Here is a 280,370-nt window from a genome sequence, read left to right as displayed (position 1 = left end):
CTAAAGGGAGGCCGTTGTGATAGAGTACATACTGCCTGAATAACTTACTGAAGTTATTGCAATAAAAAGTTGTAACCGTCAGACAAAGATGGACTCTAATGGTTCGTTCATACTGTTTTGGCAGCGAATCCCTTTTTGTTTAATACTTGGAAGGTTTAATCTCCTAGCGAGATATCCAGCTTCCCTGTGGGAAAAAGCTTGGGTTGTGTAGAGTTCTTACCCGCTAAAACCCCTACGGTGGCCACTGTCGGCACGCATTGGGAAGCTATTCCTAAGAATACATCGGTGATTTCTTTGTGAAACGCCTAAAAGGTTAATTCACACTCACAGTCCCACAACCTTGTGTGCCTTGCTGGCAGGCACGGCAACATGTGCCACAACAAATTGACATCGTCCCAGGAACAAGTTGGCGTCGTCCCCGGGGTCGTTGGAGGAAATAGAGGGTGAGCGGTCAGTTGGTTACGGACCCCTAATTACCAAAAACACGTTCAAGATTTGTATTGTATTTCATAATTTAAGTATTGTATCGATTCTTACCTTCCGTGAAACTAAGCAAAAAATGTTGTGCGCAATACTAGGTAAGTATCCAATTCGTTCTCAATGCCAATTACCAGAGTGTCAAATGTCTTGTCCAGTGTGGATTTAATTACTATCTAAGTAACACTGCATTCATGCAATGCAGTGCATTGTGGCGCAAATAATGTAGGCAATAATAATATGTCGATTGTCGGTGATTTCGTACGTATAAAATTTCTGTTATATGTTAATTCCTCTATTCCCATTCCCTTTTATTTATCTTCTTCTTTAGGTGCCTCTCCAACTAGTGAAGGTTGGCCGTCAGTTTTTGATAATTCTCATTTTCTCTCGCGAGGCTCAACCGCTGGGCGGCACTTGCGGCTCTTTTATTTATAGATACTCTTTATTTGTTATCTCCAGATATACGAGAAAAAAGAGCTATATAAACGAAGATAATTACTTCGAAAGGCGACCTTATTGCTTTATGCCATGCTAGGCCTTTAAATAAGGGAAATATGAGGTTATTTGAAGTAGTTTATAATTATAATTATAACACACTTTTGTAGAAAATCCACGATTTCGTCCACGAAAAACTTGTGATAAGTTAAATTTCCCTATATAAACTTTCCATTTTCTCTTTATTTGTTGATGAACCACAGCAAGATAAGGAAAAAGAGACAAAAAATATGTAGATAGCAAAAAGTGGCCTTATCGCTTAAAGGCGAGGTTTTATACGGGATTCTGTGAAAAAATTGTTTCCTGTAATTTAATTTCTGGAGATGGGCAATGGTGCCTTATCCTATTTATCGCACGGGAATCTAGCAATTCTATGCTGTGGAAGTCGTGGGAATCCTCTAGTAGGTACTGAATAGTAATTTTATTGGATAGAAGCAGGCATTACTTTGCGGAAATCCATGATATACTTATTATGCAAATTAAGCTTAATTTGCTATACTCCGCGAAAAGCAGAATCTTTAAGCAATTTATAATTTCTTCAATGCTTATACTCCACACCAAACAGATCTTCAACAATGTACCCTCTCGCACGTTTCGCTCTGAAACCGGAGCATCCTCAGGAAATGTTGACTTTACAATGAATAATTGTTAAGAATAAATTTAATTGTAACCACAGAATTTTAGCAAAGTTCAGCAAGAAATTACGAACTAAACCGAGCAACAACGTAAAATAATAAAAAAGAATAGGTACAAATGGCTAACTAAAACGCTTCCTCAATCTCGCCGCTAGTGCCCTGCACCCGTGTCTGGGAACAGGGTCTGACCCGCGACCCGCGAGGACAAATTGTAGGTGTCATTATGCCTGTTAAAGTCCCGCCGCGATTGACGGGGGCCGCGTACCACGCGTCCTTGTCCTAACACTGAAGAAAAAAATATATAAAATTAATACCATAACTATATACTTGTCTGTGGTTATAATTAGCGCGAAATAAAAATTATTCCATATTTAAAATTGTGATGTTTAAATTTTAATGAATCGAATTTATTATGAGTGAGGTGCTGTACTATAAATTGAAACGGTGATTTTTATTGTGATCTTTTGTTGATTTTATTCTTTTGATATTTTATTAAGATGTAAGTATTAGATCTCATCATACATTTTGTATTATGTAAATCTCTAATCACATCTAAGAATTTGATTTCCGAACAGAGACGGTACTATCTATGCTTTTCCGGTAGGCGATTGTGTGTGTGTGTAATTTATATGCATGCGTGTGTTCACAATTTTGAAGTAGGTAAGTAGACTAGATTTTAGTGCAAGCTAACATTATAAAGGTGTAAAATAGAACAAAAGCGCCTGGTTCTTATATATTATAAAACACCAGAGGCGTTTATAATATTTTTTTTATATTAAATTTGGCTTTACCCAGCGGCTACTACTTTATAAACTGTAGGTGTTATTTCATAACTTTCCCATCAAAAGCGCCTGTCTAACTTTTCTAAAATTGTACTATTTTCCGCCATCAGGGCTTTTAAACTTACCTACATATAAAGTATGCCGTATTGTTAATTATATGCTAGTATATTTATTTGGAAGAATTTGTTTTTCGTCAGCATACATATAAATAAAATATCTACCATTACATTCTACTTACAACCAAAACTTGCTTTCCTTCTACTTTGATTAAAAGATGGGTTTATAACCTGTCTACTTACTCAAGATATTGCATGTAGGTTTTAGTTAGATTATTTTATAAAAAAAAACAAAACTAAATTGATTTAAATTCTCTTCAAATTGCCGTGTCATACCAAAACTATCTAGAGACGTTGCTTATAGCACTTGAATCAATTTAACTGCACGCACCGACCAAGTTCCGCGGACCTCTCCGGTTTATGTAAAATCCTTTACAGTTACTCCCGTTAATTAGAAACGGCGAGATCAAGACGGGTCAAGTTAATCTGGTCGCATTCAAACCGCGATGTAGTGTGTGTGCACTCTGATTCCATATTTCCGCTCGAAACCCTATACGAATGTCGTGTATACTAATTTGAGTCCTATATCAAAATAAAAAGGGTTTGAATTACATTAACACTTAACGTATAACGTAAGCGATGTTAGTAGCGAATATTTTTAAAGGTTTGATGAAGAGGAATATCTATTTGATACACATGAAGTACGGTCCATAATCGACTCGTCATTTTAGTTGTTAAGTTGTTTAGTTGTTGTTTAGTTGTTTTATAGTCGCCTAGTGGGTAAGACTCCAGTCTCCTTCGATCCCCGGCACGTACCTCGTAACTTTTGGAGTTATGCACGCTCTATGCAGTTAAATATCACTTGCTTTGGTGAACGGAAACATCGCGAGGAAAAATTAAAAACTCATTGTCAAAAGTAAATGTTTAGCTGATAATATATGTCCTTGTATAGTCACAGTTATGATAATCGAAAAAATTATATTATTAGTTTTTAGATCTCTTATATGTGAACAGTATATTCTTATGAGAAAAAAAAGTCTTTAAACCTAAACCTAAAGGTGAGCGAAATATTAGAAGTAGGCCATCGGGCTTTGACCAGCGTATCGGACTAGAGTTTAGGCCCTTATAAATTTGGGAGGAGACTGGTGCCCGTTAGTGGGTCGGTGTTGGGTTTATAATGAAGGATGTCATTTTGGGTAAAAACTGGGTCTTGACAGGGAGTTGATCCCTGTCAATATAGACAGTCATTACTTACATATTGTGTTTAGTGTTTACTGAGTAATATCACAGAGTTCAGGAATAGAGCTCTAAACAATGGCGTGCATACAGGGTACGCACTAAGCGGGCAGTTTATATAAAATTAAAAAAAACTTCAGTACGAGTTATAAAAACACATAAAAATAGGCATTTTAAGAGTCAAAAAAGCGTACCCTTAAGTTTATATAACTCGTACTGGAGATTTTCTTCATTTTATATCATCTGCATACCCTGTGCATACCCTGTATGCACGGCACTGGCTCTAAATATCTATCTCTCTCTTATTGCGAAATCTGTGCTCAGTAGTTGGACATAAATAAGCTAGAGGTGTAGCGTGGACCATGATGATTACGTTAATCTTATAGTAATATATAAAGCTGAAGCTATTTGTTTACCTACCGACAATGACGTGCGAGTTAGCGCTCCGATATGATGCCGCATAGAAACCGATTGGGATGCCATATCCCAAACACGTAAGCCCACTACCATCTTGGACTTCATCATCACTTACCACCGGGCGAGAATGCAGTCAAGGGCTAACTATTAAAATAAAAACCTTTCAAATGTCAATGAACAATGATTCAGTGTTCTTGGGAAAACACTGCTTAACTATTTTGACCTCAGGCCACTTTTATTTGAGAGGAGTTAAACTATGTCCGATTTATTTTTAAAGAAAAAGTCACAATTCCCACGTTCATACTATCGCACTCTCATTACGAAATGCGTATAAATTAACCGCACTTAAGACTGGTTATTTAACTATTGCGTTTAAATTAACAAAACTTGTAGCGCGGCTTTCACTGCAACATTGTGCAGTTTAAAAAAACATATCAGAGAATAATCACGAGTGAAATTCATTTTTCCTTTTTCTATTCATCGAACGTAGTTTTACTACCTTTTTATTTTACATACATATATAATCACTGTTTTATCTTTATATATATATTTCTTGTGTGCATGTGTATGTCGCTGAACTCCTCCTAAACGGCTGGACGGATTTGAATGAATTTTTTGGTATGCGTTTGTGTGGCACCCTGGATCGTTTAGATTCACAAATCAGCCAGACAGATGGAGCTGGGGTCTGCTAGTATCTATGTAAAATCAAAAGGTTAGGTCAACAGTTTTTAACAGTTATTTTGTATCCTGAAGACGGACAAAGTATACTTTTTATCCAGGAAAAGCACGTCGGATCCGTAGGTATATAAAATACGGCGGCATAAAACCTGCAGTGAATTTGACAAAACTTTGCATAGAGATAGCTTGCATCCTGGAGACCAGGGGTAATTATTAATGTGGGAAATAAATAATTTCCGCGGGATTTCTCAAAACCGGAACAATCGCGGACTAGAAAGTTACATAATATCTTTATTTGATGGTCGACCTGCGTAGTGGGAAGCGACCCTGCTTTTTGAGTCCAAGGCTTATGGGTTCCGTTCTACCACAGAACAGCGAGACGCCGTGAGCGGTTGCATTTTTATGTGGTTGATATTCCATTAACACGCACGAAATGTTTTTTATCCACGATACGTACCGCTAGGATGTGGAATGCCCTCCCGGCAACTGTGTTCCCAGCCTCGTATAACTTGAGTACCTTCAAGGCAAGAGTGAATAGGCTATTTCTGGGCAAGCGTGCTCCAACCTAGACCTCATCATTGCTTTCTACCAGACATGATTGTCGTCAAGCCCTGCGCTACCGTTAATAAAAAAATAAACTGGAAAATGTTTGTGTGATGAACATGAATGAATTTCAGTGTCTAAGTGTTATCTGTATATTATAAGTATTAATGTATATCATTCATAAACATATTCATCAGTCATCTCGGTACTCATAACACAAGCTACGCATACTTTGGGGCTAGATGGCGGTGTGTGTATTGTCGCAGTATATTTATTCAAAATTCAAAATTCATTTATTTCAAGTAGTGACTCTACCACCAGTTCGGAAGAAGCCGGCAAGAAACTCAGCAGTTGCTCTTTTCCAACATCAACAATTTACATTTTAACATTCATTTTTCTATCTTGTCAGAGATGAAAGCAAAGCCGGATGCTTCCAAGCAACCTTGTCATTAAGAATTTCAGTAACCTCGCTGTAATAAATATGTTTTAACATATTCTTTAATTTTTATTATTATTTATTATCTTTTCAGATAAATGACCTTAATCGAGCGAGATGGGTGTGCGGGAAAGACGAAGCATACTTATAACTGTTTTATTGATTTCATATGGAATAGCTGATATTAAAACCAGCTTACCGGTAGATCTAGCTGCTGAAGAAAAGGGTAAGAAAATACGTTTCCTTCAAATTGTACTAACCGAAAATAGCATTTTTATTGAATAAGCTTGCCCCGTAGGTCTAGTGGTTTGCATGTTCAAGTATGGATAACGAAGCTCTGGGTTCGAAACCCGCCTCAGCCAATGAGATATTTATTTATTTATTAGCTTTTCAAGGGAAACAAACAGTATAATTATACATAAAAGTCATGCCGTATTTTTTTATCACATAGACCAATGAAGTTTCCACTACTTGGTTATACATATAACACGATAACATTAACCACAATTGCTTAGGAGTAAAAAAGCAATTATTATACAAAAAAAGAAAAAATAATAATAATGTAAGTAAAACAAAAATGAAAAACAAAAACTTTAAAGCTATAGTACTTATTTTGTCAAAATAAATTTTCTAAACGACTTCCAATTTTAACATGAAAAATGTCCGTCTCACAATATTCGTTGTTAAAAGCATTGCGCGCACGAGATAAAAAGTTATTTTCCGAATACCCTATATTGGAGGGTTAAGTTTATTTTTTATATCACTTCAAGTTGAAATCTCACCTGGTTCTGAGTGATGAGTTCGCTTACTAGTTGGGCAGTATTAAACCTACACCCCTATTCGGTTTCTATACGGAGTCGTACCGGAACGCTAAATTGCTTGGATGCACATGTTTGTAAAAAAAATATAAATGTTAAAAGTGCTCCGCCAGGTATCGATCCCGGGACCTATCGGGAATTTCACCACTATGTCAGCCAGGTCGTCAAAGAGTAAAGTAAGAGAAACAAGAGTATAAATAAAACTATTTCTCTAGAGTTAGCATATTTACGTGCCGTGCAGAGGCACAAAGATTGTAGATTAGGACTGTGGCCGGATGTAGCATGATCTGACAAACCGTGAGTGACAAACGTATTTTGATTCTCTTTGCGCCACGCCGCGGACACGTGACAATAGTGAACTAACATAAGTTGGCACGCACTTCATACAAACACAAAACCACTACCTATTCCTAAATTTTTTATATTATATCTCGTATAGGAAAAGGTTTTTCTCATTTTATGGCATTTTGTTGGCTACCCTGTTCAAAGACTCCGTGCACAGATCAGAGTTTGAACCCTTTCAGGCACCTCTAAATTTTGGATGTTTTACGTTAAGTTAAGGAAAACATCGCGCGGGAACCTGCATGCCTAAGAATTCTCCATAATGTTCTCAAAGGCATGTGAACATTGTGAGGAAACCTGCATGCCTGAGAACTCTTCACAATGTTCTGAAAGGCATGTTAAGTCTAACAATCCGCACATGGTCCACCACAGCGTCAAATCTTTACATTGATGGCCAATGTTTGTGTGATGAGCATTAATGATTTTCAGTGTCTGGGTTTTCTGGGTCATTGGCTGAGCTGGGTTGTTTATATGTATATTGCTATTTATTTATGTATATTATTCATAAAAATATTCATCAGTCATCTTTCTACCCATATCACAAGCTACGCTTACTTTGGGGCTAGATAGCGATGTGTGTATTGTCGTAGTATATTTATTTATTTATTTATTCTCAGAGGGTACCCATTTCATGCCCTTTGCATGTATAGAGAGATTTTGGCTGGTAGAGATTGCTTTTAAGCGATATGGCCGCCTATTGTACCTTCACTCAATTGGTTTGTACATGGTGTACAATAAACTGTATTAGATTTAATTTGACCTTCAGAGGTCCGGTAATGGGTGATAATGATGAATCGAAAACTGCAATCAAACCTGGTTGTAAATATACTGTCATACCTGCTAGGGGTTCTAACTTACCCACATCACACTGGACTACTAATTTTTTTGCAACACGTCTTCTTGGACTGGACAAGGACAAGGCTTCCAGACTAGGACAGAGAATTTAGAAGAAAGATTTTATTATTTCCCAAATTTTCCCATAAAAGTACTACCCCGGGAACTCCCACTCATAAAACCACAGTTCTCACCACTACCAGTGAGGTCGTCGAAGTTAGTAATTTGTAAAAATGAACCGTCCCATAATTTCAAGCGATATTAGAAGAGTTATAGGTTCCGAAGCATGACAAGATGGATCAATTTTTACAAATCCCAGGGATCACTAAGGAAACCCTTATTAAATAATTCATCATCATCATCATCATCACATAGGCCTCTATCAAGCAGCGCCAAGTTTAAATAATCAAATCTACCATTTTCTCATCCCATTTCTATGGAGATAAGGCAAAAAAATGGGTGGACATATTTATTTCGTTGCGCATGTAAGCCCTTAAGTCAACGCAAACATTTTTTAAAATAATGACTAAAAACTTCCATAATTTTAAATTATTTATCACTTTTCTTATTTCAGCTCCACAAGTAACAACTATAATACCTACAGTATCTACTTCCCCTAATCCTACGACAGTTAACATTTCTACCTCTACCTACGCGACGGCTATACCCCCAATACCTCCCAGCGACCGGGACAGATTCCTCACGTTCGCAGAATCTGGCCATCACCAGACATTCATGTTCGCCAAAGACAATACGTTCATACAACTAGATGGCGATATTATCCAGCGATTTCAATTAAGGTCAGTTGATGCAAATGTATGAAAATGTTGGCCGAAGTTGTCTGCATTTTAAACAGTTTTAGACTGGTCAAAGTTGTTCTGAATCTACGTTTCATGCAAATTTTTGGATGAAAATGCAACCGCCGCTGTTTTTAGAACTTACTTAGATATTCAGCTTTATAATGTAGACAACTTTTGTTTTAAAATAGCCCATTCGATAAAATAGAGTTTTTTCTTTTTCATTTTAAACTATGTGAAGTCGTTAAACAAACCTTGAAATTTCAGTAGTTCCAGAGATGTTTTACCGATTTACGTTATTCTTATTTCGTTAGCTGTTAGATCGAATCTTCAATAGTATAAATATTTTGACTTCCTAAAACATATTCTTACAATATTCCGTAATTGCCGACTCCCACAGTCGCATAAGAGCGCAAAGATGTGAATTTGAGGTAAAAAACTATTTATTATCAAATAACTTATTTTAAGTGCTATCGTTTGTTTCTAATACCCGAAGAAGTGCGAGATTTTTAATTTTTAAAGATTTTTTTTCAATGTTTTTATTAATTTCCTCGATAGTATACAAATTATTTATTCATCTAATCATACTAACAAAAATAGACAATAGGTTAAATACTAATGAATTTTATGCTCATTTTAATTTTAGATTGTGCAGAGAAATATCGTTTAAGTTTCGAACAAGACTTCCTCACGGTCTTCTAGTATATCATAATGTTAAGAATCCAGTTTTTAAAATGCAGCCTTATGCTTTGTACGTCATCGTGGAGAAGGGCGAACTAAAAGGTAAAAGAAATAACAAGACTAATAAAATAACACAGCTGTTAGTTATAATTTTGAATATATTTAGTATGTTGGAGATGGGATTTCATATATGACCTAGGTCTTGATTCTTTATGACATAGACATCATACAAAAACAATAATAAATGCCATAAATAAACTTTGAAAGTAAAAGTTTACTTATGAGATTGAAATCATAACTAATGTATATGAGTCACTAATAGTACATTTATACTACTTACTGTTAATTTTGCTAGTTAATGAAAAAATACAATAACTTTCAGAATTAGCCACACCAATTGCATTAAAGAGTTTGTTCCGATGTGAAAGTCGAAGACAAATCACAGAGCCCTGAATAAATTGCAGTTGTCCAAGTATTAAGAAAACCTGTAACTTTTAGACCGTCTGTTAGAATTTTGAACACAGGCCCGAGGCTCAGTGTAGAAAATTGAACATCTATTCATAAAAAAGCTGCCAAATTGGGTTCACAAAAATGCAGGTTAAAGTTGTTCAGATGGAATGGTCATGGATAATCAAGTTTCCCGAATAATTACATCGAATTGTAGCATTGAAGTTCGAGTCTTATTACATGAGTCATAAAGTGGTATTAAAGAATGTGACGCGAGGGTACCACATGTTTCACTTGTGGTATATCACTGGCACGCAAAAAATGAAAAGTGTGCTTTATATCACATAACTCAAAACTCACATTTGAACGGTATCATTTCAGACAAATCGTTGTTAAGTCGATATGGTATGTGCAGGTCACTAATTTGCAAATTTTGCAGTTGTCCACGTATTCGGAAAACACCTGACTTCTGTAACGGTTGGTAGAGCTTTGAACAGGGACCAGTGGCACAGTGTGGTTGTAACTATTGACGTCCACGGCGCCAGGCTAATAGCTAAAGTAGATCAATTGAAAGAAGAAGTTTACTTAAAGGTAAGATAAATGTCTAATTTCAATGTAATCTAGATTTGGATTGAAGCATGCATTTCGAGGATACTCTAAATCCATGATTAGAAAACATAGCTCGAAGAACCGATGGACGTTGAGGTTCTAAGGTGCTGGAATGGCGACTCCGCACAGGGAAACGCTGCGTTGGTCGGCCCCTAACGAGGTGGACAGACGACATCAAACGACTCTCTGGGAGCCGCTGTAAACCAGCTGCCTTGGATCGTGGATTTTGAAACTCCCTAAATAAGATGTATGACTTCAATCGGTTGATGATTAGAAATTAATCAATTTAGTATAGTCCACGATAACTGGACAAATCTTCGCAGTGTAATTTATATAGCTCGCAATTTTTCTTTAAGTTTAACTAAACATTTTTGACGGGAATTCGAGGTTTTTTAAGTAGCGAGTATTGAGAGTGATATTTCAAGGTCACGTTTAGATCTATTTCTTAAAATCAGATAGAAACAAGATCTATAGTAACTGAGAAACAAAACCATATATTCCAAATATAACAAAATCACGCATGCCATCTTACTGCACTTATTGGTTAAGATACCAATGAAATAAAAGCTAATATAGGCTATAAAGGAATTAATATTATGATAAAAACTAACTAAGAACGCTGCTAGGAATAAATGGTAATGTGAATTATGAAGAGTTATAATACTTCCAACAATATTTACATTTCACAGGGCTTGAGTTTCGACACTAATTACGGTATCACGGATAATTTAACATCCGTCATTCTTATTGGAGGTAAGTTAAGTCAATCAATATTCCTAAAATACTCAACAACTTCTCAATGTTCATATCATGTAAAACTAAAAACATAGGACAATATAAGACACATGGATGTATGCAAAGTACTACAAATTGTCTAGATCTTTTTAATCTAACACTTTTGTTTTTTTTTTCTTTAATGGATCGTTATTACAGAAGATTAATTTTTAAATTAATTAATTTTCTAATTATTGTTTAAATGATATTTACCATTTATTTTGTTATTGATTATCCAAATTCTTCATCATCATCAAAGGTCTCAGTTCGGAAGAAAAGCTGCACGGTGTCAAATACATTATAGAATCATTTGTTGGTTGCATCAGCGATATGGTACTAAGTTCAGGCAAAGCAGCATCAGACCTCTTACCAATCGTTCCTCTTATTGCGACTAAACATGAAAATGTTAAAGAAGGTTGCATCGACAAGTGCAGAACAATGGAAAACCTTTGTTTTGAAGGCTCTAGGTGTATTAATGAGTATAATGGATACAGATGCGATTGTTTTGGGACTTTGTATGAAGAACAGCTTTGTGATGTGTTTAGTAAGTGTGCTGTTTTTTACTTTCATAACTCACGTTTCCTCTACTTTTAGTTGAATAGCTTTCAAATTTACTTACTATCATTTCGCTTGGTAAAGAAAATGGTTTCTGTGCTACAATTCCTTTGATCAAATTAAAATCTTAATGGTTCACCAAATTATTATGGATGTTTATTAAACTTTAGTTTCTTATGTGCATTTTTAATGTATTCAATTAAATATCACTTGCTTGAATGGTGAAGTAATCTATGACAAGGGAAACTGCACGCCTAAGAGTCTTACATAACGTTCAAATCAAAAGCGTGTGATATCTCCACACATCTAGGACTACACTGTGGGAGACAGGACTAACAATTCTAAAATGATTATTAAAATCAATATTTAAAATATTGATTTTAATAATCATTTTATTTTGTATTGTAAAATACTACCCTAAAATTTTCTAAGTTATTTGTATTTTAAGCAATTAAATTTAATTGGCTTTAACGTTGTAGTAAAACTTGGTGAGAAAACCTGCATGCCTCCATGATGTTCACAAAGGGGTTTGAAGTCCACCACGCTAGCCAAGTTTGGACTGCAGATGGCAGGTTAAGGGTTGTTTGATGATTTTTTTTGTCTTATGATGATGTTTTTTTTTTAATTGCCAGCTGCTACAATATTAACTCTACGAGGATCTAGTTACGTATCTTACCGCGTATACGATTGGAAGGATCGCGTTCACTCCACTAACACTCGAGTGAGCTTACATTTTAAGGTAATTTTGTTGTTTTATCCAAGACTAACAATATTTTAAAGCATAGAACTTGTGTTTAAAAATGTATAAAACAGATCAGACTTAATGCTACAATCTTCCGCAGTTCCTTCAAATTTTAAATTAAAAATAAAGAGAAAAAAGTCTCTATTTTCAAATATGTTTTTTTTAATTTACAAAATTACAATTCTTTTTCTTAATAAAAAAAATGTAATAGTAAATACATAGAAATAATAGTAATGAAAGAAACGAACAAAACAACTCAGTACAAAAGTACCAACTACTATAATAATTAGAGAAAAACCAGAATTAAGTAAAACTTTAACATTTCCTGTTTATTTGGTATTTTTTTGTGTGTGTGTGTTATATAAGTAAACAAAATAAACTGTTTTCACAATTAATTATGTTTCCACAATTTAAGAACCAGATTAACATACCCTTTAAAAAAAAATCATAATTTTATGCATTTATAAGTAACAGTCAAAAATGTAGTGGTTATTTTGTTTTGAGTAGTTTATAATAGTGCCAAAAAAATACATTTAAAAAGGCATATAAAATATCGACCAAAAATCTCAAGGTCAGGCACTAAGAGGTTTTAACAATAAGCAATAAATTACTTTCAGACCCGTTTCGACGATTCCGCGCTATTTTATGCGAGCGGCCAGATAGATGACAAACATCATTATATAGCTCTTTCGATACACCTAGAAAAAATCGCCATACAAATCGACTTAGGCGATGGACCCGTTGAAGATTATTTAGGGGATAAAGTTAACAATAATCGATGGCACAACCTTACTGTAATTTTACAAGAAAAAACAGTTTTTGTTTACCTAGACGATATAAGAGCAACTTACGAAGTGCCTGGAGATGCTAAATATGTTTGCATTGACCCTGAAATTTACATATGCGGTGGACCAGATCTGCACAAAATGAAAGGTCTCAAATCGTTTAATAACTTCGCGGGGAATCTCAAGTATGTTTACTACAACGATGTGTCAATACTTTACGAGTTGAAGCAAAATAACCCTAAAGTCCACTACATAGGTGTATTGGATCCTGAATTCGAGGAGATCGATATAGAAGTGATACCTATAACTTATCCTTTCGCCACGTCTCATATATGGTGGCCTTTGAATCAGACCAATAGTATCAATTTGATTTTCGACTTTAAGACTAGTAAGAATATGGCAGTTTTGGCTTACAGTCAAATCACATCGGGACAAGGCTACTGGGAGGTAAGACTACCTGTCTTAAAATAGATATTGTTTTAGCGATAACATAATTTGCTGTTTAAGGAATTATTATTTTATCGACGCAGGAATTAAATTAAATGCATAGCCATTCTGGTACGATGTTTTCTATTCATAAGTTCTTATCTATATCAAGGCAATAGGTATCTAGATGGAAACCGGACTTATAATTTATTTATCTATTTGTATTGCTTGTTAAATTTTAACCATGTAAGTTAATTGGCCTAAACACCAAACTATAAAAGCAGAGCTGTATCTCAATTGCAACTAAATATAGCTAATTAATGTGAAAATTTGTCATCAAATTGCCCAAACTATTATTAAACATTACGTAATTAAAGTGTTTTTTTCCAAAATGTGCTTATTTCATCAGTTCGTTAGTGAGCGTCACAAAATAACTAATTAAGATTAAAAATTAAATATTATTTTTTACCTATCATATATTATAATTTTCTTATAAAACTAATATTTGAAATATTATATATTAATTTTAAAATGTATTTCAACAATATTTGACGGCCGAGTGGCGTAGTGGGCAGCGACCCTGCTTTCTGAGTCCAAGGCCGTGGGTTCGATTCCCACAACTGGAAAATGTTGGTGTGATGAACATGAATGTTTTTCAGTGTCTGGGTGTTTATCTGTATATTATAAGTATTTATGTGTATTATATTCATAAAAAAATATTCATCAGCTATCTCAGTACCCATAACACAAGCTACGCTTACTTTGGGGCTAGATGGCGATGTGTGTGCATTGTCGTAGTATATTTATTATTTATTATTATTATTATTATCTGCGTAGTCTATAAACAACCACACTCAGGAATAAAAACTGAAAACAAAATACATAAACGAAATGATAGGTGCTTTTTTTTTAATTCATTCAAGTAAACAAGATAGATGAACCGCTTTATGCCATAGACGAGCAATCAACCAAAAAATATTAAAATGTAAAAAAACAGTACATTGTGGAATTGAACGCTTCAGTTATATTTTCCAACCGAGTTGAAAAACTCAGTTGAAAACTTAGGTTTCAGAATGTAAAATATGGATTTAACATATTATTTGGTGACTTTCCACAGTGGCTAGCTAAATTTGCTGTCTCTGTCCGTTAAGACTTGAAGTGTTCTTAACAATTATTCATTGTAAAGTCAACATCTCCTGAGGATGCTCGAGTTTCGGAGCGAAACGTGCGTAGAGGATACATTGCCGAAGATCTGTTTGGGGTGGAGTAAATGACACCATACAGATTCTCCTGCTATTCGCGGAGTATAGCAAATTAATCCTTATTTTCATTTTATAAGATTTTTATTTATTTATAGCCTTTTCAACAATCTTATCTCAATGAGTATTGATTGTCTTGCTTTTTAGCATAGGCCTCACCCAGGGAGAGAAAAGATTAACTATATAAGGTTAATAGAAATGATAATATTTTAGGTAAGAATGGTGAAAGAAGAAATAAGATTTGAACTAGTGCCGGATGTTGGCAAAAACGTAACTGTACTGAAATCTGTTAAGTTCAACGTGAGCAGTGACTGGCATAACGTGGAGCTAGATTTTAGGAAAGGTCGGATCAAATTGACTGTGGACTATCATAATAAACATGCGCAGATGTTTGGTAAGTGGGACAGTTACTTCTAAATTGTAGTATTTTTTTTTTTGTGATATTTCAAGGACTAAGCAGATGGCCTACCTGATGGTATGTGGAAAACCGTCACACAGAGCAATCATCGCTCATCTTTTCGTCTCACTAAAAATGTGTCGAAATCGGTTCACTTTTCTAAAAACTACTTTTTACTTTCTTGGTAAAAATTTTGCCAAATTGCTTCTCCAGTTAAAGTGCCACCAAAACGAATTAGCCAGGATAAGCAAACAGACGGACGGACAGACGCAAAATGCAAAAAAGTTGATATGCTATCGTTCAAACAAAACGTATAGACGAAATAAGAAGCAAATTCATATCAATATTATTTTTATTAAAATTCAGTATTCCAATACATCGGACTGGTAAAGAAAAGTGATACCGACAAATTTCATTTAAATTATTACTACATATCTATTGCTCAATAAGAATCCAATAAAGCTCTTTAATTAAGATACAATATAAATGATATGAAATTGATTTAAAATACAATAAGCATCGATACATAACCTTGAATGATACCAGCGACATTCTAAGCAATCAATAGAAATAATTTGTTTCTTGTTACAGGGCTAGACTTTCAGCTGCAGGACAAGATTGTTATTGGAAGTGGATTGAAGTCCGCTAACTTGGGTCTGATTGGTTGCATGAGGAATATAAAAATCAATGGTCTTCTGATTGAACCGAGGTAAATTTCTTCATATCTGGAATGAAAAAAAAACTACTAGTTTTACTCCTTTCGCAATTTTGTGAAATCTAGTGGTTTTGTTTTACATTCATACACACACACACACACACACACACACACACATTCGCACACGCACATACACGCGCACACACACACACACACGTGCACACACACACAGGTATATTACTCACTGAAATGTATTATTGTCATTTTCATACAAATCTCATAACCCTAACAGCTAATCTGTTACCGCTACCACCATGTGAGATTGCAGTCACAGCTAACTTGTAGTGGAATAAAGAAAAAGATACGATGACAATATTTTATTTTTTAATTCAATATAATGTTTTAAGGTTCGTAATAAACACAGAACGAGTAGTGGGAGAAGTAGCAATAGATGACTGTAGATACGTAGACCCTTGTACGAGACCCAATACTTGTGAGCACGGAGGAATTTGCTCTATTAGAGAGGACAGAGTTATATGCAACTGTGAGCATACAGGTAAAATAAATATAATTAATGGCCGTTGTTACTGAACCTAGAAATCGCCTTGGATAGGTAAAGTCTTTATTGAACAAACTAAAAGAGAAAACTAGAAATAACAAAAACAAAAGAAAAAAAGCGCAAATGTACCTCGCTGCGGTCTTTTCGAAGACGTTTAGATTAGATTTAATTTAGTTTTACATAGTTTATTTTAGGTTATATTTATAAAACAAAATGTGAAAGTGATATTATCTTATATCTTTAAATTGGCAATTCTTGTATATATATAATTGGAATCTCGGAATCGGCTACAACGATTTTCATGAAATTTAGTATACAGGGGGTTTCGGGGGCGATAAATCGATCTAGCTAAGATTCATTGTTATTTGGTGCAACGATGTTGTACGGGTCAGCTAGTTATGTTAATACCAGGAATTAAAAAAAAAATCATACTATGTTAAAACATAAATAAGTTGGTAATTAGTAACGTAAAATATAAAAATTAAATATTGGCAACACTGTCAAAGGGGCGGTCATTTTGTGCAATAAAATGTGCAAACGTGTACAGCGGGTGATGTAGAGAACTATGCTAGGAGTATCTCTACGTGATCAAATCAGAAATGAGGAGATCTGTCTAAGATGATATGAACTAGATGATCTGATAAGAACTAGAGTTACCGACATAGCTCAGCGAGTCGCGAAGCTGAAGTGGCAATGGGCAGGGCACATAGCTCGGAGAACCGATGGACGTTGGGGTCTTAAGGTGCTGGAATGGCGACCCCGTACCGGTAAACGCAGCGTAGGTCGGCCCCCAACGAGGTGGACAGATGACTTCAGGCGAGTCGCTGGGAGCCGCTGGAGGCAAGCGGCCCGGGACCGTGTATTGTGGAACTCCCTACAAAAGACCTCTGTCCAGTAGTGGACGTCGATTGGTTGACATGATGATGATAATGATGACTCACGCGTTTCATTTCGAACAATACCAAGCCTACGCGTCTCCGTTTGCTCCATTCGATACATACAGATTTAAAAAAACTATCCGCGTTCCAGGTTACATCGGCGAGAATTGTCATTTCGCCACCTTCAGGAAAACTTGTGAAGAGTTAGCTCTCCTGGGATATACAAGGAACGATGTTTACCTTATAGACATCGATGGTAACGGCAAGTTCCCGCCAGCTCATGTCAAATGTGAATTTCAAATAGAAGCGGATTCCTCTACGACTGTGGTTGAGCACAACTTGCCTAGCCAAGTGGTAATGATTTTACTTTTATTTATTATTAGCGTACCCAGCCCGCTTTGCTGGGCTAGATTTTGCTTTATTTTATTTAAACAATAAATTTACATCATTAAATTTTTAATTTAAGTCTCATAATATATTAAATCATTTATTTCTCTCCGTATTCATTCTCTTCTATTCTCTTCTCGAGCGGTTGAAGATCATTATCTACACCCATTTACACCCAACAATAGAATATCATCATAGTAAATAAAACCTGTATTTGACAGTTTGACAGTTCAAAAATAGGAGTGCTCCGATCGTCACCAAACTTTACAGGCTTACTCGCCAGTTCAATCCAAGTGATGAGCATAAATGTTTTTCAGTGTCTGGGTATTTTATATGTATATTATAAGTATTTATGTATTTTATTCATAAAAAATTCATCAGTCATCTCAGTACCCATAACACAAGCTACGCTTACTTTGGGGCTAGATGGCGATGTGTGCATTGTCTTAGTATATATACATAAAAACAATGCAGCTTAGCGGCAGAAATAAGCTTGGCGATAGTAACCCGGAAATCTCTACTACTACTGTAGTTGAGTAGTGTGAGCGCAGAAGATGGTAGTAGAAGCACCAAACACCGTTACCATCTTAGACTGCATTATCACTTACCATGATGAAATGAAATGAAATTTTATTCGCTGAATATGAGCTTACATAGGGTCTTGTTATAATATAACATTCCTCCATATTCTACTATTAAGCATGCGAAATGTAAAGTGCACAACAAGAACAATCATTACACATGTCTGCATAATCTTGTTGAGCAAGCATTGAAAAGTTATTTATTAAATTATACAGGTAATATCAATATTATCATAATAATATCAAAATAATATAATTTTTAATTCGAAGTCTCTCGGATATTGTATAGAAACATTTTGTACACAGCCAATGCGCCAGATTTTTCTTAAAAACACGCGTAGGTAGATTTTTTAGACCTGCATCTAATTTATTGTATATTTTAACGCACTTAGCAAAGGGGGATTTTGCGGTTTGTTTTAATTTATGAGATTGAAGTCAAGGGCTAAATTGTACTGTAATAAAAATAAATTGTACTTCTCGCTCCGGATGTTATCATTGCGTAACATACCTTTAATTATAATCAAAAATAATATATTTACAAGTCATGGTACAAGCTGTGGCAATGACAATAGACACTAAGAGCACAGTTATAAATCTGTGATAATACATAATACGAGGTGATACACAATACTAATAGGTGGGAAACGTGGCAGTTATCTTCGGATTGTGTTCTATTGTTACAATATTTTTGTTGCCTTAGCCTTCAATACTGAAAAATGATGGAGTGGAGTGATAGCTCCATAAAACAAGTATTAAATAGCCTTGGAGATAAGACATCGTAGATACCACACAGACAAACCGATTTAAATATTCTGCTCATTAAAAAAGCGTGATACTTTTTTATGAAAACTCCGGAAAACTGAATTCATACAAATTTTTAAATCTGTCGTACATGATGGTTCACAGATTTTGAAAGACCATAAATAAGCTTTTGAGCATGATAAACCAACTTGTAATCGGATAGAAGCAGGCGGAAATCCATGATATATTATGAAAATTAAGCTTAATTTGCAATTGTCCGCGAAAAGCAGGAGAATTTGTATGGTGTAATTCATAATTTCTTCAATCCTTATATACTTTCAAACAGATCTTCGGCAATGTACCCTCTGCGATGCGTTTCGCTCGTTCGAGCGGAACGTAGCGTAGATGAAATTATAAATAACAGCATACAGATCCTCCTGCTCTTTGCGGACTATAGCAAATTAAGCTTAATTTTCATAATATAACTTGTAATCGGTCCATCCGTTAAGAAGTTACAAGAAAATTAGTGCGTCTCAGAGTAACTTTGTTGATGTTTTTTATTTTCATTTCATAACTTCAAAGGACGTCAGGTCTGCACTCCAAGGTCAAGACTTTAGCTTCAAAATCAAGTACCGTGAATTTACAGCAGAAATGCTCCAAGAACTTATATCTCATTCGTTGTTCTGCCGTCAATACATGAAGTATGACTGCAATATGGCGCCTTTAGAGTTACACAGTGCTACGTGGTTTATATCTTCTTCGAACAACACTGTGGATTATATTGGGAATGTAAAAAGGTAAGTACTTAGTTGGTTAGTTTTATATTTACCAATCTATTATTTTCAAGATTTAGTTATATGTTAATTGTAAACAAAAGAAGAAAAACCAATTCTTCGCTGTGTAATATATGGTTGTTGTTGCACTAGGAGACGTGCATGACATCACTAACTTCCACCACGTATCCAAACCAAAAGTAGTGAAATTATTACGTGCAGTAACGAAAATTAAATTATTTTTTTAATCAAAAACATTTTGTTTGTGTGTATGGGAGTGTGTGTTTACCAGAGAGTTATTGTAAAAATTGTAATTATTGAAGTTTGGCAGTAATTATTATCTCCTTTCCTATTATTATAGTTAATGTAGAATAAAAGAAGGTCAACTGAAATCAGTTGATAATTTCCTATTCAGCCAGTCAAAAAAATATTCTTCATAAAAAAAAAAAGTTTTTGCTGTTTGGAAATCAGCGGAAACAAATAAAATTATTCAATCCGTAAAACAAAAAAGTTATTAAAACTAATACATATAATCACAAAATGAAACAAATGTTTTACTACAAACACCTAATAATGATAATGTTCTCAATGTAGATTCGAAAGCGAATTTGCACCTTGGCCATAATAATTAAACCTTTATTAATGGAATCTACTGGCACCCCAAAAGGTCGCTATTTAACAGATTTCTCTCGGACCTGAAACCGCAATACATTACGATCCTTGCTCCCTCGATTGTTCCTTTCTGCACATTCATTCTGACCTTGACCGACCGTTTTAGTAAAGGTAAAATGACTTTCGAATTTAAACGGACCTTTATTGAAATTTATTGCGCACAATAAATTAAGACTTTAAATTATTAACGAAATTGCATTATTAACGTTATGACAACTTTTGTTGTTTTAGTTCTTATAATCTTAAGTAATCACTTGAGTAACCCTTGTCATATTAAGGGCTGATTTTTAATCGCCAAAAAATCACGATTTTATAGTTGTTGCATAATATGAAGTCATAATTAATTCATTCCTCAGACAGATTGGAATGAAATTATAAAATAAATTATAAATGAATTATCATGCACACATTGTAGAAGTGTAAAACATGTTACCTATATTATGTTTAGGATTAGTTTTCAACTATCGGCACTGCCTAAAACATAAAAGTCTTGCTAAGTTGCTATAACCAATTGACTCAAATCTTTATTATGGCCAGCATCAAGCAATATAGTTTAATTTTCCTCATCTATATGAAATCACCTAACGAAACACAGATAATATTTAAACGCGTCAATGAGGTACCAACATGAGTTGAAATAAACTAAATAAGTTACAAAGGAGGACTTTACAACGGAAAAGAATAGAATAGAAGAATTTATTGCAACACAACACATATAGGAAAAACACAAGGAAAACAGTAAAAGTTCTTAGTACTAGGGTGCATAGGCGGCCTTATCACCAAAAGTGATGTTTTAAAGGCAACCTGATCGTACGAATCCGATAAAAAGGTGGAACATGGATGGTGCATAAAGTATGTAACAAATAATAAAATAAAATAAACTTACACGCACATACATATTATATTTACAAAGTACGGGTATAGATGTATAATACTAGAATAGATAATTATGATATATATTTATGCTAATAATTTTGACAATGGCAATTTGAAGTCCTTATTCATATCCATTAACTAAAAGTGTATTTAAAAGAAATTTGTAAACATATAAACATTCGTCTTGCCAGAGGCTACTGTCCATGTGGAGTCAATACTACTTGCGTGAATCCAACACAATCATGCAACTGTGATGCAAACGAAAACAAATGGCTCTCTGATGAAGGAACATTGACTGATCCGAGAAGTTTAGGTATCACTGAGATGTTCTTCCTACAACAGAAAGATTTAACTGAAGAAGCTCAGGGGCGTATTACGCTAGGACCATTAGAATGTGTTGAAACTAGTGAGTAATTATGTTTTACTTTTAATATTTCATATAATATTCCAATTACAAGGTTGGTACGGTAATGGCTGAATACGCAAACAGCACAAGTGTTTATCTTTCAATCGAGCTTAACGTGTAAAATCTGAAACCAAAAAAAACATGGAAGTCTAGCTCATTTTTCAAAAGAACTACTGATATCTTCAAAAAGTAAATATAGCCAAAAATCATGGCACTATTTCACGTGAGCACGATGAGAAAATGAACACACTTTCAATAAAATCTATCTTGGACACACAAATAATTTGTATCCAGCGAACAAAAAGTCTTTTTTTAAGTTTGCATGTTTGTAATCTATTTTTTTTTATTAAATCTCCATGTTTATCGACTTCAATTATTATATTAATATTATTTAGCCTTAAAATATCATCATCATCACATCAACCGATAGACGTCCACTGCTGGACATAGGTCTTTTGTAGGGAGTTTCAAGTTCCACGATTCTGAGCCGCTTGGATCCAACGGCTACCTGCGACGCGCTTAATGTCGTCTGTCCACCTCGTTGGGGGTCGACCAACGCTGCGCTTACCAGTACGGGGCTGCCATTCCAGCACCTTGGGACCCCAAGATATAATTTATACTATCTAGATCAATATGAAATATATGTTCGCCTTTAGATACCCAACGCTACGTTGTAACATTCACAACATCGCAATCATACATCGAAGTACCAGGTTGGCGAAAAGGAGATATTGCTTTTAGCTTTCGGACAACAGGAACCAGTGCAATATTGCTGTTCCAACCTCCCATAAGACCAAACTATCCATCTTTTATGGTCGCTTTGACGAGTGGTAAGTACTCTTGAAATCTTTATTGTTTGCCAAAGTTATAATAATGTAATGTGACAGAGCTCGTGAGAGGTAGTACTATCGCCATGATTATTTCTGCCGCTAAACAGCATTGTTGCAATGCTGTTTCCGATCTGAAGGTTGTGATTCAGGCGCACGAGGCTTGGCACCTGTTCCTGAAATTAATGGACACAAGGCAACATGTTGCAAAACGTGCATACCCTGTGAAGTGTTGCTCTGTTTATATTCGACGGTTTTCCACTTAGCATCAGGTGGGCCATTTGTTTGGTTCGTCTACTATTACTATAAAAAAATATCAAGGTTCAAGGACACCTACTTATGCTTTCAAGTATTTTTTCTTACCGTAAATAGTTAGTTGGCAGTAATTATTTTAACGAAGACTATATAATAAATTTTAAATATCACTTTATCTTTATTCATCTTTACGAACAATTTGAAATATCGGTAATCGTGATCGGTTTATTATTTTTGATGATCACAATGACATGAACTTGAGAGAGGCCTGTCATTGAACAATCACGATTATCGATCGACGATGATGTACCAGTCATAAAGTCGATCAGTGAAAGTTCGTTAGACATCTTAAACTGCTATTTAAAATCGTAAATTGAGTAATGTTATTTATTCGAAATACTATTTATTTTAAAAAAGATATATGGCTTGCTTTAACGGTAAAGAAAAACATAGCGAGGAAACCTGCATGGGTGAGAGTTCGTTATAATGTTCTCAAGGGCGTAGGAAGACTACCAATCCGCTCTTGGACAGCGTGGTATTCTAGGGCCTAAACCCTTCTCACTCTGAGACGAAACCCGTGCCCTGTAATGGGTTGAAATGATGAATTGTAATCAAGCTCATATTTTACATGAAACTTAAATAAATCTTGGTGACTCTTGCAGAACATGAACTCACATTCAATTTCACACTTAACACTGGCACTACAAGAAAACTAGTAATAAATTCTAAAAGGAAACTCAACGGTGGTGAATGGCACAAAATTTGGATTGACTACAACTTCTACCACGTACGGTTCATGTTGAACACCGAGTATCAGATGCTAAATCTCTTGCAAGAAGAAGAGTTCGGTCCATTTGAAGGGTCTATGTTTATTGGAGGTGCTACTGCGTGAGTATACAATGCAAAAGTTGTATGTTTAATAGTTTTTAAATTACTGAAACTTATTTAAGCTCAAAAAGTAGCAGGGTTTCTAGCATGTCTGACTACGGATCATAAAAGTCTGGGCTTGTTTCCTAGGTCGTCTCCAAAGATTTTATTGGGGTATTGGTAATGGGGTTTTCTGCCGATCAATTCTCAGGTGTTTGTGTAATTAAAACATAATAGAACCTTTTAAACTCTCCAACTTGCATTAAACCAGCGTGCACTCAATACTGTAAATACCTCTTCTATGAAAGTAAAAAATATGGCCAAAATGCAACACAAGATTATCATGAAAAAATGTATTATGAGATTTATTTTTTTCTTTCATACTATTTATTTGACCAAAGTGTATTAAGCAAAGATCAATATAATTTTCTACAGATTCTGCTTAAGATTCATTCAGATAATTAAGAATTTAAAAATTCAAAAGTAATAACTAAGTGTTATTACTATTGTAATTCCCAATATCTCGAAATCTACACTCATAATAAAACTGTAACTAGGGGGTTGCTTTATAATCGATACTGAGTCCAAAACAGATTTTTATTTAATTATTGTCTGTCTGTGAAAACCACTAAACGGATTTATATAAAATTTGGTATAGTGGTAGCTGATATTCCAGATCAACATATAAGATACTTTTAATCCCGATAAACTATGAGTTTCCTACGGGAAATGGGATGAAAATTTTTATCAATTTTACTTTATTTCATTTATTAATTTGATTCGGTACAGACGAAGTTACGCGAGTCAGCTAGTATGTTTATTTATTTTATTTATTTAACTCTTTATTTGTACACCACAATGAAGTTAGGAAAATAAAAAAAAACAAAAGAAATACAAAGACAGAAGTAGAATACAAAAGGCGGCCTTATCGCTAAGTAGCGATCTCTGCCAGGCAACCTTTGGATTAGGACAAGATGAGAGAGAGCGGACAGGTGGTGTAAAATTATTATAAACGTACATTCAAATAGCTAAATACAAATACATAAACAAAATTGCACAAATAAGAAAAATACAATAAATAAATATAAAATAATAAACTAATATATACTCAATCATACACATATATGAACATATAGATAATAAAAATAAACATAATCAAGGTATAATAAATGTCGTCATTATAGTGCAAGATAATATGCTTTCACCGCGTTTTTAAATGTTTCAAGCGATTTTGCCTCACGTATATTTAGTGGGAGCGCATTCCACAACTCAATAGCTTGCACTGTAAACGAGAGTTTATAGAACTTCGTCTTGTGAAAAGGCATGTGAAGTGTCAGCATACGACATGATCTTAAATCAGCAGGCAATCCTACAAAATCAAATTTTTCCTTCAAGTACGAAGGTGTTTTAGGATTAAATAACACACAGTACAGAAGTGAAAGGACATGCATATCTCGGCGACGGCGAATAGGGAGCCACTTGAGCTTTTGTCGAAATTCAGATACGTGGTCATACTTGCGTAGGCCAAATATGAACCGAATAGCAAGATTTTGGAGACGCTCAAGTTTGTTAAGCTGGTCCTCAGTCAAATTAAGATAGCTTGCGTCCGCATAGTCAAGAATAGATAGAAGGAGGGAATGTGCCAACATAACTTTAGTCGGGATTGGGAGAATAGATCTTAGGCGTCGCAGCGAGCCCATGGTGGCAAACATACGTATGTTGTTAGATTTCCAGCGAAGCGAATACCTTAAACAGTTGCTTATTGCTTTCCTATTGGAAACCTAGCAGATTATAAAAGCATTTCTCAAAATTTCAGAGAACATTTAAAAAAATCCGCAGTCCATCAAGGTTTGATAGGCTGTTTCCGTGGTTTAGTAGTGAATGGTGAAATCCTCGATATATACAGCTACATGTCCGTCCATTTATCTGAAATCATAAAGGACTGCAAGCCATCGTGTGTGCCAAACCCTTGTCAGAATAAAGCCACTTGTAAGGAATTATGGTCAACGTACGAGTGCATCTGCAAGAACCCTTGGGCACATTTGGGACTGCATTGTGAAGAAAGTAAGTTACGAAATTTAATTTACTAACTAAATTATCTAATGTTGTCTTTTGCTGAGGTATCGCACGGACTAACGGGTGGCATTTTAACCTAAAAGCTTTCAGATTTATTATATGTTTTATTATATTTAATTATATGTTTAATGTTAGAATTTATACCATGTATCTAGTTTAGTTTGCAATATTTTTATGTAGGTAGAAATTTTTATTGCCGCACCAACCCGTTCCTTACAAAAACTACTATCGCCAAAGGTTGTCTGGGAGAGATCGCCTTAGCGATAAGACCGCCTTTGCACACCTAAACTAGTTTTTTTATTTTTTTTTTATTTTTGTAAATGTGTTTCTTTGTATTTTGTTTTTGTGTGTGCAATAAAGAATTTATTATTATGATTATTATTTAATTAATTCCAGCTTTGAATTAATTAAAATTAATTAATTAAATTCAGTATTCTCCAGTAAATATGGAGAATACTGAATCTTTTTTATTTATTTTTACACTTTATTTGTACACCACAAAAAGAAAAAAATCACAACAAGGGGAAACTTAATAATAAGGATACAAAAGGCGGCCTTATCGCTTAGTAGCGGTATTTCCAGGCAACCTTAGGATTAGGAAAACAAAGAGAGACCGATTGACGGAGTGTATTATTTTTACATACATACTTTCGAATAATTACACACACAATATCTAATAAATATAAAAAATAATAAACTAATATCTTAATATATATAAATCTCCTGTCACGATGTTTGTCCGCGATGGACTCCTAAACTACTGAACCGATTTTAAATTAAATTGGCACACCGTGAGCAGTCTGGTCCAACTTAAGAGATAGGATAGCTTAGATCTTTAAGTAAAGTCACAATTTTATTTTATTGCAAATTATTTGTCTATAATTAATTGACAGTCACATGTTATATGTATATACAACTATACTCATTTAAGGCTTAGCGATACTGAATACTTTAAAAACAAAATCAAACGCAGACGAAGTCAACAGCTAGTATTCTATAAAATACGATACATACTTGAATAAGTAAGAAAAATATCACCTAATGTCGTCTTTATTGCTTAAGATAATGGGCTTTAACAGCATATTAATATGTGTTTTATGTGTCAAACTCTAATTAATATCCGAAGATATTCCACAAATATATAAAAAAATAGTTAAATAATTATTTTAGAAGCATCATCATCTATAATTTATTTGCCAAAACTAACCAAGACTGAAGACGCTTAGTTTATGGCTTATCAATCTAAATTAATATAGCCAGCAAATATATTATTCGTTGTAATACGTGCTTTACTTCCTGTTTTTTAACGAACACTTTCGTGGTGAGTTTTAAAAATGAATTCATTAAAGTGCTAAAGTTGGTAATAGGTACCTAAATCTGCAAACATTGCAATGTTTATAACATTTAAAATTGCCTAACAAATATCCTATTGCAAAAAAAGGTAATTTGCCGTTACACAAGAAAAGACAATGCTAATAAGATTGTCACGATTTATCGCGTTGGTTACCTAATCTTGAATACAGAAAGGTTTTATCAAACTCTGATATCTCACATTTTAATTTTATTATCGTTATAATATCTTTTATCAAGCTTGTATCCTATTATAAGTGGTGCAAATTATTCTTCAAATGTCACGTAATAAATCTGTATGGTAAAATTATTTTAATTTTCGTATAAATCCATGTTGTGATACCTTTTGACAGAACCAAAAAAAATCCAAAATTTGCATTTTATTTATGTTACCGAAAATATACTTATATCTCACATTTTTATTACTACTACTACTTAAGTAAATATCAAAAATCATTCCAGCTTGTATTCTCTTCTAAGACGTGCAAAATATACTGCAAATGCCACGTACTGTAAGGTAGAATTATTGATAAAAAATAAAATATCCATTTCATTTATGATACCGAAAATATACTTCTATTCTAGTAGGTAGTGGTAGGAAATAAAAATATTCGCGAACAAAACATAACAAGTTAGTAATAATTTAACAATAATAGAACTAACTAAAGATCGTTAGTCTCACTACAATAACTTGCATAATTGATATAAACCGGACGATCGTAAAATGTGCTATAGAAATCGCTGACCAGAGATTTTACCAATTATTTCCTGCACTTACACCAGTTCATCACATCATCATCACCTCAACCAATTGACGTCCACTGCTGGACATAGGTCTTTTGTAGGGAGTTCCACAATACACGGACCTGGGCCGCTTGCCTCCGGCTTAGGACCGTGTTAAGGAGGTTACATCAGTTAAGGAGTGTTAAGTAATTAAGTGTGTTAATTAAGTGTTAGGTTAAGTAAAGAAAATGTTTGTTTAGTGACCAGAGATTCTACCAATTATTTCCTGCACTTACACCAGTTAAGGAGTGTTTTTTATCGAAAATGTTTATTTTAGGTACAATTTACTTATTTACTTTTTGGTACTAATTACTACTCGCATGATAAGGCCTCGTTTTTACTGAAACTCAAAATAAGCAAATTTATAATTGAAACTTAACTAATTAGCATTAGCCATGTTAGCCATTGTCTATCTCACTTTAAGTGAATGGGCAGGCAAAAGGAAGGGTTATCTTCTGCTTATTTTCTCCCACAGTTTTATCCACTCTCCGAGCTGGGGCGGACGGGTGGACTAAAATACGTGTACTAATATTTAACTTCTCCTCTTGGGACAAGAAAAGGGTATGCCTTGTTATTGGATATAAACGGGACATAACATTTTTGTCACCTGTCTTTAGTAGTCGTGCTATAGAGCTGACATTTTCCGTCTTCTATCACGAAAAGGACGAGAAAATGGAAGACATAAATAACTTGGGGCGCAGTGTCAATTGAGACCAAATCAATGGTTGAGACGATTGTGCAAAATTGATATCAATGCCATTAATTGCACTTCGTTATCATCAATCCATTACCGGGCCGATATAGGGTACGGGTCTCCCCCACAATGAGAAGGGAACCAGGGAACTCATTATGGAGGAGACCACACACCACGCTGGCCCAGTGCGCCTTTGAGAACATTATAGAACTCTCAGGCATGCAGGTTTCCTCACGATGCCTTTATCGTCGAAGCAGAGATATTTGAGTAATTAAAACATATTGACGGCCGACTGGCGCAGTGGGCAGCGACCCTGCTTTCTGAGTCCAAGGCCGTGGGTTCGATTCCCACAACTGGAAAATGATTGTGTTATGAGCATAAGTGTTTTTCAGTGTCTGGGTGTTTATATGTACTTTCTAAGTATTTATTTATATATAATTCCTAAAAATATTCATCAGTCATCTTAGTACCCATAACACAAGCTACGCTTACTTTGGGGCTAGGTGGCGATGTGTGTATTGTCGTAGTATATTTATTTATTTATTTATTTATATATATGTAGTTAAAAAGTTATAGGTACTTGCTGAGACTCGTTTAAATTATATACGTATTTGTATCTTTACATTTTGGTATTTATGTATATCTATCAACACTCTTGGCACTATCCCGTTCTCTTGATGTAATATCTACTATCTACAATGGTTGCCTGTAAGAGATTGCTTGCAGTAATAAGGCCGCCTTTGCATGTCTACATTGTGTACTGTATACTCCTTACTGTTTCTTTTCCTGTATGTTATACGTGCAATAAAGTGTTTCTTCTTCTTCTTCTTGTTCTCGAACTCGGTACCCCGAAAGTGTAGACAAAGTGTTACCTACTGGGCTATCACCTATAAGTGTTAGCCCCACTACGCCGTTTCGTTGACTTCACGTCATATCTTAGCATCTGCTGACATCGTCAAGGTCAAGACAACCTGTCACCAAAAATAGAAAAGGTTGTGGGTAGGTACCTAAAGAAGGCCAAGCACTTTATTCTTTTCATCTGTCGTCTACTAAAAATGAATTTAAAAAAGCATCGAAGATTTTTTGTCTTTCGGAATTAATTCATTTGGAATTAATGAATGCAAAATCTTAAGTGTTTTATTGTGAGTTGAAAACGTCCCTGACATTTGGCTGGTGGCCGATGGATATCTGTAGCAAACAAACGAAACAAGAAAAATTATAAAGATATTTGCATCTGTTTTATTATTGAATATTAACTTCGCGAGACCCAGATGTTCTTAAGATTAATCAAACTGAGGCTCAGAACTAAGGTTCAGATTTCACATTAGAAAGGTGTTATCAGTTGAAGTGTTGTTTTGCTATTCCGACTTTATGCCACGTTTATTAATAAACCCTATAGAGTCCTGATTCTTTCTGATCGACATTCTAACCGTAGTACGGATAAACAATAAATATAATTTGTGGTGTATACAATTTCTAGTCGGTGTTTAAATTATTATCAAAGTATTTTGGCGCAGTTAAATACCATACAACATTAGGGCCAATCCCATGAGTAACCGCCACCTATTATTGACGGCCGATTAGCGCAGTGGGCAGCGACCCTGCTTTCCGAGCCCAAGGCTGTGGGTTCATTCCCACAACTTGAAAATGTTTGTGTGCTAAAAATGAATGTTTTTTTTTCAGTTTCTGGGTGTTTATCTGTACTCTGTATAATAAAGTACTTATGTAAATTATTCATAAAAATATTCATAAGCCATCTTAGTACCCATAACACAAGCTACGCTTTCTTTGGCGCTACATAGCGATGTGTGTATGGTCGTAGTTTATTTATTTATTTACCTATGTCACGATGTTTGGATACTGTAAATAAGGATACGTTGATCTTTCGAGTTTTCGATATTGTTTAGAAGAGGATATATTTTAAACCGAATAAACAACCTCAGCGTCGTGAGAGTCTTCTCCGTTTTGGCTTATAAGATTAATCGAGGGAGCGATCCTTAATTTTATTTTAAATAAATAAATAAAATATATACTACGACAATACACACTCTCGCCATCTAGCCCCAAAGTAAGCGTATGTTAGTAGCTTGTGTTATGGGTACTAAGATGACTGATGCATTTTTTATGATTAGTCATATATAAATACTTATAATATACAAATTATATAAATACTTGTAATATACAAATTAACACCCAGACACTGAAAAACATTTATGTTCATCACACAAACATTTTCCAGTTGTGGGAATCAAACCCACGGCCTTGGACTTAGAAAGCAGGGTCGCTGCCCACTGCGCCAGTCTGCCGTCAAAAAAATACCGGAAGCATGGCTTATTTCCCCAGTACTGTTCTTTATTCATGGTCACTAGGATACAGACCCCTTTCTAGTAACGTTATAAAGCGGTTGCATCACCAACTATGTATAAAAGTAAGGTCCTTAGTAATCTGTTGGAATAAGTATCGAATGAACGGTCGTCTTTTGCAATGACCGGACTACATCGTTCGGATAATAATATGGCAGATTTCACTGCTTGGACTAATTTTTACGGAACCGGGGCCTCGTCTGCCCGGGGGTGAATTTATTATCAATCTAATCCAACAATTTCAAGTGTACAACTAAATTTAGTTATGCTATCCTTTTCCAACTCTTCTCCGTAGTAAGAGATAACACAACTTAATCTCATCCAGTTGGGTCATAACCGGTTTGAAGGGTGACATTTTATATGCGGCGTCCTCTTTGTCGCCACTTATACCTGCATTGAGAGCAACTAACAAACGAGGTATTTTTTGTTTGTTCAGATCGGCACTAGATGTCACTGCATGAACTTTTATTCGTTGTACGGAATTATTTAATACAATATAACACGTTATAGTTTCAAGGTAAAGTTATCAAAATATCTCTGGCTACTGAATATTCAAATAACGTTGATAATTTATTTTAAATTATAAATTATCAAAAATTAACCTGCAGTTTAGTGTTTTCTAAGACACCCGATAGATGACACTGTACTGATAAAAGTACAAGGTATCGTTGTGTTCATACAAAATTACATAAGCCGTCCATACCGAAGTTTTGTTAACTCTGGTTTCCCTTCAAAACGTATAAATCTTTCGCCTTTTACTAAAGATTTCCGTGGAGGGGAACACTCAAATGAGTCTTTAAAATTTTTTCAAGCTTCGCACCTTGTGAAGCTTTATTATTCTACATCAATTACAATAAGTATATAGTATTAATTATTAAATTATGAACATATTGTAGAAGAATCAGATAACAAATTATTAAATTCGTTGACTAAAATTATCTTTTGTTACAGATATTTTGATAAATTAACTAAGTATACACGAAACTTGTAAATAATTACTAGCCCACAACCTTATTCCGTACGTTAAGGATATTGAAACGAAATCCCATAAAAATAAGAGATTTGATCTCTTATTATGTACCTATCACATAACTTACTAGAAGTCCTCTATTGAAAAATTCTCTTAACTGTCTTGCAGTTTGACTGGATACCAATTTTGGAAGTGACTAGTTTAAGTCATAATCAGTAGCTATACAAATACTTAGTATAAATATTTACGAAATTAGGTTGCCTCTTATTAAGCTTATTTGATTTTGTGAACAATTGCATAATCAGAAAACATTTTTTTTAAATGTCTGTCCATCTGTGTGTCTGTTTGTCATATGAACACAAATAACTTAAGTTTCATATGTGAGCATTTCATGAAACATTCAATCAGTTGAAACTTGAATATTGTCATCATAAAATCCACCCAGCCTGCAACTGAGTGTTTTCTGAGGTGTCCGATAGATGTCACTGTACTGATAAAAGTACAAGGTATCGTTGTGTTCATACAAAATTACATAAGCCGTCCATACCGAAGTTTTGTTAACTCTGGTTTCCCTTCAAAACGTATAAATCTTTCGCCTTTTACTAAAGATTTCCGTGGAGGGGAACACTCAAATGAGTCTTTTAAATTTTTTCAAGCTTCGCAACTTGTGGAGCTTTATAATTATTATAATATTTTAGTTTATTATGTAATAAAAGTAATTTTGAAAATATTCAATTCATAAACAAACAATAAAATAATAAAAATATTTGAATAGCTTGTTAAAAATAAACAATAAATCTATTGATAAAATCCGTCCAAAATTTGTACGAGGTCCGCGGTACTTACCGCATTTACCAAATTTCGTTATTTATAGTATATTTTATTATTTACTAAGTCGTATATTTTCATTAAAGTTCGGATAATTTAAAACGTTAAATAAAAATAAGTAAGAATTATGTTTAAGGAAACATACTAGAAATTAGCAGACTAATTTGAAAAAGACTTGTTGAACTTTGAACGTAGTTATTTAACTTAACACTACTTAGTACACTAAGAACAGCAGGAGTACAAAAGGTAAATTTGTACAATTAAAATATGCAAATGATTGAATTCAATACTTCTATTAGAGTTATAAATATTTATTTGGTGTCAAAAATATTGAAATTATCTTTAATTATATATTAACAACAATTTATATTTAGTTGATGTAGTTTATGTTATGACATATTTTTGATATATTGCACTATACCGTTTCCATAATCATTTGCTTCTTTCATTATGCGTCCAGACGGACGAGATCGCTTAAAACGATAAGACCACCTTTGCGCATTTTCAATTTTGTTCTTTTAGTTTTGTTTATTATTGCGTGCAATAAATAATTTATCGATATAAAAAATTAAACAACTGAAATTGAACTAACCTGAACAATTAGGTTCTAAAAATGCAGTCATTCATAATATAGTGGATAGATTTTATGCTATTTATGTGTAAAATATAATTTTTATTAATACATCACTATAACCTAAAATAAACTATTTAAAAACTAAATAAAATCTAAAACGTCCTCGAAACCACCGCAGCGAGGCACAGTTCCTAAGATGCTGGCAGTATTGCCCCTCTGGATGGCCAAACTAATTCGTTGGCCAAGGTAACTGCCCGCTCTAGGATCACCGGTAGACTCGATAACCCTTTTCGATAAGATATATATATATATATATATATTTATGTGTAAGATGTATTGTAATAGATACATTAAAGTGGGTATATTCACTGTAAGTTTGTCTGGAAAGTCGGTTACAGTTAATGTACAAAACTGTTCTTCGTTACAAAACTATTTCATTTCCTCGCAAAAAAGTGAAAATCAGAATGAATAGTTTAGTCATGAAATGGCTGATTTTATGCACTTCTGGAAGATCTCCTATGAACTTCTTTTGTGAATTTTTAGACATAAATGAGAAGGCATTAACATTCCAAACCAAAGAGGCGTATCTAAAGAAGAACTATCTAGTAGACAACGCGACAGAAGCGGAGAAGATGCGACTAAAAAAAATGATGACAGAAAACGTCCTAATGAACCTAAGAACTTACGACGACAACGCGTTAGTTCTATACGCGAACGACAATCTCAATAACTTCATTCATCTATTCATTCACAATGGAACGGAAATCATATATCTGTTCAACAACGAAGATGAAATCGTACAAATGAATGTGACTCACGAGAAAATCAACAAAGGGGAAAGTGTACAGATCGCTATCATAAGGACGGAGAATACGACCACTCTGCATGTTAATGATAAGAACACAACGATTAATAAAGTCGCTAAGCTCCTGTCTAACTACACTAATAAGCCTTGGAAGAATGCCGATTTGGGTAAGTAGACAATGCTTTAAATTTTTACTACTCTGGTCTTATTTTTTTTGTATCTGAATAATTTCAAACTATTCATTTAATTGATAAAGTTTTCGATATTTGAATAGCATACTTTTGTGACATAACTCGTCCGGGCCGGGAGTTTCGTCCGCTAAGCAGCATAGCAGTGTTCTAATCTGAACGGTATGGTTGCTGGTGCAATTACAGCCGGCACATGATACATAAAACCTCAGGTTTGTGGACACAGGGCGGCTCTTTGTAGGGCCTTTTCCTTTCATGCCCTGGCCAGTGTTTCTTTGTTTTTTGACTAGCAGGGCTAGCATGCACGCCTCGACATAATTAATTACCGCTACACGTTACTCGTATTATTTGCATAGAGATAGACCGTAGACAAGATAAAGGGTAGACATAACTGACAAGTAGCTTGCATGCTAGCTTGGAACCCTCGAAGGTTTAGTTTAAAGTTTACGCACGTAGTTATTGCCATCAACATTTTTTATATAATGTAATGTATAAAAATTGCGTATTTGAAGAAAGACTTTGACATAACGTTTTTTAATTTGTTAAATTGCATTAGGGGCTGCGTTCATAACACTCTGTTTATACATTTTAGAGGTGATCCGTCCACAAAGACCTCCAGCCCCTCCAACAGACTACTTCCAAATGAACCTCGGCGGTTACGACCCATATTCCCTACATCTAGCACCCAGAGCAATTCTTCTACCGCAAGGCGGATATGTGGGTTGTGTGAGAGGATTCAAGATAGCTGATCACGTTGTTGATCTATCGAAAAAAGCTCAGCAGAATATTGAACAAGGTAAAGAACATATATTCCTCTGGATTTTTTATAATATCCGCATCTATTGTCTATATTTTTATGAAGTTATCGGATATTCAGTTGATTGAATTTATACAAAAAATAATTAAAGAGCTCCGTCAAGTATTACTTCGTCCACGTTTTTTTCGGTTTTTAAAAGTCTCGGCGGTGCCTTTTTTGGCAAAATTTTTAAATTTCATGATAGATAAATAGTTTCACATCACATATGACGAAGATTTTATCACCCAGGAACTTGTTAAGTTTGACGTTTTAATGCCGCCAGTAGTTTGGTTCAAATAAATCTCTTAATCAAACTAATTGACACGTCTCAAATAATCATTTCTACGGAAAGCTTTGTAAAAAGGACTACATTATTAATTTTAGATCCGTCAATTCAGTTCAGATATTTGCGTACAAACGAATTAAAACCAACACCAGACTTTCTATTATTTAGTTTGTACCTTTTTATAAAGTACTATGAATATTCATAATCCAATCCAAAACCATCAACCAGATCTAACAGGCGTCCTACCAGAATGCAACATGAAATGTGATTCGGAGCCTTGTAAAAATGGCGGCATCTGTACCGAGGACTTTACAAACCAGGAGAGCAGCTGCGATTGCGAACTAACAAGTTATTTCGGTGAATATTGCATGGAAGAAAAAGGCGCTGATTTTAATGGGGAAAGCATTTTACAGAGGAAATTCGTTTTGGCTGGACCCGTGTTAAAAGTAAGCTTCAAACACGTGTTTTAGTTAGTTACGAAGTAACAAAATTTTCAGGATTGCCCAAAATTTACTAGGTTTGGGCACGCATCTAGGACCCATTCCTGTTATTTAAATTTTAAACCAGGACACCTCTGTCTAGTGATTGTTACGCTTTTACTTTTTAGGATTTTTGATCCTATCACACATTACAAATAACAGAATTTCATATTTTTTTGATATAACTCTTCAACATCATCATTGTTTCAACTGATGAATGTCTACTACTTGATTTAGGTATTTTCAGTTTTATTAATTGTACTTGCTTTAAAAGCTCTGCAATCAAGTCGATTATTATTCGTACTGAATATTTTATTGCAGGTAAAAATTAATTTAGCATTCTCCAGCAACGACCTTCGGCAAAAGAATACAGTTCTTTTACTAGTTCAAACGGAAAACAAGTGAGTTTCTTATCTATCTATCTAATATTTCTTAAGTTGAAACGCAAAATAACTGAAATTATAATATTAATTATTGTCATTTCTTATTATAGGCGTAGTTATTATTTACTAGTAGCAATAACACAAGATGGCTACTTAAAATTCGAGGAAGATAGAGAAGAGTCTGCTTACGGTGCTGAAGTCAAGAACCGAAATTTTCTTAATGGTTAGTTAGCTAGTTTTTAATCAGATATTAACAACAACTCTTACATTTAGTATTAGACAAAACCTAGTGAATAAATATTAAATAAGAGTCCAAAGTCTATAAAAATAGAAAACTCATTGAGGAATATATTATTTAATTTTCGGAAGCAACGGAGTCTTATTATGTTTGTGAAACCTAAACTATGAATAAAAACGCAAAGTTTGAATTAAAATAATAATAACAAATTATAAATGCTTCATAAAAACTGAAAAAATACTGCAAAACACTTTCTTGCAGGAGCACGTCACACAGTATATTATACTAGAATAGGACAAGATGCAATGTTACTAATAGACAGAATAGAAATTCCCTTAGAAAAATTACCTCCAGAAGGTCTATGGGAAGTATATGATGTAGGTTCTAATGAAGTGCAGATTGGAGGTCTCAATACTACAGATCCAAGACTCAAAATATACAAGGGATATAATGGATGTCTTTCCAGTGAGTAGTGTTCATTTTAATTTATTTGATTTGAAGTTTCAATACGAGAGAAAAGAAATATTGAATTATTTATCATTCAATATCAACTTCCATGATTCCAGATATCTTCGTAGAAATAAATGATTATGAGATGAAACCACTAGAAGAATACATGCTCTTTACAAGATCAGACACAGAAAAAGTAAATGCTGTTAACGCGCAAGGAGTTCGAAGTGCACAATGTTCATCCGATTTTGATGAAGCTTGGCCTGAGCATGATCAACTAGGAGCTACACATAACGGCAGTTTTCTTATTGTAATTATTTTTAATGTTTTTCTTGTAATTTATAGAACTTGTTCGTGATATAGATACTGCATAAAAATCCTTTGAAAATAACACTAATGACTCTTAAAATCTACTGTAACTTTCGAAATCAAGATACTCGAAATAAATGACACTTTCCAAACTTACTTAGATCTCTCGTAAGTTTCATAGCTACACTCAAATTGCATTAATTAGTTTGTTTTAAAAACAGATGAGAAAAATAGTCTTTATATTTGAAACCCCATTCACCGTGTTTGTTTACTTCATTTCTACCTTTGTTGTCATTTTAAGATGTTTATAACCAATGTTTGATTTCAATAATAGATTTAAATATTGTTCTGTAGAGTGTTGACAAAACTTGGGTAGAAGATCCACCTTCACGCGTTCCATACGACTCCCTGAACTTACAACCCGACACTGAAGAGGAAAATACAGATAAGTTTTTCATAGCCCTCACGGTTATATTTCTACTTGGTCTCTGCTACACTGGATCTCACGTGAGTCTTCTTTATTGTAATGTCTCTACTTGTCTACTGCTAATATGATAAATGCGAAACTGGGATTGTTTGTTTGTCCAACAACAAAATACGTTAATATAACCATTAAACTATTGAATTATTTTCATAGTTGAGATACTGTATAAAAATTTTGTGAAAGATTATCAGCTCAAACATTTTTATTTTCGGAACATCTTCATTTACTTCATTTTTAATTTTGTTATAGATGTGGCGAACACACAAAGCCTACAAATTAAGACTGGAGAAAGAAACGGATGAGAATATCATGAGAAATAAAGAAAAAGCTACCAAATTGCAAGAACCATCCGTATCTTTAGTACAGGTAAAGATGAAATGTTCTCTCATCTTATTTGATAAAGTTTAACCTTTAGCTTTATCATGATACAAGTAAAAAAATATGTATATGCGATAAAATAATATTACATCAAATAGTAAATAATTAAGCCCAATGTTATGAAGTATACTGTTAACAGAAAATAAATTTCTAAAACATAAAATTATAAGGTATTTAAGCAATTATATATTTTTCAAAGCTTACTAAAGATGAGGAAACCAAAGATGGAGAAAGGAAACCCAATGGGGTGGTCATAGATATCATCCCTGCCATTATAATAGAAGCAAGCGAGGACAAACCACCCAGTAGACGTGGATCCCTAAGATTTAGAGGTATGGTATGGTTATGGTAAATTTAATGATAGCATCAAAGCACCATCAATCAACCAAACTAAATTTTTTTTTCTTATAAGGCCAATAAACTACATATAAAATTATGTTTAAAAATAAAGAATTTGAATGCTTTATTTTGAACGTCAAAGTTAATAAAGTCTGAATTTGGTTTTTCCTTTTCCTTGTGAGAAACACTTGATAATAACTGTTACCTTCAATCATGAGTGAGATTTGGTGGTAGTTCTAAGCTCTAAACCCTTCTCTCCTATGTGAGGGGAAGTCTGTGTTATTCTGAGGGCAAGACATGAATAGGTTGATGATGATATTAAAAAATATATATTCGAAACATTTTATGATTTCATTGAATTGCAGCAAAGTGTTTTGCCAACAGATATGGTGGATAAAGACATAGCCTGGGAGCCGTTAGAAGAGAAGGATGAAATACTAGAGAACGAAGAAGAGGACGACGAAGAAGTAGACGAGGTAGTAGAAGATGAAGAAGAAGATAAAGAAAGTGCCTCAGACGAAGCAAGTGATGATGAAAACGACACGGATAAAGAAGATAAAAGTGTTTGTATTTTCGACTATGCTCTAATTGTTCGATAAATTTTTTTGCAATTAAATACTACCGATTAAGTCAAGTTAAAGACTTAATCATAGCTGTGCTACCATTACAGTTTTTTTTTCAGAATACTCCTCCGATTGAAACTTCAGGTGAAATAGACCATGCGATAGAACCAAGTCCTCGAAAATTATCAACACAGCTGGCGTATAAAGTTGAAGAAGAGAATACTATAGAATTGACGTCAAGTGCATGATAGAATAAAAGTTTAACAAATTTTAGATACCGTTTTTAATTCATAACCTCTGTTTTCCTTCACCGTTGAAGCAAGTTATATTTTAATTCCTTAAAATGCACATTACTCAGAAAAGTTAGAGGTGCGTGGTGAGATTCGAACTCGTCCCTCGGAAAGTGGAGTTGAAGACATAACCACTGGGCTAATCACCACTTCCAATTCAGTTTATTGTCTCATACCTAGTTTATTCTGATGAGTTACTATTCTTAAGAGACACAAATCTAGACTTGCAAGAAAATTTAGAGCTGTTTGTGACAGAGCTCCTGGTCGGTACCACTGCCGCCATGCTTATTTCTGCTGCCAAGCAGCATTGCTGTGTTGTGCCGATCTGAAGGGCGTGGATGCTGTTGTAATTGCAAGCATATGAGGCTCAAGATCAACCCTTTAGGTGAATGCGTTTCTTGCGTGCCCTGCGAAGTGTTGCTCTATTTATAGGGGATGGTTTCCACTTACCATCAGGTGGCCCAGCTGCTTGATCCTACAATTGTTACAATAAAAAATGAGAGTTTATTTTCCAATCAAAGAACATTTTCACTTAGCAAACGGAAAAAACTCAGGCAAACTGTTTCCACTTCCGTTTTTAAAATTATTGGGGCCGTTGCCCGTGTAGTTTAAACTTTATTTATTCTCATCCGATTGTTTGTCTGTGTTTATCACAACTCTCTTGTTTATGGTCATTTCACTTTTGTCAATATTTGATTTCCGAAAAAAATAGGTTGTCGTGTTTGTCAAATTACAATAATATGGACGAAATTGAAAAGGAAAAAATAGCGGCTCTGCCTTCTCAAATGCTGATTACGACAATATGTCATCCTATGGAGTATGCGAAGGTTCTCATCCAACTCGGATACGAGCCTTTACCGCCGCGGCGTTCTACAACCCTGTTCGGGCGCCCTGCGATGATATTACCTAACGTCTTTCAGTACATAAAGTTTATCAAGAAGTCAGACGGTTTCTTCGGATGTTACACGGGACTGTCAGCGAGAGTCCTCGGTTTGGTCGCCTCTAGTCAGCTAACCTCGAAGGTAATTCACGCCTGTGGTATTGATTTACCCGAGATCAATGATCCTCCTAACATTGTAACTGACGATGAACCTAAACTTGAGGATTACTACAAGCTCGGACGTCGGGACATAATCATGCACACCGCGTCCGTCATAGTGTCATATCCTTTCCATGTAGTGTCAGTAAGGATGATGGCTGCGTTTATTGGCAAAGAGGAAGAGTACAGTTCACTTTTGGGCGCAATCGTATCAATTTACAGAGACGATGGTATCCTCGGGTTCTTCCATGGAATGGTGCCGAAACTTCTTGCAGATTTGACATGTGTAGCAGTCACAGGCATTTTGGCTTACTATGTAAACAAATATCTGGTGAAAACAAAGGACCTAAGATACTATACTTTACCATTACTCACTTTTGTGACAAGCACAATAACCTATCCGCTAGTGGTTGTGTCGACTTGCATGGCTGTTGCCGGAAGCAGTCTTAAGGCAGGTAGCCCACCATTAATGCCTGTCTACCCTTCATGGCAAGCTTGCTGGCGAGACCTTCTAAAGAACAAGCAACACAAAAGAGGATCATCCCTTATCTTTAGGTACTACATCGCTCCAATTGCAGCTATGCAGTAATTTTGTCAGTTGAAATATACAATTGCATTTATTATCTTGTATTTATTGTGTTTATTCGCTAAGTGTTATTCCACAATCACCAAAGTAGAGATTTTGACCTCTTGTAGAGATGTATGTGTAAAATGATTACTGTAAATAATTTAGTATAAATGTTTCATGTGAATTCATTTTGCTAGATTGTTGAAGTACAGGTGGGGTTATATTTAAATAAATATATTTTGTTTTGAATGTAGTATTATTTGTTTTTAATAAAACACAAGATTATTTGATTAGTTATTTTAATTTTGACAACATTTGGGCTTTAATGAAATCATCTACAAATTTTTTCTCTAACACTCCTATAGCTCTCCTATGAACTGCTGGCACATTTGCAGCACTACCATTGGTCTGTTCAAAGTCCATATAGTCCATCCATACTTTGATATTATTAGTCCCATGATGCTGTACGAATGCTTCATAACACTTCCTAACATTTTTCAGAGTAGGCTTATCTTGTGACATTTCAATTTCAATCATAACTTTATGTAATTCCACCTGTGTTGGCGGAGTTCTAATGAACTCCTCATAAATTTGTCTTGTAGCTTTAAGACCATGGTGTTCATACATTTTTCGCAAAAGCTTGGGCTTCAATGACAATAATATTGCATTATCGCATGTCCTGAATTTTTCAAAACACGCCTTGAACTGAAAAAGTAATGTTTAATTAATACATTTGGATAAATCTAGCTTTCAAGCAGTGTCCAAAATTACTATACGTATACGGTTAGCATGAAACAATTTGCAAGAAAACATAATATAGGGTAATATTGTTGCCTAACCCATATTGGTACAATTCAAAAGGGCCATTGTAGGGGCTATAAAAGACTTATGGTTTATGGAACAATTAATTATCAACATTGTGACTTAAAAAAATTTGAACCTCAAAAGTTGTCTCTTCCATTTACTCTCTCCTTCAATTAAATTCTTAACTAGATTTATACTATAAATGTATAACATTATTACTTACAACAACATTTGAATCAATGATATCGAACATGAAATTCCATAGGGCAAGACTATCTTCAGAATTCAAACTTTTGCCTGCCTCTTGGAGTAAAGACAACATTTTCTTTTCATCTGACTTATTGAGCAAAATTTTTTCCTCCCACAGCTGTCTATATTGGGGATTTTTAGTTATTGCTTGATCAAGGATCTGAAAAATAAAAAAGATTGTAAATAATATAGGGATGGTTTTTGAGGGTTGAACCCTTCTTTACCTCTCTTCCCCTTCTTGAACTACTCATTTGATGTGGATTTTTATTATAAGATTCTAAATCAAATAAAAAATTTCGAAAGACAATTTGAAGAATTCTATTCACATTTTGCATTAACCAGATTAGCAAAAAATTTAATTAACTTTACTCTCGAAAACTTTATCGATAACCATTAAATAAAAAGTAACATTTTGTAGGTACCTCTGTAAGTTCATCTTTCGCTATTTCGTCTTCCAACTTCAACATACTAATACCAAAAGCATACATTTCACTAGTAAGCAGCCCATTTTCATGACCGTAATTCCAAGCATGTTTAACAGTGCTAATTTTCTGTAACTCTGAACACAAACTGTCTTTTATGCCGAGTAGGCCATGAATGTATTTGGTGCACAGTGTTTCGTCTGGAAACTGAATTTTAAACAAGTTAAAATTATACAATTGTATTTAGTCTTTGTTGTTGTGTGTGTTGAGTGTCATCATGATCATCATCATTAGTCTATTAATGTCCCACTAATATAAATGTGCCTCTCACCTTGTGGGAGAGATTTAGGGAGAGTTTAAACCCTCTTCACTGGTCTTTCAATGTGAAGTGGCGGATTATGGCGGTATTAATTGTAGTTACAATAACAAAATTGGCTTATTAAGCAATATTGTAATGGGATCCAAAAAACTCAGAGTCTGAGGCATGTGATGCTCATGCAGTACAAAAGATTCAGATATGTTGAAGTGTCTGTGCAGATAATATACTGATAGTAGTTAAAACAGTCTTACCAGTTTTAAAGCTTTCTCATACACCGCAATATAGTTATTTACTTCTTGAGGATAGTTGAACTGTTCAGTAGCAAATTCTTCAATTTCTGCCCAATGGAAACCCTAAAAATCAAAGTCAAAAGTTATAGATGGCTCAGATTGAGCGACAAACTGAGCGCAAATTCTGCAGTTGCAGCAAATAAAGGTCAAATTTAAGGAAAGTCCAAAACTATAGAATAATTAAGTTACTAATGTTAATGCTAGGTACATAATAATTATTATACATGTTAATAACAACCAAAAAGGTCTAGTTTATAGTCTAGACTGATGATTCCTTTAATTTAACTCCAAACGTCAACAGCAACCAAAAGCAGCGTATGCCAGCAAAAATATATTCTTGGTGCCTCATAGATATAAATGGGAGTGAACGACGGTAATCACATTTAAGCAGCTTGAAATGTTTAGAACTTTAAATCATTCAAATAAGCTGTCAATTCTCATTTGAAATTTGAAGTAGATTAATTTGCAAATCATGCAGGGGTTTCTTTTTCATTCCATTATCTTAACAGATGGTAAGTCTGTGACAAGATACCTGGTCTGGTCAAGCTGCAAACAATTTAGCAGAAAATTTATTATACCTCTAATTCCTTATTTGCAATGTAAGCCCAAACATTTTTCTCCGTCCTTTTGTTCCAAATCTCTTCTTTAATAGAATTAGTAGTTGCATCATCAATTCCATATTTCATTGACAAATCACATAATTTAAACAAGTAATTCACATCTGGTATATTCTTCATACCACTTCTCCACACCACCTCAGCCCTTTTTAGGTATTTTTCCTACAATATGAACCGCAATTAAATTTAAATTAAGATTTTGTAATGTTTACTGTGTAGTAAAGGTTCTCAATATGATGGGCCCATCATGGTAAATGCATTTTTTTTAATCAAAAAGTGATTCATAGAGCTTAAAGTTTCAATGGCAAATTAAAAAAAAATAATGTTATTCAGGTATAAGTTAGTGTCTATAATTTAAGGCTAAACAGTTTGACGGGTTTTAATCAATGAAGTCAGTCTTTAAAGAAGAAGATGGAAGTGAGTTACAGACATAAAATTAAGGTAGGAAATGTGAGTAAAAAAGAAATTATACTTTTTCTTCTTCATTTTCAGCTTTGAATGCAATCATGAGCTCAATCTCAAATAGATCCCAATAGAGTATTTCGGAATCTGGATGCCTGTGAATGCCCTTTAGAAGGAAATTCCTAGCATTTTCCAAATTATTTTGTTCTTTGCTTTCCCACTTGCTAGCCATTTGCCACATCTTTGGCTTGTCTCCATGAATCTACAAAAGAATGCCATTATCAATTACAATATTATATATAGCTGCTTCCCCAAAAATGCCAAAATTGCAACTTAAATTAATTTATGATAACTGCCCCCTCACTACCATTACTAAATGTAGTTTTATTTCATTATTCTTGACAATTTGTTTCTGGAATTATAGTCTATATGTTTTAGGATTTCAAGGTATGTCAAAGAATATAGTTTCTTATACATTTTAAAATAATAACATTGTGATAGTGAGCCCCCATGGCCTTCCATTTCCATTCTGTCCATTTTATTATTAGTGCATTAAAGGGGTTCAGCAGATTAATTTTTTTTTCTTATTCTTAATATTGTTATTCTCACATTCTTGCATTCATACTTGCTACTTACCTATTTTTACTTCAAAGTCTTAAAAATTATATTAAAACATGCATATTACCTGCAACATTTGGCCTAATATAGCAGAGACAGCAAAATCAAAACCAACGCTTTGGCAGAACTTTATGTATTCAAAATATATTGCTACGTCATTCTGATATCTATACACAAATTGTTTAAATACTTTATTAAGTCTCTTAGCTATAGAATACTCAATATCTTTTCTCTTTTCTGTAAGTTTGGCCTGTCTTCTCCTAAGTGAAATATCTTCGAGTAAAGTCAATTCAAAGGCTATGTATTGGACAAAATCATCTTTCTCTTTTAATCTGCGCTGTATTCTATATTCAAATTCCTTTCTTTTACGTGATATTTCTCTAAAAACACAATGTTATTAATGAGAAAGTAATGAGTGCAAAGAGCAATGTAGCAGCAAAACACGATGATGATGATGATTGTTTCTAGAATGCTCATGAAACATCTTTTTTAGAATTATGAATAAAGAAAGGATAGCGTTTATTATCATAATAAATATGGTATTTACTTGATTTCAACGTCGTCATACAGATTAGTACGTTTCATCTGTTCTAACTCATTTATCATACCCTCAATACGCTGATTAACTTGTTCCGCCATTTGTACGTGATGTTATATTAGCTATTGTTAATTAAAATGCAATCTTTTTGAAATTTATAAAATTAAAATCAAAAGTCAAAACATACACGCGTAAACATACATGTAAAGATTGAGGTTATGTTTTGATTTTTCTTTTTTTTATTCTTTCCCATAGGGAAAAGGCATAGGTATATCACCGTACAGCCACAAGCTATGTTTTGATTTTGTTTTCCACTGGAGAAGAATGTCCAGTGGAAAACAAAATCATAACTGAAATCATAAATATTTGAAAATCCCCGTGGGGAAAGGCAAAGGTATATCTCCGTACAGTCATGTCTACAGTGTTTAATATCTTAAGTGCCTAGCTTCTTCATCTGCTAATTCATATGTGATCTGAGTTTGCTTTATGGGTTAATGTCAATGGTCACAAGTTTTAATGTTATGGTCACAAAGAAACGTAATGTTTGTATTATCTTTGCTTCAATCTAAGCAAGCCTATTTTCCTTCGAAATGCTGCATGGCTGCACTCTAGTTAGGTACTTAATTTCTCATTTAATAATAACCAAAATCTAAAAAATGTATATAAGCGTAAGCGTGTGTCAAGCGTACTAGTTCTAACGATGATAAACTTCTCTTCTATCCCTTGTACTGAATGTAATCGGGGGATATAATTTTTGCCTGCCGTGCTGAATAGGGATAGACTATTGGTTGCTAAGCAACGGTTTGTTGGAAACGTTGGTAAAGATTCCATAAGTGGAAAATAATTTAGTTACTAATGAATCATCTTTATTCAAATAACAATATCAATTTTTCGAAATATTAATTAGTTACATTATTTATTTACAGAAATTATTAATATTAATGCATACATAAAAAATATCTTAGATTACTTAACTTAGTCAAAAATCATAGTCAAATATCATAAAAAAGGGTGGGCACACTTCTTCGGATATCCAAGATTTACTTGTACAAGTTTTGAGGTATTCTGTTTTACTAAACAAATCATTACAATTAAGTCATCGATCTGTTTACAAGCTGATAACATTTATTTTACCAGTTTTTTTACTACAAATTTTCCAATTTATTACTTGTTTGGAATCAACTTCTTCCGTTTAATTTTTTTGTTTATTGATATCCAGATTTTTTGATACACCGCATTTTTTTAAACGACTAAACGCAAATCCTTAGCATAAATGGAAATCTTCAGGGGTTTAAGAAACTTAGCTTAGTGGAACTCCTCTTTTAAGAGCTAAACTTAGCTAAGCCTTGGAAATTAAGCAATATTATTGGTCGGTTTCAAAACTTTCTCAAACCTCACATAGCTCTTTTGTACAGTTTTGTTTTAATTGAAGCGAAGGCTGTTGTTTGGGCTTAGTCCTTCAGCTATCGCGAAACGTGGGCATCATGTGCCTCGAGGATTTTATATTGATCTCGCGGGTTAAACGGCTTTTTAACAACAAATATATACATACCTACAACCTCTATTTTATATATCTTGTGTATTTCTTGTTTCTGAAAAAAGTTAAGCTTCATCATGAAAATGAAGCGTTGTCTTGTTTGTTCAAAAACATGATCCTCTATTCAAATCACGTGCCTTGACAAGCGCCTGGTTTGCCTTAATTAGTTCAGACCTTAACACAAAGGTTGTGTTAAGGTCCTAAACGTAAGACCTAAACCAGTAAGTCTTAAAATCTACCTACTCTTATATTACAGCAATTTATTTAGCAAATCCATTTACAATAGTTAGTTCAACTTTGCGTATATTAAAAACTCTATCGAAACGCAAATTTGAACTAGAAGCCAATGTACTGTCCACATCGAATAACACCCGACCAGTGGCATGCACTTCATACATGTACAAAATCTCTACCTACCCTTAAATTTTTTATATAACTCATAAACACGAAGGATTTTTCTATTTATGGTTTCTTCCTTCTTTATGCATACCCTGGTCAAAAACCCTATGCAAGCCACTGCATCCGATACGATACGGTCTGCTATTGAAACAGTAGTCAGTCTACATCAAAAGTACTAATAAAATCGTTTATTATTCAAAAAATAAATTCAAAATTCAAGCAGGATAGGATTATAATCACTTTTGAAACGACAAGTCAGTCTATTTGTAGTAACAAGGAAGGCAGATTTCACCGAGAGGAGCCGGCAAGAAACTCGGCAGACTGCTCTTTTTCAACATAATTTTACAGTTTACAATCTTTAACATTTTCTATCTTGTGAGACATGAGAGCGAAGCCTGCTTCAAAGCATTAATCCCACAAATGACTTCTGCACCTTTCGCAAACGATGTGCAGATGTCACTAAGTTATGTCCATTTCGAGTAAGGTTTTTCAAGGTTTTTGTTTGTATTATTAAAATATGATGCGCAACAAATACCTAGTTAAAGCAGTTTGTATGCAGCATGTTTTCCATCAACAGTGCACACTTTCTTCTTAAATAATTCAGAAAAACTTACGGCAACCGAGCGAATGACAGCAACGTTAGGCTAGCGCAAACATTTTTTATGGATTGCCAAATTGTTTAATGTTAATAAACGGTTTTTAACTATTTTTTTCATGAACACTTTAGATATTTTCGTTGACCACTAACATACAATTGAAATAGCAGACTTGTGGTCTTAAGCATAACATTGTGCAATTGATTTAGTACTATTGATTTTGCACACAGTTCTCTCTAGATGAATTTTGAAATCTCGTTATAAGCATACGTAGCTCTTAGTGTGAAACTATTACGTCAAACCGGCTTAAGCGTTAATCATTCATTTTTTAGTGTAAATAGACGATTAACGAATCGCTGCAATCACACTAATTGTTAACTCAGAAGTGGGATCACTATTCTATTCTCACGATACTATCTTGCGGTAAACTTGGTGACGCCACCTTCACAATGTTCGATCATGCCTCTGCCCTTGAAGCAACTTAACCAAGTTTTTGAAAATAACTTGAAACTCTCCCTTTCTTCGTCCGTTTTTGAGAGTGGGGTGACATTTATTTCTGGAATACACCTTCCAAAGTCTATAGCTGGGAGCCACACTTGGAAATCGGAGTCTGGGGAGTATTTGAATATATCCTGGCACCCCTCGAGGTTTATTTGCGGTACTGGCGGTTGCCGTTGCAGCAACTTCTTCAGTGTGATGAACGTTAGGTTGTTTTCTTTCAATGTTATTGATTGCAAATGCTTGGCCCGGCCGAGACACCTAAAAATATATAAATTGTGAGCAAACTTAAATATTTATTTCCTTTTGATGTATAGAGGAAGTTTTTTGTGTGAACATAATTTCAAAAGACCACTGAACTGAATGAGGGATAGAATGAGTGAGTGAAAGAAATAATGCGAAGCAAACAATTAAAAAAAATTAGATTATCTTAATTCCGTATTCGGTATCAAGTATCGCTTTATTTATGCTTATGTCCCGCTTGAGAACGTGTTTCTAACTCGATTTCGGTTAATCATTACGATTTTAGCACTAATCATAGAAACGTAGAAACGCTTGTTACGTAGACATATTCTCGGGATAGACACAGTTTGCCTGCTAACCAAGAAGCGGCCGTATTGCATCATGTTAAAGTTAACTCGGCGCAGCGAATTCCAGAGGCTAGCTTAGGATAGTGATGCGATAACTTTTTTACCACGCTTCCTATGGGAGTTAATTGTAAGACCTAGGCTAGGGTGCTCGTGCCACAAATAGGCCGAGCATAGTTAATAATAAGTTTTAATATTATAATAATCAATAATGTAATTCTTAGACTAATAAATTTATATAAGTCTTAACATCTTTTTATTCTGCACCCTGCTGCGACCTAGTAAATAAACACAAAGAAAAAGATAAAACATAAATTCGAATAGAATGTACTAACCTAAATATTCTCATAAACTGTCCATCCACCAATTTACAATTGGACAAACCGAATCTTCGCAATTTTAAATCTTTAGCCTTGTCCATAAAGCCCGCTACACACGCAACGACGTTTCCTTCCACACCAACATTATCTATTTCCAAATCAGTTAACACATTGGGATTTAAAGCCACCATCAATGATCCAACTGCTGACTGTTTAATTGTATTATTACTCATATCTATCGTCTCTAATGTATCAAAATTCAACTTCATATTCTCATCAGGTGCTTTTTCTGTTATTTTACAATTATTAAGCTTTAGTACTTTAAGTTTTAGGTATTGTGTCAGTTTTGCTATTGCTTTAAAACCATCGTCAGCAATAGGATTGTCACTTAGATCGATATCTTCTAATGATTGACATACTGGTCTTGTAGATTTCTCGAAAGCGTTAAGTAATATTTTAACTCCTTCTCCGGTTATATTATTCTTACTTAGATCCAATAATGTTAAATGTTTCATTGTACATATGCTTTCTGTTAAGTATTTCATTGCGTCGTCACTTATATTGTTGTTGGGCAACATTAGTGCGGTTATGTGCGATTGGTGCGTTAGTGCGCGGAATAGCGGACGGATCTGTAGTGCGGTTAGTGTTTCTGAGCCTAGTGCTAGTCTTCTTGTAGTGTGACTCCTGCCCACAGCCTGTTGGATTTCCTCTGATGGAGCTAGGGAGAAAATTTAAGAGATTTTAAACTTCATGTATCAATGTTTGGAAGTAAAGTTTTTCACGGTGGTACACGTATAGGTATATGATGTGTATCTTGTTCTCTAATAAAGCAAGAAATAATAAAAAATATTTTTTTCCTTTTTTGTACACAAAGAAGGCTCCGAAAGAACTGGACCGACATAGGCTAAATTTTAATTTCAAAAAAATTGGAGATCCTTAAAAGAATTACAATAATTTCATCCAAAATAATAAAAGCTGGTTAAAGGGTTAGAGAATAACATATACATAAAAATTTCCGGTATTTATTAAATACGATACTTGAATTTAAAAATCAAACGTATCATTGCCAAACTATAGTTCCAGAAACTCAATCTGTACTTCGGATTTTGAATATTCTTTAATTTTTCACCTCGTCAGCTTTTAATAGTATTATATTATAAAAGATCTATTTAACTGTATTTTTAAATAAAAGTATCATAATATTATATGATATCTATTTAATAGTATTTATTATGATAAAAAAAATATTTAATTAAATTTAAACAGAAACTCACAAATTTCTAAAGCATCACAACATTCCAGATATCTCTCTTCAGCGGGCGAAGCTTTAAATGTCGTTATACAGGTTTGTAGTTCAGGAGAAGATAGAACTAGACTGAGCGGATCGTCCTCCGACAATATTGCGCCGTCTGACGTCATGAGGCTGAATACTGGACGCACGCCCGTTAATCTGGAAATTATTTTGTGGAATTAAAATAAAAAAACAAGCACTTACGTAACATTTTTAGCAAAAGCAGAGATGCTTAAATAAGACCCTTATTTTAGTGTATCTGCTTTTGCTAAAATGTATATATATATATATATATATAAGGTAAATTTTACTCTGACGTTCCTAAGTTTCAATACTCGAAACCTATCGACGCTTGCATTACTGGATTCTTATTTATAATATAATATAATGTAATATAATAGAATTTTATTTAAAAAATTTAAAGTAAAAACATTATTACGACCACTTACTTGTAATATCTCGACTTGACTTCTTCGACTAGCCAACTGATTGTCAATTTATTTATGATGTCCAACTTTAGCGATATTAACAACATTTTGTCTTCTATCTTTACCTTAACCGCGGCAGGAGGCAATATTTGCGTTTGCATCGCCCTCCCATTTCTAGATTGGACAATGTTTATAGGTTGTATTAAATTCATTGGTTGCACAATATTCGGATTAACATTTTGCATTATATTAAAACCATCATTGGTGTTTGCATATCCAAAGTTCTCGCCGGAAGAATTCCTTGCAAACGTCTTTGTAGGCCTTCTGCTCGGTTCTCTAACTTCACTATCACTGCCGCTATTACTAGATTGGTCAAATTCAGATTTACGTCTGTGAAAACCAGCTTTTAATAACGTGCTTTGCCTTTTCCATCGCCTCTTCATATTATCTCTTGTGTCAATCATTCTAGAACTATTCAATTCCCTATTTGTATTCCTTAATGAATCTGACGCTTTTTGTGGACAAATATTTTCGTTTATCCGAAAATTATCTGAATCTGAACTATTTTCGCTCATATCAATTACTTCATTGAAACTTGATTTCTTTTTTGAATTTCCATTATTGTCGGTCAATGGGCTTATTTTATTTAAGTTCTCTATGCTGTCTTTCAAACTATCAATGGATGTTTTCTTCGCAACTACAGTTAACGGATCACTCAGTTTGCGCTTTTTTGCTTTATTCATAATACCCATATCATCGTCTAACCAATCATCATCAACTTCTTCTGGGGCTAATAATGCTGGTTTAGATTTAGATTTCTTAACATCCCCTTCGGGTATCTCAGTGTTGCGATTTCTTATAGCAGAAATGGCATTTCTATACTCGTTGACTCCTGATATTTTATCTTTATTCTTTTTCGTAGTTATATCACCATCGGAGGAATTTGAATCATCAGATGGAAAAGCAGTTTGATCTCTTACATTTTGTGAAGCATTTATTTCGTCATCGCTATCATCGTCAATAATATTACGTCTTTTGAATGCGGGTGAATACAATTCTTTGATGCTGGTATTCATTTTCGAGGTACTGGGAGGTGTTCTATCTCTTATACTTTGTTTTACGGGAGTTTTAGATTTTGATCGATTTAAAATAGCCTCTATAGGATTGGTTTTGTCGATTAGATTGTTTATTTTATTGGATATGTTTTTGTACAGAATCTCTTCATCTCTAGTGAGTATAGTACCCGTTCGCCATTTTTGTAGTACTTGTAAGGGTGTTTCACCGAAGTCAGTTTTTAAAGAGGGCAAGGCACCCCTTTCTAGCAATAACCGTACTACTTCTAAGTGACCGTTGCTAGCTGCATCATACAGAGGTGTTATACCTGTGTATAATAGAAATACCTGGGTTCAGTTGAGGAAATCGCAGATGGACAAGAAAATTAATGTTGTATTTTTTGTGTAATTCCACTACAAGTTAGCCCTAAACTGCAACCTTACCTGGTGGTAAATGATGATGCAGTCTAAGATGGTAGCGGGCTAACCTGTTAGGGAGTATAATAATCATCCCCATAATCGGTTTCCACCCAACATCGCACCGGAACACTACATCGCTTAGCGGCACATCTTTGTCGGACCAGACCAGAGAGATTTATCCAGATTCAGAGGTTTTTTTTTAAATGCAAACAAAATTGGCCACTCTTTAATTCATGATTACTGCCGCCTGTGTATCCACCTGAGTAGCGACCAATATGCAACTGACTTTAACAATACAAAATAAACGAAACAGAGCAACGAGTTGGCGTCTTCTTCTTTTTTCGGGGCCCGTCTCCGTACTTGGTTAGCCTGAACCATCCGTTGTATGTGTCAAAGCTGAGCAAACAAACTGAGCTTCTGTGTCAATACACCTGAGACGTAGGTAACTTAAGACACAAATGCCTGTAACCACGCCCGTCAGACCGGAATGCTGTGTTCCGGTGAGATTGGTGATTGTTTCGAGATGCACGATTGCTGGGATGAAATTTGTATCTACGGCTTTAAGTACAATAAAAGATAGCACAATTTTATAAAGTTGATAAAAAGCTCTAGAGAGCTAATATGCCCTCCTGATACCTATAATCTGAGTACCTTCAAATCAAGAGTGAATAGGCATCTTCTAGGCAAGCGCGCTTCATCTTAGGCTGCATCATCATTTACCATCAGGTGTGATTGCAGTCAAGCACTTGTCTATATACTTAAAAAAAAAAAATATATCTTAACTTCAAGACAAAATGCACTTACCATCACAATTGACACCGCCTCTATCGTTTATATTAGCTCCATTATCAATCAACATGTTAACAACCTCAACATGTCCGTGTATACAGGCTTCGTGTAGGGGTAACCATCCGGCGTTGTCTCTAATATTAACTGGATGTCCTTTAGCTATGAGACGTTCTACCAGCAGTTTATTGCCCGATATACATGCCTGTAAAGTGAAGGTTCAAAACTTCATTATCTATCTATATATATAAAAGAGAAAGTGTGCGGGTATGTTCCGTATAGGCTGCGAAACGGCTAGACCAATTTCAACTTTCAGAGAATCTCTGGATTGACCTGGCGAGTAATCCTGTAAAGTTTAGTGACGATCAGAGCACTCCTATTTTTGAACTGTCAAACTATCAAATACAGCTTTTATTTACTATGATGATATTCTATTGTTAGGTGTGTCGAGAAGAGAATAGAAGAGAATGAATACAGAGAGAAATAAATGATTTAATATATTATAAGACTTAATTTAAAAATTTAATGATGTTTATTAATAATAAGTTTATTGTTTAAATAAAATAAAGCAAAATCTAGCCCGGCGAAGAGGGCTGGGTACGCTAGTATCAAATAAATTAAAAGAGGAACCACTCATTTTAGAATTTTCTGAATTAAACTATGTTTAACCAAACATTGGTAGATTTAATTTCGGATCCTTTACGAATGCTTCTAATGAAATAATATTGATATTTAAAAATATTATATCAATTGATATTTTCTAAATGTTGATGTGTTTCAACATTTAGAAAATATCAATTGCCCAGCATTTTCCTAAATTTAAGACAATATATAAGCCCTTAGGCAAATAAAGAGAGGGGTTTATTTTTAATTTAATTACGCTGCTTATCTACGAAAGGTACAGAAATCATTTGTGGGATTGACTATTTTCGGTTTCATTATTTTCATTCATAATTAATTCATAATTTCATCATATTCATTTTTACAAATCCTGTGAAACCCACTTGTTTTCCTGGGATATAAAGTAGCCTATTTTACTCTCCGCCCTTTCAACTAACTCTATGCCAAAAAGAAAAGATTGGTAAGTATGGGCGTGAAGGAAGACAAACAAACAAACACTTTCGCATGTATAATATTAGTAAGAATTCCTAAGACGTTGGACCAATACATATGTTTAACGTCCTAGTTATTTCAAAATATACATACAACATGGAGCTGAGTTTCTCCCTTCATGTTTTTCTTGATTGCGAACCCTTTACCCCGTCTCCTTGTTTCTCTCTTAGCATCACTCACATCTTCTTCATTTGTATCAGAAAGATCTAGAAGAAATATTTTAAAGATTAAATACTTAAAACTCACTCATACAGATAAACTTTTATAACTTAACTATTTATAATCTCTGGCTAAATATAATTTATTAATTGAGTTGTTATTATTTATTTATAAATGTTTGGTTTTATTTCAGGAAAATGCAAAAGAAAAAGTTTTTCAGTATCCCTTTAGCTTCAATAGTTTCTGAAACAGTCGCAAATAAATGAATCACAATATACCCACAGACTGACCTGTTAAATCATCGAGGCATATGTCATCGCCAATATGCGTTGTATCTTCATCCCCTCCTCCAGCGGAACTTTGGTCATCTTCCGAATGTTCTAGATTATCCACATCGTCATATCCGAGCGCCCTTAGTTCTAATTTTGTTTCCTCCATCTTATCCATCTCACAGTAGTCCTCTTGGTATTTTAAAAGATTTTTTAATATTCTTACTTCATATTTCTTCTTGTTCCAATCTCTTGCCTAGAATATACGTGATTAGCTTTAATCATATTTTTTATTCTTAATGAAGTCTTTAATGTTGTTGACTAAGCTTTATACTTATTCGATCAATATTTTAAAAAGTTTAACTTTAAATTGGAATAGTAAATTGACGAAAATTGATAATACTATATCTCAAATAAAACTGGATCTAAAGGACTACCGTATAAAAAAATGTTAAAATTTAATTCAGTGATGTAATTTAAATGCTTGAAAGTTTATCGTCATAATCAATTATTATTAGTGATCTGCTGCAATAAATAAATACACTACGACAATACACACATCTCTATCTAGCTCCAAAGTAAGCGTAGCTTGTGTTATGGGTGCTAAGATAGCTGATGAATATTTTTATAAATATAATACACATAAATACGTATAATATACAGATAAACACCCTATTCACTTACTGCATTCCTAGCATCCAGACAGGCCTTTTCAATCTGCTCATAAGGCTTCTTTGCAAGGAATGACACTTCTGCAATATTGTACAGGGTTGTATAAGCTTCTTTGGGAACATCCTTTATGAGTTCATACTCTTTGTAGTAAAATCGTAACGCCTCGTAGTAACAGCCCATGTCTTTGTATGTTTGATATAAACTGTGAAAAAATATATGAAAATTAAGTATTCTGTATACTTATAATAATTTTAATCATCAAATTTACTATTGCTGTAAAGCAAAACTACAGTTGTTATGAGTGTTTGATTGATATATATATATATATATAATTAATTGCCCATAACAGGTCACTCCTGGAATAAAGGCCTCTCCCAATCGTTGGGTTTACCTATAATCACCAGGCTTGGTGATCGAAGTATGTGGTAGAGGTAGCACTATGGATGCTGCTGCCCGTTTTCCGTTATATTCTTTTAGTCGCCTCGTACAAAAACCGCGGGAAGAGGATGGATTTAATTATAATACCTACATATAATTATTAATACATGTATTCTCGAAGCAGCGATAAACATACCTCACATAAATAGGAATCAAGGTCTTTCCACAGTCCCCAGCCAAATCAGCGTGATCCAACATCTTGAGATAATATTCCACTGCACTATCGTAGTTACGCAAATGACAAGCCCCATCTCCTAATTTCTCATACAGCTTTTTGAATGTAACATGGTCTGATGGATCCATTGATATGAGGAGGTCTTCAGTGTAGCACATTGCTGCAACTGTAGGAAATGTCAAACAGTTACTTGAAAATACATAACCACTTGATTCGATAGAACATAAAGCATTGTAGTATTATAGATTGATATCAAATAGCTGACTTAGAATTAGATCTAACCAAAATGATTCAATGTCCTCTAAAAAAGATACAGTTTACACAAATGTGAATGAAATTATGAAAATTTTTTAACTTGTGTCAAATGATTCACCAAAACAGTGATCAAGTAGAGATAGGTGTTCATACTTTAACCCCCCTTTCTGTGGAACCACCTTCAATCTTCGATACACAACTCTATCTTAAGCTATTAAATAAATCTTTTTGTTAAATCTTAAAGTAAGACATTACTTTAAGATTTAACAAAAAGATTATGAGAAACAAATCCACATTTGGCCAGCGTGCAGTCTAAATCTTAATAATTATGAAAGCAAATTTGTGCTTTTGAATGCTGTAAATCAATTAATAAACAATAATTTTTAAGAAGCCCTAGTGGAAAAAAGTCAGTCAGTCTGCATTGTTGCTCTTCTGCAAAAAACAAGGTCCATTTTCCAATTTAAAAGCTGTAAGTACATAAACAACTGCTAAGCAACTTACCAACTTTAAGATTTGATTCAATGTTTTCCCTCTCTTCCTCATCGGGTGTTTTAAGTTTCCATGCCTTCAATAGAACCTGTTTAGCACTCTGATAATCTGACATCTTACATAATATATCTGCCTTTGCTGATAATGTTTCACATGTTTTTAATACCTGAAGTATTAGAAAACATAGATTAAGAGCAGATAAACAAATTGGTTCAGTTTGATTTTGATTATTAGTTTTCACTATGGCACTTACCTTATCTTCAAGTCTGCTAGCAACTTCCAAAGCTTTGTTCAAACAGCTCAGTGCTTTGGCAAAGTCTTTCTTTTTATTATTATGCAGTAAAGCCTCAGTTGTATAACAGTTATGTAGGATCTGATATAAATCCTGGCTATTACATATTGAGATGGCTTTGTGTATACAGTCTATAGCTTTTTCTAGATGACCTAAGTGCTCCTGTACTACGCCAATGTTAAGCAGAAGTCGGGCTCGCATATCCATCAGTTCAGTTTTTGTTACTTTGCCATTTAATCTGAAATGTTGATTTATTTATTGTATTCCATGTTACATATTGTAATAAGTAAGGAATAAAGCTCATTCTGAGCACAATATTGACTAGCATTAGATAGATAATCCTGTTTTATAATAAAAGTAGAACTTACTTCTCACAAAGGACCAGGCTCTTCATGAAAGCTTTCTCAGCAGCAGTGAGTGATTGTTTTGATTCTGTATCATCTGTAGAACTTTGACCTTGCAATAAATAAATTCTTCCTAATGTTGCCATTGCCCGCTGCTCCTCAACTAAATTGTTAAGTTCTTTTGCAACAGCTGTGAGCAAATGTAAATAAAAAAAAAACAATATTACTTTATTCAATTTCATGTCCACTTTGTAAGCATCTTCAATGGATGTAACTAAATATTTATAACTAAGATTTTCCTGCTTAATCAACATATCTTAAAAATAGTTTAACATGTTCATATTGAAATAATATTATGGTATTTATCAATATTTAGGGACTGTCAGCCCCATTGTGACCACAATCTATGCAACTGGGTCAAAATATACACAAATCCCATAACATTATTGTAGTATGTACCCATTGAACTATTTAAATTTTTTAAGAAATGTTTAATGCATTGATCAAGGTACCCAATTTTCTTTACAAAAGTTAAAAGTAATAAATAAGAAAATAAAAAGATTTTACTATATTTAAACAAACGCAGACATGATATGATCTTTAGGTGCCTACAAATGCAAGGCCAAGCTCATTTGACTGGCATCTGTTTATTAAACAAGGGATTTTTAGACTCCGCTATTAATTAACATAAAGCTATCAGGACTGAAGCAAATCACCTGTGAAGTTATTAAGTGTTCAAACAACATCAGCCACTAGCCTGAGCACGTCCACCACCTGCTCTGTTTGAGTAAGGCTTTAGATTTGCATAAGTATAACAGAATGAGCAGCTGTATCATATATAAATGTTACTCACACAAATGCCGCTCTTCATACTTTAGAGCCTTGTCAAACTCCGCCATCAGCATATACATTTCACCTATCATTCTGTTACAAGTCCCCCATTCCATACGTAGACCGAGTTCCTTACAAATTGATGCTTCATTTTTGTACTCGTCCAATGCATCGCTATACCTAGTCTGTTTGTAGTAAAACGTCGCTAAATCATTGCAAGCCTCTGCAAAGGCACGCCTGTTGCTTCCGTTTAGTGTCTTCTTCTTTTTACGAATTAATTCTGAAATTGTATTCAATTTAAGTAATTCGAAAGGTAAACTTTTTCACAGTGTTAAGTTCAGGCATGCAAAATATAAATAATTTTTTATTACTTTCTTCTTCCATGACTCAAATTAATACACTTATATCATTTCGAATATTAGTCTCGCTATTATTAAAATATAATTATTGGAAACAAAATAGTTTTTTAGAAAATTAAAGATTGTTTTCTTTCACAAAATAGCGCTTCTTTTGACAATTATTCACAGTTTGAGTCTTGACACAATTGACTTTGACGTTTTGCACATTTGTTAGTATTGACAGCTGTTGAAAATAAGGTTGTTTGTTTTATCGAATATAGTGCCGAACGCTATTTAATTTTTTTTTCATTGAAACGCTATTTTAGTTTTATAGAAAAATAAAAATTGGTCGCTATCAATCTTCCATAAATCTACCCTGATCGATAGTGATAGATACTGAAGAATAGATTCATATCATATATTATATTATAAGTGGCTGAGATTTTCAAATTTATTTATAATGTTTAATTTATTTATAAAATAACTAAAATGTTTGATACAAAATTGTTAATTTTCTGACATTCCATAAAATTAATGTCTGCAGAATTGGGAAGTGGCAACACATTCAGCATCAGCGAAAAAAAAAAAGTTTAGTTCGTTTAGCTGCTTATTGGATTGCAATACTGTTGAGATTTTACGCGATTTATTTGGCTTAATTACAACATTAATATTATAAATTATAAATGAAAGTTATATCAAAATAAACAATTTGCAAGTCTATGTGCTAGTGATTTAAATAAGAAGTAGATTCAAGTGAGGATCACCCGCTGCGAACAGTAATTCACCGGTGGCAGTAAGTTTGTTTATATTGATGTTTTTTAAACATAAAAAAAAGTTTGCAAATAATTTTAAAATTAGAATGCCTGTGCTTTTTTTTCGTTGGGTGCAAATCTAGGTATTGTGTATTTAAATTTAGGATTAATTATTATTAAAATATCTTGGAAAGACGGGTTTTATCTCTGTGAACGTTAATTTTAAACACATCTAAATTCGCGTGTGCCGTTAATTTTGATTTTTTTACTGTTCCAAGTAATTATTTACTTACCCACTTAAAAGTTTAAATATACATATAGAGTGACCATTCAGCCAGACAGACAAAAGAACAAGGCAAATCTATGTCCTAATTAACGAATCTATTTCATAAATCTCAGGTGAAAATTATCTGGAAAAGGTACATACGTGAACTGTAGAATATTGGAAGCAAATGTAACATTAGATAATATGGTATGGGACCACAAGTACCTAGGATACCTCTACCTAGGTAATTATAAGCATTATTTATTAAATTATTTTATATTTTTTTAAATAACCTTTAGTCTTGCTTAGTAAAATATCATGTTTGGTATCCATCCTGTACTGAGTGACCGTAACTGGTTGTTACCAAAGAAGATAACAACTATCCTGAAGTGGCTATAAGACTAAAAAGAAGATCATATATTACTATATATACTATAACTTAAGCATCAGCAGTATGAGAACCATATAGCTTAATGGTAAAGAGCTCAGGCAGCATTTGCCAGAGTCAATTGCAGGTTCAAATTGGGTCAGTTTTGAAATTTTTGTACGCATTTTAGAAATTTATCCGTAAACTCACTAAAAGAGGTTCAATTAACTACTGATTCAATTTTTTTTTGGAACAAATGGAAGGGTGTGGTAATTATGGCTGAAAAAAATGGCTGTGACCTGGTCAGAATTCATTTAAATTTGACAATTGAATTATTGAAATGATGATGACTATGAAGTTTCCCAGTTAATTTAAAACACCACCAGTCAAAAATAAGTATAAAGTTTCACCATCTCAGATACACTTTGAAACTATAAATTCACAGCATTGAGTGCAAGGACAACTTGCTTATTTTAATGGCTATGTTTTTATTTAAAAAATATCACAATATTGGTATGTCATATAGAAAAATTAATGATGGTTAAGAAAGCAATGGTAGCCTATAATTGTTATGACTTTGGGGTCACTTCCAGAGAGAGAGATTGAATTTGAAGCCAGGCAGCCAGGTGCATTTTAAGCAATGAAATATCACTTGATTTAACAGTGAAGAAACCATTCTATGGAAACCTTCATGCCTGAGAACACTCCATACTTTTCTCAAAGTCAACCAGTCCACACATGATCAACCCTTTTAATTCCAGGGAAAACTTTTGCGCTGTTGTAGCCGGTGCATGGTAATGGGTTTAGCACTAACATTAGCTAAAGCTATTTATATTAATACTATGGACCCAGTGCACTGTTATTTGGTTGGTTATCCAGCTCAGAATTTTTTTTGCATCATCTATGAGTAGTGTCTCATTCGGATTTTCTCTTGGTCTTCTCTCTATGTTTATTTTGCCATGTTAACCACACATGGTTCAGGACCAAGGACACCCTATCCTAATCCCTTGCGATTTAGCTTGCCAGCAAGCACAACAGTACAATGTTTCTATCATCTAAAGCCTATAACAGTCCACTGTTGGACTAAAAGCCTCTCCCAAGGGGAGGGTTTGCCAATAGTCACCATGGTGGGCAAACGGGTTGTTGATCGTAGACGCTGCTTCTATAAAATATATTCCCTTAGTCAGTAAAACATAAGCGGGAAGAGAAGGGGTGGTGCCAACTATATTCTTATCTTCCGTCACCACACGGCAGGTTCCTACAATATGACCTGGGATCGTGTTTGCGCACAAAAATTTGCCTTCTGATAACAAAAAAAAAATATGGCAATTGTGTGCTGTTTAAATATGCCGTAAAATTTATTTGACAGACTCCTGCACTGCCTTGTATCATCACAGCAAAAGATACACACAGACCAGTCCATTTTTATCCTGTCTACCTTAGAGACCCCAAGGTAATAGAATATATTCTATCACTTCCATGCGTGCTGCATTTAATTAATTTTATTTACTGTAACATTTTACAATCGAAACTTGTATTACGAAAATTAAGCTTTACTTGCTATACTACGCGAAAAGATATCTAAATATATAATAATATATCATGGAATTCCGCAAAGTAACTCCTGCTTCTATCCAATAATCGAAACTTACTTCCTGTTGCAATAGTACACAAACTCACAAGCTCGTCTATAGACCCCCCCCCCCCCCTATATTACGCCATAGGACATAGGTCGATGACATATATAGCTGTTGTGTCCCGGCATCTTCAACATTCCCATGCTGGCAAGAAGCGACGTCTCGGCGCCTTACAAGGGCGCCAGTTGCGACCTCCCTATTTAGCGCCGCAGTCCGGAATCACGATGATATGAATTCGTTATCAACCATTCAAAAATTCGACATTCCAAGTAATGATCGTGATATAATTCTTAATGAGGCATTTTTTTAAATATCATATTATTATCTGCTTAATGAAATTGGCATGTTCAACAACTGATAGCTAGGTCTTGGGTCGCGTCAAGAATTGATAGGTAAATAATTAATTTATAATAATAATAAAATTCCTTTTTTACACCAAATAATAAAATATAACAAAACTTATGAACTCGTATATGGCGTAAGGGCGGCCTTATCTCTTCCAGGCATCCACTGAAGGTAGGGATAACAAAGCTGAACTGGTGGTTGGTGCACAAATAAAAAAAAGAAAGAATTTAAACCGATTTATTAATTTTGAAACGTACAAAAAAATTACATACACTTTAATTTATACCCTAAATACATACAATATTTAAAAAATAAATATTGAGACTATATTAAATTGGTTATAATAAACATAAGTTACACATATATATTAATAAATATATATCAGATAACGCGACGTTTAAATATTTCAATATTTGGATTGCCGAATATCCCGAGGTAGGCCATTCCAGAGATTCACAGCTGTAACCGTGAAAGGCTCACCCAGTGAGTTTTTTTTTTAATTATTTATAGACAATCATGCCCGTTAGAAAGCAATGATGAGGTCTAGGTTGGAGCACGCTTGCCTAGAAAAAGCCTATTCACTCTAGCCTTGAAGGTACTCAAATTATACGTGGCAGGAAACACAGTTGCCGGGAGGGCGTTCCACATCTTAGCGGCACGTATCAGAAACGTGGATAAAAAACGTTTCGTGCGTGTTGATGGAATATCAACCACATAAGGATGCCACCGCTCACGGTGTCTCGCTGTTCTGTGGTAGAACGGGGAAGGAGGAACAAGATTGTAAAGTTCCTGAGCACACTCACCGAAGTATATCCGGTAAAAAACCGGCCACATTGCGTCGGTGCTTGGTATTGGTAGTTTCGACTGTGTTAACGAATTGTCGCCTATAATTCTCCTGGCGCGACGATCCACCGAATCTTAAGCTTCAAGCTGGTACTTGGCAGAGCCACCCCACAGGTGACTACAGTAGGTACTCCATGCTTGTTCGCACTTGAGCCTGGTAGAGTGCGAGGCGTTGACCTGGCGTGAAGTACCGCCTAACTTTATTAAGGATACCAAGTTTTTAGCAGCCACTTTGGCTTTAGATTCTATGCACTTGTCAAAATTGAGATTGGATGAGATGTTGACACAAGAGCTCAATATGGTCGCCAATTGGAACGGATACACCCGGAAAGTAGGAGCCAAGGTGAAAGGGCTCTTTTTTGCGGAAAATAAACACGCCTGCGTCTTGGCAGCGTAGAACTTGACGAAATTGGCGTCACCCAAATCAGACACCTCTTTTAGAGTCAAGTTAATACGCTCCACCAAGGACTCTCTTTGCTCAAGGATATCATTAGCACTGGCCCTAGGGCTGGACAAGTACCTCTCCGTAACGGTGCTGTCATCAGCGTACCCAAAAAGATTAGGATTCAAAAGATCGTTGATGTGCAGCAGAAAGAGAGTAGCGGAGAGGACAGATCCCTTAGGAACACCGGCATTGACATCCATGAGTGGCCATCAAAACCACTCGAGTGCGAGTAAACGGCATGCATGGTGAGTTTGTTGTTGTTTACTTTTGCCCAGAGTTCGCAAAGTGTATGTGTCCGCTCTCGTACCTTAAAGAGCACGTTAAGCCATTGGTACCGGTTGTCACTAACATGTTAAATGCCCAGCATTAGAGCAGAGACATTTGGTCTATGCTCTAAAACGTTTCTCTTATAAAAGAGAAAACCTACTCGCAGCAGTAGGACGTTAATAGGCTAATGTTGATATTTACACAATAACATAAAGTTATTGCAAAATGAGAATCTTTTAACGTATTAGATATCCGAAAGTGTAATAAAATAGCATTAAAGGAAAACAAGCATCGTGAGTAAATCTATCGATATTCTATAATTAGGTTTTCGCCTAGATAACGTCGTAAAAAAGTATTAAAAAATCCTATGTGTTGTCTTATTATCATTTACGGTATTTACCTTCATCTGTGATAAATTACCTAATTTCATTTTACAAAATTTCGGAACCGACAGTATTAAATATTGAATTTATAAAATTGATAATTCCTCCAAATGTAGGTTTAAAAACATTATTAAAAATTATAAAATTACCTAATTTGTTTTCATTTTATCATTCATAGACGTTATAAGATATTGAGTTTAAGTATATCAATTTGTGAGATTGACATCTATTAGGAGAATTAAACAGTAGCAGCGCTAGAAAGATTGCCATCAGATGGTAGTGATAAGCACTGGAATACTGATAGGGAATAAAAATAAAAACTTTAGCGCTTCACCGCGACTTCGGCCGCGATTAACTGATAATAAACAATTTTTTTCTTGTTTGCTCGATTCATTAAATTAGGCTTATTTTAAATAGCCTATAGCCTTCCTTGAAGATTAGGCTATCAAATGCAAAAAAGATTTTTCAAATGCGACTAGAATAATAGAGTTCCATAGATTAGCGCTTTCCGATCGCTTTTTACCGATGGTTATCTGTCAAAAATGTAGAATAGCTATGTGTGCCTTTAAAATAAGATAAATAATCTAGTTTTTCAATCTATCAGTATCATTAAATAGCCTACAACAGTCCACTGCTGGGCTAAAGGGAGGGGTTTGCCCATGTTCACTGCGCTGGGCAGACGGGTTGGTGATCGCTAGACGATAGACAGTGACAGTAGTAGCACAGAAAACGGAGCTGCTGCCAGTTTTTAGTCGTCTCGTACGACACCCGCGGAAAGAGGAGGGAGGGGTCCGTAAAATTGGTTTTTACGGATTTCCTAAAGGTCAACGTAATTAAACTTACAACAGGTATTAAAGAATATATTGAAGATATAACATTGCATTTAGATCTGCAAAAGTTTAGTTTAGAGATTTGTGTACAATAGAATTGGCACCATTGATTATGAGTAATCTATTTTGGAACACGCTAATCAGTAAGAGGATGTAAGTTCTTATCTGAACAGCGACGAACTTCCTCTGCACAAATTTTGTGTCCCATCAGTGCTGTTAGAGCGATGTTTTCCTTATTCAAAATCAACTCGCTATAGTCATAGCTAGTTGATATTCTATAGTTGACTATAACTATAGACTATCAACTAGCTATGATATAGTTATAGTGATAGTTATAGTCTTGGGTTTCTGTTGGTCAGAAAGATCAGAATACAGTTTTCACCATCCTTCTTCTTTCTGCGACTGTTTGACGAGACTACTAAGGAAACATAACAGAGAATGGGCAGACAACACTAACCCGTCTGCCTACCGTGGTTATTATAGACAAACCTTCTCGTTGGGAGAGGTCTTTAGTGTAGCAATAGACTGTTATAGGTTCTTGATGTTCTTAACGATGATGATTATTTTTATATAACAAGTTCATGAAAATTCGCTCTCAACGTGCTAGCTGGTCTCCTGTTGTTTAACTATCCACTGTCCATGATAATCTGCACGACGAGACTTGAGAGCACAACGTACATTGTATGGTAATACAAAGGTAGGTACAGTAAAAACCAACATGCAAAAAAGATTTTTCAAATGCGACTAGAATAGTAGAGTTCCATAGAATATAGGTATGTTCCATAACATGGTTTCCACTATAAAACTGTAAATATCTAAATAATGCTGCTATTGTTACGGAATTCAATGAACGTGTCTTGTATGATTTATTCGTATAAAATGCAGAAATATTTCCCACTGCACCGAATGCAGGAATAGAAAATCACTTTTCCTATAAATATATATCCTGGAATCGGAAACCGGCGCTCCAAGCCAACTTCACCTGTGATATCGTCGAGGAATCCGTTCATGAAATAAACGCGAAAATGGCCGACGAACCGGCAAAAGTGGGGCAAGAAAGCATATCCCTCGAACATTTTTATTTACACATTTCAGAGCAATGTTAAATTTATGCTGCTAACAACACGCTCCGATAAGTAGGTCATTATTCTACTAGTAGAAGGCACTCAGTAGCGTGAACTCTATGGTTAAGTATACATTTATAATAAAAAAGCGGATCTTAACTATCTACTTGCTAGATAAACTAGTGATATATGCATACCATCTTCGCAAAGACTGTACTGTTCGAAAATGATATGCCTTTTAGGGGGTGGAGTATACTGAGGAACCTATTTATTTCTTGGGGATAAAAAGAGTAGCTGGGAGGATAAATACCTTTGACTATTCAAATGGATGGTGGTCAATTTTCCAATGAACCGACCTCCTCTTTGTAACTTTTTTCACACAGTAGCGTACTTTGCGTTTTATTAACGATAAAAATAAAACTAGACTGGGTACTAATTCTTAACAATACCAAAAAAAAAAAAAACATTATAAGTCATAGGTATAATTCTGTTCTACTGCCGCTAACGCAACGCACTCGAAAGACCTTAGTTTATTAAATGAATAGGATTAAATGTAGTTGTGTCCTTTATATTATTATTAGATAGATTTTTCAATAAATTTATTTATTTATTTAGTACCAAAACAAAATAGGAATACTTATAAAAAAAACAGGGGGTTAAAAAAAGGCAATTTACTTACCTCTAAAGCGATTTGTTCCAGAAGCCCCCGAATGTTGTCACATTATAATTGAACTAAGAGAATGCTGAGTTGATAGATCACCAAAAATATTATAATTGGATAGTAGGTATACTGGTTTATTTAAAAGATCTACAGTAAGTATAGTATTTACTGATTTATTTAAATAATAAACCATGGGTACTAAGATAACCACTTTTATTTCCTCATTGTAAACATCTGCCATTTAATGTGATAAATAAATACGCATAGTTTGGAAACATATTATTCAAATTACTAAGAGCATAGTAAAATACAAATTACTTCAAATGTTTAATAACTTTCTGATCGATTAAGCTACCTAATCTTCTTTAGGATTAACCGGCTTTGGTAGGATTAGGTAAATGTAAGTACTTCTAAATCGAATTGTTTGCTTGTAAATTTTTATCAATTACACGTTTATCTATATTGTCTATCAGCATCATAAAATGCATCATATCTTTAAAATATTAACAGCGTACCCATAAAGTGATCGATAATGTATGAATTATGATGTAACAAATCAACTACTGGATGTATTCCTTTGTTATCAAAATGACATCAGTGTATTAGTTTTTTGATTTGTGGTAGGCTTCTGACTACCGACAAGACGTGCCGCTAAGTTATTAAGCGTTCCGGTACGATGCTGCGTAAAAATTTAGTAGGGGTATGGGTTTAGTATAACTGCCATACACCTAACAGGCTACCTTCGACAAGCTACATGCATCTATATGCGCAAAAGCTCTTCGTACCCAAAAAAATCGTATAATTCCTATACGACGAGGAATTTCAATTTTACTTTACTTTCGCGAGCCACTGTCTGCGACCATGATGGTGACCTAGACTTCATCATCTTATACCAACAATAAAACAAAAGTACTGAAATACACACGTAGGTGAAACCTAAGATGTGTATCCTGTACGCTTAGTATAAGAATTCATGCAAGTAATCGTGAGTCGATTCCGAGTATCGAGATACTGTAAAGTCAAAGCAAAATTTGCCATACAGTACTACATTTAGAGTTCCTAATTCTGTAATTCTGCTTTATATTATGTCAAGAGCGCTTGTTTTAGAAGTGAGGCCGAATTAGAGCTTTAATTCGAGAAATATAACCTCCAAATTACTTTAAGGGTGCTCCCTCACCGGGAGCATTCGCGTGTTATGTAACGTTACAGATTTGAGCATTACATCAGTGAAGGAGGAGAACCGAGCATTACAATGCGCACCTTGTAATGATACAAAACGGGCATACATCAGTGAAGGCGGAGAACCGAGCATTACAATGCGCACCTTGTATTGATACAATGTGTAATATCTTGATACAACTTGTAACATCAATGCGCTTCACAGCTTCAGCGGGCGGGCGGGGGGCTTCACTGCCCCTAGCCCCCCGCCCGCCCGCTCAGTAGCCTACGTGACAGTGAAGTGAACGCACGTTGTCATAAAGTGTTTCTGACGCTTCGGAGATTTTTTTGGCGTCACGGACAGTTGTAAATTTAAGTAATGGCTTGGGACAAAGAGAAGACTCTATTATTCATAGAAAAATATAGGGAAATCAGGGAATTATGGGACCCTAAGCATCCTCAACACTTTAATAAAATAATAAAACAAGACGGTTGGGTGAAATTATCGGATCAATTTGGAATAACCGTAGAAGAATGTCAAAAGAAAATCACAAGCCTGTTAGCATCTCTTAGAAGAGAAAAGAGCAAAATGAAAAAAAGTGCTTCAGGAACCGGAAAAGGTGGGTAACATATTTTATTTATGTACCTACATCTACTTTAGTCATGACAATAACTGTGACAAGCAAGGGGTGAGTGTGAGTGGCGGAGAGGTCACATTCCACACGACTCGTGTGTACCTAGGGCATGTTTTGTTTGTTGATGATACCTTCACTATAGGCCATTTGTTTAGAAAAAATGTAAACTTGATTAGAAATGATCTTGATCAATGTTGATTACACTTCAAAACTGGGCATCCGCATACCTAAACAAGTGGACTATAGGTGCCTTCACCATTTATTTATTTATTTATTTATTTATTAATTTATTCAATTCAGTACATATTACATAATCTATATTTCAGGTGCAGAAGAAGTATATACTAGTACCTGGTTCGCATATGCAGCTTTATCATTTATACTGGACAGATATGAACCACGGAAGACAACAGATTCAGTTAGTATATTATGTATATTACATTTAATATCTGTTTACACAGGTTTTAAATATTTTTTAACCTATCAAGGCTAAATAAAGCAGGACATTAATAAACATTAAGCATATTCGTTTTGCCATGGTACTGCTCCTTCTTGCGAACAATAATTACTAATTTCTTCACGTATCTCTTGAGGAACTATTTGTGCTGCTTCTTGTTGTTCATCCAAATCCATTAAACCAGCATTTTCTTCGGTATCAGCCCTCCAAGATCCTGGTGTGATTACTCCTAAATTGTCCCTGTCAAAAGATCCCGGAGGTGTGTACAAATCCCTACTTCGCCGATTTCTTCGTAAGAAGTTATGTAGGTGTGCTATGGCATTAACTACTAAAGTAGCATTTTCTGGTTGCAATAACATGGGTTTCCGCAACACTCGGAAAACTGCTGACATAATGCCAAACACATTTTCGACTACTCTCCGTGCTCTACAAAGTCTGTAATTATAAATTCTCTCCTTTGTTCCTTTACGATGATGTCCTGAATACACTTTCATTATATTTTCTGATAATGCGAAAGCTTCATCCCCAATAAAATAATAAGGAATTTCTTTGTTCCGCATCGGCAATGCTCTTGGCTGTGGTAGATTCAAAGATTTATTCTGCATTTTAGTATACAAATTACAATTATTAAATACTCCTCCATCAGAGATTCTCCCTTGACAGCCACAGTTTATATATATTATATTGTAATTTGAATCCACAGCCGCAAATAGAACTATACTAAAAAAACCTTTAAAATTATAGTAATCGCTTCCACTTCTGTATGGGGCTTGCAGGACTACATGTTTGCCATCTATAGCGCCGACACAATGAGGGAAATTCCACTGGTTATTGAAGTTTTCAGCCAAATTTAGCCAACCATCTGGTATGCTAGGTAACTGAAAAAAAAAACCTTGTTTTAGATTCCTTGTGAACCTGGGACACAAGACTTGCAGGAGACTCGCAACAAGCCACCTGAAAATCCTGATGCACCACAACGGAAAAAAGCGAAGGTGGATGGAAGTGATGAAATAATGCACTCGACTTTCCAAATTTTGCAAGACTTTACTTCTGCTAAATCGGATGAATGCACTACTTTTGGGAAATTTATTACTGAAAAACTCAAGACGTACTCTCAAAATACTAGGGCCTGTGTACAGCACCACATTTCCAATATCTTGTTTAGTGCCGATCGCGGTGAATATGAGTACATGTACCAGCAACATGGATATTGGACTCCTGATTCTCAACTTTCGCGTAATGAATCAAACCATGCTGGACCATCAGGCCTCCAAAGTACACCCTCACCAGCAGCAGTTCCATCCACTGCAGACGCCCAACTTTCTTCGCCTGAAGCCAGTATTAATAGCCAAGAAAGTGAGGGGTTTATGCGTGAATTTGGAGATCTGATTGATTAATAAACTAGATTAATAAACTCACCAGTATATTTTCTTTTAAACATCCAATTATAGCTTCACTCACTTCTTTGATAATACAACTTATAATCTGATTGGACATTCTAAAAGTAACCTGCAAGCTTGAATAAGAATCACCAGATGCGTAAAATCGTAACGTAACAGCTAATCTTTCTTGCACTGTTATTGCTTGTCTATAATTAGTATCTTCTTTTTTAACATATGGTCCAATGAGATTTATTAAGTGTTCAAAATCCGAAGAAGAGATTCTTAAAAACATTTTAAGTTTACTTATGGGTCGGTTGATTCTTTCTAAAATATCCAAACCGCCTGTATTTTGCCGGTTTTGATATAATTCATGACACCAATATCGTTTCTTCTGTGTTTTTTTTTTACGTAAATAACAATGTCGAATTAATATTGCCGCACTCAGCACAACGACCGCTTCGTCTGACATCTTGCTATGAAATGCTGAAAATGCTCAAAGTCGAATCAATATTACATTACACGCAAATACTCGTCAGTCAGGGAGGTAGAATTGTAATGTAATGCTCAAAGACGAATCTATAATGTTACAGTACACGTGAATGCTCCCGGTGAGGGAGCGTCAGGGAGGTAGAATTGTAATGTAATGCTCAAAGACGAATCTATAATGTTACAGTACACGTGAATGCTCCCGGTGAGGGAGCACCCTAACGTAACAGAGTATCGATAGTCGAAACCAATCTTCGATTAGGAGCTTACAAATCTTACACTAAAGGTAAAGACGAGTCCTTTGACTAGCTGAGGGATATTAATAGGCATTGAGTAGTCTTGATTACAATTTACAATATAATCTGATGGAAATCAGTAAGTAACATATTGAATCAATGGAAATTGATTCCTTGACATGGTTAAAGCAATTGGACGGGATTAAAAAGTAAGAGCATCTTCAACCATTACCAATATCAAGGTAATTGCCCAAAAATCTATTGTGCAAATTTGTATTTTGCCTTATCCTAACAAACCTTACAAAACCTTTGGTGTTAAGCATGTGTTAAAAATTTAAAAAAATATTGATGTATAAATAAAATATATCTTTTTGCCTAAATGTTTGTTCTTATTTAATTGGACACTTGTTTTATTTCTAACTTTAAAACAATAGTTACAAGTGATTTACTTTAAAGTCAGTGTACTTACACAAAGATATTCATAAAATAAAAATAATATAACACCTATATAAACTACTAGACAGGTCAATACTATTTTTATATTGATCCCTATCCTTACATTTCATATACATAGCATGGGTTGGACAAAGAGTAATTAATTAGTCCGAATTTTTGTGAGTCCGCCATGTTGGATATAGAATGATGTCACTTAGCTACCATGCATAGTTATACAAACTAAATGTGTGAGAAAATTTTCAACTCAATTGTTTACGTGTACCTAAAAATCTGTATGAAGTAACATCAATGAAGTATCATCATCATCATCCTCAACCTATTCTGATGACGGCCGACTGGCGCAGTGGGCAGCGACCCTGCTTTCTGAGTCCAAGGCCGTGGGTTCGATTCCCACAACTGGAAAATGTTTGTGTGATGAGCATTAAGTGTTTTTCAGTGTCTGGGTGTTTATATGTATTTTCTATGTATTTATGTATATATAATTCATAAAAATATCAGTCATCTTAGTACCCATAACACAAGTTACGCTTACTTTGGGGCTAGGTGGCGATGCGTGTATTGTCGTAGTATATTTATTTATTCTAATGTTCCGCAACTAACCTCTCATCAAAGTTCACTATCACACGTTGGTGATCATACTTGGACCAAAGCGACAGGAAGCAGTAGTGAACTTCTAATCTAGAATATCCTCTATTTTGGCTAGTTAAGTGGGTGCATCACTAACTTTTTTAAGGTATGTTTTTTTGGAGTAATAATTGACCAAGCAGATGGCCCATCTGAAAAACCATCGACTGTAAACAGAGCAACGTACTGCATTCTATCCTCCAAGCTGAGGTGTAGGTGTTTAGCCTCATGTGCCTGTTATCACAACGGCAACCGCACCCTTCAAACCGGAACACAACCTAGTACTACCTTCGACGAGTCTGTCAAAAAACCTCTAATACTACTACTAAAAAGCTCTACTACCACAATGTGCGTTAATGTCACTTACTTTAACGGTGAAGGGAAGTCTCGTGAGGAACCTGAATGCCCGCGAATTCTCCATTATGTTCTCGAAGGTGTGGGAACTCTACCAATCCGTACTTGGCCAGCGTGGTGCTGGAAGGAGACCCGTGCCATGTAATGGGTCGGTGATAGATTGATATTGATGAACGTACGCAGATAAACCATAAGATTTAGATAAAGAAACTATGAAAATGTATAGCTACAGAGTACATGAACTGTAGGTAAATAATCCTTTTCATTCTGGGAGGAGACCTGTGTACTGTAGTGGGTCGGAAATGGGTTGATGATGAAGAGGAAACAAACATCAAGCGTTCGTTGTTTTACTTTCAGCAAGAGATCTCAAAACATTGGATGGTGAAAGCCATTGATTCACGCATCGGTCTTCTACAACGATGCGTTTCTTGGAACAGCACGCATTCGGTTACACCGAGAGGTGTCCAAACATACCACGATTACGGTTCTAATTAAAGCTGAATGATTCAGCGTTGCCTGATGTTAATTTGATTAAAATTCGCGTTAGGCGCATCTAACAGTTTGCTTTGTGGACGCTGCGCGTCGCCTCTAAATTCGTTATTAGGTACTCTAACCGACTGAAATTAGTAGGTATAAAATTATGCACGTTTTTTTCTCATGCATAATCTATGTGTATCGCAAAAAATTGATAAACGCACGGCAAATCTGCTTCATTCTCGGTATATTTAAGGAAAATGATTTGACATTTATTGCGGCGCTAGCTGGAGTTATCGCTGAATGCACCTGATTTACTAAAGGTTTCCGGTTTTGGTATCCTTTCCGTCATTATTTATCGATAGAGTCTCTCATGAAAGGCCTTGAAACCTACATAGGTATTTTATTGACACAATGTTCAAGGAAGCCTTATTTTTCACTTAAACAGAAGTGTCAAATATTGTATCTTTTTCGTTTAATAAACTTGATACATCATTCTTTTGTTTTACAAGAAATCGCAACTTAAAATTATTAGTAGAACCTAAATTTAACACACGTCTCTCAAATAAACTGTAATAAAAAAAAAAAAATCAAAATCAAACGCGGACGAACTGTCGGGCAACGGTTAGTGTATTATACGAGTATATTCACACATACATTTTAAGAAATTAAAATACCACTTGAAAAACACTGTTGAAGGTGAAGCAAAACTTCGGGAGGAATCCTGCTTGCCTGAGAGTTCTCCATAATGTGCTCGAAGGAGCGTGGAGTTCACCAATCTGCAATGGGCCAGCGTGTGGGACCACGGCTTAAACCCTCCTCATTGTGGGAGGAGACCCGTGCCCTGTTGGGGCCCGGTAGTGGGTTGACATGATGATGATAATATATATTCAAAAACACTACACAGTCTTCTGAATAGTAATGTCTGCCTGTTTGTTGTGACTTCCATTTGGTTCGGAATGCAGCTTCTACGTAGAAGATGACAGAAAATCAGCAGTTGCTCTTTTTAGTACTAACTAGCTACAATATAAGATGAAAGTTCTCTTTAATTTAGCCAATAACAATTGCGAATCGCCTATAATAGACCGTCGAATCTCCATTCCCCCATTCACATAGTAACAGACTAAAAGCTCCAAAAATACCATAATAGAGCAACGGCCGAGATACTGAATGGTTTTATTATAGACCTCATCTATCATGCAGTTAGTGAGGCCCAATAGCAAGCTGAGGCCGTAAACGAAAATCGTTACCGGTTTAAAAGCGGAACAGCAGAATCGGGACGGAAGTAAGCCACGTCAAATGTTATTTAAAGACTTATTGCTATGCTGAAATAAGTTAAATGTTTAAATATGAGAATTGGCTGCACCATTTTTACTTTGTCGAAAAATCCAAATTATGTTTTGGTATGGTGAGAGGGTCTTTTAAGCCCGTGGCTAGTTACCACCCTACTAAGCGTTCCGGTACGATTTACGAAACCAATTAGGGCCAAGACTTATAACTGTCATACCCCAAAAACGTTAGCCCGCTACTATCTTAGACTGCATCATCTCTTACCATAAGTTGAGATTACAGTCAAGGGCTAACTTGTAGTGGAATAAAATAAAAATACCAACAACAATGAAGACGTGTTTTTCGAACAAAAATAATATAGGTACATACTTACCGCAACTAAAAACTTACCTAAATATACCGACTTACATGCGATTGTTTTATTAATACTATCTTTTATCGATTAGCGACAGCAAAATCGAGAAAAAGTCAAAATGCCGGTCGCTTGTGCTACTTATACCACACGCGTTTGTACTTTTAAAATTGCACGATATATCAAGAAGTTTTGTAAACTGTTTAAACTGTTTGTACGAAACGTAATTTTTGTTTTTATTGAGTGGGTAGGCGTCAAAAAGTGCACATGCTTTTTTTTGTCGTTCCAATTAAACTACTTAATATGTCTACTTACAATAAAAGTGTGGTTTCACTCAAACAATATCAGTTTTAGTATTAATGCAGTAATAAATCTACTTTGCACATATACTCGTATATATATATATATATATATATATATATGTGTGCAAAGTAATACAGCTAGTACATAAACCTCCGTTCACTCAACATATTAACACATTTACAATGGTATTCATAATGTCCAAGATTGAAGATATTCTGGAACTACATCGCAGCATATCTTTTTATTTAAACAAGCGCATGGAGGATTCATGGAGAAGAGCATCTGAGGTTGGTGAACCTAGCATAGAGAAACTAGCAAATGACTACCAAGTATTCAGATCCTCAGTCTGGAGCATTCTTGAGCTTTGAAAGTCCCTCACACTCAACTTGGATATTCAGATTGATGATGTTGAAAACCACTACGCGGAAAACGCGTTTTTGTTTGCTGGCATTGTAGAGTCCGACAGTGAAAATCTTCTGCCTGCTATTCTAGAAGCTGTCCAGGTTACCATGCTTCTTCGTGACATACTGCCTTCGGCTTTTCAGTATTGCCACCACTTAGGTGCCAAAATATATATATCGTAATCCATACTAATATTATAAATGCAAATGTGTGTTTGTTTGTTAACTGTTTGTTGTTGTTAAAGCAACTTAAATGAAAGCTTTTGAAAATAGAATGCTGACCAGGGATAATGAGCATTTTCATGTGTGGTCATAGACTATCAATTATGTATGAGGTAGGAACGAGTCCTAAGCTCAGGCAGTAAACGAAAATCGTTACCGATAACAAAATGGGACAGAATCCTTTTCTGGATATAAAACAATTTTCCAGCTTTATTAAAAAATGCATGTTATGTTATTAAAACTGTACGAATTTATAATGGGATTTGGAAAAATAATAAAACCGAATTTTATTTGTTCCGCACTAGTACTGGTTAGAAGTAAAAATACCTACCTACAGTTTACTTTTTTTCGTCATTCCCGAACTTCGTCTTCGTATATTATAATAATAAAATCATTAATTTACAAACTATATACCTATCAAAAGAATTGAACGGTCAGTAAGTAAATAAACTCCGGTAACATGAATCTCTTCAAATCTGCAATGGGAAGCATTTTCAGAACGCATTGCATAACTATGCATTTTTCTGCTTGCATACTCTTTCTACTTGAACAAGTCTCTATCAAAGAAATTTCAGTAAGCGATACATAAAACATTCCGAATGCCAAAGATAAATTGAATTTTTAATTGAAAAGTCTTTACGAAAAATCGTTTAGTGAAAAAATACTTTAATATAGTTTATTTATCTTTTTGTGACAACACTCCTAAAAATAAATAAATAAATAAACTTTGTCTAAGTCTGTATCAACCAAAAAATGGAATAGTTTTTAGTTTTATCACACATCTACATGGTGCGTCAATTATTACTACTATATAAGAACCCTATAATAACGGAAAAAAAATTACCTAGACTGTGCCAAACCAACCGGCCAAGGAGACAGTTCCATCCTTTATCTATATAAAATATGACTCACATAATTAATTAAATAAATAAATATACTACGATAATACACACCGCCATCTAGTCCCAAAGTAAGCGTAGCTTGTGTTATGGGTGCTATGATGACTAATGAATATTTTTTTAGGAACTATATACATAAATACTGATAAAATACATATAAACACCCAGACACTGAAAAACATTCCTGCTCATCACACAAACATTTTCCAATTGTGGGAATCGAACCCACGGCCTTTGACTCAGGCTGCCCACTGCGCCAGTCAGCCGTCAATTATTATGGTAACGTTCTTCAAACTCAGATAACAACGAAGCTGTAGAGAAGGTCGACCCACGCACAGTGCGTAGGCGGTACATGTAAGCAGTAGGTTACTATAGACACGACAGGCTTCCTTTCCTCTTATCTACCAGGACATATGTTTTCCATAATCATGGCTTATTGTATGATTTCACTTTTAGCCTCAGATCTTTAGCCGAGGCTTTAACTGCATCGATATCTTTGCCTTTGTCAAGTCGAGGCTAATTGTGAACGCTTTGAAAATTGGTCTTGCGAGAAAAGTTTAATTTTTTAAGTAATATAATAGAATTATTTTATTTCAGGTGTTCATTTATCGTGTATAGTCGTTCGTTGCGATAATTAACTACGTTGATATGATGGTGATGATGAATGTGGGAATAATGAGGTAGAGTAAGGCACAAAGTCCAATAGGTATCGACAAAATTACTTATCAAAAGAAATATTTCCTTCTGAAGCTTTTCTGGATTTTATAGAGGCTATTTAGGTACGCAACGATCATCATCACCATCATTTCCACCAACCCATTACTGGCCCGCTACAGGGCAAGGTTCTCCTCTCACAATGAAAACGGTATAGGCCGTAATCCACCACGCTGGCTCAGTGCTGATAAATGGATTAATTGGTGAAATCTAACGAAAATATTAAATAGTAGTTATACTAAACTAAACTGATAGTTAAGTCTAAAAATAGTGCTGTCCTATTCCAGGGGGAAAAACCCAGGAACGTGCATTTTGGAACTCCGTATAAAAGCTTTAGCGAAAAAACAAATAATAATTTACCATTTAAATACCAAAAGGAAATTAACAGAAAGATAAGTGAAGAACTAGATCAGTTCTATGACCAGCCTGCGTCTTTATTATTTATTCCAGTTTTTCGGCAGTATTTTTCCCAAAAAGAAATAGAGGCTTAACTCGTTCAAAAACTAGTGAAACCAGAAACTTGTTATTTATGCCTGTGAATATTGCAGGCGTAAAGTGGGGCGCACTTGAAGTTTTGACGTCATTCTACATTTGAGAGCCTTTTAAAATCAGTGAATTCGAAAGGGTTGCTCGTGAATTTCAATTTTCATGTGTCTTTGAATTCGTTTTTGAGGGTTCGTAGAGTTAGACAAGTGGCTCTAATGGCCTACTCTCGGTTTTACTGCATTCTGGATGTTACTACTTCATACTTTTTGACCTAAAAATTATGTTTCCGTGGTACTACAATCATTGAAGTCTTACATTACTTAGTATGAAAAAAAATATTAAATTTGCGAATTCTGTATACGATTCTGGTAAGTCAAGCAGGTAATTATGTGTTCTATGGAGACTTTAAAATTAGTAAAAATCAATTTTACTTTGAAGTTAAATAATACACAAAGTAAAAGATTCTAACCCCCTTACTAAGTTGTTTCTAAGTTCGACTGTTTATTTTTAAATGTAAATTCTACTATCGGTCTATATATCCTTCACTCCATTTATCTGTCTCTTATTTTTATCTATGTTCATCGATACGTAAATTGATAACCGACTTCCCCCTCTCAAAGTGTTACCAAGTAAGGATCTGATGAGGCTATCCTCTCTAAAACGAGCGAACCTTATTGGACAAAATCTCGGGAACCAGTGATTAGAATTGTAAAATACAGGCCCAATACTTTGGAAATTGTCTTCAAGATATAGAGAAAAGCATATGATTATTATATTATATTGATGGATAAAATTACACCATGATGTACCTAATAAAACCAGAATGTTAAATTTTGATACCGCCAATACAGTGAGGTTCTGGGCTCCGCATTAACATACAGATGAGAGATGAAAATGCATTTTCATTTTCATTAATTCTATGCAAATTCCAATTAGTCCGAACCATTTAGTAAATGTGACACCGTGTTGAATACGTATAGCGGACTGATTTGCTCATTTGCGAATAGCCTTAGACAGATTCTTAAATGTATGTTTTAAAGTAAGAAAAATTATAATTAAATATCAAAATTTAAAACATACCAAAAAATAATCACAATAATTAAAAAATAAAATGATAGTTTACTGACATGAGTATATGCTCTTCAATTATTTAATGTTAAAGTCTAAAATACAACTAGGAATTTCCTTTTATTAATTTAGTTTAGAGATCGCAACTGTAAAGATTCGCCTTGTGCCATAAAGGTAAAGTACCTAAGGTACTAATAAAAATAAATGTGTCAATAATCGGTAGGTAATCTAAAAATTCCCTTCACGTTCTGGGTCAATAAGTTCACAGCTTCAGTATCCACTTGAGATATTAACCCAGTTTTTACTTTTGTGTTGCCAGTTGCCACATTTTTTTCAATAGCCAGGTTATTTAGGTATTTCTATACTAGCAACCCGCCTTGGCTGCTCAAGGAAGTTTTTTTTTCAGAATCGCATGTTAAGTTTCCTCACTTTTATAGCTTCTTCTGATGTACACCATACTGCATGCACATACACAGACATATACATTAGCGTTCTCAAGAGCTAAAGACACTAGGTTAAATAAATACTTAAAAATAAATAAATCTACTACGACAATACACACATCGCCACCTAGCCCCAAAGTAAGCGTTATGGCTACTAAGATGGACTCACGAATATTTTTATGAATAATACATAAAAATCACTAAGTGATCGATGACATAAATATTTATAATATACAGATAAACACCCAGACACTGAACACTTCTCGTGTCCATCCCACTCACATTTTCAAGCTGTGCGAATCGAAACCACCACACATCATCGGTCGGTTGGATAAGAACTTTTTTACTATGCTGTCGTCAAAAAGTTATATTTTATGTTGTTTCTTAAATTTTGTTTTTATTAATAAAAGATTCATAACATAAGTGGAGGGACGTAATTATGTAAAAATTTTATCGGTAAAATGTGTAACAAACATTTTTTATAGCAGAAATGGATTTTTTGTTCAAAATAAAAGCCTTTTTAGCTCCGCATTATCTTGAATGACCCGAAATGAAATGTCAGATACAAACAAATGGCGTTTCTTTCCAGGAGCGCTTTCTTCTCTATAGATATATTTGAGAGTATATACCTAAGCCTTTTTTACTCGTTAGATACCTATGAGTTGTGAGTGATTAATGATGGATATGATGATGAAGGTCTCTCGTGCTCTAAAGAGGGGGGAATAATTCCCAGCACGGCTTGCATGGGCAGGACAATTATATCCCCCAGGAAAGGATAAAAAATAATCTTCTCCCACAGCTTTATCAAATCTCAGAGCACTGGCGCACAAGTCGAAATAATATCCAAATAATATACGTGTAATAATAATATGATTTTATCTCCTGCCCATGCTAGCCCTGCAGATGTAATGTAATGTAATGAATGCTGTCAAAAGCACAGGGAATAAACAAAGCCTAGCTTCGACCTGGTGCCTCCCTAGCGCAACGGTGAGCGTTGTGAATTTAAGTTGTAGATCTCCGGTTTGATTGCCGGCAGGGGTAATTTTGGAATTTATAATTTCTGAATCTACTCCGGTCTGGTCTAGTGGAGGTTTTGGCCGTGGTTAGTCACCTCACTATCGAAAAAGACGTGCCGCTAAGCGAGTTGGCGATTTGGGTTGTATGACTATCATACTCCCTAACAGGTTACCGCGCTACAATCTTAGGCTACATAATCACTTACCACCTGGTGAGATTGAAGTCAAGGACTAACATGTGGTGGAAGAAAATAAATCCGGGAATCGAACCCATTACCCCGTGATCTGCAGGGTAACATGCTAACACCAACGAGTAGTATAATTTCGTCGTAAGACTTATGTCTTACGACGAAACTAATCATTGTATTGTTTCAAATCGACACGTAAATTAGGTACCTATATTCCGAATACAAATTATTGTAAAATTCTAAACACAGGCATAACAATTTATAATTCGAACAAACACAAAATATAATTCGAAGAAACGCAAAACACAAAATTTATATTTCGAATACTTTTCAAATTAAATTTTTTAAATAACATTAAAAAGTGAAGGACGGGTTTGATTCAATCAAGTTTGACCTAATTTAAAATAAAAACGATTTTTACCCGTAAATAATGAAAGTTTTATTTACCAGGTACTTAAATTTAAATGGAACGTCGGATGGAGCGGAGATAGCGAATTTTCCATGAATGACGTTCCCAATCGATTTGTTGGTCCAAAAACCTTTCCCGTGAATTTCGTGAAAATAGTAACAAGCTCCACAAATTGGAGCAAAGTTCTAGCGGGGGGTGAGTAAACCGCTCCGCAATTAAGGAGTCAAAAGTTCCTGATCCTAAAATTACCTTTAACTATAACCTTATTCCTATAATTTCTTTGTCTTTATGATTTCTTATTTATTTGAATCCCAATGAATAATATAAATAGCGTTTCTTAGTTACCAAGAGAGAGCTTTCGTTGTGTCAAACATACGTGATTTATGACCGACTTACAATAAATGAGGAGGTTCTCAATTCGGTTGTATTTTTTTATTATTTTTTCTATTTTAGGTTTGTTAGATCAGAACTCTGTCATTTTTTGGGAACATTTGTGTCATTTAAAAAAATTTTTTGGTTTGAGTCTATATATTTTCCATGTTGTCCCATTTTCATCAGGTCAAGATCTGTTGAAGGGATCCTGGAGAAATTGAGGGAACTTTTCAAATATTACAGCGACACCTAAGCGATATGGGGATTTTTTCAAGTAACTTGAGCATTTGCTATCGAAAAACACCATTTGGTCAAGTAACACTGATTATGAAGACCACGCACCACGGATGGCTACCGGAATTACACAATAATAAGTATTACACTAGTTGCGTTTCGATTATTTAATATATTAGATGTGATTGCGAACCTACCCACTAAAACGCGAAAGAATCGGCTTGGTTCTACAACTAAAAACCAAGAAATAAATAGTTTCTACAAAGTTTTTAGGTCGGTGCCAAGTAAAATGTAGAAGTAAATGGTGTAAAAATGGCGAATGAAAGTTTGTATGGGAAAGTTATCAGAAAAAACGAAGGAAGTTTATTATAAGTGCATTAACGAAAAAAAATGCGTTGAATAAGCAGATTTTCGGATTCAATACATGATTTTTCTGTTAATGGTCGACACGGTACTTCCTAAGATGCTTAAATGTACGCGTTAACATAATCAAACTTCTGAGGAAATGTGCAATTAAATGTCACATTTACTGAGGGTCGTTCTTTAAACTAACTAACTAGGCCTGTTTGACGTGGTCAACTATGCTAAACGCAAAAAAAGCAACATTAAAACACCCAGAGAAAACAGTAGTGTAGCGTTAATGAGGCTGCTAGTTTCTAAGATTGTCTTTGTTTCGACAAACTAAGTTGCTCGTGTCTGTAGTGTCACAGTCTAGACAGCTGTTTGTTGTTATGCACAGGCATTTTTATATCTAGTATTTACCTGTGCCTGTGTAAATAACCAGAGGCTAGAGTTGTAATGTGTAATCTTGCATTTGTTGTTATTATGCGTTGTCTTTTGGTTTTGTTTTGTGTGTATTAGTACGGTGTATAATCATCTCCGGATAGAGATAAAATAGATGACGAATAGATGAAAGAGAGTTGAATAGTGCGTAGTTACAATTTTCACATTTTGAATTAATTGGAAGGTTGAAGATTACTTACAAGATAACATTGGCTACAGATAAGGAATAACATTCTAGATAAAATTAAACGTGTATTAAAAACTTAAAAATATATTTCTGCTCCTTCGATTTGCGTATTGGGTTCGGCAAATTACGATTGAATATATATATATATATAATATATATATATATATATATATATTCAATCGTAATTTATATATATATATATATAATATATATATATATATATATATATTCAATCGTAATTTATATATATATATATATACATATATATATATTAAAAATAAATAAATAAATATTCTATGATAATACAAACATCGTCATCCAGTCCCAAAGTAAGCGTAGCTTGTGATTTGGGTGCAATTATGACTGAAGAATATAATGAATAATATACAGAAATACTTATAATATACAGATAAACACCCAACACTGAAAAACATTCATGTTCATCACACAAGCATTTTCCAGTTGTGGGAATCGAACAAACGCCTACGCATCTATATGTTATAGATGCGTTGGTGTATAGAATGTTGAACGAACTCTACCTGATAGAACGGTCATAACAGTTTGTCATAACTATATATTTTATAAGAAAGCAACTAAAAGTTACCTAAAAGAACGGAGAGTAACATAGGCTACTTTCGGTCCTAGAAATACATGAAATTCTCAAGGGTGTTTTAACAGGAACATTCGTATTTTTACACTAAATATCGTCGTTCCTTCACATGCGAGTGCAATTAGTTTTCATACGATTCCTTCAAATATTGCATTTGCTCGTATTGTTTTCTTAGTTAAATTAAATTTGAATCAAAATAAGTAATATTAATATTATTAATAAGTAGTACCGGCTAATGCTAGGCAGAGTTAAATAAGCTACGATGGCCATAGAAGACCTATATATTATAGTATCTGATACGATGGAGCTATACCGGAGGCGTTTCTCACTGGGTCAAGATTCTCGTAGACTCATTCTTTCAACCACTTGAGCTACGTTTAGTTCGTTCGCTGCAAAAGTTAGCGCGCTTAGAATGTCAATCCGTCATGGGCTTTGACTACTTCAAAGATTCGGCACCGACTATGCAGTGTACACCCTCAGTGTAAGTTGGTGCGTCGAAAATTTGAGGATTAAGATGACAAAAACTTAGTATTTTAATTTTCTGTAGTTCCATTATAGATATTCCAAAGTACTATTCGAGTGGACAAACTGTGCATAAAACATACGTACCTTCTATTAAAAAATTAGGGTTCAGTATCCAAACGAAGCTTCTCTTATTACATTTTTAAGAATACCTGTTACTGTAACTTTTATATTGAGGTTTACCTAAAATTAAAGTTAATTGGGGCGTGGTGAGTAAGGCTTATCAAATTTAATAATAACTTAACGAAACAACTATTATATAACGTATCCTATATCCTCTCGATTTGTGTGCGAGTCTCGCACTTAGCCAGTTATTAAGACCAATGAAGACATAATAAAAACTCGAGAAACTAAATGACGTACGAACATACAGAATGAAGGTAATAATCCGTAATAAATTCTTCCGGAGTACGTAATTAACCCCTTTTTTTGCAATACACTTAATAACTGGCGTAACAGAGATTGTCATTTTATTAAAGACAATGGCCGGAAAATTACAATGCAACAAAGAGCATATATACGTCCAAAAGCGGTATGATTTACAAATTACAAGGTATTTGAGAAACAACGTTTGCGCGGACAGAATTCCCAGACGCACAGACGTATATTCGTAATAGACAATAGATCATCTGACATCCGCTGAGGGACGTTGGCTGGTTTAATAACTAGCTATGGAGATTCAGTCCTCAGTAGTTGAGAAAAGACGTCTACCAATTTCGAGCAAGTATTTTATAGTTTATTTACTCAATTCGTCTCGAGGACGTTTCATAATCACGAAGGAGTCACGGATTTTTTTGCAATTTTCCATGTATGAATGTATGTTAAAATAAGTAGACAAAAATAATGTAAAAACTATAAAACTATAGTTTTCACATTAATATGTCTGAGTTTCACACGTGTTTTACTGAATTGAGAATGGTGAATAATGACAAATAGCCGACGTTGACCTTGCCATCTCATGTCGCCATTATGGAATCGCAGGTACCCAATTTAATTTAACCTGCAATTGGGCAATTATTCTCTAATCTCGCTATTGTGTCACAACAGCAGATTCAAAAATCTAAAAACTGTACATATATAGTCTTATTGGTGTATTTATTTCATTCATAAGCTAAAATCTGCAGTTCAATTTAGAAATACCAGACTTGGTTCTTGTTGGTTCCTCCTGTTGCCAAAATTGATAAAAGTTCGGAACTATACCGATTAGCTTTTGTCCTTTGCTCTTGTGACAGTACAGTATAGTACTGAATTTAAATTTTTTGTTTATTTTGTATTGAATCCAAAATCCTCATTGATTTAAAAAGTTTTTTAGTTTCCGAGATATTTCAAGATGTTCCTTTCATTAGCTTTGGTTTCATCGTCAACATCACAAAATATATTAACAAAGGGCACCAAAAAACATTGCAAAATTTTTGCAATTTTAAACCTGATCACTGAAGTTTTTTATCTTATTATTCTTTTAATTCATTTATGTGCCAGGATATTTTGTACATTTGTAGATACATTCTTCTTTTTTTTGTAGCATCTTATTGGGGATTTCTCTAAAGTTCGTCTTTCTTGTTACTTAAAATATCTAAAATTAGAACGTGCGTACAACATTTTGATGTCACTTTAAATTAAATAATTAGAATTATCTATTTAATTGCATCGAAATGTATGGATTAATATTTCGCAGCGATTTTAATTTTAGCAGTATGGCTATGTAGGGTTACAACTGTGAGTAGTTAGCCTATGGTTAATTTTGTTCATACTGGACCGTTGCGTTCGCCCGTTCATCGTATTGATTTTTGTTATTTGCATCCCGTCTGCTCTCCTGTATATCTGCAGCTATTGTTGGGGTGTCCAATTATGTGCTTTCTTTTTTAGCCATTATTGCACTTTCGGGCAATATTGCACCGACAAACTAAAAGCATGTCCGTTTTAAAAACCTTTTAGAACTCCTTTTGTAAACGTTCTCCGCGTTAAACGTCCAACAAGGAGATACTTTAAATATTCATATTTCGTCCACGTGTATTTTTTACTTGACTACGTTGAAGAAACTACTCGAGTGATTTATTTAATTAACAATTTTTTCGTCTTTATTAATTAAGTATCTTAGACTCAAGTTTCGCGGCTAGTGTAACATGGCGTCAACAACATAACATGTCAAAATGTCTTATTTAGTCGATGCTAATAATTCATTCTGATGTTATAAGTCTGCAAAAGTGTGCCTGTTTGTTTATTATTTCTTTTGGATCAATCACTTGATAAAATTCGGCGCATAATATAAATATAGTTTGCATCCTAGAGATGGGCATAGGATATCCGGATAAGAATAGCCTTTGTCACGCGTGCGCGGATTCACAGCTAAAACGATCTTGGTGAAATTTCGCATTTTGATAGCATGCTGCATGCTTCTAGGGAAACAAGAATTCAGGCATGCCTGAATTCTTGTTTCCCTAGAAAACTTCCGAAACTGAAACAAATGCGGACAAGGCCGTCAGTAATATTTAATATTGTTTAATTCAAGTCGGAAAATTGAAAATCCTAAAATAATCCAAAACGCCCATATACGTGGCATGTTCTGGTTGTTCAATGGTCATACCATTCTCTCTGGTGGAGTTCGTTCTACATTCTCAGGACTTCACTGACAGGTTCAATATATGCTCGCTCATACAAAGAAACCATGCTGTTCTATACTAAACACTCCATACTACTAAATTTATTTATTTATTTATTATTTATTAACTATAAAATGCTTTGTAAAGCTGGCCTTACCTTTAGGCTGCACGTTGTGCCAATCTATCCAGCTATTCTTATTAAAGCTTGCCAGATAGTTCACTAGATGCGTTTAAATGTTAGTGCATTTTCATACGCTGTCAATCCAACAGATTGGCACTAACTTACATAGTTACTAGTTTCATCATAATTAGCCCACAACAATCCACTGCCAGACTAAAAGACTTCTTCCAACGGGAGTCTTTGCCCGTAATCACCACGTAAGACAGAGGGTTGGTGATCGCACTTGATAGTAGAAGCGACACAGAGAACACTGGTACCCGTTATATTCCCGTAGTCACCTCGTACACTCCCGCGGGAAGTCGAGGGTTGGTGACAATAATTGTGTTCTGCCGTCAGCACATGGCCATAGTTCATAGTCAGACTAAAGGTAAATACGGGAGACATTTTATGGGTACTGCGATACTCGTGTCCTAGTCGTGATTCTGTTACGTGTCGTGTGCTAATATTTAGCCTTAGAAGATAAAAAATATGTTCATATCATCTCCCCGTCCCTTGTAGAGCTTTTTCTGACATAACACGTCTTAGGAAATATTGCTATACTTATTTCTACCGCCAAGCAGCATCACTATGTTTCGGTCTAAAGGACTTGGTTGCTGGTTTAATGACAGTCACATGAGGCTTAGCACATACATCTCAGGTTGATCTTCACAGGGCGGTACTCTGTAGAGCGTTTTCCTTGCATGCCCTGCGAAGTGTGTTACTCTAATGATAGGTACATGATGTTTTGCCATTTAACATCAGGTGGTCCATCTGCTTGGTCGGTCATGCAAAAACTACAGAAATCTATAGATAAACTGATCCTAAAAGTAAAATAATGTACTCTGGGTTAAAATGGAGGCGCTATTTCGAAACCTACCTGACATACCTCCCAGTTCTGGAAATAGTCTCACGTGTACCAGTATTTAGGTCGCGTCCGTTCCATTTATAATTATCTTTGCTGATGGGACGTTTATCACCCATAACTCTGTATGCATGGGTGTGCCGTATGCCGGTATTGAAATTTGTTATTTATAGCTGTAATAATTGTGAAGGATCATAGCATAACAACTCCAGTGGTCAGTCGTTGGGCGTCATTTACCAATTTTAGTACACGATCTTTTAATTATCATCTCGTAATAAATCTTTATTTAGATCATTGTATGACTACAACATATTCTTCTTATTTATGCCTTAATCACACATTATGTGGGGTCGGTCGTCTTCAAACTTCCAAACTTGTTGCTTTGGTCATAGAATTATTATTCTGACCGACCACCCGTCTGTTGTCAACACTCCATAGGTATATTAAGTCAGTGTATATAAAAACACGAACTCATAGAGTAGATATTATATGTAATCCAAAATATAGTCCAGTATACAAGAGATACTCAAACACTAATTTAAACTCGAATTTTTAACCGAATATAGTACCAGAGATCTAGATGTTCTAATTTGGTACACTTATTTTTATTTGAGCCATTTCAATTTGTATAGTTTACGAGATATGTTTGTAACGCTTTAAAATTTATAGTTGTATAACTTCTCGCTCTTATTTTAAAATCTCTTCAAGTAATTTATCTATAATCTGTTTTAAGCTCAGTAATTAATTCTGGGATAGATTAAGTGACACAGCGTTTTCATTAAGTAGTAGACCTATCATAGCGGCGTAAATCTTGTGAAGCTGATCTTAATTCCTAAATGGTTATTTTTCGCTATACCTCTTCAGTCGAAAGTATATTTAAAATAGGCATTATCGCGTAAAACTTCTTTTGAAAACCTTAAGTTGACAATCTGGTCGCTGAAAACTGACAAAACAGATACCCCTTAGGTTTAAAAGCCACCAAATATTCTATTGTTTTACAAAGAAGCACAAACATTTCGCTTAGTTGAGGGCGAAGGATGAAAAGACCCTAGTGGTCATTTTCCTATCTTTAGGGAAGTTTAAGACTGATAATTCTAATGTAAAATAATTAATAAATGAAGGAAAAGTCTTGAGTGTCTATTATTTATAGTAGTGCAATTGTTATAGTCATTAGAGTAATAGTTTATGTTTGTGATAACATGGCAAACTCTAGGTAGGTATTAAACTTTTTATTATGGTTTTGAATCTTTGACACAAGAAACAACTAACAGAAGAATCTCTACGGCCAAAATAAAAATTATTATTTTTGTAACGTCCATAATAGTGTATGAATAACAATACAACATACTTGTATCTGCACTCACAGAGAATTTATCAATTAAATCACAACAACTTAGTCTATATTTTAATTATAGAATTGATTTTAGCTTTCTTTATAATTTAAAAAATGTCAAGTCTAAGAAGCAAAAAAAATCTGGAAGGGATTTTAGTAACTAACTAACTAATAGCTTAGCAATTCTTTGACCTTATCAACTCCTGTCCTGAGTAAATTGAGTAATTACCGACTATGATTACCTGGCAGTTTGCGGGACGGGGAGATATTGATCATGCTGTAATTAATTTTCATGTTGTTGATGTTTGGACGTTGCACTGACTGTCTTGAATGTCGACAGCGTAATAATTTTATACTTATCAAGCAAACCTCGATCGTGTACCAGCCATTTGCAGGACTCATCTGTGCCGGATCGGATGAGAGTCTACTTCGCGCTCTCTGCTCCTTTACACCCTTGCAGAAGGAAATCACCATTTCCACTCACTCAATCTATCCTTTTGCATTTTAATATTAGTAGGAATCCTCCTCCTTAGCCCTTCAATCTTGACAGAGTCAAGTGGTTGTCGGCAATGCATTTTCTCTGGCTACTGGCGATGCGCCTCCATTTCATTTCAGCGTTTCAGGAACATTGGGCTATGGAGGTTTGTGTTGCAGATTTAAACGCGTGGGTGATCGACCGCGTTACTGTTTGCCTCCCTCTGTATGGACTGCGAGTAGTTACATTGAGTGTTCTTTTTTGAACAATGTGTCCGAAGAATAAGAGGATTTGTATCTGCACAGTCGACGAATATGTCTTAGTATTGCTATAAAAGAAATAAAAAAACACAGATATTCGTTTATGTAAAAATAAAATGAGTGAGTATATCTAAAAGCACATTAAATTATCAATGAAACAGAAAGGACCAGTTAGGTAACATTTAGCCACAAAAAGCTGCCTTTTATAATATTGAGGTAAATATCAATATTTTTATACAATATTATGTGTATATATAGGGCTAGCTAGGGCCATATTTCTTACTTGAGAGTACTCTCTTACTCGTTGGTAACGACGTAGGTGTTAAGCGAAGTGTATTAATTAATTACCGCCTAAGATTAGCCGGTAATTTTATGGCGGGAAATATGGATCATGCTATTAAAAGTCATTAACCGCTCACCTAGGTAATCATAATCCTTAATGATTCTTATAGCATAATAAAGTATGCACCTACAGATATCAGTATGAATTATACAAACTATGTCCAATGGTTTAGCGACCCAAAATGTATCTCGACCGAAGAATTATATAAGAGTGTTTTTTTTTTTTGTATTTGGGACGAACAAAAGAACAACGTCCTACTTAAGTCTTAAGATATCCTCAAAAGACGAAATGAAGAATTTTGTATTCTCTCCAAGCTAACAATTTGAATGAACAATGTTACTTAAAAATAATCCTGAACCTGAACAGCATGTTGCGGCATGTAGCAAAGCTAAACTTGTTTAGTATAATGTAACTAGCATATAACTTCATAACTCTCTGTAAACTTTCTCTTTTTCTTTATTTAATATAGAAAACGGTTTATGATCAAGATATCAGAAACAAAATGCAAAAAATATATTGAATGACTAAAGAAACAAATTAATTCAGAACAGCCAAATCTTCTGTCTTTTACTTAAAATTAAAGAAGTATTATCGCATTGTTTCTGTCGTAAATAATATGGTCTGAATGGAAATGATGTAATTCATTCTTTAACAACAACCATGTTCGGTCGCGATTCCTAAAGGTTTAGTTTAATTAAGACTATTTATAAACTCTTACCTACATTATTTAGGTTTCGTGTACGTATTACAAATTATGGTCTATTTTATTGTTACACAGATTCACCCCTACCCAATCTAGTAGGTTGAGCTTATGGATCCTTAATCTTATTATGATTAACTGTTCAAAATAATACTGGTCTGATAATTTATAATTAAATAAACATTGTGAGGAAATCACCAAATAAATTCTGGGATATTTGTAGATCAATAAACTCCTTTTCAATCACGCAAAAACTGAAATACACAGTTAAGTAACACACACTGATAAAATACGAGTATAAATGCCAGGTTACAACCAAACTTTTGTAAAATAGGGCAGATACCAAGTCATAAACCAAAGCTAAAGCACGTGTTAGTTCCCTGTTAATTACCAAAGGCCTTGATAACTTTCGAATTCTAGTCATCTTATCTTATCTTGATTCCAGTCCGCTTGGTAAGCAACTGTTCGGAATGGAATACCAATAAGCTAAAGGGCAGATTTTAACGTTAAGTTAATGCCTAAGAAACTTGGTAAATCTTGTAACATACTTTTGATGAAAGACGCAGCACCAGTTTCACGTTAAAATAATTGTTCGAGCTTTTGGAATACCGACCCTAGTGTGATGGACTTCGCCCAATGTTCGTAGGAGATATGCTACTGTTCCTATGCATTTACATGTTTGTGCACATTGGCCCAAAGTATACTTCGATTCGATTTAGGTTGGTGGTTGGTAGTGGTTTAGGGATTTTTCGATAGAATGTTTCATTGGCATTTTTCATCTTCTAGTGACTCGTTATGACAATCTTTAAGTGAAAATTTCTTTAGGTGTGTTGAGCGGTTCTTGAGAAAAAAGTCACCTCATCATGTATTCTGTTTACATAATCTATGATCATAAAAACTTCGTTATAAAAAAAATCGAAAATAATAATCTAATAGCTCAATGATCCAATTTACAAGTTACTTAGTATTAACTACCATCGGCGGTCCCCAAAGACGCCTCCTCTTTTTTTTATCGTTAATTCGTTCACAACCAGCCAACAAATGTTATCGAAACCTTTTCCATAGTGCTCATTGGATTGGCGAGTAAGCACCGATCATTTGCCATGAAAATTTCATTCTACACCAAATTCTGTCATTTGATACCTACGCAAACTTATATATCAGTTTCATAATTTGTACGCCCTTTGAAATTTTCAAGAAGCCAAGTTACTTAATTTGGAAACACATGTAACGAGACCTTATAATATTTGTACTTAAGAACTTTAGAAAGCATATGGTGAATGTAATGGCTACCGTCAGTTGCAATATGCCGTTATATGAATGGTGTCCACATCTGCTGGTATTAGCTACAGAACTCAACCCTGCATATTTGTCGTGGGGCTGTCCTTATTGGGCACGTGCTGTTTTTATATCGTTCTTAAGGTTAATGCCCGGTATTTATATGCGAACTTTCTTAATCCTTGTACACTTTTATTGCTATTGTAACTTTGTATCTCAAAAAATAGTTAACAATTATATAGTTTTATCTTAAATTTGTCTACGCTCTGTCTTATTAACTCAAACGAACTTAGTACGAAGCATTACTCTACTAATTCATCTCAAATTTCACCACAAAGTAGGCATATAATCTATCTCGTAATATCCCAGCTTTTGAAGTGACCTATTTCCACAGTAACTTTTATAAGTTGGGCTCCGTCCTACATTTTAACAGCTCTCGTTGCTGTATTACTTTAATTGTAACTATTAACTTAGTTTTACTTGATTATGCATTTAAAATGTTCTCTTCTAGTGTATCCACACTTCTATTTCTATACGTCTGCTATATTTTAATAGTGTATGATGTTTATATCAAATATTAGTTCGATGTAGTGATAACAATACGATTGGGTACTAGCGTGGTCTTCTACTCAGACTTGTAGGGCTAATGCGTGCCACATAATAATTATATATACCTATTTTCTCATCTTATCCGATAGAAATAGGACGAAAACGTTAACGATTCAATAGTATCCGTAAAATACTCTTATTTGATCGATAAAATAACGAAAAAGGGCACGAATGTTAATTGTGCCAATAAATAATGCTCCCAAATGTTTAAGCTCGGATACTATACTTTACGTGAGGTGTAGAGTGCTAAACAGCACTGCTGCCACACGAACTGATTGGCAATAAATCTTTAACGTTTGCTTACCGAGCTCGTCTCAAAATACGACAAACAAACTCAGATGGTGCAGATCGGCACGTTTGTGGTGCTAGGGCGGGGCCCTTGTGTATTTTTATTGCCACACTTTGTCACAGCATGGGACGTTTTACTTTCTCCGCCATTATGTGCCATTTGTTTCTTGTGTAATTTCTTCGACCGTTTTTCTAATACACCGGACATGTTTACTGGTCTATGACCGCTAACCTAAATGGTAACTAACATATTTGCTTCAGCGAATTCATATATTTTAATTCTAGTATTGTTGTATCTAATGCAACAGGACTATGTAGTAAGAGTCTTTAAAAGAGGTTTACTTTGTTGTTCTTTAAGTAATTGGTTACTGATTGGTAAACTTTTTTTAGGTTATAAAAGTGCCAGTTGGCTATTCTTTATAGTTAATTGAAACAGGTGTATTTAAAAAAGATTTATAATTAACAGAAACATCTGATCAGCTTATCTATAAAGTAATAGAACAGAATCACATAAAATCGAACGCTGTTTTTAGATTACATTATCCACCATGTACCCATTCTTTAAGGGAGCACTATGCAGAGAAGCACATAATTTGTATTGACTTTGCCCTGTAACTTTTGTTACCTTGGTAGCAAGACTTCTCTAAAGAATCGAAGAACGAAAAGAACGAGTGTTCCACGCTTTTTTGATACATTTTTTTTGGGATAGTGTTAAATAAAACGACATACTTTATTATCTACTCGGAACTGAAAATAACAATAGTGTCCATGTGTGTTGGTTGGTAAAGCGTTTTGTAAAATAAAAGTAAACGTATTTCTCGGATCTATGCTTTGGGGACGGGTAAGCGACTAACTTGTGTTATTTATTACTCTTTCTATTCCATTCCATCTGCATCAGTTGCTTTAACTAATGTCTTAATGGCCGTGAGTCAGTCTGTGGATGATATATCTCCTATTCATTTTTTTAATTATTTTTTAAGGTTGAGTCAATTCTCATTTTCATTCAATATTTTTGACTTACTGTATTTTATACTTATTTTGTATAGGTGAAATAAATATTCTTCAGTGTATTAATAATAAGGTGTCGTTTAATATATGGCTACTCGGGTAAATTTACATTTCTTCCGAAAATCGTTTTCCGCGAGATTTTCCGATTTTAGATTCTGATATGTAATTTTTTCAATCCGCCTTTAATATTTATCCATGTGTTTATCATCATGAGCCTATTAATGTTATACAGCTAGGAACGGGCTTCGACAGTCTACATATAGGAGAGAGGGATTTAAAGATTAAACCCAAAAAGCTTCAATTAGGGATTTCATTGCTATAATTATATTCTTCTAGTAATTATAATATTAATTTTATCATTACACATGGACTGCGAATTCATTTGCCAGCTGAGTGGATACTTTGATTTTGCGATCCTGTTTGTGAATCACCAGCAGTGCGTTCAACGAGACGAAATATTCGCGTTTGATATCGGATACATCATTTATATAATTTGCGATTTCTATGAATTAACATGAACATGCGAAAAACGAGAAAAACGTTAAAGACCTCGTTTACACACGAAAATGTTTATGGATTAATACAAGCATTTTTAACAAAGCATTAAAGAATTAACTGATAAATATGGAGTCATCATCTAAAATTATAAAAACGTTTCCAGCAAGGACATTATTTAAACATTAATGTATTAAAATACAGATTCTTACAACCAAGTTTATTAAAATTGGGCCAATATTTTCATTTTTAACCCATCATTCTTTCTGCCGCTTTTTAACTATCTGACATAGCTCAGCTATTCGAATGAGGACCATATGCTACTTAATTACGTAAGGCGTAACATAATAGTCTCTTTTTGTTTTTGTTTACTTTGGCACGAGTCACGAACGGACAGAAAAAGAGATCAACTTTTCAACATTCATCAAGGAACTTACGTATTTTGTTTCCCGTTGCTTATTACAAGCTTGAGTTCATCGATACGCCTTACAGACTTTCTGTTAGATTAACTTACGTATGCATAAAAGGTATATGGTATCTACCCATATCTCATAAATTTTTCATGAGTTAGGTTTATGTTACTCAGAGATAAATTTTACATTCGAACGCCTATCTTCAATATTTTCATTAATATTTATTCAGCTTTCTGAAAATAATCTTAGACCGACTTCACTTTTGACTGCATATTTACTGTTAGCTATTTATTAGTTATTCTAGACCTTATTTCTTTGTATTAGACCATAGATAAACTCCATATTCAGAGTGGCAGAAGGTTCTAAGTAGTATAACCGCTTGTCTTTTATTTTTGATAACTACTCATTCTAATTTCTTCACCGGATTTGATGTCATCAACTTTGTAAACATTCGTAATCATATCACCGCGATACAAAGCTGGTTCGTCGCCTCCAAGCGAGTGCCCGACGCGCTCGCCCCCTTCCTACTCCCCTCCGTCGCCAACTGCCCCCGACTGATGCAGTCTCAATTCTCACGCCAGAGCGGCCGTACGTCGCTTCTATCTATTTAAAGCTTCTCGTGATCGAGCTTTGTATATCGTATTTATTATGAAGTGTTATCAGTTTTCTCTATAAGTTAATTAACTACAAATGCGATTAATTCAGTGTCAGTGATTATAGTGTATGTACATTTTGCTGTGTAATTCTTAGTTAAACCGCTAACGGTTAAAGTTGTGTCAGTATCGTCTATTTTAACTAAGTTCGTGATTGTGTTTATGTCAATGGACGGGATGTCTCAAAGAGTTTAGTTTCTCGCAACGTAAACAGGTATTTATTTCATTGCATGGAACAACTGCTTCATAATAATTTTAACTCATGACTCTTTAAATGACAATAGGCCATTGTTATGAAATTTTAACATTCGTTCTCTTCTTTCATATTTGTAATATATGTGCACTTAGCTATGTATGAAGTGGTAATTAAGCGCAATTAAAACAATTGTATCAAGCATTAATTAACCTTTATTTACGTCTACAAATTTACTGCCATCTGCGATGACATAAATATTTAATTATCCCACGATGTTTTGAACGGAGGGTGGAACATGGTATGGTGTGGGGAAACGAGATAGCCATATTCCAATACAGGGGTTGCCAGTGCTTTACAGCACTCGAGCACAATAGAAGGATTTCCAGGAGAATGTACTCAGACAGGCATTTAGTAGATTCTTGAAATCCTTATCGAACCTTAAGTTACGTTCGTCATACAGGAAAGTGACGTGACGATGGGTTCCTACCTGCATGCAAAGCGTTCATTTTTGCTTTAGTTAATGATTTAAGTTTGCGAACATAAATTCCTTTGTCATTTCCAAATACAAAATTCACTTATTATTATACTTCATACAAAGGTTTGTATATTTGTATTCTTTCTAGAGTATCTTCTGGCTTAAAGTTATGGAATCTATATGATGCAAGGTTTATCATGACTGTACATGTTTGTACTCGTACGTTTCGAGGACTGTTATCTTGGGGACCTAAACAAACAATTTCAAAAAATCGTAACCAGATTGTAAAATTTTAGACTGCAATTTACAGTTTCGATTTATTTGTAAGCATTCATTACAGATAAAAATATGAGTACACGATATGAATGCTCTCTTTATTCGCAAAGTTAGAAAGTTAATAAATCAAGAACACAACGTAACTATTTTCGCAAATACTTTCTCGTTACACTATAATTATAAACCATCTTTTATTAAGTTTTTTAACTAAAATAACCTAAGCTGTTCCGTTTAGTAGGTAAGTAGGTATAATTCATTAAGATTTAACTTCAGCGAGATTCTCTTTGTTATAAATGTGAAAGTGTTTTTGTTTATTGGTTTGTCCTTCTTCACGCAGTAACAACAAATTAATTATAATTTGTATGAGCCTTTGAGGGGTCATAAAGCCTACTTCAACTCTTAATTTAGGTATTGTTCAGTGTGTAGTTACAATTTTTATAGGTTTTACTAACCGCATCAAGTAGGTAAATTATTTTAACTACGTACCTACCTAGGTAGAATGCATGTTATTTAATCATCTAAGTTGGTTTAATATGGTTAAGTTTTTTTACTTAGAGTAAATATAAAACATATACCTAGGTATATAGCTAAATTGGAACGGCAGAATTTAAAACGGTATCTCTCCGCTAAAGTTCTTAGGATGCGATTGCCGGAGAGATGCGAATTCAAATCCAGCTGGTTCCAGAATTTTTTAATATAGGTATTATAAGTTCTTATATTTAACATCTAATACGACCTAATTTTTGCGATTTCACATATCAAGCGTGGATTCTTTATCTTCAAACAATGTAAGTAGATTATTATCAATATTAATGACGCTAACAAAGATCTAACACAAATTATCTTGTCGATTATGCGGTAAGTAATCTATAAAATCTAAAGCTATAATTCTTTACAAACGTTTAGCATCAAAAATAGGCTGTTGAAGATGTATGTGTACGATTGTCCTAAAAATACGATCAATAAATTATTTGAAAAAATGAACAACGTAAAGGACTTTAATATTGTTTTTTATTTTTCTCTCCACTGCAAGTTAGCCCTTGACTGCAATCTCCTCTGGCAGTACGTGAGTGTTGATGCAGTCTAAAATGTTAGCTGGCTAAACTATAAGGGAGAATGGCAGCCATACCTCTAATCGGTTTCTACGCGTAATCGCACCGGAACACTAAATCCACTAGCGGCACTTTTTCGGTAGGGTGGTAACTAGCCACGGCCAAAGCCTCCCACCAGACCAGACCAGAGAAAATTCGGAAATTATAAATTCCCAAATTACCCCTGCTTGGAATCGAATCTGGGACCTCCTACTTAAATTCAAAGCGCTCACCGTTGCGCCAGGGAGGTCGTGGTATGGTGACGTTTATCTTACAGGATTTTATATTTCTGAAACAAAAACAGTCATATTCATAGAAACTAACCAAAATCTAAATAGATCCATATCTATAGGAACGTCAAGGTCTGTCACATATTACTATCATTTAACAATAATAAGTATACTTATGTAGCATGACAGTAAGAATACCAACAAGCTTAGTTATATAGTAATCCTAAATTAGGTTTTTATAGTTCTCATTCTACTCTACCAAAAGCAAACCACTCCCAACGTTATTATTAATAAATGAATAAACGTAGCGTAAAGTCTGAATAGGTATTAAGGGTTTTTAAAATTTCAACTGACAGCGCCTTTCATATGTCAGAACGTGACAAAACACTATTCCAAAATTGTTACACGTTTATCAAATAAAAGGTTTAGGAAGGTCTCCACTTTATCAAAGTATACTTGTAGAACATCGCCAAAGTTAGCGACACATTTTAAAATTGTTGCTAAATTTAATAACTCATGATAATTAAAACCGTTCTCGTCTGCAATTCAGCTTGCATAAGATAAGAGGCTCGAGTCAAATTATTTTAATTACACAGCTTCATAGCTATTTCGCAGTTCCATACAAAGTAAAAAGCTATAATTGGCTAAATGTGTGCCACCAATATAATTACTTATTTTTTAAATAATTAGGTACCTACCTAGTCTGCTACCTTATTATTAAAATCTTTTATAATATCACTTGTTTGTCAGGTTTTTTTTTAAATTTAAAAATGGAGGCAAAACTGTTAGCGTCACCGACGCGATATGCTGATGTGTTTACCGTGTTCCGTGGCCGTGACGCGCAGAGACCTGTGTATAGGGTTTGATACACTGATGCTGGCACTCTTGAGGACTATCTATTTTTCTACAAATCTTGTAAGTTACACCTGTTTCCGTTACGGGAATTGCCTGAAACATATGTATGAACTTTATTTAAACAAATCTTGTAACACCAGTTTCCGTTAATTGACTGTAACTTAGCTCACGTGTATGGCTTCTGAAATGATCTGTGCTGTTTTGACCTGTTATATTCAAAGTGTTGCCAATAGCCAATATTCTCATAATATTCTAACTAGGTATGCTATGTGGTATATATACGACAGCAGGACAGTGGAAACACTGTCGTGCTGTGGCTTTTAAAAATTTGAATGGAGATGACATTTTTCTACCGGTTAGCATAGGTTAGAAAAGATACATAACCTCGGTATATAATAGAGCGTTTGTTAATACAATCGTTTGTTAAATGGCCATTTCTATGTAGTGGATCATTAGGGGTCATTAGCTAAATGGTCTGACTAGAGGCCCAGAGCGCCTACTTTTAGTCTTCTTCCAAATAAGTTGTGCACTCTTAAAAAAAATTGTATGTAGATGACAGCTCGCCCCGGTAAGCAAGTTAAATAAAAGATACGTAACTTCGGTATATAATAAAGCGGTTGATAATAGAGCCTATAATTTGCCTTTTCTAGGTTGTGGATCATTAGGAGTCATTGGCTAAATGGTCTGATTAGAGGCCCATGAAATATCACTATCATCTGATTTTCAAAACGCGGTATAATTTACAATAAAAAAAAAGTCTAATTTCTAAATTAAATTATTATTGAGCTCATTACGACCAAAAATGTCTAAATTAGTTAATTCCAAAGTTACATAAAAGTTATAAACTTTTTCATCACAATCGTTCTAAGATGAATGTATTAACCAGAAGCTTTGTTTTCATTGTTTGGTTTTAGAATCAACTGAACAACAAAGCCACTTTCTATTGATAGTGACCAAATGTGTTTGTCAACTACGCACAAGCATTAATTTGCTTTATTGATGTGAGAGAGATCACTTATAGCCAATGTATAGGACACTGACCCACTGTGGCTCTTCCGATTTACGGTCAATATTAACATTACTGTTTATATATAGATTTAACATCGAGCTTTACCTACTTATATATATAAAACGATGTAACGTATTTAATTTTATGAATGCCTTTCATTGCTAACCTTTTTAAAGGTATTTTAAGTTGTGCTAACACAATGATTGGAACGCATTAACACGTATAATCTGCAATGAGACTCAAATAGGATCTAATCACAGTTCATACTCTAAATATAAAAAGGAATTGCATGCGGTTAGATGTAAGAGCACTTCTCTAAAACCGTGCCAATAATCGAAACACTGCAAAATCGTGTTGTTAAGCAATTTCATAAATGCTTCGCTTCTTTTATGTAACCTTTTACAGTTTTATCTTTAGGACGTGACTATTTCAGATTATGTTATGCCTTAATATCTATACTTATAATAAATCTGTAACTGGAAGATTATTGTAGATTAAATATATTTTGAAAATTTTGACCGGGGTATGCTTTATAATCGATACTGAGTCCATAACAGATTTTTATTTAATTTTTGTCTGTCTGTCTGTCTGTCTGGGCATCACGTGAAAACTACTGAACGGATTTAAATAAAATTTGGTTTAGTTGTAGCTGATATTCCGGGTCAACATATAGGATACTTTTTATCCCGATAAACAATAAGTTTCCTCCGGGAAATGGGATGAAAATTTTTATCGATTTTACTTCATACCATTGTTAAATTAAAATCGTTTTTAATAATTTTTTTTTTTAAAAGAGTATACTATTAAGCATGTATAGTCTAATTTTAATAAAGATCCCATAAATATTGACGGAGATAAAGGAAATAACTCTTCACAGATAAGGGCACGTTGCAAGGCATGTGAGACGGCGATCGAATGCATGCGTACCATCCTGGAATAGCTCATAGCCTTTTTTTTTTCTCGAAAAAGCAAACAGCTCCTACAGGATAGCATCGTAATTTTTTCCGCATTTGTCTTTCAAAATCTACGTAACGGAGTTTTAGATTGACACGTTTTTTTAGATAGGCATAGTTGAAATATAATCAAGCTTCTGAGTTTGTTTGGTTGAACGCGCTAATCTCAGAAAATGCTATTTCGTTTTTTTTTTGGATTGTTAGTATCAATTAAGGCTATATAACATCACGCTACGACCAATGGCTACCATCATTAATGAGAAATGTTACAATAACAGCAAAAAGTATTCTTTTAAGAGATTCCGATGCGTGCGATGCGTGAACGGTAAACGTTACGCCAAACGACGGAAATATGTAGTAAGTATATCGGAATTGTTTCTTTAAAGTTCTCTAAAACAGTCCTCGACGACATACGAATACTTTTTGAAGTTGACTCTTTCGCGGACGAAGTCGCGCGTATCCGCTAGTTATACTTAACATTCCATATTTTACCTCTTGTTGTCTTTACAATATAATGTGTATAACTTATTTTCTATTTTGGCATTAGAATTTTTGTGGTAACGCTCGGCTGGGAAGTAATTCCAACATACTCATTCCTACCGCCAAGCTGCAGGGCTGTGTTCCGGTCTGAAGGGCGTGGTAGCCGATGTAATTATAGGCCCATGAGGCTCAACACCTGCGCTTCATGCAGATAGTTAGACGTAAGGCTGCACTTTGTGGAACGTGTTTTAAAGATAGCTGATATCCTGGGGACGGAAATATTACGCGGGGAAATTTTATTCGGGGAAAACAAATTCGCGCAGACGCAAGCTAATTTTTGTAACAAAATTTTTGAAATCCATTAATCAATTATTAAGGCAATCTGCCTTCCGTACCGACGGTGGAGTACAGACATAATTGACGTTTCAAAAGTGCTTATATTAGGCTTACTTGGAATTAGAAGAATTTTGAATTTGAATCGATGTGAAGTTATGCTTTTTCAAATTTAAGATGATAATTTTTTTTTATTTTTTTTATTATATTATTTTTAAACTAGATTATTTTGTTATTTAAAAGTAACAGTTAATTTAAAAATAATTGCGTATTAAAGTAAAAATTATTTTAATACAGTTAGATAATTGTGTTACGGCGATGTTCGATTTATTTTATTTCAATACCCATTTTCGATAGTTGTCGTTGTTTCGTTATGATTCTTCATCTTCTTTTGGCGCGTTAGGGAAAAATGATGAGAGTACAATTTTACGATGCGCGCGCACACCGTCACAAAAAAACCGACACCATGAAGTTAGCCATAGTCAACATTTTAGTTTTTCTAAAAAAGGTTTGACAGTTGACTTATAAAATTTTAGAAAAGATTATTATCTTGTTACGCCAAAGGAGTATAACTTTTAACGCGTGTACATTAGGATTTAGGTGTGCCAAATCAGCACGTTGTATTTCGCCAATATCACTTAGGTATACTTGGAAGATCCACAAAGGAGATTGTCAAAAAATACACATGATATAAATATAGCACTATACTTTTTATAAATCTTAGCATTCCAAAATAAGGCGTTCGTCTAAATGGAGGAATGAAGTCTGGCCTATATTTATTTATTTTTGGATTGTGTGAACCCTAATGATTTTAAGCGGGCTTGTTGGCGTGCCTTGGAATGGGGCTCTGCTAGGAATGGTTTGAACCCTAGGGCTCGAAGAAGCGTCTGCCTGAAGGCGCCTCATGTGAGACCGAACCTCTGCTCAGGCGACAATTGTAGTGAAAGGTTTTCTGGTCTTTGATTAGTGTTTTCCGTTACGCTTAGCATGCTTTAAGTTGGCCGTACCCACCCATCAATGAAGTACGATATTATTATCTATATTTTTTGAAGCGCCTGCTAAAATTATCATCCTAAATTAGACAAGGATTTTTTTTCTTTTTTTTTGCATTACAAACTTTATGAATTATCTATATATATATATTCTCGAAATAGTGGTCAAATTGAATTGTTACTGTAGGCAAGGAGGTACCAAATACCTAAAGTTATGCTTATTTCATTAATAATTAATATAATATGTTTGATGTCTGTCATAATCGATAAATCATAAAGTTTGGCAGTGTGTGTACATTGATATCAAGACTCGGAGTGAGCTCATCAATTAATGTATATCTTAGAATACTGTTTGCATTAGTATTATGTTCAGACAATTTAATTACGCTCAATTTTGTTTACTTGTCTTATTGTTTTTAACTACTGGCTGTTGTCCGCATTCTTCGACCGCGTTTCTTTTTATAAATCCCCTGGTAACCGTTTGTTCTCCTGAGATAAAACTAGCCTTTATTACTCTACGTCATGTCAAATAACTCCTGTGAAAATCAAGTTGATTGCTTGCTTAAGGCGTTAAGGAGGGACGACGAAGCAAACCAACAATTTCGCATTTATAATATTAGTATGGCTATAACAATATTTTATATGTTCTCATCATATCAACCCATTACCGGCTTAAACTACTGTAGTCCACCACGCTGGCCCAGTGCGGATTGGTGGACTCCACATACCTTTGAGAACATTATGGAGAACTCTCAGGCGTGCAGGCCACCTCACGAAGTTTTAATTCTCCTCTGAAGCATGATATTTGAATTGCTTGAAACGCACATACCTTAGAAAAGTCAAAAGGTGCGTGTTGGGATTCGAACTGTGGCCCTCGAAAGTTGAACTCACTGGGCTATCACCGCTTCACTCGTTGGTATACTGGTTAGCATATTCATTGTTCAAGTACCGATCACGATTCTAGGGTTAAATTTTCGGGTCAGTTCAGAATTTGAAGGTAAAAATATATATAGACAGAAGCTCGTAGTGAGAAATTGGCAATGTCCTCGTCCGTGCCTCAGAGAGAATATTAAGCCCAACACACTACATCGAAGCAGCGTTGTGGGTGTATGCTCTAAAACCCTTTCTGCTATGAAAGAGAAGGCCTGTGCCTGGATTCATAGGATATAAATATCTGCACAAAATGGGTTTTAATAGTTCTCTAATGTCGAATATTTGTCAATTCCGTTCATCTTTAATTCATAAACATACAGAGTCTTGAACCTAATAGGCATTTCTAATTAAGACAGAGATATGAGCATCAAACAAACGGATCAAAGGCCGCTGACCTTTCTGCAGGTCTGTCATTGAATCGTCATTAATATTTATAGGCTGCCTTCTATCTAGCGTCCGGGGAAACAAACCTGGGCTGTGTGCATCCATAGCGGCTTTCTTTCCACCCATAACAGAACGTGATAATTAAAACTTGTTACCTTTTTTATGCTCCCACTTTTCTTCACTAAACAAGGCTTTTACTTTGTATGTATTTGTTTTAGCAGTAACATCCAGCTCCATATTTTAAAGATTCAAAAGTAAATGTTCGAAATACATGAAAATGCCGATATTTGTGCCAGGTTGGTTACAGGTCTAAAAGTAAGGCTAACCTTTTCGTAGGGAGTATCCCAAGTCGATAGGGTAAACTTAATTACAGACTACAAGTTAATTTAGACCTGGTAATTCACAAAACATAGATAGATCGAAAGATAAAGTCTTTATTGCACAAATTAAAAGAGAAAACAAGAAATAACAAAAATATAAAATTTGCTAAGGCAAAAGATGTGGCCCGTTTAGCATTTTTGAATTTTATCTGGTCTTGTCTGGTGGAAGGCTTCGGCTGTGGCTAGATACGACCCTACCGAGAAAGACGTGGCACTAAGTGATTCAGCGTTCCGGTACGAGGTCGCGTAAAAATCGATTTTTTTTATTTTTTATTTTATTGGTCAACTTAAGAGTAAAACAATTAACGACAACTAGGTCATTAACCTCATCTCAAAGCACACAGAGGTTATGTGACAAGGTATTAGGGGTTTATTAGGGGTGTAGGTTTAATATAACTTCCATATCCCTAACATGTTGCCCGTTACAATCTTAGACTGCATCTTCACTTACTAGCAGGTGAGATTGCAGTCAAGAGCTAACTTGTACTAGGTAGTGGAATAAAAAAAGCAAATAATATCATGTACTAATAATATATTTAAAAAGCTGTACAGTGTTTATTTGCAAATATTACGATATAAACATATCATGCCCCACTGCGTCCTACGATAAACATTTAAAATGAACGTCCAATATATAAATATACTCGTAAACATCAGGTTCAAAAATAAATATTAAAGAATTAATTAGTGAAGTAAATGATTAGTTGATCACAGCTAATAACAAGCTCACGTGTGGTGTGATTAATAAGTGTAATGTATGAAGACACCAGCATCGTATCGCTGTCACCGTATCCTGCCCGTAGTGCATCAATTTTGTATGGAAATAAATGGAGATGTTCCACGCAACTGCAGACTTAGACGACATTCCGCCGCGACAGTTTCAATCCAGTTTTCTATTAGATACTTTTAAATCTCGGATAAGATTGCTTTTACTTAATTTTTTTCCTCTGCCACATTTTATTATTAAAATTTACTGTTAATCTCTGTGATATTTTACCGTTCGCTGCCCTTTACTGTCAGAATTCGGAAGCCGTGATAGTGCATTGGGTAGGAGCTCAACTTCATTTTCGGGGGGCCGAGTTCGAATCCCAGCACGCACATCTAACTTTTCCAAGTTGTTTGCGTTTTCAGTAATTATAAGATCACTTGCTTCAACGGTGAAGGAAAACATCGCTAGGTAACCTGCATGCCTGAGAGTTCTCCATAATGTTCTTAAGGGCGATGAAGTCCACCAATCCGCACTGGGACAGCGTGGTGGACTACGGCTTTAACCCTACTCGTCGTGGAAGAAGAGTAGTTGGTCGGTAATGTATCATCATCATCTACATATCAATATAGCGATTTGGATTTTATCATATACACTATAGTTATATATATTATTAAAATTTACATAACATGCTGCATTGTCGTATTAGGATAACTTTTTCCTGTAATGACAAAAATGTAAGATGGGAATAAATAAATATATGTTCTTCTTACGACCATTTTCTTTCTGCTATTTTTTGCTGGTTCTAATTTATTAGTATTTAACGTTTTCAGTAGGCATTAGTTCATAAGATAATGACAAGATTACTTTTAAATCTTGGATAAGATTGAATTTTCAATTTTTTTCCTCTGTAATATTTTATTATTAAAATGTGCGATTGCTCTCTGCGATATTTTACTGCTTGCCGCTCTTTACTGTCACAACTCCGGACTTCTCTTATTTTTGTGCTACTTTGTTGCTTTGGTGATCAGTTAATATGATAATTACATACAAGATTGAAAGCAGGCGCTCCGCTTTCATCTTTCACAAGTCAGAATAATGATTGTTAAATTATAAAATGTCGATGTCGGAAAAAAGCAACTGCTGATCAAACCAGTCTCTTCTCAAAAGAATTTGGCTTCAGAACCGACGAGGTGGTAGAGTTAACACAAACAGACTACAATTGCTTACAGTGATTAAGCAGTTACAGCTTTTAACATATTTAATTATTAATAGTCTTTTTTTTTTTCTTCTTTATTAATTAAGTTCTTTCTTTCACTAACTTAATGCACCTTAACTTATTGCATTTTATATTCTTTTAAAAACTCTTTGGACTTTAAAACATCCCATTCAAACAATTTATCTATCTTTATAAGCCCATAATTCACCAAATTTGTGTTAGAATTTAATTCACGTTTCAACTCATGTTCGTCACTTCACTTTTAAAGTACAAACGTCTTATCTATAGCTCTGTTTTCTCTTTAGTTCGGTGACATTCCAAATACTCGTTATCCACTGAAATCAAGACTGGTATTGTCAGACGGACGTGGGATGTCAATGGCTGTTGCAAAACGTTCCACGTACCATGCTGACCCGCGAACGTTGTTGGCATAAGTAATCATGACACTAATATATCCGATGCAAATCATATCCTCAAGGCCTGTTACATCTTCATTAAAATAACGTTCTTTAATATATAAAACCAGAAATATATTTCCTTATTTATTTCTATCAGTCGATGCTTATTATTTAAATGTTTAAATTTCAAAGCTCTATTTGCAAATAATACATATTAATTTAGTAATAAAATTTCAGTAGGTATTCCTAACACATTAAGGATAATATAGTAATAATTTGACAAACGTTACTGAAAATATTTAATTTACATTATTAATTAAATTAAAATTCCTAAAATGCATTCAAATCTATTGTAGTATCATGCATTACCTTTGAAATTACCAAGAAAAATAACAAAAAGACGTCCTTACAATTTTCGCCTAAGTTACCTAACAATTATGTTATGGGAACAAGTTTTCCATTATTAATTAGCTTGGATGATTAAAATGTTGTTATCGTTTACATCGATATCTATGTGTCCCAGTTTAAATTCCTCGGCCAGTAACTAAACAAATGTTCTATTTCAAATAACAAGATAAATATTATATTTTTTTTTCTATTAAATATTTGTTATCGGAGTGTGTCTTTCTTTATAATTGTACCATCCACTTATCTCGCGATTATTTCGGTTTTGTAAAAGTACTGCGGTAACTATTTCTTATCCGGGATAAAAAGTATTCTAGAAGGGCTAGCATTCACGCCACGATATAGTTTTGTGTGCACATTATCGCTTCTATATCTATAGAAAAAATACGAGAAACCTGTAGAGATTATTATCTCGTCCATTAGTTTAAATAAGATTCAACTGATTAGTCTATGAGTTGAAGGGTTAACCAAGATCATATATCAAAGACCTTCCTAACTAAATTAATAAACTTCTTTTACGCTATGTCAAGCAAGATGCAAGCTAAGTCTAGTCTAGTTCTAGATGCAAGAACAGTTTACCTTAAAGATGTGTGTACGGAAAAAATGCATATTTTAAATTCCGTGATATATGCTTTTCCGTTTAAAGTGTACAGTTCAACTCCAGGGTGCAAGCTGTTCTTAGTTTCATCAAGGTCACCGCAGTAGATGAGCCGACCATAAGTTACAATTATTAGTATGGTAGGTAGTAGGTAGTAGTTATTAGTATGGTTAAGCTACTCGTATGTATGAGATGACAAGCTTTCATTGTGCTGACATTTGTAATTTGATAAAATCCGAATCTACGCGTCGCGCACTAAGTAATGAATTTGAATAAGTCGACCTAAAATCGCTTGTCAAAGAGTTGAGCCAAGGCTAGGATTATTGATGTGCTGTCAATTGATTTGCTCACATCATTAACTATATGCTATGTGTGTATGTAATGGTAAATATAGGTTGCCTTCTGAGTTGGCATTGAGCACAATGGCTTTTCAAAACTTTGGCTTCTATGTCAATGAATTTACTGAACACTTTAATTTTTTTTTTTGAGAAATATATCAGCAGATGAGGTAGGGTTTACTTAAGCAGTGTGAATGGAAGTTATGTTACTGATTAGCTTTCCGATAATTTTATCGAAAGATATCCTGAAGCACAAAAAAGGTAACATTGAGGAATGATGGCTTATCAGAAAATACGAAGACGATATAAGTGCATATAAGTTTTGTCCCTCTATAATCCAAGATTCAGAGTGAAAGTGCCCCGCAACAGCAAACGTAAAAACATGAAAGAGATGATATTAAAAGAATCAGATATAGCTGCATCCACATAATTAAGAACATACACAATCCTCATTCAGACATTATTGCATGCAGTGCATTGTGTCCAAAAACAGAGAAGACGCCCGAGAACATCTATCTTCACTCCCGCGGATTGTTGCTAAATTACAAACTTTTCTTATTTTCCTCATTTTATGGTAAACGCTTACGACATAAGAGGTAAAATAATTACTGTCTACTGCCAAATTAATGAAGTGACTAACTAAAACAAGATTACCGTTGATCAGCCGAATTCTGCATTAATCTGAGAAAGACCTGTCCCAAGTAACGGCGCTTACCTTTTAACGCATTTATTACAGTCATTTTGCAAAAAGGGTAAATAATTAAGCTTAATTGTTGTGAAAAAGTCTTTTATTCAATTGATTAGCATTCTCACGGATGTGCTAATAATTCTTATTAATTATTGAATATTTTCAAGAAATAATTAAAATTATAATTGATGCACAGCCAATGATCATGAGATTGTGTGTCAGTACATTTTCGATAAACCACTTAATAGTAATGAGACCAGGCAAAGATTTTTGGTGTTTTAGTCGTAGTCATTATAACAAAGCAGTATTGACAGTGAAAATCCGTGCGTCAATTGCCTAATTATTCTAAACGCGTGTCGAGAACAGAAACAGTTGTTAGTTTGCGAAAGTCCATGATAAACAAAGTTGTGCTTTGTGAGGTCAACATTATTTGAGGATGCTACGGTATCGGGGCAAAAAATAAGTAAATACCGTATTTTCTATTATGTGTGTGATATAGGAAATAAAGAATTAGAAAATAAAATGTTAAAGCGTAAATATTTGTCTGGTTAGGAACTAAAGTCTAAAGTTTTTTTTGTAACTTAAATTAAATATCACCTGATTTAGCTGTGAAAGAAAACATCGTTTTGAAACCTGCATGCTTGAAAATTCTACATAATATAAATGAATAAATAGTCTAGCAATCCGCACTTGGCCAATGTGGTAGACAGTGTACGGTCAAACCCTTCTCGTCCTTATAGGACACCTGCAGTTCGCCGGAAGATCATTGCTAAAAGTATTTGTTGTCTTGGGCTTACTTACGTAATCTTTGTTGTCATTCCATATTAAGATGTGTATAAAACAACATCATTCAAACTGCAAATGTATACAGAACGGAAGTTTCGCTTCCTACTGATGGCGCACGAAGACGGGAGATTAAAGTCATTATAAAACTAATCGTTATGACTTCAGTTACGGCAAACAATTACTTGATAATGATTTTGCAACTTAATGTCTAGTCATTGAAGTCTTCGTAGTAAACACTGTCGAGTTATTTGTAATTAATGTTTACGAAATTTACCTGACTCCTGAAAACAAGAATTATGTAGAATGATGTAGAATTTAGATTATAACATTTTATTAATATAAAGCGTTTATGAAAAAAAAAAATTAACAGTGATCGGTTTTCTGCCTTTAAATAGTTATATATAACTAGCTCATTAAAAAAACATCCATATCGAAGCTGCAGCCTTAGTAAGTACAAGATTTATTCGCTCTTAATCAAGTTGTTTCCGCGTATCATCAAAGTAAAATGGACCTAAAAGCGTTCTATCAAAAGCCGGTAGAATTGTAGTCGAATTTTAGCTTAAATGTTGTGCAAATAAGATCCATTGTTCAAGGTTTCCTGGGAAAAGGCTCCTCTATTGCGAGCGAATCTTGTACTAAGAGTTATGTTTTCTAGATTTAGAAACTCTAGATTCACTTTCATCAATTTGACTCCACCATAATATTTTTAAATTTCTTCTTTATTATTTACGCTTATATTTATTCAAGTACGTTTTGTTTAAACATGATAATGCCATATTAATTTTATGATTTGGAAGTGCATTGTAATGTTATCGATCAATTGTGTACTACACATTGATGTATGTATAAGATTAAATTATGCACCGAGATAACATCGATTTCGCGTGGATTATTAGAGTCAAAAAATTTTATTATTACAGACAAAACTTATTACCAAGTATCTTACTGGCTTCTTCGAGTACCTACCTATATTTTTTGGTTATTTTCAATTGGTAATTTCCTTGTTATATTATCTTCATCATAAAAACATTACCGGCCCACTGCAGATCACGATACAGAAGACTTGCTTCAACAGTGATGAAAAACATCATGAGGAAACCTGCATGCCTGAGAGTTCTCCATAAAGTTCTCAAAGGTATGTGAAGTCCACCGTTCCTCACTGGTTCCAGCGTGGTGGACTACTACCTCCCCTTCTCATTGTGGAAGGACACAAGTGGGCCGGTAATATGTTGATGATGACAACAGACCACGGGTCTTTACCACACCACAGTGACTTAGTGCGGATTGGCGGACTTCACGGCCTTTAAAAACTTTATTGAGAACGCAATAGGCATGCAATTTAGAGACAAAGTTCGATGCAAGCAACTCTAACTTTGCGGAGTTATGTGCGTTTTTTAATTTCATTAATTTTATGTCGCTTGCTATAACAGTGAGGGAAAACGTTGTGAGGTTAGCTCCTTTAAAGACGTTTAAATTCAATAAATACGGGTGGTCTTGGAAAAACTGTTTATTCTAAGTGACGTGGTAAATACGTAGTTATGCATTTCGGAGCGTTAATAAAACTCTGCATATATGAAGTTAATTTAAAACACGTCCTTAACAAGTATTGAAATAAAATAACCTTGGTGGTATACAGGTGATTAACCTATAGCGTGGCTGCGTAGTATATTGTATTCCAACAAAGTTTTCCGATATAATCAAAATAGCCGTTATAAGATTTAGTAAAGGTTAAGGTTAGTTTTTAGATAAGGCTCAGAAAAAAGCTGTTTATTCGCCAAAGGCGTAACAAAAAACGTTGCTAAGCGTGAACAATAATGGGCTTGTCCATTTCTCCATAAAATGTTTGAAGGGGCCATTGGCATCGTGCGTCACCCTGGGCATCGATGTGTGTCAAGCGACTCCAATAACTTCTTTCCATTTAGCGGTCCGTGATATGGCATTTGCATATTAAACTAATAATTACACTAAAAATAGACGAAGTTGTTGATTCCTTATAAGATGTTTTATTAGCGATCATTTCTCAAGTTTGGATATCTTACGGATTAATTAGTAACGCCAATACCGTGTAGGTAAAATAAAAAATTGGATTCAATTATTTTTAATGGATTTAAAAAAAAAAAGGTGGTTTTGAATACGATGTGTATTTTGTATTTTTTACGTTAGTTAAATTTTGTCGATGTTCATCACAACTTCTTTTTGATGGTCACATAAAATTTAAATACTTTGATAAAGATAGTTTAGTGGATAAGAATCCCACATAACCCAAGCTTAACACTTTAGAGCTTTAGGTATCTCCATCACCAGGAGATTCCCCCCCAACTTTAAAAAAGGTAGTATTTTCAACATTACTCGATTTACTTTGTATATTAAACCTAGAGCAAGGGTTAGCTATACAGATTTTAAATATCGAATAGAATAGACTCGAGCAAACAGAAATCTATAAAATAAGTAAAGGATGTAGGTAGTATATTCACATCTTACCCGTAACTTGTTTCATAGTTTAACATTGTAATTATAGTTGATTTAGCGTCATAACCACCTTAGAACGATGGGTATCTTCAGCATATTTCCCCCAACTGTAGAAAAAGTATAATAATAATAGTTTTTATTTGCTTACAAGTACAATGTATTAAAACATTAGGTACTCGAATTGCTTATTATTTACCTATACAGAATAGAGATTTTTAAATATCAAGGCAAGCGAACGAATTTAAACTTTTATATAAAAACAATAAAGGATGTAGAAGGTATATTCACATCTTACCCGTAAGTTGTTATATAGTTTAACATTGTAATTATAGTTGAGTAAGCGTTAACTGTGTAGTGATTGAACGCGAAGGGCGCATACAATTAAGTTCAATTAACGCTCCAGACAAACCCATCAGCTGGTCCAGTCTATCATCGCTTGGTAATAAAATACGGGACCGTAGATACGGGACCACTAGTGGCCTTAGTAACGATTTTCTCGCTGGCAATCGAGAACGTTTTCGTGTATGGAAATACTTGAACATCGAACTAAAATAAATCTTATTTTCATTGTATTAAAGCTCAAATTAGCCTACAAATCTTTAGTTCCGGATTTTGATGGAACGTTGGTAAAAGAAAAATCAGAGGTACAGGATTTTCGACTCTAAACAGAGTAACATAATACTCTAAAGAGCGAGCAAATCTTAAAGGCTACTAATATAGTCTAGTGTTGCCCAAATGCAAGAACAAGACGAGACTTAGCCAGTCTTGGTCTTGGTCTTGCGCCAATACACCTGGTCTTGGTCTTGGTCTTGGTCTTGCGCTCCCAGTCTTGGTCTTGGTCTTGGTCTTGCAGCAAGAGTCTTGCAAGTCTTGCAATTACCTATTAGTCTATTACTATTTATTAAAGTTTACTTTAAATCTTAGAAAAACGTATTAGAATTGGAACATTGTGAGCTTGAATTAACATAGCCATAGTAAAGATCAAGCAGATTAATAAATAACTGAAGATTTGATAAGAAATTCGAAAAATCAACTGACCTATATGTCGTTTTCCATGGAAGTAACTGTTTCTTAATAAACATTTATGATTTATAAGCTTACATTTGCTAAAACATGTAAAAAAACAAATTAATTACAATAACTTGACTGTATTTTAAAGAACAATACTTATCTGTCTAGAAAGAGATTGAACCCTCAACTTATAAGAAATTTAATAAAAGAGTTTTACGATTTATCATTTATTTGAATAAAAAATAAAATACAACACAAATCAACAGCTTTATCATTAGGTTATGATACTTTATATCAATTCTTTTGACCAAGAATTAATACAAAGTAACCATCTGGCTGACTCATCACTTAACCTATTTCTATGTTTTCTAATTACTAATGATGCTTTAGAAAATAACCTCTCAGCAGGTACTGAAGTTGCAGGTATTGAGAGAAAATCACGGGCCATTTTCGATAAAATCGGATACTCTGTCTCATGCGTCCTCCACCAATCTAAAATCACCAATCTGAAACTTATTTATTCTTTGGAACACCTGTAGGTACTCTTAAAATTCGAAATTATTTTGCATGAATAGTGTCAAATGTTATGATTTCGGCGCGGCGGCAACGATTGTTTTAGATTTCAAAAGAAGCCGCCGGCGCGTGTATCATAACCATGTACTTCCGAAAAGCGGCAAATTTCTTTGAGAAGTAAGTACAAAACCTTTGATGCCGCATTATCAAAGTGCCGATGGTTAAAACATAACTATGCATGCACTCAGTTTGATTTTAATAGATATTTTTTTATTCGCTATGTTTATGGTATTAGTCGTAATGCGCATAGGTCCAGTTTTTCATATTCTTTGATATAGTTTTTTGCGTCTCATAGAATTCCTAAGCGTACCTACCTACCTATACACCGAACTGTTACACCTAACTACTCCGTGAAATAGCGCTAAGTCCTAGCTGCAAGACGCAAGAGTCTTGCAGGCTATGTCTTGTTCTTGCTCAAGTCTTGCACGGTCAGTCTTGGTCTTGGTCTTGCTAAAAATACGCGGTCTTGTTCTTGGTCTTGGTCTTGCAAAAACGCAAGAACAAGACCAAGACTGCAAGACCAAGACTGAATTTGGGCAACACTAATATAGTCGCTAATGAGGGATAGAATTGCCATATATTCGGCTAATGAATTTCCCATTAAAAACGTGCTGTGGACATTTTAACTTCTAATCGTGGGTGCTCTATAACTTCAAAGGCAGTTCCTAAAATTAACTATATTTCCCAGTGCTGCTAATTACAAAAGATTAATTGAAGCCACATTTAAATAACTTTAATATTAATAGAGAGACTGGTCATGGAATCGTAATTTTAGAAAGCTTTTTAATTTCTATTTGAGACTTAGGTTTTTTATACTTTGCATTTTTCTTTTTTTTTTTTTTTTGAAAGTGTGTAAATCTTAATCTTATTCCGAAACTTGAGAACTTGTTTTTATCTCGATCTCGGTTTATTGATACGGGACTTAATGCAGTTTTTTTTAATTAATTTAATTCGTTGGTAGGCTCGGGGTTAACACTGAAGCTTCCCTTTGTGCGAAACCGTATCTTTTCATAGTTATGTGTTTTCAATTTAAGCAATAAAAATTATGTATATCACTTGCTTTAACGGTGAAGGAAACCTGCATGCCTGTAAGTTCTGTATAATGTTCTTAAAAGGCGTGTTAAAAGACTACTAACTCTTAACAATTATTCATTGTAAAGTCAACATCTCCTGAGGATGCTCCGGTTTCGGAGCGAAACGTGCGTAGAGGGTATATTGCCGAAGATCTGTTTGGTGTGGAGTATAAGGATTGAATAAATTATAAATTACACCACGTAGATTCTCCTGCATTTCGCGGAGTATAGCAAATTAAGCTTAATTTTGATAAGACTACTAACTCGCTAGGTGCCGCGTAGTGGTCTGCGGCCTAACCCCTTCTAATCATCATCAAATTAATATTTAACTATATAAATTAAAAACGCACAACTCTATAAAATTAGAGGTGCATGCTGGAGATCGAACTCGGTCTCCCCGAAAGGGAAACCGAAGAGCTAACCTTTGGGCTACCGCCGCTTCTATACAAAGTGTAACGGAATTACGAAACACAGTTGAAGGGTGCATAAGTATGAAAACCCTATTGAAGATAAAATACCGACACGGGCATTGTACCTACGGTACGCGACGCGTACCTTATAAAGTGGCAGGAGTCACTTGATTTTACTTTTGCATGTGATGTTAGGACTCTTATCTGATTTCTTTCAGTAAAAACTATGGCAATGGTTTACTCAAAAACTATCAGCGTTTCGATTCCACAGATAAGTTGGTACCATACTACCCTCATATTTATGTATACTTTTAACGGATAGCTGCATGTGAATTCTTTATTTTTGCATGTTTAATTAAGTCTTTTTTTTTTGTGTAGCACACTCTGACTTGCAATCTCAGCAAACCTTATAATGTAATAGCTTAAGTTTTCATGTAAGTGAATACTGTTCTTATGAAAACAATAAATTTCTTAAACCGCAAGTTTCAGAGACAGTAAATAATGTACCTCTAAAGTATCTCAAGTATTATTTCAGTTTTTATTTAAAAGTTTCATAGATATAAATAATAGTATTCAGTACTAAACAGAAAAAAAATTACCGAAATTAAATTAAGTAAAAATCCTTGTTATTCCACTCCTTTTGTATTCGCATTTCGCTGCTAGCAGGACAATCTCAAACCACAAAAAATTATGTCCCGACCTGGTTTACTTAGCGGAGGCGCACTTTAATAAAGGCCATTGTATATCACGGGACCATACTTTTGTTCTTATTATGCAGATGATGTAGCTTAAACAGCTGCAGCCAATTAACCGTCTCTTTAAAACTTTTTTGACAATTATTTTGGTATTATGTTTACGAAATGTGATGTGTTATTTGTATAACAGCCTCCTTGGTCTGGTGAATTATACAACGTGTAACGGAATTACGAAATACTGTTGAAGCGTGAATAAGTGTATTTTATAAGAAATTACCCTGTAATAATACTAAATCAAAAGAAGCATATTTATTTTTCGATACAAACTAATTCAATACATTCTTAATGTTTACTTATGACAACCCTATTGAAGCTAAAACAATGACACGTGCTTAGAACCTACGCTACCCGACGCGTACCTAATAAAGTGTCAAGAGTCACTAGATTTTACTTTAGCATATGATTTTAGGGCTGAATCTTTTAGTAAAAACTATCCCACCAAAAACATTCTGTAAAAAACTAGCCAGGTCTCGAAAGAGCTGCTTGTTTATCTCCAGTTTATAACCAGGTACTCTATGACATAGCACCAATCTGTCGCAAGAACCGATGTCGATGACCATACCCATTGTCAGTGGAACATTGCCAACATGAAAACGTTGATCCAATATATACTAAAAAATAAAAATAAAAAAACTGTCTATGAAATTTTTACGCTCTCTACATAATATATCGTCGACGTCTGCGTTAAAATTTAAACTATCATATTTTGAACATCCAAATCGTATAGAGCAATGCAAAACTTGTTACAAGAGTGGAAATTTTTAAATATTTTGAAACAGATACGCCAGAACGGTTTGTTTAAAAGAGAGCTATAGCAATTCTGACAATGTGGTTATATATCATTTTCGTAAGTTCCACATCAAAGGAAGCTGAACGTTTCAGCGTATTTCAGTTTAGAAGAATAGGGTCAAATATCTGCCTGTTAATTAACACACTCTGTTATTATTGAAACGTTACCATCAATGCGTTTGATGTCCCTAAAATAGTTTCAAAACCCAAAAATAAACAGTCGAGGGGTGATGGTTCCCACATTTTTAATGAGAGTTTTAAAATAGATAACGATTTAGAACGAATGTTTCAGTTTGGTTGAACCGCTTAAAATCATTCTAGCGGAAACAACGGCAGTATAAAGTCGATGTCTGAACGGTACCTTGATAAGGAGCCATAAAGTCAGAATGGTAGTCCGGCGTTTGTGGTGCGCTGACCTCTACAAATAGTCGTAAAATTAAAGAACGTTCAAGTTGAGACCACTCCTTTTATTCATAAATCCTTCGCACACATATCAGTTAAACTGAACGAGATGCTCTATAGTAACCATTATTAAATCTATAAAGTTCTTTACAGCAAAATAATATATATTCTTGACCATACTTGACTGGTATCTGCTTTACGAGATTAATAATAAAAATTACAATATTACATGTGTACAGTGGGAGGCTTCGGCTGTGGTTAATTGCCAAACTATACCTACCGAGAAAGACATGCCACTCAGTGATTTAGAGTTCCGGTATGATGTGGCGTAGAAACGCGAATCATGTTGCTATTAGGGGTACCTTTAGCTTTAATATAACTGCTATCTAAAATGGTAAATGGGAGAACATCGATTTAGCGTTTGTAAAACAAATCCAGTCGTGTCATGGTCTTAAAGATTGAATTTTTATTTATTATTATTGAAGTCACAATTCACTTTTATTATAAAAGCACTCATACAATAAAACATACAAAAGAAGATACCAATTTAACCTTACTTATTATTTCATAAAGAACAGCCTATTTTATGAACTGAAATACAGATTTATACGAGACTTTCTCTCGCCTCTATCGAATGTTTCACTTATTTAAATGTTTTTCTTTCTTTATCATCAAAAGAATATCTGAATGATCGTAAATTGATTTTTGATTAGAATATGTTACCTCTGTTATTTATTTCTATCACGTCTTTCTACACTCGTATCTAAATATATTGAAAGTATTTATGTGTTTAATAATGTTGCCTACATCTTAAGTTATTCGCAAATTGTACTTTCTACTTCTTACGCTTTTACTGTAGGTAGGTATTTCTTTTTTTTCTGTGAACTGTATATTTTCACGCTTGTACGTATAACGGACAAATTATTTGTACGAAGCTTTCAACTGATTTACATTTTTGGGTGTAACAAGGCTTAATTTATATTAAGTGCGTATTGAAAATTACAAAACCAAATTTATTGCGTTCTATGGTAATTCCGCTTAACTTAGTTGCTTGCGAAGTGTCCGTTACTATGCAAATTATCTCAGCTACGATGGTGTCATGCCTAAAACTGAGAATCTCTTTCTGTATAGCTAGTAGTTATATCATGTATTACGTACCCTGTTTTTTTTTTATTCTATTACAAGTAAGTATGTATGTGATGATGCAGTCTAAGATTGTAACGGGCTAACCTGTAAGGAAGTATGGTAGTTAAACCCCTAATCGGTTTGTATGCGACAGCTTAGCGGCACGTCTTTGTCGGTGGTAACTAGCCACGGCCAAAGCCTCCTACCAGACCAGACCACGGAAAATTCAGAAATTATATATTCCCAAATTGCCCCTGCTGGGAATCGAACCCGGGACCTCCTACTTAAATTCACAGCGCTCACCGTTGCGCCAGGGAGGTCGACAAAGTAATAAGTCAACAAAAAAACTTAGCTATCATTTCAAAAATGAAGGTTGTTAATACTTCTTTTTATAATGCTGTTTGAATGTGATGTTATGTTTTTGGAAGGTCTCACAATATTTTCTCTGTTTTCAGGTAAGCGTCATGTAAAAACGGTTTTAAAAAAGGTAAGATTAATAATATATTATTGTTAAGTATACATAAACAGTGACCTCTGTTATTACTATTGTGCATTGAACTGGCTGTCTTTGGATCTTTATCTATATATGGTGTTGAAAAGTGCAGTAAATGAAAATAAAATGCACAAACATACATTTATGAATCGTCTTTGGTGTAAAAACGGATTATACAGATGTCTTCAAGAACTAATTTAGTGAATAAAAATTTTATGTACTTGGTGCCATGATTGATTGATGGCTGAATAATCCAACTTGGTTGTAACTTACCTAGTTTTGTGGTTACGATTTATTAACCGTACAAGGAATATTCATTTACATGGTAACCCCTGCGTGACTGAGCATGGATCATCGACCGTCTATGGTTACAGAAAACCTACGCGTAACCATACATAGCTGCGAGAGGACTTTGACCTTTAATATTTAAAGTATAATAAACCTTAACAATTAGTTACGGCGCTTTAAGCTCAATTCATATGACGATAGTTTCCCGTTTTTAAAAACTTTAATCATGCTTTTTAAAGGAACATAACCTTCTTTTATAGTATAATATAAGGAAGCTTATGTGACTACATCCTTCCTTCTTTATCATATTCATAAGCCTAGCTTCCTATCATTATACCAAAAGCATCTTTTACCATTCAATCGTTTGAAGAATCTCAATCCGAAGTGCCCACAAAATTATTAGGTGCAAATGGTGAATAGGAACATCGACGATGCAGTGGATAAATCGAGATGGCAGTACAATGACAAATGAAATTCACCTATCTATAGGTATGTATTTATTTGGAAACAATTGTAGGTGTGGCAGTGAGATTGCAGTTTACCTATTGGATAGAAGCAGGCGTTAGCAGAGATACAGATTCTCCTGCCTTTCGCGGAGTATAGCAAATTAAGCTTAATTTTCATAATGCAGTTGACATGCAAAATCACAGCATAGACTAACTACACTTTACGTACATTCCAGTAAGAAGCCGCACTCTCTATGTGTGAATGCGGCTTTACTCTGTAACTGTGTTGAAATTTTAAATTGTTTTAATTTATTTAATGAACACAACTGAAAGCGTACCTAGGCATTGTTATATGGCAAGTTCAATTTAATAGGGACTATTTTAAACGGACAATGGGACTGGGCACAATTCCTTTAGTTATGTCCAGGGGTGAACGGTATGCTGTTGAGATTGACAATGTAGCTTTATAGGACTCTTTCACCCCAAGGCGAATAAATTATAGTTATTATGCACCCAACCGATCATTAGATCGTAAGGACAATAAGTGGTTTGGTCAGCGAAAGTTCGTTGCAAGAAATTCTCACGTCAAGTCGCGCGTTACGGTACCTTATATTTATATAGCAGAACATGGCAATTATGGCCTAAGCTCTGGGATACACAAATATAAACATTATTTATTTGCTTAATTGTAGCCTTATGTCATGGAAGTTATAATGTGATTTCTAAGTTAACTTTTTAACTTTCTGTCAAAATTTATATTTTTGCTGTACTACGAACTAAATTATTTATTTTTTGAATTTGAAACGGTGATAGTGCAGCGGGTAGGACTTCGACTACACTTTCGGGGGAGCTAGCTCGAAACCCGGCACGCACCTTTAACTTTTCTAAGTCATGTGCGTTTTAACCAATTAAATATCACTTGCTTCAACGGTGAAGGAAAACATCTTTAGAAAACCATCATACCTGAGAGTTCTGCATAATGTTCACAAGGGCGTGTGAAGTCTACCAATCCGCACTTCGCCAGCGTGGCGGACTACGGCCTAAACCCATCTCATTCGGAGACGTGCTGTAGCGGGCCGTTAATGGGTTACAATTATCATGTTAGTAGTCTAGTAGTAACATATAAAATCATGTACTCTGTTGTGAAGTAACATCTTTAACCTACATAATTATGACATGCGTCACTTATGTTAGAATTGATACGATGCAATCTTATTATTGGCTTAATAGGGTTTCATCGATAGCTGACCACTAGCTAAATGGATCGCCCCTTTATAGGATTATCAGCTTAGTAAAGCATTGATACAGAACACAATTTTATGTTTTGCACATAAACTATTGATGAATTTTTCATTTTAAGCCCCGGGACTTCACTTTAGAAATAGGATTAAGAAGTGATCCCACTTCTGAAATATTCTCACTTCTCTATATCTTTTTAATTTTACTGAAGTTTCAAACCGCTCAAACGACTATAATAGCAAGGATAAGTCTAAGGATAAGGATAAGTTTATAAGTAAGATTATAGATATCTACAATATGTAAATTGTTTAAGTCTTCAACTTAACTTTTTAAACTAACTCCACATAAAATGTAGATAATACAGTTACTCGTTTTATTAAGATAAGCTTTCGACTTGGGCATGAAACGTCAGTAAGATGAATTTGTTGGGATAAACTTTCAGTGGAATTAGGCTGCAAAAGCCCATCGGGGCTCGTTGACCGAAAATCGGGATGCCATACGCAAGCTAACCCCAGATCACGTTCAGAACGTCGTACCACATCCTAGTATGAATTTATACATGTCGAAAACTTGATGGTTTTGAGTTGCGTCAGAGTTAAATGCATAACGTGTATCTAATATTACTTTGTAATCGCAAATTTTACATATTATAAACATTAAAATGTGGTCGATGTTAGAGTGATCGGATTGCTCAACTAATGTTTCCGGATTGGGTCAAGAAAAGGTATAGGGGTTTTTCTGTGGTCTTTATGAGACCGGAATCAAGTAATTAATATATTACTATAAAATAAATTAATTCATTTATATTTTAATGATGTCATTGATGTCTACTCTCTAGCCTTGAGAATACCGATGATCCGAGGACCGAGGAAGCTGTCGGACCTGGTTATCGTCACTAACGGTTGAAAGTAATCGTAAGCCCATAAGCTAGCATTAATGCATCATCTTTGCCGCTTAATTCTATATAACAGAGAAGACCTTTGCCTAGCAGTGGCATTAACTGGTGTGATATACGTGATCATTTTCACTCTAAAGTATTTCGATTCTCGAAAACGAATACGATTTCGAGCGACTACTTCTCATACTAAGGGTACTAAACTACCGATTTTTGATTAACAAAGTTTATAGTCAACAACGCAAGCCCGGCAAAATTCGCGTTCAGTACCTTATACCTAAATAAACCTCAGTATGAGTTTTCACATCTCGTTAAAATGATAGTTCGATTGTGAGTGTCAGAGTATAATAAACCTAATTCTATTTGTTTGAAAGTACAAAATTTTTGGTTGTTTAAATAATACGTTCCTCACATATTAATAATCGTAGCTTTGACGAGGCGTAGAAATTGACCATAAAAATATTTTTTATGTTCAGGACATTTTTTTATTCCCTTACAAGTGAGCCCTTAACTGCATTCTCACCCGGTGGAAAGTGATGGTGCAGTTAGGTGTATGGGAGTTATCGTAAACCCTAATTCGGTACATCGTACTGGAACGCTTAATCGATTGGTGGCACGTTTTTGTCAGGTGGTAACTAGCCACGGTCCAATTCCTCCCCTGCTGCGGGTCAAACCCGGCACACAAGAGTCGTCACTGATATTGTTTTGTACTCAAGTTTTTTTATCTACAACATTTTCACTAGAGTCAACTGGATGTTAAATTATAATCGCCATTTGAATTTTGTTCTTTAAACTGAAGAAAATTTGTACTAGGGGCACTGTTCGGATCACGTACCTACTCGTACTTCAGTTTGGAATCCCTCCACGTAAATTGCCTGATATTGAGTTACTTGGTTTTGATGTCAACTTTGACGTGGTAAAACGTAACGCCAGTTTAATTTTAATACACTCGTAATAATAAATAAAAATTAGCACCAAGTTCTGCTAATATTATTATATGATACAACTTGGAAAATGCTACTACTTTCATTCACCAGTTTTGGGTTTTTTATTTTTTAATCAAGAGCCCAAATGCCAAGTAACATGGATATAACATTAAAAAAAACAGTTCATGGAACTCCTGTAACGTGCATATTCTCTCAATATTTAAAATTACTACGTTCAGCCATTTGAACTTTAAATCCGTCTTTCAGCCGGGGCAAAGCCTTTTAAGGTCATAGATTAAAGTTTTTTTTTTGCTTGTGACCATTATGGACTTCCGCAAACTAACGCCTCAATCAAATAGGAAAGATAACGTTAAAATAAGGTATAATGTTATTACACAAATATATTCTCTTTATCAGTGAAATGTGTCCAAAACACGACAGTGAAATTTATATAGGTATGCGGTTATTTTTATATTATGTTTAATTAGTCATTCTACGTATCACTGTAAATCAAAACCACAGACATGTGAAACGATGACGTATTTTCGGTCAATTTTATAACTTAGAATAACAATCTTATGTGAGTGAACTAATAAACAGTAATTTTGCCTGCAGAAATCTAACCATCACTAATTCCGAATGTCTAACAAATTCCGTACTTTCTATTCTAATATTATAAGAGTAAAAATGTGTGGGATCGCCGATTGGCGCAGTGGGCCTGCACTTCATTTTGAATCCACGGCCGAGGGTAAATCTTTGTGTGAATGTTTTTAAGTGTGTTTATGGTATATTACAAGTATTTATGTATATTAATCGTAAAAAATATTCTGCAGTAGTCTTAGTATCCATAACACAAACTATGCTTACTATGGGGCTAGATGCCGATGTGTGTATTGTCGAAGTATATATAGTTATTTATAGTTATTTGTTTCTTAGTTATGACCGGGTCAAATGCAGCACCAATGTTATTGAAATTTGACACAGACAGAGCTTGCATCATGGACCCAGCTTTCTGAGTCCAAGGTCATTCCGATTCCCACAACTGGAAAATGTTTATGTGATGAACATGAATGTTTTTCAGTGTCTGGGTTTATCTGTATATTATAAGTATGTATTATATTCATAAAAAAAATATTCATCAGCTTACTTAGTACCCATATCACAAGCTACACTTACTTTGGGGCTAGATGGCGATGTGTGTATTGTCGTAGTATATTTATTTTTATTTTTTTATTTATGTGTGCTCAAGTTAAAAACATATAAGTTACCGAAATTTAAAATATTATAAGTCATACTTTACAGGAATTTAAACACGATCACTTTTTCTTTTGAATCCTCCTTCCATATGACTCACATGTTAATCAGTGGCTATTGTATAAACACGGGAACACTTTAAAAAGATATTGAGACAACCGTATGTTACGGAATGTAGCTGAGCGACCTTTCGGCCATGTATTGTGACTGCATGCTTCGGTCCAATAAAGGTAATATCAGCTTGTTATTGTTATGCATATTCATATGCGGTGTCATCATCCGACTAGCTATCCGCCTTGGGAACGTTGTTCTAGAAAAATAGACTTTTTTAATTCCATTACAATTAGCCCTTGACTGCAATCTCATCTGCTGTTAAGTGATGATGCAGTCTTATGATCGGAAGAAGATACCGGTTTCTACACGACTTCGTACTGGAACGCTAAACAGTTTAGCGGTACGGCTTTGTGAGTAGCAACGGCGGAAGCCTACCACCAGTCCAGACCAGGGGCAATTCTATAATTATAATTTCCCAAAATGTCCCTTGCCGGGTATCAAACCCGGGCCCTCCCACTTGAAACCTGCAGGGCCGATTGCCGTTAACAGTTTTACACGCTCCTCATTAAGAGTAGGTACATATACTTATTTTTATAGTTGTTTATTGATTTATCAACAGACGCTATACTTCGATTCTAAATCTATAAAAATCGATAAAGCGTGGTTTAAAACTTGTAATTTCATCCGGCCTGCCACATATTTGGATTTATATCAATTTGTATTTAATACTTTTTAAGAAAGCCATATGGAGAAAAATTGCTAAGATACATTGATGAAGCGGGGTTATGAACTTACAAATTATTTTGGCCAGCTAGATATTGGCATTTATATAAGAATTTAATAAGTACTTTTATTTTGACTTGATAGGCTCCGAAACGGCTGGACCGATTTCAATGAAACTTTCAGGGAATCTCCGGATTGACCTGGCGAGTAATCCTGTAAAGTTTGGTGACGATCGGAGCACTCCTATTTTTGAACTGTCAAACTGTCAAATACAGCTTTTATTTACTGTGATGATATTCTATTGTTGGGTGTACATGGGTGTAGATAATGATCTTCACCCGCTCGAGAAGAGAATAGAAGAAAATGAATACGGAGAGAAATAAATGATTTAATATTTTATGAGACTTAAATTAAAAATTTAATGATGTAAGTTTATTGTTTAAATAAAATAAAGCAAAATCTAGCCCGACGAAGCGGGCTGGGTACGCTAGTATTTTATACAGTAGAACCTAGTAGTAAAGTAGAAATAAGTAGGTAGCCCTGAAAGTTCAGTTACAGTCAAACCTGGGTAAGTGAGAAAACTCTATAAGTGAGAGAAATAGCCAGGACCCGTCATTTTAAGCTCCCAAAATCTCTATTAGCGAGAAACAGAAACCTTTGTAAGAGAGAGTCGTTTTTCCCTCATGGACCTCCGTAAGTGAGACTGCTACTTATCTATACCTCTATGAGCGACAGTCGAGCAAGCAATATTCGACAAAATTTATGAGTTAGAGAAAAACATTCAAAATACAAAACCAGAAACCCAAACGAAATTGACGGATTTTTTTAAATGTAAATAAGTTCTAAATAAAATAAAATTACATAGTGCACAGAATGAATATATGTCTTGTTATTGCTGCGTACCTCTTTAAGAGAGAAATGCTACCCATGTACCTGCATTAGCGAGAAACTCGGGTTAGTGAGAAACCTCTATAAGGGAGAATGAGATTGTGCCCCTTGAACTCTCGCTTATCCAGGTTTGACTGTATTTAGTTTTAAAAAAAATGCCGACATGGCACATGGAAAATCCAGAACCTTTATTTAAACGCATGCTTTGTATTATATTAATATTATAATGCATTATTGATTAACCTCGTATTCTTGCCTAACTGGACAAAATAGAGCAGTAAATGCGCTCTGCGTATTTCGCCATCATTTGTTTCTAACATTGATGTCGTCAGAGGGCTTACTGTTGCAACATCTAAGTATTCTTATTGCTATTTGCATTGTGCATGTGTTTTGTGTTTATTACCTATCTATTGACAAACAAATGTAACTGTTATGTTACTGGTATATCTGGTTATGTTACTGATATATAGTCCATTAAATGAGTCACACGTTAAGTTCTTATCATGACAAAGTTTTGTAACGGTTAGCTCTGTTATACATACATTAAGAAACACTGATGATATTTGATTCTTTCGATTCTTTAAAACCAAACTGGTTTTACTTTATAAATAAGCTATTAACAAGTTTATCTAAAAAGTAAACAATAACGTGGATAGCCTGGAATGGTGCACACAAGCAGTCGCGTGCACTGGGTTTCTTACCAGGGTATGCATAAAGCAGGAAAATTGCATAAATCCTCCTCTTATACGAGTTGTATATAAATTTTAGGGTAGGCAGTGCTTTTGTGCGTGTATGAAGTGCACCACTGCACACAAGGCTATAGTAGGGCCACATCAAGGGCCTGGTTTGTTGGGCCGGTGTAGTTTAGGGTCTAATAAGTCTGACTAACATAGGATAGTGTATTTTTTCACTAGCATTATTTTATATTTATTTCAATAGTCATCTAGTGTTTATTTTGTTACTTTTATGATTTAATTTAATTTCTGTTTCTTTAAATTTTTTCTTTCAAATTGAAATTGCACTGCATTTCGGCTACGCCTGAAATAAAATCTCATTATTATTATAATCTGTTTAACAATTTGAACATCTGATGAGAGAAACTTAAAAAAAAAGTAAAAACAAAAGATTTAGTGAGTTCTCCGTTCAACGAAGGAATCTTATTTAGTCATGAAATACCGGTTGAAGTTGATCATTAAAGCTTACTCATGCAATCTGGTTGTGCGGATATGTTTTAGTTTGTATGCACGCACCATGTTATAAATACTCTTTCAGTTTCAAGTTCAAGAACCTGGCGATGCACAGACTGCGTCGCCGCGAAGTCTAGCGGCTTGTTTAGTACTCAAATACTTTTCTTTTTTGATATTATACAGGGTTTCTCCTCAAATGCCGACAATGCATTGGCAATTATTCACTATACTATACATTATACACGGTTTGAAAAACAGAAGAGACGTCTTTTCTATCCATGAAATAAATGTAAAAATTTACTTCAAATTTGTAGTAAGATATCTATTTAATAACATCATCATGAGTACTGGGCACGGGTCTAGGCCTTAGTCCATGTGAGAACATAATGGAGAACTCTCAGGCATGTAGGTTTCATCACGATGTCTTTCTTCACCGCTAAGCAATATTTTAATACTTAAAACGCACATAACTTGGGAAAGTTTGAAGTGTGTTTTGGGACTCTGACCCCCGAACGTGAAGCCGAAGTCCTAATCGCTGTGCTAGCACCGCTCCATTATTTAATATTGGCTAATTTAATTCAAGAGTGTTATCAAATTAACTCTTATTAAATACACTACTCATAATAATTGGTTCCCCAATTTAATCAAATATTAATGAATCAATCTAAGGATATTTTGTAACAATTTAGCTTTACTTTTACTTTTGATGCTGTTTTACTCAAATCTAATAAAATTGGTACCGATTGTAAACCTTATACTTTATTTTCGATCGATTAACAGTGTAAAAACGTAAAATTTAAAAGTTCCGCAACAATTGCGTCGTCCGTTAAGCCTTTGACAACGTGATGCAAAATATTTCACTCCAGTACATCGCGAGTTTTCCTTTCGAGTTCGCTTCACCATTTAGCCGGATAAATTTTCAACAATAATTCTGATAAAGAATATTTATTATATCAAAAGTCTACTTGGCCAGATTTTTATTTTAACTTACACTGAATGAACTTAATTAGATTCCGAATCGTATCTGGTATTTATTGACGTCATTTTTGTCATTTACCTATATAGGAAGACTGTCAAAATATGCGACATGCAAAGTTGCCTCAATCGCCATCAACTTTATTATAAAAGTCATTGCAGTAAATTTCATCTTTAATACGCTTTTATAAGTTTCACCTGTACTGATGTTTGCATGTTGGTATGCAACCGAACCTTTTGGGCTCAATTTTCTCCTGCTCGATCTTTCAACGATGAAATTACAATATCATTTTATAAAATGTTTATAACTATTGACACTATTCACCCCACGCTTTTGTTCCAATATAAGACATTTATTTCTTATTTTTATTCTTAATCCAAATTTTATTTCCTTTTTTTTAGTTAGATTTTCTATAAAAGCGTATTTTTATACTTTTTTTTAAAACTGTTATTTATTTTATTATCTATTTACTTATATTGTTTTAATATATAAATAAATATAATTAAATTGTTAAATTATTTCATAATTATCATATTTTTCCCATTCGTTTATTATTAATCTTTCTTTTCTTTCACTATTGTAGTTGTTTTTATTAACAAAGGTTAAAGTGGTAGACAACCTTCCTAGGCATTATTTACGCCACGTTTGTTTTGGTTCTGACTATAACTGTTCACTGTGGGTACCAGCGGGTATTGGCTCGTATGGTCTTGACTTTTTCCCACATTTTCTGCGCTACTTGCATAAAATATCTTGTCCTGTTATGGCAAACCGCTTGCAAACAAGCTTGTTAGCAATTTGGTTTCTCAGTAGCTTACGGTAAACATCATTCAACATCATGTGGATACAGTTCTCGTGAAGACTTTTTACATCTATTTCTAAATCATTTGAATGCTTACTGGTTTGAAGGAGTTTATTAAATTGCGTTTAGTTTCAACAGCATTTATATATCTATTTTGTATAAGTTTCTATTTAATCATCATCAACATCGTTATCATCAATATATGTCAACCAATCGACGTCCACTGCTGGATAAAGGTCTTCTATAGGGAGTTCCAAATATCACGGTCTTGTGCCGCATGGGTCGAGGGGCTCCTTGCGATTCACTTGATGTCATCTGTCCACCTCGTTGGGGCGGGTCTACAACGCTGCGTTCACCGGTACGAGGTCGCCATACCAACACCTTGGGTCCTGTTCTCCGAGCTATGTGGCCCGCCCACTGCCACTTTAGCTTCGCGACTCTGAGCATCATCAGCAATACCTTAGTTTGATGGCCACAGGGCGGCACGTTGCAGGACGCACCTTGGGTCCTGTTCTCCGAGCTATGTGGCCCGCCCACTGCCTCTTTAGCTTCGCGACTCTGAGCATCATGAGCAATACCTTAGTTTGATGGCCACAGGGCGGCACGTTGCAGGACGTACTCCTTACATGCCGTTCGAAGTGTTTTTCTGTTTATAGGCCACTTCGAATCAGGTGGGCCATCTTACTGTGTCCATTGTAACACTTAAAAAACTTTGCTATATTTGATCCTTTCTTCACTTTACAGCCAATTTTTTAGTTTGGTATAAATCATGTTTAATCATATCGTTTTGATCAGTTAGGCTGTATTCTACAAAGACCACCCCACGAGGCTCCCACAAGGATCTCTCGCGACAGAAGCTTGGATGCCGAAGGGTAATTGAGCGTGTGATACGTGCACTGCCGGACTGTGAACAGCGGCGTCTGCAACAGATTGCGGGGTTATGTGATTTACTACGATGTAGTGAAGTGGAAATCTTCTTTAAATATAAATACATGGCAGCTAGTTAACCTATTTAGCTAGCTTGTGGTCTCAATCATTGTGAAATAGGTGCAGCGATATAAAACTATTAGGATAAGTATTTTTATTTGGTCCAAAAGTATCATATACCTTCTTATTATTAATAATATCATAAACTTAACCGATATTGATTGAAATAAAGTTCACCGGTTAAAGATCAGCAGTAGTAGGTAAGCTGATTTTCAGTGCGAATGAAGCTGGGGATGAATGAATGAATAAATATACTTTAATTGCACACCACAAAAAGTACATAAAAAAAGGAAAGTATAACAAAAAAACGTATACAATTTGGCGGCATTATCTGCGGCTTCATAGCGTTTTCTTAATCTTTTTTTTGGGTTGAGTAAGTTTTGCAAATTTTTGCGTTTGGGTGTATGTTTACACAAAAAAACAGCTTACATGAGAAAACAGTTTTCACTAACCCTTCTTCTCCGGCGGGTATCGTACGAGGCGACAAACGGAATACAACGGAGTACGGACAGCAGCGTCCTTCCTCTGTGCTACTACTACCATCTTCTATGATAACCAAACGGTCTGCCCGCACGGTGATTATAGATTAGGCAAAGCCTCTTCCAAGGGCTTCCCCTTGGAAGAGCCTTTGGCCTTTAGACCAGCTGTGTCATAATAATTATAATAATAATCATTTATTTCAGGCTTTACCCATAAATTTGCAGATCAGTTACGACATAAAATTAAACGCAATACATGTCAAAAATAAATTAACTAAAAAAAAAAAACTAAATTAAATCTAATCCAAATAAACCAATTCAAAAAAGAGAACAATCCCTCAATACTGTCTAAGCGGCATTGGTATTGCAACGTGCTTATCACAGCGATGCCTGAGGTAATGACAGTCCAGTCTAGCGGCAATCATCTTCAGAACTATGTTGGAGCTATTCCGCACCCTGCGCACCAAAGACGCGCACCGCTTGCGCAACGTAGTGTGGAAACTCCGCGCATCCGCAAACATACCAGAGGCGCTGCAGAATCGAGGCAGCCCCAACAACACTCTGAATACATTATTGTACAAGACATTGTGTCATAGGCTTTTATTAATTAGTTACAGGTGGTACCATAACGATAAACATCATTAATCGAGTTTTAGGGATCCGCTGTATATCCCTATCCCTACGAAAGATCTTTGCCCAGCATAGGGCATCCATAAATTGCTATGATGATAATAATACAATAAAACACTATAATAGAGGCAGTATCATACTGAACTGGCATTATTCAACAAACACGACACTACGACAGAGCACACATCGCCACCTAGCCCAAAGTAAGTGTAGCTTGTGTTATGGGTACTAAGGTACTAATAACACACATAAATACTTAGAACATTATAACCACCAAGACACTGAAAAACATTCATGTTTATCACACAAACATTTTCCAGTTGTGGGAATCGAACCCACGGCCTTGGACTCAGAAAGCAGGGTCGCTGCCCACTGCGTCAATCGGCCGTCAAAATCCGCTAAAATCAGTTTGTTTGATTGGAAACTCAATAACGGTTGAACGTTACATAAACAATACATTTGGACGTGTGGCAATTAGCAGCTGCGCTTTGTTGCAAAATACATAGATAATTCATGTTTTGGAATTACACCGGCTGTGTTTAATAAACCAGCAACCGCCACGTTTGCAAAGAAATAACATATTGTAAAGGTTTCGGTACACGGAACAATCTATCGCTTCACTTCTCTGTGCCGTCGCCTTAACCATATAACTTATAAGTAGGCATAGATTAGATAGAATCAAAAAATTATAACGACAGTGCACACATCACGATCTAGCCCCACAGTAAGCGTATCTTGTGTTACGTTACGTTATAATATACATTAATACTTATAATATACCAGCTGTTGCCCGCGACTTCTTCTGCGTTTGATTTTGTTTTTTGATGTGGCGTTCAATTTAGTTGTATTTCTAAAAAAAAATATATTACTGATGTCCGCTGAGTAGTTCTGTCCTCTATCTTCAACCACATTCAGATCTACAGAAAGTTTGGACAAAATTAAACACATATTAAAACCTCTATAGTACAAAAATAATTATTTAAATCGGTTATAATTTGTCGGAGTTATGGTGTTAAATCGTCAAACACTTTCATCCCCTCTCCCAAAGGAACCGAGCTTAGTGTCGGGATAAAAAGTATCCTATATTACTTCTAACACTTCCAAGAATATGTGTACAAAGTTTCATGAGGATCGGTTAAGTAGTTTTTGCGTGAAAACTCACATTGACATTTATAATATTAGTAGGGATATCAGATAAACAACCAGACACTGAAAAACATTAATGCTCAGGACACAAACATTTTCCAGTTGTGGGAATTAAACCCATAGTTTCGGACTCAGAAATGAGGGTTACTGCCTACTGCGTCAATCGGCTGTAATGAGAAGAAAACGTCCCGTGTTAGCGGTGATAGCGCATTGGGTAGCAGCTAGACTTTACTTTCGGGGGGCCGAGTTCGAATACCAGCACGCACCTCTAACTTTTCGAAGTTATGAGCGTTTTAAGTAATTAAAATATCACATGCTGCAACGGTGAAGGAAAACATCGTGAGGGTTGAAGTAATGATGATGATGAATCGGTTTCTACGCGAAATCGTGGTACCCGAACGCTAAATCGCTAAGCGGCACGTCTTCAGCAGGGTGATACTTGCCAACGAGCCAATTGCACGATTGAATGATCCAAAAAACATCCAGCATGTACGTATGCTCGTGCGGAGACTTAATATGTTATGACTCATGCCAAACGTATGCCGTGCATTATTGCGGCTCCCGTTCAACAGTTTCTATGGATTGACCTATTTCACAGCTTTGCGGTAAAAAAGAGTTAGCAACTTCTTTGACCCGTGTGCTCTAAATTTCAGTACAAGTGTTCGCAGTAAAAATATCGCTATTAAATTCTTAGTCGTGTTTAACGTTTTAAGAACATAAGTGTACTCGTTGCGAGCTATTTTACTATCAAGAATACTTTTGAGTGAATGATATCATTTTTTTTGTTTGAAAGTGCTTATCCCAGTAAGAATTAGTTTAGCTTTCGATGTGTTTGTTATCTTTTGTTATAGTGAAAGCTTGAATTTCTTTTTGAATCATTTCAATCAAAAACCTCTCTTTCCACTGCTACACATAGGCCTTTTTGAGCCTGCCTTCCTCGTACCACGAGATATTTTTCTCTACCCGTGAATCTATGATTTCCAAAGCGATAGACGAGATAATGCATATAACATAGTTATCTTGCGGTGCGCATGCTGGCACTACTGGATGCAATTTATTTCGTCAAGATCGCCTTGAATACGTAACAACGAACGGGTTTTTTTGTATCAAGATCGGTGCAGTGGTTCATCCGAACATAGATAATAAACAAACAGACGCACTTTCGCTTTAATTAATTATAATATTAGTATGGGTGCAGATTTTTGTTGTTATGCAAGTCTGTCACTCGGTAAGTTTTTATAGGTCAAGTTCTAAGACGTTGCTCCGTTAGCTCCTTGTAATTGTGTGTGTGTGTGGGTGGTTTGGTTTGTGTGTGTTTGTGTGTGTGTGCGTTCGTGTGTGTGTGTTCGTGTGTGTGGTGTGATGTTGTGTGTGGTGGATAAATCGGGAGTGTTCTTAACCTGTTGTTGATGAATCTTTGATGAAAATTTGTCCAGGATGGCCGCCGCCACAAAATGACCGATTACATATTATTACACAACCATCTCAATATGGGTATCAAATGAAAGGGCTTGACTAGTACAAAAATGTACATTATTGAAGTCGTGGTTCTATTTGAAAACTACGCTTATAAAGCTGCTCTCAAAGCAAGGAAGCGATAAGCTGTTTAAAGACTGGTCGCTAATGCACAAAGAAAATCACCATATCGCCCCATCAATCACAACTGACCTGGTTCATGATGGGAAGTAATGTTTATGTACTGAGTTTATGAAAGAGTTAATGTTTACAGACCACTCCACTTATTGCTTTTAGGACAAAATATGTGACGCATAGTTATTTCCTTTTAATAGCTTATTTTGAAAGCAACGGTCACTATAACACGTGCAACGAGTATATGTATTCAAAAGAAAGACCTATCTTCAGGCGTTTTGTTTAATTGGACATACAATTTTGAAAAAGACACATCGCGAATGTATGAAATATCTGAATGTGTATATGTATAGCTATATATAATATACGAGCAATGCCCACGTCTTCCATATTATTACATTACTGAAAAATATATTTTTCATACTTTTTTTTTTCAGGAGAGGTGTATTATATATTTCCATAATTTCCTTTTTCAAAGTGAACCCTAAGATGTTATACATTTCACAACACCTACAAGGAAATAATAAGTTATTTTAAACTCTGAAAATTTTAACTCCGATTTTACTACACGTACAAGAAAATAGTTTTTATCACCCCTGAAAATTTTAAATCACACTAATGCCCTCAATTCGTTCAATTGCAAATGATTCTTCATCATGATCATAATTTCAATTCAAGAACACGCTACGTAAGGTCAATTAGAATCGGGAATCGAAGTTCATTAAAATTCAGATACGATCGACGGTTAAATTTAGAAACTAAAAAAAAATAACATTATGCTATTCATTCTGATAAATTTTGATGTATTTGATATGTTAACTTTGTTAGCTTCATCTACATATATTTATTGTTTTGATAAAATGTAAATATATTTGTAAATGACAAAGGTTTAGACATTTAGATTCAATGGATATCCTTATAAAGAAGTATCTAATTTTCTTTATCTTTCAACGTTATCGCCGCGTCATGCAAGCTCCAACAAACACAAATAGTTTTATAAGTTCATTGTTATCATTAACCGCACCCACTTCCTTTATTCTTAATAGCTTTACGATGTTTAAGCTGTTTAGAAGTTTGGGAGATTTCCACGCATGCATTATTTACTTTTATACATCGTAAACTACACATTTCACCGTCGGTTTCTGAAACGCTAATCGTTGATAAAAAAGCAGATCGGCTAATTTCTTTAACATTTAAACATTTCCATAGCAACAAGCAGATGCTCCCTAAGCGTCATAATCGTAATTACCTGGGATCATAACCACTTTCACTAATAACTTTTTAGTACATGAAGAGTGTCGTGTGAAAGCCAAAATCCAGTATGGAGGAAGATTCAATTGAGAGCAGTGCGTATTTGATCCAACCAACACGAGAGTTAGCATCCATAATGTGAGAGGCATTACGGATGCTAACTAAAAAAAGATTCCACATTGGCAGTATCAGATCACTTTTTTAATAAAACACTGATTGCCTATTCCAAGTCATATTTAGAGGCTAATAGGACTGATTTGCTATCGCTTTCGAATCTCGCTGTAACTATGAACAAACTATAACTACTACGAACAAAGGGATTCAAACCATTACTTTTATTTTTAACTGTTAACTGACAGTTTAATAAACTGTCAGTTAACCGTTGATTAGATCAAATTTTCAGAAACTGTGGACATAGTGTCTCTTTCTACTGACAAAGTGAAACTTTGTTTTCATTAAAACCCGTCTTATAAAATACCGCTTCATTTTACACTTGAAATATTCGAGACCACATTCCCTTTGAACTTGGGCGTACGATGTCTGTGTTTACCCTCCAGAGTTTTGTTTACTTTCAGTTTAATAATTTGCTTTACTGTAAATTAGACGTGTGGCGTATGGAAAATAAGGATAACGGTGCCTTGGCGTTTTTTCTAAGCATGGAAAGAACTAAATTCTGGAAGGAGTATATCTCTTTCGTTTTGTCATGATCTTCATATCAATTGATATACATCTACTGCTGGACTTATGTAAGGTAAATACCACAGTGTTTCGATGCCATGTCCTGTTACTCGTCGGTCGTCCACTGAGTAGGGTGTCGACCACCGCTGTGTTTGTCGTACCAAGCGTGTGGTTGCCAGCACCTAGAACCTAGGGACCCCAGCCATCGGTTCTCCTTACTATGTGTCCTGTCAATTGTTTCTTCAGTTTTCTCGGTGAGCTATATTGTTTACTCTCTGTTCATCATCATCATCAGCCCTTATAAAATTCAAAATTCATTTATTTCAAGTAGGCCTAATATAAGCACTTTTGAAACGTCAAGTTATACATATACATCTCACTGTGAGGCACCGATAGGAGAAAGGATTTTATCGATAGATTCAATCGACTTGCTAGAAATGGACATAAATTGGTGACACGTATATATCATCTGAAAAAATATAGATATCCTTCATGGGGTTGGGTATATGCTTTTATTACATGATACCGAAAGAAATATAAGATTAATTTTTGTCTAATTTTAAACATTGTATTAACACATATTTACTAACTCGTATTTACTACACAATTGATGAATTTCTTAATGACTACCGAGCAAAGGTGTCAAACTGCGAAAAGATGTTTGAAAAAAATAAATGCTGTTTCTTATTGGCTTCTTCACTGTTGAATCTGCCTTGCAAACCGGTGGTAGTGACTAGCCACTAAAAGCAGATATAAAAATAAATATATAAACATACTACGACAATACACACATCGCCATCTAGCCCCAAAGTAAGCGTAGCTTGTGTTATGGGCGCTAAGATAGCTGATGTCTTAGCTTGATGATTTTTTTAATGAATATAATACACATATAATGTACAGGTAAACACCCAGACACTGAGTAACATTCATGTTCATCACACAAACATTTCCCAGTTGTGGGAATCGAACCCACGACCTTGGATTCAGAAAGCAGGGTCGCTGCCCACTGCGCCACTCGGCCGTCTCTATATACTTATACTTGACGTTCAAAGTGCTTATAAAGTAGCCCTACTTGTATAATTTTTAATTTCAGAGCATAGACAATTCGACACCTAAATTGCTAATTTAGTATCCAAGTAGTATTTACTTTAGGTACCAATAGCAAAAGTTCCATAGACTAAGTGCCATCATGAAAAAAGATTGATATTTATGATGAAGCGACGCAAGAAGGAAGATACATTGTATCTATTAGCCACCATAAAAAAGGTGATGCGAAAAAACTAATTTAAACTTAGTAGATGATACTCGTAAATAAGGATGTAAGTTCGTTTCAATTAAGATCAGTAAATTATTCAAAAGGTCGTATACAAATGATTTCCTTAAAACATGTTTTACATAGCACCTATGTACATTTTAACGGATTCAGAAGCCAAGACTGCACATACGAAACATATACATGATGTACGAGGATGTAATAAATAATCTGAGATCAAATAATCCATACTTATCCATAGATGCTAATATTATAAATGAATGTATGTCTGTTTGTACTATTACTAACGTTATAATGCTAAAGCCCGCCAATCCATATTGTAGAAGCCTGTAGGGATATCCATTTTTGAAAGGTTCTTTAGGCAGTGACGCGCTAGTTTTTAAATTCAATAAAAAAACTTCGCACAAAATAGACCTCTAAATTAAAAATTAAAAACCTGCCTTTATGTAATAAACATCACGACTCAGTATAATCCAAACGGATCTCAGTAAAAGATGTTTTCCATTTGTTTTAAACAAGTTAGATGTGACGCCATTCATCTAAAGTCAACTTTACGTTTTTTTCTAAACGTCAGAGATTTCTTGACGAACTGAGACATTTATTTTTGTGCAGCTCCACACATCCACTTAAATTCACTATCCTTTACCACTTCGATACAACCAGGAGGTGCTCAAAAATTATGTGCAGTTTACTAGGCTACACAAAATTGCAAACTCATTTGAAGGCACTTGTATATTATTTTATAAAAAATTACCAAATGAAATCTTTGAGATGTCTCTCAATAAGTTCAAAGTTTATTTAAACCGTAAGCTTACAGAAAAATCCTATTATAATATTAAGGATTACATAAACGATAAAAAAGCTTGGGTGTGAATTGCTCTAGCTTCATAGCTAAATAAATTTACTATGAGATGGTGATAACAAAAAAAAAACTACCCGGCTAAGTTTGTTGTGGGCACTTCTTAGACCAGGGCGCGTTTGGAACCCTCGTAGCTTTAGGTTTAAGTTTGCGAACGAAGTTATCACCATCCCCTTACAATTATGTAAACATGAATAAAGAAATTTAGAATTTGAATTATTTTTTAATTAAAGAACTTATCACGGTACATGGCAAATCATGGGCTTCGCAAAGTTATTTCGAGATATCGATAGAAACTATTAAGTATCAAATACGATTTACTTGCACTGGCTAAAACCGCTGTAATTAAGAGTAGAGCCTAGCCTAAAAAACGAACGCAATAAAATTTCCTAAAATGTTTTAGATTTCACCGATACACATAGAAAAATCGAAATTAACGTAATTTTTTAAAGTCGATACTATAATTTTATATACTATCGATACTTTTAGGCACTTCCTGCAACCCTAGCTGTTAAAAAAAGGAAAAGTCGAATAGAGTAGGTACCACCTAATTTTCTTTATCTTTACCAGATTCAACAAAGTGCTCCTTGTTACAAATTGCAGATTTAGAGAACAATAACTAATTTTGTCCATCTTACGCCATCGTACTGGGACGCTTAATCGCGCGACGTTAGAGCTTCTTGTGTTCCGGACAGGATGTCAAAAATTTTACGCAAACTCAGTTGCCGGAAAACTTTAAGTATTATTTACCCTTAATGATTTTGCCGTCAAAACTTTGAGCTTGTTACAAATTACAAATAATCTCAGAAATCTTTGTCTTTGTGAGTAAATCAAGCTCTTTTGAATCTATTTCTTACAAAGTCATTTATCTTTAGTGTAAAAAAAAGGTTATCAGCTATGTCGAAGAGATTCTGTTATGTTCTCAAACTAAGTTTATACAGTGGGTACAACATTTAAATTTAGTCCAACGGGCGGGTTTCGAATCTTCAAACTTACGAATTTTAGTCTCAATCGTTGAGCTATGCAGGAAATGCCATAAAGTATCCATATTATATACTACTACTACGATTAAAGTAAACTACTAGTAATATTTAATTTTATTTTCCATACTCTAGAAGCCTAGCAAATTAAATTATAACGCCGTAGGGCAGTTTGATGAAGTGGATCGGGGTATATTATGGTAAAATAGCGTATGAAAGTTTGTAAGAGGAAATTTTATTTATAACGAATTGTATAAATGTCATATACCTACAGTATGTATTTGTTATGCTGCTCAAAATGCGTTAAAGTGCAATAATTATTCAAAGAATAAACCTGCTAGGCAGCATGCACAAGCGAAAGTGTAGTTTACGTAACCCACAATGAAATTCTAAAGTTTTTTCCGACATACGAGAGGTTTGCCTAATTGGAGCATAAAATGCTTTCAACAGCTCTCTACTTTACAACAATAGACGTTTATATACGTACAAATTAAGGACGGCCGCTGTTTAAGTATGTTTATAACAACTGTGGTGTTGCGGGTACGTATATGTTGTCGTAAAAAGGGAATGTAAAATAAGGTTGGAAACAACATTATAAAACGCTACCAAATGAAAGGCAGCGCGTGTGCAGTGATATTAAATTATAATATTTTCTCTTTACTCGTTTCTTCATGCACGTGGATTTGGGGTATTAAAAACACAGTCCACTTCTTCAAACGCACGCACACTTTTAAGACCTACTTTTACGAGATGAACAATTACTAACGTTAGATCATAACAACTATCCCGTTAAACTGTAGAATATTTCGTTGACGCTAAAACCATTATTTAGAATTATAATAATATATAATAATAATGAAATCATTTATTCACAGGGTTATTGACAGAAATTATAGCTTAATACTATGTTCGGTTGAAACAGTGATACCTAAGCCTAGTAAAAACTCGTACTATAATAAAACTAATTTCTCAAAATGTACCCTATTTAAAAAATACATGATGAACATTTATACAATACTTAAAAATCCTTTGTATTCTAACATCTGACTTGTATCTATCTGTATCTATGCAATTACTCCCGTCGATCTGTTTTTGCGTAAAAGGAAAATCAAAAAACACTGTTGCATAGTGATGACTGGAACCACACTAGTAACACTCAACGCGCACTTAAAGATACTCAATTTCGCAGTTTCGCAGCATTTTGTCTGGTGGATCAACTCCTGCACCGACCTATGAAAACAAATGTAAGACCCTGCTCTGTTTAACAAAGAATTCGCAAAAAGCGGACCAGTATATCCAAACTCTCTTTTATAATGAAGTTAATAGAATAAAAAATGCAAAACCTAAAACATTTAAGCAAGGATCGTGTGATGTTTTAAAAAATATTTACTTTTTATTTATTTTATTATTCATTTATTACACATTTCTTTTTTTATTATCTAATACGTGTGAAAGATGTACATGGAAAAAAAGTCTTAGTTATTATTCAGCGGTGCTCTGTTAGTGCCTACTGTCCAAACGTCACGTCTATATTCGCGGAAGATCAGCGCTGGTAGACAGCAAAAGTGCTGAGTAAAGCATTTTGGGATCACATTAGTTTTTTAAGGTAATACATTAAGTAATCCTCTACACACTTTGATTAGCGGCGCGACGGATCGCGTGTCGTGTTACAAGTGTGTTGCGGTCTTAATGCTCGTTCGTTAACGTGTGGGGGACGCCATGGCCTGAAAATAGAATTGTTGCTGGCTAACTAATAAATATTGAAACCATTGCGTTAGTCAAGCTTATGGAAATAATTATATGATATGTAATAGTTAAGTACAATTTTCCTTATAAGAAATGTGTAATCATAATTCTTCATTATCCACAGCGTGTTATGCCAGACTGCTAGGTACAAGCCGTCACAAGGGAGAAAGTGTTTTAGAGCATAGACCCACCACGTTGCTTTAATGCGGGTGGGTAGGAAATATTTAATATAATACTAAAATATTTTAGTTTTTTTTTATCTTTGCAATTTAGCACTCGACTGCAATCTCACCTGATGGTAAGTAATGATAAGATGGCATTATATATATTAAACTGAGAGATGGTGTTAAAAAAAAACCCAGCTTGTTCTTCTTAAACCAGGCGCGTTTGGAATCGTCGTAGCGTTGGCGAACGTAGTTATCACCATCAACTCACAATAATTATGTTAACATAGATGTATGGACGCTTCATAAGTGCCTATTATAGGCCTACATGAATAAAGAATTTTTGAATTTCAATTTGATTTCGACTACTACCTCCTAAAGATACCAGAGAACGTGTAATAAGAACAAGAATATTTATAATATTAGTAGGGTAGTAACTTTCAGCGATAATAGAAAATGATGAATAATTATACCCCAAATTCATTGGAACTTCGAGTTTTATTTAAGAAGTACAGCTTAGTGTGTATAACAAACTTTGACGGGCTGCGTCGGACCTCGACAGTCGACTCCCCTCTGTTAAATAACAAACAATGGCCCTGTGATTACATTAAAACCAGCGGCAATTTCGCGATATAGCCCTCTTGTTTTGGGTTTGTATTGTTAAATGTATTTTGGTCTTTTGAAATTGGACACCGAAAAAGGATAAAAGGCTTAAAACCTTTGATGATTATGGGGTTTGCAGGTTAAAACAAAACTAGACGATTTCCGGTGTATCTTCGTATTAAGCTGGGTGCCAAGTTTGAGATTACGTACCTGCGTTTACTTGAAATTACACACTTTTCTCTCTGCACGGCTAGCATGGGTAGGAGACAATTATCTCACCGGGGAAAGGATAATATCAGCTGTGATAGCCATTCTAACTTTAGTGACAGTTACTTTTTACGGGTGATGTGTTAATCCTTACTTTCCCCTAGTCATGTAGGTATTTAATCAAATCAATTATTTCTTTATTCAAGTAGGCACATAGATTGCACTTTTGATGCGTTCATTACATACAAAATATATACATAGTAGTGAGAGTAATTAGACGGGTTTTCTCTTATCTAAACTATTAATCCACATTGATGCATTAGTTAAATATTTGACCCATTAGTACTTTCGGCATATTGCATTTTTGTTGCCTCATTATAAAACATCGAAACTCATTTACACAATGTACTATTTATTGCTTTATGAATTATATACTTATATAACTCTAAAACGATTTATGAGCATACATTTCGCTCGTTATTTAAGTCACTATTATTTACTAGTTTTTGTAAGATTTATGTGAAAATAGCTTCTTTGAAATTGTGCTGCATTGAAATTATCGGCTAGTAAGTTTGTGATACGTTTTAATAAGTTCGTATTAAAATATTTTTTAGCACGCAACACAGTTTAAATTATTGACTTTACGCGTTTCGTGTTTGAGGTTGAGTCTAAGATAAGGAAAAACCGGTTATGTTTGAATTAGACATCGAGGATTCCGCACCGAGGTGCAATATATTGTTTCATATATGAAACACTACCATTAGAAAAATGTTTGTGTGACCATGAATGTTTTTCAGTGGCTGGGTATATTCTAAGTATTTATGTATATTATTCATAAAAATATTCATCAGTCATCTTAGTACCCATAACACAAGCTACGCTTACTTAAGGGCTAGATGGCGATGTGTGTGTTGTCGTAGTATATTTATTTATTTATTATTAACATTATGATATGATTGAGAAAAAAAACACCAAAGAAACATGTTACATTTCCACACATGTAAAGATAAAGAACGTAACCCTACTTTGATTTGTTGTGTTAATACTGAGATTGTTTAGGAAAATAGAATTTTAGGAAAAACTATAAAGGAACAGCCGGAAAACTGCTAAGTTACTGCATAGAAGATTTCTTTAGGAGTCCCTTGAAATATTGTTTCAATTAATTCGTTTGATTCATTCCCGCAAAAGTGTTCATTCATTTTATCAAAATCCGTTTTCGTGTTTTCTTATTTTATTTGTATTTTTAATTTACAACCGCGCTCCGATTTCTGCATTGCGGTTGGTTGTAGTCGATGTGACCGAATTTTAGGCTTCTGTAATACGAAAATGCTACCGCAGTTCTCTGCTCAGTTCCTGAATAATTCAAGGAATATAACAAACCCAATTTATTAAACCGATGTAATTACAGGCACACGAGGCTTTACACCTACGCCGTTCGATTACCGTTGCAGGACGTGTTCCTTGCATGCCCTACGAAACGTTGTTATGTGTACACCTACGCCGTTCGATTACCGTTGCAGGATGTGTTCCTTGCATGCCCTACGAAACGTTGTTATGTGATTACACCTACGCCGTTCGATTACCGTTGCAGGACGTGTTCCTTGCATGCCCTACGAAACGTTGTTATGTGTACACCTACGCCGTTCGATTACCGTTGCAGGATGTGTTCCTTGCATGCCCTACGAAACGTTGTTATGTGATTACACCTACGCTGTTCGATTACCGTTGCAGGACGTGTTCCTTGCATGCCCTACGAAACGTTGTTATGTGATTACACCTACGCCAGTCGATTACCGTTTCAGGATGTGTTCCTTGCATGCCCTACGAAACGTTGTTTTGTGTTTACACCTACGCCGTTCGATTACCGTTGCAGGACGTGTTCCTTGCATGCCCTACGAAACGTTGTTATGTGATTACACCTACGCCGTTCGATTACCGTTGCAGGACGTGTTCCTTGCATGCCCTACGAAACGTTATGTGATTACACCTACGCCGTTCGATTACCGTTGCAGGACGTGTTCCTTGCATGCCCTACGAAACGTTGTTATGTGATTACACCTACGCTGTTCGATTATCGTTGCAGGACGTGTTCCTTGCATGCCCTAGGAAACGTTGTAATGTGATTACACCTACGCCGGTCGATTACCGTTGCAGGACGTGTTCCTTGCATGCCCTACGAAACGTTGTTATGTGATTACACCTACGCTGTTCGATTACCGTTGCAGGACGTGTTCCTTGCATGCCCTACGAAACGTTGTTATGTGATTACACCTACGCCGGTCGATTACCGTTGCAGGACGTGTTCCTTGCATGCCCTACGAAACGTTATGTGATTACACCTACGCCGTTCGATTACCGTTGCAGGACGTGTTCCTTGCATGCCCTACGAAACGTTGTTATGTGATAAACGACTAAGACACCGGGAGGTATCTTTGCATCGTTCGAGTCCATCTAGGACCGAAGTGTATCGATAATGCAGTCGTATTTATATCATAATACCCACCAACTCAATGTCATGAACATTGGTTTCTAATCCCTACTAATATTATAAATGTGAATGTAAGTTTGTTTGTTACGCTTTCATGCAAAAACAACTAAATCGATCATCACGAAACTTTGTACACATATTCCTGAAAGTATCAGAAGTAATATAGGATACTTTTTACCCCGAAATTAAGCTCAGTTCTCTTGGGAGAGGGGACGACTGTTTGTCGATTTTAAACCAGGCTTAGCTATCCTAAATACATAAAGTGCTGCCACATTTATGAGGCACATGTATTTCGAAAAACAAAAGCGGACGAAGTCGCGGGCAACAGCTAGTCAAATATAATTTTATATTTAATAATTATTAGGGTATTTGCAAAATCCTAATCAATTTAATAAAATGTCTGGCAAATATGAATTTATAGTTATCAAAAGTTTGGTTATTTACCCACTTTATAAAATTACTGTAGCATATGTTTATACGATGGTTTTCAACTCACCACCAGGTTGGCCATCTGCTTGGTCTCTCAATTATAATTATTAAAATGAAAAATGAAATACTCAATTGAAGTTGTTACGAATGCTTATTTTTTAGACTGTTGTAACTTATTTTTTTTTCTATTACAGGTAGGTTTATTGCTCACCTGGTGGGTAAGTGATGATGTCCTGGACTGCCACACTTAATTTAGCTGACAAAACAAGACACTATTACGCTTGTACCCGCCACCATGGTGTTCTTACGAAGCTTTCATTAAGTAGCCGGCATACTTAAATCGAGGTACGTAATTTACCGGACTTTCCTTCATACCTCCACAAATGGGAATCGAACCAAGGTCTCCTGCTTGACAGGCGGTGGTACTTGCCGCTATGCTGCCAAGGACACAGCAGTGGTAGCCTAGTGACGTAGATACAATACAACATAGATAATGAATTTGACGGCCGAGTGGCGCAGTGGGCAGCGACCCTGCTTTCTGAGTGAAAGGCCGTGGGTTCGATTCCCACAACTGGAGAGTGTTTGTGTGATGAACATGAATGTTTTTCAGTGTCTGGGTGTTTATCTGTATATTATAAGTATTTATGTGTATTATATTCATAAAAAAAATATTCATCAGCTATCTCAGTACCCATAACACAAGCTACGCTTACTTTGGGGCTGGATGGCGATGTGTGTATTGTCGTAGTATATTTATATTTATATATTTATATTAATTATGGACATATTTCACACCCCGCCGCGACGCTTCAGCTCCAAAAGCAAATTAAAATGTTATTAGAGGGTAGGTGATGAATGTTTAGTTTTTATTACTATTGAATGTATGTACTATACAGCTTATTTTTATGTTTTAATTTAATTTTTTGTAATTATTACTTGTTGTTAAATTCCTTTAATAGCCCCGGGGATACGAATTTGGTAACTGTAATGTCATCACGGGGTGCGTTGCTAAATAAATAAGTTTTCCATCATTGAATAGTGGACATCAGACACTACTTGAAAAAAAACTGAGCTTTTTCATAAATGTACCTTGTTAAAAATGCCGTGTGGTAACGGCAGATCAGAAATCAGAATACAGTTGTCAGCACTCCTCGTTTAGGGATGAATAAAATAATAATAATAATTGTCTTTGTGTCTCATTTACAACAGGTTCTTATAATCTGAGGAACGGTAACAACTGTATTACTTAAAAACTATGTTACATCTATTAACACCCACCTTGTTTGCTTAAATACAAAAAGACTAAAACAAGAAAATTAAAATATTACAACTAACTAAAACAGTACAATTTACAATTTTATAATTTACGTGTTCGTGTATGCGTAAGTGTGCGACATTGTGTAATATAAAACATAGACATAGGCAGCAGCGTCTTTTGTGCCACTACTACCACAATGTACTGCGATCACCTGCCCGTCTGCCCATCGGGTGAATATCGGCAAACCCTCCCGTTGAGAGGCCTTTAGTCCATCGGTGGACTGAAGGCTATTGATGAAGTAAAACGTAACAATCACTAGGTATTTTCCTTACTACTAAAATAGCTATATATACTACTTAGTATTATTTTAATGACAGTGAGACCAGTGGCGTGCATTGGGTTCCTTGCCAGGGTATGCATACTGCAGAAAAATTGAATATAACGGCTAAAATTCTCCTCCTATACGGGTTATATAACAATTTTAGGGTATGCAGTGCTTTTGCGCATGTATGAAGTGCACGCCACTGAGTGAGACCCATTTTCAACCAAAAGTTTATTTTCTCAAAACGGCTAATAATTGACGGAGATCTGTGGCAAAAACATTTAAAAAAAGAATCGAATCGGGAACCGAGAAGTCGGTTAAAAATAGGCCAAACTTGCTATAAAAAGTCACTGTCTATATTATGTCAAACGATTATTTCGAAACATAGTTTGAGTGGACTATAACGCCAATTCCGAGAGTAAGTTTTCTTTAGCGGCCCATTAGTGTTTCTCGCGGTTGATTGCCAACTTTACATGTCCTAAATTTCCGTAAACGTCTACATTCTATTTTATAAACGTCTAGAGAATTCCGCGGTGTTATATATATAAGTGTGTCAATATGTATATTTAAAAATTCAGCGTCCGTATATCCGTATATAATAATTTTGATACACAACGTGGCATTTTTGCATCATTTCAACCAACCAGGATGTCCACTTTTGAACCATAGCCTTGCCCACCAATACGTGTTGTACCTATACAAGGTAATATGAATGTGTTATGATTTCACTATCCCTAAGTTCCCGCGGGAACGGATATCAATTTAAATCAAATTGTTTGGACTTAACGAGGCCTGTGACCAGGCCTACATAAGCTGTGAACGATAAAACACAGTAATTTAGAGTTTTATAAATGATCAATGTGATTTTATTTCAAACTGGTTACTAAAGGTTTTAGATTTCATATGAACTCTCTAGTAATCTAATATTCTTTTATTCGATAAGAAATAAGCACTTGTCTTCTTATCTTAACGAATGGTCTTTAAATGGTAGCGGGCTAACCAGTTAGGGGTCGGAAAATATATCAAACTCATATCTATTATGAAAATTTGCCGAAGATTTGTTTGGTGTGGCGTATAAGGATTGAATAAATTATAAATTACACCGGAGCGCGGAGTGATGAGCGTGGAGTATAGCAAATTAAGCTTGATTTTCATAATATATCATGGAATTCCGCAAAGTAACGCCTGCTTCTATCAAATATTCAAACTCATATCACCCATCGGTTTCTACGCAACATCGAACCGGAACGCTAAATCGCTTTACGGGACACGTCTTTGTTGGTAGGGTGGTAAAAAGCCGAGGCAAAAACCAACCACCCGGCCAGACCAGAGAATTTAGAAATTCCCAAATTACCCACGCCTAGGATCAAATCCGGGACCTACTAGGCTCCTATAAGACCACAACGCTTCTCCACTGTGCCATGGAGATTGATTCCTTAAGTAAAAGCTATCCACAAATAAAACGTATTAAAGTGAAAGCAACTGTATTAAAATAGTTAAAGCTAACTTAAATCGCAAGGTTCCCCTATTTTCTTGCGTCATTTATTTTTACGTTTATTTCATTGTTATTCTGGTCATTTACATTGCTATTGTAACCGTAATACCATTTCCATCCTATTTTCGATTATTATTGATGGGACTCATTTAGAATACAAAACTTGGTTAATCATTCCGTCAGCGTGGTGGACTGTGGACTAAACCTGCCTCATTGTGGGAGGAGACCAGTGCCCTGTGTGGGTTGATTTGATGATGATGATGAAGAGGAGGAGGGCACTTTATAAAATGCTTAAATATTACCTAGTCAACTGTCTTAATTTTTGATTAATGTTATCGTCAAACACGTTTGGAAAGAGTTGTACAAGATCCTTCAAAGAATCAAATAATTTGCCTTTAAATTTTTCACTCATGCGTGCATCATTCGGCTTCTGCGTCATCAAAATTCAAATTCGAAATTCATTTATTTCGAGTAGGCCTAATATAAGCACTTTGAAACGTCAAGTCTGTCTGTTTGTAGTGATGTATGTCATGTATGTGACGGAATCAGTATGTTTTAATTCCGGTTTCATTTAGTTTCGTTTTCATATTATTTTCACAATTTTTCTCCTCATTATGGACAGAAAAATAAAGATGCAGTTGTGAAGTCTACATCCCCTGAAGATGCTCCAATATCGAATATCTGGTTGTATTGAAATAGTAAATCTATACTATTATTGTAAGGATGAAGATTTGGTTAATTATTTGTAATCGATATACTACTAATTAATATGGTATTCATATGGTTTTTTTATTTGCTCTACTAAATATCTTGAACATCCTTCGTACACTCGGTAACTTCGTCGGTTTTTATTACTTAATCGCAATGGCCTTTGCAAATCGCTCTTACTAGTTATTTTTCTCTCTTATCGCTTAATGAAAGTGAAAGTACTACCAAAATGTACAGAGAATCGTGTTTATGGTCGCTTACGTAATCTTTCAATTACTAAAAGAACACAATAACACACGTTCATGTTTTTTACACGCAAAAATGCAAAAAACTTACAATTGTAAAAAAAACTCAAGCGTCTTTAATTAGATGTTTGAGATCTCTTATCATGCAAGCATCTCCGGTAATGAGTCAAGTAATGCCACTTCCTGTATCTACTTAGCTACCGTCAGCTTCTCCATGTCTAATTTTTTACCTACTAGATTGTTGTTTATAATATTTAGTTTCTACTACGGAGTATGGTTCTCAGGCATGGATGGATCGAGCAAATAAAATATAAAAAAGGAGACGCCTTTGAAATTGTTAAATTTTTTTGAAGTTTGTTTCGCTCTAACACCGGATCATCCTTAGGAGATGTTGACTTTACGCTGTTAACAATGTTTGGTGTAGTATCAAGCTAGAAGAGATTATAAATTACACCTACAGATACTTCTGCTTTTCGGGGAGAATAGCAAATTAAGTTAAATTTTTATATTATATCATGGAATTCCGCAAAGTAACGCCTGCTTCTATCCAATATGTAAAGTTATTTTTTGGTTCAAAAACATTATACGGTTCTTCTGGCGTTCCAACCCGATATAAGCCAAAATATAGTATTTCTAAACAGATTGACCTTTTGATCATATAAAAAAAGTCTAATAGATTTAATACAACCCAAAAGATTACGACATGGTCGCGGTTTCGGTTTTAACCATTTGGCCAAATTATATGCAGTAAAAGGTTTTAAATACTTAAGAATTCATAATTTTCTATAATATGACCAATAAACATGTCCTAAGGAATTTAATTATTTTTTAAATATCAAAAACTACTTTTAATATTTCAAAAAAATATTATAGTTAGAAAATCGGTTTAGCAGATCCAGAGATTACCCCTAACAACGTCACAATCTCACAAACGTTCCCTGTTTATAATATTAGTAAAAATTTATTTTTATTTCTGATCTTTTAATTTTGAAATTCTTCTGTATATGGATCCCTGACCTGAAAAAAATATTTTCATTATTGCTCATATTATTTATTTTTTTACTCATTTATTTTTTATTGTAAATATTGTGCAAATTAAGAAATGGTTATGTTTAACAATGTAGGTAAATAATAAGTTAGGCATAAAAATAATATGTATAATGGTAGGCATTGTTTAAAAGTACATAATAAGTTTATCGCGCACCTACATACAACCCATTATAGCTTTAACCCTAAAATTATTTGTAGGATTGTGAATCTATTAGTATTTTCTTGGAATTCAGTATGGCAGAGATTTAACATCGGCTTAGTGGGATTAAAATATTCATACATCCGCTTCCTTTGCATTTGTTGATATACCCAATGGTTTTGATACAATTACTATAAAACTGACTTCACTATTGGACATTTTATTATTAAACTCTTTATTTGTATACCACACCATTAACATATTTAAAATATAACAAAAACAGAAACATATCGAAAGAAGTAGTAATACAAAAGGCGGCCTTATCGCTTAATAGCGATCTCTGCCAGGCAACCTTAGAATTAGAAAAAAAAAGAAGAGGAGAATAGACTGCTGGTGGTACAAATATTAAAATACATACATGCGAATAACTACATGCTAATACATAAACTAGTGTACACAAAAAGATAAAAATTAAATAATATAATTAATAAATAAAAATAAACTAATATATAACAACACTTACATTATACATATTTAAATACTATAACATACAATAAATGAGTAAGTATATACATACTATTAATAGTCGTTAACAATATAATGGGCCTTAACTGCTCTTTTAAATATCGCCAGTGATTTGGATCGTCGTATGCTCAATGGAAGCGCATTCCACAGTTCCACAGCTCGTACGCTAAACGAACGCTTTTAAAATTTTGTCCTATGATAAGGCATACACAGCGTCAGCGCACGGCACGATCTTAAATAAGATTGCTCACCAAGAAAAGTGAACTTCTCTTTTAAATGCGAGGGAGTTTTTAGATGAAATAATACACAGTACAGAAGTGAAAGTACATGCATATCCCGGCGACGACGAATAGGAAGCCACTTGAGTTTTTGTCGAAATTCGGAAACATGGTCATATTTGCGAAGGCCAAATATGAACCGAATAGCAAGATTTTGAAGACGCTCAAGTTTATTAAGCTGATCCTCGGTCAAATTAAGAAAGCTTGCATCCTTGCTTGCATGCTTGGACATCTTATCACGCTTAGTGTCTTACGGTTCTGAATAGGAAATATGGCACCTACTTTATTATTTTCGTTATTTATAAACCGCATTAACGAAGTCTTAACCGTGATGAAGAAGACTTCAAGAAAAAAAGGCATTAAGTTTATTTGTTGGTAAAAAAGAGGAAATAGTTAACCAACCAAAAATTAAATTAACTTCTAAAATAAGTTTATTAATTAATTTATAAATATAAATTAGTCCCAAAGTAAGCTTAGCTTGTGATGAATATATTTTATGAATAATATACATAAATAATAATAATATACATATAAACACCTAGACACTGAAAAACATTCATGTTCATCACGCAAACATTTTCCAGTTGTGGGAATCGAAACCACGGTCTTCGACTCGGAAAGCAGAGTCGCGGTCCACTGCGCCAATCGGCCGTCGTCAGAGGATGATGCTGCCCGTTCTCTTTTACGTTCCCATAGTTACGTTCGACACACGCGTGACGAGGAGGTGGCAACTGTATTCTGACGTCACCACACGTATATTCATCATCTTCAATCCATTATCGGCCTACTTACTACAGGGTACGGGTCTCCACTCAGAATGAAAAGGGTTTAGACCTTAGTCTACCACGCTGGTAGTAGCGTGCACTGAATACATGCACAAAAGCAATGCATACCCTAAAAATTTTGTGTTACTCATAAAGGGGATGGATTTTCCATTTTATGCCATTTTCCTTCCTTATGCATACCCTGGTCAAAAACCCTGTGCACGCAACTGGACGCTGGCCATGCGCGGATTGGTAGACTTTATGCGCCCTTGAGAACGTTATGGAAAACTCTCAAGAATGCAGGTTTCTTTACCTTTTTTTCCTTTGCCCTTTAAATCTAAATTGCTTAAATCAAAAATAAACATAACTCCGAAAAGTTACTGTTGCGTGCCGGGGCTCGAATTCGGCCTCCACTAGGCTATACCCGCTTTACACTTATTGTCCGGCCGAGTTTCCCCAACTGGTTTGGTTAGCTAATCCAGCACCTACAGCAAAGGCCAAAAATAGTAACATTAACGGCTTTCGAGTATGCTTACAAATAAATAAACAAACTATTATAATTTTAACACAGTTGAGATAATGTTTGGTTTCGATCATCATGACATACCATTCATATCATCGACACAGTTTCAGAGCAAACCGCGTCACTGTGATTACTCGATATGAACTTTATAACGATCTAGGTCAAATTGTGCTCAATACCCTTGGCATGAGTTTGCACACTTCGTTAACGTCGGTAGCATCGTTGGTTTTCTAATTGAGTATCATTTCACGTCTTTCATTCGATAAAATTTTCATATCGTTAATCTAAGGGCGCTGGTTGTATGGATGACCTTTACTAAACTTATACCTATCTTCTTAGCCCTAATCCTCATTATTTATGATAACTTGATGCTGAGTAGGGCTATGGTGCACTGTGACTAACGGAAAACAGACAGCAGCGTCCTCTGTACTGCTACTAACTACCATCTACTGTGATCACCAATCCGTCTGCCGCAGCGTGGTGATTATGGGCAAAACCTCCCGTTAGGAGAGGTGAGTCCATCAGTGGACTTTTACTGTTAATGATTTTCTCTTATTATCCATATATACTAGAAGGGAGAAGAAACTGGTAGACATTTGCAGGAAAGTTTTGCGGACTATACCTAACTCAACTCCTTAATGACATAATTCATCGGCATTCATCATGATCCTAGCGTCATGTTATAGCTTTACTCAAAATTTAGGCAACCACATGCAAAAAAGATATAAGAATAGTAGTTCCAGTGACAAACAAAACTCTTAAACTATATTATTAGTAGATTTAGATAGATGGTCATGTTACTAATACCTTCCTACCATTTACACTTTGAATCTAAATAATACCTAACCTAAAACGATTAACGTTTGCGAGTGGTGAAACCTCGTACTAATACTCCTCATTCATTGACACTGTGAATTGAAACTTTTAAATCGGTATCGAATCACTTTCACCAGCACTATAAAAGATTTCTTTTTCAATGGAATTCTGTTTTGAAAATTACTGCGGAAATCACAGCTTCAATAGTTTTCATTCAAAAGATTTATATCAACAGTCGCATCATCATTTTCATTGAACCTTTTTGAATCAGCGGAATCCAATCACTTTCACTGCAACGCGGTAGAAGATTTCGTTTTCAATGTGTTTCTGCTTTGAAAAATTCTCTTAACTAGGTTATTTCGAATTCAAATATATTACCAAGTTTTATACGAGAAAACGACTCCTCAGTATCTTGTAATTATGTCGTTGTATTTATAATTGAGTATACCAGTTGTGTTCTATGCTGTAAAATAAGTATCGTTATAATATGTATATTTTTATTGAAATTCCTCGTATTTAAATGTATTCTTAGTCCGTCTTCCAGGATGCAATCTATATCTGTGTCTAAATAAAGTTAGTATTGGTTCAATATCAACGGAGGAGCTTGTAACATATATTCATATCAACCGTTTGTCGTCCAGGTCTTTTGTAGGGAGTCCCAAATACCACGGTCTTGTGCCGCTTGTGTCCAGCGGCCACCTGCGACTCGTCTGATATCATCCGTCCACCTCGCTGGGGGTCTACCAACACTGCGTTTACCGGTGCGAGATCGCCACACCAACTACTTGGGACCCCAACGTCTATCGGCTCTCCAAGCTATGAGCCCTGCCCATTGCCAATTCAACTTCGCGACTAGTTGCGCTATGTTCGTAACTTGAGTTATTCTACGGATCTCATCATTACTGATTTGATCACGTAGAGATAGATACTCCAAACATTGCTCTCTCCATCGCCTGTTGTGTGACTCGCCTTCTTATTAGACCCATAGTCATCGACCATGTTTCAAAGCCATAAGCGCTTACTACAACACAAAATTTAATATGTAGGATCCCCGTAGGAACCTTCTATTTTTCAGGAATAAAAATTATCCTATGCCCATCTCCAGAATGCAAGCTATCTGAGTTGTAAATTTCATTAAGATCGGTGCAGTGTTTGAGCTGACCATAGGTAACAAACAAACCAACAGACACACTTTTTCATTCATTGTATTAGTATGAATTGGTATTATTATAACCTGCTATATTTCAACATAGGCATTACTTCAAATTTCAAATACGATTATAAACGAACCGTTACTTTCACCGCATGAATATGTTACAATTTACAAACAAATTAAGTATAAGAATAATTGAGTGAGTTGAAGATTAAACTAAATATTTGGATCTTTATTGTAGTATCATCCACCCAGAATAAATCATTTTAGTCTCCGGTTTAACTCTGGCAACTATAGGAAACAACTCATAAATTCAGAGACAAACATCACAAAGTGCTATAAAATTATCACTTACTGTTACCACAAATTGATAACGTTTAATTCAAATTTAAATGCACTGTTGAAAATCTCGAATTCAATAAAACCAGACATTCATGTGGGTTTTTGCATATATTTTTTATAAACACTATGCTTTATTTTGGAATTATGTTCCTATATACTAACTGGCTGTTGGCGGCGATTTCTTCCTTTTATTTCATTTTTTAAATATCCCGTAGGACCCGGTTGATTTTCCTGGGATAAAAAAATGTCCAGTACATCTCCAGATGCAAGCTATAATATATTCGATGAGGGGTCAATGTACGATGCCGCGTAGAAATCAATTACGCCTATGGGTTTAGTATAACTGCCATATCCTTAACTGGTTAGCCCAGTGGCGTGCACATCATACATTCACAGAAACACTGCTTACCCTAAAAATTATATCATTCGTAAAGTAGGAGGATTTTTCCATTTTCTGCCAAGTTTTTGAATTATGATCTTGAACCTTACTCGCGCCACTGGGTTAGCCCGCTAATATCTTGCCTCATTACTTGTAAGATTATAGAGATACTACCACCATGTGAGATTGCGATCAAGGGCTGTCTTATAGGTGAATAAATATGAAAGGTGAGATTGCAATAAAAAAAACTTTAGTTTGTAGGAAATTAATAAGAAGATAGTTTCGTAGAACAACAAAAAAGAAACAAATACAAATTCCCTCTAGTCGGTTGGAACGACCTTTTACAGGGCTTGCACCTTCTTTTATAAACCCCGTATAGCCGTATGGCGGGGAAATAAAACAGGGTATCCATCTTTGAGAGAATTCATCATGTCACGTAGTGAACGTGAGCCGCATTTCTTTGGGATATAAATAAATTTACCTATACTTACCTACGGCTTTTATTTTCGCAGTACAATATGGTTCATCGCGAACAACTTTGCTTATTCAGTTGTACTGAAATCTTCCTCAACAATGTATTAGAATTCAAAGCGTTCTTAGTTCTTAGCGTTCAAAATTCTTGTAATTCAAGTAGGCCTTATTAACGTCCCACAACGGAGAGACGGTTCTGGAGTATAAACCCACCACGCTGCTCCAATGCCGACTTGACGGCCGACTGGCGCAGTGGTCAGCGACCCTGCTTTCTGAGTCCAAGGCCGTGGGTTCGGTTCTCAAAACTGGAAAATATTTATGTGATGAACATTAATGTTTTTCAGTGTCTGTGTGTTTATCTGTATATTATAATTATTTATGTATATTATTTATAGAAATATACATCAGTCCTCTTAGTACCCATAACACAAGCTACGCTTACTTTGGGGCTAGATGGCGTTGTGTGTATTGTTGTATATTTATTTATTAATTTTGAAACCGTCTGTAGTGACTATACCATCAGTTCAGAAGGCAGATTTTTCCAAGAAGCCGATAACAAATTTGGCCATTGCTCTTTTCCAACATCAACATTTTACATCTTATTCAATCTTGTGATAGAATTAAGCGAAGCAGTCTGTTTTAAATCAATAGTATAGTCGTCATATAGTATGAAATATTTAATATGTAGGAACTAAATTAAATTGCTACATCAACCCATTCCTCAGTAAACACGCCAAAGATTGTCTGGGAGAGACCGTTTTAGCGAGATGTGGTCTACATTTGCACGCCTCAATGTCTAGTTTAACTATCCTCTGTGACCGTGAGTATTGTTTTCTTTGTATGGAATTTTAGTGTGCAATAAAGACCGGTCAATGAAATATAGACAGTATGTTTGCACAGAGAATCAACACAACGAGTTTAGTTGCTTATAAAACACTATAAACTTCCTCTATAGCAATCTTGTTGATAGCAGTGTGTTTAAAAAACAGTTTCCCTCATCAAAGTCAAAATCATTATTCAAGTAGGTGGCACTTTAAGGTGCGTACATAAGAATCACACGGCAGTGAGATGATGGCGATAACCACATTCGTAAACTTAAAACTAAAGCTACGAGGGTTCCAAACGCGTCCTGGTCTAAGAAGAAGTCCACAACAAACTTAGCCGGGTGTTTTTTTTTTTGTTATCACCATCTCACATTGTCATTTAAAATTATTAGAAGAGCAACCTGGTTAGAGCAATAATTCACACCCAAGCTTTTTTATATCGACTGCGGTCACTGTGGTCAATCCTCAGAGATTTTTTTCTAACTACACGTTAGATACTATAATGCAAAAGGGTGTGCGCAAACACAGGTGTACTATCTATTCTCTCCCTCTCATAGTCCGATGGGACGGCAGCTCCGACACGACCGGAAAGAGTTCCGGGGCAGGACCGACAGATTAACGTGCTCTCCGAGGCACTGGGCCAAAACTCTGGAACTAAGAATTTCTTGATATAAGAACCCAATATTTTTCACTTGCTTGACCCGGTGTTCGAACCCAGGACTATCGCGATCTGCATTCGAACATGCTCACCCCTAGACCAACTAATGACAAACGAGCAGTGGCGTGTACAGTGTTTTTGACCAGGGTATGCATAAAGAAGGAATATGCCATAAAATTGAACAATCCTTCAAATTGTGTTATACGAAAGTTTTAGGTTAGGCAGAGCTTTTGTGCATGTATGAAGTGCACGTCACTGCCAACGAGGCAGTTGGTCTCAGTGAGTGAACTTATAAAATATAACACATATCCATTGGTTCATAGAGTATTTTAACATTAGGCGGAATAAGGAGAAGAAACTCTATAAATCTAATTATGCAACTTAAATGGCTCATGATGTGGGGATTTGGCAAAGTATCCTGGCGGCACCTTATTCAGAGGAAGCCAGAATGCTATTCGATTTTAAGTTAAGATAAGAGAAAGGAAGTATCAATTTTTGTAAAGGGAACGATGGGGCTGACATTCTTATTGTTAAGAAAAGTCCCGAATAAATAAAGAATTAAAAAAAAAAAAAAAACTTAAATGGCGATGAATGGGTCATATTCCAGGGACTTGATACTAATTATAACTAATTATAAAGATAATAGGTACATTCCAATAACTGCCCCATATTAATTTGCCAATTATACCACGGTATTGCATTGTAAAGTAGTATTTATTTGGTGTCGTGTCAATGGATATCTTATAAATATAATGCATCGTTCTTGAACTATTACGGATAATAACTTCTATTCAGTCTTATGTTGGGTAGGGAAGCAGAGACAGCCCAGTAGTTAGGACTTTTGCTTTACCTTTCGGGGGCCCAATTCGAATCCCAGCACGCACCTCTAACTTTTCTGAGTTATATCCGTTTTAAGTAATGAAAAAAAACACATGCTTTAACGTTTAGGAAAAATATCTTAAGGAAACCTGCATACCTGACATTCTTCCGTATTCTTCTTGAGGGCATGTGAAGTCCACCAAACCGCACTGAGCCGGCGTGGTGGACTACGGCCTAAACCCTACTCATTGTGGGAGGAGAACCGTGCCCTTTAGTTTAGTGGGCCGTTGATGGGTTGATATGATGATGATGAGCTTTATTTATTACCTACTTTCTATGCCGTTTTGAATATAGCATTAACAGTAATAGTAATATTCGAATGACCACGTGCTCTAAAATGATAAATTAAGTTTCCAAAATATATAGTTATAAAAGTTTGGTATCATGAGCCGAAAATAATTACAACAGCTGTGTGTATATGCGGTATATTTTACGACTGGACGTAGGGGTAAGTAGATCGCAAATAAAATATTTGCGCAGAGAACTTATTAGTTGCTTGCAGGGCGGGAATCCCTGTTTTATTGATCGTTGCCAAGTTTTGGCTATTTAGCCAACCAGCCAATAACCTAAAATTCCTCTAAATCATGCAACCTAATATATGCCATTAGCAAAAGATATATGCTTGGTTATTTCATTGAATTTTCTATAACTTGTCCAAATTTAATTTTGCTCAATTTACATAGAAATTCATACTTACAATAAATATTCAAAAGTAAAAGTTTTACACACATACACATACACACACATACTCACACACAGGACTATCGCGCTATATTCTTTTATATATTGATATAAATAATATTTCTATAAAGTAACACAGTGATGAAGATTATAGGTTGTAAAATATAAATTTTATATTGTACTGTTCATTTATTGTAGTTTTTTGAACTGAATTGAGCATCTAGGTATATAGTGTTCAAAAATTCAGCTCCTTCTAGATGTTAATAAATCTTCTGTTAACATTAACTGCAGAATGATTTTCTAAGGACAATTATAGTGGTTGAAAATTGCATGTTTGTAACAAACATATCGAACATAACATACATGTATATGTTATTTTCCTGTAAGAATCATGCCACAGATTTCACGTAAATTTATACTCGAAATTAAACACGTTCAGCACACGGCAGACCTTGTAATTTTTTAAAATTAGTTAGTTTTAAATGTTTTTTAGTGGCAGAAGAGTGACTACAGAAAGATATACTTGACGTTGCAAAAATGCTAATATAAAGTAAGCCTTCCTAAAATAAAATGAATTTTGAAAAAATCTTTCATTAACAAACGACAAACTTTATTTTAAACCTGTGAAATAGTTAATAGGTTTAAAAAAGGTGAACAGTGAACAAATGAAGACAAATAGAGTACTTGATCACTCGTTCTAGAGAACTGTACATACCCACGAATACAAACAGTAGCTCAGACTTACTTAGGTATATTTACAAAAAAAATAACAAACGTGTGAGAGTGTGCGAGGTTGTGTATAAGTAATGTATATGTTTGTATTTATGTATGTATGATCATTTTTACACGCTTATGTCATGATTTTAAATATATTATTAAGTTTGTCTGGTTTCAAATATATTAAGATGTTATTGTAATTTTAAAATAATTAAGTAAGTAGTTTGATTAAAAATATTTGTATATTGACTTTTAAAAATAAAAGGATTTCGTCTGAGTTCGCGTGGTCTGTTCGGTATTCATTCGGGTCAGTGCTGGGGAGGGGATTTGAGAGACCGAGCGGAGAACGCGATTTCATTTTACTTAAGCATAAGCTTCGCCGGTATGTATGTTTGTAACCGACTCCTTTGGACTTGATTTTGACCCTCTTCAAACGGTCTGATTTGTTCAAACTTTGTAGATATATCGAGAACCGACGACAATACTCTAATATGATAAGCTTATTCCATTTTTGTAAAATAAGATTTTTGTTAATTTATATAATTTTCATCTATGATGGTACCGATTCTGTTCCGCTAAAATCATGCTATCTTTATTCACATACATATCACGATGAGGACAAAACTACTTTAAGACTTGTCAAATTTAATTTACCTTTGAGATTTGTGTACAACAGAATTGGCACCATTATTCCATTCATGTCAGATTCTGGATAGCTTACTCAAAAATATATTTAGTCGATAAGGCAGGAATGATGTCAATTTTAATTTCCAACCATTATTTTTAGCCGATTTCTTTAATATTAACAAATTTCATGGTTAATGGTTAACCGATTAATTAGGCTATAATAAAAATAGGTAGTATAAGAAAAACTAAAAATCACGCTTTTATAAATAAACTAAACCCGTTCCTTACAAAAACTACTATCGCCAAAGGTTGTCTGGGAGAGATCGCTTTAGCGATAAGACCGCCTTTGCACACCTAAACTAGTTTTTTATTATTTTTTACTTGTAAATGTGTTTTTTTGTATTTTGTTTTTATGTGTACAATAAAGAATTTAATAATAATAATAATAATAAACTAAACTAAAGTAGAAATTAGTTTGATTCTTTATACCAAGCGTGTTTTTTAGTTTATTTGAACTATTAATTATTAATGATGATTATTATTTTGTTTTAGCAATACGTAAATTATCCTTTATCGGTGCAAATGACGTCCGTTTTCTAAATTCGATTTATCTGTAATCTGTTGATATGTCGCTTCGCAAAGTTATTAATGGTTAAAATTGTATGGAATTTTTCACATTAACAACATTTCTAAGTCATAAAGAGGTTACGGATGGATTGAATATAGAAAATGGGCATTTCTCTTCAGTGAACTGTATATAATATTTTTTTCATAATTGAACCAAGCTATTGTGCCACAAGTGATGCAGTCTAAATATATTGTGTGTGCAGATATGCGTGTTTTTGCAGGCGTAGTACTCGCATCTATTATGCGGACGGGGTTTCCGCCAGAGGCTGATTCGCAGAGTGCCTGGAAGGCTAGACACACATTAAAGTCACGCTTTAAGTCTCATGTTTTCATTTTGCGTTTTTACACTTGCGTCCTCAATAGAAGTTTGTATGTACATTTAGTTCACTTTTACTATTACACTATTTTAATCCTGTTGTAACCTTTAAAACTTTATTAAAACGGGTATCCGATGCAGAAAATTCGGATCGAACTGGCAGCTGATATATTTTACTCTGTTAAACTTGCTCCCCTTCATTTGAATTAGTATAATTGCGTACATTTATAGATTGGCGTTCCCCAATTCTCTGTCTCCCTCCCTCACCAAATGAATGAAAACGGCAGCCGTATTTCAATTAAGTTTATGTGTGAAACAATATTCTCTCACTGTTCCCTGATACTGTTCATTGATTTCAATAAGCCTGCATTGGCTTGCATATTATCACGCGTCGGCACTCAATCTCCCGGGAGCATCCCAGGCGACGCTGACGAGTGTCCTACAAGTCTGGCCACGAAATAGCTGTAAATATTTCTACTATGATATGATAATGTAATGGGCTTATTTTGTATAAGATACATGGAAAACAAATGCTTAATGTAGATGAAGATAATTTGATATTCGCTGATAATATAAGACGCTTTTGCTTTGGAATACAGTCAATGTTATAAGTTCAAAAGTAGAACCAATTTATTATATAGTCCCCGAATAGATTTCTAGTTCAAAATATTTTCAGGACGTTATCGAGTGCTTAATATTTAGAGGCTTGCTTCCTATAAGATAAAGGAATGAAAAACAAATACTTAATGTAAATAACGATATTGTACATTCACTGAAAATGTATGAAGATGTTTATTTATAAGTTGAACAGTAAAAACTATTTAATATATGGTCCTCCGAATAGATTTCTAGTTTAAAATCTTGCAGCACGTTATCTTGCTTAGTATGGTTTTCGAAAACTAGCTCTACAACGAAAGTTCCATCGAAAACAAAAAGTATTTTAGAATAATCGTGTTTTTAATATTAAGTACCTACTCAGATTTTTTATCTTTAAAGAAGCTAGAAAATCGGGAATGTGTGAATTCATCAACATGCGCCTTCTGTGCTACGGTAACTTCTACTTTATAGTGGTACCTACTTGTAGTTTTACTGGCTGGAAGAATGTCTGAAAAAAAAACGCGAAAAAGGTATTGAAAAAGTAACCGTGTAATTTGTTATTTAATCTTAAATCCAAAATTATGCCGCATTTCAAATTTCAATCTCCCTAACGATATAACAATACTCAGCCGAAAAGTTTGATTACCACCCCTTGGCCCTGCAGGCATCTTCACGGAACGAGCGGAATTCACTCGAGTTGTAATTCCTGTCATTTTGCGGTCTTGAACTGTCAGTAGGGAAGCCTTTTATTGATCAAACCCTCGTGACCGCGGGCGACAGGACGTACCTTCCGGCTTGCAGAAACCTTCATATTAACAGCTGATGTTAATACCCTTTCACGTATCATGGTATTAATTATTGTTCAGTTTTTTTTTATTGTCATAAAATAGGCAAAACATGTCTCCACTTTAGCGTTAAACAATAATACTAACCAGCGTAAAGGACATTTCGGTGTAATGCTACCTACGTTGCATTTGTCTTTGGGCTAAAATTAAAAGATCCGTGACTTCATTTCACGCAAACTTTATGTCTCAATAATAAAATACATATTGCAATGCTATTGAAAATATGAGTCGTGATAGATTGTCATTGTCATAATTTCCGGAGGGAAGAATATTTTGTGAAAGGACAAACAAGTGTAGGAAGGCGAAATAAGAAATGAAGGGAATGTGTTTAAGAGGATATAAATCGATGTGCGTGTAAAAGGAGCAGGTAGTGGTATGACGGCTATTAAAAGAGAGTGGAAGAAGAAGTCGTATGTTCTTGCGAATTCACTTAGTGTAAGATGAGGGCAAGAATAGGGAAGCTAGTGTGTACCTACCTATATTTGAAGGCTATCACGCCACGTAGGTACACCGTACACCTCAGATTAGGTTGTATATTAGGGATGTTAAATACCGAAAACGAAAACCACAAAGTTAGTACGTTGGGTGAAATTATTTCGTTGGCACATCAGAATACAGTTTTCACCACACTTGCCTCGAGGCGTCTAAGGGAGTATAACAGATAACAAGCAGCAGCGTAACCGGTGCTATAATACTGCTGCGTCGGCCCAGCGTGGTATTATGAGCATACACTTCGGTTGCGAGAAGCCTTTAGTCCAGCAATGAGCTGTCATAGTATAAATATTGTTTAAAGAAATATCGAACTCCACTAGTTTTGCCTCAGGGGACACTGGTGCTAAGATCGTAACATGAAAGGGTTTTATTCGATACTATTCTTGCAAGTTCGTGTTCCTCTCAGTCCTAGTAAAAGCTCTTTTCGGCGAGAAAGTTCGCATTGTTTCGTGGCCCGCCTCGGTAGGGAAGCCCTGTATTGATCGAGCCACGCGTGACCACCGGCACCGGCGACAGGAGGGCGCTCCCGGTTCCCACTCAACATGCACATTGTCAGCTGACTGCTCATAATACCCTAATATCTACTCGAATTGCTCATAGTATGTGTAGCATTATATTTTAACTACTAACCATATTTCGGTATGGAAATGTACTAATTATGAATTTTACACCAGTTTGGAACCGATTTTAAATTTCTTCTTAGGCAAAGGTCGATACCTATACAGCCTATACAGCCCCTACAAATTACCTACCGTAATATCTAGTTGAATTACTCATAGCTTTTTGTAACAAAGTTCGTCCGGGGCAGTACTCCCACCATGCTTACTTTTGCCAAACGGGGCGAAACTGCTGTCCGATTCAAAATTAGACTACATCAATGCCGAAGTAGATAAAAAATATAACCACGTCCTGCAATTAAACGCCCTGTGTCTATCAACCTGAGGCGTAGGTATTATGCCTCATTTGCCACGCCTTTCAGACCGGAACAGAGCTATGCTGCTGGGCGACAGAAACAAGCAGGCGGTAGTACTTCCCCGAACGGGCTCTGTCACAAAAATAGTTAGCTCAGAGTTGAGATCTCTTTAAGAAGTATTATGCGGTTTAACCGGCGTTCATTAATGTTATATCATATATGTATAATGTTATTCTATAATATAGAATCCCTATCCCTATCCCTATCCCTACTAATATTATAAATGTGAATGTAAGTGTTTGTTACGCTTTCACGCAATAACTCCTAAACCGACCATCATGAATCTTTGTACACATATTTCTGAAGGTATTAGAATTAATATAGGATGCTTTTTATCCCGAAATTAAGCTCAGTTCTTTTGAAAGAGGGGTAGAAGGTGTTTGACGATTTTACACCATAACGCCATCAAATGATAACCGATTTAAATAATTACTTTTGTACTTTAGAGGTTATAATGTTTGTTTAATTTTGCCCAAATTTCGTGTAGATCTGATAAATGTGATTGGAGATCGAGGTCCTCAGCGGACGGCAGCCAACCCGTCATTTAAGGCTTAGCTATCCTAAATACATAAAGTGCCTAGAATTACACCTAAATCGAATGCCACATGTCTTTCGAAAAACAAAAACAAACGCAGACGAAGTCGCGGGCAACAGCTAGTAATATATAATTTACCTAAATAAAGTAACTTTATTTGTTGTAAATCAACCGTGTATGAGGATTTACATAGTCATTTTACTATATTTCGTATAGTTAATTACATGAATCATGTTTTGAAATGATATCTGTTTGTTAGCAAATAATAGAAACTAATTTTATCGTTCTTGTATCCAATTATTCTGTATTCAGCGCTACATGAATGAATGAATGAATGAATGAATCATGTTCTGTTATAATTATTGTTATTGCCATTCAATTATTCATAGAGCTTTTGTACCAATTATTTAATTTTATTTGTGTTGCTATTTATAGTTATTTACATATTTTATGTGATTAGATTTTTTTTTTTATAAATGCTGGCTTGTTGGCTGCTGTTGTTAACTTGTATTGGGTGTTGATTAGTCATTGAATATACCCCCCAAATCGTTTGTTATTTGGGCTATAAATATTTTTTTAAGTATGGCTCCAGGAAGCCAGCTTATGCTTAATTTCGCCAAGGTCACTTCTATCGGTTGATACATGTATAGGGGAAAAAGGCATTCCTTTCAAACCCACGTAAACATTTCCTAAAGGTATATCAGCCTACCAAGATCAGTTTACCTGAGCCGTGTTTATGTAATAAATGAGGAAACAAATAAACAAAAATGTATACTTTCATATTTGTAACTTTGGATAGCATATGCTTTAGAAGTTTGGACGTGGCTTTGGAAACTTGCTTCAAACGGTGGAGGAAAACATCATGGTGGAACCTGCATGCCTGAAAGTTCTCCGAAATGTTTTCAAAGGCGTGGGAAAGCAACCAATCGGCTATCGTGGACTTCAGCCTTACACCTTTTCATTCTTAGATCCCGTTCTTTTTTTTAAATAAATTAATATACTACGACAATACACACATCGCCATCAAGCCCCAAAGTAAGCGTAGCTTGTGTTATGGGTACTAAGATAACTGATAAATATTTTTATGAATATAATACACATACATATTTATAATATACAGATAAACACCCAGACACTGAAAAACATTCATGTTAATCACACAAGCATGTTCCAGTTGTGGGAATCGAACCCACGGCCTTGGACTCGGAAAGCAGGGTCGCTGCCCACTGCGCCAGTCGGCCGTCGACAAGAAGAACACCTTAACATACTGTGGCTTTAATAACTATTTAAAGCATCCGCTGAAGTCTGTATGTGGCTGTGCTAAATTAATAAAATACAGACGTAAGTTTTCATTCAAATAGGTAGGTAGATTTATGAACTAACAACACGTAAATTTCCCCAAAAAAGACGTCTATATTAACAAACTGAACTCGAATATGGGTCTAAGTGAATTGTTCTCGGAGAGGACAGAATAAAATTTGCATACCAAATTGTTGTCTGGGAGTAATGTAATGACACAAATAAGCGAAAAAGTAAGTAGTTTGCGAAATTATTCCGGTTTCCGGGGTGATTTTGTATTTGCGCGATAAGAGATATTTTTTCGTTGTTGTTCAACGAGAAACTTTTTGTTTTGTGCGTATTCTGTAACAGTTAATACGAAAACAGCAATATACATATTTAATATGCTGTACTTGTCCGCTTATTATTTCATTATACTCGTTAACTAAGTTGAACTGTAATGAATATTAAATGCATAAACAGAAAGAAATTAAACCTCGATAACGGATTCAGATTTATTTAAGCAAATAATGAGGAACTGAAACTGGAGGATACGACAGTTTTTCTAGTATAAAGGACTACGTAAACGATAAAAAAGCTTGGGTGTAAATTATTGCTCTAACCAGGTTGCTCTTCTAATAATTTAAAATGACATTGTGAGATGGTGATAACAAAGAAAAAACACCCGGCTAAGTTTGTTGTGGGCTTCTTCTTAGACCAGGACGCGTTTGGAACCCTCGTAGCTTTAGTTTTAAGTTTAGGTTACGAATGTGGTTATCGCCATCATCTCACTACCGTGTGGTTCTTATGTACGCATCAAAAGTGCCACCTGTGGGCCTACTTGAATAAAGATATTTTTGACTTTGACTTTGACTTTGACAAAAAAATATAACAATTTGTGGTTTTCAAAGTTAGCGTAGAAGGTTAGCATCTTTTCTCGCTGACTTTATTTATTTATATTAAATCGAAATACCACTCACTGGCTGAATTACTGAAATAACCGAAAACTCAGAAATAAGAAATCCTGCAAACTTTGAACTGAAATTTGGTTTGGTTGTTCCTGGTAGACATCAGATAAGAAAAGATTTTACAAAATGGGGGTTGAAAGGTTGTATGTAAATCCTATGTTTTTGTAGTAAAAAACTCTGGTGTAAACGCTGAAAGAACGCGTCTCTAGCCTCTGTCACTTGGTCACATAAAACCTTGTAAAATCGCAGTATTTAAGAATATTATAGTTTTTTCATTTATTTCAAATTAAATTTAGCGCAATATTTTAAACAAATTCCTAATATAATCATGTTGTTTTATTGATAATCATTGGTTAAAATAAAATACAACATGTTTTTATCGTAAAGCTCTTATTCAAAGTTACATCGTCCATTTAATTCGACCTATCAACGCATTCCGTCAACGGCCGAAGTATAAGAATTGTAATTTACTTATACAGCTCCCTGATCATTAGTCATACCCAATCTATTTTTATCATGATTATGTTTTTTGCTACATCAGTAGAGGATATGATCTCACGAAAGGGCGACATCAGTTTCCTAACATCCTTTAAGTCTTTAGGTGAATAGCTATCTGACATCCGTTTCAATCTCCTTAATGGTGCCTTGCAATCGACGCGGGTGTGGATTCGTCCCAGTTGTTGCATGTTTTGTCTGGTATGGCATTGTATGGTATATGCTGACGACCTTCCTGGCGCAGCGGTGCGCGGTGTGGTTGTGCGGTCCCGGGTTCCTCGGCAGGGGAAAATCGGGGAATTTAAGATTTCGGCTATGCCTAGTTACCACCCTACCGACAAAGACTTGCTGCTAGGCGATTAAGCGTTCCGGTACCGATGTCGCGTAGAAACCGATTAAGGGTATGACCAAACCAGGAAGTGATTCTTACACTTGCAAGATCTGATTACTGTCACCGGGAATGATGAAACTAATCAAAAACTTGTAACACAAATATTAAATAAAGATAAGAAGCGGTGATAGCCTTGTGAAGCGACGATAGTGGTTAAATAAATAAATAATAATTATTATACTATTTTTTTATGAATAATATACATAAATACATATAATCACCAAGACACTGAAAAACATTCCTGTTCATCATACAAACATTTGCCAGTTGTGGGAATGGAACCCATGGCCTTGGACTAAGAAAGCAGGATCGCTGCCCACTGAGCCAACCGGCCGTCGATTAGGACTTTCGGCTTCGTTTGGGGTGAACGAGTTAGAATTCCGGCAGCACCTTTACGTTTTCGAAGTTAAGTGTTTTTTAACGAATTGAACGGTGAGGGAAAATATTGTGAGGAAACGGAAAGGAAACCAGAGCTCTTCATAATGTTCCCAAAGGCGTGGTAAGTCCACCAATCCATACTATGGCCTATACCCATCTCATTCTGTAATGTAAATTCTGTTTGCCGATACTGGATTAATAATGACGAGGAAACAAACATTCTTTATCTCGCTCACGAATTGATACAAGTTTTATGGTCATAAATATAAGTAGGTACCTAACAATACACTGTTAGAAAATTACTGCCCTCAACGTATTTGCTCTCAAATAAACATCCCGTAGCAAAGGAAGTGGGTTAACCAAATATAATTTAATCAGTGCGTAATATGTAGGAAATGAGCTTACCAAATTAAGTCTTATTAACGCCCTTAGCGTATTTAAATGTATTCTTTATTGTGTTAGGAAGCATGTATTATAGCGTTACATGGTATCTATCTATATTTCATGGCTCGTAGTTCGGTATATTACATCGATCCGATAATAGCGTATTGTAAATCTTAGGGTTTCGTACCAAAGTCATCATCATCACTTCAACCGATTGAAGTCCACTGCTGGACATAGGTCTTTTGTAGAGAGTTCCAAAATCCACGGTCTTGGGCCGCTTGTTTCCAGCGGCTCCCAGCGACTCGTTTGATGTCGTCTGTCCACCTTGTTGGGGCCGACCAACACTGCGTTTACCTGTGCGGGGTCGTCATTCCAACACCTTGAACCTCAACGTCCATCGGTTCTCCGAGCTGTGTGCCCCGCTCATTTCCACTTCAGCTTAGCAACTCGCTGATCTACGTCGGTAACTCTGGTTCTTCTACGGATCTCCTCATTTCAACATTGCTCTTTCCATCGCCCGCTGAGTGATTCTGAGCCTTCTTGAGAGGCCCATAGTAAGCGACCACGTCTAGTTCGTACCAAAGTGGTTCAAACGATTTCGCCTGTAATACATTTACATTTCAATATATACCATCGACTGGAAACTAAGATCAACTTCACTTTCTGGGGACAGAGTTTGAATTCCGGCACGCACCTTTAACTTTTCTTAAAATATAACTTGCTTCAACGGTGAAGGAAAAAATCGTGGGGAAAACCTGCATGCCCGAGAGTTGTCCATAATGTTCGCAAAGGTGTGTGGAGTCCACCAATCCCCACTGAGTCGGCGTTGTGGACTACGGCCTTAACCCCCACTCATTGTGGGAAGAGACCCGTCCCTGTAGTGGTCGGTAATGGGTTGATATGATGATGATATAATAAATAATTTAAAAGATTTAATTGCTAAATTAGCGGCATTTTAAAGTACCCACTATGTCAAGTGGCATAGCCTATTAAGTGCTTTCATTTGCGCCATAAATGGCTTCAGCTACGTTTTGTTTCTCAGTTTTAATTTATGATGAAAAATTAAAAAGAAATACTATTCACCTTTGATCTACGAACTTTGCAAAAGCCCGAAATAATAGATGTACATCTAGTTCATAAACGTTTTCGTAGCATATTACAGTAAAAATATCTTTTTACATTTATTATTTTATTCAATACCCAAGGTATGCCAACGGGCTGTATCTCCAACCACTGTCCAACTCGTACTTAGCCGATTTTTTCAGATAAACTAACTTTTTTACTAAATTAATGCAAATTAATTAAAGTGAATTAATACTTCTATTAGTGAAGTAGAATTTTACAGTTGTCAAAATAATGCAAAACATAATATTACTATTCTGTATTACATAATAGGATGTATTGATCATATTTGAATAAAATTTAAGTAAATTTTGATTAGCTTTCTTAGACTGACTTAAAAGTTATTTTGTCTGGAAGATATAACTTTAGCGATAAGACCACCTCTGCACGCCTCAATGTCTAAAGTAAGTTTATTATGTGTTTGTGTCTCTTTAATTTGTTTTGTATGTGTATTCAAAAACATTGATGCGTATGATAATATTGGGTGATAAAAAAATATACATGTTTGATGTATACCGGAACAGGATTGCGTGAACAAAATGCAGCAACAGAATGCGGGTGCATTGTCTATACACGCCCTCTATGATCCATCCCGCTACCCCCGCCAGATAAACAAGATTAACGACTCGGACGTCTGAAAATGGCGTTCAAGTGAAGTAGTTTTATAGAAAACTAACACTAGCTGTAATCGAAGTTTCCGCATGTATCGTGATGGTAGCCGCAATTATTCAATTTAAATTTAATTTAATTTTACATTACATTACTCATACATTGTTCATAATAATATCACAATAACCGAAAGCAATTGTAATGAAAACCCTGTTAGGTCAATTGGGGTAGTGAGACCATTTATTTATTTTTCTTTAATTGAAGAACCAACAATTGTAATTCAAAAATTGGTTGACTTAAAACTAAAAACAGGTTTTACAGATAAGTTCTATATAAATAAAGATACTTGCTAGAACCCAGCAAATAAGAATTATAATATTTCATTATTTTAAAAAATCGTTAACCGTGACATCATCATTATCACACATCAACACATTACATAACAATAAAAAGACAACCAGACACTGATTCATGCTTATCACACAAACATTTTCCAGTAGTGGGAATCCAACCCACGGCCTCGGGCTCAGAAAGCAGGGTCGATGCAAACTGCGCCAATTGGCCGTCACCGTCATCAATTAAGTAATCTGTATGACACAGAGTCAATTATAAGTCGTTCGCAAGCTATTAAATACCACAGAATTAAGAACTTAACATAACAGAATTAGATACAGAAACCGTGTGGTGTACACGACTAATATTGAAGCATCAAAAACCACTCCACTTTAGAATGGTTTCTCGAAAAACGGTTTGTCATTTCATACCATTTAGCAGATGACAGTAATTATATTACCTCTAATGTAGAACATTAGAGGTTTCACATTTTATGGTAAAGCGTTCACCATAAAATGTGAAAATGGGAAATATTTTGTGAGCTAGCAACATTCAGCGCGTAAAGTGAGACGTGCGCGGGGTGTTTTCACTGCTTTTGGACACAATGCACTGCATACAATAACGGCTGAATGAGCATTCTGTATGTTCTTAATTCAATTCTAAATAACATATCTCCAAAAGACTAACATAGGTAGATATCATACACTCTCAGCCTAGTGTACCACGGCTGGGTACAGCATCTCATCTCTTATAGGAGATACGGTTTTAGAGCAAAGACCCACCAGGCTTTAATGATAATTATGACTAGTTGGTCAGCTACTGAGAATTCCTTAACGGAAAAACTGACAAGTTGTGGCCCCATACGGAATTCAAACAAAGGACTTCGTTATGCTTCTTTTTATTTTTTTCATTTACAAGTTAGCCCTTCAATCTCACAATAGCTAAAAAGCTAGCAATCTCACCGGGTGGTGGCCCGCTACCAACTTAGACTGCATCATCATGATCTAGTCTAAGATGGTAGCGGGCTAACCTGTTATGGAGTATGATAGTCATACCCCTAATCGGTTTCTACGCGACATCGCACCGGAATCTCCCTAAACCGCATAGCTGCATGTCTTTTTCCGTAGAGTGGTAACTAGCCACGGCCAACGCCTCCAACCAGACCAGACCAGAGAAAATTCAGAAATTATGAATTCCCAAATTGCCCCTGTCACTGTCACACAGCGCTCACTGTTGCGCAAGGGAGGTCGTCAGAATCCGTAGTTGCTATGCTAACTAAAAATTAGACCAACGAGGCATGTAGATATGATAATGCTGATGAATTGAGGTACACACATTGAAGCCGGTTGATGCTTTTTTAAATAAAAATATCAAATTTAATTTTGAACCAGAAATAAAAACCGTTGGACTAATATAAATATTTGTCGAGTATTACCAAAAGTTACACACAAAATGTGTTTAAAGATCTCCCGGTCAGTAGATATTATGTAAACCCGAGAGGGTTAGATGGGGAATGGCCGAGATATTTTTATCTTGGGGGAGCGATGATTTAGAGCGTAAGATAGTAGGCCTTCGTGATTTATTTATTAAATTGAGTATCCGAAAGGATGGACGTAAATGCTACATATGTAAATGCTACAATGCTACGTTCTCGTTTTAGTTACCCTTGGAGAGAATGAATGAATGATTGACGGCCGATTGGCGCAGTGGGCGGCGACCCTGCTTTCTGAGTCCAAGGCCGTGGGTTCGATTCCCACAACTGGAAAATGTTTGTGTGATGAACATGAATGTTTTTCAGTGTCTGGGTGTTTATATGTATATTATAAGTATTTATGTATATTATTCATAAAAATATTTATCAATTATCTTGGTACCCATAACACAAGCTACGCTTACTTTGGGACTAGATGGCGGTGTGTGTATTGTCGTAGTGTATTTATTTATTTATTTATTTATTATTTATTATTTATATACCGTTTATTTGGTTGTACAAAATCATCATCACATCTTTAAATATAATAAAAATTAATTACTAAGGGAGATACTTGAGCTTTTGGAAGGCAGATTCTGCCGAATTACCGGTAAGAAACTTAGCAATTTCTCTGTCCCTGATTCAATATAATATAATTCTTCTTCAATATTTTATATCATTTTATATGACATAAAATTCAGGCTTCCAAGCACTTTATCATAAATAACATCAATTGTTAAGTAAATGAACATTACATAGTTTTATTCAATGGTAGGTTTAAAATTTCCTTCAGATTGTTGTTATAAAATCGTATACCCAATCCCACAAAGAATTTCTGTACCTTTCCCAGACATGTGCCCCAAATTAAAGACAGTTTCTAAAAAATCGATGGTGTATATCAACTTTTTGTTATGTTTTAGGTCGTTTATAATAATGAACATAATAACTATACTCTATACTCAAAAAACATGTTTTGTTATCTTCATATAATCTACTTTTAATAATTGTAATATTGGTGATTACTTCCAAAGTATCTTTTTATTTATAACGTCCATTTTTAATTCTCCATTAATGTATTACTTTACGCGTTATTACCAATTATAACTTCACGCTCGATTGGTCCGATTTAAATTTTTATTACACCAGTTCGCGGATGCGATGAACTGTTAAATATCCAGTTTAAAGTTGCTAATCGACAAGAAATATGTGTTTAGACCTCAAAAACCATATTTATAAAGTCATTTGGATTAAAAAGTAAAAGTACAGGTTGTACAACTTCGAGTTTCTTGTGGCCAACGGCAATAATTTTAAGGGGGCTTCTATAAGTTATACTACTTTTTTATTTAAATAAGTTCTTTTTATATTTAGATTCATCACGTGTTTAGTTTTACATTTGAATTTTAATTCCACAATTATAGTTTTGACGTCATATTCTATCACCATAAGATATATGACGTCATAACGGTCTCCGTTAAGGAAATATATTGAAAAACGCGTGGTGATTATCATCAGTAGTATACTGTTATAGGCTTTGATGCGGATGATATCACAGTAAGTGCTGATGTTGATATCTAAATAGGGCCAATCAACTGTAGTGACACATTTATGGATACGAACATGTTATGTAGGTACCATTCTGTACTGTAACTGGAACTGTTATCAAAATTTATCAAACTTATTATTAAAGATAGGCTTTCGTGATGCGGTAGGATCAATAAATAATTGGTGAGAGGGCATAGAATTTTATAGTTTTATCATAGAAGCGAAATGTTATCAATATGAAGTAGTATTTTCAGTTGCTAATAACAGTTATGTGTCGTTTTTTATATTAAGCATTTCAATAATACGCTGAAAACGCTTTTTACTAAAGGAAACAAAGGTTAAAGTTAAAAAATTAAAATATTTTTTTACGGAAACATTAATGATACATCAAGTTACGTAGCCATTTTTATTTCAGATCATGGTATAGTAAAATTACACCTTGGTACTTTCTTCAACTCACGGTATAAAGTAATAAAGGTTTAAGCTATGCTACATTTTGATGTAATTATTATTTCGGCAAAGTAGTTAAGCCTACCTCTATTCTTTATCTTAATGTTATTTAAAGGAACCCTATTTATGCATTCATAACAATTTAAAAATACAGATATACTAAAATGATATACTAAAATTTAAGAAAAATCAAACAGATTATCGAAAACTGTATACACCACTGCATTCAGTTCACTTATTTCTTCTTAATATTATTGTAGATTAAATTGTACGTTAACCATGTCTGATGCTTCGTAAGAAGTAACACAAATTGCTTCAGTCCTGCCAATATCTAGACAAATCACCAAAACACAAAATACAAAATTCCGTAATGTACAGTTCATAACATTATTGAATTGATGTATGATTGAACAAGATTCACATAGCAACGGTTTCCGGCGGAAAGTGTCTCGTAATGCCAGCAGTGTACCATCGCATCGTGGATAGAGTTTTAATAAGGCTTGTTATAATCTCGGTACCAAAGACTTGTAACTCGACGTTTCCTGCATAATCAGCAGTTGTTTTCCTGGGAAACCTTCCTATATAGTTTATCATGGTTGGCGTTACTCGCTCCGTTGGTTTCACGGTCGGTTATAATGCTATATGCTTCGATGTATCGCGTAAATACCGCGGTCTCCACACTCGGTATATGATTAGCGATTACGTCAATTTGTCGATAAACGATAATTTGTTTTTGTTCCAGCTATAAATGTTACGCTTTTATTTTTTGCTCTGACAAAATACTTTTTTTTTTATCGATCACAAGTTTGCACGCAAGTACTTAGAACATCAAAGTTTACTGAAATGAATATCAATAATTTGCGTTCATTCATAAGTTTTCGTTCATTATTGATTGCTAAATTCGTTAACTTAACACTTTTTTTGGGGTTCTTACCAAAAAAAAGCCCTCGTCTAAGAAAAAGCCAACAAAAACCTTAGTCTATGCATTTAATTGCAAAAAACTTTCATTGCGATTGATGCGATTATTTGTACATCGCTTAGATGTTCTTCTGCTAAGTGCATCTTCAATTGTTCTGAGAGTTTAAAATTTTATTTAAAATAATGACAGTGTATAGTCAGTACATATTTGAAAATTTAATGTACGTCCATAAAAACATTTCTAAATTTAAGAAAAAATGTGACTGCAATAATTTAAACATTAGAAGTAAGAATAAACTTACAGTGCAATATACTAGGTTACATAAAATTCATAATTCGTTTAAAGGAAATTGCATACAATTCTACAATAAACTACCAATTGACATCTTGGAGATGTCTCTTAATAAGTTCAAAGTTTGTATTAAACGTAAGCTTATAGAAAAGTCCTATTATAGTATAAAGGACTACGTAAACGATAAAAAAGCTTGGGTGTAAATTATTGCTCTAACCAGGTTGCTCTTCTAATAATTTAAAATTACATTGTGAGATGGCGATAACAAAAAAAAAAAAAAAAAACACCCGGCTAAGTTTGTTGTGGGCTTCTTCTTAGACCGGGACGCGTTTGGAACCCTCGTAGCTTTAGTTTTAAGTTTACGAATGTGGTTATCGCCATCATCTCACTACCGTGTAATTCTTATGTACGCATCAAAAGTGCCACCTGTGGGCCTACTTGAATAAAGATATTTTTGACTTTGACTTTGAAATACTGTACAAAAATAATATTATCAAAATGTAACCATATTTGCATATAGTATATATAACAAACTACATCAATGATACTAGCACAAATTTCAGCAATTATATACGAAATTACTCTCGCGTCTAGATTTTTCTCCCGAGGAGCAATCTCGTGTCCCAAAGCAATTAGGTGTTGAGATATTTCACACCGATAACAGCTGTATAGCAGGCACTCTCTGAAGATTACCTAACTGTTGGAATATGGAAACTCAAACATTAAATTACGTTATAGTACCTAATTGATATCACAAATATTTTACAGTTCAGTAAGCAAGGCATAATTCGCAAATCATGCACATTAATTTATTTGGCATTTACTTACAATGATTAGTAAATAGACTGTGATTATATTCTGATGAAATATCCGCGATATAACAAGTGAAATGTAAATAGTAACATTATTTGTCTTTCGCTTAGGTATTATTTTGGCGAATATTACATTATTTCGTCTTTGTATAAATAATTAATACTTATTTTTTATACGTACAATACTATAACTCTATGTAGCCCCAAAGTAAGCATTTCTTGTGTTATCGGTACTAAGACTGATGAATATTTTTATGCATAATATACATAAATTCATACTGATAACATGCATATAAACACCCAAACACTGTACTCCTTTTATTATTATATATTAGAAAGATATATATTTATTAAAAAGAAATTTTACTCGTCTAGTTGATTTAGGAGATATCTTTTTTCAACTTCAAATCCCCCTCTCACTTGTCTGAGGAGTTCTGTATTACGCAGTAGAACGCTACTAAGCTTGATTCCAATATTAACTGATTGCAGCAGTATATTTAAATAACCATCAGAACATATAACGGTTTTGATTAAAACATAACAGCTTTATGCTTATTTCAAAACATCCCTAAGGTCTTTTAATTACGCAGTATATGTTACATGAAAGCAAATCCGCGGAGGTGAGTGCTTTAACCATAATAGCGTACAGGCGCCCACCCATTGTCTCGCCCGCAGCTGTACTTGACGGCCGGCCGACGTCCTCTAAATACAAATCATTGTCAAGTTCAACAGAACCGACGTTTAGGGACTCGTTAACAAACAGACTGTCCAATTCAAAATCTATCTAGATCTCAACATAATACGGCTATAAAAGCTATGATATACATTTTGCAAATATATGTATTGTGAAACCTTGTAAATTGATTGTTAACTTTTTTTTTTAGAAAAATTAATAGAATTCTCGTAGTTTTAGTTTAAATAATATAGTTCACAGTTAGTACGTAATTTTTTGTGTACTATGCATCAAAAGTGCGTTTTATAGGTCTCACTAAAGAAATTTAAGACTCTATAAGACAGGTATTTTTGGAAGGAGAAATTAGTTAATAGAAAAACTAGTAATAATTACTTACTGCATATTTCTTTCTCAAGCTCCACCAGATCTAAAAGTTTTCACACAATTGCAAAAATATTGCTTCTCAAGTAATAATATTACATTTTTACATAAATTTCTTATATAGTTTCTGTTTATCACTCAAATTTTGAAAAAAGTTCAATGGGAACAATTAAGCTCATAACTGTTTTAATTTTATAAACCACGCATTAATAATTAGTAGTGTAGAAAACAACAAAGATCATTCTGTTCATTGGGAAAACCCCCGTTCGGTGATACGCCATTTATCACAATGAAACTTGATAAGAAAACTGATAGTGTCATCATCAGATCGATTAAGTTACTTCCTTATTATGTGGTTTATTTCTCGTTTATACCACCGATGACACATGGGCTTAAGTTACTTGTAACTTAAGATAATACACCACGGGAAGATAATGTTTAAAACTAGTTTAAGAAGGAATAAGAGATCTCTACTTTTATATTAGTGTAGATTCAGTTGTACCCATAAAACCAAACTAAATTTACAAGTCTTAAAATAGTGCTAACCTTTTCTGCGACGAACAAAAGGAAAGGAACGACACTATTTATAAACCTGCCAATTTCGTTTAGTTAAGAGATTTGTTTGCGAAATAATTAGCACCAATGTATTAAATTTTAAATTGTAGCTTACATGAGCTTAGCAGCTATCATTTTAGTTTAGTGTCCATAGAAAACGACTCTTTAGACTTTAACGTCTTGTTTGGGCAAAGTGTAAGGCACCAAATCGCGATAAGATCGCCTATGCGATGGTCTGATCAAGCTTAACTGCTTTGGGCGGCCCCTTTGGGCGTTCCGAAAGCTCGTGAGACAAATAACATTTGCTCCAATGATAATGGATGAGCATGACCACGGCATGGAAGTGTAAGAAAGAAGTCTTCTTCTTCCGAAGAAAATAAGAAACCAATATTGCATTTGAATACCTCACGTGCTCGTCCAAGTCGAATTTCTTCATTAGATGGACGAAGAAACATTTTGCGTTCAGCTTAAAATTTACAAAGCGTATTGTGCTTTGTCTTTCGATCCTTGGGCGTATCAAATTCGCATTAGTAAATGAATTTTTGATCCAGCATTTGGTAATTATATTCGAGCAACGTTTTAGTAATGAAACTAGCGTGAACATTGTAAGATTTGTGTTATAGAAATTTGTCTGAGATCTCTAGATTTGTATTATAGAAATCGGATTGAGTATTTTATGTTTCCGCATTCGCTATGTAGTTCAAGTTCAAGATTCCGCCCACCCGGGTTATTGACCGCGTTCGGTACATGCGCGAAGTCCTTTCCTTTCGGAATAGGCTTTACAAATTCATATACATTGAGAGAATCTCAAAAACATTTACGAATATGTAATCTTGTTCACCAAATATGAATAGACCTTCCATATTTTCATTTTTCATTCCATATGAGCTTGCCTGGTTACGAATATTCGTTCAGTTATTTGCGTATTGATTATTTCTCTTATCGCTACTGTTTGAACAGGCTTTCGTTAAGCCCTTTTTATTACATATTCTCGTGCTACCCGACGGCAATTTAGGAACACACGGATTTAGGGTACGGCTTATGATGTTAATATTTTAATACGCCCATTCATTTCTTTGTAGCCTTTAAGACCATTATGTTTAAACCATATTCTTAGTTCAACGCATGTTTTACCTTTTCATTTTCACATGTAAACCAAATCTTAACTAATTTTAAGGAAGTCTTAATAATAAAAACTCTAAGTAAGTTATTTCAGTTTTTGTTCCAAAAAAACTGCACAGTCGATTTTTGAAAATTCTTTTAGTCAAATTGACGTTCTGTTTTCGCCCTCCCGAGTCCACCTTTACACAGGGTATGCAGTAAAATATTTTGTTTATCAAAATTCTATAGCTCACAAAGCATTTCAAAAGGGATTTTCGTTAATAATTCCATGGGGTCCGTCGGATGAGGGTATATGAGCGATATAGCGTTGGTGATGTTATTGATTGGGGGCAACAAGTTGTTGGGGCGTCTCGCCCCCCGCACTGCTTGCACCTTCACTTTCTTCACAAATTTGGTTCAAGAGCCTCCTCAATTCGGGAGTTTGGAATGTGCTTTATTTATAAAGTGAATTGTAGGTTTTTTTACTTCCTGATTATTTATGTATATACTAATCTATGTTTGTTTACTCTGGTAATTTACCGTTATACGTGCATTACTTACTTTGATATTATTGAGATGTAATTGGTACAAGGTAGGATGGACGTAACAGTCTCAAAGTGCAAAGCTTTTAGGCATAGTTTTTCACTCAAAAGTTTTTAATAGTTTCGATGTTAACAACTGTTTTATTGTTTTTAGTATCTAATTTAAAGTAATAAAAACAGAAAAAGGTTTAATCCATATTCGTTTTATTATTTGACATAGAATCCAAAAACTAGACTTGTCCCAAATGTTGATTTGGGACAAGTCTAGTTTTTGAAATGTTGATTGCGTATTCTTTGTTGTGATACCGCGGGTCAAAACAAAGAATACGCAAAGGCAATGGCGGCTAAAAACACTGACAAGCCGCAGTAAAACGCAATTTTAGGCTATGTTTTTTGTCTCTTTCTAGTGAAAACTTCATCGGTTGATTTGTCTTAGTTGCGTCGAAATATAGCGAATTTCAATTCTTACTGAGTATATTTTTATAATTTTATAGTGTTTGCATATTTTATTCTTAATGTTTAAATGGATGGTAGGATTAATATCTCTATGTTTCTAGCTTTTTGTTTACACTGTAAATGTAATTTTAGTTAGAAATTACCAACCCGAATATTGATTTTACTAAGTATTTGTATTCTGTCCAAACATTCACGCTTCAAGGAGCAGGTACTTACTTACTTAACTATGCTTAAGATTTCGAATTCTTAGAATATCTTTCAAATGAGTTTCCTGCTACGTTTATAAAGGGGTGGATATAGCTTTCTTTACCAAATAAAATTACCTAATAAGTTATATTATAATAATTATTATTAACGCATTCTTTTAATTCTAAGTATATGTATATTATTAATGATGTCTTTTAGCTATTTATATATATATATATATATATATATATATATATATATATAGAAAATAGCTATATATAATATACACTAGCAAACCCTCCCACGCGTTGCTGTTATTTTCTTGTATTTCGTTAATTTTTTAGGTAGGTACTATGGGTATTATAAATTCAAAAATTCAAAATTCATTTATTTCAAGTAGGCCTAATACAAGCACTTTTGAAACGTCAAGTCTGTCCGTGTGTAGTGACTCTACCACCGGTTCGGAAGGCAGATTCTACCGAGAAGAAGCCGGCAAGTAACTCAGCAGTTGCTCTATTCCAACATCAAAAATTTACATTTTATATTTTAACATTCATTTTTCTATCTTGTGAGAGATGAAAGCGGAGCCGGATGCTTCCAAGCAACCTTGTCATTAAGAAACTCATCAATTGTATAATAACCTCGCTGTAATAAATGTGTTTTAACACATTCTTTAAACTTATGCATTGGTAGGTCCAAAATTACCTTAGGAATCATATTATAAAAGCGTATACTCAATCCCACAAATGACTTCTGCACCTTTCGCAGACGATATGCAGATGTCTCTTATTTATGACCATTTCTTGTAAGTAGACTGTTTATATCCATTTTTTGTTTATAAAGACTAATATGTTGTCTTACAAATACTATATTGTTATAAATGTTACCAATATAGTAATAGTAAATACCAATTTCTTTAAATTTTTCACGGAGGGATTCACGTGATTTAAGTTTATATATTGACCGTACAGCTCTTTTCTGCAATATGAATATAGTTTCAATATCAGCAGCTTTGCCCCATAATAAGATGCCGTAAAGGTGGGTACAGATTGGTGCAATGCAACATGTAATGCAACATGCAATGTAAGAATTTGAGGTCCACATTGCTGCAATGTATCATGTAATGTAACAGAATTCCCATACTGTGGACGCCTCGCGCGCACGTACTGCGCCTGGGTCGCGCACGTTCCGAGCGTTACAACTTGTGCGCGGCTCGATCCGAGATTTGTCGGTTTTTAGTACGAACACAAAGGGGCGCGCAGTGTGCGCAGGACTCAGCCGTGGACGGTCGTTCGTTTCGTTCACATGCGCAACGATCATGGCGGTGAAAGAGGGTGCGTGGAGTGATGACGAGTCACTTTTATTGATAGAGGAATACAGAACAAGGGAAGTTTTATGGAACCCTCAAAATGAAAACTTTTATAAACAAAATTTAAAGAAAGATGCGTGGGACGAAATCGAAAATGTATTGAAAATAACAGCAGAAAAGTGCAATAACAAAATGATAAGTCTTCTCTCTTCTTACCGCCGTGAAAAAGGAAAGGAAAAAAAATCCAAGGGGACTGGAAAAGGTAAGAATAACGCATTTTATTTGTTTTTATATAGGTATTTATTACAATTTAAGTCATCAAAAAATTAAGGTACCTACTTAGATAATAAAATCAAATTAGAAAAAAAGTACAATGGAGTTTATAAATCTAGGTAGTAGCATAAACTATTTATACCTAGGTACCTAGCGAATAAAAACATATTTAGATTCAATTTATACAGGATGTTTTAACCCGATTAAATAATAAAAAGTTGATAGTTAAACGTGGCTGCCAAGGGATTTATTTTTAATTTATTTGTTTAAATTCAATATTGTACGTTTTGTAGGAGCTAGAATAGTATTGCTATTATGCATTAAATAACATAGTTTATTATTAAAAGAATTATGTGCAGTAACTAACTATAGGTATTGACCTATAGTTAGTTACTGCACATAATTCTTAATTAAAGTAAAGCTAGTAAATAAATAAAAGTGTATTAATGTATGTGTGTTTTATTGCAGGTACTTCGGACACATACACAAGTCGATGGTTTGCCTACAATGCTTTAAAGTTCTTGGACGATAGAAACACACCAAGAAAGAGAAAAAATACGGTAAGATTTAAACTAAGAGCATCTGTCTTGCCAAGAAACCTTTCCTTCATTCATAAAATAATCAGCTAATTCGTCTCTGATAGCATTAAGATGCGCAGGTGATCGTCTAGGGATATTTCTTACAGGCAGTATTGATGTGATGTTATTATTATTTTGCCTCCACGTACCTTCATTTAAATTTCCATCTTCCTCCCTATCAACTAACCCTGGAATCATGTACACGTTTGTAGAGTGACGTTTTAAATAATTGTGTAAAAGAGTGATTGCCATAACTACCAATTCAGCTTTATGGGGTTGTAAAAGCATTGGTTTTCTTAAAACTCTGAACACAGACGATACAATGCCAAATACGTTTTCAACAACCCGTCTAGCTCTGCTTAATCTATAATTAAATATTCTCTTCGATGAACCCTTTGGATGTATCCCAGCATATGGCTTCATCAAGTATTCACTTAAAGCAAACGCACTATCGCCTAAAAAAAAATATGGTATAGAAACATTTCTATCGGATAGGGGACGTGACTCTGGCAGGTCTAATGTTCGATTTTCTATCTTATCATATAATTGGGTATCTTTGAAAACTCCGCCATCAGAAATCCTCCCTTGACAACCAACGTTTACGAATAGAAAATTATAGTCTGCATCAACTAGAGCAAACAAAACGATGCTAAAATGTTGTTTATAATTATAAAACTCGGTTCCGCTTTTAATAGGGGCTTGAAGTAAAACGTGCTTCCCGTCCAATGCCCCTATACAGTGTGGGAAGTTCCACCGGTCTTCAAACTCCTTGCTTATCTTCAACCAGGCGTTGGCAGTCGTGGGTACCTTAAAAAAAAATACTTATATCGTTATAATTATTTCCAGGAGTCCATTCAACGCTCAGTCTCCAAAAACAATGCCACCGAAGCCACGCAACATGAGTTCACCCCTCCAGCACCACCAAATGAGCATGGTCTACAGGAACCGAAACGATCCAGAAGAGACGAAAACAATGTTCTTACCGATGTAGTGGGGATATTGAAAACCACTGCACAGAAATTGGACAGTAAATCAAGCATTCCTGACTTAACTAAAAGTTTTGTTTCATTTATAGGAGCTAAAATGAGTAACTATTCCTCTCAGACTAGGATTTCGGTTGAACACGCAATATTTGAAATTATTATGAAAGCCGACAGGGGATATTATGAATCTTGGCAACATCAACCAAATGCATATACAGAACCATACTCCAATCGTCCCTCAACTTCAGTATCCTACGGTTATACCACAGCAGAAAATGTAGACGCTGCTGACTACTCAATCAACCAGCAGCCTTCGTCGGTCTCTTCACAAGACTCACAGCACTCTTCTATAGATGATTTTACTGATTTAATTTAGTAAACAAAGAAAAATAAAGATTTTGATTATACGTACCTTAATGTTTTCTTTTAATTCTTCAATTATAGCAGAGCACACTTCAGGAACAATTCCACTAATAGATTGTTTAGATACTCTAAATGTATACTGTAGACTTGTGTAAGAGTCCCCGGAGCTTAAAAATCGAAGAGTAATCGCTAGTCTATCTTGGGCTGAAATTGGAGCTCTTAAATTTGAATATTTTCGACTTATTCTTGGTCCGACTATCGCGAGTAAATTTTCAAAATCTGTTGGCGTCATCCTCGTAAAACTTTTGTATTGACCACTTATATGCTGGAAATTCATATCTGTAAGCAGTTCTCTGCCTTCTCTCCGTTTATATAATTCTGTGCGCCACCAACGTCGGGGTCTTTGGGGTTTTTTTAAAAGTCGATGAATGATTAACAATGAAGCACTGATAATCGTCAGAGCAAGAAGGCTGTCTTCAGACTCCATGATTCGTAAGTATATCGACTTAAGTAGAGTGATGTGGGCAAAGAAAAGAACACGTGTGACGAGGGCCAGTTACGAAATGCGGGAACAGATGTTCTCGAATGATTCGTAGTCAATGCGCGTACCGCGCGCGCCACACGTACAAGGCAGCAGGGAACATGCAATGTAAGGCAGAATATTACATTACATGTTGCATTGCACCAATCTGTACCCACCTTAAGACATCACACTATGAAAGTACGCGAAGTAAACCAGTCTTGCTGTTTCTACGTCAGTAATCTGTCTAATTTTCCTGACGGCGTAGGCAGCCGAGCTTAGTTTACCTGCTAGTGTATCTATATGGGTACCCCACTGAAGCTTACAATCCAAGGTCATGCCCAGAAAAACTGTGGAATCTTCCATTTTTAGTGATTCTCCATTTATTATTATATTTTTATTAACTTTCTTTACATTTGGTAAAATAAATTCCACACACTTAGTTTTTTTTGCATTTAAAAGTAAATTATTGACAGTAAACCAGTGCGACACATGCGACATAGCACGGCTTACATCGTCAGAGTTGTCTCTACCTCTATCAGTTTTAAAAATTAGAGATGTAACATCAGCAAACAGTACAATGTCACAGGTTTCACTGACATGGTGTGGTAGATCATTTATATACACCAAAAATAGAAAGGGACCCAAGATTGAACCCTGTGGGACACCCATTGACGTAGCCGACCCCTGCGACTTAATGTGTTTTATGCAAACCCTTTGGGTTCTGTCACTGAGATAAGAGGCAACCAAATGTAGTGCAACGTTTTTGATACCATAATGGGCTAGTTTAAGAAGCAAGGTTTTATGATCAACACAATCGAATGCTTTAGATAGATCACAAAAAACACCAATGGCATTCTGCGAACGTTCCCAGGCATCGTACACATGTTTTAAAAGTTTAGCGCCTGCATCCGTGGTGCTACGACCTTTAGTAAAACCGTACTGCTCCGGATGTAGTAAGTTATTTACATTGAAGTGATTCAAAAGTTGATTTAATATAATTTTTTCAAAGACCTTACTAAGAGCTGGTAAGATTGAAATGGGTCTGTAATTGTTAATGTCGTTTTTATTGCCAGATTTAAATAGAGGTATAAGTTTACTATGTTTCATTAAATTTGGAAAAGTACCTCTATCAACACATTCATTAAAAAGTATGGCTAAGTAAGGGGCAATAACGTCTATAATGTTAGATATTACCATTACAGACATACCCCATAAATCACCGGTTTTTTTCTGTTTCAACAACTTAAAATTCTTTATTATATCATATGCAGATATATGTTTAAAATTAAATAAAACGTTGCACTCATTAACGTTGTTCCTCAATAAACTCTGAGCTGCAGTAGGTGAAGAATTAAGTGAATCAGTCAACAAAATAGGAACACTCTGAAAAAAGTTTTCAAAGGTACTTGCAACCTCACTGTCAGCGGTAACTTTCTTATCATTAATAATTAATTCAAAGTTTACGTTGCGAGATTTAGCTTTCCCAGTTTCATTATTAACAATTTTCCAGGTTGTTTGTACTTTGTTATCCGATTTTATGATTTGATCCTTAAAGTATAGCGACTTAGCATGAAAGCAAACGTTCTTAAACGTTTTAGAGTACATTTTTACGTGTTGTAGGAAAGCTGGAGTATGGTTATATTGTTTTTCACTATAGAGCTCATACAAATTATCTCTACTTTTGTATATGCCAATAGTTGCCCAATCGCTAAACTTTATTTTTTTATTGAAATCTATATGTTTGAAATTGAATATTTTGTTAAATTCATTTTCTATAATATTAAAGAGCGTACCATAAATGCTGTCAGGATGACCGTTCTTAAAGACAAGGGCAGGAATTTTGGATGATATTTCACCTTTGAATCGGGTCAATTTGCTCTTAGTTATCGGCCTACACTTGACGATATGATCATCTTTGTTTATATTATTAAAAACAGTAATTTGTTGGCCACAATGATCTGATCTTAAGTTGGTTATTATCGATTTACCTAAGATATCACAGTTGAGAAAAATATTATCTAAACATGATGCTGAGGTTGCTGTGATTCTAGTAGGTTCACTAAAAGCATAATTTAAATTAAAACATTTAAATAAGTTTAGCAACCTAGTCGTAGTTGCATTACTAAGTAAAATATCAACATTAAAATCCCCGCATACTATTGCTTTTTTTGTGGATACAGACAATCGCTTAAGCACATCTTCCATTACATCCTCAAAAAGGCTAAAATCACCTGAGGGGGGACGATATACACACACTATTATAAATCGCTCCAGCTCCACACAAGATAGTTCTACAGTGCGTTCAACAGAAAGACTAACTATGTCTTTTCGCTCCTTACAAGTTATATTATTGTGTACAAAAATTAAGGACCCACCATGAATTGCAGTCCTTCTGAAGAACACACTTGACATTTTGAAATTCCTTAAGATAACTGCTGGATGTGCACCAGTGAGCCAATGCTCAGTAATACACAGAATGTGTATCTTCTTCTGTTCCTGGGCCTTTTCCGCACTTGGTTGGTCTGGGACCGTCCGTTGTACGTATCCACACAGAATGTGTATATTGAGTTTTTCCACAAACAGTTCTATTTCAATTTCTTTGCCGGTTAAGCTCTGTATATTTTGATGTACAATGTTCATATTGGAGAGCTTCTCCGTTGACTGGCTATCTAGTTTAAATAATTATAAGAAATTTTCTTAGTACTTGAACAAGTACTTGGTTCATTATCAGAAATATTGGTACCTAAAGTACAATTTGTAAAGTTGTCAATAGACTTAGTTACAACACTTGTAACTGTATCATTTAAATTGTAAGCTAATAATGAGGCTATATGTTGCTTACATTTTTTTGACAGATAAAAAGTATCCCTAGTCAATAACAATGGTGAAATAAATTTATTCACATCAAAATAAAAAACTGCCTCACTATGACGGCATGTCAAGTTATAATTATAATTTATTTATTTGTTTATTTATACTCTTTATTACAAATTTGCACATTACAAGTTAAATAAACCGAAGAAGAATTAAAACAGACAGAAGCAGTATACAAAAGGCGGCCTTATCGCTTAGTAGCGATTTCTGCCGGACAACCTTAGGATAAGGAAAACAAGAGGATAACAGACTGCAGGTTGTGCATTGTAAGAGTTATAAAAAACCTACCCTTAAGTATTTATAACTCTTACTGGAGATTTTCTTCATTTTATATCGTCTGCATACCCTGTGCATAGCTCCTATGCACGCCACTGATAACAGTAGAAGGGGGCATTTATTCAAAGCTTTATAAATTTAGTCAGGCAAATCCGTTGATGAGAACACTTTCACTTTACAAGGCACTGGAAGTTAATCCTAAATTAAAACCACCCGAAATCTTTTTGTTGTATTTACGCTATGAAATAAATGCAAACCCGCTATAAATTAGAGATGGCGACCATTGAAACAAATCAATTACTGTAAATTCCATTTCATGCCCTTTGTTCGCGGGTATACACAATACACTAACAGTCCTTTGTCTCTTGTGTTTTACAGTTTGTGAATAACATATAGAGTAGTAGGCTGTCCATCTTCAATGCATTTTACAGGAACAATATGATTCAGTACTTTCATTTGTAATTATTAAGCAGAGTATAATATGGTTCGGTGGTTAGCGCTTCGGCCTGCCTTTCGGGGTGACCGAGTTCGATTCCCGGCACCTCTAACTTTTCGGAGTTAAGTGCGTTTTGAATTTAAGTAATTTAAAATATCACTTGCTTAAACGGTGAAGGATACATCGTACAAGGAAACCTGCATGCCTGAGAGTTCTCTATAACATGGTTTAGTTGTGTGGTGGACTATAAGGGAGACCCGCACCCTGTAGTGTGCCGGCAACAGGTAATCGTGATTATGATAAAATTTAATTATGAAATGATTAAAAACTTACTTTTAATATCAACTTTGATAAACAAATCAGGCGAATGTTATACCAAGTGAGCGACTAAAAAATCCGAAACGTTAAATAGTGGTCCAAAAAAGTGTAGTCTATCCGTGTTCCTTCTAATATCTAAAGTTCTTTTGGAACTAAAATACTCAGGCATCCTAAGGATTTCATCATCATATCAACCCATTACCGGCCCCCACTACATGCTTACTATTTATTTATTATTTATAGCCCAGTGGGTAGGACTATAAGATAGGACTATAAGATATAGTAAGCCATATTCAGTAATTACGATAATTTTAATTTTCATTAATATTAGCTCGTTGAAATACTACCCATTACTCAATCCTAATGGTCACCTAGTATTCATCATCTATTTATTTTATTTTATTTATTTATTTAAGAGCACTAACAACACGCATATTACACGTTTTTTAAACATAGCACACACACAACAACATGGACTGATATGCACGTCAATGACAAGTGCACATAGCATTGACAAAGCGTCATGTAAATTTAATTTGCAAAAAAATTTACACAAAATTTTACTCACCGATAAGTGTTCGGTGAGTTTTTTTCTAAAAGCTGTGGGTGAGTCATGGAAGATATCGATCCACACCGAATAACAGTCCACTGCTGGACAAAAGGCCTCTCCCAACGTTTGCCCATAATCACCACGCTGGACAGACGGGTAGGTGATCGCAGTAGATGGTAGAAGTAGTACTAAGGACTCTGATGCCCAGTCTCCGTTCACTTAGTGTCCTTTCACACAGACCACCGGCGCGCGTACGGTTGGAACTGGCCGGAGCGACCAAGCTATGTTTCACATAGACCGGCTGGAGCACAGAGAGTACGCAAACGGAGCTGTTCCGCTGCGCGTGAGCGGAAGAGCGCGTCATCAGAAATCATACGAGCCGGTCGGCTCCTTTTATTTCTTCAAACTAACCGCGTAAGGTTTGCTCTCCGGCATTCTCAATAACAAACGAGGTGTTATGTAAAAATAAACCTTATTTCAACTATCCAACACTCTATTTTAATCGCTATCAAAATCTGCTCTCCGGTCCGAGCCGGCCTGTGTGAACGGACACTTACTCGTCTCGTACGACACTCCTCCTCAGATAGAGGAGGGGTGGTGACAACTGTATTCTGATCTGCCGTCACCTATACCATACCTACTATAATAATAACAGCCTTTATTGAACAATCTTACAAAAAATAATAATATGAAAGTTATCCTAATCTAAAGTTACTTAATAATAAACTTAAATATTAAATCGTCTAATTGATACCGGTTTTAAGTTTTTGTTGCGTTTCCGCAAAGGCCTCCCCTAGAGCTTGCTACACTTTCCTATTATAGGTCATCATCTTCCAGGTAACACCAGCCATCATTCTAATATCATCTTCTAATCTGATACGCTGCCTCCCTTTCTTTCTTCTATTTTGTCTCTTTCTTCCATTTGGTTATACCATATATGTATATTCATATGATGAGGAGCAACAAAGAAAAATGGGCTTATACATACCTACTATTATGTTTATATTATTATTGAGCAAGGAACCATAATGATTAGTTTCTAGTTGTCTACTGTAGACCATAGAAACGCGCGTGCTTTCCATAATAATTAGAAATCAACTTGAACACAAACAAAAATGTCATTCGATATCAGAATTCCGATTATGAAGACCGCATCAGAATTCATAACGCATTCTGTTAACTGGCTTTCTTCGTATTACATGTTCGGTAAATAAAATGTACGTAGGTACACCGTTGATATACTGTAACCAAAGATACACGTGTCGTCTAAAACTTAATTACGTTCTCAGTACCCTTTTCATGATCGGAATTTAGAAAACTATCCTTTGCTAGTTATACACGGCTTAGCAGCTAAACTGACCTTAACCAAAATTGCAATAGCTTTCTTTTTGAAGGACCTAGGATAATTTTTAGATCAGCAAAATTAAAAATATGTACCTTCGGATTTTTTTAAAAATCGAACCAACCGCGAATTTTTTGGATAAATAAGTATGATATAGTTGTATTCCCTGACTTAGACATCCATTTTTAGTTCTTTATTGATTAAGAAGCAATTGGTTATCCTAATATTTTGAAATGGTCTTTATAAAATCTAAGATAGCTGATGGAGGAACTGGTTCATATCAAATAATAAAAGCCAAGTACCTATATAGTAACTGAAAAATTCTTGGTGCTTTTGTTCCGGTTTGTTCACATTTCAATGTTAAGCTGCCCTACTATGCATACCTAAACCTAAAGCTTGCTTTGTCACTTATTACCTCAAAGATTTTTGTTATTTTACTACCTACTTACTTATCTTTCGTTATGTTTATCAACGTGTACCTACGAGATGTTTTCCTTTGACGCCAAAGGATTCGCTACGGTCTTGGAAATTTCAAGAAAACTTCGTGAGCGAACTATATAATGATTTTGTTTTATTTTATTCTTATAAGCAAGTAAGTGCGCTCAATCTATTTCTGTCTCCATGTAGAATTTTATCGAACTTTTATCTTTCTAAGGTAAGTATAAGCTTTCAAACAAAGAAAACAATACTTAAGCTGTACTAGACCCTTTTTTTTTGGCAAGTTAATTCCGTAAATTTAATCCCAAATTAGTTATTAACATAAATATAGATTCGACAAAGAAATGCTTATGATAATTTTTTTTAAATAAAACAGTTTTATCACTAAAATAAACTAAGGCAACCAATAAATAAATAATAAGACTTTATTTTTAGTTGTGATTTTCGTCGTAGGTAAATTTAAATTTTCTTTATCTAAGCGTAAGAACTGGCTACTTCTTTATTACAGTGGCGCCAATTATGTAGTAAAACGTTTTCTAAACTTAGCAAAATTTACATACAATGTAAAAAGACAACATTAATTTTAGAGCCGAAAGTTTAAATTTGTTTACAACCGAATCTTTCCTGTGTAAATTGTACCTATTCATTCATATAATAATTCACTCGTTTGTTAATTCAGCCTCAACTGTTTACGTATCTCTTGCTATAATATCAATAAACATGATGCATAAATCACTGCCTATATCGCCGCTCTATTCCCGATCGCCTATCAGAAAACGTCGTGGGAACTTGTTGTTGACAGAGATAGTGATAGCTGGACAAGTTGATATGACGTGATTAATGTAGGATCAACCATTCGACTCTCTTATCGCCGGCACTCCAGTGTACGGGAGTATTACTAGGAAATTCTGCCGGGTCAGATAACCGTTTTAGTGTTCCGGAAAGAAATACAGATTATCTCGGGAACTGTTTCATGGAATTCCCTTAGTATTCAGATTAAGTAAATTTTTTTTTAAGTATTTCATTATCATTATTATAATTTCAAACAAACGTTTTTTCAATTACGTGTCTACATAATCGTGGGTCGCTATTCCTATCTATGTGCCTCGCGCATTGCCACTTTAGCGTTGGAACTCTTTGCTCTCTTTGCAGCTTTATAGATAATCCGTACTTCCGAAGAAACTTCTTTGATTATCGATAATCTTAGTCTGTATATAATGTCATCTTTACTTGATAGCCTGAGTGCTCCCAGTTCCTACAACTATGTCATACACAAAAGCACTGTATGTACCCAATTCATATTTTTCTTTCTTCTTAATTACCTCATGTCTTTTATAATCTATTGTTTTTTTTTTTCATTTTATCTCATCTTCATGCTTAATGAATGCATTGATGATACAAAAAACCAAAAACGTTGAATTTACTAACGAATGTTTTGTTTAATTCCAGGAGCGGCTTGGCGCGGCGTAGCGGGTGGGCCGCGCCATGGGTAACAAGTGCTGCAGCCGCCGTCACGACCCTGACCGACCCTTGGGTGAGCACCTTATGCCAAGACAATACCACACCGTCCAACCTGTCCTTAGCTGCGTTTAGTCCCCACTCCCCAGCGAACGTCAAATCACAAATAGCGCCCTTGTGAGACACAGTTGTCATTTGTCATACGCATGCCAGGTCGCGGGTTGGATGCCGCTGTTTCGTCGTGCCTCAATACCAAGTTTACCTTATATTATTCAAGCCCTACACCCCGCCTGCGCCTTCCCTTATCCACCGAAGCGGTGGATTAAACCTACGAAAGAACATTTAACCAATCGCGTTAGGTCGAACTCTATGCGGGATATTGCGCGAAATTTAGTGTTGATGGTTGTATTTATATGTTGGAAAGAATGAAATGGACTATCTTTATTCACTATGAGGTCTATCAGGTTTTACTATGTGTGTCTCCATATCATTCAGATTTTAAGATTATGGTAAAGTATTACTTTGTTTAATACCAGCGCTGCCTACTTTGATTCAACGAGCTCACAAACAAATTTAAAATTTGTTTGAGGATTTGAATCTTAACAATATTCAATGAAGATGACGTTCGAAATCTTGCAGTGCATGTTTTAGCAATCAGATTACTGATAGATATTTACGTCTTAGGCTTAGTTATCGAATGCACCATGCTTTTAAGAAAAACTTCAAAGTAACTTTTAGAATACGATATTCTAGAATTGCTATCAATCCTAGAGTCCTTAGGAACTATCCTAATGTTTATTTTGACTAGCAGTGAATTAAACTCTTCTGGGAATAGTAATATGAACTGTTTCTGAATAGTTTACGACGAAGGTTTTAAAGTAGAGTAGCAGAGACCCTTTGAATTAAGATCCACTCAAACTTTGCACGCTTATAAATCACTCTATTCTATTTGTCGCGTCTGCCGTAAACGACCGTCTACCCTTTTGCCGTGGTCTCGAGGAGCTACTTCAGTTAAATATTTATTTTATAGATTACTTTGCTCAGTCTGAAGAGCCGAAAGATTTTAAATAAGCTCATAGTGCGAAAGATTGTCAATCTCGAGCACCGAAATACAATGAATGGCACGTCGCAATATTTTTACCATTGAGTAGTTAGTTTTATTTTATCTTGTTTACAATATTATGTCCGGGATAAATAACGAATCAATTAACACTATTATATTTGTCAGTTCTGGCGTTAACGATTGCCGTTGTCTCAACAGCTGTTTCAATAAGATTTTTTATTTAATAGATTCTTTTGCGCAGTCTCCAGAGCCAAAACATTTTTAATAAGCTAATAAATACTCTGTTTCTTGCCAATCTCCGGCATACAAATACTCGAGGTTTTGGAATCGAATTTTTCTATCAAGTTGTTCATTTAGTTTTATCTTATTTATATGGTCAAATGTTTAGCAAAACAAGAACCTATACTAGCTGTTGGATAGTTTCTAAAAAGTGATTGAAATGTTTCGCACAAATGTTTTTTTAATGTCGCTTTCATTTAATTTAAACCGAACAAAATAAAATAGTCTGAAAGAGAACCATCGATTGCTTAAACTGAACGGATGAATAAATATTGCGAGTATTGCGTTGGTAATCAAGTTGGTCCTTATTCCCCAAAATTGCGTGGTGACAGTAACAATAGCTTCATATGAACGTCTTAATAAATTTCATTACGTTAAATTTAACCACGGATCCTGATAGATAATGCTAGATAGCTTGAACACAGAAAATTTGGTGCTAGGTTTATTGTATTGCCCAGAACTGCACGATTTGTATCGATTTGCTTCTATACATCGAAACTTTTTTAACTCGATTTTCTGTAAGTTTCTTAAGCTACCTGTCTCCCACTCGCTCCCATAACTAAATCCTCTTTACGGCGCACGCTTGAAGTAAGCTTCTATAAGTACAAAACCGTAAGTTGCTGAAGTTTGAGGAACCGTTAATTTGGGAACTTTTACCCGCATTGCTGCTGTAAACTTAGTTTCTTTGTATCATAGGGAAACAATGGTACACTTTCTATGTCTACTTGTATTAGGTTATTTACCAGTTTATTAGTAAGCATGAAGTTTAGTGCTAGAACATAGGTTTTTTTATGAAAAAGCTGGTCGACTGGTGGTGCTGGTGTTATATAGTTGTAGTATAAACTTTATCATCAATACCAAAAGCAAGATGTTATGTTACCGTTGTTATATTTGAAGAACCACTGAACGTGACCGTGAGTTTAAAAGTCAGTCTTACCTATGCCTCTTATTCGGTTCTTACTAAATAGTGAACATACTTTTAGGTTACCAGTTGTCAGACTCATTTATTGAACCGGCATTTGCACAATTAGGTATATTGAGGTCGGCTGCCAATGCTTGTATTTCTGAGTTCTTCTTAAGTCTCTATAATCGTTAGGCAACCATAAAATAGGAAAACAAAGTTACTAACTAAATTCTTATTCTCAATATTCCTTTGCATTGTAAAATATAAACATTTCATCATCCAAGTTAAACACCGCAAAATTTCCAGTCTCGAACGCCAGAGCGGAAACAATTTTCTTTAAAAACAATCCTCGAGATTTTTTCGCACGATGTTTAAGTTGCCCACTTAGGGCTTGGTCTGTTTGCATTTATTTTTTCTTTGTTCACACTGGTTTTCTCGTATTTTATAAATCTTTTGTCACATCAACTAAGTATTTGACTTTAAAACTGTTATGAGTTGAATAATAAAAGGATTTAAAAAAAATACGAAATCTGTGTTTTTATAATATTAATGGATTTTTTACTATACTTGCGGTTCCGTTTAGAAGCTTCATTCTCAAAGATTTTTGACCAATGTTCAATAGCATAAAGTCCACAGTGAAGGCATTAGCTTTAAAATAATAAAGAAGCATTCAATTCATTTTATTCAATGAAAAGTTTAACATAAACAAAACAACCATTACAATCAGTGCACTCAGATAAAATTTTAACGTAAACATTGACAAAAGTTGCCAACGTACGGGTACCTACTCGTACGTTGGCAAGTTTTGTTTAACATCTTATCCTTATGTGTGCTATATTGAGTCTGCACGACATGTCTTCTTCCAATCACTTCTATGAGTTGTTTATTCACTTCTTTTACACTTATATCCTGTTTTACTTAATCCATCCATATTTTCTTTGATCTCGCTGTATTCGTTCCTTTCACATGCATATTTCTTATTCTTGTAATAACATTATTTTCTTATAAGTTTACTATCTGTTGCCCGCGACTTCGTCTGCGTTTGATTTTGTTTTTTGATGTAGCATTCAATTTAGTTGTAGTTCTATAAAAAATTAAGGTATTCAGTATCACTAAGCCTTAAATGAGGGGTTTGCTGCTGTCCGCTGAGGAGTTCTGTCCTCTATCTCCAACCACATTCATCAGATATACACAAAGATTTGGCAAAATTAAACACATCTTACAACCTCTATTGTACAAAAATAAGTATTTAAATCGGTTATAATTTGTCGGAGTTATGGTTTAAAATCGTCAAACACTTTCATCCCCTCTCCCAAAGGAACCGAGCATGTCGGGATAAAAAGTATCCTATATTACTACAATATGAAGATGAAGAATTAGAATATGTTTACAAAGTTTCATGAGAATCGGTTAAGTAGTTTTTGCGTGAAAGCGTAACAAACAAACTTACATTGACATTTATAATATAAAGAAGGGAAAGTAGGAAAGTAGGGAAGTAGGGAAGTAGGGATAAGGATTTTACGTCAAAAATACCGACATACAAACCAAATCGCGGATATCTTTCTTCTTAGAAGTCTCTCATTAAGATCCAAATTCTTTTTTTTGCGGATATACGTAACATTTAGAATTATCACTGTCTCGAGCCAACTCCAAAAGTTTGTTGTTTTAAAAAGAGCTTATTCGTTATGTGTGTTTGTTATATGGTTTTTCCGAATTAAGCCAATATAACTCTACATCCCAGTAATTGTTTTCTTTGAATCCTGCTACTTTTAAAGTGCACGGTTGGCGGGGCACATAGTTCGGGGAACCGATGGACGTTGGGGTCCCAAGGTGCTGAAATAGGATATGATAGGTTGGGATGGGATGGGTGATGATATGGGGATAAGTATCGGTTTAGCACCCTACCCCCAGGGGCTTGCATACTAGTAATAAATACTTAAGGGTAGGCTTTTTATCCTCATAAGAAGGCTCAGAGTCACTCAGCGGGCGATGGAGAGAGCTATGCTCGGAGTATCTCTACGCGATCAAATTAGAAATGTGGAGATTCGTAGAAGAACCTGAGTTACCGACATAGTTCAACCAGTCGCGAAGCCGAAGTGGCAATGGGCCGGGCACATAGTTCGGAGAAAGGATGGACGTTGGGGTCCCAAGGTGCTGGAATGGCAGCCCCGAACTGGTAAGCGCAGCGTTGGTCGGCCCCCAACGAGGTGGACAGACGACATTAAGCGCTACGCAGGTAGCTGGATCCAAGCGGCTCAGAACCGTGGAACTTGGAACTACCTACAAAAGACCTATGTCCAGCAGTGGACGTCTATCGGTTTATGTGATGATGATGATGAGGCTTTTTATAACTCTTACAACGCCTATGCTTAAGTTTTTTATAACACATACTGGAGATTTTCTTCATTTTATATCATCTGCATACCCCGTGCATACCCTCTATGCACGCCACTGGCTACCCCCTTTTCTCGTATATAGGTGCATTACATGTACAATGTACACAATTTGGAAGCTAACCAGAATTCCATTATTACAAAAACCAGTTCTGCATATCGCGCTACATGTATCAGTCATGTATGCCATTACTATCCAACATTTGTATTATTGTACATTAAAAGCGATAACAAGGTTGAACTACGGCCAAAGACCTATTTAACTTCGGTCAAGTGTAAGTAGACTCAGCAATATCAATATTCCCGGCTCAATAACGTTCTTTTAAATGCGTCCCACTTTCTCGTTTACTTCGCTGTACTTTTCTCGTGCATTTGCCACCGTATGAAAGGAGAGAAGAAAGGATTCCCCCTTTTTTTTTTCTTTTTCGTATTCAATAGCTTTGCTATCACCTAATGAAACAGAAATGAGTTTCTATATTCCGTCTGAAGATTAACATCACTGAAATTGGATAAAAATGGCTGGTGTGTTTTTAGTTTGAGTATTTTGAAACGTTGGCGAGAAGTGCACAAAATTCCGAATTCCATATGTTAAAATAGGTTCTAAGTTTATATAAAACGTAAGCTTATAGAAAAATCCTATTATAATATTAAGGATTACATAAAAGATAAAAGCTTGGATGTTTCGTAGTTAAATATTAATGACTGTGAGATGGTGATAAAAAAAAATTACTCTGCTAAGTTTGTGATGGGCTCTTCTTAGACCAGGGCGCGTTTGGAATATAAATAGTTTTTAGGTTTTAGTTGGCAGACGTAGTTATCACCATTACCTCACATTGATGTTAACATATATGTATGAACATGTGATAGGTCGGATCGGTCAATTGGTCAAGCTATTTCGAAAGAGTGTAGTTGCGAACACACCGACACATGAATTGTATATGTAGAGAGAAAGTACTCGTCTAGAATTTGGAGTGGGTGGGTACGTGAACATGAACATATTCCACCTAAACTAATTTATTCACCTGAAATTTGAAGGATAGGCTATTTGTAGAATGTTGAAGACCACCTTCTCACATTTCCTCCTCGATAAATGTGTAAAGGCTTTTCACTATCTCTTTGTGTAGTGTTTACCGTCGCGAGGTCCTAGGTTCGAATCCCGGATCGAGAAAAAAATTTGTTGGTTATTGTGTTCTTTCTGCTAAAGAATTTTCAGTACCAGACCGGAGTTAAAATATTGGCGGGGTGAAACCGCGTGCCTCGGAGAGCACGTTAAGCTTACTGTCCCGGTTATTATCACTAACTTGTAGCAAAAATTGTACAGCCCACCAACGTGCATTTGATCAACGTGGTGGGTCTATGCTCTTAAAACCGTTTCTCCTATGAGAGAGGAGGCCTGTGCCCAGCAGTCGGACTTTAAAAGCTGCTGGCAGCGAATGTCCTCCTATCTTAGAAAACTTTATTTTAATCCACTAAGCCCTTCACTGGAATGTCACCTGTTTGTGTCTACATGGTAAAAGGCTAACCTGTTAGGGGTATGACAGCTATATTAAATATACCCCTAATTGTTTTCTATGCGACATCGTACCGTAAAGATCACTCACTTGGCGACACGTCTTTGCCTGTAGTTATTAACTAGTCACGGTCGATGCCTCCCACCAGACCAGTTCAGAGAAAATTCAGAAATTATAAACTTCACAGCGCTCACCACCGCGTCAGGGAGGACGTCAAAAAAGATAATTCACAAGAAGTCCAATTTAAAATATACTCAAAGTACTTAGTTTCGTACAAATTAAAACACAAAATGCAGCTTTTGCAAATGATCAATACATTAAGAGTTGAAAATATTTTCACTGTTTCCGAACGCCGCGCCGTCTGAAATAAGAGTACTACGACTAAACAAAAGGGGTAAAAAATATTGGCCGACTGTACCAATGGCTTTGCCTCTTTACTTACCAACTGTTTCAATTCTCAGCGGCTATAAATGGAAAAATACAAGTTTTTCTACAATCCTTTGTATACCATTTCTAATTTGTTCCCCTATTGTCTTAGCTTAGAGGACCTTAGTACCTTCTGCAATGCGATTGTTCACTTCGCTATTACCGCTTCGCGTTTGATCTGAATAATGGATAGAAGGAGGCGTTACTATGCGGAATTCCATGATACTCTGAAATTTAAGCTTAAGTTACTATAGTCCGCGTAAAGCTCTCCTGCTAAATTTTAGGTAGGAGAGGTAATTTATAACCTCTTCAATCTTTATACTCCACACCAAAAAAGATCTTCGTCAATGTACTCTCCACGCACGTTTTGCTCCGTCACCGAATCATCCTCAGGAGATGGTGACTTTACAATGAATAATACTTGTTGAGTGACATTCGCCAAGCGTGTCGCTTTTTATACCTTTCCTATCCCTACCTTATCTATCCATTACTATACCCCCATTAGTACCTCTGAATGTGTTTAAGGAAACGTTGATTTTATTTTTTTTCGTTTAGCAAATCGATCTAAACATCTACTACTATTTTTGATTGGGAAGTAAATTGGTTTCTAAGCAGTTAGAATGCAAATTATTTTAAGAGGGCCAGTTTCCCTCGGCCAGTTTAAATCGGGTAGTACTTCTGACCCCACTAACTTCAGACCAATATCAGTACTGCCCACTGTCAGTAAAATTTTTGAAAAACTTATTTTAAATCAGTTACTTTCCTATTTTCATAAGTATGATTTACTCCACGTTAAACAATTTGGTTTTACACGGGGTCGCTCAACTATCGACGCTGGTGTTGAGCTAATACATAATATATTTGAAGCTTGGGAGGAGTCACATGATGCACTTGGTGTGTTCTGTGATTTGTCTAAGGCGTTTGATTGTGTTGTACATGAAACGTTAGTCAGAAAACTACACCACTATGGAATTCAGGGTGTAGCTCTCGACTTGATTAGTTACTACTTGCGTGATAGGGTGCAGGTGCAATGGTAGACGTTAATGGAAAGCGGTCTAATGGGTCATTTGTGAAAATTGGTGTTCCACAGGGTTCTATATTAGGACCTTTTCTATTCCTTATTTACATTAATGACCTGCCTTACCTTGTTAAGGACAATCACGGGATAGTATTGTTTGTTGATGATACATCACTTATGTTCAAAATTAAGAGACGTGAATTAGCTTTAGACGATGTAAACAACTATCTCGCTAAAGTAGTACAATGGTTTGAAGCTAATAATTTGGTTTTAAATGAAAATAAAACTAAGTGCATAAAATTAACATTACCAAATGTTAAACATGTAAAAACCACTATACTACTTAATAATGAGGAATTGAATCCGGTGGATACAACAGTATTTCTAGGAATAACGTTAGATGCTAAACTTCAATGGGGCCCTCATGTAAATAATTTATCGAACAGGCTTAGTTCTGCTGCCTATGCAGTAAAGAAGATACGCCACCTGACAGACATAGAAACTGCTAGGCTAGTCTATTTTAGTTACTTTCACAGCATTATGTCATATGGAATTTTACTATGGGGTAATGCTGCTGATATTGGCACTATTTTCGTGCTGCAGAAGAAGGCTGTTCGTGCGATCTATAAAATGGGTCCCAGAGAGTCATTGAAAGATAAATTTAAAAAGATGTTAAAATAATGACACTCTATAGCCAATACATATTTAAAAATTTAATGTATGTTCACAAAAATATATCAAAATTTAAAAGAAAATGTGACTGCAATAATTTAAACGTTAGAAGCAAAAAGAAACTTGCAGTGCAGTACACTAGACTACACAAAATAAGCAATTCATTTAAAGGAAATTGTATACAATTTTACAATAAATTACCGGTTGATATCTTGGGGATGTCACTAAAGAAGTTCAAAGTTTGTATTAAGCGAAAGCTTATAGAAAAGTCCTATTATAGTATAAAGGATTACGTAAACGATAAAAAAGCTTGGGTGTAAACAATTGCTCTAACCAGGTTGCTTCTTAAATTTTTTCTAATGACAATGTGAGATGGTGATAACGAAAAGAACACCCGGCTAAGTTTGTTGTGGGCTTCTTCTTAGACCAGGGCGCGATTGGAACCCACGTAGCTTTAGTTTTAAGTTTACGATTGTAGTTATCGCCATCACTACTCACTGCTATGTACTGCGAACTCGAAATTTCTGTCGTTTACAGGAAAGGCCAAAATAGTATATTATAATAATGTTACTTGATAATTTACGGCACTGATTTCGTACAGTTTGATATGATATTTTGGGCATGTTTTTGCCACACATGACCTTTGCAGGGCATGCAAGGAGTCATTCAAAGTGCCGCCTTATCAACTTGAGGCGCCTAATGTGTTCAGAAATCAGCATGGCTGTAGTGCTTCTCGGGACGAGCTGGAATTTACAGGCATATGAGGTACCTACGCCTCAGGTTAATGGACAAATTGTGGCACTTTGTGGGGCGTGTTCCTTGAATGTCCTGCGAAGTTTTTGTCTGTGCGATTGTTTCCCACTTACAATCCATCTTCTCAGGGCCATCTTCTCTAGTATCACAATACAAAAAATTTACAACCCGGTTCATTGGCTTTGTGTAACCGTTTCACTAATCTTATTCAAACTTTCGTTACAGTATACCCAGCTTACAAGAAGAACGAGGCTGGTTTCACAACATGCCCGTCACTGGAGACGCGGTACACTGGCGAGCCCAACAACCGCGCGGTCACACGCCGACCAGCAGACATCGTGCGCACAAGAAATCCTGGAGCGTGTAAGTTAACCTCTCCATGTTCCATGCTGTCCTTGGTCCATGGTATTTTTGAAGTCCATGGTCCTACTGAGTTATCGGCCTCTAGCTGAACCATTGTCGGCTTCTGTTGTTGGCTATTTTCACTCTGGTGTAAAATTACAGAAGGACATAGGAAAGTCAAACACACAAAAAGTCTCGATAGTTTGTTGTCGGTGTTGCATATAACTCTTTATACTGAGGATGGTGACCTATCTACTACTAAAGATCACCAATCAAACGATGTTCTTCCAGTTTTTTAGTTGGCATATTATTATTGTATGACTTTGTAAAACGTAGCTGGTGCAAATCAACCGACTTCTTCTTGAAGTCTTGTAGTTTTCATTTTCGACTTCGGGTCACGAGGTTATCAAATTTATTTTCCATATATTTAGCCGTAGTTTTCACGCCCTTACCTCGGAGAACACGTTGAGCACACATATATGTTGCGATAGTAATTAATCTTTCAACTAGCACTGCAACAGTGTTAAAACGTGATGATGATGAAATAATATGATTGAGAAATGCCATGGCAAAGCTGTAACGTTATCATGAAATTGATTAAGATAGTACTCAATAATAATGTAATATTCCTTCTTAAAACATTAACATTTTCGCCAAACTTAATTTGCGCGTATTGGCATAAAGTCAAGACTCTACGCCTTCCTTATTCTTGTCTGGCGACATTGCTTTATGAATATACAAAAGCGTGACTTAATGGCTTAATTTCATTTTATTAATTCAGATCGTTGTTCCTCAACCGCCATTACCTTATTAGTTCCGTTACTCAGCGACTCGGTCCTATTATAAACTATTCCATGTTTAGTTAGAATATTCATTGTTTGAATAGTTAAGTACGTGTGGATAAGTCATCATCATCATCATCATTCAACCCATTACCGGCCCACTACATAGCAGGGGTCTGCTCCCACAATGAGAACGGGCTAAGGCCGTAGTCCACCACGCTGGCCCAGTGCGGATTGTTGGACTCCACACGCCTTTGAGAACATTATGGAGAACTCTCAGGCATGCAGGTTTCCTCATGATGATTTCCGTTTACGTTGAATCAAGTGATATCCTAATTGTTTCAAACGCACGTAACTTAGAAAAGTTAGAGGTGCGTGTTGGGATTCGAACTCGGCCCTCTGAAAGCGAAGTCGAAATCCTACACCGCAGTGGATAAGTAAAATGTGATATTTAAAGAAGGAATTTCTAACATTAGCCCTCGGTTGGACATAGGTCTTGCCGAGAGCGCGCCACTGCCTTCAATCTTGCTCTTTCAGTGATGTCCCGCCACCTATTCAAGGCTGTCTTTACTCTCATATCCACCAGCGGCCTTCTATTCTGCTATAGGCAGCCTGCTCACTGCTACTTCAGCTTGCTAATTCTTTATGCTATGTCAGTAACTGTGATTCCCTTACTGATTCATGATGCGGATTTATGTCACTCAGAAAGACACCCAATGTAGCCCGCTGAATATGGAATATAAAATAAAGCGTAACTTCCAAAAATCTGTACGTTATTACTCTTGGTACCCATATAGCGGATCCGGAATACTGTCAGTTTCCACATGCTGTTAAATATATCTATATATTCAGTGTTACTGCATTTATTTGATTAACAGCGAATGCAGGTCAGGTCTCTAAGGGAACTTTGACTACCGGACATTTTACGGATGGGACTTCCCTTAGGTATTTTAATCAGTCTGAGAAATAAACCATAAAAGATTGTGGTAGGATTTCGAGATTTTATATCTACGTTCACTATTAACGCAATCTAGTTTTTTATAGGATACCGCATATTATGTTATCACGTGTATTTAAAGATTCAAGTTCTCTAACTCTTACTAATTATTTCAGGTATATCAAACGGTGGACGTCGTGTAGTCAAAGCACTATGTGCGTATACAGCCCGAGCAGAATCCGACATCTCCTTTCGGAAAGGAGATCGTATGGAGGTGCTAAGCGACGCAGAGCCCGATTGGTGGAGGGTTTTGCACCTTTCAACCAGGCGAGAAGGATTAGTACCAGCTAACTTCGTCGCAGAGGAAAGTTCGGTGGAGTGTGAAGAGTAAGTTAAACATTTTTACCGCGCTCAGTAAATATTTTGACGGCCGATTGGCGCAGTTTACGACCCTGCTTTCTGAGTCCAAGGCTGTGGGTTCGATTCCCACAACTAGAAAATGTTTGTGTGATGAGCATGAATGTTTTTCAGTGTCTGGGTGTTTATATGTATATTCTAAGTATTTATGTATATTATTTATAAATATATTCATCAGTCATCTTAGTACCCATATCACAAGCTACGCTTACTTTGGGGCTAGATGGCGATGTGTGCGTTGTCGTAATAACATATTTATTTTATTTTTTTTGTTCTTTTACTCGATGTAGTAAATAATTGATGTTTAACAGTTTAAATGCATCCGCCCGATGTTTCCAACTTCTGACTGAATAATCCATCATTTTGCAGTTGGTTTTTCCCACACGTATCGAGGAAGGAGGCTGATAAACTTCTCCTAGCCGAAATCAACCCTCGAGGAACTTTCCTCGTGAGACCGGCGGAGCATAACCCTCACGGTTTCAGCCTTAGTGTCAAGGATTGGGAGGAAGGACGAGGATACCATGTGAAACATTATAAAATTAAACCGCTGGATAATGGAGGATTTTATATTGCGACGAATCAAACATTCCCAAGTCTACCTGCACTGGTTATGTCCTATACGAGTGAGTCCTTTTGAGTTTATTATATCCACTTTTGTATAGCACTCTTATTACTCAAATTTTTAGCTTACCTTCAGAATCGTAATGGAATCCCTAGAAATCAATTCAAGCAATATATGATGTTAAATGAGGAAGAGAATATAAATTCTTTTAAGATTCTTTTAAGGAATATGGTTTTCTATTTTTCTTATGTGGTTTTGGGTAAATACTACTACACTGACAATACTAATTAAAACAATCTTTACTTCTACTTCTTTTTCTTTCTCGTACATTGTAAATACTACTTCTAAACCTAATATTTACTATAGTATAATGTAAATAGCACTTAACCTAAATCATAACCAACTAACCAATAATAACTCATAATTCCAATGATGTGTACTCACGCTTTACAGAGAATGCGCTAGGCCTCTGTCACGTTCTCGCCCGACCTTGCCCCAAACCCGAGCCCCAAATGTGGGACCTTGGACCTGAGCTAAGGGACAAATGGGAGATACCTAGAACTCAGATACAGCTGATCAAAAAACTTGGCCAAGGGAACTTCGGAGAAGTGTATTACGGGAAGTGGTGTAACAATATTGAGGTGAGACAATAATTTTTAAAGCTAAATGTTTTCAGGCCATGAATATCCTACTACCTTTAACGGGATACTATTTTTATCGTAAAAACAAGAACTTATGTAGTGATAAGAAACAGTACATTCTTGCAGAGAATAGAAGCTATGTAGCATATTTCAGTCAGATTCCCGCTACTTAGGCCATGGCCATGCCCACCACGCTGTCAAAGTGCGGATTGGTAGACTTCACACATTCTGAAAACGTTATGCAGAACTCTCTGGCATGCAGGTTTTCGTCGCGATGTTTTCCTTCACCGTTAAAGCAAGTGGTATTTAAAATTTCTTAAATTAAAAACATAACTCTGAAAATTTAGAAATGCGTGGCGGGAAAATTACTTCACATAAGTTTACATGTTAATGCATATTCTTTTAAGCAAAACTAAAAGTGTCTATAAATTCTTTTCCATTTTCCAGGTTGCCGTAAAAACGCTAAGAGAAGGCACGATGTCCAAACAGGCCTTCCTCCAAGAAGCCGCCATCATGAAGAAATTCCGTCACAAACGCCTAGTCGCTCTATATGCCGTGTGTTCACAACAGGAACCTGTATACATCGTGCAAGAGTATATGTGCAAAGGCTCCCTACTGGAATTTCTAAGGAATGGGGAAGGAAAGGCCCTCCATTTTGAGGACTTAGTCTACGTAGCAGCTCAAGTGGCTAGCGGAATGGAGTACCTCGAATCAAAACTCTTAATACACAGGGACTTAGCAGCAAGAAACGTGTTGATAGGTGAAAATAACGTTGCGAAAATATGCGACTTCGGACTTGCTAGAGTGATCGAAGACAACGAATACTGTCCAAAACAGGGTTCCAGATTCCCCGTGAAATGGACGGCTCCTGAGGCAATAATATACGGACGTTTCTCTATAAAAAGTGACGTTTGGTCATACGGAATATTATTAATGGAGTTGTTCACATATGGACAGATTCCGTATCCAGGGTTGCATGGGAAGGAAGTTATAGAACAAGTCGAAAGGGGTTATAGAATGCCAAAGCCCGTTGGCCATTACCTGCCGGATGACATCTATAGACTGATGCTTCAATGCTGGGACGCGATACCAGAGAAAAGGCCAACCTTCGAATTCCTTAACCACTATTTCGAATCTTTCACAGTAACGAGTGAGATACCTTATAGAGAAGTGCAAGACTAGTGCTGTGATATAGTGAAATAGGTTTTTTACACTTCGAATTATGACACGCTGTGCGTTTAAGTGAAAGTGATGAGCCCGTATTCTTTTCAAATTTGGAACTGTAGACGGTTATAGCTGAACATTTCTTTGCTGTTCGGAAGTTGTATGCTGCATCGCAATTACAGTCTATTCGAGTTAAGAAAATGGTGACGTATTGTCAGATCTGACTGACCAATTAGCTGACGGTAAAACATTTGATTTGTCACCTATATGATATCAACTATTTGTTTTCAGATTTACTCTCTGTCCTAAGATTACTATATGTACCATTTTCTCTACCTATTTCTATGAGATAAGGCGAGCAAATGGGTACACATAATAATTTACTGAAAGTTAAGAATTCTTGATTAGATGAAGTCAGTTTTGCTATTAACGTTCATTGGTCAGTTTTGAATATATAAAGGTAAATCAATGGCACCGGTTTACATATACTAACCGAAGTGTGTTGTTGGATTGGTCAATAACTTTTCTACGTGCCCTTAACTTTATGCATATTCCTTGCTCTGAGAACTTGTGAAGCCAACATAATAATAAATTATCCTCAAGTTAATTGGATGATTATGTCTGAGTTATAATTCTAAGCTTGAGTTATTTGTGAATTCTTGAATTATCCGGTGAATTGATCTAGCATGAAAAAATGCTGCAAACATGCAAGTATGTTCACCGGTCAGTTTTATTGACAGCACAGTTTTCAATTTGTGGTCAGCTAGCTATTTTCTTAAACCGAATGTACTATTACTGAAACGAATAAATAGTGTTACATGTAAAATTTAAAAAAAAGGTACTAAAACGACGATAATCGGATGTTTAGCAGTCCGCAAGTATTGGTGTGTGCATGAACAACGTAAGATTTTAAAATTGTGTAGGGTCCTTAGCGAATAAACGGAAAAATAACAAGTGTGTGTGTTGAAAAACTTGCAAAATTACCAGAGACATCTTTACATCATTATTTTAATAAAAGTAGTTGTTTACCCAAAATGAAAAATTTATCAAACCGCTTTACCAGTTTAACTTTGTGACCGTGATAAATTTACTTGGTTATTTCATTCTGTCTTCCAATAAAGAGGCCTTTAAACAAGCATAAGTTTAATAATTTAAATAAAACGTAAAAATTTACTGTCCCTGTTTAAAGTGTCAAAATGCATTTCTTACGTACACCTCCATTTTTAGTTTCAATAAATGTTTGTTAGTAGAGATTGAGCAAAGCACACACACTGTTATAATTTCTATTTTAGTATTTTTATACTCAAAGCGTTACTAAACTATACAGGAAAGTGTGAGCTTGTCATTTTTATTCCCGGCTTTTCGTATAATTTGTAGGTATGAAGAATTCTTTTGACGGATGTAAAAAATATGTATTAAGACGACGAAACTCACATGGAGATAATTTAAGTTCACAGAGAAGTAATTTAAGTGACTGTACACCTCTTCTTATCAGATGCGAAATTTCGAATGATATTGCCAGTAAAGAATTCCAGCGGATAACTCATTAATCCGTATAACCATCAGTATAAGATTCCTAATAAGCTCGTTTTTATTGCAGGCGCATATATCCGCCATTATTTATGCGTCCTAATGTCAAATGAGTGAGCTCACTCATAATATTATCTAATCCGATGTCAAAGTTAGGTATTGTGAGTATCCGTTAAACGTACCCATATTGTTATGACCATTAACAACATAATCGTTACATCACTTAGTTTGCTCACTCAGTAATTAAAATGAGTGAGCTCACTCATTTTAATTTATACATATCTTGTAAATGTGCAGTTGTGAGGGCTTAAATTAACCAATACCATATTTACGGATACTTGGTCAATCCTGTTAAACATCGGTAGAAGATCCCTATTAGGCCGCACATTCTTAATGTAGCCGCGAATATCGGTCAATATTGGCGCTCATGTATGCCAAACGAGTGAGCTCACTCATTTAAATTTACGCAGTGGGAAGTTCTAAGGAATTGTGCAAAATCGTTAGATTTTAATAATTGGCCGATACAATATTACAAATTCCGCACCTTTTGGTAGAGGTTTGTAGTTTTTGTGCAAACACCTATTTTCTTATTTATTAGCTGTAGCTTAAGCATATTTAGTTATTAATTTGCATTTGTACAAAATTGTTCACTATTGATTAAGCAATAAAGTTAAAAGTCAAAATTAATCGTAAGAATATTTTCATATTATCCAATCTGACATCGGATTATAAATATGTTATATGTTCTCGTTACACTTACCAATACCGCTTTGAACACGAATGATATTATAGTTAACGATAATAATAATAACGTAACGATAATAGTAACTTATATCAGATCGGATAAAGTAAAAACGCTCTTATGCAATATTTTCATATTCTAAATTGAGATGTGATATTTTTTATCACGTTAAATTTCATATAACATTCTTCACACGCTTCGTAAATTTTCCTTTGTTTTTATTTTGAATGGTGCTAGCACAGGTAGTCGGCCTCAATATTTCTGATTACTTTTAACCAAAGTTGAGATCTCTATACAAACATAATTAAATATAAGGATTAAAAAAATCTGATAAATATTTAGAGTAAGAAAAAAATCAATTGACAAAATATTAATACATTTTTGCATTTAAAGGAGACGTTTTATAATTTATCTGTTTTTTTGTTTGTTTTGACGTTTTATTATGTTGAAATAAAAATTGTCTTTATAATGTCTCTTATCTTGGAGATTTCTCTCTTGTCAAAATCTTATTTGAATTTTTCATCTATATGACAAGTTAATTGTTTTATAGTAATTTTGTTTAATGCTATAATTAATATTTGTATTTCTACGAGTGATGTTTAATCAATTTCACAATAAAAAATGGTCTAACTGCTTTATAATTTAAGCTATAGCGAGGTCGACTAGTTTTAATTTTATGTTAACCAAATGTGTTTTTTCTTAGTTTGCACACAGATCACACAATTTAAAATTATATTGCGTAAAAAAATATTTTCAGTCCATTTTTATCGAAGAAAAAAAAATTGTAAAAACTTGTGTAGTTACAAAATAAAATTTGGATGCCCACTTTGATATACCGAGTTTATAACGTGTATTTACCTCGACTGAAATTATTAAGGCTCCTTTGCGAACTTGTGTTTAGGTAATTAACTTTTAAAACTACCATAGATAATCAAAATTGCATGAGACTTATTTTTACTAGGCGAATAAGATCAATATAAAACATCGATACTGATTTCATGTTAAATAAATCGATACATACTTACTAAAGAGCGATATTTATCGAGCCCCCGGTCTTTGTAATAGGTTTTAGTCCGGCCATATCGATTTTTCACATTACGCCCATTACATTTTTTTTTTAATAGTAAGTGTACCAAAAAAATAATAGATAAATCAAAATGACTAAAATGCAAAGGGGCCAAATTCCTTCACATGAGAAAAAATAATAGCTTTAGGACCATATACCAAAGAGTTATTGTAAATTACGAACGCAGTATAGATTTTAAGTGGGGGGGGGCATATTTAATTTTTAGCATAGTTAGAAATTGAGACCTGTGTAATATTAATTATTTGACCAATATCCCCAATTTTGACATGTGTATGACTAAATTGTATTAAAATATGTATTGTTAGAAACGTTTTCACATGAATCAATGTATAACATATCGTTATTCGATATCAACTAAAATACATTAAATATCAAAAAGTCAAAAGAACATACGTAGCAGTTTTTACAAGCTTAGAGTATTTATAAAACAATAATTACTTATTTACACGTTAACTAAATATAAAAAAATCACTTAAAGTCCAAAAGCCTCAAATTATAATAAAAAAATGTTTTTTTTTTATCAATTACCTCAGAGATTATCGAGATGAAACTATAAAAATATGTAACATAAAAATAAATATTATACCACCAGATGAGATTGCATTCGAGAACTAGATTGTGAATACCTCTGACTTCACAAGTGCAGTTATGTGAAGTCAACATCTATAAACTTTCAAGTGTATTTAGAAGATCAGTAGGGCTAGCACGCGCGCTACGATATGAATAATTATCTGTGCTTGTTTTTCCTGTACACACAAATATTGTCAATATTTCCAACAGCAATTCAATTCTTCAATACGGGCGTATTGCATACAGTCAATCATGTTACCTGACAATATTTAGATTCTTGTCAAAACATATTGACGTGTATGGCGAGCTATAGAGTAAAACGTGATAACGGTTAGACATAACTATCTCGTGGCGCGACGTATGCTTGTCCTACTGAATGGTGCTGTGGCGTAAAAGTTACAAGTTGCACCGTGTAGATTTGTCTGCTAGTCGCGGATTATTTTTCATTGTTAATTTTAAATAATTTTATGTAACTATGTACCAACATATTTAAAAATAATACACTTCGACCTACCGCGGTGCAAAACTTATACGTGCTGTACATAAGAGTAAGATTGTGCTGCTATAATTTGTTCGTAACTCAATGATCGGATACTGTGAAAACGTTTTGACGCGTCAAAAATATTGTACATCACAAAACCATGACTAAGATAATTTTTCTCGCCTCATTAAAGTATTAAAGGTATGCTTTAATCACTTAATCATTTCCTCTCATTGTACTAGTGATTGTGTAAATTTCGAAAAAAAAAATATAGTGTCTTAAAAACATTCCAATTAATCAAACACTTTAACTTTGGACACTTTTGTATGAAACAATTAGATTTGTAAGATTTTGTACATACAATGAAATAAATGTTATTGATAAAAAATTGTTTTATTGCTTGATTAAATTATATAGGTACATAATTAAAGATATTTAACAATAAAATTTGTGATAAAAGAAAGTATACTACTCAGGCTGTTTTCTGGTGTGGGGTCTCATTCGAACACCTTTGGGTACAAAACTTCTTGCAAGCTTTACAATCATAGCCACTTCAGCTACGTATAGCTCTTTGAGCTACATTGGTTTCTCTTGTTCACTGTGCATAACTCTCTTTCTCAAACCACTCTCAAAATTACTCTTGAGCTTACTTAACAGGCTTCTAGCATCAATAATATTATCTATAATTTATGATAAATTGCACTATTTTTGAGACTATAATATCAAAATAAGCTTGCTATAAATAATATGTATATTCTAATACGAACAATAAAGCATAAATAAACAATTTTTTTTGTGACTAATAATAATTGAGACAGACAGCGAAAAAATTTCAAAAAAAAAAAACTTAAACTAAATTAGAGTAACTTATTGTTCGATGGATTGAACAGTATATTAAAAAATATATAATCAATAATTTAAAATTCCTGTAACCCACTATTAAATGATCATTTAAATTGTTACTACCCTTTTATTATTAAATGTGCTTTGTCACATTCTGATATTTGCAAACACTGACAAAAGCACTGCATAAATTTTCTAAAGTTATGCCACGTTTATTAATAATAAGGGTTCAATTATGCATTCAAATAAACCTGTATAAGCCGCGTGGATAAACAATGTCGAGATAAAACTTCTCATTAGACTTTCTACCTAATCTGTAATGTCAACTTCTGGCATGGTAAATGTTGCCAATTTCCGTTACAGACGGTTATGCACAAATCTCCAAGGTAAACTAGATTAACAGGTCTAAATGTAGGGTTACTCTTTCAGTGTGTCTTGATGAAAAGGTCAGCTCTTCTTTTCGACCTGTCACTTTAGTGCAGTTTAAATATTTGTGTTCCAACACCGATTCCCAGTATTGTAACTAGATGGCGCTCTTTCGATTCCATACAAATCTTAGTTAGTTTTCACGCGATCGAATAAGTAAACGTAGGTAGATAATCTCACAATAGACGCAGAATTGGCACTACTACTGCTGTATTATGAATTCGAAGAAAAAAACTTTCAATTTTACTGTCGCGATTGCAGGATTTAGTTTATTAATGGTTAATAAATTTATATAAATTTAATAGCGCTGCGCTGTTATCGCGAGGATTGTAATAGAGGATACTTTGAATGCACCTTTAAAGATCTTAACAATATACTTGTTATTAATGTATTAACCATATATCATTAATTGTCTAAATATTTTTTGTGTCCTATTAAACTGTATCGGCGTACATTTTGCTCTTAATCCTAAGATACCTATACTCGGACTGGTAGTAAGATTGCATGTAGTGCCAACATGACAGTATTGGCGCGGGAACATAATGCGGATTCTTCTTGCTGTAATGGTTCAAGTATATAGCCAATGCTACCAACATACCGGACCAGGCGTATCTGGAATAAATGGTTTAATTAGATGATTTTTAATTAATTAAAAACCTTTTATATATAAACTAACACTCGTAAGTATACCGCTTAATTATTGCAATGAACTTGCAGTGTTTTGAGGAGTTCTGAATTTTCAGCAGATTGCCACCTTTATCATCATAACCGTGATTTCAGCCTGCGGAAGTTTACTGCTGTACATAGCTGTATATACCTTTAACCAATTTTTTTTTTAATCTGCCATGACAACTTGTATCACACTATGACCTACTCCTGCAAATCATAACGGTTTGGGACAATATTTCGAAACCCAAAACTTTTCGTTCGAAAATAAATAACTTTTTTTTACGTTTTCTTAACTTAGAAAAGTAAAAACACAGACATTTTTCGTCTTTTTACACTTACTGGAAAACAAAAGGCTTGCTGAAAAGTAGGAACGATATAACAATTGAGAGCGCTTTTCTCATAGTGGTGACTGTGACCGCGACAGTGGCGCCGCAGATCCTCACCAACGTCAGAACAGCTTGTAAACCCATATAGCCGCTCACACTAAGCAAGAATATGTTCAAGTACATTGTTGAAGGGTTCTGGGAAAGGGACATTTTATTAAGTAACAGGTAGGTAAGATATCGACGAAAATTACGTATTCTAATAATAAAGCTTAGTTAGTAAGCGGTGATAGCAAAGTGATCATCGGCTTTACTGTCGTCGATACCGTGTTCGAGCCCCCGCACGCACTTGACTTTTCGGTGTTATGCGCGTTTTTAATTTAAGCAATTTAAATATCACTTGCTTGAAACGGTGAAGGAAAGCATCGTGAGGAAACCAGCATTCCAGAGAGTTCTCCATAATGTTCTCAGTGGCGTGTGACGACAACCAATCTTAAATTATTTACGGCCAACTGGCGCAGCTGAGTCCAAGGCTGTGGTTTCGATTCCCACAACTGGAAAATATTTATGTAATGAACATGGATGTTTTTCAGTGTCTGGGTGTTTATCTGTATATTATAAGTATTTATGTATATTAATTATTGAAATATTCATCAGTCATCTTAGTACCCATAACACCAGCTACGCTTACTTTGGGGCTAGATGGCGATGTGCGTATTGTTGTAGTATATTTATTTTTAGTTATAGTTTATGTATATTAAATACTTAATGGTAAATCATTTTAAGTACATTTACTGTCTATATAATAGTAACAGAGTCAGTAAATGCAGCATAAGACAGCAATTGAAGACTTTTTGAATTTAACCTTTAGATTATTTAGATATATTATAGAGGAAAGTTCACATCTGCTTGGCTCAATGTTGCTTACCCAGTTTAGTCGATGAATGTGTGCTATCTATTACACACTAATACCGAGATATATATATAATTATATGAAAAAAAGAAATTTTATTACCTGAGCACAATAAACAAATCCATCAGTCAATACACCGCTAAAGCAAGTTATTACTAACAGATAGAAACAAGCTATCAAATATGAGTAGAACACTACTTCATTGTTAGTAGCATGGAACTGTTTCATAGCTTTCTCTTGAAGATTGCCGATGATCGCATCGCACAGTAACGCTAGGGAAATCACTAGCACTCCAATTATATTAAAGTTGGGAGATGTTTCTGAGTCAGCTGTAAAAAACCTGCGTTTATTTGACTTTCACATGGTCGTAGCTAAAGAAAAGTACAATAGGCAAAGAAGTTCATGTGTGTAAAATGGTATGTAAAAAAAAACAAAAAGGATAAATTATACAAAATCGATAAATTATATAACAGATAATAATTATTTAACAGACAATCATTATATCATCATCATCATCATTTCAACCAATGGACGTCCACTGCTGGACATAGATATTTTGTAGGGAGTTCCACAATCCACTGTCCCGGGCCGCTTGCCTCCAGCGGCTCCCAGCGACTCGCCTGATGTCATCTGTCCACTGCATTGGGGACCGACCTACGCTGCGTTTAAAGGTGCGGGTTTGCCATTCCAGCCCAAATCCCCCAATGTCCATCAGTGATATAACAGATAATAATTATCTAACAGCTATAAATTATACAACACAATATATAAACAGCGAAAAATTTAAAAAGCCAGTTGATATTGATGAGGGTAACATGATGATAAGTTATTATCGCATCTCATGAAAGGAATTTATTTATTCGCCCCTTGAATGTCCCGAAGTCATCGTTTTAAGGGACTACAGTATAAAGAGGATGTCTAATAATAAATTTCTTACCCAAAGTAAACATAGTCAGCCCTATACACATAATGACAGCGGCCACATAGTCCAGTAGCCCGTATCTCTTGCCCAATATAATAATACTGCCAATCATCACAGGTATGAGCTTACAGCTCTTAAATATCAACTGAGTTGGGTAGTTAAGATAACTTAGCGCTAGATTGGAAAATGCCATAGTACCCAGTGTAAGAGCTGCTAAAATAGCATAAGTTCTTATTGGTACCCTGTAAATAAAACAAATAAAAATTTGATCATGTACATTAATAGGGATTGCAGCTTTAACCTTTTACACTGCTAAAGCAAGTTTGCAGGTTCTTCTTGAAGTGGGAGTTGTATCCAGCTTGACATCTGAGATGTCACTTCAACAATTACTAATCGACTGTTTTTGGTAATATCTATAATTATTGGATAGAAGTAGGCGTTACTTCGCGGAATTCCATAACATATTATGAAAGTTAAGCTTGCAATATTTGCTGTACTCCGCGAACAGCAGGAGAATCTTTATGGCGTAATTTATAATTTCTTCAATCCTTATACTCCACACCAAACAGTTCTTTGGCAATGTACCCATCAGGAGATGTTGACTTTACAATTAATATCACCACACCATTTGGTTGCTTCGAATTAAGTTCATTTTTTACCTAAAAGCTAGCCTACTTATAAAAGAGCAATGTTAAATTGGTTGGCTTTGTTGGTAGGATAGTAAATGGAAACAGCAAAATCATACAAAGCCAACATCGAATAAGCCTGATGATAATAACAATTTAACTGTAATTTTTTGGCTTAAAGATTCTGAGCATAGATTTTCAAAAACAACTTAATTATTAAAAGTAAAACTACAGTTTTCTACTTACTTTCTTTTAGCAGGATTTCTTATAAGTGATTCCATGAAACTAAGAGTCATTGTTATTATAAATTGTATTAATGTTATATACAAGCTCACTGGCTTTACCTCAGGTACAGAGAATATCAACTCTAAGAAATATCCATATGCTAAATAGCACACAAAAACAAAAAAAGCGCATGTTGCAAATTGTAATATAGGACTGAAAGATGTTATATCAAGGCATAAAATATTAATTTCCGATTTCTTGGTTTGTCCATTACTGCCTTCTGCTTCCTCTATTTTAATCAGGATTTCCTTTGTAGAGCTCATTTTGTTGCTATTTTGTGGATATTCAAATTGAGCATAAATTATACCATTGTAAACTGAAAAAGAAGCCACAGATGTTTGTTGTTGAAAAATACTATCCCACCTTGAGGTTATTTATACAATATGCAAGAATAAAAAGATTCTGTTTTCTTAAACAGACCAGAAAATTATTTAAATTACATAGTTATGTTTTTATTTTTTTTCCATATAGTTGTAGGTTTTTTCTCAAACAAAAAAAATATCAGCAAGTGCCTTAACAAATATTTCCTTTTCCACTTTATTGTCTTATTAAAAACTGATTTAGAAAGCTGACAAATACAAAACAATTGCTAAGTTCTTAGAAACAGTGGCTTTGAAATCATTAAGGCTTAGTAACTTGGCTAACGTGTAACTTAAACAATTTTTTGTTCAAACAGTGTTGTCCTGTTTTGCTATGACGAAAAAACAAGTTGTCACCTAATAAGTTAGTTTTTACAAAGCAAAGACAGTTCAAATATACTATTTTATCAAGCTACACGATACAAAAAAACTGTCTTTAATTATCAAATTATAACCATTATTTATATTTGACGGGTATTATTTTAGTTCAGCTTTTGTGTTTATATTTAAAAGGTAGAAAAATATATTACCTCATTTTGGTTGTATTTTTTAATATAATTACATTTTAATATTTGAAAATATTACCACGAATGTAAAGCTAAACCACGTCAAACATTTGTTTACGTTATTTTGTTTTTGACGTTGACATTTTGTGTTTTTTTTTTAATTTATTTTACGGCCACGGATTCAAGACCTATATATATATATATATAAGATGAAGAAATAAAATTGTCTATAGGTTAAAAAATCATAGGATTATTGTGGTTAACTCATTAATCTGTGGTAGGAATTTAGTGACATTTTGGCAACACTGCAAATTTCATTTTTCTGTGTTGTCCTAATCTAAACAAAATAATTTATTGATAAAGTGAAATCGAGAAATCCCTCGTTTAATGCTTAACTAAAGTGCCAAAATATTAATAAGTAGGGTGTGTGTAATTACAAACGCATGTAGATTCTGTGTCGTATTTGTGTAACAACAAAAGGAGAGCTCGCGAATAACAGCACGTCAACTTTCGCAGGTCAAGCTGACGGGACCGAATTGCAACAATGATGGATTCGGACGGGTCCGGTGCGGACTTCTGCCGATTCTGTAGATCGGAAGCGTCGTCCGACCGGCCCTTATTCCACCCGTGTATATGCACGGGCTCTATAAAGTGGATCCATCAAGAGTGCCTGGTGCAATGGATGCGATATTCGCGCAAGGAAATTTGCGAGTTGTGCGGCCACCGATTCTCGTTCATGCCGATTTATTCCCCTGATATGCCGCGACGGCTTCCGATAACCGATGTGGTGGGTGGGCTGGTCACATCTGTCGCATCAGCTGTTAAGGACTGGCTTCATTACACTTTAGTTGCCCTCGCTTGGCTGGGAATAGTGCCTCTTACCGCCTGTCGGACGTATCGCTGTTTGTTCTCTGCATCATTGGACCCTGTGATATCTCTTCCATTCGACATAGTATCAGCTGAGAATCTTGCTAAGGACGTATTTTCTGGTTGCTTTGTAGTAACATGTACTTTATTTTCGTTTATTGGATTAGTATGGTTACGAGAGCAGATTATGCATGGCGGGGGTCCCGACTGGATGGAACGGGAGAACCTGCCTGCACCACCTGCTGAAGACCTACCTTTGCAAGATAATAACAATGATCATGTAAATGAAGGTGCAGGAGATGATGGGGGAGCTAGGGAAGAGCCTAATGCTGAAGGGGGTGATGATGCTCTAGTTGGAGATGAGGCAAATTGGAATCCGATGGAATGGGACAGAGCTGCAGCAGAAGAACTTACCTGGGCACGATTATTAGGCTTGGATGGCTCAATGGTGTTTTTAGAGCATGTTTTCTGGGTGGTATCTCTAAACACATTGTTCATTGTTGTGTTTGCCTTCTGCCCATATCATATAGGTAAAATAGGAGCATCTATAGCTGGTTTGGCAGCTGAAGGGCCCTTTGCAGGTCTTCTTACTGCATTGGCAGGATATGTGATTGTCGGAGCTATACTTGCAGTTCTACATGGAATGGCATCTTTACTGAGACTGAGGAGTGCAAAGAAAGCATTGGGTTTCTGTTATGTGGTTGTCAAAGTTGCTTTGCTGTCTGTAGTTGAGGTGAGTTCTTATTTTTATTTAAAATATTGAATGTTATTAATAAATATGATGCTTTATCAGATCAGAGATTAAAATTACTAGTGTAATTTTTTGAACTCTTATTAGGTACATTACCTTAATTTGGATGGTCCAGTCAATTTAGCATAAGAAAGGGTTCATTGGAATGAGAAATAATAAATTGAGTATTAGTTTATAACTTCTTCTACCTACCTGGGTGTTTATATGTATTTTATAAGTATTTATATATATATTATTCATTAAAAAAAAATCCTCAGTCATCTTAGCACCCATAACACAAGCTATGCTTACTTTCGGGCTAGATGGCGATGTGTGTATTGTCGTAGTATATTATATTATTAAAAGAAAACCCTAGAATTAAGGCATTTATGAAAATTCTGCTTATTATTTCCCACCTGATTCAGAGGTATATCCCTAATTTGACTGGAATAATTGCTATTTATCCAACTAGATTGTAATTAAAAATCTAAACTTTTTGCAACTATTTTAATTAATAATAATTAATTTTATTGAACTGTGGGTTAACATAAAAGTGGGCAACATTAGTGCTGCAGTATGAATTGTTATTCAAATAAATAGCTTTATCATCAAGGATATGTATATAGCATTAAAATGATTTTTAATTAATTTGAATCTTATATGTAATGTGGAAGTTATCGCAAATTAAAAAAAAATTAAAGATTAAAAAAACAGATCTTTAGAGACCCTAATTGTAAAAGTTCTGAACCTAAAAAAATAAAGATAAAAAAAAAATTATGATTTAAAAAACAAACAAAGTTGCGGGCAACAGCTAGTAATAAAGTTAAATATTTAAAACAGGTCACTTAAAATATATTTATTCATGTAATTGTACTTGTACAAAGATGTGTTCTATCAACTCTAGACAAGGCAAACTTGATAAATTGCAAGAAACATTGAGCTGTTGTTTAAAATGTAATGTTTAATGAATAATTTTAGTTTATCTCTTATTCTTGCACATAATGTTAAAAATTAAAACTGTTATCATTAAGTGCAAGAATAAGACAACCTATGAAAACATTTTGTATAGTGTTATTATTGTTCAGGGTAACAAGTCTAATCACCCACAAGCCTTATCCATATTAATATAATGGTTCCAATCATTGACCCCATATTGCTCCCTATTCTGACCATAACATAAATCTCTGATAAGTGCATGAAAAAATAATACATATATGCATGGATCAAGCTAATGAAACAATGTGATATTTTAAAGAAACTGGTTGAGGATAACAAATAAAACATAAAGCAACATCTGGCCGTCTGTGGAAATAACTGAGGCAGGTAACTTAACAAGTTCTCAGCTGTATGGAATATTAATAATCTAATTAAAGGCTTTGAAATCTTGTTTACAATGTTGCCTCATTATTTTTCTATATCGGATAATTTTTCCTTGAAATAAAATGTTTGCTCTTATGAAGACTAAATTATGTAAATGTTTGTATGCTACAAAGGTTATCCTGGCACTGATTTTAAATTGGATATTTGAGATAAAAAAACCTTTGTTGATCCATTGGTTGGATTAGCTTAGAAGGATTTTTTTGCAAATCAATCATATTGTGATAGCAAATAAATAAAATATTATTATACTAAGAAACTATTGAAGCACTGATGCCCAGTGGATAGGACGTCAACTTCACTTTTGGGGGCAGAGTTTAAATCCCATTTTCTAAGTTATGTGCGTTGTAAGAAATTTAAATGCGAAGGACGCCTGCTTGGCTGAGGATTCTTCATAATGTTATCAATGGTGTGTGAAGTCCACCAATCGACTCTGGGCAAGCGTAGTTGACGAAGGCCTTCTTATTGTGGGATGCCCTGTAGTGGGATCGTAATGGGTTGATATGATGATGAAACATTTCAAAATAAAAATTTCACTAATGAGAGCAGATTACAGAATTATCGAACATAAGTTGTAAGAAAATCCATACCTCAAAATTATTTGATTATACCTCTTTGGTATGGTAGGGTGGTAACTTGCCTCATTCAAAACCTGCCTACCATGTATACCTGATACATAATTATCCTGTGGTTGTGTTTACTGGTTTATTTCTATCTACGTCACATTTGCATACTATCTTAGACTGCTGGAATACTTTTTATCCCGAAAAAATACGTAATATGAAATGTAATATTATAAATGAATAGGAATAATATGAAACTGTATAGAATAAACTGTTAAAAACTATTTCTTGAAATTCCAGTTAGTCATTAATTTTACGTTGCATGTAAGAATGCATGTGGTAGTTGGAACAGCTGTTAAATGAATTGCAATAATGCAATGAGGTCTGGAATTTTGCACCTGTTTGTGAATGCCATTACCTCTATTTGAAAACACATTGTTGTGGTAAAAATCCATTATAATCATATTAATATTAAACTACTTTATTAAAATTTATCGCGATTTTGCGTTGTGTAAAACTTGTAAACACAAATTTTCATTTGCTCTCAAAAGGTTTATTACACCGACCCGCCGTGTCGACCGGTCGCGCTTTTACTTCGTTTCCTCGAATGCGAAGATGACCTTCCGCAAAAAATATTATATAGTTGACCATATTTAGGGGTATGAAAAATAGCTGTTGTCCGATTCTCAGACATACCGAATATGCACCCAAAATTTCATGAGAATCGGTCAAGCTGTTTCGGAGGAGTTTAACTAAAAACAAAGCGACACGAGAATTTTATATGTAAGATAAAATATTAGATAGTTTCAGAGACTTGTAGAAGCTCTAGCTTTGACACAAATGAATAAGAATTTAAACAAATAAATATAAAACTTCAAGACACGTGCGGACTGCGTCACTAAGTAATCCAAATGGCTAAATTTGCATTAATATCAGGCCACTGTAGGTATGACTTGTGATACAGGCACAATAGATGTAAATGTTGTACCATCAGTTTCTCAGGATATAACAAAGGATTTTTTAAGGATAAAATGTATTATTTTAAATTTTGAGGCTACATTACTCTATTTCATAGTACGCTCACATTTGTATATTTACACCAGAGTAAAATGGACTTTATCTATTCTTTTTTTAAAGCTCGAATATGTCCGCTCTTCTACAAACAGCGCTCTAGGCGGACGTTTATAAAGAAGAATAGTACAGAATGGCGAATGCGAATGACATTAGGTCCACTTTACATTACTCTACAGTGGCTCAATACTCGATGAAACTACGTTTGCGAATACGCAGCTGAGAAATGAATGACACTTGTTTAAGATCAGTCAGGCTTGTGCACTTAAGGTTTCCGCTTAATTATTCCCATCTTAATAAATAAATAAATATACTACGACAATACACACACCGCCATCTAGCCCCAAAGTAAGCGTAGCTTGTGTTATGGGTACTAAGATGACTGATGAATAATTTTATGAATAATATACATAAATACTTATAATAAACAGATAAACACCCAGAGACTGAAAAACATTCATGTTCATTACAAAAACATTTTCCAGTTGTGGGACTCGAACCCACGGCCTTGGACTCAGAAAGCAGGGTCGCTGCCCACTGCGCCAATCGGCCGTCACACAATTTTCTGTAGGTTCATCAAATGGTGTCAGCAGCGTTTGACACGATGAAATCCTACCGCGTTGCCAGTGTGTCCGCAAACTCACTAGTTACTGTTGTTGTGTTTCCAGATTGGTGTGATACCCCTTGTATGTGGTTGGTGGCTGGATCTATGCTCTCTCTCGATGTTCGACGCTACGCTGAAGGACAGAGAGTCGAGTCTCCAAGCTGCCCCCTGGACCCTCATGTTTATACACTGGCTTGTTGGAATGGTCTACGTGTACTACTTCGCCTCATTCATTTTGCTACTAAGAGAGGTGCTCAGACCAGGTGTTCTGTGGTTCTTGAAGAATTTGAATGACCCAGACTTTAGTCCTGTACAGGTGTGTTCGCAACTCCTATTTTTAATCTACCTAAAAAGAGGTTCTTTAGAACATATTCCGTCAATTGTAGGTACAACCGAGGTAAGGTACAAAATACCGCTACTATTGAAACTTACAACTTTTTTTTTTTTCAATTATCCGAATAGTTATTATCACGTCTTCTTATTCTCGATAACATCTGGTACCGTTAATTTGGCTAATAATCGCTAGACTTTTCTTACAAACAACTTTGAAGCAAGGCAAATCTTGCTCTCATTATTACTCTGCTATGAAAGAGAAGCCCTTTGTCAAGCAATAATATCAATTGAAAGGGCTTAACTAGTAGAATAATGTACACTATATTGAAACTCGGTGTTTTATTGTATAACGTTTTAATTCACTTCTGATGACAATGTTTAAAAAGCACAGTTACATTATCGAAATACCGCATGTTAATTTTTTAAGCATCATTAATTTGCAGTGTCTAATTATAAAGTCAAATGAATACAATTAATCATTACCTACTTACGTCAGTGGAATTCGTTCGTTTAAAATTCGCAGCTAATAATTATGCGTGTATTAAGGAAATACTATATGTTAAGTATGGTACTCGTGGTATTCAAAAGTGCAAAATATAAAAAAAAGAAAAAAATAATAATAATAAAGCAGCTGGGAAAAGAAGTGATATTCGTAGCAATACAGATATTCATCAAACATACGGTGAAGAAAAACATCGTGAGGAAACTTGCATGCCTGAGAATTCTACATAATGTTCTCAAAGGTGTGTGGACTTCAGCGTTGTCGACTACGGCCTTAACCCCTTCTCAGTGTGGGAGGAGACCCTTAGGTGCTCTGTACTCGGGGTTTTTTTTTTAATTTATATATTATTTAATATCTATTTGGTCGCTGGCAGTCGCAGTAAACAAGCGGCCCAGGACCGTGGATTTGGGAACTCTCTACAAAAGACCTATGTCCAGCTGTGGACTTCAATCGGTTGAAGTGATGATGATGATGATGATTTGGTTCCAGGAAATGATACATCTGCCAGTATGGTCTCACATACGGCGTCTCGTCGTATCCGCAATGGTGTTTGGCACTGCTGTACTCTTCATGCTGTGGCTTCCTATCAGGGTCATTAAATACGTGCTACCTGGCTTCCTTCCCTACGCTGTGGCGGTACACACCGAGGCGCCGGTGAATGAACTCAGTTTAGAACTGTTGCTGCTTCAAGTAAGTATTTTTTCCCCCGCTTGTATAGTCCAACCCACAAGGTATAATTTAAATAAATATACGTTATACAACGTGTAAATAAAAACTAAATAATACTTCACAGGCTTTAGAGGTACATTATGTACTGTCTCTGGGATTTATCTGTGAAACCGAAAACCTAATAGTTTTAGAAAAAATACTCACATGCTAAATTAAAATCATGCGACTCCTGTCACTTTATTAGGTACGCGTCGCGTAGCGTAGGTATTATGCGCGTGTCGGTCTTTTATCTTCAATAGGGTTGTCATAAATAAACACTTCGTTTGTATGGAAAAATAAATATACATCTCAAGATTTAATATTTTTACGTGGTAGATTACAGAATTTTCGACCGTTAAGACCGTTTTTGCTTTGCGACCACGAGTGTGGGTGGACGTGTAAATCTTATACGCGTTCTGGAAGTGGTGTATTAATGACGAGAACTTATGCTACAAATATAATGCAAAGGATACTTAGTTTCTTAAGATAGATGCCAAGAGTATTTAGGAAAGGCACTTGGCAACAGAGCCGCTAAATACGTTTATTGTTGGGCGATACAAGGGGGTTGACTGGACTGGGCTACCCGAAATGAAATAAATCTACAAAAGAACCCCCGCAAAAAAGAAATTGCTCATTTTTTATTGTAATTTCCACTATGGATTACTGACGTCGTTCTTTAGGTTCTGTAAGTTCAACGGGTCATCTAGTATCATATAAAACACTACGTACAATTTATCACCAAGTTGTCCTCTTATTTAATACAATTGTTTCAGGTAATCCTTCCGGCGCTTCTAGAACAATCTCACACGCGCACATGGTTGAAGGCTGGTCTACGGGCGTGGTGCGCATGCGCGGCCGGAGCCCTAGGCCTTCGCTCGTATCTATTGGGAGAGGCCTCCAGGGACAATGAACCTCACCCGCAGCCGCATCCACCACACCAGCTGGGAGCCGCGCATAGGGTAAGGTTTAATAGCAAATCCCGTGGAAACCGTTTGTAACCGTGTTCTAAGATAAAAATTAGCCTTTGTCACTCTCTGTCTCTCTTTGACGGCCGATTGGCGCAGTTTGCAGCGACCCTGCTTTCTGAGCCGAAGGCCGTGGGTTCGATTCCCACTACTGGAAAATGTTTGTGTGATGAGCATGAATGTTTTACAGGTGTTTATATATATTTTCTAAGTATTTATGTATGTAATTCAATAAAAATATTCATCAAGCATCTTAGTACCCATAACACAAGCTACGCTTACTTTGGGGCTAGATGGCGATGTGTGTATTGTAGTAGTATATTTATTTATTTAACTTCCAAACAAAATGAATGGTTGTACTTCGGTCCAACGCAGCATGTTCTTTTTACTTGTTTTATGATATAAACAATCTTTTTGTTACTCTTTAGTGTAAAGATTATTCTAACTTTTCTTTTTATAGTGTTTTTTTTTTATTTACTCGTCGTATCCTCCTTGTTTTTTTTTTATATTTTTGAAGTATACTTTACCCAAAGTATACTTAAAAGATTAATTACAGTGTTGGACAGGTTAGAAAAAATGTATTGTAACTTTGTTTTTATTATTTTATTGTCAGGCTTTAATGTGGCGAGACGGCCCAGCTGGTATTGAGCCGTACGTTCGCGTATCGTGGTTCCCTCTACGGTTGGGAGCTCTACTAGCGTTGGTGTCTGTTTCACTAGTCATGGCTAGTGCGCTAACTCTTGTAAGTTGATTTACATAGTTATCCAACTTTCTTTTCATTAGTTGATCTATGAAGTTATCCAACTTTCTTTCCATTTGTTGATTTATGAAGTTATCAAACTTTCTTTTCATTAGTTAATTTATGAAGTTATCCAACTTTCTTTTCATTAGTTGATTTATGAAGTTAGGAAACTTTCTTTTCATTAGTTGATTTATGAAGTTATCCAACTTTCATTGATTAGTTGATTTACATAGTTAGCCAACTTTCTTTTCTTTAGTTAATTTATGAAGTTATCAAACTTTCTTTTCATTAGTTGATTACGAAGTTATCCAATTTTCATTGATTAGTTGATTTACATAATTATACAACCACCGTCAAATAAATTGACTTGCACAGTTATTTAACTTTTGTTGATTTACATTGATGTCCCACTTATACTAGTTTATTGATTTACACAGTTATTCAACTTTATTTTCATTTGTTGATTTATACAGATATCCAACTTTCTTCTGATGAGTTGATCTACATAATTATACAACTTTATTTTGATTAATTGAGTTACACAGTTAAACAACTTACTTTTTATTTGTTGATTTACATTGCTTTCCATCTTTATTCTGATGAGTTGATCTAAATAGTTGTACAAGTTTCTTTTGATTAATTGAGTTACACAGTTAACAAACTTACATTTCATTTGTTGATTTACATTGCTTTCCAACTTTATTCTGATGAGTTGATCTAAATAGTTGTACAAGTATCTTTTGATTAATTGAGTTACACAGTTAACCAACTTACTTTTCATTTGTTGATTTACTTTGCTAGATCTAATTTTCTCTAATACAAGTAAAAAAACAGAGTATATATATTGTTCTTAGGTCATACCTGTGGCTATAGGAAGAAAAGTCATGGCTTTATGGTTGCCAAAGGCGTCGAACGGTGTCCATGAATTATATACAGCAGCTTGTGGTAAGTGAATAGTTTAATTTTTATAAGAATTGACATATTTCAGTTAAAACTAGGAGTATATCCTAGTTTTAACAGGAGTATACAGTTAATTGTGCAATTCCGACAAAGATGTTAACCACCGAATCGTTGTCTGATGAGCAACGGTTAGGAAATTTTGTGAAAAATCCTTGTCTGAATACAGTCATACAGTCTTTGATTAATAATCTTTTGTATCCTACTTTTAAAGTTTATTTTTGTTAATAGATTAATATGTTGTCTGACAAATTTTAAATTTATAAAATATTTCTGTATATTATTCATAAAATTATTCATCAGCTATCTTAGTACCCATAACACAAGCTACGTTTACTTTGGGACTAGATGGTGATGTGTGTATTGTGGTAGTATATTTATTAATAGATCTATGTAAAAAAGAATTGGCTACATTGTCGGTTCTTGCGAAAAATCAGCATGTGCCTGTGTTAAGGAATGTATGTATGCTGGGCGGCGGGCAGAGGCGGAGCCCTAGCGGCCGGTTGGGCGCAAGGTGGTAGGGCTGCGCTGTTGGCCCGGGCTTCGCTTTGGACCAAACGCGCCGCCAGGGCTGCATTGGCGGCTTTAGCACTGCTGGGACTGGTGCCGCTAATGTTCGGGCTACTGTTGGAACTGGTAAGTAATAACGAATCTTTAATGTATCTCCTTATTGTTACATGAACCCTATCCTATCATATTATAGAGTATATAGCCACTAACACGACCAAACGCTTACACACAGCCGCACACACCCGCAGAGACTTGCTAACATCCACACACACCGACAGAATCGCCTACAGAACAACCTACACAATTATCCACACAAACATCTACACCTACACCCAAAGAAACCCTCGCAAACCGACACACACCGACACACACCCACGCACACCCACGCACACCCACGGGCTGCGTAGGCACACACATACTCTCTCTATCACCCCTCTCTCTGTCTGTGTCTCTGCCTTTCTCTCTCGTTCACTCTTTCTCTTATTCTCCCTCTCTCTCCTCTCCCACACACATCCCTCTCTCTCCTTCTCTTTCCCACACATACACACAAAGCGCAAATACACTTTACACACTTTACAAACACAGTAATTGCCTAATTACCATCTGTGTATGTTAAAATGATGAAATGTAGTTTAATATATTATTTATATATATTTTTTCTCATTTTTGTATGTGCTATTAAGATCACAGAATATATCGCATTAAATAAGTACTTATCGGAATTTAAAACGTTTTTGTTTCAGGTCTTAGTAATACCTCTGCGGGTGCCATTAGAACAGTCCCCTGTGTTGTTCGTATGGCAAGATTGGGCACTTGGAGTTCTGTACACGAAGATAGTCTGCGCGCTCACAATGATGGGCCCGGATTGGAGTATGCGCCGGGCCATTGAGAAGGCGTATAGAGACGGCATTCGGGAGATGGATCTCAAGTGAGCTCCCTTTATCTACTCTTTTTAACTCTTTTTTTTAGTTAAACTCAGTTAGAATAGAATTCAAGAAACATACACGAACACTACACACTTTCTGAACTTACGTAAGTGTTCAGAGTTTGTTACTAACCTCACTAATAGTATATAATTTTTTATTGAAGTATTTTCACCTACTCTAGGAGGAAATATCAATTATAGAAATTTTGAAATGCATATGCAATTTAATTATAAATTTCGGAACTGACAGGATTTCAACTTGCGACTAAGGTAAGGTAAGGTACGGTTCTCAACCCATTAAAGTCAAAATTTATATACACCTTTTTTAAGTCTATTAAAGACGCTGTATCTTTTATGACGGCCGACTGGCGCAGTGGGTAGTGACCCTACTCTCTGAGTCCTACCTAGGCCGTGGGTTCGATTCCCACAACTGGAAAATGTTTGTGTGATGAACATGATTGTTTTTCAGTGTCTGGGTGTTTATCTGTATATTATAAGTATTTATGTGTATTATATATATAAAAATATTCAACAGCTATCTTAGTACCCATTACACAAGCTACGCTTACTTTGGGGCTAGATGGCGACGTGTGTATTGTCATAGTATATTTATTATAATGTCATCTAGTGATAAACATTGCAGTTTAGATCTACTTTTCAAAGGTTCATATTAATGGGAGATGTCGCTTTTAATTTACATTTCTTATTATCCAGATTTATACTGCGCGAGGTAGCTGCCCCGTTGGTCCGATGGTTGGGCTTGGCGCTGGCGGTACCTTACGCTCTTGCGCACAGCGTTGCGCCGCTCGTGGTAACTGCGCCCGCGCAGCGCAACTTGTTAGCGCGGCGGGTTTATCCCGCTCTCTTGTTGCTGACGATGCTCGCCGGCCTAGCGCTCTTCCAAGTAAGTTTCTGGACTGAAATGCTTTTTCTAGAAGTGAACTTTTTAGGTGACGGTTGGACAGTTTTACTTAATTCGTTACATGAGAAAGAAAAAAGTTGAAAAATCATGAAATTGAGAGCCCTAATACTCTAATGTTATAAATGCGACTGTTTGTATGAATGGATGGATGGATGTTTGTTACCCTTTCACGCCAAAAGTAGCACTCAAAGATAGCTTATGTTAAGTTCTAACATATCTCAGCTCTGTTTACATTTAAGATTAATTGGTTACTCCTACATGAAAATTTATATATACGTTATTAGATTATACGTTTAAATTAAAAACGCACAGAACTGAAGAGTTAGAGGTGCGTGCCGGAGATAGAACTTTGTCCTCGCTGATTACAGCAAATTAGGAATTTATATTCAATGTCCGAATGTATTATGGACGTGCGCAAAGTGCCTAGTTTTTAATAATTTTAATTGTGTTCACAGATACGTCAGTTCCGTAAACTCTACGAGCATATAAAGAACGACAAATACCTTGTCGGGCAAAGACTCGTGAACTACGACCATCGGCGGCACAAACAACATCAGACCACCGTGATCGTAAATAATTAAGGAGAGAACGAGATGGTAGACAATCGTGACCGAGAGTGTGACAGAGACAGGCTTATTCTCCTTTTATGCACTTGTGATGGCGAATAGAATTTAAGGTAACTTTTATAGGTCCGCTGCACATTTACTATCGGATCCGATTTCGGCCCCATTTCGACACGCGGGATTTTTTACTTTTCTTAGTAATTATTCAGAAAAGCTTAGCCTATATATATTGCGATGTCGAGCACATTCGTATGCAATATTCAATCGAAAGCAGTAACTTTGTGATTCTTTATTTTTTTACTCTTTATAATGCTTTACCAATACGATGTATGTTGAAATAAATAGAATTTAACTCACAAAATTAATTACAAAAGATGTGTTATTATTCAACTTCGTTTTTATATACTTTGCTCATTAAAATTAACATGTTTGCTTTGCATGATACATGTTCATCGAAAGCTGCAACTAGACGGGTGTGATAATTAATTTCACTATGTTAATTTACCTCCGAAACAATACTAGATATATAAATAAAATTATAATAGTTAGACAGATGAAATAGTTTTGGTATATAACGTTACATATGTATGTTATAGTTGTAATTCAGAAACGCTGTATTTAAAAGTAAGACTATTTGTTTTCCATTCTATTTTATGTCCTTCTCTATTTTTATCCTATTTGCGCTGTGGTATTGTTAACTTTTCCTTTTTTTGTTGACGTTGACGTTGACGTCGATGTCTATTCTTGACATATTTGCACTAGAGGTGCCTTATTCTTCTACTATAAATCCATTAGCAAAGTATTGTAATATGATACTCACTTTTTCTTAACTCTTACATTTAGATGCACAAATAAACTTAAAATTAATATTCCAGTTATCGCTTTTAGATTACAAATCACAAAACTATTGAACCTAGCTTATTATATTTTCGTCTCAACAAAACAAGTTTAAAAGATAAGCAAAGAAGGTAGACAAAATTAACAGTCGCAGGTGAGTCCATTTTATCAATGGAATGCAAAGCCATTTTTACTAATAAAGCAGTAAGTAAAACATTGTAATACACAAGCGACGCGACAATCGCATTTTCGCGCGACTGTCGCGCTTTCACGATCTATTTGCGCTAAAATGGTTCGCCATAATCGGATTCGACAGTAAGATTTGCGCTGGCCTTAGTCTAATTGTACCACTGCTTGGAGATTTGCGTTCGATATTTTTAGTGGTTTCATAATAATTATTATAATAATTGTATAAAATGTGATAAAGGAATTAATGATTCATGAACTTCTTTATAAAAATAAATGCAATATTAAATATTGTAAATTAGTCTCATTTCTTACTTAACATGAAGCACTTTATTATATTGATTGAAATTTGTCTCTTCCTCTGTGAATATGATTCGAAAGACTCTTGTTTCATATTAATATTTACTAAGCTCGTTTATCATTAAAAGAGATAGTCTCTTACCTTGCTCTTAGTATACTTTTACTTTAAAATCAGTGTTGCTTATAAGGTTGTACACGAATTTTTTCAACGAAAAAGTCGTCGGAAAAAGTCTAGTTTTACTTTGCCCAGCTGTGGGATAGAAATAATTAGGATAATTACAACGTTTAAAATCTTTCATCATTATGATTAGCCTATAGTTGTAATTTATGACTAAAGGCCTTTCCCAATGGGAGGGTTTACCTGTAATCACCCCGCGGGGCAGTAGATGATAGTACTACAACAGTGGACGGCCGTTCTCCATTATATTACCATATTCGCCTCGTAAGACATCTGTGGATAGGGGAGGCGTGGTGACAACTGTGTTCTGACCTGCCGCCACGGCACGTCACTTTTAATATTGTTCAAAGATTTTGTGTACAGCTAAATTAGCATCGTTGCCTTAGAATTTCTAATAGAAATAAAATAATTAAATTGAATAGTAATAACATAAGTACTAAAATAGCTTTTGTTCTAAATATTTATACAATTTCTAGAAATTATTTAGTAATTCCAAGATTACACAAGATCTTGATTAAAAGCCCGATTAACAATTAAGGTTCAATATAGTTAAAGCATTCCGACCATTTTTGACATTTCATATTATTAGTAGTAATTAGTCTAGAACGAAAAAATCTTAATAACAAGATACTAGAAATTTGTACGCTTCAATTTCTCGCCGCGAACTTGACTCAGCACACCTTATTGTTATTTGCTACTAGGAAAATATTTCAAATGGCGACTTTATTGTAAAAGGTATGATGTCAGTAATAAAGAAACGCTAAAATATTGCATTAACTTTTTTCCTTTATATTCGAAGTGAGATTGGTATATATTTTCAATAAATAAAAATGCAAAATTTAGCGGTCCGCCATGACAGGTGAAACGCCGAATTCTAAATTGTGACGTCACGTCTATATAAACATAATTTTATAACGCTTGAACTTCGAAAATCTGTGCGTATAGTAAGTATTTTGTGATTCCAAACTATCAGTTACTAAGATTTCAATAATCTTTAGCTATGGAACTAGAACTTACTGTAGCTAATTCTTCTAATTTTCCAGTGACGCTACGTGCGGCCATAACTCCCAGGTTATTTTTAAAAATGTAACTTGCAATTTATTTCAAAAAAATCGTTAATTGATATAATAATAAGATATTTTTGGATATAGTTTATACTTCCAACCATCATAAGGCAGTTTTAAACTACATAGCCTCTTAAGCTCTAAAACAACTAGTGAACACTGTTGCGAAAAACTGAAATGTATGACTCCAAGCACGTAGTAACACTACGAACTTTTAGTGCTACAACCGCTTTGAGCCGTCGTTCGAGGACAAGAGTTTTCTATTCTTTAAGTGCTAAAGGGCATTTCTAGTATATTGTAATTAAGATTCCAAGACATAAAGTCTGATAAATTGATTCTTCTTCTTATTATAATGCACCGTTATATCACTTCTTCAACTTGAAGACAGATTTGTTGGTTTCAGTTTTGGCATATTTTACACGACCGACCGCCTGTCTGACTTCAACACTCTCTGTTGGTTGAATAAGGCTTTTAATCACAGTCAGTCGGTTCAGTACCTGAACGTTCGTATGATAAATTAATATTAATATTATTGTACCAATTTCAAATAAAACAGAAATTATGAAAAGAACAAACTTAATTTAATTTATAAACAATTTTAAAAAGGAACTGACGTTATTAAGTCAGTACTCGAACGTTCTAATGATAAATAAATATTGATATAATTTTACAAATTCAATTAAAAATAAATTACAAAAAGATCAGACTTACTTTAATTTAATTTATAAACAGTTTTTATAAAAGGAACAGACGCATTTTTTTTTCATTTCAAACAGATTCGATGTAATTTGAATTATAATTAGCCTTAAGCCTTAAATCTTGAGTTTTTCGAATTTATATCATTGAAAATGTGCAATAAAAAAAATTTAGTGTTTACAAAATGGTATGAAAAGCTTCCTGTCCCTCATTGTAAGTTTTCAAGTTAACGTAACTACGTCAAATTGGCGTTACCGTTGATCTGCTATGTTCAATCTCAATATTAAGGAGTATGGGCGTAAATGTATGAGATAAGATCCAATAAAAATGAGCGATGTCATTGAATTTTTTTAGTTTCTACAACTTCTATGGCATGGAAATTTCAAATCTGTATATGTAATCTGTATCGAACTGCCCAATTGTATACGACGTTTTGTTATACTTTTCTTTTTTTATGTACTTTATGTGTTATGGAATAAAAGTATTTTCATTCATTCATTCATTCATATCTGCAAAAACCTAGCGCTGCCTTTGCGATGAAATTTTTGATTAGACATGACTTCCCACCATTGGAAAAGTAGGGGGATCATTAAAAACCCTTTTAAATGTCATATCGCTTGTCATTATTGGATGTAAACCCAAAATGCTCCTTTGGTAGATATTTTAGAGCCTTTGGCAAATTTGTTAACTTGTAAACTTGCTTTAAGAGCTCCGGTCTTCTTAATTCCGTAGTTTGGTTAAGTGATAGGTTATACTTTATTTATTTATATAATGCTCAAGCCAATGTTTTTGTCTTGTTTTATATTTGAAGGTTTATTCAAACATATCACGGTCAGTTATTCGGTCTCCGGGCCCCCGGAATCGGAAATACTTCGGTTACATATATGTTCAAGTTAGGGGAGATCGGCATCAGTGTTTTCGCTTTCGGTTCTAATGTTACAAAGTGAGCACAGAGTCGTGAGGGTTTCGTTATCAATGATTGCAATGACGGGTTGTTTTTCCGTCGGGGTATGCTACGCCACTAAACGTGAGCTCTTATAATTAGTGAAGCGTTTTGTATCTATTACATGCATTGTCTCACGTCTGCAGAGGTGGAAGCTGTCCAATCAAGTAGTCTTGTGGCGGACAAGGTACGGATCGGACGTGCGCATGCACTTGTGACTGCGTGTAATAGTGAGCCAATGAATTAAGTACTACCGGCCATTATAATTAGTAACCATTTGTATAATATTTAAACGCACGCCAATGTGAAGTCTCATCGAACGAGTATCGAAATACTACAACTTTATACGAAAATTGAATTTCTGTAACTCTTTACAGAGTCGCATTTTCTGATTATATTATTATTAATAAAAGCTACGCTTAGATAGTTGGCTGTAAGAGAATTTCAGCTTTAAAATTACTAGACATGTTCCATTTCTCTCTGGCGTTATAGGGTTTCGATTTTCCTAAACGATTCTACAATTGCCTGCGTCCGTATATTTTATTATAAGAGTGAGAAGTGAGCGTTTTTATTTTTCTTTTTCATCGAGGACCGTGATATGTATGAATAGACCATTAATTATGAGGTTTCATAGTAAATAATTTGTGCCGTTTATTTTATAAATTTAAAATAATTCAGTAAATCTTAAAAAAATCATAAATAATACAGATATATTAGGAACTCTAGATTAACGATTGGTGTCTTACTAAATACCAGCACACTAGTTAAATGCAACAACAAATATTAAGCCTATAAATTTGTGTACTAATACTAAATAAAAAAAAAATTAAAGTCAGTAATTTTTCTTATCTTACTTTCTACTGCAAAGCAACAAAATAATATAAACATAGGTACATCAGTTATGTAAAGCTTTCTTTTTTTCTTTAATTAAATTAGTCTTTAAATATTTATAATTCATATTTTTATCAAAGTGTAGGGACACAAATATCAAATTTATAACTTTAGACCGTCTCTATTCTATGGTTATCGAGTGATTTGCCAACTAAGCCATGGAGGTCGTACCTAATTATTTCCTCCAAGTGCAGGTAAAAAAAGCAAGCGGTCATCTCTTGTTTACAAGTGACTTATTGTATGGACAGTTGAAAACTACATTGAAACTGCATTTTTCTTATTAGAGAACGCAAACAGTCGCTATAAAACTGATTAAGCTTTCCACAAACACTCGATTTATTTCCAAATGCGTAATTTACTTTTGGTTTTCCGTTAGACTAGCAAAGACTAGTTTTTCTTTATTCGGAATGTATACGTTTCAGTACGGATAGAGGATGAAGATTTATTAGCAATTGCATTTCTGTTAATAATGAAGAAGAAAAAGAAACGTCGTCGGTATTGGTTGCATCCATTGAATGCTCATAGAGTCTATGAGAGTCTATTTAACTGAAGAGAGCAGAGTTCCGAGCACACTCAAATTCTTTGATTTCTGACATGTCATAACGAACGTGTTACAATTATATGTGTAACAAATGTCAAATACACGTATCTTTTTCTTTTTCATTATTAACAAATGCAATTGCTAATAAATGGTCGTCTTCCTCAAGCGTTCTCAGCGCTTGTACTATCCGAACTGACAAGTACACATTCCGAATGAAACAATAAATTTTGCGCTAGTCTAACAAAATCGAAATCGCATTTGGAAATCGAATACGGAAAACGAATGGTAAGCGGCAAGTCGTAAAGGCGTTTCATAATTTTGGCATCCGCGGTACGAGAAGCATTGCTTGGTTGTCAGAGAAATGTGGATTCAAATCCTGCCACTGCCGACATTTTTTATGAAGAATTTGTTATTTTTTTTTCTTTATTTAAGACATACATAGCACTGATTTTAATGAAAGTGGTTTACATTTAAGTTGGAACAATGGAGTATCATTGGATCGCAGTGGATACCAATCATTAATCTACGTATATTTTAATTTAATGATTTGATAGATTATAAAATTTTGTTAATATTCTTAAAATGTAATTTTGCCTAGGCATGTCTTTATCAGCTGTATAATTAAGGCCGTATTCTTTCACCTGTGCTAGCTTTGTAAAAACCTTACGAAAATAAATTTTCGTTCTTTTTTGAAAGGTTAAAAAAAAAATTGTTGTTATGGGTTTTAATGCAATGTGTTCATATTAAAAAATAAGAAAATTGTTAAAAATAGGTTTTGATTCCAAAGTATATTGGTTAAGCAAGTCCTTAGTTTTTTTTTAAGTTGTGTTATTTTTGTCAAAGGTGAAAGAAATATGTTCGAGCATATAGGTAATATTACTATAATATTACGATCTTTTTTGTGTAAATATTCTTCGTAATTTTAATTAAATTGAAAATGATAGGATCGGTTTCGGAGAAAAGGCGTTAATGTCGATAGATAGATGTAGACGAAGGAAATAATAATTTGTAAATCAATAAACAGTTTTATTTAACGTTTGCTGTTTTATTCTTATATAAAAAAAATATAAAAAAAAAGGAAAGGACTCCTTTTTTTAGTCGCTGTGAAATGCATTCACGTATCTCGTCCGGATTTGATGACCTGCCTGGCGCAGCGGTGTGCGCTGTGAATTTTAAGTAGGAGGTCCCGAGTTCGATTTCCGGCAGGGGAAATTTGGGAATTTATAATTTCTGAATTTTCTCTGGTCTGGTCTGGTGGGAGGCTTTGGCCGTGGCTAGTTACCACCCTACCAACAAAGTCATGCCGCTAAGCGATTTAATTTTCCGGTGCGATGTCGCGTAGTAACCTATTAGGGGTATGAATACCATACTTCAGCTTAGCCCACTACCATCTTAGACTGCATCATCACTTACCACCAGGTGAGATTGCAATTAAGGGCTAACTTGTAGTGGAATAAAAAAATTTAAAAAAGTTAGAAAGAGGTGATAACCTACTGGTTAATTCTTCGGCCTCCCTTTCGTGGACAGAGTTCTATCCCCGGCAAGCAAAGTTAAGAGAACTTTCAGAGTTATGTGCGATTTTAATTTAGGTAATACATTACCAAAATTCAAAATTCATTTATTTCAAGTAGGCCTAATTAATGAGCACTTTTAAAACGTCAAGTCAGTGTGTTTGTAGTGACTCTACCACCGGTATCACTTTCTTTAACAGTGAGGAAATTCTCAGAGGCGTGTTAAGTCAACCTATCCGCATGTGAGCTAGCGTGGTGGGTAAGCCTTCTCGTTCTGAGAGGAGATCTGGCCGGTAATCGGTTTATATGATGATGATTTTTTTTTACTTTACAGTACTACAGTTCCTAACTTACCAAACATGCCTGGATTTGACCGCGAATTTCCACCGCAGGCAGAACGCAAATTTGAATTTCTTAACCTCCATGGCGCAGTGGGCAGCGCTGTGGTCAAATAAGTTGAAGGTCCAGGGTTCGATCCCGGCATCAAAAATCATCGGCAGGGATAATTTTCGAATTTAGAAATTGCAGGCTTTTCTTCAGAGAAAAGCCTGCAATTTCTAAATTCGAAAATCTCTCTGGGCGGGTTACGGGCTTCGGTCGTGATTAGTTACCACCTACGGCGGAGACCGCCAAGCGTCCATCTGATTAGTCTGTCAATTATAACCATCAAAAAAAAAAAATTATGCCTCCAAAAACCATGAGCTTTTGCCGCAAATAGTATCCGATGTTTGTTTGCAGTCAGCAGAGCTTGCTTTAATAACCAAATGAAAAGTAAACAGAAGTTGAATATGTACCTAAGTTACGCGGTTGTTATAGTTTGGGGATAGAATTAAGAACAGACAGAAACCGCGTAGGTAGGCACACGACTAATATTGAAGCATCAAAAACCACTCCACTTTAATACTGTTTCTCAAACAATCAGTTAGTCAATTCATACCATTTAGCAGCTAAAAGTCAAAAAATTCAAAATTCATTTATTTCAAGTAGGCATAATTAATAAGGCACTTTTAAAACGTCAAGTCAGTCTGTTTGTAGTGACTCTACCACCGGTTCAGAAGGCAGATTCCACTGAGAAGAGCCGGCAAGAAACTTGGAAAAGAGCAAAGATTGCTCTAAGTTTAACAATCTTTAGAATTTTTCTGTTTGTGAGAGATGAGAGCGGAGTGGCCTGCCTCCAAGCTGCCTTGTCGTTAAGGAATTAATCAATCGTGTAGTAACCACGATTTGTTAAATGTGTTTTTATATATTGTTTAAAATTAGGTAAAGGTAGATCTAATATTACCTTCGGTATCATGTTATGAAAGCATATACCCATCCCCACAAAGGATTTCTGTACTTTTTTCAGACGATATGCAGATATCACAAATTTATGTCTGCTATAATAATTATTTTACCTCTAATGTTCCACACGTTTACCAAGAAATGGGAAAAATGATAAAAAGTTTGTGAGTAGCAACATTCTACGGGTATAAAGTGAGACGTGCGCGGGGGGGCGTTTTCACTATTTTTGGACACAATGCACTTCATACAATAACTGAATGAGGATTCTGTATGCTCTTAATTCTGTGAGTTTCGGTATTAGTTGTTAAATTTTACAGTGTTAATAAAGGTTTTTTATTTCTAGTTTTGGTTTTTTTATTTCTGCAATAGCAGATTAATTCTGTGAGTTTGGGTATACAAGCGGAAATTGTATTTATTGCGAAATTTTACAGTGTTAATAAAGGTTTTTTTAGTTCTAGATTTGGTTTTTTTATTTTTGCAATAGCAGATTTGAGACCCAGGGGCTCAAGCAGTGGCGTGCACTTCATACATGCACAAAAGCTCTGCCTACCCTAAAATTTTTGTATAACTCGTAAATGCGAAGGATTTTTTCATTTTATCTTCCTTCTTTATGCATACCCTGGTCAAAAACCCTGTGTGCGCCACTGGGCACAACTCTACTTTTTTGTCCCAATGACAGAAGTTACCCAATAATGTTGCTTTTTTTATATGAGGAAAACTTAATAAATATTGTTAAAATATTAAGTGCAACCAGTCGACAAGATGGTTTTTTTGTTTCGCAGCATAATTCCGATTGCAGTGAACGCTTTTTTCTTAAATAAATCAATTATTGTATAAAACTTACGGTAACCGAGCTTCAGTTCATTCAGTATAACTTGTTTCCTGTATAATATAAGGGAGTTTTAGGGGACAAGTTATAGACTGTAGTGTGGGTACCAACGGAAATTCAATTTGTTGTCAAATTGTTAAAACATGTTTTAATTGTTTTTTCCATTGATTGACCATTGACACACAATTTATTGTAATAGCAGACTTGGACCTCATATAAGAAAAAAATAGTCAACGTGTTGGCTTTACATCCTAGTAATAAAGGTGCATAATTTTGCGAAGGCTGAGTAAAGATAACTTAACCTAACCTAAATCGTAACCTATCGTACTTGATAGTTAGTATCAAAAGCCAGTAGGTAAACCGATAACAATCTATTTACCCATTGATTTAATATTATTTTACTATATTTACCTAAGTACATCATTTTTGTTTTTTAAAAGCAGGTTGTTTAAATCTTATAAAAGTCGAAAAGTACAAGACTTATTTCAATCTCCCAACCCCCATTTCACCCCCTTAGGATTGATTTCCGAATTAAAAAGTACCGTATGTACTACCTGTCTGCCTGTGAAAATAGAATTTTTGTTTTTGATTAAAATATTGATATTTAAGTAGATAGCTTGGCTATAAAGGTACCGTCATTATGCAATAAGTAATTAAAAAGCTTGACAAACAGACTTTTATTTTAATATTTCCTAAGGCAAGGCTACTTAAGGCAACTCTTAAATAAGTCAAACTCGAATACATTAAAAACTTTAGCAGCTAGATTAGGCTGGGCGTTTACGCCTCTATGGAGTACACGCCACTGCCTAGTGGCGTGGAAATGTTTAATTTCAACATCTATATTTCCCCTGACGGCGACATATTTATGACACAAGGCCGTGGTTTGTAATCAAGCACTCGATGCGATATATCAAGGCCTTACGATATATTACATCTTGAAAGTAGGGTTACCATTTAAATTGCAAAAGGCTTATAGCTTTTTTTCTCCTTTGGAAATATACATGCCTACAGTCAGACCCAGCATTTATGGCTTTATAGAGTACACGAAACAGCGCTTAGAGAATTGGAATGCTTAATTCCAGTGGCTATCATTCTCTGATGATGACATCTTTATGACACTAGGTTGTAATTTTCACCTGCGGAAATTTGTGTACATACAAACTTGACCGAGGTACACTAGGCCAGGCCATTTTTGATTTCAGCGATTATTCATCGCAGAGGGAATGATAGCTTTCCCGCACGATGACATATTTAAGACGATAGGTTGTGGTTTGTAATTAAGGTCACCTGTGATATATACTACGATAAGACATGCCTTTTTCCAATGGATACATTACCGTCTAAGTAAAGTAGGCCGAGAATTAATGTATTTATGTAACGCAACTAGTTGTAGTTCAAATTAATTCCAGGGTTTTATCATTGTCTGACGATGACAGTTATGACAAGAGGTCGTGGTATGTAAAAAAGCACTCGAAGTGATATATCAATGTCTTAAGATATTGCGCCTTGTGGCTATACTTACCATTTGTAATGTATAAGGCTTATACATTATTACAAAGTTTTATGCAACTTTGTGTTTGGGTGCAATTTTAAGCAGATTAATTTAACTGATTGAGCTGGAATTTTGTATATCTAGGCAAAGTTAAAAAAGGGTCGTTAATTTTGTGATGTCTTTTCTAACAAAAACTATTAATAAAGCAACAATAATAGCAATAGTTCATGCTCAAGTTTTTTTATCATTTAGGTAGTATTTTATGCATATAAGAAGATACTGTAGCAGGGTGACCATAAAATTATGGTCACCCTGTTTGTAAGGCACACGAGTTGAATTCATATCGCCTACAACTAAATAATACCGCCTTCGGAACTTTTATGTTAGCGTAAGTCACGTCTAATGTACATTTGAAGTGCGGATCGTTATCCTGTAATAAATTCCCTTAACGTACATGTCGGATCACGATTACTGCCTTCAAGGCAGATCTAGCTTTAAAGTTACCATTTAACTACCAACCATTTAACTATATTATGTATACCGAGGCTATAACATTGCTTAACCGCGAAACTATAATGATTACAATTGTCACTATTCTACACCTAACATATTCAAAGTAGTCCGACCAATTCAAAAATGGTCTATCTTTTAGTCACGCGCCTAAAAATATTAGCGATGGGTCATTCGATTCAGTCTAGAGAAATGTATTAAAACTAAGTATATTTTAAACACAAAAAATTATGATATAAAAAAATACCATTTAGTTTAAAAAACTCTTTAACTATTAATATTGTAATTTTGAAAAAAAATCCTTAAAGAGGAGGACATTTCCAGTAAAGAGTACCTGTAGCTTGGTATTCTATCTTCATTATTTATTTATCATTTTTGTTCAACTACGTTATTAGAGGACAACGCCGCTTTATACAAAAAAAAATACTTTGTGTGATACAAAGTTATTTTTATATGGTATTAAATAAATAAACATTTTAAAAATTTGGTGTCATCAGAACCCTTTAAAAAATAAAGCTAAGACGAGGAAAAAATATCTCGATAATTCAAAAAGTTATTTATTACCTAAGATTGTTAATCACGATTCTCTTTTCTGTTGTTACAAAAGTCGTCATAGAAGTTTGAATAATTGTTCTAAAAATATTTAGCTTCGTAGAGTATGCATATATTTAATAAGATTACGTTATAAAAGATTATTAAAGTTTTATATTTTGTTTTTACACTTTTGATTACAGAGAAATAGAAGCCGTAGTCCTGACCACGGCTATCACCGCTTCACTTCGCTTCATTCACCTTAAAATAATATTTATTTATATATAATAAGTTGTGTGTTTATGTGTAAATACAAAATGAAGCTTCATGAGTCGAATAGGAACGCGTGCCGAGTGAGTGAGGCGCTGACAAATTAAATTCTTTCGCGGGAATTAATGCGTACGTATGCGTGTTATGAAATGTTTAGCTGGGCTACCATTTAAGGCTCGCACACACAGTGCAAACTTCATATCGGTATTAGTTTAGTGTAAGTTGTCAAGAATAAACATAGGGAGAGTCGATGGACTTTGGGGTTCCAAGGTGTTGGAATGGTAACCCCGCACCGGTAAACGCAGCTTTGGTCGACCCCCAACCAGGTGCACAAACGACATCAAACGAGTCGCGGGTAGCCGCTGGATACAAGCGGCGCAGAATCGTTGAGTTTGGAACGCCCCACAACCGACCTATGCCCAGCAGTGAACGTCAATCGGTTGAAATGATGATGATGAAGTAAATATCATTATTTATTTACCAAATATTAAAATTAACATGAAAAAGGACAGGACGTACACAAGGAAAACTTGTTCCAGAAGCCCTCGACTCGACTCGACTTGCACGGTTGCAGTATGAAATCAATTACTTAGCTAATGTTGTGTTAGCGTGTAACTGCTACTTTATATGAAATATCTGCCTAAATAAAGTAATCAACTTTTACGCTATCGAATAAGTATGTAAACGTAGGTATTAATAAAATGAAGCTTAATTTGCTATACTCCGTGAAAAGCAGGAGAATCCGTATGGTGTAATTTATAATTTCTTCAATCCTTATACTCCACACCTAACAGATCTTCAGCAATGTACCCTCTACGCACATTACGCTCCGAAACCCGAACATCCTCAGGAGATGTTGACTTTTCAATGAATAATAATTGTAAACAACAAACAACAATAGTTCTGTAGAGGGTGCATTACCGAAGATCTGTTTAGTGAGGATTGAAGAAATTATAATTTACACTATACAGATTCTCCTGCTTTTCGCGAAGTATAGCAAATTAAGCTTAATTTTCATAATATATCATACAATTCCGCAAAGTAACGGCTGCTTCTGTCTAATAAACGTAGGTAGATACTCAGATTACTATATTGTCACGTTTGTTAACTTAATAAAAACATGATAAACATTGCATTAGAGGCACTTCTTACGACTTAGGTACGAAAGTAATATTTGACTTTATGACATAGGCTTTAGCGTTACTACGTAACTAAGTACGTACCTTCGTGGATTTATACCTGCTACGTAAAGAATCAAAAGGCCTTACAGGTACGCACATTCGTCGTAAAATGGAATCTGCTGATTTGAATCGATCACGTGTGACTGATCGACGGCGATAAAACTCAACGCGCTGCGAATGAAAGCTTTAAGGAGACTTTTACGTACAACCTAAATGCTACATATGTTTGGTAAGGATTACTCAGAAAATACTAATTTTTTTTAACTATATATATATTGAATTTAACATGTCTAGGTTTCAGGGAGCCGAAGTATATTACAGCCGTTTTACCGCTTTACGTATAAATACTATTTGTACTACTACATTTTTTCAAAACTTTTCGTTAGAAGGATAAAATCGTTTAAGTTTCGAATTATTTTACCTTTAATTTATTCTGTGTTACTGGTAATTTGTTCACAAGGCATCCACCAATAGCGCTGTGGGTAGAAGCTCGACTTCGATTTCGGGGGACCGAGTTCGAATCCCAGCACGCACATCTTACTATTTTCGGTGAAGGAAAACATCGTGAGGAAACCCGCATGACTTAGAGTTATACATAATGTTCTCAAAGGCATGTGAAGTCCACCAATCCGCATTGGGCCAGCATGGTGGACTACAGCCTTAACCCCTTCTCATTGTAGGAGGAGACCCATGCCCTGTAGTCGGCAGGTAATGGATCGATATTATGATGATGATGATAATTAAAAAAATTATTCATCAGTCGTCTTAGTACCCATAACATAATCAGCTTACTTTGGGGCTAGATGGCGATGTGGGTATTGTAGTAGTATATTTATTTATTTATTATTGCACTGAACAGGCATCTTCTTGAGGACAAAACAAATAAACTATTCTCTTGAATTAAAGTACCGTACAGAGCCGTCGGGCCCAGGCCAAGGCCATAGACAACAAAATTTCCTTCAGACAAAAAATTTGGCTCCTACCTGAATCCAGGAGGAGATCGGTATTCAAAAATGTAACTTAGGTACTTTTAACCAACGCGGTTGTTAATAATATAAACAACGAAGAATCATGGAAAAAAGGTTCTATTCTGGTAAAAGCGATACAGTTTCTCCTTAAGGGTTAGAAAGCCAATAAAAACAATATGTATACGGTGGAATGCGTTTATTATACCCGCGTAGGTCTTACTTTATAGCCCGAAAACTCTATTATAGCTGAAACGAAATTGATACATTTATTGCGTACTAAACAACAGAAAACTGGGTTGTGTACTCACAGCTTCCCAATAAAATATCGACCTTGTTGCTAAGCAGACTTTATTTATAAAATACTTTGTAAGTTTTTGAAAGGATTAGCCAGTGAGTGCAGTGACACCTGGGTGGTGGTATTGTGCAGTCTAAGATGTTAACGATTTATTTCACTTATATTAAAAATAGGTTTCTATGAGAAATCGTACAGTAACGCTTGGCGGCACGTCTTTGAGGCTAGACTGATAACTAGCCACAACCGAATAATTAAAAACCGCTGTGCCAAGGAGGTACTTAGAATAGAAATAGAATTACGCGGTCAAGTAAATCTTAAACAATGATAAGTAGGTATGTTTGGCTTAGAGGCACTTCGTAATCTTCAATAGCCTATAACAGTATGCTGCTTGAGTAGAGGCCTCTCGCAACGAGAGGTTTTGCCCGGAATCACGCTGAGCAGACAGGTGATCGCAGTAGATGGTAGTAGCAACTCAGAGGACCCTGCTGCCCCCTTAGTCGCCTCGTACGACACCTGCGAGAAGAGTAGGGGCGGTGACAACTGGTTTTTGGTCTGCAGTCACCACACAGCGGACTTCATAATCAAAGACAAATCTAGAGATTGTAGACTTATTGAACTGCTCATCTAGACATCTCATTCTAAATTAATATTGAGAGTACTTTAAAATTAAACAAATGCTGTTCAGTTCAGTCGCTGCTGAAATATAAATGACTCGCGGTCCCTCGCGACTTCATCCGCGTATGATTCAACCTTATAAGATTGAGATATGCTGTCGCGAACTTTTTCTTTTAGGACTTTAAAATGGGAACCTTTTTGTCATACTTAGATGATTTTATCGAAACTAACCGTTTACGCAGCGCTCGCAGCGGAAGCTCTCAAAAGGAAAAAAAAACCCGATTTTGGAACACTCTTCTTCGCTGAAATTCTTCATATGCTTTTATTGGTCTCAGCGTGAGTATATATAGCCTATAGCCTTCCTCGATAAATGGGACCAGTAGTTCCTGAGATCGCCGCGTTCAAGTAAATAAACTCGTCAGCTTTATATATAAGGTATCTAAAAAAACAAGAATATTTAGTAAAACGTTATATCGATGGTTACCAATAAAATGTTTTTATTTGTACCAATGTACGTAGCATAAGTTAAATAATCTAGTTCTGAGGTTTAAATTGCAGGTATTATTGTATAGCCACTTTTTCAATGTATTCTTAAATATTTCATACTGTAATACGACGTCAATGTCTTGACGTGACAGAAAGTCATGTCCGAATTGTCATTTGAATTTATTATTCAATTAATTCAAACTATCCCAGTGTATCAACAGAAATAATAATTAGAAACTTCCTTTTGCACAAAAAGATTCTTTTTCGAGTAATATTGTTTGTTTTCTCTTTTTCTTGGAAACTGACGGTCACAGTAATTTATTACCTTTGCGATTAGCAGTAATGTTTGTAGAAAAAACTTAACCCATAATGCTAGTCTCACATTAGCTTTGCACATTTTCAGAACTAATCGAACAAACAGGAGCGATTCCGTAGTAAAACTAGAGTAAGCAAGTCAAGTGCCTAGCATTTAATCTCTGCCATAGATTGACCCTTATTACTGGAAAAATAAAGCATAAAACTATAATAATATATAAATTTAGAATTTATAAAACCCTCAACTATCAATAAAGTGTAAATTATTCCACTAGGTACCTACTATTCATTTTGATACCCATATTGAGCGAGTTGTTTTAGTGGTGGCGGCCATCTTGAATTCGAAATTTATCATAGTGTTCTACTAGCCAAGCGCTTTCATTTGATACTAATACTGATGGAGTTGTAAAAAAATCTTTAATCCGCCATTTTGTGGCGGCGGCCATCTTGGACCGTTTTTCATTAAACAGAACACCAGGAGTTCATTTTTGAAACTAAAAAAAAATCAAAACTGGTTAATTCGCTCGGGAAAGACGACGGGGGCCACACAGGGGGCTAAAGACTAAATTAAGATTAACTAAGAATATGTTTTGTGAGATTTTAACCACGTAGGCGTTGATGATGGAATTTATTGGGATACAAAAATGAAGTCCCGGCCCTAAAGATCCTGTGTGGAAAGAATGTCCGGGTGAAGTAAGAAATAGGGAGGCTCATCTGAGACAACGAGGATAAGATACAAACCCTACAAATTCTGATTCTTTCCAAGTTCAATTAACAACAGTCTTAGTTGAATTTGGGCATAATCTGTGCCATTTGTTGTTTGGTCGTCCGGATCGCAAAAGATCTGACCTCAAAGCCAATATCGATCTAATCAGGAGATATTGGATCGACGTTGGGTTCTGTGCGGTAAGCGGTAAGCGATAAGTGCTGTGGTTTTAAATTTTAAGTCCCGGATTCGATTCCCGGCAGGGCAGATTTGGGAATTTATAATTTCCGATTTCTCTCGTCTGGTCTCGTGAGCGGCTTCAACGTGGAAAGTTACTACCATACCAAAAAAAGATGTGCCGAAACCGATTAGGGGTTTGTCCTATTGGTTTAATATAACTGCCATACTCCCTATCATATTAGTCCGCTTAGACTGAATGATCAGCACGGCTAGCATGGACAGAAGACAATTATCACCCCGGGGAAAGGATACAAATTAACCTTCTCCCACAGCAATGGCGCACAAGTGGAAATACTATCTAAATAGTATGTGTGTATAAATAAACGGAGGTAAACTCCTATTCCATGTTCCAGTGATTTATTCCATGGTCACGTTAATTATATTCCTTGTCGGGGGATATAATCGGGGGATATAACTTTTATCTCCCGCCCGTGCTAGCCCTGCAGTAACCACCAGGTAAGATTGCAGTCAAAGGCCAACTTGTAATAAAAAAGAAGAAAAACCCAGCCTTATATGCCTGTAACCGTAAACCCTTGAAACCGGAACAGAACAATGCTGCAATGCTGTTTAACGGCAGATATAAGCATGGCGGTAGTACTATCACGGACACAAAAAGCTATGCTTCACTAATGTGCGATCAACTTATATTATTGACGCGGGAAAATGAAATTCCTCCAGTCATTTGGTGTAATTACGTTTCTCTTTTTTGTTGAGCTACCAAAAGTTAGAGGTTATATTAAAATGCAGACAGATATTAACCTCTTTTACGAGTTAACCTGAATTTTGATGGTCTGCCGGGGTTATAAAGTACCATTAAGGCCAGTGCACATAACATTCAAGTTCTACAACATAAGAAATACAAGCTGAGAAGACATTATAAAAGATAACAGCAAGATTTCAATGAAAAATTATAGTTTCTGTAAATATTTTATGTGAAAAAGTTATCCCTATAATTTAGGAAAAAGGTTTTATGGAATAGCATACATCTCATTTGATGAAAACCAATACGCATGTAAAGGTCAATAGGTACTCGAAAGTAACTGAACAAATCCGGAAATGTTTGATAAGTCACGAGCTGTATGTAATATTATGAAGTAATGAAATTATTATTAACATCATATCAACCCATTACTGGCCCACCACAGGGCACGAATCACCTCCCACGATGAGATGTGTCTAGGCCGTAGTCCACCAGGCTGGCCCAGTGAGGATTGGTGGGCTTCACATGCCTTAGAAGTCTCAGTGGAGAACTCTCAGGCATGCAGGTTTTCTCACGATGTTTGCCTACAAAATTGAAGCAAGTGATATTTTAATTGCTTAAAACGTTCATAACTTAGAAAAGTTACAGGTGCGATTCGAACTGGGCCTCCGAAAGCAAAACCGATGTCCTAACCACTAGGCTATCAGCGCTTAGTAAAAAAAAACACAGAAATATGATAATAATGTGGCATAGAAATAACACAAGTGTAAGTGAGCTTTATGCCAGCATAAAAAGGGCGGGTTTAAACGCCTTTATTTGTGCTTTTATCCGATTATTATACGCTGTTTATTCAATAACGCGATCATATCCTTTTTAATACCGACCAACACACTAAATTTTGTGTTGAATATTTATTTTATTTGATACTAGATGTTGACAATAAATCACGTGACCCTTTCTCGTTTTGTAATGTAAAGGCATTGAAGGCATTTCTAGAGTTTTGAATAGGTTTCTATTTTATCCAGACAGGTTGCCGATAGCTTGCATAGCAATCGGTTGGACTTGAAAAGGAAAAGCTGTCAGTAGACTACATAAAATACAACGGTTCACCCGGAAAAGTCTCTATTGAATTTAGCCTTTGATTCCCGGTAATACTTTATAATTTACTTTTTTTATTTTATAAAACAAAATAAAGTAGCCTTTAATTCCGCAAAGTCATTTAATACATACTAATAAACATTTTAACACTTTTAAATTTAAGAAACATTAGTATATTGATTGGTTAGGTTAGGTATGGTTTAACAATGATATTGAATTAAAATTATGTACTTAAATTATTAATTTATTATGTCACGCGTTTCGGTAAAGGCCTCCTCTAGTGGCCTCCGCCTGTCGTGTGCCAGTTTGGTCCCGTGGTCTGTTTAATGTCGTCTTCCCATATATAAAAAATAAAATATAAAAATATTATAAAAAAATAAATAGAATGGATTTTGGATACACTGTTTATTTACGATACGATAGCATAACGCAAACATAACGTGTTTGCGTTTTGTAAACATTATTTAAAACTCATATTCGTCCCTATTTTAATTTGAATTTCACAATATTTTCTGTGAAAATATTTTTGATAAAAGCGGACGAAGAACTGCGTTCTTTGTAATCTATTAGGTAGGTACTTAAACCGGGAATCGAACCTTTACCCATATAAAAAACGCAGGGCTCACCGCTGCGCCGGGGGTCATCATTTAATCAATAAAATGGCCGCTGTTGTAGATACAAGATGCCATAAGGATAAGCACGGATCTGAAAAGCTCTCAGTGTAGAGCAACGGGTGGTTGGGGCTTAACGATGATCACTAGAGGCACCATGAGTTGGGAAATAAAAGTACACTTTCAAGTTGATTAAAATAAAAAAAACAAAAAATCGAACCAAAAAACACTAGTAACATTGAAACTTCATTAATAGGGGAAAAGATAAGGAAGGTACTTTATAATTTAACAATTCAGTTTCAGAAATTATGAATTTTAAATTAAAATAACCTAAAAAATCTATGTTTGGGCCTTTGAGTTTGGCTCAAGCACTTTTTAAGGAATTGTCAAAAAGGGTAATCAAGTCTACCGGATATCCTAGAGCTTTCAGTTACCTTGACCAAAGAATTAGTTTGGCCATTCAAAGCATTTTAAGTACAATTCCTGGCTGCGGGGGTTTCGAAGACGTTTTAAATTTTATACAGCAGATAATAGTTACTTTGCGGATCTATGATATACTATAATTTGCTATAATCTCAGACTCCAAACAGATGGCAATAATTAGTTATACTCGACATTATACATACCTTCAAATACGCTCTCAGTTCCCAAGGAAACATATTATGTGAAGTCAACATCTAAGGATGGGTGGATATTTTTTAAGGTGAGGAGGTGTGGATTAGTTATAAAGAAGTTACAAGTTGCACCGTACGATATTCAAAGGTAAGTTTCAAGTTGATAAGTTGTATAACTTTGACGACCTCCCTGGCGCAACAACCTCAATTTACCGCAATAGTTTTAAGGGCAATTTGGGAATTTATCATTTCTGATTTTTTTTTGGGCTACTCTGGTGGGAGGATTCGGTGGTGGCTTGTTACCACCCTACCGTACGTTTGGGTACGATGTTACGTAGACACCGATTACACATTGCAGTCAAGGGCTAACTTGTAGTGGAATAAAAAAAAACTTCACTAGAGGCACAGGGAGGTTTTTAGCGATAAGGCCGCTAATTTTAGAACTGTTTAGATACGAGTATGTTTTGTATGCGCCAAGTTATATTAAGTTATTTAAGATTTTTATTTCGAATGAGTGGACTGTAATTTTTGTGGTAAATTGGTGTACAAAATAAAGATGCAAAGGAATCAGAGCACTTTCTTGACCTTATTTTTCATGGGTATCAGGTAGGAGCACGCTTTAATCTTTTGCTTCCGTTAATTTATATGACAGCTCTGCGTTCTAGTATTTTTGGACGCGTATGAGGGCGCCAGTATCTTCGCAAAGAATCGTTCAGTGCTGTTTTAGGTTGGAAAGGGAGAATAGGAACACCAATAAATTTTTGAATTATTATTTAAGACCTAATTATAACTTGACGCAACCATGTTTCACATTATGAATGTTATTATTGTATCGCTTGATGTTCAATAAAGTGTACTTTCTTCCTTATTTATGTCCCATCAAAATGTTGGTCACACTTAAAATGCAGAAGCTTCTTGGCGCCAGATTGAGTAATGGGATTTTAGTAAGTAAGTAAGTAATGGGATTCTATAGAGTAAGTATCGTCTTGTGAATGTATTTTGTAGCTAATATAACGGACCCATATTAAATATTAATTCACTAACTATTGCCCGCGTTCTTTGTCCGCGTTTAATACTATTTTTTACCAATCCCGTGGGAACCATGGGCATGTGCAGCTTCTGGTAGAGCAAGTGACCTTTTTTTAGGTCAGGTTTTTAGGTTTTTTAGAGGGCATTCTATAATTATCCGATAACATATTGAAGCCAAACTGTTTTTTTTTTTCATTTTTCTGTCTGTCTGTCTGTATGTTTCTTGTCTGTCTGTATCTTGGCTGCCATAAATTTTCTAAGAGGGTTCATACATTTTTTGCGAGATTTCCATGGGCCCCCTCATGCCCTTACCTGCCTCCCCCCCTGGGCACGCGAACGCTCTCCATCCTCAACAAACTCTATGCTAAAAATAAAGTTGATGGCTTGTATAGTAAATAATAGTATGGTTAGTATGAATTTAAAACTATGTGCATTTGCTTGTGAACTTGTCTTTGGTGAACGCTGTGATCTTATAAGCGGAGATTCCAGGTTCGATCCCAGGCAAGGTCAATTTCGGAATTTATGATTTGTGAATTTTTTCTGGTCTGGTCTGCAAGGACGCTCAAGTTAGTTAACGTCCTACCAACAAAGACGCGCCTTCAAGCGCTTTAGCGTTCCGGCAAATGAGAGTCGCGTAGAAACCGATATGGCCATTTAGAAGCATAACACTGCTCTAACGCGGGATGGCGAGTTTAAAGATTATTTTCGCATGTTAGTTGCAATATTCGCTTAACATGCTCTCCGCGGCACCACGCCGAAGAATGTCAACGGATGACAAGGTACTGAAAATGATGATCCTTAATAAAATTGCAATAAAGTAACCAAAAGAAGCCATTTTTTTCCTAAAAAAAAACATTTGTTGGCTTGCGGTGAGAAAACCATTGATGATACATAAAAGTAAACAAGACATCATTAAAGAAGACAAAAAAAAACCAGGAAAACTGACGGCTTGCGCAGCTATGCGTAGAACAACGTTATTTACGCGGCCGAAGTCGCAGACAACAGCAAATCATCAGCAAACAGTAATCAATAATTTTTTAATGAATGAATACACTTTTATTGTACACCGAAGAAAAAAAGTAGTTACAGAGAGAGAGAATTTATCAAGAGAGAGCCTTATCACTACATAGCGATTTCTTCCAGGCAACCAATGGCGTAAAAGGAAAAAAAAAAGAAATGAGGTAGGTGTGCAATAAATAAGATTTAAAATTAATATTACATAATTTATATTATGTAATATTAATATTACATAATTATAATCTATATATATAAAAGAGGATGTTTGTATATATGTCATCGATAAACTCAGAAACTATTTGACCGATCATTATGAAAATTGGTATGCTTATGTATTTTTTCACGGAGAAGGTTTATATGCTATGCCCATTGATGTAACTCCCACCAGGCGGCGCTGTCAAGTATCGACTTCCGCCCCGTTCAACCGATTGTCATAAAAATTGGTATGACCATGTATTTTTCCACGGAGAAAACGAACATGCTATGTCCATTGATGTAACTCAATTTTATATGCGGCAATGAATGCAATAAAATGTTTTCTCATTAAATTCAATGAGTTATTTTACAACTTATATTAAATAAGAAAATAAAAGAAATAACTAACCTTCTTTAGAAATTTGAAAATTTGCACACAGATAGTTATTACATCGTAGGCGTCCGCTAGGAAAGGATTTTTTTAAATTCCATCAGGGTTAAATATGGGATGAAAGTTTGTAAAAAATTCTTCATTTATCAATTTATTTTTCAAGCTACATCAATTAAACTTTGATTTTAGGTTTTCGATTTATAATAAAGAAATACGTATTTCATAGGGGATCAAAATTTATATGAAAGTTTCTGATTTTCTAAGTAATTTCCGTTCATATTTTTCTATAAGTAGCAAGACCTTTTTTTAACCCTTTGTAGTAAATTTAACAAATCAAAAATAAAACTTAACGTGAGCGAAGCCGCGGGCAAACCTAGTACTAATATATAACTTTACTTACTTGTACGCGAACTTTGTTTACTTGTACGCGATTATCTCAGAAACTACTGATCCGATTTGAAAAATTCTTTTAGTGTCGGATAGCCCGAGGAAAGTTAAAAGGCTATCTGTCATCACGCTATAACCAATAGGAGCATAGCAACAATAAATAATGTTTCAAAATAGGGTTTTTTTCCCCCTTTTGAGAGCTTTTGCTGCGTGCATTGCGAAAACGGTTAAAGTTTTGATAAAATCATGTATGAACAAAAATTATTCCATTTAAAAAGTTCGAAAAAAAGTCTGCGATTTCATATTTAGTATACCTTTTAAGGTTGACTTATACGCGGAAAAAGTCGCGGGGGACCGCTAGTATAATATATATTACATAATATATATATATATTATATAATTATTATGAATACAAATAAAATATATAACATAAATACATATATAAATATATAAAATATAACATCCTCAATTTATATGAAATAAATAAATAATTAAAATTACACACTTAAAATGATCCGCTTCAGCGATGTTCGGCCGTTTTTTTTTGGTTTTTGCAGTAGAGCCGTTTGTGACAGAGCTCGTCCAGGGAACTATCGCCATGTTTAATTCTGCCGCTAAGCAGCAATCCTTTGTTACGGTCTGAAGGGCGTGTTTGCCGGTTTACACATGAGGCTCAACACCTATGCCTCAAATTGATTGACACATGGCGGCATGTTGCGGGACATGCTCCTTGCATGCCCTGTGATATGCCAAGAGTTGCTCTGTTTATAGGCGACGGTTTCTTGCCTTCCGAACCGGTGGTAGAGTCACTACAAACAGACTGAATTGACATTTCACAAGTGCTTATGATCTAGGCCTACTTGAAATAAATGAATTTTGAATTTTTTCTACTTACCATTAGGTGGGCAATCTGCATGGTCTGTAAATTATTACTAAAAATAAAAAAAACAAAAAAAATTGGTTGTCTGTAAAGTCGGATTACTGACGATAGTTGAACGTGACAACGTCGTAAGAAAATACTGATGGAATATTTGCATTTTTAAAACAAACTTTTAATTTTATTTGTTTGATAGATATTATCGTTGCTATAAACATTTGACACCACATTCACTTTTCACTGCACTTCATCCTTGCCGAAAACATGTAAATGTATTATTGTATAGAAGCTGTCCACGCGGACGCATCGCTCACACAAGTAGGAGAGAGACAGATGTTGAACGCGGAGGCCGACTGTGCCTCTTTGTCGCTCGTTCCGCGCTTTCGCTTGCACTTCAAGCCTTGAATAGAACGCCTCAGAGCGAGGTAACGCCGCATACGTCATGTTTTTCGGCTCCATCGAATTATAAGACGATGTCACGTCAATAAAGCCAAACAACCCGCCCATATAACACACCCAATGCTCTAAAATTACGAACGAGCATTCACATAAATCAATAACACAAACCTCTGGAGACAGAGGCGAGGTACTTTTATTACATACAGATCTGCAGGCGTGTGTATCGGGTGGATTAAATCAGTAGCTCATATAGTTTAGTAATTTATCCAATTATACTTAAGTTTAAAGCATGTATTAATCTCGATGTATTAAAACCCATTTAATAAATCGAGGTTACTATTGATGAATTACTTAATGACAAGGTTGCTTGGAAGCAAGCTGCTCCGCTTTCATCTCACACAAGATAGAACAATGACTGTTAAATTGTAAAATGATGTTGAAAAGGAGAAACTGCTGAATTTCTTGCCCGCTTCTTCTCGGTAGAATCTGCCTTCCGATGGTAGAATCACTAAACTATATCATTTCTTTGTGTTATTGAGATCAAAGAAACTACCTCTGTGAAAGACACAATCGAAAAACTTAACTCTTACTTAAATTAATGCCAAAAATCAAGTTGATTGCTTTCTTAGTTACAAAGGAAAGACAAACCAACAAACACACTTTCGCATTTATAATACAGTATGAATAGAAAAACACATTGATTGCCGACGTTGAATCGCCATATTACGAAGAAATACAAATTCGCCCTGTACAATGGCTGCTATAAATTATTTACGTACACTATTGATTGAAGGTACTAGTAGAGTTCTTGGTGGCAAAGCTACCGCCGTGCTTATTTCTGTCGCCAAGCAATATTGCTGTCTTCCGTTCTGAAGAGTTTAGTTGCCGGTGTATTGGTAGGCATATGAGGCTTAACAACTACCTACGTACGACTTAGGATAATTGACACAGCCTGGTAGGCATATGAGGCTTAAAAACTACCTACGTACGACTTAGGATAATTGACACAGGCAGTGGCGTGCATAGAGGGTATGCACAGGGTATGCAGGTGATATAAAATGAAGAAAATCTCTAGTTCGACTTAAAAATACTTGTGGTCAGGCTTTTTATAACTCTTACAATGGCTATCCTTAAGTTTTTTATAATTCGTACTGGAGATTTTCTTCATCTTATATCATCTGCATACCCTGTGCATACCCTCTATGCACGCCACTGTTGGTAGGCATATGAGGCATAAAAACTACCTACGTACGACTTAGGATAATTGACACAGGCAGTGGCGTGCATAGAGGGTATGCACAGGGTATGCAGATGATATAAAATGAAGAAAATCTCCAGTACGAATTATAAATACTTAACGGCATTTTTTAACTCCTACAATGGCTATCCTTAAGTTTTTTATATCTCGTACTGAAGATTTTCTTCATTTTATATCATCTGCATACCCTCTGCATAACCTCTATGCACGCCACTAGACACAGGCCGCCACTTTGTAGTTCTTTTCATGCCCTGAGAAGTATGGCTTTGATTAAAGACGATGGTTACCACAGGTGGCAACCCGCTTGGTTCGTCGGTTATTCATATACAAAAGGAACCATATATTTCGATTCCATGCGACTTCAAACCGAGCGAACATTTCGAGAATTCCGGACGCGTGCGAAAACACGCTTTGCGTGTTGATAGTGAACACGCAAACGTTTGATTCAGGTAATGTGTGGTCGCTTCGCGTGACAGCAGTTGTGGGTTTTTTTTATATGCAGACTAGTGCTTGGCTGTAATTACATTGATGAGTTAATTTGGTAGCCAAGTGAAATTGCTATTTATTTTCAATAAATAAAACTTCAAAATGTTGCGATCTGCCATGAAATATAAACGTCGAATTAAAATATTATGACGTCATGTCTTTATAAACACAATTTTGTACCGCTTGAACTTTGAAAGGCTCTGTTTATGTCAAGTATTTCGTTATTTAAAACTATTAGTTGCTAAGTTTTTTATTATCAGTACTAAAATCTTTATCTTAAGCTTTTATTATTTATTAATTATTTATTTATTTTACATTTTGTTAGTACGGCTGGGCCACTTACACTAACTAGATAGAACTACATAATTCATGGATAACTATAAGCAGTGGCGGTACTACCATAGAAGCCGAAAAGCTGGGCTTGCATTACAATAAATATCTCTTTATAATTTTGCTCGTCAATGCCGAAATACTATTAAAATGGAACAAGGACTTACTAAAGCTCAAATTTGCCTATTATGTCACTAGTACGGCCATGACAGCTGGCAAGCGTTTTCTGAGGAAATATTTTTTAAAAATACTATTTGCAATTTATATCAACAAAACCTATAATTTATGCAACAATAAAGATATTTCTGAATACAGTGGATACTTCCGAACATCACAGGGCAGTTTTTCAAATTACTTATCATGCCTATTAGCATCAGAAAGCACTCCGAATCTAGATACAAATATAAACTTGAAGTGTGATTTCGGAATATATGTCCCTTATCAAGCCCGCATGATTAGTACCTATAATCAAAACACTTTTATCAAGTGGTTAGCATTCTCAACTACGGACCTGGTTCGAGTTCAAATTAGGGCAATTTTTTTAATAAAAAATTTAATTATATATCGGCAATACACACATCGCTATCTAGCCCCAAAGTAAGCGTAGCTTGTGTTATGGTTACCAAGATGAACGATAAATATTTTCTTGAATTATATATATACATAAATACTTATAATATACAGATAAACGCTAAGATACTAAAAACATTTATGTTCATCACAATTTGTCAGTTGTGAGAATCGAACCTACAGCCTTGGACTCAGAAAGCAGGGTCGCTGCCCACTGCGCCAATCGGCCGTAAAAATTGGGGTTTTCTATTGAGTAATTCTCAGTGCTGGAGTTAGGAAACTGGCACTAACCACACCCGTGCCTCGGAGAGTATGTTTAGCTTTGCTTTGTTGTTGGGTCATATATTACTTGTGGTCCCTCACAACATTATCCGCGTATAAGTAAGTTAATAGATAGACATATGCTGTCTCGGACTTGTTTTTTACTTTTAAAACAAGTTTGAGTCAGCATATGTCTTGGGGAAAAACTTTGTCATACATGATTTTATCGAAATTTTAACCATTTACGTAGCGCACGCAGCGGAAGCTCTCAAAAGGAAAAAATAACCCCAATTTTGAAACATTCTTCATTTGTGCATTTTGTGCTATAATTGGTCTTAGCTATTCCTAGATAAATGAGCTATCCAACACAGAAAGAATTTTTTGAATCGGACAAGCAGTGCCTGAGTTCATCGCGTTCATGTAAACAAACAAACAAACTCTTCAGCTGTATATTGGTATAAGATATACATGAGATATTAATCATATCCAACCCGCGTAGGAGCAATGGTAAGTTTCAACCGACAAAAATCTTTATTCCTATGAGAGAGCAGGTCTTTGTCCAGAAGTGATGATCTGATTTCACTTACACTATCGAAAGGCTATTCTCAGTTGCGTTCAGGTTCTTTAACCAGAAAAGAAGAAGAAAGGGGAGGTATAAGAAAATAAATATAAAATGCTTTGTTGACAAAAAAATTTACAGCCTTATTTTGCTTTGTCCTGTATTGCAGAGACCATTGGACGCTTGAGAAACAATGAAGAAAAAAAATGAAGAAAAAATTAAAAGGTTTTTTTATTTATTTATACGTGTCGTATAAACATTTTAGAGTAGTTAGTTCACGCCACTAGCCAATATATACCGTGAGAATAATAAAAATAGAGATTCTGCGCAGACGAAGTCACGCGTAAATACTAGCATGTGATATAATTTCAAAGAAGTTGCAGAACAAGTAAACAAATGGAATTTGTAGCTTGTAATTAAAGCGACAAGAACGCACAAATTGCTGAAGGAGACGCTTTTGTGTATCTAACAGTGAGATCATACTAAAGACTTTTTGTTTTGTACTTAGAGACAAAAGTCACAATATATTTATATTTATTTATTATTTTTATTTATCAATTAAAACAATTACATTAAAATGGTTAGTATAAAAGCACCGAAAAAACCGCAGAGGTTTGTCCTCGGTGCCTATCTGCAACGATTACCTTAGGTGTTAATTAGAAGAATAAAACCAGCTGTGGGAAAAACATACTGCTACATTGTAGAACGATAGGAACTAAGTAAGCCTGTAAATTTTAATTTTTAATAGTAGTAAGTACCAGAATAAATGAATATAAACTATACGAGATACAAAAGAATTTAATAATATTTTTTTAGAAGAGTTCTATTAATTTACACTTTACGATAATATCCAAACCGAGCTGTAGGCCAGCGTGGTTTGCTGCACGTGCTGTTTTAAGGAAAATAAAGGTGGATTTACGATATGCTGTATTACGCCCTTTATACACGAAACCGTACGTATAACAGTATAGCCCGATGTTGATGATGGATGTTTGGTTTACCAAAAAAGTTAACCGAACTGCCACTCTCACATGTAGTATATAGCTCTAGCGGCTGGATACTATCCGGTCAATTATGTCGGTAAATCTAGTTCTTTGTCGGATCTTCGGAAAATGAAGAATAAACATAATAGAAATGAGAGAATAAAACATAATAGAACTGAACAGAACGGAATAGAATAAAACATCTGTTCTATTTCTGTTCAGTTCTGTTCTGTTCTGTTCTGTTATATTCTTTTCTATTCTATTATATTCTAATACTCCCCAAAACACACAACTGTAATCAAATCATTTCTATTTTTGTATAATACAATGTGTTTAAATGACAACAGAAGCATTTAAGTGTTATGTCATTTACAATTTTAAGGATCATAACCTTTACTGTCGTTAAAGTCTTGAGAGTCATTTTAGTTTAGAATTTTTAATTTTTAAAGGGTAACCTAACGATATTTAAGTTATGTACATAATTAAATAATTTAAATATGATAAAATCCTAGACTAAAAATCCAAGAATCTCCTGCTCTAATTATTATTTACTCTAGAAACTTCCAAATTTTAAGTGACAATGTGAGATGGTGATAAAAAAAAAACCAATTGGCTTGTTGTGGCTTCATCTTAGACCAGGGCGCGTTTGAAACCTTCGTAGCTTTTCAAGTATGTCATATTTTACATGTAATGTACGTATCAAAAGTGCAATCTATGTGCCTATTCGAATAAAGAAAAATTTGACTTTGACTTGGAACCCAAGTTAAGTTCGCCACCGCTAGTTACGTGATTTTGAGCTATTTTATCACCCCATACTCAGCGACCATCGTACAGTTTGGCAAATTAATATTGCAATAGAAAGCTACTCGAAGTGTTCAATAATTTAATGTGGATATCAGTAATCTATAAGTTTATTAACAGCAACTTTTGTTATAAGTATCTACTGATTGTGAAAAAGGTATTGTCAGTAACAATCAATTGGATATAATAATTATAGTCCAAACTATTTTAGACTATAATTATTATCTTTATTTTAAGAATATCAAAACACTATTTCTCATTACAACATATTGTCTCGCGACGTGCCGCTTGTGAGATCTTGGTAATTCGACTTTATCTCGCTTTTAACGGGTCACGTCGTAAATATTTTGACGCGCACAAAACAAACACTTTACGACCTTAAAATATAATGTCCCACGCACATCTATAAGAATGGATAAAATTAAATTATATCTTCATAATTTAGGCACTTAAATATTTTCTAAGGTTTTAGAGGGCATGAAATATTTTTACAGTGTTGAGTATAAGTTAGATTTGCAAACACTTAAAAAAAAGCACGAAAAATTCTTTATATCGCAAGTAGCACAATAAGTTGATAATAACGGCTCTTTGAGTTCTATATTGGCTTTGGTAATCTCACTTTCTTTTAGTGTGCTCTATGGCTGTTATGCTGCCCTATTAGTGCATACATTTTATCTCGAGTGCACAATTAAAAAAAAAGCCTTAAAGTAATAATAGATAACCACGTATAAAGATTAGACATAAAGATACTGGCAAGCACAATAGATTTAAATATTAAATACAGAGACACAGTTACATATACATTACAAAATGCGGTCGACGTAACTTTCGAAGGAAATGATTCTTTAAGTTCTATATTGGCTTTGGTAATCTCACTTTCTTTTAGTGTGCTCTATGGCTGAGCATATGCTGCCATATTAGTACATACATTTTATCTAGAGCGCACATAAGATCTAGTCCTGTTTTTTCTTTTTTGTGACAAGCCAACAACATTCAATAGATATATGGGTATGGAATGCCTTGAAGTAATAATAGAAAACAACATATAAAGATTAGACATAAAGATACTGGCAAGCACAAAATATTTAAATACAAATAAAGAGCCACAGTTACATAGTCGACGTGGACTCAAAATGTGGACGACGTAACTTTCGAAGGAAAAGATTCTATATGTAATGCCATGGTTATAAAACAACAATACGATATTAATGCACTTACTTTTAAATATTATAACTTTACCCCGACGTAAAGAAGAGGAGTAAAGCGACGTAAAATAAAATACACAAAAATCCCATTTTATTGAGGACACAAAAGTCTGTGTAGAGCTTTAACTCGTGAGACATGGGTGAACGAATTTAGAATGACAATCCAAATACATTGTAACTAAGATGTTTTAGAAGTATAGATGCGTTGTGCGCAATCGTTATTGGCCATATTGAAATGAGGTAATTGCCCGAGATTCACTTAGATTTGCATCATTATGTGACTCCCTGTATATTGCCTTCCAAAGTTTTTAAGGAATATTGAATACAATAAAAATTGTTCATTTGTAATTACTATTCGGCGATATCCACTACAGGCGGAAGTGGGATGTGAAGTTGAGTCTAGTGTTAGATTGGTAACATTAATTTAGATCGGCATTTTTCAAACATATGCTTTTTTACTTCTATAATGTTCGCTTGTTCCTATTTCGAATAACTACAGTAATGTTTATGCATCTTTAAACAGTAATATAGTTCTTTGGTCTAGTGGTTAGGCCTCCTGGGTTTATTTTAGGCCAAACACTGTTTAGTATGTAATTGTTCTCCCAATGATTTCTCAGTTATCTTTCTCAGCTCGGCTCGGAGTTAGGTACTTGGTTTTGTCACCAGTCAGAGAAAGTTAGTTGGTTTAAACTCTAAATACCTCTCTTCTAAGAAAAGAAGCGATGGGAGTTCATTAGGAGATTATTATTATTATTGCTTTTTTAAGCTAAGCCATTCTCAGTTTGGAGTTAGGAAATTGGCATTTTCTTTTAATGTTATTCGGTGGAAACGTGAATAGCATTCGATCCCAATTATTATCTCTAATATATTTTTATAAGCTATAAATCCCGCCATCCCACGTTGGAGTAATCGTCGCCATATCAACTCATTATGGGACAGGGGTCTCCTCCCACAATGAGAAGGGTTTAAGACGTTGTCCACCACGCTGGCTCAGTGCGGATTGGTGGACAATTGTAGAAAAGTAATAAACTCTAAATCCTTTTCCTATGAAAATGAGACTAGAAGTTTGTGACCAGCACTACATAAAAAAGATGACCGTTTAAACTGTTATATTAATATTGGCGTATGCTCCGTCTATCTATAAAATATCAAAGCATTGTAAATATGTATGGTCGCTTGTAGCCATATACTCGTAACAAGAATTGAATTGAATGGACCGTTTTTACGGAGAATGGCCGATGATAAAATATTATGAAAGTAGGGAACTCCAGCATTCTGCTTTTAGGATGATTGACGGAAATATTTTATTGGAGTTCAAAACTCAATTTGCAGACGTCAATCATATAGTAATTTTCTGCTTTACTTTTCTATTAAGTGAAAGCTGTTGTAAAGATGTTATTTCCTTTTTCTAATTTGAAAAAGGATTTCAGGGGTTCATTTTTTCTTTGAGTTGAGTGAACGCTCTCAAAACACGATTAAAAGGTAATTGTGGACTTACAAATGCGTAAGTTTAATCAAAGTTTTAATATATCCATATGGATTTATGTATGGGGATATGGGGATAAACATAGAGTTTAGCTCTCTGGCGCAACGGTAAGCGCTGTGAATTTAAGAATGAGGTCCCTGGTACGATTCCCGGCAATATGGGAACTTATATATACAATTTTTGCAATGGTTCTTGCAGGATTGATTTTGTATGGTACAAACTACATCCCCAACTACATCATATTTTCACACGCAACACCACAACCTGAAATACTGATTCCGCTATTAAAAAAAAAAAAATTATATATATATATATATACGGCTTATCAGCGAAACCAATCGTGACAAAATTTCGCATAGCTTGCGTTCCGGAGACCTTGCATAACTTTAAGCCCGAGCAAATAAGCTGCCCTTACGAAATGTATGAAAACCCTAAACAAACGTGGACGAAATCTCATCAGCTGGTGGCATATAAAACTGGTATTATAATAATATCTAATAATAATAACTTTTTATTCATTAATAAAAATATGGTATACACCCACACACGTACACACACACACGCACACATGCACGCACACATACACAAAGACACACTTACACACATGCACGCACACAAACACAAACACACAGACTTATACACATAATAAATTGAATGTTGATAATGTAAACTTCTAAATATATATTCTCTCTGTTTTTTCTCTAATCTCGATGCACATATGGGAAGACACTGACCCTCAAGACACAGGATATCCTTAGTTTGGGTGTCCAAAGAATCATTCTACTTTTAAGCAAATAAAAACTATTATTATTATTACAGGTAATAACACTTATAAACTAACATAGGGTGTAAGGGCGGCCTTATCACTGGTAGTGATCTCTTCCACACAACTACTAAAGGTTCGGAGACAAAATATTTTAAAATTTGGTGCTTGGTGCAACCATAATAAAACAAGAACCGGTTTATTAATTAGACAAGATAAGATAAACTGACATAAAATTACATACACTAATCTACCAGTTGACATCTTAGAGATGGTCATGTCTCATCTCATGGTCTTCGGACACGAAAAATTTTATTAACATAGTATCACAAAAATTGGTCCTTACGTCTGGTCTGGCGCTTATTTAGCCCAACGGCTAAGTCTAGCTATTATACAAAGGGGCAATAGCGCCAGCATTTTGGGTACCATGCCCATAAGTGAACAGTTAGGCGGCTTATATTTATTATAAATATTAATTTTAGTTTGTAATTATATTTCCATAGTTTAATAAAATAAAATAAATTTTGTTTCTTAGAGATGTTCTCTTAAAAAGTTCAAAGTTTGAAATAAACGTAAGCTTATATAAAAGTCCTATTATAGCATAAAGGACTTCGTAATGGATAAAAAAGCTTGGTGCCACCTAGGTACCCTATTTGAAAAAAAAAGATATTTTTGACTTTGACTTTACATTATAATTTATATAAAAATATATACTCCATTTATTAATATTGAGAATATATATAACAAACATACATAAACTATAAAAAAACGGATTATGTTAAAACAGTAACTCAAAGAACCGTATAAGTAATATTAATGGTCTGTGTATATTGGCCGCCGATACAGGCCGGCCTGAAAAGCGCAACAGATAATCTGTTGCTGACCGGAATTGCTTTGTCAGTCTGAGTTGCTAGTTTTCCAACTACTGCTATCAGTTTAACTTTAAGGGTTTTATTAATAAACGTAGTATAACTTCGGAAAAGTAATACAATGATGTATCACGCTCTGCCATTTGAAGAAGAAGAAGAAACACTTTATTGCACGTATAGCATACAGGAAAAGTAAGGAGTATACAGGACACAATGTAGACATGCAAAGGCGGCCTTATTGCTGCAAACAATCTCTTACAGGCAACCTTTGTAGATAGGACTTACAGCAAGAGAACGGGATAGTAATTGAGTGAACGAGTGTCGATAGATATACATATATACCAAAATGTATAGATACAAATACATAGATAATTTAAATAAATATTACGAAATTTTATAAATATAACATATAAAAAATGTTTAAGTCAGACAAAACACTGCTTAATTGTTCTGACGTTGCGTTACATTTATCAATAAAGGCGATACAAGTTCTATGGTTGATAACGCTCCAGCAGCGTATTCTTTTGTAACGAGACATTGGCAAATATTTGTGCTCTGCGTATAAAGCCATTCTCCTAAGAAAAGAAGAAAATGCCTTACAATGTAAATTTATAGTCTTTCATACAAAAATGTCTATAATAGTTACTTTTCATATGTTTTTGCATATTTCATACATTTAACTATCAACTATATCTATTGACTTGTGCCTTGTGGATTTGTTTTTGCGGGATCTACTGTTGCCTATGTTACTACTCTCTGCTCTATTAGTAGGTTATTGCTTAAATACATTAATTCGTCGCTTCTGTGCTGCGCCAAAGAAAAGCAAATTAACAAACATATTATCGTTAGCAAACTATTGTAGAATAAAGCGACCTTATAGAATAAAATATAACGACCTACGTATAAGATGAATTAAACGCAATCATGAGAAAAAAATCTGCACCAATGATGAGAGGATGCGCAATAAATGGGATATCCCTTTATGGAGCACTGGGTTAGTTCACCCCCATACACCAGGTGTTCAAGAGATACTTACATCAATTAGGAGATATGATTGGACAATTTTAATTAATAAACTAGTTAAAAAGATAATTGTTACAAGCTATTGAATTTTATCCGTAAACGTATAATAATAAAAATAATATTTTTATTATTTTATTATTATAATATACTTATGTTCTTCTTTAAAGCTTTTAAGCTGGGTTAATTATATTTGCAGACCCTGTAAGTAGACATTATCCTGCCACAGACCTTGACAAGTCACAGCATCACCAGCTATAGCTACAAATGTTACGGTACAAAAAATAGGTTAAATTGTTCAGTGGGTGAAAAATTACTTTTGATTTATTATTTTAAATAAAGTAAATTAATATTTGATTTTGACTTTAGAGCTATTGCATATAAAAGATATGTTGTGAGCTAGATTTACATATGAAATGTTATCATTTTAAATTATCAAAATAAGAATGCACTAAATTAAAACGTTTCGTTTAAAGCCATTATATAAATATATATTATACCTATAGTATGTTTTTACTTATAACCGTTTTTAAAAAGAAGAAGAAGTAAAAATCCTTATTGAGATAAAACACATCCAACTCATTGCAGTTGTTTTGGAGGAACAGCGAAATTCATTAAAATTTGAAGAGGAATTGCTTGTTTGATATTTAAGAGAGATAGACAGTTAAATCCAACAGTTACAGTATATGCATAAGACATAAGACGTAACAGTATGCAAATGTTAAATAGTAACACAGACTAAGCTGGTATAAGCTATTGTTTATCGTGCGATCTAACATAATTAACTCGTGTGCATATTCATAGTGCTTCACGTAGATATGAGTTATTTATTACAGTATAATAATATTAATTTACGTTTAAAATTACTAGACCACATGACTTGGTATTTTAAAAGATAACTTTCGAGTGTTATAACCTCCTCTCACTAAGTTTACAAAAAATCTTTTAATACTTGAATAATATTCAATAATAAAACATCGTTATCAACGTCAAACGTCATAACATAAAAAATAATTGATTCCATTATTGTAAATAAAACCCCAAACTCCGGTGACGATACAAATCCAATAACCAATTTAAGAAAGATAAAACTTCCTTAAACAAAAAATTGATTCGATACAATAGACATTCGATATTGAATGTAATTTTTTAAATCCGATGACCCAACTACTCCTTCCGTATGCCAGTTCATATACATAAAAACGCATCTACAAATGATAAAGATTTTGGAAATATTCTGTATTAGATTAAATAAATATAGCACTATCCAAATAAAAATTTCTAATTAAAATTATGCCATATATATTTAGTTCTGTCTTTTACATATTTACGCTCCCTGTACGTCACCACGCTAACAGCCAGTTACCACATAAGATGTTTTAGCGAACAAAACAGCAAAAACTAATGATTTTTCGAGACCAGTTGCTAATAAAAACAGGATATTTAAAAAATAAGCAGCTTATATAGAGTTAATTCAACACTAGCTATGGTATCCCTACCCTGAAGCTTAAAGCTTCAGAATTGCTTCCAGTGTAGTGAGGGCGTCGTTCGTAGACACACGTATGCTACGCCGTAACCCTTGTCTCGCGCCGGCAACGACGAAACCGTAGAACTGAAGTGAATCAAAGTGGTTTTTGTTACAGTGTTCCTTAAATGTGAAAAATTAAATAGTAATTTTTGTTTGAAATTATTTTTTTTGCTATTTTCATAAGTACCACCGAAAAGAATCGAATCAAAAGCCGATGTTCATATCTGCTAAAGTTCCGTGTGACTGCCAAAAAATATAATTTCTTATAGTTTGCTTGCCCTTGTACGTAGTTTAACAAATATAATAACAATGCTCAGTAATCTTCTAGTTCAAAAACAGGGACAAACAAGAAAAAATAATTTAATATCCTAATACTTGCCAAATGAAATTTTAGTTTATAATGTACAGATTTAAATAAAATTCAGTTTCTACTCGTATATGTTAATGTTTGCATAACTCAAAAGAAGTCGATGGGTTGATTTGATTTTTTATATAACTTTACATTCCTATTTAAGAGTGTTTTTATATACTGTTTATAGTTTCCACGGAAACGGGGACAGACCGAGCCATAGACAAGCGTGAATACTATTATTAATTATCGACAAAAACAACAAAATAATAAAAAGGTAGGTTCTATAATATGTTACAACGGCAGCCTTATCACTTAACAGTGATTATTTCTAGGCAACCATCAAAACTGACCTAGACATCAAAAGAGTGATATATAATAATAAAAAAAAAAACAAATATTTTAATTATTACATATTTAGTACATATATAAAACTATCTGTTGCCCGCGTCCTGTATTCTATTTTTTGAAGTTCTTGGGAATCTTTCTTTTAACTCTAATAGAAAGCTCCCTTTATTGGTATCCAAGCTATGCCAATCCAAAATATCGAAAAGATCAAAATCGCCTAGTGGTGTTTTATCAAATAACCTTTGAACTTTACTATGGTACTTTTTCATATTAAAATGTATGCTTTGTCCATTTTTAGTAGTAGGTTATTTGTAGGTTAGTTGGGCTTCAAATAACGCTATATACCCAAACTAAATCCGCTATGTATTTAAAATATTTTATTGGCATAAATAAAATAAATTCCTTTGCAGTATCCGACTGACTTAGGTATTGAACCTACGACAGTTTTTAATTCGTAGTCGAAAATGCTAACAACTCGACCCAGGAGGTAATAGCACGACTAATTAGACATTTAGAGAATCAGCAAGAAACCTTTCAGTACCTATTTGTAATTAAAAACTTTGTCGAAAGCTTTATTCGAACCGTGGAACTTATAGAATTTCCTCGGCATTTACTTTGAATTTTTTAGGAATAGCTTAGCGATCGTCGGTGTTTTGGACCAGGAATTATTTATGGAATCACTTCGGTCGCCTTCCAGTGAACAACACGAACCTTTTGTTCCTGTTGAATTTTTTTAGTATACAAAAGGAGCAAATGCATAAAGTGTCCATGTAGACAGCTTTTATTCTGTACACTTCTGTTAAAAATACAGTGTATAAACATAAATCAGGCATATAGAATTGCTAAACCCATTTTATCGACGGGAAAAATATTATATAAAAAAACTAGCTACTGTAAAAATAGCCAACGTAATGTTTCATTGGTCAAGCCGACACGTTACTCATGGACGTAAATTCCTCCCTTACGTCCCTTAATTTTAGTTTTCCATTGTCTCTTTACTATAATACACAACACGAAAGCGGTGATAGCGCAGTGGGTAGGAGCTCGAGTTCACTTTCAGAGGGCCAAGTTCGAATCCCGGCATTGCTTGCTTCGCCGGTGAAGGAAATACATCGTGAGGAAACCTGCATGCCTGAGAGTACTACATAATGTTCTCAAAGGTATGTGGAGTCCACCAATCCGCACTGAGCCAGCGTGGTGGACTACGGCCTTAACCCCTTCTCATTGTGGGAGGAGACTCATGCCCTGTAGTGGGCTAGTAATGGCTCGATATGGTGATGCTACACAATAATATACTTTAAAGGACAAAGTTTACGGTCATACATTATATACATTTTATCTATACTTTTATAAAACTGATATTATATAAAACGGGTCGAATGCTGTACATTGAAGCTACTGAAGCCAAAATTGCTATTCATTCATTTTTGTCTGTCTGTGTTTCCGTCTTTCTGTCTGTTTCTTGGCCGCACATCATGCTGAAACTACTGAATGAATTTAAATGAAAATTTGCATTATTCAAGAACGAGGACATACTACGAGGATACATAGGATAATTTTTATTCCAAAATTCAGCACAGTTCCTTTGGCAGAGGTGGTAAAAGTGTTTGACGATTTTACACATTAACTGATTTAAATAACAATTATTGTACTGAATAGAATAGGTTATATTATCCGCTTGGTTTTGCACAAAGTTCTTCTGAATCTGATGAGCATGATTGGAGATAAAGGGTGGAACCCCTTATTTTAGGATTGTTGCCAGACTTATGTTGCTACCAGGACTGCATCAAAAATGTTAGAATCTTTCTCGCTTAGTTACTATTCTCTATTAATGATAGGAGCTGAGACAGGATACGTAATTTTCTTTCAATTTTTTTTATTCCTACAGCAACGCAGTAGTGGGGTGAAAAAAGCCATTTTAAAATTTGCGTCACGCTAACGCACGGCAGTTTATTATCATGTACAAAGATATATAGTCAGACGGATAGATTTATGAGGACGATGTGTCGTAGTTTCGACAGTGGAAATCAATCGATTGTTTTGCTATTGGGTCAACCACTTTCCAATTTCAAATTATATCTTTGCTTGTTTTGGGATGTACTTGTTGCCTGTTGCGTTAATATAACTGACATCTGACAATATTCGCTTACTAGTAACTGATTAACTCGGCGGGTAGTGTAGCTGAAGGGGAAATGGCAATCTAACAGGGATGTTTATCGTTTAGTGTAATGAATTGAAGCAGCGCTGGAGATTTAGTGGAAGTCACATAATCCCTTGTAGTCGAACATTCCTAGGGTGGAGACGCATCATTATGTTTCAATGTGGGTTGGCTAGCTTTTACGATTATTATGACATGTGATTTTAATCAATACATACGGCTTATATGGTCTCCGAGGCATGAGGGTCATCATTATCATTGCAACCGATAGACGTCCTTACGTCCGACTACTGGAAAGAGACCTTCCAACCTCCACGGTCTTATGTTTAGGGACTCTATGCAAAAAATAAAAATTCATTTATTTCAAGTTTATAAGCACTTTTGAAACGTCAAGTCAGTCTGTTTATAGTGACTCTACCACCAGTTTGGGAGGCAGATTCCACCGAAAAGAGCCTGCAAGAAACACAGCACATTGCTCTTTTTCAACATCATTTTACAATTTACAATGTTTTAAATGCCTGTTGCAACTCGCTTTCCTCTGTTCACCTCGCTTACCAATAATGCTACAATTAAAGGGTTATTTAAGTACCCCACCTTCGCCCATAGCCAATCTGGCTTTGCAATTCGCTCAGTTCTGTAATTATTTTAATTTTGCCGATATCCTTATTTCTGATTTTATCACGTAGAGACAGTCTGAGCATATTAGGCATGAGGGTGAACAACGCCAATTTTCTTCCCCTGCGTTATTGCTTAGCAAAAAAAAAAAAATGACAACTAGAAATAAAATACAAATACAGGCCCTCGTGATCCGTTTTCGAGCATTAGAACCACCAGAGCAAGGCTAGTTAAAACAAAAACACAAAAAGCTAATTACAATAGGAGACTTCCCGTAAAGCAGTTTCAGTAAATAATGAGACTAATTAGAGAAAATGTACCGCGCACGATCGTTCGACGTTACCTTTTCTGTTTTTCTTTTCCACTATAATTAAATCGTTCTACGGATAATGTTTAACTTTTTATCGACCTAAATAGCGTACAATCGTTCTCTAGACTGTTAATGAAATAACTACAGGTATCTGGGACATGGAGTCGCTGACGTTAACATTGTTTTAAATATGCAATCTCTGAATAGATTTAGTAATGATCTAAAGAATCATTTAGTAATATTAATGATTGATATAATTCATAATTCAATTAAGCAAATCTTAGGTTCAGTATACATTAAATATAATATACGTTAAAAAATTGTCAAAATCCTAATATGAGATTTTTTGGTTTCGCTTTCACGACTTAACTACTGAATCGGAATTATTAAATTTTGCATACACGCTGTCAGCGATACACGATTGGTAGAAAATTTAATAAATAATTCTATATTGAACTATGGTGTTAGACTTATTTTGTTAGTCAAAAGTCAAAGTCAAATATTAATTTATTCAAGTAGGCAATTTTGGTGCGTTCGATGCGATTTTGATAATATACACTATATGTACACGCGGAATCAAAGCGGTTCTGTATATTGAGAGATCTTAGTAACGTGAATTAATGAATTAATTTTTTTTATACACCACTATGGTACACTGTATATTTTAACAATACATTTACTTCTATAAACACAGAGAAAAAAATCAGAAATATTAATACATGAATTCAAGTTATTATTATTATTAAACTCTTTATTTGTATACCACAACATTAACATATATAAAGTATAATAAAAACAGAAACATATCGAAAGAAGTAGAATGCAAAAGGGGGCCTTATCGCTTAATAGCGATCTGCCAGGCAACCTTTGAATTAGGAAAAAAAAGAAAGTCAAATACACTAATAAAATTCAGAAATATTATTACAATAGAGCAAGTTTGGGCGAAGTTAGGGTACTTGAGTGACGACTCTGCGACCCTGCGAAGACCCTGGAAAGCGCAGTATTGCGTTAGAGGACATTAAGCGAGTCATAGCAGGCATTTAAAAGATTGTAAAGTCCAAAATGATGTTAAAAATGAGCAATCTAATGAGTTTTTTGCCGGCTCTTTTCGTTGGAATCTGCCTTCCAAGCTGGTGGTAGAGTCACTAAAAACAGACTGACTTGACGTTTCAAAATTGCTTCTAAAGTGAGCCTTCTTTTTAATTTTTGCAGGGAGACAATAGTCATAAGACCGTGGAGGTTGGAAGTCTTTACAAAAGACCTCTTTTCAGTAGTCGGACATAAGGGCGTCTATCGGTCGCAATGATAATGATGACCCTCATGCCTCGGAGAGCATGTAAAGCCGTATGTATTGCTTAAAATCACATGCGATAAAAATCGCAAAAGCCAGCCAACCTACATTGAAACAGCATGATGGGCCTCCGCTCTAGGCATGTTCGACTACAAGGGTTTGATACTTGCACTAAATCTCCAGAGCTGCTTCAATTCATTACATACGACATAGCTTTCTCTCCGGGGCAACCAAAGAAAACTTTTGTTAACTTGATTTGATTTGTCAACACTAATATAAGAGATGACAAAATAAAGCTTTAGATTTAGAAACTGTTAAATTGAACGTCTGCAGCTGCTAAGAAGGAATATAAAAGAGTTCATAAAACATTGACACTAGTTTTAAAAATAACGGAAGGGTGGCCTAGTTTGTCCAGTCTCTCTCAACGGGTGGAGACAATATAATTCTACTTTCCTAAGAAAAACTTATAAATACACTTCATTATTTAGATGAAGCTAAGGCTAAGTTTGTCGTGGGCTCTTCTTAGCCCAGGTCGCGTTTGGAACCCTCGTAGCTTTAGTTTTAAGTTGGCGAACGAAGTTATCACAATCCCATGTAAGCAAATATAAACATATGTATGAACGCTTCATAAGTGCCTTTTATAGGCCAACATGAATAAAGAAATTTTGAATTTGAGATGTTCTTTAAGAAACTAAACTAAAAGAATTTCTCTACTGAGCAAAAGGCTCGCAACTTCATCTGTTGGGCTTCATTCAGCGATTTATCTATGCAAGAAATCGCGTTTAATCCGTTGCTTCGTTGCTGCTTGTAATACGCAGATCATAAAACTCAGTTTCGCATTTGTAATAATATATAGTTTAACATTATACATGCAAAACTAGCTCGCCAACCCGCATGAAGCAGCGTTTTGGGTCTATGCTCTAAAACCTTTCTGTGTGAATGATCAATGGTGTAATTTCTGTTCTCAATCCTTTTCCATGTGATAGAGGGAGAAAGCAATACTATATAATTTCTATGATAAACTGAAATAGCAAATAGTAAACCGAATAGCTTAGTAAACCGAATTTCACTTTCGGGGGTACGATTTCAAATCCCAGCACGCAACTCAAACGTTTCGTGCGATTTAAGCAATTAAAATATCACGGCGAAGGAAAACATCGTGAAGAAACATGAATGCCTGATAGTTCTCTCTAATATCTCAAAGGCGTGAGAAGCCCTCCTACCAGCACTGGATCAGCGTGGGACGGCCTAAACCCTTCTCACGGGGGGAGATGACCCCTAGTGCCCCCTGTGCTCTGTAGTGGGCCGGAAATGGATTGATATGATGATGTTGATGACAGGGACAGGACTGACAGATTGCTGACAGATTGCTTACTTACTTACAAGACTTCAACATAAGTCACTTTAATTTTATAAGTTTAAAGTGGATATAAAAATTTTCGGAACCGACTGTATTTGAACCTGCGACTCTCGGGCAATCGCGGCCTGAGCGCTTTCACCAATGAAGCTACGGCTCTCCTACCGTCAATGCCGAAATTAGTATATGCCTTTCACATCAGTCTTATAGCGACTGTAGCGTCATCTAGTAGGAAACGTTGCAGTTTCGATCTACTTTTTCAAAGGTCCATTTTACAATGAGACACGTTTGAAACAAGAGAGGACACATTGCTTTTTATAATTTTATAATTTTTATTTGAAGGCTGTTCGTGCGATCTATAAAATGGGTCCGAGAGAGTCATTGAAAGATACATTTAAAGATGTTAAAATAATGACACTCTATAGCCAATACATATTTGAAAATTTAATGTATGTTCACAAAAATATATCAAAATTTACAAGAAAATGTGACTGCAATAATTTGAACGTTAGAAGAAAAATAAACTTGCAGTGCAGTACACTTGACTACACAAAATAAGCAATTCATTTAAAGGAAATTGTATACAATTTTACAATAAATTACCGGTTGATATCTTGGGGATGTCACTAAAGAAGTTCAAAGTTTGTATTAAGCGAAAGCTTATAGAAAAGTCCTATTATAGCATAAAGGATTACGTAAACGATAAAAAAGCTTGGGTGTAAACAATTGCTCTAACCAGGTTGCTTCTTAAATATTTCCTAATGACAATGTGAGATGGTGATAACAAAAAGAACACCCGGCTAAGTTTGTTGTGGGCTTCTTCTTAGACCAGGGCGCGATTGGAACCCTCGTAGCTTTAGTTTTAAGTTTACGATTGTAGTTATCGCCATCACTACTCACTGCTATGTACACATTTTGTATATAATAACGCATCAAAAGTGCCATCTATGTGCCTATTTGAATAAAGAAATATTTCACTTTGACTTTGATTAGTGTTTTTACCTACACTTGGAGGAATTATCAATTTTATAAATTTAAAATGCATATAAAAATTTACGGAACCGATAAGATTTGAACCTGCGACTCTCGGGCAATCGCGGCCTGAGCGCTTTCACCAATTAAGCTACGGCTCTCCTACCGTCGATTCTGAAATTAGTATATTTGATAAAAACTTCACCGGGATCGGGATATGGGATGCTGGTGGACGACATCGAGAAATTTGAAGTAGTCGAAAGCATTTCCGTTCACATTGTGTACAATTCGTGCACATACATGAAATGAAAGCAAACATGCACACAAGGAAATGTGTTCGTTCTGTCGACGAAAACGTTTTAAAATCGTTCTATAACGTCGTCACGTAATATCTTGATAACAATTCCAGCGATCGATTACCATTTTAACCGAACACTATTCGTATAACTATAGGTTAAAGTCATTTGATTACCGTTTTTATCCAAACAACCGCGGTATATGAGGATGCAGTAGTTTTTAATTGGTGTCCATAGTATGGTAAAATGGATTTTAGATACATTTTATCCTCTAAAGGTGTGTTTTTAGATTCGGCTTATTTTGTAAACTAAAATCATGTTTTCAAAGTTTCAATTCAAATCAGATTCTTTTTAAAAACTGATATTATGGAAAGAAGGAGGTGTATTTAAAAAAGGATTGTGTCTTAAAATTGCACACATTGCACACATTGAAGCAAACGTAGCTCAATAAAACAGTAATGGTCGAAAAACATTTTAAAATCCTTCCTCCGCTGGATTCGTTATATCGTACATAACGATGTTCGTTATATACGAGATACGATTCTGGCGAACGATAATCTATCGTTTTTACCAAAACAATCGCATCTTATAGCTAAAAATGAAACCCAAACTGTCTGCAGTTTACTCACCATATCCTCTGGGATATGTTGAGTGTACATCAGTGGGGGTATGGGTGTACCAAAAAAAATTATTATTATGAATAGATCCTTAGTTCTAAGTAATAATGCGTTAGTTATAATAATACAATTTCTTGTGTTCTTGTCTGTGTATCAAGGCGCTCAATTTTAGTTTTAGGTTAACATAACAATTTAAAAACATGAATAACGCTTCGTAAACCGGTTCATTTGAATCATGTATTACGTACTCGTGTATTGTCAAACGAAGCGTTGATAGCCCAGTGGGTAGATGCTCGACTTAACTTTCGAGGGGCCGAGTTCGATTCCCAGCATGCACCTCTAACTTTTCTAAGTTATGTGCGTTTCTAGTAATTAAAATATCACTTGCTTTAACGGTAAAGGAAAACATCGTGAGGAAACCTGCATGCCTGAGAGTTCTACATAATGTTCTCCACCAATCCACACTGGGCTAACTCCTTCTCATTGTGGAAAGAGACCCGTGTCCTGCAGTGGGCCGTGTAGTGAATTCTCGTTGTTTCGTGTAGCTTCAAGAATAGCGCACATACACGAAATGGAAGCAAACGTAGCGCAATAAAAACTGTGATGGTTCTGTGGTGGAAAACGTTTTAAAATCCTTCCTCCTCTCAATAACGTCGTCACGTACTATCTGGATAGCAATTCCGGCAAACGATTACCGTTTTTACTCGAACAACCTTGGTAAAATGGGTAACAGTCGTTCCCAAGTAACACACGTAAAACCGTTTAATGGATTATTTAGCCGTTTTAAGAATAAAGTTTTTAGATTCAGCTCATTTTGTAATACGTAAGGTACGTTAACGTGAAACGACTAAAGATACTAGGCATCTTCTCTCCTGTTGAGTCTCTCTACGAGACTGAAATTATTCCCCATTTAAGTATACTACTTACAGATAATCTATACTATCTATGTATACATGTTAGCTATACGAAATAAAAAGATAGTGCTTGATTAAAAAAAAATAAGCAGGTACTTAAATTCAAAATTCAAATTCAAATTCAAAATTTCTTTATTCATGTGGGCGTCATATCTTAGGCACTTATAAAGCGTTCATACATATATGTTTCCATAATTGTAAGAAGATGGTGATAACTTCGTTCGCCAACTTAAACCTAAAGCCAAGAAGTTCCCACAACAAACTTAGCCGGGTAATTTTTTTTTGTTATTACCATCTCACAGTAAATTAATATTTAGCTATGAAGTTAAAGCTATTCACACCCAAGCTTTTTTTTTCGTTTAGGTAATCCTTAACATTATTAAGTATTTATTAATTTTAATTAAACGACATTGTTTGCACCATATATAGAAGATAGCAGAGCCTATTTCGTAATTACTATCCAGTATCGTTCTGAAGCAAATATAAAATAAATAGTTCCGATCCATTAGTTTTTCGGACGCAATCTCAGAACAATTTGTTGCGAGGACGTAATAATGTCACATCCTCCATCCATCCATAGACTTACATAGGGACGTCAGCAAAAAAAAGAAATATGTTTTAAGCATGAGTGTTCTAATGCTCGGGTCCTTCTTCATGTTGATAACTATACTCATGCTATCTTATAAATACGAAATTAACGCTTTCTTACATAAATTAATTTTCATTATTTCTTAATTAAATCTATGCTAATATTATAAACAGGAAAGATTTTTTGTGTATTTGTATAGAAAGCGCTTGGCCGTTAAAATAACCATTTCTTCGTTAAAAGGAAGCTTAACTATCAAGTAACATAGGCTATAATTTACCTTCAAAACATTCCATTCATTAAATATCCTTAAGAAAATTGCAATTATGACCCAAACCACTTAACCCAAAACTACCTACGAGTTCCAAATAGCACGTTCTTAAGCTTGGGTCCAGCAGATCCCAGAGACTCGCTTGCTATCGTATGTCCAACTCGTTGGTGGCCGACGTACGACTCGCTTGATGTAATCCGTCCACCTCGTGGGGGATCAGCCAACATATCGTATATTAGATAACATAAGTAAACACTAATAATGTTTTAAATTAGTTTGTATGGAAAAATCAATGAATGAATGAATGAATGAATAAACTTTTATTGTACACCACATAAAAATACAGAAAAAATTATAAAAAAAAACTAGTTTACACGAACCTATACAATTAGGTGGCCTTATCGCTACATAGCGATCTCTTCCAGGCAACCGATGGCGTAAAACACTGCTCAAGACGAGAGGTAAATATCTTCTTTTGATTTAATATTTTTACAGGGTGACTCCTTATGAAATATACTTATGCACCCTTCAAAAGCATTTTATAATTCTGTTATACGTTGTATATAGGTAGTTGTTTAATATGTTTCACATAATTTAATATTTCACAATTGAATTTCCTGAACAACGGTTAACTTTCGTGTACGGGAAAAAGGAAAAGTTTCCGTCTGTGTTATGACAAGCGCTATTTGTTTTAATAAAGAAAGTTATGTTGTTCCACGAGAGCACACCTCCTGTAGTATATACAGTTAATAATAGTGAGAGATTGCCCCCGAAAGGGGGTCTTTCCTAGGGTGTCATATATCACGCGTCAAAAAAGTGGACGTCCATACCAATATTATAAACTAACAGTGGCTCGCGACTTCGTACGCCAACAATATCTATAACATGAAGTTTGCCCAAAACACACTTCTATTTCCTTACTCAACCCTAACCTCAAGGGTTGGCTAAACAACCAGCATTGGCGTAGTGTGGTGGGTCTATGCTCTAAAACCTACGAGACAGGAGGCCTGCGGCCGCCAAATTGTAAACGTAGTTTTGTTATACTTTTTTTTAATGTACTTTGTGTAGTGTGCAACAAAAGTATAAAATAAAAAAAGGGATATTAGGGATACACAATATTTCTACGCCATGGTGTTAAGCATATTCTACGGCTATATTCGTGTATTATAACTACAATTTCAACATCCTTAGCCCTTTAAGTAAATGAAAGAAAATTATAACAAAACTACGTATACAATTTAGCGGCCTTATCGCTTCATAGCGATATCTTCCAGTGGCGAACAAAACAAATACAGAAAATTGGTTGGTGGTGCACATATACATATACCCATAAAATAAATACATATAAAACAATATTTGTAACTAAAGACAAATGAATATTTTATAAACCAATACAAACATAAGATATAAGAATTATATTTACTTAATAATAATATAATAAATTAAATATGAAACAAAATAAATAATAATCCTCAAACATAACTAAAAAAAAAATGAAAAAAGAAGAAGGGAGCAGTGAACTATCTCGGGTCACCAGATGATTAAAATTTTAATGTCATTATTGTCAGAAATTTTATCGCCGTACTGGAGGCAATAGACTTAAATTTGATCTACCTACCTATGTAGAAAATTTGTGTGTAACTATTTATTTGCACTAACGACGAACAAAGCAATGTAAATAAGTTGCGCCCAATCAAAGAAGATTCCTAGGCATATATTTATCTTTGACCAATGAATTTTCACTAAGCAAGTCATATAACCTAACTTGTCTATGATTCTTGCCACAAGGTTGTATTAAGATTTTGTGTTTGTATTTTCATATTTTTAATTTTTCGTATGGATGTAAGGTTAAGTTAGGTAAAATAAATATACTACGACAATAAAGCCTGTTTTATGGTTACTAATAGGCCTGACAAATATTTTTATGATTAATATACAATACATATAGTATGCATAAATACTTATACTATGCATATGAACACCCAGACACTGAAAAACATTCTTGTTCATCACACAAACATTTTCCAGTTGTGGGAGTCGAACCCACGGCCTTGGACTCAGAAAGCCAATCTAATATTTTTTTTCATCTTTCATGTGTTACAAGTTAGCTGAACCCTATTCTGGTTATGCACCGTCGTATCAGTGTCGTAACTTTAGATACTTTTGTATCATTTATTGGATAATTTAATATATCACTTAAGAGTTTTTATTAACGCATCACCCAAATCATTCATCCGATTTAAGCGTTTCCTAGGTTTAGTGAAAACGGGCATTTGGGCAATATTTGAACTACATTTTGAGAGGCTAAAGTCTCAAAGAGGCTAGAGTCCGCACTAAATTGCTATCGTTTAAAAACTCAACGCTAAATGTATGTTCTTGTAAGAAAATGGACCATTAAATTCTCGAAAATTTTACAACTGCTATAAAAGTGGAACACGTTCATAATTTGATCTTACAACTTTCATAGAATATGCGATAACCCTCAAGTCGATCGTAACCGCTAAGACGTCGTTCAAGAATTAATCGCCCGTTAACCGATAATACTTTGTGATAACCTTAACAGCCAAATGGTATAAGGTGTCACTGATATTTGCAAAATACTTATCTAATATAGATATTAGATAAGTATTTTGCAATAGATATAGAAATAGATTTCTATCTTTTCTCTATATATCTTTTTATTTAGTTTACTATAATATAGGATAATAATATCTAAGTAGGTACTTAAATATTTATTATTTATTTGATTATCTCTAAAATATAATTTTTATTTATACATAACTATAACCTAAAATATTAAATTAAAACTAAATAAATTATTTAAAAACTAAATAAAATCTAAAACGTCCTCGAAACCACCGCAGCGAGGCACAGTTCCTAAGATGCTGGCAGCATTGCCCCTCTGGATGGCCAAACTAATTCGTTGGCCAAGGTAACTGCCCGCTCTAGGATCACCGGTAGACTCGATAACCCTTTTCGATAATTCTTTGAAAAGGGCTCTTGCCTCCGGAGCCCACGGTCCCAAAGTCTCTACTCCAAAAGGCACAAAAATGAAGCTGCTATCCAGGTTTTCATATTTACGCCTCTTGGCCTGCTCGGCACTGGAAGCAGCCGCACCTACCATTGACTAAGTGGCCTGGATGTGTGATGCAGCTAGGGTATCAACACAAGTTGCATGCCACAGAAGTGACCTTCCAAGCCTCCAAGGTATGAGCGTCATACCATCAGGTCTCTTGCCATCGCTCCGCGCCAAACCAATAGGTTCTAATACAGCTGGTACGTGAGCAGTAGCTAGAGAACGTCGGATGATGTCGTTGATGGTGCTATGGCGAGAGAAGCGACCAGCGCTTCTTGAACAGGAGAGTCCATGGTGACCGTAGGTGTCAACGCTGTCACCGCAGTGGCATCGATGAGGCTGAATTATAGAGGCGCCAAGCCTAAGACCAATCACCACCGATAGAGTGGTGTGGTCTAACATAGTGCCCAGGTTAGCTGAAGGGAGAGCATGTAGCCAGTAGCCGGACTCCTTAGCAGAGAGAGCGAGAAGACGAGCACGGTCTCTTTTAGATGGCATTTGGTCTAAAAGTGTGTCAAAAGTTTTTTTGCAAATAATGTCGTCCCACTGTCTCTGTGAAGAAAAAGAAACCGGCAAAATACTGGGACTAAGAGCAGACCAACTATTTCTTGCCTCTGCCAAGTATGACACTTCTATGGAACACTAATATGGAAGAATTGGATATAATTTTTTGAAAAAGAGTGTGTGTACTGTACACAGAGGAAAGAAAAGCTGGCAGCGAAACACTTGAAATTTTGCGAATTCCAAGACCGCCATACCCTATCGGAAGTGAGGACTGGGTCCATGCCTGATTACTTATGGGACAATTTAAAATATTAACAAGAATATCTTTTATAAAAGTATCCAATTTTTCAATTAAAAAATTAAATTTCAAAAGAGGTGAGAGAAGTGAAAAAAAAAAAAAAAAAACTTTCCTTTGTTAAAGTGAACTAGTATATGAGTCAATATTTACCTATATATCTTCTATTTTTTTTATATTTAAATGAAAATCGATAACCGTGAGTATCTCGCACACAGTCAAAAATGACTGGACCGATTCGTTTTTTTTGAGTGTGCTATCCCAAATTAGCGGTTCTATTAAGTAAAAAAATCGATATTGTTAGATTTGTATGCCAATTCGGATTCCTTTTTTTATATCCTTGTACCGACCGAACCGAGGGTATGAGCTTCAATATCAGGGTGGCCCGCTGCCTTCTTAGACTGCATCTTCATTTATCACCAGGTGAAATCGGGTGGTTGCAGTCAAGGCCTTACTTGTAGAGAATTAATAACCTGAGGATTTGAAATTTCTTATTAATTCTGTACAGTTGAATTAAATCCAATTTATCTTGCACTTCACTTTTTCAGTTTCTTAAAAGGTCCCTAAATTAATTAGAACTGGGCTAAGTATTCTTTCATCGAGCTGAAATCTAAGCACCCTCTCGAATCCGTTCTCCGTCCATTAGCGAGACATAAGCGTTAAATTTCATGAAAATAATAAAGAAGCCGAAAGTAATTTAGTGTAATGGCGGTCGGAATGGCATTGGGATTAACTCGAATATTCGCACTCTAAAGTTGAAAGTATAAATGATTATTACTTCTTAACTCCTTCTTAATAGCTTTCTACTACAAGAGATAAGGCCTTTGTCCATTAGTTGGAAGTTAATAGTCTGAAACGTTTTTGTTTAAAGCGGAAACATTAACAAAAATTCCGCGCCTTACTTATAATTGTTGAAATTTAATAAAATTTGGAGATGTTCTTATAATGACTAAGACACCGAGAGATCTTTGCGCCGTCTTTGTAACTCACAAGTTTGAAGTCGAAAATGCGCCCATTTATATCAAAATACCCACCGAGCACCGACATAATGTCGTGAATAACTATTTTTATTTATAATTATTAAATAAGATTTGTTAGCACACTTGTAAAAATTCTAATGAATATAATAAAATATCTAGCACACAAAAAGTCACATTTATCAATAGATTTATTTCTAACACACTTTAAATACAAAATTACTGTAACAACTATAAGTTAGCTATTCACATGCTGTATATTTTAATATGCCTTTAAGTAAATGCTTTTAGAAATAGGTACTATACGATTCTGTACAATGATATTGATATATAAAGTATTTCTTAAACGATAAATAATAATAATTGTTTGAGTCTGTCTGCAATCATTTTTCAGTAAAAAAAAGCTAACTAGTCAAGTAAATTATTGTATTTATGAAGAAGGCAATTAACGAAGCGATAGGACGTTGTCTTCGCTGGCCCAGATATCGATAGGAAGAAGTTAAGAATTGTTTGAGTGCACTCCAAGTCAGTAATTGGCAGGAGATTACTCAGAATGGGGTCATTGAGACATTAGTAAGTTAATGTCTGGTACCGTATAGATATATTTCTAAAACTAGATCCGTCGTCGTCATTACGCATAACTTAACATGGATAGTTTCCTTTGTTAAAGTGAACTAGTATATGAGTCAATTCAAAGTGAAAGTCAAATATTTCTTTATTCAAATTGGCATATAGATGGCACTTTTGATGCGTACATTATATGTAAAATATGACATAGAAGTGAGTTGATGGCGATAACTAAATTCGTCAACTTAAAACAAAAGGTACGACGGTTCCAAACGCGCCCTGGTCTAAAAAGAAGCCCACAACAAACTCAGCCAGCTGTTTTTTTTTTGGTTATCACAATCTCACATTGTCATTTATAACTATTTAGGAAGAAACTACCGGCCAGCTTATAAGTATGGATTGGATATTTCCTTCAGATTGGAAATTCCAAATTCAATTCTACAAATGAAACGTTAAAGCTGCACTCACGTGAGACCTACAAAAAAAGTTTTGCAATATTAGAGTATCTGTACAAAGTAGTTGTAGTAAAAATAGTAGAGAACACACAAGGCTCATATGCGGGATAGATTCAAACCATCGTTATTCGGCATATAATGTTAGTCATATAAATTTTCATATTACTTCAGTCTAGATAAAGACTAGATAACAGCACTTAAAAAAATAATAATAAATAGCACTTTAAAGTATGTTATTTGAATAAATAGTTTTGGAGATAATGTCATTATTTAAATGTTTCGGGAGGGGAGTTTACGTCAAACGTCACATCAGCAGGGCAAGCACAGGCAAGAGACAGACATTATATCTGAGAGTTGAAAAAGCTGTAGGAGAAGGAGAGGCTCAAAGCATTGGCGCACAAGTGGAAATAATATCCAAATGTATATGTAATATACAATATATGTGTAATAATAAACGGGGTAAACTTCTGCTATTCCATGTTCCCGTACTTTTGCAGGGGGACACGTTAATTATATCCCTTGTCAGGGGATATAACTTGTCTCCGACCTGCGCTAGCTCTGCTGTAAGGTACCCACGTGACTCATAATATGCGTAATAGGTAGCGCGAGTAAAATCGCGGGAAACAGCTACCCTATAATATTAGTATGAGTCAGAAACTACTATCCGAGGCGTGGGAGGTTCTGCATTGTTACTTGTGATGGCTAAGGGCATTGCACGATACGCCTCGTTATAAGATAGGATAAATCCTAACTAATATTATAGAAAGAAGCGGTCATAGTGCATTGAAGCGGTGATAGCTCATTAGGTAGGAGCTCGACCTCACTTTCGGGGAGCCGAGTTCAAATCCCAGCACGCACCTCAAACTTTTCTAAGTTATGTGCGTTTTAAGTACTCCATAATTTTAAGTATATAAGCACTTTTGAAACGTCAAGTGTTTTTGTCTTGACTCTACCACCGGAAGGCAGATATCACCAAGAAGAGCCGGCAAGAAACTCAGCAGATTACTCTTTTTCAACATCATTTTATAGTTAACTATCCTTTTAATTTTCTATTTTTTCTTCACCGTTGAAACAAGTGATATTTTAATTGTATGACATGATATTTTAATTTATTCCTAAGGTAATTTTGGACCTACCTGTTTTAGTTTAAAGAATATGTTAAAACACATTTATTACAGCGAGGTTACTATACAATTGATGAATTTCTTAATGCCAAGGTTGCTTTGAATCATCTGGCTCCGTTATCATCTCTCACAAGATAGAAAAATTAATGTCAAAATGTAAAATGTAAATAGTTGATGTTGGAAAAGAGCAACTGCTTTGCTCGGTAGAATCTGCCTTCCGAACCGGTGGTAGAGTCACTACAAACAGACAGACAAGACGATTCAAAAGTGCTTATATTACTACTTGAAATAAATAAATTTAGAATTTTTGGAAAATATAATTTTCATGTCCCTCTGAACAAAGTGAATTTGAGCGTTATATTTCGACGCTAATTCAGCCTTAATGATACTAAATACTTGCTGAGTTTCTCGGTGGCTTCTTCTTTGTACAATATGCCTTTCGAACCGGTGGTAGAGGCACTAGCCACGCCCAAAGCCCTCATCAGACCAGACCAGAGAAAATTCAGAAATAATAAATTCCCAAATTATCCCTGCCTGGAATCGAACCTGTCAACTCCTACTTAAATTCTACAGTGGTAGAGTCACTACAAACAGACAGAAGTGCTAATATTAGGCCCACTTTAAATAAATGAATTTTGATTTGGAGGTTTTTAAATTGATTTCCATTTAGAAATGTGGATAGAGGTGGATAGAGGTAGACATGAAATGCCAAGGATCTATGTTGTGCAAGTAGGCACAGGCGCAGTGGGCAGCGACCCTGCATTCTGAGCCCAAGACCGTGGGTTTGATTCTCACTACTGGAAACATGTTTGTATGATGAACATGAATATTTTTCGGTGCCTGGGTGTTTATATACATGTATATTATAAGTATTTATGTAAAATGTTAATAAAAATATTCATCAGTTATCTTAGTACCCATAACACAACTACGCTTACTTTGGGGCTAGATGGCGATGTGTTTATTGTCGTAGTTTATTTATTTAATAGATATTTGTATACCACATAAGCCATAACACCGCACTTTTTTCCGACGCCTATTTGTTCGCGGTCGGAAGAGTCCTATTAACAAAGCAATCCATCAGCGGCGCCCTCAATTCATTCCGGGATAACTTCGATTGTGTTTTTCTTCAAACATAAAGTTTGATAAAACATCTCAGAGAAATTTTCAGCTTCGATTATCCAAATCTTCGCCGCGTTCTTTTGTCTGCTAGGATTCGTAGTCATTATAATTAATTCTTTACAAACGATTTTATAAGTAGGATTTTGGTGCGTGCTTTTTATATGAGTACAAATATAAAAGAAAATTGTCTTATTTACCTACTTACGCATCGCAGGTCTTAATCCAAAGGCTTGGCTCATAAATCTGCTATGAAATTGGTCTCTCAGTGGGCGATCAATGTTTTTGACGGCCGATTGGCGCAGTGGGTAGTAACCCTGCTTTCTGAGTCCAAGGCAGTGGGTTCGCTTGCCACGCCTGAAAAATCTTTGTGTGATGAAAATAAATGTATTTGTTTTTCTGGGTGTTTATCTGTATATTTTAATTATTTATGTATATTATTCATGTAAGCAAGCTTTACTTATTATTTTTTTATATTACTTTAGGGCTAAAATATAC

The 280,370-nt window shown here is 35.0% G+C and overlaps 10 protein-coding genes and 2 non-coding genes across 15 annotated transcripts; 8 read left to right on the top strand and 4 right to left on the bottom strand.

Annotated features, from left to right (window-relative positions):
• The first annotated feature begins 666 nt into the window (after positions 1-666).
• Positions 667-39,307, top strand: LOC120630370 (contactin-associated protein-like 5). Of its 2 annotated transcripts, none has more exons than XM_039899582.1 (30): positions 667-738; positions 5,850-5,981; positions 8,324-8,549; positions 9,193-9,329; positions 10,114-10,265; positions 10,973-11,036; positions 11,317-11,601; positions 12,245-12,351; positions 12,972-13,586; positions 15,038-15,218; positions 15,813-15,930; positions 16,284-16,432; positions 17,465-17,667; positions 19,605-19,819; positions 21,535-21,749; positions 22,406-22,579; positions 23,494-23,719; positions 25,515-25,762; positions 33,880-34,308; positions 34,922-35,125; positions 35,640-35,857; positions 36,212-36,291; positions 36,384-36,496; positions 36,773-36,976; positions 37,078-37,271; positions 37,625-37,777; positions 38,004-38,120; positions 38,332-38,464; positions 38,856-39,034; positions 39,154-39,307. In XM_039899582.1, exons 2-30 carry the CDS (start codon positions 5,873-5,875, stop codon positions 39,280-39,282), a joined length of 5,577 nt encoding a protein of 1,858 aa, XP_039755516.1. In that variant the 5' UTR covers positions 667-738; positions 5,850-5,872; the 3' UTR covers positions 39,283-39,307. The 2 variants fall into 2 exon arrangements, with proteins under 2 accessions (XP_039755516.1, XP_039755515.1); XM_039899581.1 differs by lacking the exon at positions 667-738 and adding an exon at positions 1,856-2,106.
• LOC120630756 lies at positions 31,679-31,795 on the top strand. The gene has a single exon (XR_005659036.1). It is a non-coding gene; the product is annotated as a U5 spliceosomal RNA (small nuclear RNA).
• LOC120630757 lies at positions 32,493-32,609 on the top strand. The gene has a single exon (XR_005659037.1). It is a non-coding gene; the product is annotated as a U5 spliceosomal RNA (small nuclear RNA).
• Positions 39,308-39,990: 683 nt separating the features above from the next.
• Positions 39,991-41,180, top strand: LOC120630698 (mitochondrial carrier homolog 2-like). Its single transcript, XM_039899982.1, has one exon. The coding sequence runs from the start codon at positions 40,065-40,067 to the stop codon at positions 40,950-40,952; it is 888 nt and encodes a 295-aa protein (XP_039755916.1). The 5' UTR covers positions 39,991-40,064; the 3' UTR covers positions 40,953-41,180.
• Positions 41,181-41,213: 33 nt separating this feature from the next.
• Positions 41,214-45,413, bottom strand: LOC120630617 (U3 small nucleolar RNA-associated protein 6 homolog). The gene is made up of 8 exons (XM_039899881.1): positions 45,200-45,413; positions 44,720-45,032; positions 44,105-44,296; positions 43,594-43,794; positions 42,977-43,078; positions 42,407-42,613; positions 41,959-42,144; positions 41,214-41,636 (listed from the first exon to the last, which is right to left on the bottom strand). The coding sequence occupies exons 1-8, from the start codon at positions 45,289-45,291 to the stop codon at positions 41,226-41,228; spliced, it is 1,704 nt and encodes a 567-aa protein (XP_039755815.1). The 5' UTR covers positions 45,292-45,413; the 3' UTR covers positions 41,214-41,225.
• A 1,811-nt stretch (positions 45,414-47,224) lies between these two features.
• On the bottom strand, positions 47,225-58,648 carry LOC120630319 (tonsoku-like protein). Its single transcript, XM_039899510.1, has 14 exons — positions 58,513-58,648; positions 58,164-58,421; positions 57,335-57,500; positions 56,928-57,204; positions 56,687-56,840; positions 55,892-56,096; positions 55,330-55,519; positions 54,667-54,901; positions 54,311-54,423; positions 53,123-53,309; positions 50,868-52,227; positions 50,402-50,577; positions 49,143-49,845; positions 47,225-48,481 (listed from the first exon to the last, which is right to left on the bottom strand). Exons 1-14 carry the CDS (start codon positions 58,523-58,525, stop codon positions 48,136-48,138), a joined length of 4,383 nt encoding a protein of 1,460 aa, XP_039755444.1. The 5' UTR covers positions 58,526-58,648; the 3' UTR covers positions 47,225-48,135.
• A 9,202-nt stretch (positions 58,649-67,850) lies between these two features.
• On the top strand, positions 67,851-70,009 carry LOC120630754. Its single transcript, XM_039900057.1, has 3 exons — positions 67,851-68,116; positions 68,458-68,549; positions 69,491-70,009. Exons 1-3 carry the CDS (start codon positions 67,876-67,878, stop codon positions 69,983-69,985), a joined length of 828 nt encoding a protein of 275 aa, XP_039755991.1. The 5' UTR covers positions 67,851-67,875; the 3' UTR covers positions 69,986-70,009.
• Positions 68,548-70,674, bottom strand: LOC120630753 (protein ANTAGONIST OF LIKE HETEROCHROMATIN PROTEIN 1-like). The gene is made up of 2 exons (XM_039900056.1): positions 70,008-70,674; positions 68,548-69,466 (listed from the first exon to the last, which is right to left on the bottom strand). Exons 1-2 carry the CDS (start codon positions 70,437-70,439, stop codon positions 68,648-68,650), a joined length of 1,251 nt encoding a protein of 416 aa, XP_039755990.1. The 5' UTR covers positions 70,440-70,674; the 3' UTR covers positions 68,548-68,647.
• A 23,828-nt stretch (positions 70,675-94,502) lies between these two features.
• LOC120630752 (tyrosine-protein kinase Src64B) lies at positions 94,503-205,368 on the top strand. Of its 2 annotated transcripts, none has more exons than XM_039900054.1 (7): positions 94,503-94,790; positions 188,875-188,959; positions 198,128-198,265; positions 200,140-200,350; positions 200,750-201,003; positions 201,408-201,583; positions 202,031-205,368. In XM_039900054.1, exons 2-7 carry the CDS (start codon positions 188,911-188,913, stop codon positions 202,763-202,765), a joined length of 1,563 nt encoding a protein of 520 aa, XP_039755988.1. In that variant the 5' UTR covers positions 94,503-94,790; positions 188,875-188,910; the 3' UTR covers positions 202,766-205,368. The 2 variants fall into 2 exon arrangements, with proteins under 2 accessions (XP_039755988.1, XP_039755987.1); XM_039900053.1 differs by having other exon boundaries at positions 201,396-201,583.
• On the top strand, positions 178,481-180,681 carry LOC120630618. The gene is made up of 3 exons (XM_039899883.1): positions 178,481-178,733; positions 179,213-179,304; positions 180,169-180,681. The coding sequence occupies exons 1-3, from the start codon at positions 178,481-178,483 to the stop codon at positions 180,679-180,681; spliced, it is 858 nt and encodes a 285-aa protein (XP_039755817.1).
• A 2,742-nt stretch (positions 205,369-208,110) lies between the features above and the next one.
• LOC120630395 (adenosine 3'-phospho 5'-phosphosulfate transporter 2) lies at positions 208,111-213,138 on the bottom strand. The gene is made up of 6 exons (XM_039899617.1): positions 213,054-213,138; positions 212,126-212,480; positions 211,269-211,495; positions 210,434-210,660; positions 209,435-209,616; positions 208,111-209,038 (listed from the first exon to the last, which is right to left on the bottom strand). The coding sequence occupies exons 2-6, from the start codon at positions 212,425-212,427 to the stop codon at positions 208,861-208,863; spliced, it is 1,116 nt and encodes a 371-aa protein (XP_039755551.1). The 5' UTR covers positions 212,428-212,480; positions 213,054-213,138; the 3' UTR covers positions 208,111-208,860.
• A 185-nt stretch (positions 213,139-213,323) lies between these two features.
• LOC120630290 (E3 ubiquitin-protein ligase MARCHF6) lies at positions 213,324-226,160 on the top strand. 2 transcript variants are annotated; one of them, XM_039899472.1, is made up of 11 exons: positions 213,324-213,452; positions 213,546-214,629; positions 218,306-218,557; positions 219,566-219,766; positions 220,558-220,743; positions 221,363-221,491; positions 222,346-222,436; positions 222,903-223,084; positions 223,702-223,886; positions 224,598-224,787; positions 225,261-226,160. In XM_039899472.1, the coding sequence occupies exons 2-11, from the start codon at positions 213,574-213,576 to the stop codon at positions 225,384-225,386; spliced, it is 2,598 nt and encodes an 865-aa protein (XP_039755406.1). In that variant the 5' UTR covers positions 213,324-213,452; positions 213,546-213,573; the 3' UTR covers positions 225,387-226,160. The 2 variants fall into 2 exon arrangements, with proteins under 2 accessions (XP_039755406.1, XP_039755405.1); XM_039899471.1 differs by having other exon boundaries at positions 213,324-214,629.
• The last annotated feature ends 54,210 nt before the right edge of the window (positions 226,161-280,370 follow it).

Source organism: Pararge aegeria, chromosome 16 (genome assembly GCF_905163445.1).
Source record: "Pararge aegeria chromosome 16, ilParAegt1.1, whole genome shotgun sequence".
NCBI lineage: Eukaryota > Metazoa > Arthropoda > Insecta > Lepidoptera > Nymphalidae > Pararge > Pararge aegeria.
This window is presented reverse-complemented; position numbering and strand designations above follow the sequence as displayed.

What these genes read in the sequence shown, in the direction of transcription:
- LOC120630290 (XM_039899472.1), top strand. Translation starts at nt 213,574, where the DNA reads ATGATGGATTCGGACGGGTCCGGTGCGGACTTCTGCCGATTCTGTAGA. An exon ending in CTTTGCTGTCTGTAGTTGAG is followed by an intron (nt 214,630 to 218,305) that starts GTGAGTTCTTAT and finishes TTGTGTTTCCAG; the next exon opens with ATTGGTGTGATACCCCTTGT. An exon ending in ATTATATACAGCAGCTTGTG is followed by an intron (nt 222,437 to 222,902) that starts GTAAGTGAATAG and finishes GCCTGTGTTAAG; the next exon opens with GAATGTATGTATGCTGGGCG.
- LOC120630754 (XM_039900057.1), top strand. Translation starts at nt 67,876, where the DNA reads ATGGCTTGGGACAAAGAGAAGACTCTATTATTCATAGAAAAATATAGG. An exon ending in TGCTTCAGGAACCGGAAAAG is followed by an intron (nt 68,117 to 68,457) that starts GTGGGTAACATA and finishes TCTATATTTCAG; the next exon opens with GTGCAGAAGAAGTATATACT. An exon ending in CACGGAAGACAACAGATTCA is followed by an intron (nt 68,550 to 69,490) that starts GTTAGTATATTA and finishes ACCTTGTTTTAG; the next exon opens with ATTCCTTGTGAACCTGGGAC.
- LOC120630395 (XM_039899617.1), bottom strand. Translation starts at nt 212,427, where the DNA reads ATGAGCTCTACAAAGGAAATCCTGATTAAAATAGAGGAAGCAGAAGGC. An exon ending in GATTTGTTTATTGTGCTCAG is followed by an intron (nt 209,617 to 210,433) that starts GTAATAAAATTT and finishes TCCCTTTCCCAG; the next exon opens with AACCCTTCAACAATGTACTT. An exon ending in AGCAAGCCTTTTGTTTTCCA is followed by an intron (nt 209,039 to 209,434) that starts GTAAGTGTAAAA and finishes CATTTATTCCAG; the next exon opens with ATACGCCTGGTCCGGTATGT.
- LOC120630752 (XM_039900053.1), top strand. Translation starts at nt 188,911, where the DNA reads ATGGGTAACAAGTGCTGCAGCCGCCGTCACGACCCTGACCGACCCTTG. An exon ending in CACAAGAAATCCTGGAGCGT is followed by an intron (nt 198,266 to 200,139) that starts GTAAGTTAACCT and finishes TAATTATTTCAG; the next exon opens with GTATATCAAACGGTGGACGT. An exon ending in AGTGGTGTAACAATATTGAG is followed by an intron (nt 201,584 to 202,030) that starts GTGAGACAATAA and finishes TCCATTTTCCAG; the next exon opens with GTTGCCGTAAAAACGCTAAG.
- LOC120630618 (XM_039899883.1), top strand. Translation starts at nt 178,481, where the DNA reads ATGGCGGTGAAAGAGGGTGCGTGGAGTGATGACGAGTCACTTTTATTG. An exon ending in ATCCAAGGGGACTGGAAAAG is followed by an intron (nt 178,734 to 179,212) that starts GTAAGAATAACG and finishes GTTTTATTGCAG; the next exon opens with GTACTTCGGACACATACACA. An exon ending in CAAGAAAGAGAAAAAATACG is followed by an intron (nt 179,305 to 180,168) that starts GTAAGATTTAAA and finishes AATTATTTCCAG; the next exon opens with GAGTCCATTCAACGCTCAGT.
- LOC120630617 (XM_039899881.1), bottom strand. Translation starts at nt 45,291, where the DNA reads ATGGCGGAACAAGTTAATCAGCGTATTGAGGGTATGATAAATGAGTTA. An exon ending in TATGACGACGTTGAAATCAA is followed by an intron (nt 45,033 to 45,199) that starts GTAAATACCATA and finishes TTGTGTTTTTAG; the next exon opens with AGAAATATCACGTAAAAGAA. An exon ending in CGAAAGATGAACTTACAGAG is followed by an intron (nt 42,145 to 42,406) that starts GTACCTACAAAA and finishes TTTATTTTTCAG; the next exon opens with ATCCTTGATCAAGCAATAAC.
- LOC120630370 (XM_039899582.1), top strand. Translation starts at nt 5,873, where the DNA reads ATGGGTGTGCGGGAAAGACGAAGCATACTTATAACTGTTTTATTGATT. An exon ending in ATCCAGCGATTTCAATTAAG is followed by an intron (nt 8,550 to 9,192) that starts GTCAGTTGATGC and finishes TTTTAATTTTAG; the next exon opens with ATTGTGCAGAGAAATATCGT. An exon ending in ATATAATGGATGTCTTTCCA is followed by an intron (nt 36,977 to 37,077) that starts GTGAGTAGTGTT and finishes CCATGATTCCAG; the next exon opens with ATATCTTCGTAGAAATAAAT.
- LOC120630698 (XM_039899982.1), top strand. Translation starts at nt 40,065, where the DNA reads ATGGACGAAATTGAAAAGGAAAAAATAGCGGCTCTGCCTTCTCAAATG.
- LOC120630753 (XM_039900056.1), bottom strand. Translation starts at nt 70,439, where the DNA reads ATGTCAGACGAAGCGGTCGTTGTGCTGAGTGCGGCAATATTAATTCGA. An exon ending in GTTTAAAAGAAAATATACTG is followed by an intron (nt 69,467 to 70,007) that starts GTGAGTTTATTA and finishes TTTTTTTTTCAG; the next exon opens with TTACCTAGCATACCAGATGG.
- LOC120630319 (XM_039899510.1), bottom strand. An exon ending in AGCCTGGTCCTTTGTGAGAA is followed by an intron (nt 57,205 to 57,334) that starts GTAAGTTCTACT and finishes TCAACATTTCAG; the next exon opens with ATTAAATGGCAAAGTAACAA. An exon ending in ATGCCTCGATGATTTAACAG is followed by an intron (nt 54,424 to 54,666) that starts GTCAGTCTGTGG and finishes TATTTCTTCTAG; the next exon opens with ATCTTTCTGATACAAATGAA.